Source organism: Vanellus vanellus, assembly GCF_965231255.1.
Source record: "Vanellus vanellus genome assembly, chromosome: 7".
Taxonomy (NCBI): Eukaryota; Metazoa; Chordata; class Aves; order Charadriiformes; family Charadriidae; genus Vanellus; species Vanellus vanellus.
The window spans coordinates 32,995,440-33,283,797 of NC_138912.1; the positions used below are offsets into that span (position 1 = coordinate 32,995,440).

The 288,358-nt window shown below is 40.7% G+C and overlaps 2 protein-coding genes across 2 annotated transcripts; both read left to right on the plus strand.

The window, feature by feature from the left end:
- Positions 1–72,073: 72,073 nt before the first annotated feature.
- On the plus strand, positions 72,074–76,699 carry LOC309674559 (protein NDNF-like; the record flags this gene model as incomplete). The annotated part of the gene is made up of 3 exons (XM_082486630.1): positions 72,074–72,261; positions 74,213–74,346; positions 75,348–76,699. 3 exons carry the CDS (start codon positions 72,074–72,076, stop codon positions 76,697–76,699), a joined length of 1,674 nt encoding a protein of 557 aa, XP_082342756.1.
- A 27,060-nt stretch (positions 76,700–103,759) lies between these two features.
- Positions 103,760–218,394, plus strand: BICC1 (BicC family RNA binding protein 1). Its single transcript, XM_082486541.1, has 21 exons — positions 103,760–104,081; positions 141,734–141,780; positions 160,813–160,882; positions 188,837–188,916; positions 189,979–190,137; positions 191,090–191,143; positions 192,149–192,343; positions 193,354–193,605; positions 197,317–197,448; positions 198,587–198,773; positions 200,168–200,326; positions 200,714–200,910; positions 201,204–201,345; positions 202,448–202,604; positions 203,965–204,130; positions 205,502–205,541; positions 206,197–206,351; positions 208,780–208,936; positions 211,439–211,599; positions 213,765–213,864; positions 215,416–218,394. Exons 1-21 carry the CDS (start codon positions 103,880–103,882, stop codon positions 215,544–215,546), a joined length of 2,943 nt encoding a protein of 980 aa, XP_082342667.1. The 5' UTR covers positions 103,760–103,879; the 3' UTR covers positions 215,547–218,394.
- The last annotated feature ends 69,964 nt before the right edge of the window (positions 218,395–288,358 follow it).

Below are 288,358 nucleotides of genomic sequence, written 5' to 3' on the forward strand. Positions count from 1 at the left end.
TTTTAATGCTGTTGGGATTTTATTGTAACATACGTGTGTTCAGGTATCCAGAGATTTACATAAGCTTTCTTTATTGCTCCAATTGAAGCACAATACAGGATTTCAAACCTAATTATCAAAAGCACCATTAGTATTTTGATCTTCTTAGTATCCCTGTTGGCACAGAATTTAACCCTGCCTGAAAGCTTCTAATTAAGACGATAGTGTTGCTGTTTACACTTTCAAATAGTGGCTAAAAGAGAACACCACAACCACTGCTGCAACTGACTAGCTTTCATTCCTTAATCCCTCTTCCATTTTCAGAGATCTATACTTTTTAACAATTTTAGGCAAGCAATGTTCATCTGAAGACTGACGGCGTAATGGTTTTTTATCTAGAGAGCTGGTGCCAACACTTCTCTCTAACTGGTTTATTCCAAATAACCAATCCCTCTTAAAGGATGATCAGGTCCAGAAGTAATAGGTTTTACTCCAGCGAGCTTTTACACGAACAGTTCCATTAAACAGGATTACTCATTAGTATAACAATACATTAAATGAGATTATTATGTTAATTGAGCCATTACTATTCATTTTTTCTATATTCATACATATCATTACTTCAGTTCAAAACCACAAGGTGTTATTTTACCACTAGGTCAAAAAAAATCAAATACAGAAATCTTCTCAACCTGAAACATTTCTACTTTTTAAATAGCTTTACAATTAGAAGACAATACTCAGCAGTTTCCGGAGCCCAAACATTGAGTTTTCTATAATGAAAAGTACCAACTGTGAGCAAAGATTAAACTCAAGCTTTAAAACCATTTTTTTCTACTGCAAGTTGTATATTCATGTAGCTCCTTGGTTAACATTTAGGGAGCTGGTTATTACTAATGTTCCATTTGTTAGCCTCTTCAGTTTGGAGGCATTACGTTCAAAATGGACCCACAGAATTTAGAGTTATGTGATCATTACATGCATGAGAAAATATCTGCCAAATTTCATTCAGTATCACCAAAAAAATGTAAATATTTATCGCCTCACACTAATAGGATGAGGAGTTTTGCATTTTCGAATACTCCAGAAGAGATATTTTTAAAGTTGCACAGAATACTTAAAGTGGTTCTCAATTAAGAACATAACAAGACCTTAGATCCAACTTCATTTTGCTTTTAATACCTTCGTAACAAAAAATTCTATTCTGCATCAAATCGAGGCTCAAAGCTGACAAACACCAGAAACAAACTTGCTATAAATATGAAACACCAATCCTACAAGTTGAACCAATTCCCTTGAAAAGTGGTAAACGTCTTTATCCGATGTACCAGATGAAGTACCAAATCTACAATCCTTACCTGGATTTGTTGTCTGGCCTGGACACTAATGCTCTGCTACAGCATAAAGTTCCCATTCAGTTTTGTTTTCTTTAACTGAAGATAAACAGCTCGACTTCCTTCAACACAACGTTAAAGGCTGAAGTTGCCTACGTTTCATTGTGTGTCAAAGTACATTTGACAGAACACGATGTTAACAGCGGGCTCTAGATGATGAAAGCAAAGTCTGAGTGTCATTAAAGCAAAATCATCATAACGTACCCAACATTTCCTTGTTGTTATAAGTGAAATCTGAACAGATTATAGCTAAAGTAGATACTCCAACATTATTAATTTTTTTAAAACTGTTGTCTTTCAACAACCACGTACTGGGTACTTTTGCTCCTTCCCCTTTTCAGGGCTACAAAGAGATCTTTGCGACCAGGGCCTTCAGCAGCTGTTTCCTAACACACCTGCAGGTACGCCTCAACAAAACAGAGAATTAAAAGACGCATAAACCACCGCAAAGCAGGAACCGAGGGAGGCCCACCGCGACAGGCCTGCCACGCCAGATTGCCTTTACCCTCCGGGCGCGGCGCAGCGCAGCGCAGCTGACTAAGCCGAGCGCGAGCCCCGCACACCGCCAGCCGAGCCGGCACCGCTGCGGGCGCCCCGGAGGCCGCACCTGTGGCACGGCCGGCAGCCGGCGGCGCTGCGGGAGCCTCCCGCTGACATTCAGGCCGCCCCAAAGGTGAAGGCTTGCGCCCGGCGGGAACAGGCAGGAGCCCGCCCCGCCCGCCCGCCCGGCCCTCCGCCGCCCTTCCCCAGCTTCCCGCGGCCAGCGCCACGCATCCCGCGGCCTGCCATGCTGCAGCATCCCCCCGCCCGAGGCGGCGACCCCAGCCCCGGCGGGGGGATGGGGGGATGACCGCTCCCACCCTTCCCTCACCGCCGGCAAGGAGACGCCCAGCAGAACGGCCCACCCTGAGAGGAAGGGGAGGAGAGCGAGGGGATGGCAGCACTCACCGCCGGGCCGGACGCGGGCGGACACCGTCCCCTCCTCAGGCAGGGCCGCGCCGCTCTGCGCCCTCAGGTACCGCCCGCCCCGCCCCGCCCCGCCTCGCCCCGCCCCGCGCGGCCCGGCCCCGCGGTGGGAGGGGCGGTGCGCGCAGCCCCCGCCCGCGCATGCCCCGCCCGCCTCCCCGCGCCCCCTCGCCTTGCCCTGACGTCAGCGCGGCAGGCGCGCGCGCCCGGCTCGCTTGCCGCGCCCCGCCCAACGGTTCTCCTGGCGCGGCGGCGCTTTGTGAGGGGGCGGCCATGGCGGCGGCACGGCCTCGTCACACACGCACCCCCCCTGGGAGCCGCCACGGCCCCCGCCTTCCTTTGGCCCGCTCTTCGCCGTGGCCGCCTCCGCCAACGACATGGCGGCGTGGCCGTGGCCGCCGACCTGGCTGGCAGCAGGGCCGCCGTGGCAGCGTGTCACGCCGAGCTTTCCACGCTGTGAGGGCTGCGGGCCCGCTGGCCTCATTTTCCAGTCTAGCAATTAGGGAGCCCGTTGACCGATGCAAATAAAAAATTAGTTGTTAAAAGTGTTATGGAAATAGGCCTGTAAGCGTCCTGGCACTGGGAGGTGGGGAGTATTCACAGGGGAAAGTGGCCTCACGGATGCCCCAGCTGTGTGAGGGGCCTGGAGGGACTCACAGGCAGCAGCAAAATGCAGATCCACAGGAGACCGAGTTTTCTCCATGCTGGTGCTCGCGAAAGCGCTTGCAAGTTTAATTTTCTCGAATTTTCTGCCTGTACCAGGAATCAGAAGGCACTGACTGAGTATCAAAAAATTATGCAAGGTTCAGGAAGTTATTTGCCTGTGGTTACGTGAGGTGTTTCAGGACAGTTCCAGTGACACTATTTGTACCACAGTGCTTTTCCTAGCCGCCTGCGTGCTTGTTTGGGGCTCGTGTTTCTGCATCTCCCGTGGTTTGGGATCTTCACGTACATGCTGTCTTAGCATCTTAGCGTCTGTACCGCTGTACTGCAACTTCAGATTTTCAAAGTTTCATTTTGCTCAAAAGTTTTGACTGCCAGTACGTTTAAACTTTTGCCTGCCGGCTTCACCAGGCCACCCAGAGGCAGAAAGCCATGAGGTAGCTTCAAGCTATGTGTAGAGAAAAAAAAAAACTAAATGCCCTATAATTGATAAGCATCATTTCCCGCAGCCTCTTGACTAGAAGTTGGGCATACTGCCAGGGTGTAAGACCTGGTTACAGATGGCGGCCCAGGCACTGCAAGTGCCTCTTCACCTTTATAGACATGAAGACTGCAGTACATTTGCCCCATGGACAGCAGAAAGGCCTCTTTTTAAAAATAAGGAACAACAACTGAAGCCTTTGTGTGTCCTTTGGCCTGAACTAAAAAGTACCAGCCACATTAATGCGTTTATTCTTAGAACAATCTGAAGCATAATTACTCCCCTGTGGTACAGGACGAAAAAGAAAAAAAAAGAGGCAAGCAGAGATTAAATCTCTTGTGCAAAGCTGAGAGATAGCAAAGCCAGGAAATGAACTCAGATTTCCTGAGTCAGGCGTCATTGCTTTAACCACACAGTCATCCTTGCTTTCAGTTGGTCTCAGCTTCTGAGCATTAATGTAAACATCAACTTGTGTATTAGCATAGATTTGATTTTTTCCTCACTTTGTTCATTAGAACAATTTCACTGTTCCCACTGAAATTTCCTCCAACGAACTTTCTTCTCCACTTCCTTCCCAAAAGTAAAAGAAATTATATTACAGACTCACTGGGAGGGTGAAATGATATTACAGACTCACTGGGAGAGTCTTAAATTTCCCACTGCCTTTCTGCAGGCACTGGCAGGTATTTCTTCAACGCCAAGATTTCAAGCATCAGCTCACAAAGCAACTGTGGAGCTTCCATGGTGCGTCTCTTATGTAGGTACCCAAATGGACAATGAAGGAGATCAAGGAATAAATTGTTCCCTGTCATTGTACTTTTCAGCCAGGTCAGAGGACTAGGGATGCTTGTACCAATACAAGGGAGGCACATAAGCTACCTGTACTGACCTGGAAATGTCCACCACCTTTTTTAACTCCAGCTTATACTTCTATTATCTGAAAATGATTATGAAACAAAATTCTAAAAGAAAACGACATGTATAAAAGAAGAAAACAACCTAGAGATATTTTATGACAGATTTGAGAGCCTCCACTCTCTGTTCAGACATTTATCAGGTTTCCACAATGCTTACATAGCCTCAAGATTAAGATCCAGTCTGTAAGCAGAATTCAAACACAACTCCAGCTTCTGACTACTTAACTCAAAAGATAGTCTAAATGCTCCTACTGACAGACTGCAGACTAAGATCTAGCTGTGATCAAGTGCAATATCTTTTCTTATCAGTTGAGTATTTGATATGTCTTCAGTGTGAGGACTTTATATTCCATTGATTTTATACTAAATTGATTTAAATGGCCTTTGTATTACACTGGGAGATGGTCTAGAAGCTTGTTTTATCCCCTTCACTCACTGACCTGGCATCGTGCTGCCTCCAAAAGCCAGAGACACAGCAGTGGGTAACACCGACCAGCCGGAGAAGAGTGTAAGAGCTGGACGAGCAGATAGCGATATTCACACAAATATTCTCCCAGCCCCCAGCAGCTTGTGGGCCAGGGACCTCATGAGCCAAGGACACGGTTTCCCCCAAATTCAGAGAAGTATGAGCAGCTTCAGTGCGAGAAGCATTAGGGAGGCCTAGTTTTCCCATTAATAGTTGAACAGGCGTTTTGAGAGTATCCAGCCGTAACCTTGCTGGCTTCCTTAGTTTCAACTGATTTGCTGATAGTTAATCAGATAGGTGTAAACAACCAGCCATGCAGTATGAACCTCGTTGATTGTTGTAAATAATATTTTCCAGACAGTATCTGTACCATAGACCAGGTTCAAGGGAAACCCTGATCGTTCTTTTAACTTTGGATTGGTTTCCATTTCATGTATTTCTGCAAACTGGAGGTGCATGTGTTTCCCTAACTGTAGTGGAAAATGAAAGGATTGTTCAAATTTGTCCATGTAACAGAGTTCTACACTCTTTACAAAATCTGAACTTGGTATTTCTTATCCGCTGCATTACAATGAAGCTGAGTTAGTCTGCTGCTGGTAAAGCTATCTGCAAAGCAAGGAAAATATCCTGCCTCATATCACCTCATAAAAATCATCTTTGCCATGATGTCCACACAAAAAAAAAATCCTTGCTGTGTAGCTCATATGCTGTGACTGCTGCTAATTGTTCACAGTAATTTCATTTTTACCTTGTGCATCTACATTCTGTTACTTTATTCAAACACTTTCTACTTACACTCCGATAGTAGTGTGAGCCTGATATGGGAGCCGTATTTTACCTGTTTGCATTGTTCCTAGTTGAAAAGGGCTAAGCAGCTAGGTGCCACCACTTTTCCCACATATAAGTAATAATTTAGTCATTTTACTTTTACAAGAACCTGTGGCGCAGACTCTCACAATCTCACAAACTTTAAAAAAAAGGAAAACAGAGGTTAGAATTAGAAAGTGTATGCTTCTTGGGGTACAGCTGGACTTTCGATGCAATATAGGACAGTGCCTGTAGTTGGATGGTTGGGGGTTGACATTCTTCAATTCAAAATGTCTCATTCTGTAAAATTTATTCATTGACAGGTATCAAAAAAGTGAACTGCTATCTGTTTTCTTAATCTGTCTCTACAAATTGTTTTTTCATTAAGGAATCCATCACTTATATTTTCCAAGTTTTACTTTAACGCCAGAGATTGACTTTCTCCAGAATTACCTATTTAATTTTCAACTTCTTGTAGTTTTTAAACTACACCAGTAACTTCATTTTTGTACTACCTTAAAAATATACTGTAACACTAAAACAAGTGTTACAAGTTGATGAACTTGTTTGCTGAGATAACATAGAAGGAAAACAATGGGCTAATGTCACATACAAAAAAACTTACGTGACTGTGTAGTATGTGTGTATATTTATTATTTCCATGCATGATGGTGTCCACAGGTAACTCAACTTTGTACCATTCTGCAATAAATAACTGTGTAAGAATAAAATAATATGAAAATCTGTTTGGTGCAAGCTGAGATCTTTACAATGGTTTACCATCACTGCATCTTCTTTTGTGCATGTATGGGAAAACACAGAGATGAGCTCAACCTCATTCTGCCGAAATCCATGATAACCTAGACACATTGAAGACCAAGTCCTGTATTTTTCTTAATTACTTGGAGAAGAATCCAAATTAAGTACTTGAGCATTTGATATCTTTTCAGGCATTAGCAACACCTACCAGTTTCTAAATAATATTTAGATACTGTTTAACAAGAATAATATTTAAATGAAGAACTGTTCATTGCCATTTGGCAGCTGCTTTGTTCTTTCAGTAATTGGCTCAGATGTCTGCCTTGGATGTGCAAAGACAATGTTGCTACACTCATGGTTTTGGCGAGTAAATGACGAACTGACCCTTCTTACCCTTCTCCTTTCAGAAAAGATCTTTTGGTCTCTTTGCTCTTCTGAACATCACTTAAAGCATACTTAAATCTCAGTCCAGGATGTCTGTTTTTAAAACTCCAGAGTGTGTTACTGTGTGGCTAGCACTGGCTAGGGGGTTCAGAGATGCTCAGAATGCATTATGCTGTCTATTCACGCAGTGAAACAGTGAAGTTAGCAGGCCTAAACTACTCTCTTATTTTTAGTTTTTCTCATGTAAATGAACAAGTGGGCAGAAAGCTTTCCTCTCTGTCCCTCTCTCTTAAGGCAGGTGTACCAAATGCAAGTTAAACCCACATAGATGGAGACCCCGTGCTTACCGTTATCCTTTCTTTAGTCTGGCAGTGCTGTGATAGAGGTACCCTGGGCCACTTCAGTGAAATCTGCCGTTCAAACCTGCCTCGGGCAATCTTTACACCTTGCTGCTGCTGTCGCCCTTTCTTCTAAGGGCTAACCAGCCATGATGCTTCAAAACAGTACACGAAACTAAATAATTTAGACCTGCTTAGACCAGTTAAACTACTTAAGCAGTCTAGTTAAAGCGACTTCGTAAAATACTGCCATTTTTTTCCAGCACATCTTCAATGGCCATATTCCTACATCTCACCTTTACAAACAGAAGAGCATTTCTAAACAGTGTTTAAAAACATATCGCACATTTCTAAAATCCAAATACACTGTCTTTCATTTCTTTTTAAACGTGCTCCTCAGTACCTGTTAAGACGAATTAGTGTATAATTAATTTAAGTCTGATGCAGTTTCTTCTTTATTTTTTATTGCAACTTAATTTGTGTTCACATAGACTGAATGCCCAAAGGAATACAAACTCCTAACATTTCCATAAGTCAGTAGGATTCTTGAGGATTCTGAAACATAAATTAAAACTGTTATTTCAGCTTGATTTACAGGTATGGAAATGATTTCTTGTTGGATAATTTAAAAATATTCTAAATCAGGCCAGATAAATACTTTTACTGTATTTTATAACTGAAAGGTTGACTGATAACCTCAGAACTCAAAAAATAGCCTTCTACTAGTGACACTATTATGGAAATTTATCTAGTAGGCTTGGAATTTTTTTTTTTAATCTAATCTGTGAAGTCATCAGTTACACAACAGGAAAAATAACAGACATGTTTCTAATAATGGCCTTCAAATTTAACAGAATGAGAAAAGTTGACTGGAATTCAATGAAATCTCAGTAGAATTCAGTAAAAACATTAAAATATATTTGGCATCATATGGCTTATGTTTATGTAAACATTGTTACAAATGATCCTGTTTTAAATGAATGCTAATCCTAAACTGATTTGGATAATTTGTATTTTTGCTAATTTTGTTATTTAATCGAAGACTACAATCCTTAAAAAGTTTAACAAAGATGAAATGCAACTTTTTTTGTTTGTATAGCTAGTGCCCTCCATTTTACAATATCATCATAGTTTTTATTCCTGAGATTTGCAGAAGCAATAATCTACTTATAATCAGCACACTATGCAGTGGATAATGCAGCAATAGAGTTATACATATTAAGAAGTAAAGTGTAAAAGGAAAGGCAGCATATAGGAGAAGAATAAATGCAGTAAGGGCATCACATTTATGTGTTTGCTTTCATTTGACTGCTCAAAGTTGAGCGTTCATATTACCATTCATCCACAGGGAAGACTGTCAGCGTCACTCAGTAGCTGGAAGCGAAGAATTAAACGTGATCCTTTTGAGTCTCATTCCAAAAATGCTTGGAAATGACAAAAGACACCTGGATGGTGTAGTGACCAAAGATTTCTACATGCTGTTAGCACACAAATAAATGCAATGTGCAGTGTGCTCTTGGTCGTTTGTACCTCCACTGACGAGTCTGTTCCTTAAACTGACAAGACGGCTGAGACACACCAGTTTGGTTCTAGGTGAACTTGGTGTCACCCTCCCTGCTAGGATTGCTAATAATTTACCAGTCCTAACAATGGTTAGATTATATGAAGTTCCATCAAAACTCTTTTAAAATAAAAGTCCTGCATTACCTCCCCATCTGTTTCATCATAACACTTGCTATTTTGCTTTAGAAAGTTTAAGGGGTGTACAAAATTACCTTTATGAGCTAATAATTGGTGTTTCTTTACATACTGTTTTTACCAATGACAGATATTCTCTAATTATGATGAGAGACTGTATAAGAAACATGAGATAGACAGAATTATAGATCAATCCCACCTTCCTTTCTTAGGAGAATTCCCATTGACTAGGGAATTATATGAGAGAGTACGTAATAACTGAAAATATTAAACGAGATGCTTATGCATACCATAAGGAGGCATTGATGATTAAAATATGTCCTCTGATTAATTTAATTATCTACTTATCAGTGCAGATAGAGAAAAGAGGTCACAGAAAAGAAAACAAAGAGATCCTGCACTGTAGCTGAACTTGACAGAGGTTTTGCCCTGAAACGGTGAAGCTGTCAATGCTCCTGCGGAGGTGAAGGAGCAGCTCAGACTCTTTCATGACAGGTGGAAACCATGTTCCACCTCCCTGAGCGTGGTTCCTCTCCAGCCCACCCAGATGTCCCTGCTGGCTGGGCACCGCAGGACAGTCCTTGCCTGAGTAGGTATACGTTGTGCAGAATTCCAGCTTACCCGAGTCCGGCACAGGGAATGCTTCCCACTTGCTCAGATGAAATGTTAATTCGTTCTCATTTCTCTCATCCCAGAAAGGATCTCTTCAAGAGGAATCACACGTTTTCTGAGTCTTGACTCATAGCTGGAGCAGGCTGCAGAAAGGAATTAACTCAAATAAAGTTATATTGTTTCCATGAATACTACTTCAGTCATATTATTTTTTTCATATGCAAGTAATTAGTTTCAATTAACTTAGAGGCTTAAAGAAAAATACAAGCAGACTGCTCCAGTAGCAAACAGCACTTTCAATATACAGTTCAGGACTTTAAAAATAATTTCTTCCATGTACATATTTGACCCTAATCTTTCTTGTATGAACATTTGAAAGCATCAGAAGATAAAAAATGAAAGCTGAAATTCCATTTTTCAGTGATTAGATTACATTTTCAGTATTAAATGGCGATGAAAAAACAAGAGCTCAAAGATGCAGTTTAAAAAACGCAACTGCTTTTCTTCTTCTTGTGCACGTGGCAGTAACATGCACTGAGAAGAGAGTTGACCTTATCCAAAATTATGTATGTGACCAATCTAGCCAGCAGCTTGATAATTAACTGAATGTTTCAGAGCTCCACAGGAACATCAACGACAGTAACGCTATACACTCAAAGTCAGAGTTACTTGGGAAAATAATGAAATATTATCCTGGAAAATGTTTTATAAAGATTTTTTTTCTCTTTTATGCTTACTCCCTCCCTCCTTTTTATTAGCTCTAGTTACTCATGAAAGCAATGCTTATATATGCATGTGTGTATTAAGAAAAAAAAAAAAAAGTAAATTTTACATATACCCTCATCCACATGTGTGTGTATATATATATGTATATATGCATGTGTGTGTATAGGTGTATGTGTGTGTGTATATATAGATATATATAAAACCAAACCAAAGTTGTTCTAGGCATCGGGAATCATCTGGAGAATGTAAGTGGATAATGAGATGATTCCTAAACGGCGGCCCTGGGCTGTTGGAGATAAAATGTATACCGGTGGCGAGTGATTGCTCCTCGACGGAGGGTGGTGAGCCTGTCTCAGCGTAGGCTGGAGGATACGCTGTCACTCGGTCTCCAGGGTCCTTCCTCAACACTGAATCTTTCTGGAAACTGTTTTCAAAGTCAGACATAGTTCAGTTGCAATGAGTGTTAAGTACTTGCTTTCCTGTCAAGTAAGAAAGCTGCATTCTCACAAAGACAAAATAGAAATTTTAGTCTTATAAGCCAGTGCCTGCCTCTGATTCACCGACTTCTGAAGACGTTTTCCCCAGACATTCTGACAGTTCCCTGAAATACCGGCACCAGAGATTCAATCGGTGCTCTATCTAGCCAGGCACTTAGCAAGGTTCTGCTGTACTTTTAAACCAGGAGATGTTGAAGGCATTTTTCTCTGAGTTAATTACTAACTGTAGATAGCAGCAAGTTTGAAAGAGAGTCAACTATTTTAGAAATGCGTGCAATAAATAATAATGGATACGCTTTAGATGGTTGTCACAAGGCTCAAGGACAAATTCTAAACAACATGACTCTGGCATTTTAATGGCTAAAAATATGTCTTCAATCTACATCATGAAATAGAAAATGCTGGCAGACAAAAAATTACACACGAAATGATGAGTGAGTAAAACTGCTGCCCTTTCAGTCTCACTATAAAGGTAGCTATGAAAAATATTTTGCGCTCTAGATCCTTTGAAATCAAGGAACTCCTGGTACTCTGCAAACATGAATGTATCCTCAGAATATGTTTTAATAGAGTTAAGGCTACTTCTAATTCATTTTAAATAAACTGAGGTAGAGAAAGGCGCCAGGATTAAACTGGCAAGCTAGTGGCAGAGACAAAGCTGGAATCCACCATTCCTCACTGTCACATCAGTAGGTTTAGGACTGAACCATGCAATAACCTGTAGGAAACTGTCCCATACCAAACTGATGAAAGAACATAAATTCCAATGTAGTGAGTGTAAAAAATCTTTAACAGTAACAACTGTGAGTAAATTAAGAAGTATTTGTGGATATTCGCCTAAATGTTGGTGGTTAAAAACCAAGGGTCTGAACAGAGGTTCAGAGATTCTCAGAGGTGCAGAAAAAGAGGACAACACAAACAGAAGGATATTGTCTTTCCTGAGAATGCAGTTAAAGTGCAGAACTCACTCAGACTGCAATGACGGCCATAATGATAGTATCATTAGATAAGCACTTTCAAAATGGGAAACCTACAAAGAATGCACAGAGAGGTGGATAAGCTTTTAGGGAATGCCTGGCTTTCTTCCAGCCTTTAATATAATTTTAAACTGTATATTTGATTGCAAACATTCTTTATGCATCCGTTGTTTTTTTTTAATGCTACATTTTTGTAATCCACTGCAATCCTTTTTCAATAGCAGTATGATATTGTGGCATCATGACTCTCTAAGGCGCAAGAAAAAGCGAGGATAAATATTTTAGAGAATTCAATCACTAATATAATGACAGCTGCTGGGTTTGAATATGGTACCTATGGGTAAAGGGGAGCTTGGTGAAAGGGGAATGTTCTTCTGAATAATGTATTTACTAACGTGAGAATGGTACTACCTATGGCTTTTCCAATGCATGCAGTGACATGTCGTTGTGTGTTTATATAATTCTTACTAAGACTCCAGATTCCGCTGCTGTGTGACATACAATGTGACATACCTTTGCATGGAATAGAATTTTCTTCAGCAGAAAGCACTCAAGGAAAAAAAGTTCTCCTTCTGGACTCAGAATTTCTAATCATAATTAGCTCAAGACACACTGTGGTGTCCAGAGAGAACAGGGATTTGGAGGCATTTTCATTAAAAAAGAGATACTTTATTAGTCCTGTGAAAATCTGCAAAGATGACAACCCTCATTAATGTGAAAATTCAGCAACTGAAATCCTCTTACTGGTTCCAAAATACTTCACAAGAGAGAAAATAGACGGGGAAAAAGTTTTTATCTTAATTTTCTTTAGGACAGAATTCTTTACAGCTATAATCACCTAAATAAATAACTGTCTCCTTCATGCTGGCAGAGGTGGTGTGATAGTGTGCATTTAAGCTAACATGTTTCACTGCTCAGCAAAGAGTAGCGTGTGCTGCTGATGCATCTACATCATGAGCAGTATCACAGGCTCTAGCTAAGAGAAATGTGCTTTAGTTTTCCCTGGAGTTGTGCTTCTCATAGGGTTCCAATGTCATGGAAGTCTTTTGCTTGTTGAAAACATAGAAGCAGCTGCAGATAAGAATATTAAGTGGCATTTCTCTAGATGCAGATGACCTGCAGTGGTCCAAAGATGGGAGAAAACAGGCGAATAAGAGATTAGAAAGAAGGGGAAACAGAAAAATACAAAATGAGACAGTAAAATGTTTTCCAAATCACAAAGAGAAGGTACCCTGTTAGTAAGAGATCAGATCTCATGAAATATTGAAGAGAGAAGTGAAAAAAATAGGCCTGCCATTTTCCCCTGGCGTGGTGGAAGCCCCCCCTTGGCACTGGCTTCACGCTGCTTTTAATTCCTGGTGCTGATACAGGGGCATCCCCTAGCTAGCTGGGTACACAGGAGTATCGCTGGGGAGGCACAATTACCATCTGTAAAATTTTATACCTGAGGCCAATTCTAAGTACTTAGATCAATATATAGTTTGCATATGCAGTGAATGAATTAAAATGTATGTATTGCATAGAAACATAGTGGTCCTTAGATCTGTTTTATAAATCAGTGTTTAAAGGTACACATGCATCGCTCTTGGGTTGTTAGTTGCTGAATGAATAGGTGCCGTGTCATGAGTCATGGAAGTCTGTTGTTGTTTTAAATGCAGAAATGCTTACCTGGCAATTTTAATGCATTAGTACCCAAGGTTACTGCTTTTTTTAAAAAATAGCTTAAGCAAGGCTCTGCAGTCCTGTGACACTTCTAGTTCTGTCCTACACTAGGTGCACATCATAGATTCCATATCAGCTTGGGTAATACTTCAAATATAATTTAAATGAATGCATTCTATACACTTATTTTCTGTAGGTTCATGATGGATACGCAAATGTTTATCATCCTCATAAGCTTTTGGCTTAAGCACAAAGAACCTACAGAATTGTTGCTTAAATTAATGTGGTCCCATAAATAAATTTTAAATACTAGGATTTTGGTCAAGGGCATATTGGAAGACACTATCATTTTCCTGCAGCCCTAACAGGTCTTTATTCAAAAAAAATATGCCCCTAATCTTTTACTACTGTTAGAGATCATAAAAATCCTTCAGCTGCCTGATTTCTTCACCAAGTTGTTGCACAGAAGTATGTTGAGACCAGCTTACAAAGAGGTCCACAGCTGATGGCAAACATCAACTCTAACAATAAAAGTTAATTTGGAAGAAAAACAGTGCACAAATATATTGATGGATCTTTTCAGACCTTTCCATGATTAATAATTCAGTGGGGGATGATTTGGGCCTCTTACAAATTTAGAAAGCTAAGGTGATAAAGGTACCATATTAAGAAATCCAAAAATCAAATTTCTGTATCTATACACAACTTTGAAACAGCTGTAAGGAATATATTGCGCTGCCGACATATCTCTCCTCTAAGCTAAGAATCCTCTTCAGAGGAAAAGACAGTTCAAGATCCATGTAGTAAGTCTACAGCCTTTTTGCCAACACTACTAACCTAACACTCAACTTTATAGAATAAAGAGCACGTGGTCACAAGACAGAAATATTGATAACCACTGAGAATAACAGTTTTCACTGGGAGTTTGATCACTGAGAACTAGACTAGGACGATCAAACTTACTCTGTTGCTCTTTTAATAGCCATCAGACCATGTTGTCTGTCAGAAATAATACATCATCTTCACTGAGATGTGACCCAGTTAGTGACTGAGAATTTAATCTCGCTTTACTACTCCTTTGAGATAAAGATCCTATTATCCATCACCCCTTTGTAAAGCATGTAATTTCTAATGAAATTTACTCATTCAAAAGCTAATAACATGCTTAAAGCTCTATATTAGTCTTCAGTCACTGCCAATAGGGAATGAAGTTAACGCTAAAAGTTCATCAATGTGTATAGTAAACAGAAAGAATCAAAACAGATTAGTGAGAGTGGTTTTTACATTTGCTGTGCAACAGTGAGTTCTGTAAAAGAATATATACAAGTCAGAATAAATTTCCATATCAAAATGCAGTCAGCAGGAGACCGTATTTTGATTATCATAGTAAATTCTGTATTGGTCAGTGTACAAATAAACTAGGGGGAAGAATGAGAAGGAAGGAAGATACTGGAGATTCTGTCTACAAAGATGGAGGGGGAAAAAATATCATTACTACAGCTCTGGTGCTTTCTTTTTTGCGTTTTAACTTTTAGAATATAAACTAGATCTATATTTTGGTTTTATGCTTATTTTTATCATTCATTCTCCTGCCTTGATTTTTTACATCTATTTATATATATAAAATATGTATCATATATATTTCTATAAATACCCTGCCAGCTTGTTCAAAGAGGAATGAATTCAAGCACTCAGTCCCATTGGCTACTCGGAGACTTGGCAAATATACACCACGGCTGAGCCATTTCAGCCATTGCTTTTAACTGCTTTACAGGCAGTCAGCTTATGGAAATACTGAGACAAAGAAAGTCATGTCTCGCTAAAGCCATTTTTTTAGAAGATGAGAGAAGAAAAATAAGGCAGAGAAGGAAAAAGAGGTCTTCCCAGCTTTTTTAATGAGGCAGTTTTGAGGAGGGTGTTGGGGGAAGCAGGTGGGCTTCTCTGAATCCCAGGGATACTAAAGATGGCAAAGATGACAGTAATTCCTGCTGTCCTCCCATTCTTTCTCCATAGCCACTTCCCACACTTTTTAATGACTTCAATAAACATAAGGAGCAGAGTCATCCCCCCATTACCCTGCCTGCTAGTTAGTTCTAATTGCCAGCACATCAATTATGATCCATTAATTTCTGGTTCCATTCCTCCCTTGTTTACCAGACATGATGTCAACCCAGTCTTTGGGTTGTATCAGTAGATGTTTTTGTTTTCATTAGCTCAATAACGCCACCCTCTCTGCTATCTCTTTCAACAACCATTGTTATAGGCAAATAGCACATTTTATGAAATGTCTCTCCCTTAAAAATCCATCTTAGAGTTTGGTTTGGCCCAATGAGACCTCACTGATTACAAGACAAAATCTGGTGTGTGAGTGTCTCCTAAGAATCGATCGTCTTTGCTCTATTTGAATGTTAAAGCTAATGCCATTCCAAATGCAAATTAACCTGCCCTTTAGACCTGTAATAACATTTAAGTAGGAAGAGTATTATGTGCTGTGTTCACTTTGACAACCGTCTCACTCCGGAGTGCTCCTGGTACCGAAAGTATTTCCACAAGGGCAGGATTGGTTTTATTCACCCACTATGTGCAGCACATCAAGTCATTTTTTTCACATTATGCGCTAATTAAAAAATAAACATGTAGTGTGACAAGTTAGGTTCAAAAATCTCTGAAGGACAGACCTGCATACAGCAAATCAGCGGATACTTTGTGCCCTCAACTATGACTTATTACTATTCTCTTAAATTACATTCTAGTGGCTGATCAGTTCATAAAGCAAATGGACAGCTGCAGTAGAGAGCAGACATTTTAATAGTAGAGTGCTGTAGATGTGGCTGACTGCCAAAGAACACATTGTTAAAGCAAGCAGCATAAAATGAAAAATTAAGATATTGCCACCAAGACCTACCGGTAGGAGCTGAGGGTCAGTAAAGGACACGGCAATAATCTAAAAGATTTTTTCCACTAGATTAAATTTAGGACAGGCAAAGCATCCTTGCTTTGGAGAAGTGTTCGGCGGTGCTGGGAACTGAGGCGCGTCTCAAAACAAGCATAAAAGACCCAGTCGGCTGTCCTGGCCGCCGCAGCTTCTCTTCCTGGCCAATTAGCAATTTGGTACAATCCTTCTTTACGGCACAACTGCCGCAGCTGGACACACCGCCGCTCTGAGCAGTTCTGAAACGTACTTTGTCAGTAATCAATATGTATTGTAATGTAGGCGTTTTATTTGATACTCTCTTTTGGTTTGTTTATTTGGAAAACACTGACAATTTCTTGAAATTGCCTTTTGCCTGAGGCAGATGCAGAATAACAGCAGCAAGGCAAAAGAATATATTCAGATGCTCCCTTCCTCAGTAGCTGCCACCGTTACCCCACTGAACATACATCGCATATGAAAATTGTTTTGAGAAATTGCCTAGTTAAATGGCTGAGCATTCATTATTCGTAAATATCCAAACATATGATTGCACATCCCTTTCTATGGGTACATACATTGTGCTCCCATCTTTACTTATCATCATGTACTGTTACTCAAATAGTATCATGATTTTTTTTATTGCTGTCCTATACAATGACTACAGTATAGCCCGTGATGTGTCTTTATTCCCCTCAGTAATTCTATTGTCACTATGACCTACTGCCTCTTTATTCACTCTGACTTCTTTATATAAGTTGTATTTTACTCCACAGATGCATTTAAGTAGTTTGTCAGCATCTGTATACCATCCCATTTATTTCTGTGCCTGAGAGCACTCCTTGCTTCAGAGCAATTTAGAGCTGAAGCAATTAAGCAAACAGCTACAAATTGAGGTGGTGAGACTCTTCAACAATGTCTTATAGGACCTGGGACTTAATATTACGGTATAATCCTAAACATTTTTTTTGCTTGTTTGTTTTTATGGAGTCTGTCTAGGAGTATTCCCAGTGGTCCCTGGAGAGCACAGCTAAGTCTTTTCGACTTGTGGCTGTTTACAAGCAACAGGCAATCAGAGCTACAGATTTCATTATTTGGAATCATTTAGCCAAAACCAATGGTATGAAATACAGCCCGTGTGTGTGCCAGGAAATCTTGTCAGCTCAGTGCAGTGAGATTTTCTCTCTCAAAGCAGAACAGCTCTGTAATTTCTAAGGTGAATCATGAACAGTGCCCTTTTGTGATTTTTCTTATTATAAAGCAGGAGCATTACTAACTCTTTCGATGATTCACAAAGTTTATGGGGATTGAGCCTGAACACTATTCATTATTCATCCGTGTTAGTCGAGCACAGCTCAGCCTTCCCTATGTCACACTGGGCAAGAAAGCAACGCGTCTGTGATTATCAGCAACATCAGAGCCAGCCCTGCCACGCCAGGTGATGAGAGGAGGACGAGAGAAGGGGAGATCTACTTAACCATGTGTTGGCAAACAAGTTACAGGACATGGGAGTTTTTGTGCCACATCCAACCGTGCAACCATGGAGGCGCATGCCTCCTGTTCTTTTCCTTTCCTCTTCACGCCATCTAAATCCAGGATATTCACCTGTTGGTTCGGGCTGTAATTGCTATCTCATTGGACAGGCTGCAATTCTTACACTTTACGGTTAGGACTTTAACGTAAGGTATTTGTCTGGCTTTGTTCCAGATTATTTTTAGACACCAGGAATGAATTGCTGTTATGAATAATGCTGCTTTCAGACATTTTGGATTAGCAAACTGTACAGAAGAGCTTGGGAAACGTGACTGATATCTTTTCAGGGGCTTAATACAAGGAGTTGGAACCAATGGAAAAAATTTAGTCTTTTTCACATTACATATTTTAACAGGAAAGCGTGTGACATTTGTACCATCATCTCATTTCTCTTATGCAAATTGTCTCAACAGGGTATGAAATGAAAAGTCGTAGATTCATTCTCCTAAGCTTCCTCCACGAAGTCTTCAGCCTGGATAACCCTGTGTCTGACACCCTAATCAAAAGGTGTTTAAAAGCACAAGCCTCGAAGATACATAAACAGATAGAACCGCATCCATATGGATGTTTTGGGCTTATCCATACTGGCCAGAATTGATCGCGACTGTCCGCTGACTTTATTTTAGAGCAGTCAGAGAGCCTGGGTCAATTTCTTGTTAGAAAATTGAATTGCGTTTGTATCATGTTAATATGGGGTGAAGAAACAGGCTGAATATAAGGAAAGGTTAAAATCTGGCACAGAAAAATCAATCCGACTGTGCTTATGCGTGCCTGCCTTGCCGGGGGCCATACCAGTCAGGGCTGATACAAATACAGATATTAAGCTTCCTTCCATTTGAAGCAGCATTATTAAAAAGACATGAAAAGTGGGACGACTTAGCAGCTTAATCTCACTCTAACGCAAGGCGAAGACTAATCTCTAATATCTTTATTGAGGACGCTCCTTCTCCGGGTTCTGTGCCAACACCTTTTCCCCTCAGCCCCATCTCCGCGAGGGAGGATGGGGGTCCCGCCGTGATTGGGGTCACTGGGGCAGCCAGCCCCAGTGATATGCTCCTGGGACTGCAAACCACAGGCGTTTGAGCCAACTGTAGCAGACAAAATCCCGGCCGCTGGCTGACCCACATTGCGGGAGGGGGGAGACCCAGACGCGCTCACAGCTGAGCCAGCCATCGGGACGGATGGCCCAAGGCCCCCAGACAAACAGAATTTCTCCCTGATCCTCCGTCTCTTTGAGAGCGTTTGCAGCATCGTTTGTCACTAGGATCTCCCAACAGAAAAACACCACTACTGGTAGTTAAGTGAATAAATTAAAAAGGCCACAACAACAGATTATTTTCTGAGGGTTGTACGGAATAGGCTAAGTCTAATCGGGGGCTGAAGACTGAAGGCTAATATGAATAATCTTTATCCTAATACCTCCTACGCGTATTACTGCTGATAAAGTTGAGCTATCATTATGAAAGGCAATTTTAAGGCAAAAAAAAATTAAACACAGGCATAAATTAGTGAAGCTGGAGTCAAATATGACAGTAACAACAACGAGTGCAATAAAGAACATCAATTTGTTGCATCTTCTAGAGATGAGACTCTCAGAGTAATAAAAGGAATGTACATACTAATTATGTTCAAGGTTAAAGTAACACTGAGGCTCACTTGTTTCAGTTCCTCTGCCTTCTCAAATTCTCTCGTAAATTTTTAGGCTTCAGTGACATCTGCTGTTGAAAACCTCCTTAATTGATTAGTTGCAATTCAACAGATATTCCCTCGAAGTGAATACTTCTTCCACAGAGTTCTGATATTGAATTTTATTTGTAAAGTTCCCTACCACCACAGAAACCCTTTAATCTCCAAGACTGAAGTGTTTTGTTGTTCTGTTCATCCGACAAGCTGTTAAACCACTCTTGTTTTTTTAAAGCAACAGAAATTTTATCTCTGTCTTGCTCCTGCCCTCCCTTCCAGTTTCAAAATGTGGAGACTGCATGAGTGCATGTTGAACTGCCAGTAAAGCTATTCCCAATGTGTTAAATCCAGCAGTGGAATACCAAGATGGAGTTTATGATCAAAAACCAATCACGACAAAAGGCTCTGTGCAAAATGCCCCTGAAACTTTGTAAATTAACGCATCTGTGCTCTCATAATAGCCTTTAAGGAGAACTAGCAGAAAAGAGTACACTAAAGATTACCCTCATTAATTAACCTGTGGTTCCCTTCTGTGTGTGACTTTAATGCTCCCCAGAGCAGAACAGAAAGGACAACAGGCTGCTGTCAAGCCCCTAATCCAAGCAGTTCAAGAAAGGCTAAAAGTAAGGCTGAAAGTCTGATTCTTCGGCTCAGAGCAGAGACAGAAGAATTCAGAATTAAACTCACTGCGCGTTGCTCAGTTGACACCACCAGTTGTGTGCTACGGTGATTGCTGTCCTGCATAAAAAGTGCCGTGTCAACATAATGCTCCATGAATGAGATGCGGCCAAGCAGTTGTCCTGATTTGAGGTAAAACAGGAGCAATTTACTTCTCGGTAGTTTTACTTTTCAGTTTTCTAACTAACTGAACTCTCTGAAATTAACAGCGTATTTTCTGGACAGTAGTCTGCTTCCAGAGTGATAAGACCTGATTGTTTATAGCTGATGCCCAGGCATGGTATGCAGAGAGGCTCTTGCTTATACTCATTGCTATAACCCCCAAGGCCAGCGAACTTGGTTATTTGTCCCGTTGGAGGGTCGGAAGCGGAAAAGCGTAGGGGGGTCACATCTGTGAGGAGGAGCGGACAGGACAGGTGACCCAAAATTGACCAAGAGAGTATTCCATCCCACCTGCCTCACGCTCCGTGTAAAAGCTGTGGGATCAGAGGGGTCAGCCCTCTTCCTTCAATGGCCGACATCCGAGGAGGAGTCTGTCTGTTGGTCTGCCTTTGACCCCAATCCATGCATTTCGGAATCCAGTTCCCACCCATTGCTGAGTCCAGTCTGGGACTTTCCCTGTGCCTACTGGTGATGTGATCGTCATCCTGGGAGCTCAATATGGTTTTATATATATTGTATATATTTCATTATCTGCTTTTTATTATTTTATTAATATTTTCATTAGTTTAGTTTCTTTTTTTTAAACTCATACGTCTCTTTTCTCTCTCACCCTTCTCTCTCTGAAGGGGAGAGAAGTAAAAGAGAGCATCTGTCGTTCATTTTAGTGGCCAGCCCAACCCAAACCATGACAGCAGTACACAGAATACCGCTGTTTAGTTGCATTTCTTCTCACTCTGAAAAAAAAAAATTTCTTTTCACATTAAAATTAATGGCCCCCACTTCTGTGGTGCATTGGAGTTAAGGCCACAGAGTTGGGGTCCAGAATTTTGCATCCCATTTCTGCTATAAAATTGCTGTATGGACTTGAGCCAGCCACAAAGTCAAATCTTCTAAAGCATTCTGCGTTTCTGGATGATCAGCTTCAGACACCAGATTTCTCTTGCAGAAGTGCCTGGCCCACCCATAGCACTAATGGAAGTGACTGGAACACAGGAGTGTTTTGCACCCGAGAAGCCGTAGACCAAGGTCGACCAGGCTGCTCGCCCAGAAAGGGAAGCATTTAGCATTAAAAGTGCCTCTTGGAAATATAGATCTCATGTCCCATTTCACAGAGGTTTTGTGGTTGATACATTAATTCCCCAGTGTGTAGGCCCTATTTATTAGTGTGTCACTCATTAGGTGTCACTCAATAAAAAGTAAAATGCGATGGAAAACCTGAACTACCAAAAACCTGACTCCTATCTGCTATCGTTACCAAGTATTACACACATTAATAGTGCGTTGTCTGCGTTGCTTGCAAGACAAGGCAAAAAGACGCAGAACTGTGACATTTTTATTTTACCATTTGAAGCCCACAGCAGGCAGTGATTTTTTAATTTTATGTCATTAAAACACTCAACACATGTGAAGTCAGAAGTGAAGGAGTGAAGCAAAGAAGCCAAGGGGAACTTGCTGTTGCTCCATCAAACTTTCGGTCCTCCACATTGTTGTAAGCCAACAGAATTTAAGCAGCAACCAAACATGAGCTTGTATTTATTTCTAATCTTTTCTAAACAGTGACTGTGACTGAAACATCCCTTCTCTTGAGCATTTTGACCTTGGGTACCGCTGTAGTAAACAGAAACAGTTCAATGTAATGTTTTTTCTGCACTGGAAGGGATCCAGATTCAACTTCAGAATGTTTGTAGATTCTTAAGAGTTTGTAGATTCTGAAGAGTTTCTGTACAGCTGCCTAGGCAGGGCAGGGTCCAAGGGTGGGAAAAAGAATTGGCTGAGGAAGAGAGACCTCTCTCTACCGAAATGAGGCAAGCATCAGCAACCCACAAATTTAAAGAACTAAACTAAGTGTTAAGGAATCTAAACTCCATTTTAGCTAATCATTTCAGGAGTAAATTGTTGCACAGTGAAGAATTAAATAAGAAAAAAAAAAAAAAAACGACAAACAAGAAAAGATAATTCTGTGTCTTTCCAAAATGTATTTACAATGTACTTTGAAATTGGATACATTACGCATCATTATATATTATTAAATTTTAAAACTGTGGTTGTCATAAGACTTTTTTGTCAATATTTATCAACTAAAGAAAGCTGGTTTAATATGGAAAGCTTATTCCAATTTTATTTCCCTATTTTTGGCATCAAAACCACACAAGTGTTGTACCAGTGAGTTTTCTTTTGTACAGAATAAGCAAATATTGTTCAGTTTGCATTTTAGACCTTGTCACTTCTTTAATGGAGTACTGGTGGTATTTTTACTTATCTGTATTTCTTTTAGGTTTCTTGAACTATAAAGAAGCAAAAATTACAAAGTTGTCATATTTAGCAAATTTAAAGATGATATTCTTTTCCTAACGTATAAAGTCTGATGAGTAATATTCTATTAGTAAGTCTGTCAGTAATATTTAATATTCAGGAAAGTCATATGATACATTACCTAAGGAATTCTCTTCCACATTTAGACTTTATGACAAAGTCTCCCTTACCTGATTTATTTTTTCCATTCCAGCACAAGCAGGATATGGATAATAATATATGCCTCTTTTTAAATTAGTTTTCAGGAGAGAGATAACTAGAAATTTTAATTTTATTTGGAATACAGTGCTTATAGGTTGCATAAGCCCTCACTGCACAATTGCAACGCTAACATGACACCCAGAAATCCAAAGCTATACTGAAAGCAAGAAGAAATTCTAAATTAAAAGAAATTCTTTATTAAAAGTTCCGCAGTTCAGCCACTGTAGGAAATGAAGAATCCCAGGCTGCTGGAGCTCTTTTTGAAAGCAACACTCATGTTCTGGCAAACCTCCCGCCCGGAGGCAGCTTTCCTTAGGTGTGTCTCGCTTCCTCTGTGGCTCAGGGCACATGGGGAAAGATATGTTTATGCAAAAGGATTGCCGCTGTGAATAAAGTTTCTGCGGTCTGTCACAGGGGATTTGCCTTCTGCTACTTGGAATGCCAAGACTCTGAAAGAATGACAAGAACTCAAATAATTAGTGGGGTGGGTTTTTTTTTTCAGGATAGATGGTAATTAGGCTGCTATATTTACTCAGATAAAATTATGGGTTTACTAATTGAATTAACATAATTTTTTGAGCTAAGTAGGTACAAGATTGATTTTTTTTTTTGAGCTTCCCGATACTCCAAACTAGGATATAAATTCCTAAAAAAAATCATATTTCAGCTTATATGAGAGCAGAGTTTCTTTATCAAGTAATTTACAGTAAGTTTAAGCCAGGCTTTTTGTGTATATATTCTTCCTGAAATAACTTCCATTAGAAATTAAGGATTTCATCCCTAAGTGAAATATTTTAAACACAAAGGCTATGATTATCTCTAAGACCTTGACTGCTAATTGCACATTTTAATAAGAGAAAGTTAAATACTCTAAGGTTGACTTGCCAAAGCTACTGCAAGATCGTAATACGCTTTTAATACTCATTTTCATTTTTTCAGGTCCCTATGGGACTCCAGCTGTGAATACCTAGTGAGAGTTCATCATCACGTACCTGATCTTACGTCCTCTCATAACCGACACACAAATCCCCGGGCTGCTTTATTCTTTGCTCAAAGATTAGTAGAACCAGAGGGCCAATAGTACACTGTCCCCTGAAAGCTATGAAGGGGCTAAATACAGAAATGAGTAAAACTCTAAAAACCCTGTTTTCCCTGGTCTGGTGTGAACCTTTTCTCTTATTTATCCAGCTGTGTTAGACTTGCCTTCCCCCTTTCTGCATCTGCTGTAGTTGATGCGAAAGGCCTCCATTCATTTTTCCATGGCCTCAAAATTATGCTCCAAAACGTAAGCACCTCCTTTTAAATAGCTTAAGCACACTTTTCTAGTCTTTCGACTTGCAAAAATTACCAGAAATATGAGTTGAAAGGGGAAGGTAATATGTTGATACCTGTTCAAGTCCGACACAACCCAAAGCAATTAGTTTGAGAAATGAAAACTGCTGCATTCATCCCAATTCACTGTTAGTTCTATTACTTGCAAGTGAATGTAAAATAATGCTTAGCTAAAGTTTCCAGCTAACGCATTTGTGACGATTCCGAGCTACTTGCCCCACGTTTGCCGATATCCAAAATGCTGTGTCCTACTCATATAATTCCAGTATATTTGAGTGGTTTTAGTATAAAAATATGTAGCTCACAAGCAGCAACTGCTAGATAGCAGCCTGAACTCCATCATAGTGCTGGGAAATAGGCGTGGGTGCCTTTTATTATTAATGTTTCGTTCAATGAGATAAATTCAATTTTAGTTTCATTTGAGCTATGTAAGAATCTTAGAAACAGTAGAGACAACAACAGCCAGTAACCCAATTGCTTGTTAGCTCTTTGCACTGTGGTTTGCAAACCCATGGATGTCCCTAAAGTAAGGCTGACCAGGAGATGGAATTCATATTCTCATGTATAATCTACGACTCTCAGGCCAAACACGGGCAGTAGGTAGGCATCATCTCGGCACCAATTCTGCCAGCATGCTAAAATTTTCCCAAACGTTACAGTGACTTAAATAAGGATTAAAGTGATTGCCCTCCAGAAGCCCAGCGCTCTCCCATTTGCATGAAAAGACCAAAGTTTGAAACTCAACAGCCCTAGAAACACCCTTGAGCACATTTCTTTTAAAGGCTGGAAGGAACAGATGGCTTTTGAACCCTGATGCTATTGGCGCTGTCTGCATGATGAAGCACTGTATCCTCATTTGTACTGATTGGGGTCAAATCAGCGCTAGCCTTTAATTCACCCTAACCACTGAGTATTTTTTCTAATTAGAATATGTGTCATTACCTATTCCTACAGTAATGATAACCTACTGAACTCTAATGAATCAATCCCATCTGCCTTGCCGTGCATACACGCGGCCATTTCACCGCTCAGAATCAAAAGAATTCGCCACGGCACGCGAGCTGGGAATCAGAAGTGCTGCTCCATGGATTGCAATGTAAATTGAGCAGTTATTCTGGGTTGCACTGTGATTTTCTGCAGAATTTTATTACCGAAGAGTTTGTAAGGTCATTCCCATGAGAACCTTTGACAGCCTGCGGAGCCAAACACAAAATACAAAAGCACAGAGACTGTTCTTCAGCTGAGAATTGATGGCCTTTTGTGAAGGACAGAGATAAAGGGCACCGAACAGACACATTCCATCCAAACACCAAATTTTAAGCTCCAGTAGGAGTTCATACATTATAGATTGAATTCTGCTGACTTTGACACCTGGTTTAGATCAGAGGCATTTGAGCATCACCCCAACAGGTACCAGATGTGATCCTGGCAGCTACTACAAAGCGATATTCGGAGCCCTCACAGATCTGTTGATGTCCTGGAACAGCGGTGCAATAGTTCATTTTGTCCTACCAGCGATGCCTTCCAGGCAGGAGAGCTGTGGAAGGCCCGCGTGCCATGTGTTAAGCTCAAAAACAATTTAGAAACCGCTGCTTATTTAAAGAGGATTTAACTACTGCTTCCAGCTCATTCTGCCATAGACAGGAACGTTTCACAGGAAAAAGAGGACAACAGGCAGTTAGATTACTAACATTGCATCAGGTTTAAAAACAGGTTTTCACAGGTCTACAGTTTGGAGAACAGATTTGCTATTTTTTCCCCCATAATTGTGTACATTCAATATACTTTATTGCCTTACATTTTTTCTCTTCACGCTTTTCTTCTTGCTTTCATGCCCAACTGGCTGTTACTTTAGAAAGACAAGGTGTGGAAAAAAAGCTCAGGAACTAACAAAATCCATTCAAAATTGCTAGAAAAAGTCATATGTGATACGTGAACTGCCTACAGTGCAAGAGGCGGAACTCACCTGGGAGGTCAGACTCCCTGTGCAGAGGTCCGCTTGCCCCCGTTATTTTGGACTGGGACGTTATCAGCAGGCAGCAGTGATGGAGTTTCAGGGGATATGGAGACCATGGCCGTGTTTCTTCAACCCAAGCCACTGGCCCTGCATTTGCCTGCCTAAAGGCTGGCAAAGGAAGCATACACATCCTTCAAAAAGATGCTTTTTGCCCCTAAGTAGCATTTTACTGTTATACTGTACAGTAGCCATAGCTCAGCAGAGGAGCAGCCTGAACTGGGGAAAGAATTCCTAGATCGGGCAAATTTAGGCTGACAAATACTAATCCTTATCCATTAACTCACAGCAGATCCCAGGTGTCCGGATGAGTTACAACGAGCAGCAGAGCTGCACAGAAGTTGCTTAGTTGTGCATATCAACAGTGGCAGAAGAAATCTGCTTTGATCAGCCCCGCAAGACCTTTGTGGGAATATTCTCTTTCCTCACAAGGGTGTTATTTGACACACAGCCTGTTACGCTGGCAGAAAGATTTGATCTCTGAAGACGCGCTGCTCTGAGTCGGCCTGCAATTATACCAGCGGCTGAGAGGGAGGATTAATTAAATTGTTACATTCTTTTGGCTAAAATACATTTGTGCCTATTACGTACAGCTTAAAAGTGGAAAGAGATGTTTCCAGTTTCTAGCTTTTCAAGCCCATCATGATCCACCCTAGGTATCTACTGTTTCCCAAAGGAAATGCTTAGGAGAATTTGGCCCGACATGCAAGACGTCTTCCGATCAAATTTTTCTTGCTAGATTTTGGCAGGAAACTCAAATTTAATCTTCAGATTCAGATATTTGCTTCTGAAGCTTGAAGAACAAAAGGCTTGTTTCTGGATTTTTCCACTGCCAGTCAGCGACCTGCCAATAAAAACACATAGGCAGCAACAACCCCCTGAGATTTTGTCAGCGTGAAACAGATGCAGAACAACTGGAAACCTGTAATAAGAGATTCCACACCAAGTTCTCACAGAAGGGATGCAGCAGGGATGAATTTCTATAGGAAGGGATGTTAGATCAGTTATTGTCCAGCTACCCACTGTCAGCTGGCCTGGAGGGTCTCCTGGGTCCCCCAAGCCAAATGCCACCAGGAACACCAGAGCATCCCATTAGTATTAATTATTAAAATAACAGGTTGCTTTCTAACAGCTTGGTATACTACTTTCCTTCTAGTCTGGAATTAGCACAAAGAATAGATGACAAGTGCCAGCTTGGGCAGAAAAGCGAGACTATGTGCTGTGTATCTGTGGAGCTTTATCGGTTTAGGAGAAGGGTTATGCGCCACGGTTGCCGGCAGTACTGAGGAAGGAGACAGAATGGCTGAAAAGATCCATTCCAGCCTCATGGTCTCGTATCACAGACTAGCCTGATTTTGGTCTGAAATATCATGCTCTGTTAGCAAGTTATTGATGGATCAACGAAAGGATTAAATGGGTGTAATAGTCCCTCAATGCAAGTATTTCATTACCCCATCTCCATGTAGGAGGCATAAGAGTGGGCATAAGAGTAGAGACCTTCTGAAACAGCATAAGCACATACCTACCTTCGGTAGGTAACATAAGCACAGTTCTATAGCTTCACAGGAAACTGGTCTAGAAAGGATTCTAGAGGTCATCTAACATTTTTGGGGGGTTAGCAGGAAAGGCTATCTAAAGTACTCCTGACAGGACCTGTGTCTGTGGAAGCTGGATCAGGCCCACAGCAGCTGTGGTAGGATGCAAAAGGTGGTATCTGGGACAACCTTACTCCATCATCTGAACTGACCGATCCCTGGAGCCAGCGCTCGTCTGCAGGATGAGCCTGTGAAATGGAGAAGTGCCATGTGATATCTAATTACAACATTACATCCCATGGTACAACTTGAGGCCAGGGCTTAGTGATGTCTGTTCACTTCTTACATGACTGAACAGCAAGTTTAGCCTGGGACTTGAATAGTATGGGGTTTTCTGTTTGTTTTCTTTTTCTTTTCTTGGCTCCTCTGAGATTTTAAAAATGAGAATCTGTGCTTAACTTTTAACTACATTAAAACCCAGTTCTATGAAGTCTGCCTTAAGGAAGTACATTCATGTTCATGGAATAATTGTCATGTGATTTAAAATAAAACTTGACCCATGCTCAGTTAATCACAGAATGGAAGTCTCATTGTAATGTGCATTCATGTGTTTATACTTCTCATATTTCTACATAAAATCAACCCTTTGTGTAGGGCAGAAATCTTTTTCATATTGACTATGTGATATCATAATTAGGACAAATTCAAGCAGGGAGCAGTGATGCCACACGGTATCAATACCATCTAAAAAAAATAATCAAGATCTGAGCTTCATATCAATAGCCACAGTAACTAAAATAATATTAGAAAAGAAAAAGTGCTTAAGTAGACCATTTTTCTAGAATGTCTAGATTTTCTTTTCTTTTTTTTTTTTTTTTTCCCTAGGACTAAGCAAAACATGCAAAGTCTTGAATAATTTTTCTTTGACAAGAATTAAAATAAATGCTTTGCAGCAAAGCCTGGTTTCTCTAGATTTTAGTTTGGGAAAATATTAAAGAGTTATTTCACCTTAATTGTTGTAGTAATTTTTACACATACTCTTCTTTATCAATGGTAGTGCACCTCTGCTTATGTTATATCTCTGCTTCATTTGGACAGACATGTAGATGTGATAATTTAATTAAATTCTTTGTGTTCCTTTAGTAACTCCGAGCTTTTAATCACTAAACACTTATGGGATGCTTGACAGCAATGCCATAGAGCATGGAGCAAATCCAATTCAGTTAGTCACTCTCCAGAAAAAGCTTCAGGTTGCTTTTGACAAATATTCTGGCACCGGGAACTGAACAGGCTGATGACAATTCAGTCTTGGGGTAGGGATTTGCATGACACACTGTTTAAAGCTGCCAAAGCAGAAGGGAAATAGCTTCCAGGGTACGTCCTCATGTTGTTAGAAGGGCAGTGACAGGAGTTGCTCTAGTGTTCTACCTAGTGAGGCTACAATTTCAAAGGTGCCTATGAAACTAAACCATAGGAGAATAGACCTGTGAACACTCGCTGAAACTCCTTGCAAAACCAAAGCTTTAGACAACAAATGAGATCAGGGAGAGCTTCCTGCGAAAGTAAGAAATCCTATCCCAGCTCCTCCCCTGATAATTTCCAAAGAGTTTGATACATAGCCTTAAAAAGGAAGCACTACTGTTATACTACGGAGCTGTAAGTGTCAGCAGTTACTTGTGGTATAAGCACGGACAAACATTTTGCAAGCAAACCCAGGCACACACTTCCACTGCAAAGGCTTTTCCCTCCCATCAGCTTCGGGAATATTTCTGACCTTTCCCACAATGTCAACTCCAATAAGACTCTCCCTTTTCATGCTTTTCAATTAACATAGCTGCATATTAAAGTGCAAACAGAGCACAAACTCTTCTTTCTAGGCCACAGCAATGAATGTTTACTGAAGGTCTAAACTATTATTTACAGTAGTATTTGCTTACGCATGTGAAAACACAGGTTAAGTACACAAGGCCGAATCCTCAGCTGGTAGGAAAGGTAGCTCTCTGCCATGTAAGCACACCGCTGATGGGCAGAGCCTTTCTTTGCAGAAAGTCTGAGTTCAAAAGTGTTCTCCCACCCTCAGGGGCAGGGAAGTGCAGGTAAAAAGATGACAAACAGTGAAAAATTTACGCTAAGTGCTCACTGAGAGTTATTGTGGCTGATCTCTCTTGTCCTAGCTATTAGAGCACTCCTAGTACACGTTACCCAGCACAGCAGCGGGGCTATGTGGTGCCAACACGGGTGATGCAGCAGCCGACCCCTCAGCGGTCCCATTTCTGAAGTGATGTACTTCTTACTCTCATGAGACAACAGCGTTTACATATGTGCTGGTGGAAAGATTGATCCCATGTGCCGAGTCCCCCCATCCAACTCTGCAGTGTCACCTGCTCGCTGTTCACCATCATTACATCTTTTGCCTAGCAGAAAACTCCTCTTGTACCTTCATGGAGGGGAAAAAATTCTCCATGTGCTAAAGAAGAGCTAGGTGTCAGAGCCACAGGGGTTAAGTGACCGGGCCAGGGAATCGATTTGTCCGCAGCGATACAGCAGAATGATGCATCGCAGGATGACGCTGCAAAATGAGGAAGAAGTCATACCTTGAGGCATCCGAGAGGAATTCTCCTGGTATCTGAGCGCCATGGATGGGTGTCTAAAATACATTTTAATGTGCTCAGGAGACTGCAGTGAACCTGTGTAAGGGCATCCAGCAAATTCCGCAGCAATAAACAAAATGTTTACCACACAAGTGAGATACGAGTTTAACTTGCAAACTCTACAGAATTTTCCTTACGTTTAATATAAGGGACAACAGTTACAGGACCTTGTCAGAAAATTAATTAAGCCTCCTCCCCCCCTGCTTTCAGTCTGTGACAGTGCATTCAGCTCAACTCCTGCCCGATCAGACCCGTAAGCCGGCTCCTCTTTTTCACCCGGACTCTCATCTGTTGTGTATAAATAGCTTGAATAACTCAAGCAGCTACCTAAGCCTGTATCAATGAGTTAATCTTCCAGGCTTTCAGCTCTTACCGTTATCCTAATTATGACAGTAATAAGAACAATCGGAATAGTAGTAACAGTCATTTCTTCAAAGCCTTTATCCTGTGGCATCTAAAAAATCTCCTTGGCCCCAAATGAGGGCACTCAGAAGGCAGGCTGGGGGGGGGAGGGGGGGACAAGGACACAGCCGTCCTCCGGGGACCCAGCCAGCTGCGCTGAACCTGTGTGTCACAGCCAAACGGCAAGGGCCACTTATTATTTTTGTCTTAGTCATTTGTTATCGGTCGGGCAGCTTACAAGCCAGCACAGAAACAGGCTTCTTGTGCTAGAAGCCTAATCCTAACCACTCCAGCATATTATACATATTACTTTCTTCATCACAGTAGGGGGGGGGGGAAATGTTCTTTCTGAGGTACCACATTCAGGGAGAACACAGGGTCGATGCCGACGTTTCCTCCTGGCCTTTTAAAGAAAGAGGGAGGAGGGCAGCTGCTGCCTCCTAGCCCCAAGAGCTGGCTGCACTTTGAATATAGTGTTATGCCGTGAAGGAACTCGGCCTCTCAAACATCGCATCCCAAGGGCACCGCGCAGCTCTCAAGGGCTATCGGAGCACACAGCATTAGTGTTGCTTCGACCTGGGCTACAAAGCAGATTAATGCTGCAGCTAACCTATTTCTTCATAGCGCTGTTTATTAGTTTAAGCCTGGCTGCACGCAGTATGGTGGATACATTTCGGGGTTAATTCTACCCAGATATATGACAGTTTATGGGAGTTGCTTGTAAATACCCAAACCCAGCCTATATAGAAGGGGAGGAAAAATTCCAGGAGAAAAGGAAAACAAGTTTTGGCAGTTAGCATGTTGAACAGAGTATGCCGTGCATCTGTTCTGAGTTACTGCGATGACATTTGTAGCTAAATTGCCATATCTGAATGGTGATGCTGTAATTATAGTTTAGGAGCTTTTACTATTGAGAATGGCCGTTTTCTTCCTTTTATAGCTGTCTCAAGCTGTATAATAGCCTGAAGTAGATCGTGTAAGTTCTAGCCCAGATATACTAGATGAACAGCAGAACCATTTTTAATTAGGGGAGTAAAAAAGTTTTTAAAGTACCCCACGCCACTGACTGCCGTTGGTATCTGCATCTGCCCAAGCCAGCTCTGCTTCTTCCCAGCTCATGAGCCTGTTCCCAGTAGTACCTGGAGATGCGAGATTAACGCTCCCCATCGCATGCAAGCCCTTTCCCCCCTGCACACAGGCACTCTTCAGTGCAGTCTTAAATGACCATCTGGATCTCAAACAGCAGGAACCGATGTAGGGCATTTTTATGGAACGCCTTACAAACGTGGGAATACCGCAGAGCTGTTGAAGAAGTGCCTGACTCCTGTTGGTTTTCTATTGTATTTGCTGGGGTGCTGATGGGATGTGTCAGGTTTTGGAGACTTCTGGATGAGTCACTTCTTTCTATTCCAGTTGCAAGCGCCTCAGTGAGAGGGATTTTTGCCTTGAGCAACAACAGATAAGTTGCATCAATAACCTGGTGCTGTCGTGGGCTTCACCCACAGAGGGATGCTAGGGATCCTTCAGAGGGATGCTGGGATGTGTAAACCCTTGGCACGCAGATGGCATCAGAGTGCCAAAGCAGTCTTATAATCTGCATATCCCGAGACAGAGACTGCACCTGCAACAGCGGGGACAGAACCTGAGCTACATTTCATAGACGCTTTACACAGGACTCACTGCTGGTGTGTGGACAATTCTGCCCTGCCGGGGAAGCCCTGGGACCAGGCCAAGGTGGCCCAATAACAGCGTCACGCTTGCCGGGTCCCTGGTTAATCTGACACTATCCTGATATTATTAAGGCCTGGAATTTATAGGAGCTCTACCTGCTGGCGGTACGGACTTCCAGTCAATCTTCTTCCCACCCTGGGTGATTGACAGCACTTTCTTGCGCTAGGAGCTGTGGTGGGGCTCAGGGGAGAGCCGAACACATCAGCCTTACGTAGCCCTTGTGCTGGGAAACTTGTAAAGGTGGCCGTGCAGCCACTGCACAACAAGAACAATATCTGAAGGCCATTTCCACATTACTTTCAGGAGACCTACTTACCGAGATGTACGCACTGATGTGCTCCTTTATTGCTTGTCATCTTTCGGTCATTTCTTGCAGCTCTGCTATAATCACAAGCCCTACCCGTGCCTCCCAAAGTCAGCAGAAGGTTCCCATTGGGGTAGTTCCTTTGAAGTTGAGTTGGTTTTTTTTTTTCCCCATAGTCAATTTAGATTTGAATTAACATTACAAATTTTCTACGGTATTAATTTCATCATAAGTCCTTTTATGCGGTTGAGTAATTAATTTCCATTCTCAATAAAGGCTTTCATTAAAGTATTACTATTGTTGAAACCCTATTTTCACAAAACAATGCGGTGTTCTTCTCTGGAAAGATATTTAAACGGTTTCTCAATTTTAGATAAAGTTACAGTGTGATTGAAATTACTCATTATATACTATTCAATTTAAGTTTTATAATGTTTCCATGCCCATATCTGAAATTAAAATGAAGGCTAACTTTTTTCACAGGCTCATACAGGACCTGCATTGTTTCTGGCTCCTTAGTAGCCAGTTGTTTTGATTTGAATTCACATTGTACAGAGATATCTATAATAAAATAATTTAACTAACTGATATGCTCTACTTAATAATTTCACATTTTAAAATAAATGTGAAGTACAGGTGACAGCCTACATTTTGTATTTATACATTGCCTCAGCAGCATGAGATTTAATTCTTCTATTGAGTTTTATATAGAAGTGAAATCTCTTTTGTTCCCTTTTTCTTACATGCCTATGAGGCACTAACCAGCGCTACAGCATTTTATGCACATGTATCAAAGACTGTAGGAAAACAGCATGCAAGATCAGAGTTCTCCAGGCTCCACATGGGGAAAGGAGCAGGGAGAAGAGGTTCCCATGTAAAACCTTTGCGCTTTGAAGTTGTTTTTACAAGCCTGGTCGTAATCCAGGTTCTGCACAGCCAGTACCAACTGGAACCACCTTGGGGCATCTCAGCATCTACCTCTGCTCCTTATATCCACTGAGGGGATATATCCACTGAAGAACAGCAGTAGTTCGACGTACTGACCTCCATCCTGCCTCCTGTATCTTCCACCCTGCTTCGCTCAAGCCAGGCGCAGAGATGCCCAGTGCCTTAGTCGCAGCTCCAGGATGCTGCCCCGTAGGTTGGTTTCTGTGCTATTTCCAAATCCTCAATCCCCTGCTAGATCAATGAGAGGGAGCCATAAAAAAAAAAAAAAAAAAAAAAAAAAAAAGAAAAGCAAGCACCCTACCCTACTGTAGAAGTGGCTGACAGCAAGGAAGTTAACTGTCCCCGAGAGGAACTAAAGGACACATTTCTTATGGGCACTGCCCGGCAGTGCAAAGACCGACCGCAGCGGCAGCACCACCTCAGTCGTTCTGCTCTCGGCTCTGGCTCTTATAGGGGACCCTCAGAGCGCAGGGCCCTTCTGTGAGGGGTTCTGGCTGGCGCTGGGGAAGAAATATAGTGTGGTATGGGCTGCTGTATAAAATTATATGCTGTCTGAGTATTGACTCCCTACCCCGGGGGCTGAGAACGGGGCTTCACCTCTCCCCACACACGTGGTGGTTGCTTTGCCCAGGCTCTGGAAAACTGAGATAAGTCTACATGCTTATTCTTTCACACCCTGCGTTGCTTTTCGGAAGCAAGCAAGTTTTTTCCTAGAGAAAGAGTGGACCAGGTATTTATTCTGCGAGAACAAACATGATTTTTCTGCCTGTGTTTTGAGAAGGAATAAAAGGGCAGCAGTAAACAGCAAAGCTTCAGATTCAATAAGCTACTTAAAGCAGCTGTGCTGATGCCTCCAGCCAGCAATGTGCTCATTTCAACAGCTGCATGGCATAAATAGAAGCTGCTCGCTCTTATCTCTCAGCTAAATACAGGCCTATGGGCTTTAAGCCCTCTAAAAATCCTGAGCTGTTCCTTCAGGGGAAAGCAATTGTTTCCTAATTGAAATGCCTCTAGCCACAAAAACAACAAGTTAAATCACCAGGAGACTTGCTATAGCTTCCTTTTGTGTATGTACTGAGAGTCCCCGAGGTCTCTGCTGGGGTCTGAACTAAGGGAATCTGACCCGCTCACTTGTCCCGGTACGGACGTTGTCCACACTATGAAAAAAATTTTAAAAATTACAGTTATTTAACTGAACACTTTGCTCGTTTCCTAAGCATCCACAAAAATATTTCAACAAGATACTGTTACGGCCGAGACTTCTCCATATTTACACTTTCTTGCTGTTTCAAGAGCAGGTCCAAGTCTCCCCCCCAGCTCTGAGGCAGCCTTCTAGTCCGACAGCCACTTGTACGCCACAGGGGTCTGCCGTGTTTCTGCACTTTGTGAAACTTCTGCCTTTGGCGAAATAGGCGATTCCAAAGTCTCTCAATGCAACGAGGCCAACATAAGAGCTCCGCAGCGATGTGGCTCGCTAAGGGAAGCCCAGCCGGCTCCCTCCCACCCCCAAGTCCGTACGGTAATCGCCCAGAGAGCGCGGCCTTCCCTGGCACAGAGCGCTGTTATACCAAGCGCCAAACAAAAACCGGTTTATGCCGCCAACTGTCAGCAAAGGCAGTACATCGAAAGAACTACATCACAAAAGTCGCAGTGCAGGTCGGCAACCCACTGCCTGGCTCTTGCTAAACACAGTATTTGACACACGTTTAAGCAGCGTGGCATCCCTAGGCAGGGAACTGCGGAGCACAGGTCGGAGAATCACTGCAAGAGAGAGCAGTGCTTTCTCTTCAGAAAGAAACTTCCCCCACAACTGCTGCCTCGTATAAACAGTGCCAGATTTAGGGCTCAATGGAAAGGGACCTTGATATTTCCAGAAGCAACTAAAACTCCTGCATAAATTGTTTTACGGAATCTTTATCATTACACCAACAAAGTAAAGAGCAAAACATTACTGCTAAGACTTGCTTATTAAAAATATTCCAGCTGCAAAACAAATAGATAGTATGTAGAATTGTTTGCATTCTTTTAATTTATGTTAAATAAAATCTTTTAGACATAAGAAAAACATTTTCTAAATAGAATTTACACTGTCATCTCCTGTGTCTCATAAATTGCCTTTTTTTTGTTAAATAAGACTTAAATAGTTTATTGCCTACCCAAATTTGTATGATTTTTTTTTTTTTTTGAGCATTTCCTAGTGAGGTGTACAGAAAAGAATAGACGTAAAATGTAGAAGTGATTATTGTGGAGTAATTGCCATTTCTTCCTAATGGAGTAAGCTGTTTAACAGCATGCACTGTAATACAGTTTTATTGCATGTATGAACAGGAGCGTTAAGTAGTACTCTAAGATGACAGAGTCTGCAGCGCACCTGACACCACATCTTCAATTATACAAAAGATCTATTCCAAGATGAGGAATTTTACGTGAGAACAATGAAAAAAAATGGTTTGGGGGGGCTTTCTTTCTGCTGAATTAATGATATTTCAGAGTATTTAATAATGCCTTGCAATCAAAAGTTGAGGCATGAATGATGAAAGCTGCTTTTACTAGAAGAATCCTAAGGGTGTGTTCACGCATTCTCTTCTCAGAGCTGAAAAATGACAATTTATCTATTGCTCTAAAAACTGATTGTGTTTTTCAAATTGAAAAATCATAGCAAAAATAGATGTTACAAGTATTTCCAGATGCAGCCTTGTAATTAGCATCAACAGCTATTTAGCGCATTATGCTAATTATGTTCCCCAAATACATGCAAATAATATGAAAAATAAGGGGGGCATTCTTAGCTGCCTTTACAGTATTGGGCAATTATCCAATTAGACTAAAAGATGCCTCTAGGCTAATCCCTGCCTGGGTGTTCGAGACAGCCAGGCGTGTTTAGAAATGTTACTGATAGTCTGGAAATGTAACTTATTCATAAAACTGCATGAATTTTAAGGCCCGAGCTGTAGGACCTCCCCATCCAGATAGGATGTGAGATGAGCTGTTAAAGAGAAAGCTTTAGCAGCAGTAAGGAGAGCTGGTGAAACCCGAAGTTTCAGAGAATTTGTAACAGGATAGCGAGCTTTTTGCCCTTATGTCACTGGTTCAAATCCTGTCCAGATGGGAAACAACAGTAACTGGGGGCCTTGGCAGCTGCCTAAACGGGTTTGCATTCTCAAACCTTTTTTAATGGGTGAAGCCTCTCCTTCAGACTCCAGGCATTACTGCAGGCACGAGCACCTGCTTAGAGCAGGCGTTCTTCCTTGATGCACTGCAGTTGCAATCTCTAATTACCGCGCAAAGCCCTTTAAGATACTGAAAAGTGTTTTGCAGCGCACGGAATAGGCGCTCTATGGACCTCGCCACACTAAGCGGCTCCATTTGCTTTTTTTTTCCCACAATAGCTCAGGACTCGAAATCACAACGGAGGCAAAACTCACTTATTGCTGTCTTTGCCACCGTTTCGATTGATTCTAATGGGAGCAGGACAGGACCGCTCCTTGTTTCAGCTCCAGCTCCTCAGGCAGCAGACTAGCTGTAAAGCCTAATCCCAACTGAAAACACAAGGCTGGAGCAGCAGTATCACTGACGGGGCTGTCTGTGATTACGTGGCACTAGACGAGATGCCATTGCTCCCTTCCAGTCCTGTGCTCCCGGCACTCGAGCGCTTGTAGTGTCGCGAGCTGAACTTTGCTGACATACCAGGCATAGACCATGGCCCTCAGAGTGCTTTACAATGAATCTTTATTTTGCATGTGGATGTGTTATACTGCACGTGAGAATAAATGGCACAGCTGTTAAGATTTATGGCAGACTGTGTGCCTGGCTTTATGTTGCTCTTTCCTGAATGTACAGATGCACAAACAGTGTCTGTCGCAGTATAGAAAGGGGTCGTTTTCACAAGCCTTATAAATCCTGAATAAGTAATGATGATAATCACCTACTGCAAGCTCAGTTTACAGTTTAATTAACCTGCATCTGCTCCCAAGAATCAAAAGTAGAAAAATATCATTGAACTATTAAAAGATAACTAGCATTACGCTTCCAGGGCATTACACAGTTTCAGTCATACAGCTCTTACTGATTTTAGAGAGAATCCTGTGGCTTAAATGCTACATAAGGCTTTGAAAAATCTAAGAATTAGAAGAATCCATCTGACCTGCTCAGCATGATGAGCACTCAAGAGCAGCAGTGAACACTTAGCGCAATAACTTAGCGCAAAAAATAGGTTTAAGAATTACCGAAGCTCCTAATATGCACTTAAAGATTTGAGTTGTATAGAGATTTCCAGAGAAGCCTCTGAAAGAGGCAAATAAAACCAGGAAATTCAAGAATTACTCTAGAAAACAGTACAAGTCCTTAAGGCGGTATGTCACAACGTAATACATAATACAGCAGTACTACCACGTAATATCTAAACATCACTCAGTGACTCAAGGCCCCGACTCTGCAAGCAGGTTTGTACACAAACTAAACATCTCTGTTTTCAGAATCAGAAAATGGTATAATGGTGCTGTCTTCTAAAGCAACCACTCCATTTTTACTTTTCGCTTTGCCAACTCACCTTTCAAACACAGGGCTGTTCTATCCCAGGGGGTGATGCGAGGTGGTGTGGATAATCTTCCCAATTCATACCTTGACAGAGTAACTCCAGGGAGGTTATGCTGCAAACAAGCAAAGGCAGTTATAGAGGCTTATATGGTAAAATCCTCTGTTCTTGTTTAGATGCTCATTTTATAAATAGTAGTGGAGTTCATTTTGTCCATTACTCTTGTGTTTTCTAGCTATCAGTTAGAAGGAGGTATAATGCAGCCAAAAAACATTAAGCCTTTCTGTCTGCCAGAGGCTTAAATCTAGCACAAAACAAGACATAAGCGACAGAGGTAAGCATAGGAGTAGAAAACCAATAAAACACCATTGCTCATTGTGACAGGCAGGGATCTCAGCACACCAGCAGCATCCTCTAACTCTTAAACCTCTTCATTTGTTGTTGAGACAGTTTGGGAGAGATTCAGATCGAGATTCACACGGACATTTTTAGTAGAATTTTTACTGATATTTGTTATGGAAAGCCCAGAGAATGTAAGAAATCTGTTGTACTGAAATAAAACATGAGACCTTTGCAGCCAAAGGGATGGTGAAAGTTGTTCTTGTGGGCCAGTCAGAAGCAAGGTTTGACATCTCACTGCAAAGGGGTCAGAGGCACTAGACTGTGAAAGCAGTCAAAGGAGATATCAATAACATCTCATGTGCTCGAACAGAGAGGAGTGAAAGATGGGAAACTCAAATCAGGCTTAAAACAATACAAAGCCCTCGCCTCAGCATACCATGAAGATGCAGGTTTACTAAGGATGGAGAGGAACATACTACAGTAACAGAGACGTGAAAGGGTTACACTCTGAGCAGGAGGTGTTGTGTGGATGGAAAGGAAGAACTGTATCCTTCACAGCTTTCAGTCAAGGTCAGCTTGTGAAACCTGGGCGCCTTTTGGACGTAAGGACATTTGCAGAGGTCTAGATGATATCCACGCACTGGATATCGACCTGAGTCATAGCAGGACAGGGGTGATGCCTGCAGTAGTCAGAAAGAAAAGAGCTCAAAAGCTGTGCTAAGGTGGACACTGACATGGTGCCAGGTTTTGGGGGGAAGAGCACAGGGACGGATGTGGAAGGCAGCTGCCTGGCCCAGAAGGATGAAGAAGGTGTGCTTGATACGTTCTGTAGGATCCAAGAAACTTTAGCAGCATGGGGAGAATTACTAGATAAAAACCAGAGCCCCAGGGCCAGGCTGGAAGGGAAGGGGCTCCAGACAGCAAGGACAGAGAGCAGTCACATCACAGCAGTAAAGGGGAAAGCAGGTGGAAATTGGAGAAGCAGGTGGAGATCACGGGTAGGTTTCTAAAGAACATTCTTTCACATTTTATGTTACCAGCTAGCAGACACACATTCCACACTGTCAAGGTGGAGTTCCAGCTTCCATTATAACACCTCTGACTCCCTCTTCGCTTTCTGCAACAAATTCCTAAAGGATTATAATTTTCCACATTTGGTCAGAGCTCAGAGGGCGAAAGGTGCAGGGTACTGAGGCTCAGCAAATGCATGCAGTGCTTGTGGTTCACCCCCCTGTACCACATTGCTGCAGGTGCACACACGCGTTCATAATTTAACATGCTCCATGCACTATTGATAGCATACTGTTTGACAAATAACATGCCGTAGAGAGGGGGTATCGCAAGTCATATGAGAAGTGACGGGGTCCATCTGGGCTTTGAATCACAATTCTGCGTTTCAGTCACATTTGATTTCAATCTTAAATTGCATTTCCTGATAAATCCTTGATTACCAGTTTTACTATTCATATTAGCATTATACCTACAAAACTTGAAGACAAAAGGATAAATACGTTTCTATATGAAATATACCTACAAAATACCATTCTAACTCTAGATGGAAGAAAGTAGTTCCCAGAGGCAATGTCAAATTGTTTTAGAATTCAAGCTGAAAAATGCCACCATTATTTCTTCCTAACCTGTTTTTTCTAACAATGTATTCCGAAAGTCCTATTTTTTCCTGGTAACAGTTGTATTTCACTTCTCCACGTGTAATTCCTCCCAGATGTGAACACAATGTTGGAGTGGAGAAGTTAACAAAATAGCAATAGCATATTTTGCTGAAAATATAAATGCAGGTCACAACTTCGCAGTGAGATATTAAAATATTATACCTGTTTTGCAGAGGGGGAAAGACTAAAATCTGTGGGGATGTCACAGCGTGAGCCAAAGCGGGCAGATTTGTTACCTGCAGCCTTGTGTTCAGTCCCCACTGTCACAGTGCTCCAGACGCCATCCAAGCTGCTTGCTGCGACAACCGTGCACAGCGAGGGTGCCCAGAGGGGACGTAGTGCCGGTGGCACAGAAGCACAGCAGCCCTTCTCGGGGGCAGCCCATGGACTCCCGTGACAACTCAGGAGCCACACAAGGTCACCAGTAGCGATACTGAGCATAACCCCTGTAACAAACTTCATAAATATCACATCAACTGGCCAATACTTCTCTACTGAGATCTGGGACTTCTCTACTGAGATCTGGGACGTCAGGATAGGGCGGGAATTTCCCTGCCACAAGAAGCCGGCAAGGACTGCTTGTCCTGGTCCTCAAACCAGGACAAGACTTCTCCAGCAAGTGACCCAAATGTGCGATATGTTCCTTGTAACGGGAGCAGGGAGAGCCCCCTCTGCAGCTCCAGGAGTTCAGCAGCATTACTCTGCGTCCCCTCCAGACAGGGACTGCTGGAGCATCTACATATTGAGACAGCGGCTAAGACAGCAAGGCCATGCTGAGGGCTTACAGAAATCAGCAGCAATAAGCTACCAAATGCAGAGCGTGATCTTTGTCCAAGCCCGCCTGAAAACAGTGTCTTAACACCCCTCCCAAGGCAGAGCAGACAACATCTGCCAACGAGAGATGGATTACACTAGCTGTGACATAAGAGAAAGTGAAGTGGCAAGAGGATAAAAATAGCGGGTGAAAATTCCATGTTAATCTTAGAGGATAAACACTTTATATTGACGCTTTCAAGCACTACCTTTAGATATACATTCTTTAAAATAAATTATTATTATTTTTTTAACAATGAAATTACTTCATGACTTATTTTATGGCTTTGTTTTTACTAAAAACCTAATTATTAGCATTTATTCATTTCTATAAAAGATGCCATGAAGGACGTGAAACAACATACATTGCTAACTGCATAGCAAATAAAAATGGCAGTCATTTACATGACTGCCAAGTTTTAAATTCAAATGTTTTAATCGTAAAACAAAGCAATTTTGCATAGAAAGGCAATCAGAGGTTATAACCATTTCTAGTTGTCTTTTGTCTGTTATAGGCCTCTGCGTTATCAGAAGCGCAGCTTCTTCGAGCTCAGCCTGACAGCAAAAGAAAACTTTTTTCAATATTAACCTTTCATTTAGTACCATCTGCTGGCCAAAACAAGCACAGACAGGGAAGCCGAAACCCCAACCTCCAGTAACAAAAGAGATGCTGAAAACCCATCAGTGACCTTCAGCAGAGATGACCTAATCTGTCACAGGGGAGAAAGCGAACAAGCACACTCAACCCGAAGTAGAAAAATCAATACAACGCAATGCAATGCATCTCTCAAAGGCTAAGCGGATTTTCACAATGCAGGAAGTGACACAAGCGCTTTCAGATGTATCATCAGCTCTATTCACTTTCCTAGCATTAGCTTTTGTTAAAAATAAAATTGCTGCTTGTTCACCTGGAAGGAATGGTGAAAGCCTTTGGTATTTGTCTGCTCCTTCCTCCTCCTACTCAAGGAGGAATGTATGTGAACCACATCATAACCTGATCTTCTCTTCTCCTCCCTTTCTACGGAGGAACCTTTATGCGAGAAATTTTTCAGTAGCTATTAGGTATGAAGATTCCCTGCCATGAACTGTACCCTCTCCGGCCGGAGACGCAGGCGATCCCTGCGCAGGCAGGCAGGGAGCACCTCACCACTCCTGAGGGCTCTCCCTGCGACCCGCGGAGCGCTGTCCTTTGAGGGGGCTCTCGGGCACGGGCCAGCTCTGAGCAGCGCCCTGCTTTGCAGAGGGATTTGCAGCCCAGGCTGCTCTCCCGGAGGCACATCGCTTTGCCTTCCCTGGAACGGGGGCTGTACCTTGGCTGCAGGACACACCTGGCTGGCACCCGGGGTGACCCAACAGGGTACGCGTCTGCTCCAGGTTTTGCCATCAGATGACGGGAAGCTCCATGCATAGCGGACTATGAGCAGACCGAATAGTTATCCCAAATCCAGCAGGCTTTAATGGATCACAGAAACACGATCAAGGTAAACTCGGAGCGATTGCTCTCAGCCTGTGCTCTGCTCAAAGTTCACCGCTGCTTTTCAAGCCCAGGAAAAAGCCTTCCTGCAGCTTGCATTAATCCATCTGTCCTCGGCTTTACTTTTCCCCCACAAACTGCCAGGATGACTGCCTTGATTCATGAGAGAATCACTAACCAAGCAGAGAAACACATTTGTCAGGCTCAGCTCCTGACCCAGGGCTCCAGTGCGACCTCACTGCTGGCCCCGGTGGCCAATACTGCAAAAGTGTCTGCTTTCCTCGTGAAATTACCATCCCTGGCACAAGCGGGTGAAGGTAAAGGCAGAGCTCTCCTCTTGCATTTGCTTTCCTCTATCAGGAAAAAGCTCTGCAGGCTCACGAAAACCAGCAAAGCTGTGGGACAAATAAGGAAAGCCTGAAAGTCTGAAGTGCATCTGCGCCAGGTCGGGATGCGGCGTGCCACCCAAACACCCCGGGGAAACCTGTCACGCTGCAGCCACCCCAAAAAGCTCCGCCGACTCGGCAATACGGCACGCCATTCGTTTTTGTCTACAGCTTGTAAAAGCAAAGCCAAAACGCTTCACCAAGAGTTAACCAGCAGCACAGAGACAGGGAAAGAAGAGGAAAGCGTCATAGGGAGCTTTAACATGAAAAAGACCAGTCTTGCGTACTACTTCTTCATAACCACCTCGGGGAAGCAAGTTACTGCCAAGTATGTTACGCCAGGGCCTAGCCCTGTCAGACAGTGGTTTTCGACTGTGTCCTCATGATTAGGGTAAAACCCCAAAGGTCTGGCTTTGGTTCCATGTATAATCTTGTGAACCGTGCTGTAAACAGTCACGGGACTGGCATTTTGTAACAAACTCATTACCTTAGCAATAGCTGTAGGCCAAAGCACCCACTGGCTGAGCTGGGCTCTTAGGTGGCACCCCGAAAAGGCGATGCCTTTGCCAGGATCCACAGGGACCCCTGAGCTGCGCTGCCAGAGCCAGCAATGTGCCTGAAACTAGTCTCTGGCAGCAGGGGAGAAGCTCCAGCAAGCAGCAAGGTGGAGGTCTTGTCACAGCCTTTGCCAGCTAGAGAGATCTATTCTTCTGATTAACCCTTTATCCCTAGACGATGGAAAGCTTCCTGAGCACCACAGGTAACTGTTAGCTTTCCAGATCTCATGTGATCTTCCAGCAGAAGGACTTCGGTTTTCCCTCCGAGCACGTCTACGCTAGAATTTGGAAGGATGATGACCCTAAGTCAAAGTACCTCATCTTTCCTGTTTCATCTTTGAGGGTGGCAGGGAAAGAAGGAAAACCAGAAGGCAAGTACTGGGCCTCACCCACCTAGAAGTGCCTAGGAAGACTGCCAGCAGGAATAAGATTAAGGCAGTTCAAGAAGTGTCAGCCCAGAGGAGCAGTTCCCCATCTTTCTGCTGGGGCTGCACATGCGAGGTGGAGAGCACCTCCTGACCAAGCCTGGCTCAGCAGGGGCAACGCACCAGCTCTCCTTGTGCCTTCCAGGGTGGCTCTGTCCCCAGCAGGTAATGGGGACCAGGGGAGCAGACAAGCACCACAGGCCAGACCTGTGTGAGCCTGGCCAAAATACAGGGGAGCTGTGCTCATCCTTCTCCAGGCTACGTGGTCTTTATTTAATAGCAACACAGCCGCTTAAACTTCCCAGGATGACTGTCAGCCCCAAGTGCTGTACTCCAGGGTATTTGGGCGAGAAACCAGATTATAATAAAGTAAAAGCAGGAGGGGTAGAAAAATATTATTCCTAACTATAGTTCATCTTCTTGAAAAAAAAACCCTGTTTCAGTAACAGGCTCATTGCGAGAGCTTCTGGAGTTCCTTTCCAGCGTAAGTCCTTGGTTTCTAATGCACCTCCCAAGTTGTTGAGGACCAAATGCAGCATCAGGAAGGAGCGCTCACATGCTCTGGCATGCATTCAGTCCCGTTTTCTGTCCTGCATGTGCTAGTCACTTGTCTTTTTTTGACCTGCCACACAAAGTTTGCTGAGCAATGCACAGCAACATCCAAGCCTTTTCCCCTCAAGTAATTCATTAATCAGTTCACAACTCTTCAATGCTCTTGCATGGTTTAAATTTCTTTCTTCCCATTGGCATTGTATAGCATTTATTGATTCTGTATCTCATTTGCCATTGGAAAGCACTGAAACCTGAAAGCTCCATGCAGTTCCCATCATTTCCCTCTCGCTTAACACCAAAAAACACAGTTCCTTGAATGTTTGTGTAATTTAACCTGGGTCTCAACAAAATCTTGAGGTACATCATAATTAATGCAGCTTTGTGCTGAAGTTTAACTAAAAAGCTTTTCATCACTTTGTCTTTTAACCTGTATGTAAACCAGGACATTGCTTTAATCCATAATAGCATAGTACTTTAATAAGCTCTTAAGAGTGGTGTTGGCAACAGTGGCTTTTGGTGGAAGTTTTTTTTTTTTCTTTTTTTTTTTTTTTTTTTTTTTTTTATATCACAAGCAAATGCCTTTGTCCACTGTTTTGTTGGTATAGAATCATAGAATCAGTGAGGTTGGAAGGGACCTTTAAGATCATCAAGTCCAACCATTAACCTACCCTGATAAAAACACCACCACTCCTAAACCATGTCCCTAAGCACCTCATCTACCCTTTTCTTAAACACCTCCAGGGATGGTGAATCCACCACCTCTCTGGGCAGCTTATTCCAATGTTTAATAACCCTTTCAGTGAAAAAATGCTTCCTAATATCCAATCTAATTGAAGTTCAGTAAATTAGAGGAAAATTATTTCTTTTGAAGGAGCCATTATCCAACCAAGTTTATAGAAGGAGGTTTGAAAAACTGTTTAACTACTACTGCAGCCAAAATGCGCAATGAAGTAAGACTTAGAGCTCTGAACCTTTGTATCACTCTTGCTTTCTCACATTTTTTAAAATACAAAGAATATACCTAAATTTCCAGTGTTACAAAAATGCTTTGATTGTCTGAGTTTATTCCTTCCTTCCCTTTTGGGACTATTGCAGTGGAGAGTCCACACGACAGAACATAACAGAAACCACAGATGTGGCCAGCAAGAGCTGAAAAAGCTGTTATCCACACCTTCCCCTGGCATAGCATGCTGAAGCGCTCTTCTACTAAATCTTAAAGTGAAAATACCCTCCTGTTAAACAACAACACATCATTTCTATAAATCGGGCAGGCAGAAAGTTCTGCTCCCTTTTCCAGATGTGCTTCTCTGTTTTCACTCCTCTCAAATGCAATGCATCTTATTTCCAGGGGCGTCACCTGAGGCCCAGGGGATGGGAAGGTACCTCCTGAAGGCTGCATCTCTGGAGAACTCCCCCATCCTTCTCTAAGTATGGTCAAAGCCTGAAATAAAGAGCTAGTGTGCTGAGTGCTCAGCAGGCAGCAGTACCTCCTGGACCTCCAAATTTAACTAAAAATACAACAGAAGGGACCCTTTTACACAGCCACGCAATTAGGCGCACAATGCTGGTGAACTAGACTCCGGTTAAGCATCCTGCCAGCACAGTATAACAACTTAAAGTTTATGGACTGGATTCTCATCTCACTGAGCTCATTTTTATGTTCGCTTTGGGGCAATGTATGCTATAGTATGAGATATGAAGAACACGATGGTGAGTTGCTTGTTACGGTGGTGACATGCTGGTGCTCCACAGAAAAGCCTGCTAAAAAAAAAACTGGCTAGTACTAGCATGGATAACATTACTGACAAGCATTTGACACAGCCTAATTTAGGCTCACAGATCATATTAGAATTGCTTTATATGAAATCTAAGCAGACTTTAGCCATGCTCATTTAAAGCAATTCAGAAGTTATGAGCTATCATACACAATTTAGAGCTCCAGAAGTTTGCTTGTCTCTGTAGGTATTTGTACGCTCCTCATTCCTTGGAAACACTCAGATGCTGTCAACATGAATGACTTACCTCTCCCACTCCTGGGAGAGGCGTACTGTTTCTGTTGAACAGATGTACTGAGATTCGAGTTGCCCAAGGTCATTCAGAGGGACAATAGAAAACCAAAATATTTTTCAACTCTTAGTTCAGCCCCAACTAGGAAGCTTTTTAGCCTGCACCAGAGAGGACAAACTGAAAGATTAGACCTTGAGAACTATTCCAATCAACCAACAAGGCAAAGTATTGTGTTTAGCACAGCTGACCTCCCTTTTGGCCCTGTTGAACCAGATTCATGAACTTCAAGACCAACTTTTCTCTAACAGCGGAAGAGCCAATATTAACAGTACACAGATTTGGCCAAGTATATAATCTATTTTAGTCACACAAAATCCAGCCTAGAACGGAGCCCCCTTAAACTCTAATCTCTTCTACACATTTCTGCAGATAAAAAGCAGGACCAGTGTTTTTTAGCACTATGTATTATTTGAACCTAAGCAGGCGAGAAGCAGAAACGGAGAGCAGAGGAAGGAGTGGGGGGGGGGGGGGGGGGGGGGGGGAATAAATTAAAAAAAAAAATCAAGGAAACATATGAAAAAAAAGTACCAATTGAAAAGAAAGGCAGGAATGGCATAAGAATACTGTGCTTTTTCCTTCTCCCATCTCTTTCTCCTCCCTCACTTAGTTGCCTTCCAAACACCAATTCTGTTACTTTCTGCATCGTTCCTGGCACTGGCAAGCCTAAACACTCCTAAATCAAAAGTCACGCCCTCAGAATTACTTGATTGACTTACAGATCACACAGATCTTGAAAATAGCACCCCTGTGGTGTGCCTGCAGAGTTCATTTTTTCACACAGAGCATATGCCCACAAGGAGCTTAGGGTAACAGCTGATACCCTAAATACTATTAGAGAAGAGAAAGAGCTTCTTACTAGCTCTCCTTGGTCCCGATGGAGCAGACCGTGGCCATCAATCTGAACCACAATGTTCAAGAGTTTTGCATTTAAACTCAGACCTTAAAAGGACAGGCATGCTTACCTATGCTAAGCCCTTTACTCTGCTTTCTGATTTTCAAGTTATTAGGATTTGCTCAGATTGTGTTTCTCTGCCATCATATGAACATTTTTTCTCTTTTTTACACAGAAGCTGTAAATAAAACTCATGACAATTAAAAAGAAAGCCAGAGTTAGCAATACTCTGGCTTTCTTTCAAAAGTAAGCTTACTTTAATTGATATTTAACTCGGAGGCGTGTTGCAAACACTTGGGGCATTGCAGCGTTCCCACAATTCTTCAAAGAGAGCAAGTCTGTTATTCGCTATCCACTTTCCATCCTCTGAGTCCTATGACACAGATGGAAACAAGAAGGTCAACCTGGATGAGTGGATCAGCTGTTTGGTAGATGGCTCAGAAACCTGGTACGGGGATTTCACATAAGTAGCAAATCCCTAAAACATTCTGTTAGCATGGGAATCAAATAGACAACCCCTGCTGGGACCCCTAGGTCACCCAAGCACACGCTTGGGGTTTCAGTCTACAGGGTAGATTTGTTATACATCTATTTAATTATGTCATAGCCAGAAGGCTATAAAACTACCTGGTTGATAAGCTACAGTTAAAACACAGGAGTCCACGGGCTCCCAGAAACCAGCCCTTTTAAGTGCCAGCAACACAAAGCAAAGAAAAACCACATGGAACAAAAGAGTTATTTAGTAGCCAGGAAACAAGCAGGTTATTAAAATTGTGAAGGAGAACTTTAATTACTTGAAGCAGTTGTGGGAAACATTACCAGTTACATCTCTATAATAGATTTGAATTTACAAGTCATCACTGGAAGGCTGTAATCAATCCTGACTTTGTTTTGCAAGCCAGTTCAAAGAAAAGTTTAAATATGGAAAAAAATACTGTGTCTTTTCCTATGGAAATAAGAGAATTATTTTTTTATTATTTCTCCCAGCTTCACATTTCCAGCAGATTATCTTAAAAAAAAAAAAAAAAAACAAAAAAAACACCACCTTGTAAAATACAGCTGCAATCATCAGGCTTGAGAGGTATTACAGAACATGGAACCACTCAAAGGGATTAACTCCTAATATCATCCAGCTGAACAGCATGAGCTCATCTGGGCTTAACCTTCTGAATCCATTCCATTTGTAGGACCCAAGCAAAAACAATAAATCACAGCTAACAAGCAGGCAATTTTTATTTTATTTTAAACATTAAGAAGGATGGATGACTTCCCTTGCACCTCCATTAAGGAACCAAATTTTTCCTGGAGAGGGCATATTTATCTACTCGAGGCTGCTATGTTCCCATTAGTGCCAGGCAAATAACTTGTAAGGGATCACCTGACAGCACATCCCTTTGAGCTCACAGATTGCCATGAGCATACTGTATTTCTCTCCGATTCATTTGTGAACACAGAACAAGGAGCACAGGGCTGGCAGGTGGAGTGGTACTGCCAGTTAGCCCATGGGCTTGGGGACACAGCATCGCACAGGGCACAGACCCTCGCCTGGCCCAAATGGGAGAGAAGTTCAGCAAATTGGTTGCAGTGTATGGTGGGGAAGGAAACCCATCTCCCATATCTCACTTATACTTTGGCTTGTCTATTCCTAAATGTACTGGTGGAGCCGAAACTACCCTGGAGACCTGCTCAGAGCAGATAGATGGAAACAGCCCTTGGGCTGCAACAAGCCCCAAGCAAGGAGGAAGAGGCCCCACAAGAATCAGTCTGCATGCTAAGTTGCCAGTGAAGGGAGGGTGGAATAGCACAGAAAAGGCAATTCCAGTGGCTCAGGGTACAAATTTCTTCAGTGAATCTCTAACTAGAAAGACTAAGGAATTCAAAAAGGTCCAAACTGCTCCCTCTTTAGCCTGCCTGCGACCAAGCTGATAAAGTGAAATAAAAAAAAAAAATGGGACAGGAGGGCTTAGGAAAGCTTTGTGTTTGGTAGAGAAACAGGACATTACCAGTGGAACATTTAAGAAAGTTCTCTGCTGTTTTCCTATAAGCGTTGACCATAACCTCTGCCTGCAAGGTCTCAGTCCTCATCACTCAACTGGAGTTAAGGAGTGAGTGAGAGTCAAGACACCAGTGAAGCCGGACATGCCAATACTAATTTCTGTGCACCGCTGGGCAGTCTTTGGGTATCCCATTCCTCCTGCGGTAGCTGCACTGCCGCCCTGGAAGTCAGAGGAAGACACTTTGCTGTCCATCCAACAGGAAAGGGCTACCACAGGAGTGACCCAGCAGAATGGATCTCTGCCTGCCCCTTCCCCAAAAATCCCCCATCTGCACATCTGAGAGCGGCCTTCCCGGTCTGAAGTGCCCTCTGGCGATGCCTGCCCATACAGCCTCAGCAATAAAAGCAAGGGCAGACCCCGGCTCCCTGTATGAGCAACATGCCGCCATTTAACCACCTGGCATTAGGCCCGGCTGCGTAACTGCCTGCATAAGGCCTGGGAGGGCTGGCAGGGAGCAGGCACCCTTCTGGGCCCTCCGGTACCTCTTGGCCCTAAGAAGATCGTAGTAAATGAGCGTAACGATGTCATCGGGAAAAGGGAATTAGCGCTCAGAGCTAGGCGCGAACTTAGTGCACAATTTCACTGCTTTCCTTTTATTCCCCTTCACCCTTTAAAAAGGCTGGTTGTAGAAAAGTTAGTGGCCAGTGCAGTCAAACACTGAGCGAAGGAAGGTTGTCAGAAGGACAAGATGTACCAGATGTACACGGAAGCACCAACCGAACAAAGTGTTGTTGATGGGATTATACAAACTGAACTGCTCTGGCAGCCCTTCTGCTCACTCTTAACTGAGAAGGGGACTCACTGCTTTAAAAAAGAAAAGAAAAAAAAAAAAAAAGCAGAGAACTTCCTTCAAGTTCATTTTCTAAGCTTCCCCAGCATGTTTCCCTCCTGCACAGGCACGAGGGCTGAAGGGGGAGGGCTGCAGTCAGGGCACCCTGGCTGCACAGCCACGTTTCAAACTCATCTGGGTTGGAAGGCTGCAGCATAGCTGCTTTTTGGCATAATCACCTAAAACGCACCTGATAATTTTTCTTATTCCATTCTGAGCTATACTTCGTTTGGCACCTTTATGCCTGCTGCCCGTACTTTGTTTTGAAACAAAAGCTCCCTCAGGAAGCACCATGGCATAGCTGTACGGACAGATCTGGCCTGAGCCATCCAGGACAAACCCAGTACAACTAATAACAGTTGAAGCTAATTAATCACTTTTAGCATGTGTAACTTATTGCATAAGGCAATTAAAAAGAAGCAGAACTCCAATGCTGAGGCACACCCCATGGCACAGGAAATAAAACATTTGTGATTTTGGGTGCATGCTCCCACCTCCGCGCAGCAGCTCAGGCTGTGTCGGGGAGGCCGTGCTCTCCACCCGGCGCTTCTGCTGCAACGCTCCTCACCACAAGGCTTCATGGGAGCTTCTTTCAAACAGTTATCCTTTAATTATAAACCACACTGGATAATTATGCAATTGTTACTGATTAAGCCAATTTGATTGTTTGGGATGATTCAAATAGGCCACATGATGTCAGTTCTCATGAGGGATGAATGCACAAGCACTTTTGATATGAATATCCATCCCACGGCATTTGAGTTGCAAATATTCATGTGCGACTACAACATTGACTTGTGCAAAAGGCTTTTCCAGAAAGAACAGCTATAAGTTTATAGGAGAAATCCTGGAGCAGTCTGAACAAGCCTGAAAAGACAGAGGGAAGAGAAGTGAACTTCAGAGTCTAGTCCCTCTTCAGAGGTGTCATTACACTCACAGCTGATACGTGGCAGTGTTTTCCTCCCTTCCACCAAACAACACTGAATCGCTCCATGCCAAAACACTATCCCACTTCAAGAAAATTTCAAGGGCACCAGCCAAAAGGGGCACCTGCCTTCACTTAAGAGCCAGGACTCAGGCCCTTCACTCCCAATTACAAAATACACACCCAAAATAAGAAGCATACAACCAACACAGGAAGACAATTTAGGAATGAGATTCACCAAAAATGAAAAACAGGTTGAGACTTGTCAACCTTATCAAATAATTCAAATTCACCTGCAGGACCACTGCTTGCTGAGTTTGTGCACAGTTACTGCAAAATTACTTTCAGCCGAGGTAATTTGGCAAGTTGAATATAAAATTTAACTGCCACTTTGCTCTAAGGCAGTGCATCTGCTGTGTGGGACTCTTCCTTACTGTTAGTGTTCAGTGTCGATCCCACTGGGAACGGTGAGTGTCTGAGAGCAGAGGCTGGCTCCGGACCTTTTGGGAAAACAGCCTGCCAAGGTCATCGCCCTTGTCTGCATCCCTTCTGCCTGTTATTGATGTCCCCCGCTGCCCCGACAAGAAACGCTAACACACAAAGGCCAAGCAGCAGACTGCAGTTTAGTTCTCACTCCACGCGTGTGCCAAGTTTTAGGTGACAGAGGCAACAAGCAGCATTCACACACCTGCTGGGCTGGCTCGTGTAGCGCATGCAAGGATGCCGCTGAGCGGAAAGACTTTCAGAAATTAGCTGTAAAGGCAGATTCAAAATGGGCGTCTCTAGCTACTCCCACACACTCGGACATGGACACCTTTTCCATGCCCAAGCTGGAAGAGAGCCCAGCAAAGCTGTAGTCGCGATGGTGTAACTAGATATTTGATTTTTTGTTTTCTTGCTCTACCTAAAGAATTGTTAAATTCCTCTATTTTTCCTCAACTGTCAAACAGGAATCCAGCTGCCTGCCAGACAACAGGCAGCCAGCAATGAGAAACTGTGATTCCACAGAAGCACAGTCCATTTCCTCTTTACCATTCAGAGGAGTCAGACCAGAAGTTGACCACAACTGCTGAGGTGCCTGGGGTTGCAGCTCCTAGCCACAGAATACATTACACAGCCTCATCTTGCTCTGCTTCACACCAACAGTTGTGATGCGATACATCTAAAGTTGTGTGATAACGCCTGGTTGACTGCAAGTGCAAAGGATGCTGCAACTGTAAACCTTGTTCTGCTCTACAAGTCCTCCTGGAGGCATTGCAACAACCACCTTGTAGAGTGCAGGAACCCAAACAGCACGTGCCAGCCTTAGTATCTAGACAGGACATGGGGACATCAACTCCAGGCAGCTTCTTGGGGAAAGCAGCATCTATAGGCCACCCCTTCAAACAACACCACCTCTTCCACCAATGCACGAGGCACTCGCACTAGTTAGCGGGTCACAACAAATACTGCTTGAGTGATAGAAACCACGTTGCTCATGCGGCTCGTGCACCCTCAGTTTGCAATGGTTTGGGAGCAGAGAGGAGTCATTAAAGTATTTAACACCTCGTTTGCATCTATACTTTATTAATAGAGAGGAATTGCTTTCCAGAGCTTTCATTTGTAAAAACATAACTCACAGCACTAAAGATTGCCCCAGATGGCACTTCTGCTACTATCAGGAAGCAGCACGGGCCAGTTGCTCCCTAAGGGACAGGAAGGGAGGCAAGCAGAGTAACAGGGCTAGAAGGACTGGTGCCTTACCAGCCAGAGCCCCATCCCACAGTACCTGAGCAAGGCAAGCTGGAGATAGCAGCCTACATCAGACAACATCACGGTGACAAGGAAGGTCCTTGACTAAGCCAGCCCACAGGTCTAGCGCAGCAGGGCCCACAGCCAGGCACAAGCATGGCTGAACCAGAGACCATCACTTCTGCAACACAGCCCTGACCAGAGCTGATGGCCCAGGGCTGAGTTTAAATAGAGCTCCTGCACCCGTGGGCAGGGGCTGTGGGTGGAGGGATCCCCAGGTGAGGCTGGTCAGGGCTGTTAAGGCCCCTAAGTGGGACTAGTAAGGACTAGTTTCTCTCCAAAAGGTGGCAGTTTGGTATCCAGCAGAAAGACAAGTGAACTATCCAGAGATTTCGTGTGTTTTTCTAGAACATAGATGGTACTGGCTTAAGATCATTGGAGTGCCTCAGAACAGCACTGATAGAGAGATAACAGCAACGCACACCAAGCTAACACACTGACTCGTCCTTATCTCCTGGTGCGGTGGGATTGTTCTCTAAAAATTAAGTGAATATTGATGAAAGTTATTGATTGAGAGCTCTGCAGATAGCTATCCTGTGTCTGTCCACAGAGCAGCCACTGCAAATAAACTCATGACAAATACAATGTTAACAGATGCCGCAAGACAGTGACAATTCTTCTCCCATGCTGTCAGGAAGAAACTGGTTTCATCTCCACACAGAGTGTAAGCAGTGTGGTTGCGTAGGTTTTAGTCACTCAATGCAATGAGACTGCATAGCCACACTATTTAAAAATCACTTTCAAAACTATTTAAAGTGTTTATACAAGGTGATCCTTTCAGATCTCTCAGGGTAAGAAAGGTTTCCATCCAGTTTGCATAACCTCCTTGTGCCCTTTCCCATTCCTGGTGCGGCAGCAGGACCATGCTGGTGAGGCACTTGTATACTCTCCTGATCGAAAGTACCCAAACCTCATTATAATAAGAGGTATATTGGGGGAGGAAGGGAGAGACAGAGGGATCTTTTGCCTGGAGAACAGTACTTACACCACTGCACAGAGGACAGTCATAACTCTCAATGGCATTGTAGATCCCAAAGTTACCTAGAGTTGAAAAGTTCCATATTCCATTACCAGAGATCAGGAAAGAGAGATGCCCTGTAATTTAGCCCCTGACACAGTGGCATTTTGTCTCCTACTTGAGTACTCTGGATGCTTTGAAAAGTGCTATTAACTCTTCGAAGTGATGCTAAACTACTGGCATTTTGCAGTTTCAAGTACATATTGATTTTTTAATGATACTGTAATTCACCTTGTAGATCAATGCTTCCATTTGTGGATTTTTACTTTTATTAACTTGCATTCTTTTAGAGAGATTATTTTGTCTTAGTTCTTCATGGTATTATACAAAAAATAAATGGAATGTTGTTAAAAAAAACCCCTCAGCCATTATTGTCAGCTGTTACTACGAAGGACAAGTACCCATCTGACTGTCGGCCTCTCCATCTATTACCAAAACTGCCCAGAGGCCCATCAGCTTGTCCTGAGCTAAATGAATGCCTTTCAGCTCCTCACCAGCAGCTCTATGAACCCCAGGAAATACTCAGCCATTCCTCTCTTGCTCACTTCAGGAGCAGAGGGAAGAACGAACTACTGGGAACCTAAGGCCTGAATTTAAGACTTCCACTGCAATGTGCACTCAAGCATGCCCAAAATAGGGATCTTACTCGTGATCAGGTTGCTTATCTGAGGTCAGAAAAAAGACGTAAGAGCTGAGGACCTGTTTGGAAAAGGACAGCAAAGAATTTTAGGACTCCAGTAGAGGTCAGGAAATTGAGAAACTTTTTTTTTTTTTTGCACCATCTGATTTTTGAATGGCAGCAGTGTGGTGTAACAGTGAATCAATAAAAAGAATAAATGATGAAAACCCAAATGGACTCTCAACATCAAGCTGTGCCGTACAAATCTGTCCACCATTCCATCTCAGATAACATTGATAAATGCGCTGAGACAAACCATAGGTAGGAGTAGATTAACTAATTATGATTCATTTCAGAATGCATCCGTCTATTTGTAAATGTCAGTCTTAAGGAAACAGTCTTGCCTCCTACTTAATCTGCTGTCTTCTGAAAATCAGATCAGTGACTGAACTTTTCCCAGTTGTGACTCCTCACAAAAGTGCACCATTCACAGAACTCTGGGTGCCAGCTAGACCCGCACCCCACCCTGCTCCATTTAGCAATGCGGAAAGGACAAGAGGGTCATGATCTGCAAACAGAAAACAGTTGACTTAACCGTAGGAGGAGCTGCGTACTCACATACTTGAATTCTCAAGACTAATTCATGAGGGAGACAGGCAACCTGTGCTCTCATTTATGTCCACTCTGTGAAACAAGTGGCGTCACTAAGTGTGCAAGTTCTCGTTCCTGTCTAAAGGGAGGAATTTTTTCCTTCAGTGGAGAAAAGAGCATGTTTCCCAAAGGCTCCGGGGTTGGAGACCCCTCATCAAGTATGAGAAATTCCTCCCTGAACTCCTGGGTGCAGAATTATGTGTTGCATACTGTGTATTTTCTCAGGGATGCCTGGATGGAGCTGATAGCCCTGTTTAAACTACAGGTATTATTAGTTCATTCTGTTACATTTATTCTTGTTTCTAATTATGATAATGTATCTATCATCCCTAGCATGGCTCCTTTCCAGCTTTATAAATACACCTGCTCTTCAATCTGCAAGAGTACTGGATGGGTAGATCACATACTATAAATTAAATTGGCATTAATAAAGGTTCCCTCTTTCCTCATACCTGTGACAGAGAGGCACAAGAGGCATGCGTCTGGTATTTTGTCTTTTGGTTAGTGGCAGCTCTGCAAGGAGGGAATCTCTTCTTCCTAAAATACAAAGATACAGCAGGTGAGGCAAGAATCTAGGCTAAAAGCTTTCAAATGACAGGCTAGAGAAGCAAGTACCAAATTTGTCACCAAGTAGTACTGCTAGTGTTCAAAAAGCCTACATGCTCTTCTCTTCTGTTTCAGTTTAAAGAACTGGTTTAGTTTAAAGAGATTTCCCAAATAAAAAGGGGTTGAGCTGCTTTAGATTAAAGAGATTTCCCAAATAAGAAGGGTTTCCCTCTGGCCACCTCTCTCTGTCTCACAGGGACTTCTCCCACGAGGAGTGCCTCCACGTCTGGTGCAATACCAGCTTGAGATAAGTCTCACAGCTGACATTGCCCCCCACCACCCGTATTGCCATCACTACACTGTATGTCGCACTCCTCCAAACAGAAAATGCTCGTAGAGCTTTGCTGGGAGCTAAGAAAACGTCCCAGGTGCAAATAAAGCCGCTGGAAGGGTTCACACTGCAGGGCTGGGAATGGCTCTGTCCATTGGCACGGGAGAAGCAAAAGGGCTGTCACTGAAGAACAGTGCATGTGGCAGAGTGATTTGGCTGCTAAAGTAAACACAGTCGTTCAAGCTGACATAGCAAATAGATGTGGTCTTTACTTACTGGTATAGTTCTTTAAGTGCGCGTTAAATGCAAAGGCAGTCTCCACAGTACCATACGGAGGATGCTGTATGTGGGCTCACCCTACAGAGCACCCAGAGCCACCCAAGCTTGGGCCTTCTCCCCAGAAAAACTTCTCGCTGCAGGCCAGAGTGTTACATTCAAGGCTTGTCAGTCGAGCCCTCGTCATTGCCTGTCTGCTGATGTAAAGCGTTAAAGCCCAGTCTGATTGCATCACCTCCTGCTAAAAGTAGTAGGGAAATATGCTGTCTCAGGACTCTGAAGGTCAAAGATAGAGGCTTAATCTGTGCTGCAGAAACTATATACGTTACAATACAATTAAGAAGCAGATATACCATCTCTCGCAGGTGCCTGCTGCCCATTACTGACAAGACAGAAATAATGTCGCCACGCAGGAGCCATCAATTGGATTTTTAAGATACGTTTGCTGGCAAAATTTTCAGGGACAGCACAACCCATCAAATTGCAGCCTAACTTCTATACATATGGTTCATAAATTGGTATTTTAATATAGAGAAAATATAAGCAGCTTCAGCCACGCTATGAATATTAAAAGCTATGCTTTTATGTTGCTGTGAAACTATTGATATTATTTCCAGATGGATATTTATCTGTTTTTCATTTCTGGCACCTAGAACAGTTTGTGTTTTTGCCAAGGTTAGCAAACATTTCTCAAACTTTCTTTAATCTTCCTGACACTGGGTTTAGTAAGAAGGCAAAAGTCTCGTATTTCCCACTGAACGGAGAGAGCAGATCAAAGACACACACCTGCCCAGAATGACAGACTGAGTTAACAGTGGAGACAAAATTAGAAATAGGGAGAAAATTGGAAACTCCAGTACCGCACTAAATGTTCTTCACAGGGACGTGTCATCTTCACAAATGGCATTCCAGGGTGTCACGGTCAGGACTGACCGAGGCTGTGTGTTCCCATGTCTCAAAGCACACTCAATTCAGTGCAAAGTCTCCCAGTGACGGGTATGAAACAAAATTAATTGGGCTGGGAACACAGAGAGAGAATAGGACAGTGGAAGAGTAAGAGACAGGGCTCAAAGGAAACGTAACCACCAAAGTACCAGATGTGACTTGCCTTTCTCTGTTTTGACCAGCTAATATTCTGCCATCCCAGTTTTCATACCCAGTTGCCCATGGAAGGAAAAGCCTGGGGAGGGCATCTGGGAGAAAGTAGGCTTTTTTCTCTTTTTACCAAGTGAAACACCATCAGGAAAGAAAAGCCAAACCCGATTTTAGACAGAGGAGCTCTATTAGAGGACCTTCAAAGCAAGCACAGTGTGAAGCCTTTGCATCTACGTATTTAAATGCTGATATATACTGTTGCTTGTGTAATAAAGAGAGCACATCCCTCGCGAGTGCTTGGACTACATCAGCTACAAGACCCTGACGGCAGCTGAGCTCTGGATCCGCAGCAGCTTGGCCAGAGTTGTTGGCTTTACAGAGTATCTCCAGGAGGAAGAAGAGTTTTATCCTCTACTTTCAGAGAAGGCTCTTAGCATGTCTTGCAAACCACACTTGACATTCAACTTACCCTACAAGGAGACAGCAGTTTCTGACACTGTTTCCTACCAGCTTCCGCTCTTTTTCCTCCCTGTTCAGCTGGAAGGAGCGTGGACATGTCAGCAGAGTGCAAACCATTAGCTTGCAGGGGTGGTCAGGGAGGTAACTTAAGACTACTGAGCCACTCTTTGCCACCGAACACCTCTTTGCAGTATAGTTTACGGTGGGGGAGCTCAGAGGGAGCGGGTTTTTCACTAAGGTATCATAGCAGTCCCTTTCTCTGAGCATTGATATAATCTGCACCTGTGGTCTCTCTGCGTAGCTTTTAGGTACCTCTGGCCAAGAACAAAGCCGTTCCCCAGGGTCAAGTTCAGCCTCTGTGAAAACACTCAGCCTGCTCCTCTGATGTGGGGCTGCCCGGACCAGCACGATGCTGTGAACGGTTTGGTGGTGGTCACCCAGCAGACGGGCCTGGCACCCCTCCACTGCACCGTGGTACGCAGTGTGGGCTGGCCTCCCTCGGGCTTTCCAAATAATAAAGGTAGCTGCAGTCCCAGATCCTTCTGCGGGAGCTGCCAACATGGAAAAGGGTTTTTTGAGAAGTGGAAAATCTCAGGGAAATCTCTTATGTGGGAAGTTAATAGGTAGATACTCTCGAAGCAGCTTGGAAAAATGGTCACACACATTTCATTTTAGTAAGTGGAAAATATGTGGTCAGACTGCCAGATTTGTCAGCCGCTTTTGTGTATTAAGCAGCTATATAGAGATGACGAAATTGCGGGGGGTTTCTATCTCAAAGATGAGGGGCCCGCCTCTGGTTAAGCTGTGCTGTTTGTGGCATTAATCATTTTTTTTAATTGGCTTTTTTTAACTGTGCAATTACAAGCACATTCTTAGCACCTTTCTAAGCCAGAATGGGTTCTCTGGGCCAAAGGCTCAGCTTGGTAACCACTCACCCCTGTGCGTAACTTCACTGGCAGGAGAAGCCGCGTTAATAATTCATGAGTAGCGCTTGCAGATTGAGGCCCTCGGGCACTTTTACTGTTGTGAAGAAAGGAAAAAAGGGATCGCTCTGTAAAGGTGTGACATTTATATTAAAAAAAAAAAAAAAAACAACAAAACTTTGAAAAGACTTTGTTGGCTTGTTCGCAAGAGCACAATGGACCTAACTTAATCATCTGCTCTACAGTTCAGAGAGCTCATGTGTGGGCTTCTGAAACCCAGGAATAAAGCCAGCTTGGCCCAAACAATCTCTCATTTGTCTTGACCACTTAGACTGCTGACTTTCCTTAGTTGCCTGTTAGATTTCCCGTCTTCGTATGAGTGCAACGTGCATTCCCTGCTTTAGCTTCCTTCTATGGCTGGATCAGATCAGCATGTTGGAGTGTGAAGGCTAATTTCATATCCTTGCGGTCTCACAGTTGAAATATGATGGCAGAGAGACATTATTCCTTTGAATGCATTTTTCTGACAACCTTCTTTGTATTCCTGAGTCCATCCTTTGAGGAAAATCTACTTTTTTCCCCCACCTTTCTCCCCCAACTCTCTTTTAACATCTTTCTCTGAGCCAAGATGCTTTATCACATTTTTTTTCCTCTCCATCAGATAAATGAGTCAGGTGCACACTGCAGTGAAAAAACATTTTTAGTCAATTAAAAGAAGTCCCCTGCTGACAGCAGTGCAATCACTCAGCTAGTATGATAAAGATGCTCATCAGAGGCGATTATGAAGAGATTAACTCCTTTAGGAATTGACTGTAGTTTCCCTGACAGTGCTGGGAGCAGTTTTGCTTAGAAAGGTGCTCTCCCATAGTAGACATTTATCAACATTTGGTTTCCCAGCAGTTGCTTGCTCTTCGTTAAAAGTTCCACTTCTCTGATTCTTCCCCTATTCCCCTGCGAAAATGGTATTCATTAGCATAAATAAGAAATATAAATCTGGGATACCACATGTCAGACAAACTCACCCCAGGAGCCAGGTGGGGGGTGATGACGTGTTTTTATTCTTTGGCCTATATAGTGCCAGATTGTGGAAACTTATAAAACAGATCCCACGTTCACGCGTGTTGCTCCAAACAAGAAAATCTGATAAACCTGCATTGTAAGAATGGAAACAGAAGAGCAGCTCTCCCCACCCACCAGCGCCCAGCCTTTAGAGGCAATGACCTGGAGCTAAAATGGTGTGGCTGTTCCCGCTCCCTCCTCTGCCTGACCTCCTGGCTCTCTGTTCACCAGCTCATTCCCTTTGCTCCTCAGACGGCAGCTCCTCTCTCTTCCCCACTGCTCCTCGCTATGCCGCAGGGAGGAGATACCGCTCCCGCACTGCCCCTGCCATCTGGAGCAGCATCCCTATTGCTCAGCGCCTAATTGAATTTGAAGAGAAGCAGGGGGTCAGTCTCGGGAAGAGACAGTGCCTGACCCTGCCTTATGACTCCTCCAAATGCGGTGTCTGCCGGCAGAATTAAACATCTCCCGAAGCTCTGCTCCATTTTGCTTCCACAAATTCAACAGTTGCCTGCTATTTACCCTATGGGCCACCATAGCTTGAAATGGTGCCTTTCTCCTACTGCTGACTTGCATTGTAGCTTCCTTCTAGGGTGGCCCCTTCGGTGACAGGAACGTCCCACCCTCGGGCCAGTCCCAACCCCGTGTCCTCAGAGCAATGAAATGTGTTTTTTCTTATGTGGAAGGGTCAGACACGGCCCCCAGGTCCTTCCTCACTCTGATTTGTATGTAAAACAAGAGCCAGAAAAATGAGTTCTCAGCAGCCTGGGGGACAGACAGCACCCAAGCACGAACAGCCCCTTCGTGTGACGGATTCAGGGCGGGGAATGTCAAAACCAAATGTTTTGCTTCCTATTGCACAGGGTACACTGTGCTGATGGATAACCTGGGTTATGGCTAGTGAAACCCCGCAACAAGTGATTTTTAATCATTGCTTGAAGAAAGTATTAAAAAACGTAAATTGACATGCAATCCAGATGAACTTACAGATGCCAAGGCTCTGGCAACATCACAACGTTAAGTAGCTTATTCTTAGTATCAGTCCTAAATATTAGACAGACACAAATTAGAATCGAGTTTGACCCAAGCCAAGAACAATTCCACGTAGGGAAAGAACAAGGCTTTAAATTAAGTTCACAGAAGCTCACAGACAGAGACGGAAAGCTCAAGGATTTCTGATGATCGTCTCCTCTTTGATAACCTGTTCTTCAGACCTTCAAGGAAAGTTCATCCTGAAATGGTTTGGCATTAAATTACCAGAACCCCCAAAAGAAATCTGGACATGGAAGCAAGAGGCCCAGGGGCTGCCAGCAAGCGAGGGCGGCCGTGCGGGCCATCGCTGATGGGACAGGCTTCTCAGAGCACTCTGTGCTGAAGTAGTCCTACTCTGAGCAGCTTCCTGGAAAGCTCTGCAGTGACAGGGAGCACTAACAAGGTGGCAAAATTGCATCTCATGCTGAAATCTGCAGACAAGACTTAGTAAGAAATGGCCACTGGCCAAGTGGTAAAATAAATGAGGCCAGTGTCAGCAATAAATCTGAAAAGCCGGACAACACCAGAGCTAATCTAATGTCAGAACCAGTACTTTAACACAGACCGAGAGTAACATGTAAGTAGCCGTGTCAGTGAAAGGAGAATACTGAATTAGTCCCATGAGAGCTTGTGACTGCACTTTCTTTGCACGCGTTTAGCCTCTGATTCAGTGCAAACCCAGACCCAGGAAGCCTCATGCAAAGGGTGGAATTTCCCCAAATCTTCTGCAGCCCTGCCTATGCAGTGCCATCACCGCTCTTCTTGTCATAGGGCTCTCCAGAGGTCCGTCCGTGAGTCCAGGAACTTGCCCATGGAGACTGGGGGTCACTTGATAAAGCAGAGGCACAGAAGGGCAATATCTCTTACCCCTGCCCCAGATATCTCATGTAATCCTCCAGAATGAATGTGCCACTGGAGCTGTCTTAGTTTTCCTTAGCTCCTCCTCTGCTGCAGAAGCCTCGTGGGGTGATTTGGTGGAGTCTTTCCTTGGGGACAGAGACGAAGCCACATGGTTCTGGAGTCAGGACAAAGTCACAGTTTCTACGCAGTCCATGCCAGGATTCTAGTGGATAACCTGCGATGGGCAGAGTGCGGGTGACAAACATCTGCCACAGGAAAGAGGGAGCACAAGGAAAATGAGCTGAGAGTATTGCAAAGGAAAGCCCTCTTCCACCCAAGGGTTGAGCAGTGCTCAGTCGCTGCTGCTAGAAACTGCCTGGAAGCATGGATGTTAATGTTAGGCCAGATCCTGCACAGAAGCAGAGAGATTCATGCCATTTCATTATGAAATGATACCAAGCACCATAAAGTGTCGGCTTTCAAGTTCACAATTTATAAATTAAGTGTAAATAGCCCATATTCTGAGCTCCTCTCCAGCCGCTCATTTATCCTTCCCCCGTGAAAAATTAATGAGTCTATAAAATAGCTTGTAAATTTAGAGCAGTCGTGTTTTTTTAAAAAATCAACAGTGCAATTTTCCTAGACACCCTGAAGCATTAACTGGCTCCCACCGCTGCTGTTAATCACTGGTCTTAGGTGTGCTACTATGGTGCAGCAAAGGTTTTCCGCCTCCTGCTAAGATTCCTGCTGCAGACCAGTGCTAGAGACGAGATAAAGCAGTGTGGTTATTCGGCTGTCCTAGCGCAGCAATCCCTGCTTTCAGCAGCCTGGCAGACTGCTTCCTTCAGGGGGTGCTTGAGGACTTAACATCTTAGCCAAGACATCAGGAGAAGAATTAGCAAGACAATTTTTATAATCAAATTTTCTAAGTGGAAAATTCACCCCAGGCAAAACTTTTGGTCTGTGGGAAGGAAAACGAGCTAGCTCTGTATTTCTGCTGAGGGGATTCCCTAAGGGACTCTTTCGCCATTTTGTGACCTTTTGGGCTTGCCTCGGGTAAAAAGCTGTGTTGGTCATTTTGCAAGGCCCTCTGCAACTTTGCAAGGACCTGTGTTCCTGCCCATTGGTGTGCACATTTTCCAATCCCATGTAAAGATCAGAGAGGAGTAGCAGACGATCAGAGGGCAGGAGGAGACGGGTAGGCTGAGGAACGGACTGGGGCACGCACAATGCTCTGGGTGTTGGAGCCGTGAAGGACCATGACAGAGGAAGGCAGAGGACGGGCAACACGCTGGTCCAGCGGTGAAGGCCGTTTTCCATGCAGTTGAAGAAGAGCCCCCGCCTACCTCCATTCTCTTCTGCCATCTCCGGGGACTTTGCTCAACACCCAAATAAATGCCCATTAAGCCTATTCAAAACCAAAGATGTTTCTGCGCAAGAACTCTGTATCAAAACGAGTTGCTGCTTGCTGGTCTGTGCTCGGCCAGGGGTGCTGGAAGAGGAGAGAGGATTTCGTGGCTGCCCGGGCATCACAGCAGGGGATGTTCTATGTCAGAAGGGAGGGTGATATCAAGAGATGCAGGGTGAGATGGCTGTAGGATGTGCTCCCTGATTTTCTGTTAATTTTTATACTTATGCTTAACATTTAGAGGGATTTGCTTAATAATGAATTTTGGCTAAAAAAATTGTTTCACACAAACTCATTGTTAAGCGCTCTCATGAAATATCCAGCTCTTTTCAACTGAACAGGAAAAACCCCACATTAGAGTAAACACAGCAGAATAAACAAAGCACAGAGATTACTTTTCCCCTTCTGTATACATATGTACGAGTATGTTTTATCTTCCTTCTAGACAGTCTAACTCTATCACGAACAGCAAATCGCTGTGACGATTTATGACAAAAGTGGCCGATTTTATCAGATGTAATGTTAACTTACTCATTAAATTCCTACAATCAAACATTAAAATGGATACTGTTCCTCTGGGGACAAGATGGAGAGACAAACATAATAACTTTATCTCTGTTGCATGTAAAACACTTGTAATTGAGGAGAAAGCTTGATCCCAAATGCTTAAAAATATAAGGCTGGGGCAGCAAATGTGATTGGATTTCTTATAATCTAATCATTTTGCTCCATATGTGGCCCCCAATCTGTTTAGGATTGTTAAAATTCCTGGGTATTGTAGTGACTTCCCCAGAGAACGCTGGGAAGAGCTACGGACAGCCTGGACCAGATGGGATGCCAGTGACTCCAGCCAGCAAAGGCAGAAAAGAGGACAGTGGTTAACTCCTCCTCTGCCGGCCACCACGGAGGAGGTCCGAACAGGACAATTAATGCAGACTGCTTTCCAATACTGTAAAAGGCAGTTTATCATTTAAAGCTCCCGGGAGCAAACTGCTGCAGCCCACAGGGACAAACAAAGCAGGGACTGATCAACACGTTCTTCTGGAAAGTTGTTGAGTGCTGTAGATGGAAATTTCGGTTGCTTGCAAATTCCCCTGTGTCTGGGAAGGAAGGAGGGCTCCCAGGGGCCCAAGAGGGAGCTGAAATGCTGTAAATGAAACCAGCACCTACAAGATGAAAGGCTTCTTGGTCAGATGAAAACTTTCGGAGTAGCCCAGGAACCGAGCACCTCCCTCCAGATGCACGAAATTTGGCAGGCTCGTGCTTGATTTAAGAGGAGAGTCTGGCAGCTCAGCATTCCCTGCCCCTCTCTAACTTGTCACTGCAAGAAGTTAAACTGACATGTGAGAACCTCCGCCACAGGAAACACTTGGATGCTCCTTATCCACCAGGGTGGATTAGTTCTATTTATACGAGTTTAATCCTTTGGCATATAAAACAAGCGACGCTGCAGCTAAAAACAAAATATAGGATTACCCTATTAAAATGGTGCACTGATTATGGACAATGCCACTTCTTTCCTTCCTGTGACTTTCTCGGCCGCGAGATATCCAGCAGCTTTTAGCTAAGCTGAAAACCTCACCTTATTATTCCATACCTGCCCACACTGTTATGCTGCTTTGATGGCTCGAAGGGAATTTTGTAGGTGTTTTCTAAGGCATTGTTTAACAAGACTTAACCTAAAATCCTGAAAGCCTAGCGGTACGGTAAAGGGAAAAGGAAATTAAAATAGCAGCTCAGCACCTTTAATATGTTTTCCTCTTTAATTCACAAAGAAGCTGTTACTGTAATACTGACTCCTGGCTGGGGACTTGAAGATTTTTCTGTTGCACTGAATTTACACCTGTGGAGGAACAAATTCTGTCATGAAAATAAGGAATTTTCCCATTAAGTTGGGTATAGTAACCTCAGAAGCAATCTTTCACATCACACGAGATCAGAGCTTTGCGTAGGAAATCTTATCCTATTATTTCTCAACAGACTCCTGTGACTAATTACAATCATTCTTAAAAATATGGAATACGAAAATAGTGAGGGGTAATCGTATGTCCATAATCTTTAGATTGTTGCTTACTAAAATGCCCTTCAAGGCTATCTTTCATTTCAACAGCATCAGAAAGAGATCATTTTCAAGTGTAAAGGGGGCAACATCTTATCCTGGAGAGGGACTGCTAAGTAAAAAATTCGTGTAATTATAGTAGATTCAGCAATTATCACTATCTGATTCCCTGGAGAACAACTTAACACAGTCATGCCATAACGGGGGCCCATGGATGCAAAATGTAGAAGGCCACTGGCTTTTTATCTGATAAAACCAGTACATACTGTCAGGACAAACAGCCTCCAAAACAACCTATTCCTATACTTTCACCTGGTACATGCTGCAGGAAAATTCCAAGTCTGCTTTTGACTTACAAGCAATTCCCTGTCTCTCCTGCTTATTAATGCCTCTGAATAGGAAGAGACAAGGACTTTTCTTATCAGACAGCCCTTTGAGTGCTTGTGCATCGCCAGGATTTGACAAAACCTGGAAGAAATAGAAGCAGCTGCCCCTCTATGGTACCCTCAGTAGGTTTTAAGTGCCAGACTTTTGCTTAGGCTCGTCTTTCGCAGCTTCAAAGGAAAGTGTGATTCTTTCTGGAGCCCAGCTGTGTGTCTAAGAAGATATTTTTTGAGCAATAATACTAACCAGAAATATGTTAACTTCTCAAGGACATACGAGGTCCGGTAGCTGTCAAACAATGATTATGACAATCCCTCCACTCGGGAGGGGATTTTTACAGAATTTGCACCCCCCTTTCTATAGCCATAAGGACAAGCCAGAAGTTAGATTCTTTTGCTGAGAGGAATAGATTGTAACTTGCAGCCACGGAAAACAAAAAATGTATTTGGATGCTCTAATTCCCCGGCAGATCTGATATGGAAGACATTAGAAAATGTCAGACATCCATAGCTATTTCCTCTCAGGGCTGTGAACATAGTTTATAAATGCTAGTTAGTGAAGAAGGTATTTTGCAGGCAGATAGGTAGCTGGGAGCCAAAGACTAACAGTTGTTCATAAGATATACGTGTATGTGTGCGTGTGTGTATAAGACAGAAAAGGGGAATATTACTTGTCTCATAACTGAAAGATTAGATTTCTATTTCCCCATGCATTCTTAATGCGCTCACAGAGTTTCATGGAACAGAACTCCCTGGGCAGGGCTGAGGGCGCAGGGAGGTTGTCTGTGTTCGGGTAAGGGGTTGCAGCCGGGGCCTGCTCCGACTGTGCGGTCCCGTTACCGCCCTCCTGCGTATCACACAAATGGGAGGGACTAGAGTTCTTTTGGCCCTTCACACAGATAGTGTTTCCTTACAAAGGTGAGCTGCCCATCTCAAAGGTAAGTTGCCAGGGCAGGGGAATCGCCTCGTTAGAAAGACGCGTAGCCGATTTTTTTCGCATCCTCCCTGCCAAGTACAAAGCAGCGCTGCACGGTTACCAGAGATGTGCTGCATGGGGTGGGCTGGGGCACGCTGCCTACCTCTCCGAGCATCCCTTTGAAAGGGACGCTGTGAGAGAGCAACCAAATGCTGCGGGCAGGGAGTGCCGTGGGACAGCGCGCTGTCACTAGTGCTGTCAGGGCTGTGAGACACACCTTTGGTTCGCAGGATCCCTCACCTGAAAATGGAAACTGGGTCTGGAGTTCCAGGAAATACACATCTGAAGCGTCTTTGAGAGCTTCAAGTGAGATCCCCCAACAGGCTGACCCCGTGCTCCAATTTCAACAGTGCTCCTTTGTTTTTAGTGTTACTGATCTTTTAGCAGAGCTACTACATAGCAGAGAATAAATCAAGTCTCTGGTATCAAAGGTGGTCATCTCTCGCATTTGTGAAAGGTGTTGATGGCCAGCAGGGTTAGGACAAAAGTAGGATCTCTTGAACAGCCCTCCTGAAGTCACTGATTCAGCTCTGAGGCACAGCAGAGCCTGCTCATTACAGACTACATTTTTCTAGTGAGAAGTCTGTTGTATCAATTTTATGCCAAATGAAGAGTTTGATTTATCCCTGTTGTAACTCCACTGAGTTCAGTCAAGCTGTCTGAGTCATGAATTTTGCTCAACTTTCTCCACAGAGAATACTATTTTTTCCTTTGATACTGCTTCAGTGAACCTCTAAATCTACGAACACACATCCTGCTCCAGCAAAGCGTGTAAGCACACACATGTGGGAAGTATGCAAGAAAGTGTTGTGAGAGGATCTGGACCAGTTCCATACTTAAACCATCTTGTCAGCCTCTTTCACCTGACATCCTTGCTCATGTTACTCAGCGGGAGACAGAGTACTCCTTCAAACATTTGGCTCAACACAACTGAAATGATGGCCAACGGAAAGACTCCCACCGCCTTCCCTGGAAGCTGAATTATGTCCTGGGTAATGGCTTCTCTTGATGGCAGTGGGGAGGTTCAGGGAGGATGAGACAGTGAGCCCACCCCTTCTACAACAAACATGTCTACTGTGTCTGTATTGACTAGGGATTTTACCAGACATGAGTCATGTCTGCGCCAGCGCCCTGCCCAAAGATCTTCCTGCTTAACGACACTGGTTACTGCCTTACATTTCCCCCAGCTTACTTCCGCCCGTGAGTCCCTCCAAATCTCAGCAAAAACACGCTGTAGTCACTACACTTATATTATGGCCAATATCTTTTTCTCTTGTGGCCTGTTTTCAGTGCACATTTTTTGATGCACCTCATCTGACCTACATTTCCCTCTTCCAGGCCTGCTCTGGGAACTCATTGGACTTTGCAGCACCTTTTTCTCATGCTTCTCTTTCATTAGGGGAGTGGTTTGCTTCTGGCTAGGTGCTTATATTTTCAATAATTCCCATGTCTGTTACCCAGACATTACCTGTTCCGGATTTCACACGAGAATGCCAATTTGTCTGAAAGATCCTATTTGCTATTTACCTTACTTTTGCTAGTTGTCTAGCAAACATCTTGCAGTGTCATTTCCTAGCTCGACAGTGCCAATACTCTGATCATACAGTGCCTGTATCAAGGCTCCCACGCACTGTCCCTTTTTTAAAACCCCAGTAGCTCAGCAAATTTTTTCTGCAAGTAAATTTTTAGCAAACCTTTGATGAACAACATCATTTTTCCTGTCCTCTTCTGCAAGTGGAAGTGAACACACTGCAAATATTTCTTTCAATTTTCTCAGTTGATCAGTAAACATATTTTCATAAGGATCCGCTACGCAGAACCTGTTGAAGCCTCTTTCTACTTCTCCCTCACCTGCCCCTCTTCTTAGCAAACTTTTCATCTTAGGAAGGCTTAAATAACACATCTTTAAATCCAGGGGGACAACGGCAAAGGGTTACTGCGAGTCACTCTCTTCAAACACTGAACAAGAGACTTTATTTTTAAATAAATAAACAAAAGGCTTAGCCTCCCTACTATACTCTGTCTTGGCCCCCTGCCGAGTGCCTGCCTAGAAGCTCATGTGGGTTTCTGGAACTTGCCTTTCTGAGCAGGCTCGAAGAAGCTGAGTACGCCTCCCCACCGGGACAACCCCAGGGCTCCTTTCCTGACATCCCAGGCCAAGAGGCCAAGAAGTACAAGCAGCACATGAATGCTGGCCGTACCCTGCCCTTGCTCAACAGGAGCAGGCCTTTTCAGGACCATGGCTTTGCTACAACTGCTTTGTAGCCCCAACTGCAGAAGCAATTGTTCGCGCTCGCTGTGAGCCATTTTCCATCCGCCCTTTTCCCACTCCCTCAGCCACAACACATTCACACCAGATATACTCCCCCAGCCCATACGCTTTTGGAGTTTCTTTCTTACGCAGCCTCTGCGAGCCAAGAAATCTGCTCAGCTCTACTCAGTAGATTCCTGACAGTCTTCAAAGGATTGCTAATTCCAGTCTGCTTAAAAAAATGCACAGCGTTCCCTTCCTTACAGCTTTTCTGCCTTCCCTTCTGTGAGCCAGTCAGCACCTGTTGGGCCATAAAAAACACACCAGAACCACGGTACACCTGAAACGATCTGAAACTCCTGCAGTGCTGTGGGCAAGGAGATCGCATGCTCCATGGAAGGGCCATCAAGCTGCTACCGCAAAAGTAGTTTTCCGGAGGAGATCTGTGTGTCCCTGGCTGGCTTGTATGAAGGGCTAACAAGGGTTAACAGTGTTTGCTCTCTCCATCTCACCCCCTCCTCCTCGCTGTGTGTTTCTGTCAAAGACCTGCTCTCCGGCCAGCCACCGATGGGATTAGGCTGCTCTAACAGTCTGGCTGACACTCTGTGCAGGAATAAAGTCCTGCTGTCTGGAGGCAGCGCGCTCCAATGTGCTCCGCAGCCCTCCAGAAGGAACTCTAGAACTGAAAGAGCAACAATCGGGACTTTGAAGATTTCAAAATTATGCAAGTTTAAAATAACCTTTGAAAACACCCCACTTAAGAAAACACCCAATCTCTCTGGTTTTTCTTCTTTTCCTGAAAGACTGCAAGCATTTTAGTTACTATGTCTGTTCAGGAGCCATATGGAAAAATCAGTTCTGTCCTGTTAAACTGGTTGCACAGTTTTGGTTTTCATCTGTCTACGGAGATCTGAAAAGTCTATGTTGTTTTATTTTATGCTTTTTCGGCAAAGAAAGCGATCGGTCTGGGGATCGTCTGGCCAGGAATACAATAGGTAAGCAGAGTATTTTTGTGTAACATATTTCCAAGAGTCTGAGAGTACACTGTTTGTGTAATTGAGTAAAATCAGCCTTTAGGATGATGTTCTCCTTGGGATAAGCTGATTATAGGTTGGTCGGTTGCTTGGTTGGTTTGTTTTCCTGGACAAGAAAAGCTGAGCTGCCGTGGTATCAGCGTGGTTTGCAAGATCCTGTCATTTAAGCAGCAGAAAGACTTTTGTTTGTTTGTTTTGGTTTTAATCCTCTCTGAAGCACAGAGCAACTCAGATTCTGCTGTCAAAGGTAAAATAAAATATTTGGGGATATATTTTGAATCTGTAAACTATAGTTATATACTATACAGTTATAGACTACAAGAATAACAGAGTGGCAAAGAAGTCAGAGTCATAAGGAAAGCTCTCTTATAAGAACATTAAAAATGGAATTGATGTAATAATCTTAACTATTCTTTCAACTTTTTCAGATAGTTGTTTAATCTTGCATTCAGCCAGGTTCTAAAAATATTACAAAGAGGAAGATAATATCCTAACTTTATTAGGATGTTAAGTAGGACATTTGGATGACCTGGTAGTGATCATTTCAATAATCATCTCACTGATAATAAAGATGTGCATTACTTTGCAAATCACAGATGAAGACAAATTTTGTAGGTAAAAATCCACAGATATATTCAATACTATGTTTAAATGCGCATGTTTGAAATGGATTTATAAGGGAACTAGTCCTTTTATAAAGTCACTTTAACTGTAATGGACAGCAGGTCTGCTGAATTGTAGATATTTTGACTGCCTAAGATCTTCTGCACATTTGCAGGCACCATAAGGAATGAGCCTTTGTCTTTTATGTTCTCTTCTATCATTAGCCAATAATCAGATTTAACCAGGCTCTCTACTCCTTGCTGCTTGTAAGATGCAATAAGCTACTTTTTCCTCAAAAAAGGGATCTTGCTCACAGAGCTCCCTCTGCTTTCCAAATCCCTGAGCTACAGCTGGCACCTGTATTAAAGGTCTATGCCCTTCTTTCTTCTCCCTCTTATGTGCTTTCCAATTTTGCACTTCTGTCTCTTTCTGAAACCGGATGTGGCAGACATAAAAGTTGTAAGGCTAATCAATAACCTCACATAGAGTACTGTCAAAATTTCTCCTTCTAACTGGAGTCTTCTATCTGTGTAGCTCTGTGCAATGTACATAGCACAGTTTAAATAATGTCCGTATTGGCAGAGATGATTTGGGGGACTGTTTGTGTACATTTCTTTCATAGCTTCACACATAATAAAGCTTCCTGGCGAAAGGAAGGGGCATGCGTGATTTTTTTAAATCTCTCATCAGAGTGAATACAACAGAACTGCTACAGTTCCCGTGAGCAGCAAATGCTGAGATGGACGGGAAGTGATGCAGATGAGAAAGGGATGGGCAATACAAAAATCTCAGACTGATTTATCCAGCTGCCCTACAGTAATAAAGCCTTCCTCCAAATGAGATACTTAGGAGATTTTAAGCTCTTAGTGTATCAGTTTAGGGATTCTTATCTAGGATGCTCCACTTTTCATCAAACAGCGTCTTACACTGCTCTGAATAAGTTATTCTGATCCCCTTCTCTACGCATACCTACAGTCACCATGGATGGAATAAAAATTAAATGGTCTCTGACAGAACAGCAGAAGTAGCGTTTGGGATATAGTGACCTCCTGTGAGTTTGAAAGTGACAGTTCCATTACAAATAACCCAGCCTTGAAATTTAGCAAGTGAACACTATAAGCTAGGAAAAATATTTTAAATGCAATTCTCCATTCATTTTGTCAGCAAAGTTGGGCTTTTTTCCATAACTCTTGTGATATTGCACTTGTGCTACATTGATTACATTATTCTATAATAAAAGACTTCATAGCAGCCTCTGCCATTAAATCTTTGCAGAGAAATCCTCTGAGAAATATTTCTCTGTGAACTTTAAGCAATTTAGCAAAATGGAGACTGGCACCGTTTGAATGCCTGGCTTGCTGTGATTATGATGACTACCAGGAAAGGCACAGAAAGAGAGGGTCAATGATTATTTTCTCCCCAAAGACAGCAGTTTCCATTCGCTTTTGTCATCCCACTTTGCAGTACTGAAGATGTCCCGGTTCTGGTTTTATCTGCCTCTCCATCTTCTCATGGCGGCTTGCTTGTGTCATTCCATAAAAGCACCCACCACCAGTTCCCAACAGAGCTTCCAGACCGATCTCTTCAACTTCTACCACTCCCTGATACTTGCTGATGGCAAGGAAACAACAATCCACCTGCTGAAGGATATACCTAAAAGGTAAGAGCAAATCACTCACTCCTATTCTCAGATACTTCCCTGTGACACTGATAGCTTCATGCTCCCAGTACAAGCCAAGAATTGCTGCGCGCCTGCAGAGCTCTATCAGCGCCCACTGAATTTCCAGAGAAATGCCCCATTGCTGTCAAGCTCAAGTGTCAATACATTGCCGATAATCTGGAACGACCCTCTGAGATGAAGTTTAGATTCACCTGTGCGTTTCAGGCAGCTTTCTGTGTGGTGTTTGTCAGAGCAGCAGCAGAGCTGATACAGAACGGGTGGGCTGCAACACCAGACAGTCGTGTCACAAAGAGCCTGGCTTCAGAACGGCAGAGGCAGTTGCTTGACATTCACTGTAAAATACAAGAATTTTACACAGCAAATTAACTGTCCCCCAAATCAATAGAACATCTGCACAGACTTCTTATCAGAAAAACTTCTGGTTTTGTTGAATGGCACTAAAGCTTGTGAAGATCAAAAGTGCTTTGCATGCGGAAATGCCACAGATTCTTCACGTCCCCAAAATATCTGCAAAGTGTTCTGCCATATCTAGAGATGTAGGTGATCTACCTATTACAACGGGCACTGCATCTTAGGTAGCAAAGACTGATCTGCTTGCTTGGGAAGAGATGCACGTCAAGTGCTTTATTCGGACTCCACTTTGGACAGCGAGCAATACATACAGATTTTGACATACAGTGGAGTAGAGTGGTCCTGGAGCAGAGAGTGAGGCAGATGGTTCAGGCTTGATATGCATTGCACAGAAAGAAACTGGAACACGGCACGTGTTATATAATGTGACAATGCTCATGAGAGCAAAACTAAGTGCTATCCTTGTTAAAGGCAAATGGGTATTGAAATCCCAGAGAAAAGTGAATTTTGCGGTGCTCTTGTGGCTTAACATTAAGATTGCAATTAGGAAGCAAAACCCCCTTCGGTTTAGCACGATCAGGTAAGGACCTTATGAACCCCAGTGTCAGCCAAACAGGAAACCAAGAGATGACAAGTTTTGGCTTAAAGTAAAAGACCCAAGAATGTGCAACTGTTTCCAGTGAAGCGTGACTCTGGCCCAGTAGCCATATCCTGAGAGTAAGCCAGACCTCTAGGCTGACATGACCTACCCATAACGACTAGGCTTGTCTCACTAACGAACAAAAAAAATCTTGAACCGCCTTCATTTAACTGCAGAGTGAGTGACCCGAGTCCAAACATTTCTGTGGCTGCATATAGTCCGTAGACACCAAAACAACAGAAATAGAAGACCAAAGGAGCGAGACAGGAGGCTGGGCTTTTATAATCAGCGGTCAAAATCTGACTGAGCAGAGTGATGTGGGCTCGTACTGCTCACGCACAGCAGCCTCTGTCACGAAGGCAAGTAAATTAGAACTGGCCTGGATGGAACTGCCATTGGCAACTGATAACGTTCGGGACTGGCTAAAACTATTCCATTCTATCCACTTTGTTGGACACTCAGGAAGCCCTAGATATGCAAGCACACGGGAGGGAAGATGGGCTCTAAGAGCTTTCACTGAACCCCAGTCAGGAAATCCTGCAAAAAAGTGTACCAAATTCCCCAGAATTATTAGCCAACAGGTGGTTATCTAGAAGGTAGTCAGTTTAATCACATCCATCATCCAAAATAACCAGGTAAGTACTGAGATATGATATTCAAGTGAAATGTGTTAAAATTCAGTGGGAAAAGTATTGTCTATGGTAAGTGGATAAAACTTCCAGCAAATATTTGTGGATTAGAAAAAAACCACACCACGTATTCTTCCCACAGCTGAAGATTTCAGGTATTCACCATCCCCTTGTGTTGATGCACCTCAAGGGCCAGCAGTCATTTCTACCCACCGTGGGGTGACCCACACCAGAACGGCTGATTACAAGGGCTCTCAGGCAGACTCGAATTTCCTGACTCTTTCCCACTGGTTTTAACCCACACCTACAGGTATTACTTTGTTTTGGAGGAAGGCAGAGCCCTTGCACCTTTCACAATAACAGTGACCCCCTGTGATGTTCCCATCGAATGGAGCATACTTGAGCACAAGGCTTCAGCAAGTTTCCTTGGAAAAGCAGCACGAGGTAAGACCTTCACTCTGCCTAAGCAGAGACAAAGAAAGCGTAAGTTATTCATAAGGAGTTGTCTTATAGGAAATTCCCCATAAGCTTAAACATCTCATGCTTCCCTCTTCTGTAAACTGCCATTGGCTGAAGAGGACATCCCTGTCTCCGTGGGTGAAACATGGGAGCCCATGGGATTTTTGCCATCAAGTAAATCAAGGATTACATGTGGAAAAAGTCTAAATCTAAGGGTAATACTTGGGAACAACCCTGGGTCTTTGGGGCTCTGCAAACCCAGATCAGCTTCATAAGCTGTTTGTACTGGCCCAAACTTCCCTCTGCTGCCTCAGGTCTTTTTCTGTGGCTTAGGCCACTTCAACCGGTCATTTTGCTCCCCACGGTGACACAGAGAAGATTTAGCCCTTTATTCTTCTAGGAATACCATCTACCACGGCAGTGGGCATTATGCTGCCTTTAGCCTAAGAGGAAATTCCATTCTCTTTCATGATTTTTTCAATTAATTTTTCAAAGTAAAATCTGAAAGCTGCCATTAACAAGTTCTTACCTGTCAGGCAGGTACACCTGCCCGAGGAGTTCAAACAATGTTCCTTTGAAGTCATAAGTTTTGCCTCTTCAGAGGAGACAACGGCACAAAACTAAACCAAAGAAAACTCCTTTCATAGAAAGTATGAGTCTCCTTGAAGTAAAGTACTCAAAGAGACAGCCATTGGAAGAAGAAAACCGTAGGGACATCAGACATGATACAAGTCAAGCTTTTGCAAGTTGTGGTTTAGTAAGTAGAGTCTTTTTGAAAACATAATTCTACAACTGCATTGCTAAACTAAAGGCTACTCAAATTTTATTTTAATAAATTGCCAGTAGCAAAAAGTATTTTTAGTTATAATTATTGTTTTCAGGAAGAATATGGGATGTTGCCCGACATATGAACAATAAAACCTATGCGATGGGCTTTATTTCACGTCTGTTAAAACAAAAATTACAAGTCTGCTTTTTGCCTGCAGGTGATCATGATACACAAGAGGTCTCAAAATCCCAGAAGGCTCCAAGCATGGTGTCCACCATTTTTAACTATAAGGGAAATTCTGTAGAGACTTACATGGGTATGTCTTCTCATTCTGCCCTTTACATGCTAGAGTTCTTATCCACTGAGCGAGACACACACATTACCGTGTATTTAACAACTGACACAACATCTGGGCACCTCTATCCAGAGCTTCCAATGGATCCACGCATAGATGTTATTGGCATTGGGCATACAACAGTGACTCTGACCTGGAAACACAGTCCCTCTGTCTTGCAACATAGAGAAAACATCCAGTACTGTCTTCTAGTTAATGAAAAGCACAACTATAAGAGTTTATGCGCTGCTGAGACAGCAATCAGATCCTCTGGAATGAAACTGCCACCTACATTAGCTTTGTCTCTCTCTCCATACCTTCTTGAACCTCAGCAGGTGATGATATTGTCCAATAGTGAATTGAGCATCATCAACAAGGTGAGCAGTGGGGAAGTCAGGCAGATATGCATGGGTACCAAGAACACTTACACAGTGCCCAACCTCAGTCCCAGCACTCAGTATTACTTCGACGTTTTTGTTGTCAATCTTCTTACAAATGCCAGCGCTGCTTACACCGGGACATTTGCAAGAACCCTGGAAGAACCTGAACCTAAGGTGATGGAGCTGAAAGATGGGAAAGTGATTCAGGTTGTCCTGGATGGGAAAAAACAGAAGTTCTACAGCCTGCAGTACCACGCAAGGCACAAGAAAATACAGTTCACCTTTCAGTTGTGTCGTGGCCAAGTACGGGTTCACATAACAAAGAACGGTAAAACGGTGGTATCGGAAAACATCTTGGGGCTGAGGTATTTCTCGCTGAAGGGAAAGCTGCTGGACACATATTTGGTGCAGCTGAGATCCACAGAGGAGTTTAACTCTTCTGTGAAAGTACAGGTGTCCCCCCATTTCCACAAGCCCTTATTCCCACTTCTTCCGGAGAGCTTAAAAATCAAGTCCTTCAGTAAACTGAGGACCTGCAACTCTGTCACCATCGCCTGGCTAGGAACACAAGAGGAGAGCAAGTACTGTGTGTACAAGAAAAGGATTGAAGAAGATCGTGTCTGGATGGAACTGCAAAGCGCAGACAGGTGCTCTGGGCCCGAATCTCGGCACAAGTCAGAGAAAGTGCTGTGCAAGTATTTCTATGATATCAATCTCCAGCGAGCCGTCACCACAGAGACCATCAAAGGGTTGGATGCAGGGACGCTTTACTTGTTTGATGTTTATCTCTTTGGGCCATCTGGCATCCCTGTCAGATATCACAGCAAAGTTGTGAAGACCAGAAAAAAATGTTGAAGGTTTTTAAAGAAAGGTTTTGAAGTGAGTGAATGAAGACTATTATCGAAATCTATGCCAATCCATACCATAGCCCGTGCAGTTTAGAATATGCTGACTCTCAAAGAATTTATGGAGCAAACATCTTAGTTGTCTAGATCATTATGGTTACTTTTGCATCTTCTCTCCTGTATAAGGTTTTTTCTCCCCCCCCTCAGCTGACTCATTCAGCCATCAAAAACAGACCTGTGAAACAAATCCATCTACATGGAAATAAAATACCCACAACAGCACCCATGAGAAATAGATTGGTTACCTAAAATGCTTCTGAAATCCAATACAGAAGTGATGGGAAATGCCTCCCAAGAAGCACACATCATTATTTTAAAGTCCCAGAGAGTTTTCCACTTTGTTTAACTCCAGCAGCTAACGAGGAACTGAGAGACCCCAGAAGTCAAGCTGCTCTTGAGAAACTGAACTTCCCCGCTGCTTGAACAGGGATTGAGACAAAAAGAAATTAAAAAAAAAAAAAAACAAAAAAAAAACCAAAAAAAAACCACAGTGGAACTAGCATAGAGCTCCACATCTTGAGTAAAGCAGGCTGAAATACATCTTCACCTATTACCTGCATGTTCACTTGGCTTTCATTTCTATAGAGAAGCTGCGCTTGGTTAGAAACAAACAACATTCAGGCCAGGAACTGGCTCTGGATCCAGCTTTTCTGGGGAGTATACAAATACATTGCTGTGCTGCTGCCCATTGAGGAAAGTAGCAAGTAAGGAATATTGCCATGGAAAGGAGGTTTTTATCTCTAGTCTCTGAGATCAAGCCCACGTCTATCACCGTGTGATTCCTGAGTGTAATATACTCACTCTTCACATCCTTAACCCAGCCTATATCAATGAATGAATTGCTTTAGGAAAAATTAAATGTGGTTTTCCTATTAAATATTATGGAGGGAAAATATTTGTAGTAAAAACCCTGACAAACACTTTTTTGGTGTCTTGTTTCCTTGATTACTTTCCTTAGAGGACAAGCGACAGGATAAAAAAGTTTGAAAAAATTAAGTCTTCGTAAAAAACCCCTTATGCTTGATTTCAATTATCAGCAGAAAATAGCTTGCACATAGGCTCTTGGCAGGTCTGGAACTTACATGTAAAGAGAGAAGATAGATTCACTGACCCAGAGGTTGCCAGAGAAATCTTGCCTGCTGTAATTCCTTTTCCTCTGCAGTGACACTAAGCAAAGATAGAAATTACTAATTCCATTATTTTACATTTCAGAAGTTCGCTTGCAATTCAGGTCGTCAAGGTTGTAGTTTATCTGAATTACTACTACCTCTGAGCACGCTTGGAGGCACCCGGTAAGGACTGCATCAGTCCTCTATGCCTACACAGAGGATACGTTTCCAGCTCCAAAGTCTTGAGAGCATTGTCCACCCTCTATGGTGCACACTATACATTAGCAGACTCATCAGTCCCAGAAGAAGGGTTCTGGCCTTTGCATGGGATCAGCTGCAACACCCAGGCTTTGGCTAGGCTTTACATTCCTGCAGGCTCTACTCTGGATTGAGCAGCGCCACGGCAGGAGCCGTGTGCTCTGTGACCTCCTCCCCGCGCTCTGCGGGCCTTCTGGCTAATTACAGGGGCTGGCAGCTGCACCGCCTTCTTTCCAAGGCAAGCCTTCACTTCATTTTGCTCCTGCCAAAAATAGCCTGAGCTCAGAGAGCAACAGAGGTCATCTCCACTTGGAAATCTTAATGTTTTCTTCTGCCTCGCTCCTCAATTTCAGGCATTTATATTCTGGATGAACTTCACTTAGATGCCCTACAAATGACTGTAATAACAACCATAATAATAATAGAGGGAGGACAGGAAGATCTGTTTAACTGCAGATACAACATACTCTTAATGCACTGCCCTTTGCCTGTCAGAGCATTAACCCTTGCTTTTGCCCTCTGTACACAAATGCCACAAAAATGTTACTTGGAAGAGGAAGACACATTGGCACCTTGCCTGATACGAGTGCCTCTACTGAAGAATATCTTTCACAACAGAACTGGCTTTAGACTTCTCAGCAAAACCTTGGGTTAGGGCTGTAGCCAAGAGGTCTGAGGAAGGGATAGAAGAAAAGTCTAGGAGAAGGCAGAAAGCAAGCTGAGCAGTCAGGGGTTTACACAAGGAAAGGCTTGATGTAGCGCTAAGTTAACTGACAGTGAATCAGAATCTGGAGGCAAGGAAGAGCAGGTTTGGAGATCAGCAGATATTTCAGGGGGACTTTGAGAAGAGCCAAGAGATTCTCCTCCTCCCAGCTCACCAGCTCCTCTTCACTCCACCTCTCCCTGGCCATTGCCACATGGCTGAGGCAGAGACCAGCGTGGGGCTCTGAAGACCTCAGCTTGCTGCTCCTGCAGCCCAGGCTGTGACATGAGCAGTGACTACTGCTGCTGCTGGGAGGGCTGATGCTAGTCCCTCGCTCACAGGAGGAGCTGCCACCTGCATATACCAGTCCCTCCATCAGCAGAGGCCCCTGCGCATGGGAGGGAGAGCCTGGCTATGGAGAGGAACATGCTGTTCTGTCAAAACCCGTTGCCTCTAAGATAAGCAGAGCAGACAACCTGCCCTCCAGGTAGCAGCCCACTCTGCTTATGCATGCAGCCAGCCATGGTCTGGAATACGCGCCCCAGGAGCGGCAGGGAATATTCCTCTCTGTTGGTCTTTCCACTGTGATTCTGCCCGTGTGCACCAAACCGCAAACGTGTTTTCAATTCACTCATGCCCATAACCTGTGTACAAGGGTGCACTGTTTTTTAAGTTGGGTGGGACTTTGCTGACAGCTGTCCCAGGAGTGAAGTTTCAGGGGTTTATCCACAACAAAGCCAAAGGTGCTGCGTTACACCATTAGTGCTCTCCCTCCCCCTACCTGCTGCCCATGTGCCCAGCTCCCTGCCTTCACCGCTTGGAAGCCCTTCTCTTTCAAAGCTGTTTGGCATCTTTCCATCTTCTCTCCCTCCCATTTGAGAAGTGCTTGCCTACTGCAATCTGATCATAAACGCTTCCCAAGCCACATTTACCTCCTTTATTTTCTTTGTTTTCTGCAGTGTTTCTTGCTGAATTTCTAGGGAAGCTCAGTTCCTTCAGTCCAGCCTGTCCTAAGCTGTCATCAGCTCTTCCCATCTGCTCCCCATCCCTGCTGAATCTGAGACACATAGGAAATACAAGCAGATACCTTCATGGAGAACATTTCAAGAGCACTGTTTTGCTTTTGTGGGTCATTTAAAGTAAGTCTTCAACATCATTATCAGGCCAAAGTATTTTTCCTAGTGTTCAGTGGTGGGTCCCAGCTTATGATAGCTGAAAGCACACAAATCTCAAGCCCTGTCACAGCTGAGAGCAAAGCCTGAGGCTATGCATCTCTTCCCAACACTTCTACAGAATTGCTCCCATTGTAAGCCACCCTTCCACATGGGAAATGGGGGTCTGAAGTACCAAAAACAGAGAGGGCAAGTAATAAGAGAAAACAGGTTTTGTATCCGTGTCCCCATTTCTTACGGGCTCAGCCTCACAAATCACCACTTGCATTCTGGAAATGAGGTGCAGGTATCTGAAACAGTGAAACAATAAAGCACAGGCTTCTATGTTTGCCATTGTGTATGCCCATAAGCCACAAACCAGTACAGCAACGGGCTCTTCAGCATCACTTTGCAGTATTTCATACAACTGCTATTGCTGGAAACTTTGAAACATAACTTAAGGCAGTGATAATTGCTTGTTTAAGTTCTATGCTTTGAAAGATACTGCTACTGAAAACCAGCATAGAAGTTTCTGACACCGAGTTCAAGGACTGATGACATTTATGAGTTAATATTTAACTGACACTGAGAATCATCTATTTTGTCATTCCTTTTTCTTCCTGTATTTAACATCCCAATTATTCATTCCCTGTTACTTTGAGTTTCCTAACAAATGTAAATACCCTTTCAAAGTGGATCTGGTAATCTTTTAGAAATTGCTCCCTATCTTCCCGCAAACACATTCAGAGATGCGTTCACAGCTTTGCGCAATTTTTTTTTTTTTTAGTTTCACCTTTGTATCTCTGCATGTTTTTTCTGACTAATGCCTTCCCACTAGGAAGACTTGCTTCTAGCTTAAGCAACATGTTAAAAATAGTCTTGCTCTTTTGGCCCCAGGTGCTGGACTGAAATCTTGCTCACTAATTGCTTTCAAAGACAGAGATGATGTGTTTGTTTACATGTATACACATCACCCCCATTTTGGGCTTCATTACTATTAGTTCTTGGGGTTTGGTGGGTGGAATTTATGAACCCTGGACACTGCAGTTAAACATCCTGACCACATGTAGCTTTGCACAAAGCTTAAAATCTAATTTTGAAAGTCAAATAATATTAGCACTGACAGCAAGTCCAAACCAGTGACCCCAAAATGCCAAAGGCTTTCAAGTGCTGGTACAGCAACTGAAGCTCTCTGGCATTTAGAGAAAAATGGATGACTTGGCAGCTGAACACAGATTCAGCAATGTAACAAACCCAGGCAAAACAAAATTGATTATTGTATCTTTGGGGGGTGAAGGTGAACAAAAGATGCACAACTGCTCATCAGTGTTACCTATCCTGCACATGCTGGATTGGGAAATCAATGGCACAACAAAGCACAGACAGGTGAATGCTCCAGGCATTTCCTGGAGAAGTCTGTCAAGGAATATTAAGAAACAGCATTGTAAAAACCAGCTAAATTTACTAGAAGAGGCAAATAATAAGTACGTCACACTCCTGCATTGCATTCTTCTGCGAAGAAACATGATATAACTCAAGGATGAGCCCAGAGGAGTCTGGGCTCACACCCGCTGCTGGCATGAGCCGCTGCCGCTCCAGCAGCCAAGGCTGGCTGAGCATCCATCCCAGGCAGCACACGAAATGCCGCGCTGCCGCCAGGCCCGCGAGCACGAGAGGGCACTGTCAGGCTGTATGAGAAGCAGAAAGAGCTTATTTGATAAGGCTTATCAGGAGAAAATATTTCAGCAAACTTAACAAGCCAAGCATCTTGCTGATAAGATTATTAAGGCAGAACGCATAGAAGAAAAATACAAGGACCTTACATTTTATTTTCTTTTAGTCTTCAAGTGTTCCAAGTTTGGGTTTGTCTTTTTGTTTATTTGTTTAAAATCAAAGGGCATAAGAATTAACAGCAAAGGAACAAAAAGACATAGGCACTTATTGGACGGACTGTAACACCACAGTGTTCCCAGTGCCTCTGAGAGGTTCAAGACTGTCATCACTGAAGGGGCCAAAGCTCCTATGAAACAGAGAAATACAGTGGTGCCAAGGGCAGTCACAGATTTGATGAGGTTAAAGTGGGGAGTTTTAGTTCAGACACGATCTGCCCAGCAAGTTGTGATCCCAGGCAACCCCGACAACTCTGTATCTGCTCCTGTAGTGCCCTTGCCCTGATGGAGGTTCTCTGGAACATTACTTTCCCGTCTCACCGACAACACTTGGCAGTGACTTACCTCCCATCAGAGCTGGGTATCCCACCAGCACTCTGGGACATGGGCAACAGATCCCAGTTTTTCAGGGGTTTGTTCTTCAGCGATTTTGGTCACCGATTTTGTGGCCTCTGCGAAAGACTGAGGATTTGCTTATAGGGACTATGAGCCATCCCTGGAAAACTGTATACCCTGTCCTGTACTGGTTTTGCTCTAGGGAAGGTTCTCTGCTGATCCTCTGCCTCAAAATTGTGAAAGCATTTGAAGGAGCATAGCCTGCCCCTGACTGACAGCAGAGTAGACCAAGGAGGTAAGCACCAGAGAACGCTGTTTCTTTTCGCAGGTTTTGGTATGAGCGACACGAGAGGCTCCGAGAAGGTGACCTGGGAGCTCAGTTTAAAAAGGTTGTTTCAGACTCCTATGGTAATTTGCTCTGAAAGCAGAGCACAGTAGGAAAGGAGACCTTCAGAGGCCAGGGTGGGAGTAGAAGAAAAGCATGAAGGGTCTGAAGGTAATGAGGTAAGACTTGAGTTTGTTAGAAGCTTCTAAAGAAAGGAAGGGCCCAGCCTGGATCCACATTTTGCATCTGGCTCCCATTTTTGTAAGTTGCCTACTATTCAGGAAGCCTTTTTGCCTGGACAGGGATTTCTCCAGACTGACATTCATTTTCATCAGGGCTCTGCAGGAGCCCTGAACAAGGCTGCCAGTCTGGCCCTTCCTGCAGCATTTTCCAGGCACCGGCACCACCGTGGTGACTGTGATACCAATCACTTTTTCATTCTCTTTCCAGCAGAAGGAAGATTGTGCTTGATTGAGCTTCACTACTGATTCATTTCTGTCTCCGAGGTTCAGTGCCAGCATACATAAACCCACTAAGCCCCTAGTGTTCCTGTAGCTCATGACTCACACAAATAGGAGAGCTCAGCATGCAGTGTGTTGTCTGTACCAAGACCGTGACTCTAAGGAAATACTCGATCTCTGAGTGTCCTTTAAAGGCTTCTGAAAATAACCACATACAGCATACTGTTAAGGTAATGTGCTGCAAGACCTGGATTTCACGTCTAACAGATCAGCTACATTAAAAAAAAACCAACAAAACCAAAACAAGGACTTGAAGCACATGGGCAACATCTAGCTCTTCTGCTTTTCACTTTCTTTTGGGAGGCATATGTCAAAACCAGCCTGGCAACACTCAACGAGGCACTATGCAGCACAGCTGAGGTGCTACCATTGTTGAAAACAACATCCAATTTAAAGACAGAAAGTACCAGTCTGGGCTCCTACACTTTCTGTGGAGGCTTGAGGAGCCTGGCTTTAAACAGGTTTAATTCATCTCCACTCTAAGCTTAGGGCATGGTCTCTCTCTCTTAAGGCCACAGACCTAGTAACTAGAAAGTTTAAGGTCAGCTGTTTGGTTCTCTTCGCTACAGGAGTGTAGAAAAGCAACACTTTCCTGCCATGCCCCAGAGCAGAGTTTTGCGGGTGTACCTCTGAGAAGCACAGCTAGCAACTTGACTGTCTTCCCAGGCCTCGCTAAGGAGGATCCAAGGCTGTTGAGAGTGAGTGCCATCTGGCTGTAAAATTATTTAAAGTCAGCACTTCTGCATGCAAATAACTGACATTATGATATACTAAGTACATTTGTAAGATGAATTGGTAGGAATCTGTAACACCTCATCCTGAAGCTATCTTCATTTTCATAAAATTTGTGCTGCAAATACCTTTATATGACGTGGTACAGTGGTATCTACAGATATCAAGACATCCCTGAACAATATGTGCTATAGGCAGTGCACTAGAATTCTCTCCACACACCCACCCAGACGCACACCACGCTCCTTAACAAATCCATGCTTTCAAATCCCATTGAACTTGCTTTGGAAGAAATTAACCATGAGCAGGGACTGGAAAAACTTGCCATAAAACGTAACTCTGAAGATGTTTCAGAAATGAAAAAAAAAAAAGTACAGACAGACTGAAAAGAGTGGGTGGGTCAGAATTGAGTTTCCTGTAATTTCAGGAACTAACAAAACTACGAACATGCACAGCATTGCTGGCTCTCACTGTTTCCAGGATGCTTGCAGTATTGTTATAAAATTAGTGCTGTGGGACAAGCAGGACTGTTACTATTCACTGCAGTGGTGCCAAGGGTTCGTCTCCTAATGCTTCACCCACTAAACCCCTATAATTAGGGAGTTAATTCCTTCCTTCACCTTTTCCCATTCTTGATACACAGAACATAGTTGAATGCATGATCTACATGGCTTAACAGTATCTCAATGAGATGACTGGAGGCCAGTTTCATGATTTTTAATCATTTGGAGTTGACAGTACGTGTGACTGTGGATTGTCAGCTGCAGATTCATGAACGACCATGAAAGAACAGTCTACTTACGGTGACAATCAGGAAGCCTCGGGATGCTTACTGTACACAGTGGAAAGTTTCAACTTGGAGCATCTTTTGGCCTTTTTTCTTATAGAAGAATCCCAACCAATGAGGGAACCAATATTAAGCACTACTGTCAGTGACCAGTGCCTTTGAGGACAACAATCCACCCACAGAGGATTCCTTCCTTTATCTATGACTCAAAGAAGGAAACAATTTTATTATTGGGTTGACCCCAAATAAAAAAAATTCAAGGATTTGTATTCAGGCAGTTATTTTCATAAGTGGTCCAAAACCTCTGGTTTTGTAATGTGGCACAGTCCTCTGAAAGCCAGATTTCCAAAAGCACATAGCGCCAATTTCTCAGCTTAGACTGAGAACCCACAAATTGGCTAGACCATCATAAGTGCTTTGCACATATTATCTCCTATTGGGACAAAATCTTTTAAAAATCTGTCTGTAACTCAACGAAACCACAACAGTTACATCTGCAAACAATTTGGCCCATAACATTATCCTCCTTAGTTGTGCTTATGCAAAGGAAAAAACACTACTTTTATAGCAACAGCTTTATCTATGTTATTCACATGTACTGATGCTCAACTTTCTCAAATACCTGGGAGAAAGAAGCAAGGTGGGCTTTTTTTTTCCTCTCCCAGAATAGAATTTAATTAGCTACAAAAGAAAAAGTCACTTTAACCCCAAAATACAATTATTCTATAGCTAAAAAGCAGATGGTTTCACTTTGAAATGAAACTTCTCTAAAAGTGGTATCAGAACTCCTATTCATCCAAACAGTTTTTATTTGCAAGGGTAGTTATTTTTGAAGAAAGGACTTTCCATTCAAGATGGAATTGAAAGATGATTCAGAACATGAAAAATACCACCCGTAAGTCTATAGTTCAAAGCAGGACATTAAAGAGGAAATCAGCAGCTCACGTTGTGTTGGGCACAGTCAGTTTGACTAGAGTAACTGACAATTACATCATTTAATAGCCTTTTGAGTCTCAGGAATTGGCAGCAAACCTAATATTTCAACTATTTGGATAAAACTGTTCCTTGTCTCTAGGGTATTGCTGTTTATTTGCCTCAACTCCATTAATTCCATCTTAACCAGGTATTCAGAAAATGTGTGATAGCAGAATTGATCAGTCAAAACATACTGAACATTCTTTTCCAGAGGATTGAGAAATAATTCATTTAAGTACTTCTTTTGCAACATCCTTTGGCTACACTGTCCCTCCCACTAGCCTCTTACAAGGATAAAGGATTACATCTATTATGGTCCCACTGCAGTTTATTTCTCTACAAGCTTTAGCAAAACATTCACATACACTTTTACTTCATTTAGAGCAGGAAGTTACTTTCCCCCACCACAATAAAACAGTTCCCCACGAAAAGCATGTAAATTGTCGCAGCAAGGCACAATGACATCCAATGTTACAACTGTAAGCATGCTCATGTCCCACTGCTAAAGAGTATTTAAAGGTACTCTAATAGAATAAGAAAAATAATGGAAAGACCGAGTCTGAAGCACGTGAGAGAAAGGAAACTAGAAAGAATTACCTACAGCCTTCACACAGGAAGGAGTGGATCCATATCTCTTAAGGGTTACTTTGAACAGGTAAAGGGACTGGCTTCCAGGCTGTTAATTTATCTACAAGAACCTGACCTCCTCTGAGTGTCTCAGCAGACTTTGTGGAGTTTCTCGATCTGTTTTGGCTTGCAGCCTCTTTCATTTTGTACCGTCCCTCACCTGTTGCAGAGCGGTCCCTTCACACATCCTCCAGCACAGTCTGCCCCGTGTAGTTCATTAACTGTAGAGCTACCAACTGAGCAGATAGCACAACTGCTCGGAAACACTCAGAGGCTGCGAAGATGATGCAAAATGAGTGACCCTATTGCCATGCATCAATACTCTATTTCCCACATTCAGAGTGGCATCTTTCTGCTTGTTGGAAATCACACAGGACCAGCAAGTTGCAGCATTGTGGCAAGCATACAGGGAAAAAAAAAAACTCTAGACACAAACCTAGGATCATGTCCTGGCTTCAGTTGGAATAGATTTAGTCATCTGTCTAGTAGCTGCTGTGTTTTAGATTTAGTATGAGAATAATGTTGATAACACATACTGTTTCAGTTGTTGCTAAGTAATGTTTACATTAAGTCAAGGACTTTTTCAGCTTCCCGTAGAATCTGTGAGGGAGCACAAATAGGACAAGCTGGCCAAAGGAATATTCCATACCACAGACATCATCCTCCGTATATAGAGGTTGGCCAGGAATCCATGATTGCTGATCAGAACAGGCTGGGCAGTTGATCATCAGGTAGTGATAGCAATCACATTGCATCACTATTTTGTATATTTTTCCCATTATTATTTTTCTCTTCTGTTGCTGTTCTATTAAACTGTCTTTATCTCAACCCACAAGTTGTTTTTTTTTTTTCCCCTCTTTTTCCTCCCTCTTCTCCCTACCCTACTCAGGGAGGTGGTGGAATTGAGCTGCAGGTCCTCATTGCCAGCTGGGGTTAAGCCACAACAGATCCCAATGTGAATTTTGTATTCCCAATAGATTAAGGGTAAACAGCGCATTGAGTTTTTCATTTGGCCTTTTACAAAATTATGGGTTATTTTCAGAATGCAGCTTTGATTTAAGTCCTGGTTGGTTTGGTTCAGGCTTGTATCCAAACCTTTTAAAAACCAGTTCAGTTAAAATAGTTAAAGGAAGTACTATAGGGTTTACTGTACTTTTTCCTTTAACAGTGAAATGTCTTGACTGGAAGCAATTTGGCTCAGGAGTCATTTTTATTTTTTTTTTTTATTATATGTATATTCAGGCCCCGGCAGTGATCCTGATGGACCTAAGTGCAGTAATAAATGTGGTGGGTACCCATTGTTTATTCTCACTTTAAAGTAACTGAATAATTGCACCATTAGGTGGCACCAGAGAATATTTTAACTTTAATATGAGGCACCACTGGAACTGAAATCTGGAATAGTCTTAAAGCAGATGTAGCCACTAATTTAAAAGAAAAAATATACAGTCATATTTGCTACACATATGAGCACTTTAATTACTTGACTATAAGTGATAACTTTACACAGCTCATCAGAATGCAAGTTACAGCTAAATCCATGATTTCTTTATTAGCAAGATTTTTTCTGTTCTTAATCACACATGAGAAGTATTTAATGTGAAATTGCCATACAATTTGATTTAACCGAGATGAATGGCTTTGTAGTTTTTTCCTTTGTCTTACTGAAGAGAAATATAGCTCTGCCCAGACAATTCCAAATGTAGGCTATTAAAAAAGACCCTTTCAAGAGTCCTTGCGCATATCTGGTACAATTCCAGCTAGGCCTATGAATAATTTACCAGCTAATAAGCTCTTTTCTGTTTATTAAATAATACTCTTAAGAATTGTAAGGCAGGACATAAGCAGTAGCCATATGTTTCTTCTCAAATTCCAGCTAGACAAATGACCTGAAAATTGCTGTTGCAAGAACTTCTAAAACATATGGCTAAGTACAGGGAATTTGTTAACTTCTTGTGTCAGATCCAAGAGTTTCCAATTATCAACAAAAGATGGCATACCAACCCAATTACTCCTGATATATTCCAGTCAAGACAGATTCCAAGTAACCATAGCTGTGTGGGTGTATGTGGTTTAAAATAACAGGAATCATTGAAAATTTAGTGTAAATAGAAAAAGAAGTAGACCTTCTACATATCCCATCCAGACAAATGTGTCCCAGTGTGCTGAATGTGCTTTCAACAGGAAGCAAGAATTTTTAGGCATTCTACCAATGCTGATTTCAAGCCATCATAAACTATTAGAGGTACGTTTACTTTCCAGCATTACAGAAAACTCCTGCAACAGCTTATTTATTTCATTTGTCAACAGAGTAGGAAAAAATACGTTTCTTACATAAGATAATAAAAATGTACCAACTAATTTTCAATTTTTTTTTTAATTATTAATTGCAGATTACTTTTTAAGGCAACATCCTTTAGTGTTGGCTAAACATGAGGCTACAATCAACAGTCAGAACACTGGCACATTACGCACATTACTGATACATCTGACTAAGCAACTGAGTCCAGTCCCATGTTCTTACTCACAGGAGTACTTAGACCCAGACTCCGTAGACACAATGTGTTTTCATACCACACCTTACCCAAAGAATCTCTAGGCATTCTACTTGACAGCAAGTTGGAAAATGATGATCTATTCACAACAATGAACCAGAATTCATAGAACCACTAAGGAAAACACATGAGGAACACATTTATAAACTAAACAATATTTCATATTCGTAGTGTAAAATATTACATCATCTTAAGAGCTATATAAACTGTCAAGGATTATTCCCACTGTACCATGTCAGTGTGTAAATCCAGGTCAATGGCAGTATATGCTTCACTAAGTATTCTTCTGGGTTAATTTTTGTTTTAATTACACATTCATCTTGCAAGGAAGATGAAGGTCCACAGGTCACTTCGTGCTGCATTTACATTCTAATTCAGCACGTTGAAAGCCACTGCTTAGGTCCTTTATATTTAGCCTCCAACTATTGCATCTGTTCTGAGGTTTAAGCCATGAGTGGCAGCAAAACATACTAAATGACAATTAGCCATAGACAAGCCAATTACTGAGATTCTTGCCATTTTATCAGTCACAGCCCTGCAGTCACTTCTCAGATGTCAGTCCCTTTGGGTCAAGTTGTTCAATCCCTACCAGGGCAGAATTCACTTACTACGCTACAGACCCCTGGCTTTGCTCGAGTAGGAGTACAGCTTGGCTAAAGGCTGCAGGAATATCCCTAATGGGCCACTTCAGGAAAAAGCCTGAAAAATCATGCCACTGGTAAAGTGAGGGGAAAAAAAAAACCCACAAAGCCTGAGAACCACCTCCTCTTCCTCAAGATTTCCAGTGAGACAAGTTGATCACAAGGGAAATTGGTCCATTCCAACCAAAGTACACAAAATTCATGGAAAATGATCCCCAAATACTTAGAACAGACTAAACATTAAAATAACTGTATGAACAAAAGATGTTTAAGAGTCTAGAAATGCAGTTGTTTCCTATGGCTCAGTTTTCACCTTCATGAAACTGATAATCACTAATTTAACTAATCCCTCATTTACTGTATTGACTTTAAGAGTAGTACCTGAGCTATTAGAGTTTAAAAAAAAAGTCAGATTTCTTAAAATACAACTCTGGTCTAATTAATGTGTCATGAGGAAAAAAAAAAATAGAAGAGATGAAAAATCCTATTTTGTACCTGCCTAAAGTTATCTTGAACTACAGTAGGAAGATTCAAAAAAATAAAACCCTAAAGATCACTCTGAAATTTTCTACCTCCATGCTATCTGAGTGTAGATGACTGATGTATTTATCCCAAACACAAGATAAAAACTAAACTGTTGTTCCTTATCAGAGCAAATAATATCTGGCACTGTTCATAGGAATTTCCAATATTAACCCACCTGTAAACCAAAGAAAACATTTTCTCATAGCTCAGGAATCACAGTGCCATGGCAGCTCATTTGTAAGACACAGGAATGTTGCTTGTGAAACTTAATCTGGTATGAGCACATGGAGGTTTTTCAATGATTAGCTATTGTTTTATCAGCTCCATGATGCAAAAACATGAGTTTCCACCAGAATGTTAATGGTATCTAACTGGCAACGGTTCCTCACCACCAGAATATTAGTAGCCCCTAAGTTTTCCCAAGTGTCCTTGCACACCTTTTTTTCCCCTACTAAAATGCAGTAAAGTATTCAGAAGACTGTGCCATGAATCAAAATACTTACTTCTAAGTCAGCAACAATCCACCTGCCAAAACACTAGTCCTCACTGCACAATACGCTCCGCTTGTCAAACTTGGGCTCTCTACGACTTGCACATAGCAACAGCCAAATACATATTTTTATCCCCTCCTTTTCATGCTATTAATTTTGTTGGGGATTATACTTTCTCCCTGAAGCACATTGTTTCACATGCTGTAGCTTAAAGTATGTGACTCCATTCCAGCAACACACTTAAACAGACACATTGATACAATCACATAAGTAAGCTTATTGATTTTGGTGAACCTATTTGTACACATAAAGCCAGGCTTAAGCACCACAGTGAATGACGGCCTTTTTTTATAATCTTACATGTTGTCTAGAATCATCTAGCTAGCTTCATGTCAAGAAATGTATGTGCAATCAATCAGCTTTAGCTATTTCAGAATATTTTTGTCCATGTTTTTTACAGTATTAGCTAAACATTGATACTGTGGTACCACAAAGTGCCTTCCCCAGGGATCTGAATCCTGCTCACTCTGCCCTCCTGAGGGACAGGATAGCTTGACTGCTACACTCTCAAGGGGATTCAAGAAGTCTGACACTCTATATCAACGTAGAGAGTCCCTGCAGTAACTGTACATCCACTGGTGGACTATTTGTCTGTTGTACTGTATTTCTGAACTGTTTCTATTTACGATTATGTATCTTTTGCCTGCTCTCACCTCAAGACCTACATGCCCTTTGCCACTCCAGCATTATTCAGTTCATTACACAAAATGAACTCAGGAAAGGTACAGATTAGTTAAGCAAACTTCATTTAGCACACAGCATCTGTGCAGAAGCCCCTGAATTACAATATTACAGCTCATAAATGACAGCCCCGATCTCCCCGCTTCCTTACGTTGCTCTCTGAAATTGTACTGCTCTTCGTTAACTCCACCAGCTCTTGCACATGATGGCCGCATGGAAGGGCACTGCTCGTTAGTTGAGTCACTGTTGCACCTCTTAAGATTAATTTGGTTCAATGTCTCAGACAGCGGGTTCATACTGGATATCAAAAGATTTGTTTATTTTAAATACCCCAACAGTCAGATAAGACACACTCTGTCCATTTTAGTATAAAATGCATAACATTATTAGAGCAAAATGTGCAAAACTCCCACAACTATTTAAGTTAATAATTAAAAGGCCTTCCCCTAGGGTTAACCAAGCCAAGTTAGTGATTCATCTCATTTAAAAGTGCATATACTAGGACAAAACAGGAATGGAAGACTGTTTAATTATTTTGCATTTCATCCATGCATAGCTCCATATAATAACTGCATACAGAAGGGCAATATGCATCCACAGAAGTAAAATATTGCTACATACTTTGGTAGTTGTGACAGTGCGGCAAGCCACATACCTTGAAGCCATCCAAGCCTCTCAGTGCCCCTCAGATTGCTACAGAAGACATACCTGCATATCTGAAACTACTCTGTTGACTGCACCGGTTCAAACACTATAACATTCACTCAGAGAACAAGCGAACTTGTACATGTAAAAATATATTTGCAGAGTTACTTATACTGTATGGTCCATGGTAACTTGTGACCGGTAGTCCTAGCCGGTCACTACTCCAAACGATGCTTGAAATGCAAATTTGCTTTAATTCAAATATTGTTCACAGCTTTGCAGAAAAACTAAACCATATAAGAGGGCGGCAAATGGAAAAAACATTTCCAGGGGGCATGAAAAGAATGAGGTGCTTGATTCCTACTGTAAGTGAATCTAAATTGACTACCTCATTCCATTGTTTTTCTGAGTTTTTTTTTTTTTTTTTTTCTTAAAAAGTACTCACCTACCCCAGCTAAATCCACAAAGACAATAATCCCAGCAGTCTCCAGTTTAGCATTTTGGAAAGTAGATGTCTCTTCTGCTGCCAGAAAGTTGCTCAGCAGAAAAACAATGTTAGTGTGGTCACCCTTACAAAAGATGACTGTTTACTCGATACCAGCCGATTGTAACATGTAGCTCCAGGGGAGAGACTAGTTGCTGCTTCCATTAGACAATAAACAGTGTTTCATGCCAAACCTAACTCTGTCCCCATGGTCCCCATCTATAGGAATCAAAGCATTATGCAGAACAAGAAAAAAGCAGCAGCTCCACTTATCACAGTAGAGGGGCTGTATTTCCCAGAGGCTGTTATCACTCCATGCCCACAATACATCAAGGACCACCTTTTAAAAAAAAGAAAAAAAATCATGAAGCACAGTCCTCAGTAAAAAAAGTAACATATAAAAGGAAAACAAGAGTGCAGCACCAAATCCAAAACCAGAAAAAAGTGGGGGACTGGAAAGATAATCAAAGATGATACTAGAACAAAATACTAGTATGTGATTTTTGAACAATTAGGCCACAGAGTATGGCCATATTTGTCATGAACATGTCATGGCTTCAACTAGCAGATGTAGGGTATAATAATAGTAAGCTAAGCCTTTAACAAACTTCCACATAACATCCTTATAAGTAAACTAGAAAATTATGGTCTGAACTGTTTCTAGAATCAGAACATACAGCAGTTAAAAATGCAAATTCAGAAAAAATCCTCAGTATATTTCACATAAGAAAATAGAATCATAGACAGGTAGAAGGTAAAACCTAGTTAAAGCAGGGCCAATTAGATCTGGTCGCTCACGGCCCTGTTCAGTCAAGTTCTCGTACCTCCAAGGATGGAAATCCCACGCTCTCCCTGTGTTCCAATATCTGCCCACCCTTAAGGTGATCATGTGCTAAATAAAATCTGTTCGGGACTTTGTGTGCTAACCTGTGTCCACACCCTGTCATCAGCTGACTGCTCTTTAAAAAAAAAAAGAAAGGCTACCCATCAGGCAACCCCACTATCTGTAGCCACAGTAACGCTGGAGGTTGTGCTGAGGGCAACACCAATTGTTCTAGAAAAATACTGTTAAATTCATTGTTCAAGTTTGGAAATAAATACTAAGTTATGGCTTAAACTATTTTTCAGATGAATGCTATGTCGACATACGATCTTAGCAATTATAGTAGAAGCCCAGCTTTGCCTTTACTATTTGTAGCCTGTTCATGCAGTAAGGTAGCAAGTATTCCTACATAATTAGCCTTACTAATAATTATGTTGAGAGGGTTTTGGTTTTGTTTTTTCTTTTCTTAAGAGCAATACAAACCTTAGCCCAGAAATCATCAAAACACGGGATTTTTTTGAAAGTAACATTTTACATTTTAAAAATTAGCATATTGGCAAATTGAATGTCAGGTATTTATTAGGCAAACTAAAAAACATGCTTCGTGGTATTGCCAAAGAATATTTGTTACACTAAGATCCCTGGATCAAATTTTTATCTGTTACATGTGCAAATTCATTTACTCCAACATGTCCGTGTAAAAACGCCCAAGAGCAAAATGTATTCCTTCATGTCCAGTGAAGTTCTAGGCCATTTACAGTCACTAACCTGATAAAACACTATTACAGACTTGTTTTAGGAATGTAATTCAGTCATTTCAGTGCTTCCTGTCTCTGCCTCTGTGGGCTAGTAAACTTGACTTCAACAGTTTGGTTACATTAACCTAGCTTTTCTTGCCATTACTATGATGTTTTTCTTTCTTCTGAGTACTGTGAGTCATTTCCTTAAATCTTTGCTGGTTTGGCTGCAGTCTTTAGGATAGTAGGAACTGCCAATGCTCCTCTTCCACTTCTGGTTTTAATTCCACTGTGTGCTAGAACCACTTCTCTATTACATTGGTTTTATCTAAGGTAGTTTTGTTGAAATTAGATTTTCACCTGATGTAAAATAATATAAGCTCAGCTGTCAGCATAGCTTCTTTGAAGCCATGCAAATTTACAGTTGTTGAGGGTCCAAGCCCTATGTTCTATTACCACCCCGATAATGCTCTTGCAGATGACTAGCTGTTTCCCATGTGTTTAGAAACACAGCTGTACCACTCCATCCTTTCATTTTCTTTCCATTCACTTTAGACTGAAGGAACAAATGCAAAGAAATCTTTATCCCTAAATACGTAAAGTCTTCTGAAGCATTTTGATGGCTCAGGTAGTCATCAATGTATTCCTAGGTCTTGGGCAGGGAAAAACACACACAAAGAAACAAGAATATCAATAAATGAAGTCTTTGACCTTCTGATTGTGAATAATTTTTTTTTTTTTTGTCATATATTTCCCTATTGGATCACACACAGAACTCAAGCCAATTCTTAGTAAATAAATCCAGCTGGAGAACAGAGGTTTCCTGAAAGATACAGCTCAACACAATAGGTCCAGAAGAGACCAGACAAAGGTGGTTTGCATTATCTTCAAACTGCTGGGGCCCAAGACTGTTACCACTACTGAAACAGTTCTTGTTGATAGTGGACTTTAAAAGACTCCATACAAGTATAAGACACCAAATGGCATTCCACAGTAAGCATCTGCTTCACCAAAGTGTGACACAGATAAGTAAGAGAAAAAGGTATGACTGCTAAAACTACCTTTGTACAAGGCCAATATACTGACAAATAGGGTACTCTGGCCTCTAGTAACCTTCCCACAGGAGCCAGCTGCAGTTGAAAAGCCAGGTTTGCTCCTCCTCCTGCCCCCAGCCATTTAGATCATGGCTGCACTTGCCTCAAACAGAAACACATTGGAAAAATCTAAAGCTAACCTCTTCCCAATCATGGCCCATGTTTAATATGTGCAGTAGAATATATTAGTTTTACCAAAAACTTAATCACGCAATAGGTTCTTGCCCTTGGTAGACCCAACACCCCATAAAGGAAGAAGACTTCCCCTCTCCCGTTCCTCAAATAGATATCAAATGATCAAATTACACAGCATATAATAAAGTACGAGATCTGCAAGAGAAGAAAACAGAACTGTTCTCATGCATCCTTACAACGCAATTTGTACAGCTTGGCTACTGTTTTTCATGTAGCTATATTTAACATTCAGAGAGGTGTTATGCTGAATTTAAAATAATAGCTATACAAGCAGGGAAGATAAAATATTGAGAAACATTGTCTCCTAAAAACTCTGACTGTTCTGAATGGCTCTGGCAAACCCAAGCTTCTGTAGTGCACTGCAGAAAAAAAATCATGCAAGAGAAAGAGTATTTCAACTATCAGTTTCCTTGTGCTTATGATGAGGCAGTCTCCCCACCTCTTACTGAGTACTTGCATGTCTTCTCGTAAGGACAAAAGTTTTTTGCTCTCGCAGCCAGTTCTGCGTTAAAGTACACAGACCTTCTGTCTCCCTTCCTTTACCAGAGGTCATATGTTTATTTTGTCTTTGCAAAAAGAAAAAAGAGTTCTTCAGGAATCATGCAAAACCAAAGACATCAAAGCTACTAAAAGTATTAGGAGAGGAATAGGATTGAATAAAACTAAAAGAAGGTCTTTTCAAGAGTAGGGTTTTTTTTTCCCCCTGCAGTTCTATGATCCAATGGAATACTAGGTCTACTCAACTCAACAAATTGTTTTAGATAGAACACATTATTCAATTTCCAAAAGTAAGGGAAAGTAAGAATTCTCAGGTTTTTTGTGTTTTGTTTTGATATGACTTTTCACTCCCTGTATTTTGTTCAGCTACTCACACACACATAAACTAGACATTAGTGTTACTTTGGCAATAAGTTATTGGAAGTTATGAAATAGCAGCATTTGATACTGGAGGAATATGTGACTACACAGAGTGAAGGGTATTGGAGAAACAGTTGCCTGGAGTTCATATTGCAGCTCATGAGGTTCTCTTTCTTTTTTCTGATACCTAGAAAGCCATGGTCATATTACCTTGTGTTACTGAAAAGCCTGCTATAAAACTCAGTATAGCTCCACTAGCATCACCTCTGAAATTCCAGTCACAATTAAACAATTTAAGTTTGCAGTATTGACGCTTACCCACTTGGGGTCCTTTCAGAAATCAAGGCCAGCCAGCCGATAAGGGGTATTTCCATAAATAAGAGGGAAGTTCCTACCAGGGAGCAGCAAGGGCAAGGCAGCTCCACAAGGCAGGACAAGCCAGGAGCATAGGACTACAGTGCCTCACCAATCCAGATGCAATTCCACACAACCTTAACAGAGCAGGAAGAACAGGGTGCTGATAACAAATCCTATCAACAGTCTCAGACAAGGGGCAGTGATGAATCACTAAGACCCATCCAGGTAGCCCAGGCAGGAACAGCAGAAACAAGATAGGAAACTACTTACTTACAACACAGACCCAACATCCAACCAAGCCCAACAGGAGAAGAGACTGAGCTCCAGCACAGCTCAAACCAGGAATACCTGCTCAGGGAGGAGCTTAAATGGAGCTCCTGGGCCCATGGGTGGAGAGAGTAGGTGGGGGCCCAGGTGAGGCTGGTCAGGGAAATTAAAGCCTATTAGTGCACTTAGAGCCCTGACAGGGCAGGAGTGTGGCTACTGAGGACTGACGGATGAGTAGTTGTGTGGAATAAAAGCAAGTATGCTTTAATGGCTAAGTTTATCTACGTGTTTTTGCACAGAATAGTGACTCACAAAGTGTAAGCAATTTTTCAGTAGTGAAATCAAATATTAGAGTTGTATGAGAAAACAAAAAAATCCTCAAATCACATTTTTCTGTTTGATTTCTAGTAGATAGCTAAAGGCTGATCTCAGCAGCTATTAGCCTTTATCACCGAAGTGGAAAGGCATGAATTAAACCAGCCATTTTACACACTATGAAAGCCTTGAGTGACCAAGTGTGCCTGCGCAGTGTAAAGGAGAATTTTTTTTCATTGAAGGGACTATTTCGATAATTTAGTAAATCTTATTTGCTGATATAAATGGAAGAATAGATTTTAAGAATGTGTCATTGTTAAATGCAACATTTTAGTTATGCAGGATGTTAAGAAAGTACACTACAGGTACAAATAATAGCAAAAAAAATGATCAAAATATTATTAATAAAAAAGTTTGATCCATTTGGAACCTGACTCCAGAAAACACTTTAATATATCTAGAATTTTATTTCTATTAATTTAGGAATATAGAGGAAAACTGTTTAATTATATATTTGACTTTGAGTGAAGGATTAACTCCCCGCAGTGGTAATGTTATATCAGAAATTATTTTAGATACCTTCTCCCTCTTTTAATAAACACAGTCTTTCCTGCCTGCCACTTTAAACCTATTTGAGTGAAACGGAAGGAATGTTAAATACCTAAAAATCACCTGTGAAGAGTACAGTGGCAAGAGGGGAGTTTCAGAACAGGAATAATTTTTCTCAACCCAGGAGGACTTTTTTTCCAGTGGCTTCTAAAGAAGAGAGAGACAGAGAGTTTCTCTCTTCCTCTTAAGTAAGAAAATAATATGGTTGTAAAATCCATGATTTAGTATTTAGATTCTAATTTACTCAAAACATTACAAAATGACTTTTCCTAATTTGCAGATAAATAATGCAGTCCTTTTGACAGCAATGCAGGATATTACCTAACATGACAAGTTGATTGCCAGTGCAGTGTTCATGTTCTCAGTCTTTTTGGTTCTTTCTAGTGCTATCTCCAACTACACTCTAATTCACGCTATTATTTATTAACTACTCTCCTTACAAATTAGGCAATATCGATATATACATTCTAATGGGTGATATTTAAATATCTCTTTATAGTTGATGTCTAATTAGCTTTAAAATGTGAATTTATTACTTTGCTTCTTGAGAGCCAAAAGAGACAGGTTGCATTCTTGCCAGAAATTGCCACTGCAATTTCCAAGAGTGAAAATTCCTGGATTTCTGAGTCTCCGTACATTTGTTTCTAATTCTCCTAATGTTTCAGCAAAGACAAGGTTCACAAAGTCCGTCTGTTGAAAAGTCTTCTAGAGATTAAGATGTTTAACACTGCATGGCTGTAATAAATAACAGTGTATATATAAGGTTATACAGCACATTGAATGGTACCAAATGTTAACACCTTGTGTGCGATCAGTCAGACTTTTAAGTCTAGACTTTCTTAGATCCTCTGGTTTTCTGTCAGGTTCACCAAGGCTGTATTTATTCCCCTGCTCATTCTCACAACCATTAATGTCTTTCTTTAAAATTCTTTGGTGACGGGTAAGGTACTAGAAAACTAGAAAAGGTGAAATATAGTGACTGTCTTTAAAAAAGGCAGGAAAGGAACCAAGACATTTTAGCCTAGTCAGTTTAACTTCAGTATCACACAAGTGGGAACAGGTAGCTTCATAAGAAGATCTATCCACAGCCAGTACAAATCTGACAAGAATAAATGCTGTCAGACTAATGTGCTGCTATAATAGACCGGGAATATCTGCAGATAGGGGAGTAGCAGCAGAGGCCATACTTCAGGGCTTGAGCAGAATTTAAACCCTGTTTCCTGAAACATTCCCATAAAGTATAGCAAAAATTGTCAGTTGATGACATAAAAATGGGTGAAGAAGCAACTCCACACAGGACTGCTATCATTGTTTCACTGTCAAAATGGAAGGATGTAGGACTGTGATACTTTTTTTTGGGCCCATATCTGTTCCGTGTTTTATTGATGATCCAGGTGAGGAACTGAAAGTATGCTTCTTAGACACACAAAAAATAAAACTGCAGAAGTACAGTATTAGTGCAAATAGATATTAAAAAATCAGAAGAACAGTCTCTAAGAAAAACAGGATGAAATTCAACAGGGACCAGACCAGGAGACCATGCTGAGCAAGAGTAATCAACACCACAAACACACAATGAGGAACAATTAGTAGTTTTTCAGAAAAGGACCTAGGGATTATAGAATATCAAACAAGTAACATCATGCCACGGAGACAGGATAAGCATGACTCAGAGATGAATGAGCAGGAGTACAGTTTGTGAGACACCTGATAAGATCACACAGTTCTGTTCAGCATTGGTAAGGTCTCAGCCAGGGTACTTCTCTCTGGTTTTGTGCTTTGTATTTCAAGAAGGATGTAGACTACTGTGGAAAGAGTTTGTTGGAGAGCAACAAGAAACATGACCTCTGAGAATGGGCTGAAAGACTTAGGAGTGATTAGCTAAATGAAAAGAATGCTTGAGGGCTGATCAGTGCTTGATAACAGCCTTCACAAGCATCGAAGCTTGATACAAAGAAGAAATAATCTGTTCACCATGTCCATGGTGGACAGGACAAGAACTTACGGCTTTAAGTTGCAGCAAGAATAATTCCAGTTACTTATTAAGGGGAAAAAAGTACTTCTTGATGGTAAGTGAAGCACAGGAATTTCCTGGAGAGGTCATGGAGACCTCATCATTAGAAATTGTAAAGGAGTGGCTAAACAAGTATCTCTCAGGAACAAACTCAGCATAGTTCGGAGATGGACTAGATGACCTTTTTGAGATCTCTTTCAATCTTTTTTTATGGTTCCATGATTCAGTATAACTAAGAAGATGTTTCAGAATCTCTCTGCTCTTATGGTTAGAAAACAAATTTCTCTTGGGAATTTCTAGGAGTGGAAAAGTTTTTATAACAGCTGCAGAGGCATTTTTATTATTTGCTGTTGTGCCTTAAGTGCATGGTACTTCAATACACAGTAGGCCACATTATAGTATTCTGAGAAATTTGAGTTAATGGAGCCTACATGGGGAACACAGCACAGCATCACCAAAGTCAAAATATTATGGGCACTTCTGCAAAATAAATTAATGCAATAACTAATGCCTTTCAAAACGCCCCCAGCATTAATTTTCACCAGTAATAAACCTCTCCTAAACAACCAGAACCAAATTTAGCATTCTCCCTAGAAAGACACTTGTAGATACCACAGACCACTTCTAATGATTCTGTCTGCCTCTTTCTCTTGCCCCACCCTCACTTTGTAGCTTTCTGAGATGGTCTTTTTGCACATGGCTCCCCCCTCAAGAAAAAAAATACAGATAACATCACTTTGCTTCATAATAGCGTTGCGAAGCAATTACATTTGAGCATAATAAATAGATGCAAGCTCTGGAATACAGACTGTGCTGTATTAATGATAAGTTACGTTGTGGCACTCTTCCATTTATAGATAACCTCTACATCTTGCGCTTGTGGAGTGGAGAGAAAGCCAGCCATCAGTTTCATGCTTTGGCAGCAGCCCTAAGGCAAACCCGAAGCCACCTCATGCTGCTTTCTGCTTGGTGACTGTCACTTCTCATCCCCAGGCTCGAGGGCAGACCCACATTCTTCACAGGAGAGATCCTATACCGCTCTCAATTTAGGGGGTTTATGCAGTCCCAAAGAGATGTGACTTACTACAGCAGGTCAAACAATTCATGAATCTCCTTTAAATTCATAGGATCTATTTTACCCCAACGAACATTATACAATAGGCTTTGTATATAGGCTGAGTGTGAGAATAAAACACTTTTCTATTCAGTTTCGCTTTTTCTGAGATTTCCAGATATTATGTGTGTGTGAGGTCAGGAAAAGAGACCAGGATGAAAAAAGAGAGAGAATGTAGCAAAACAGACATGGTATGCCAAAATGAGAAAGATCCTGTTATTCTTTTATTTGATCAAGCTACTGGCCACAGAAAAATGGCCAACATAAGTTATATATGCCAAAGTCAACTGCAGCTGATGTTCTTTCTAGCCATTTGATCTTTTATCTGCCAACTTCTTCCCATTTTCCCCAATTGTATCCACATTTAATATTATTTTAGCCATTAAAAATGTGGCTTTGTACTTAGTTCAAGCTTTCTGTGCAACAGACATTTTATTCTTCCACTGAATTATACTGGAGAAATAAAATGCAATTTATGCAACAGAAGTGATACTCTACTAAATATATACTACCAATAATAACTCCAAGTCATTAAAACTATATATTTTTTGACAATTTATATAAATAAAATAGGAAATCAAAGAGTTTACTCCTTATTTTTAGTCTAAAATCACACCATGAAAGGGTTATTTTCAGTTACTAAAAACTAAACTGTGCACATCATTATTTTTTAAGAGATCTTTGAACTATTATATTGTTTATACGGCCGCTGAAAAAAAATACTGCTGAGTTCAATCATAGCTAATTGACGAGAAAGACTTCTGTGGCTATATTGCAGGAACTGATAGAACACCAGGAAAGGGACCTCCTACATTGAGAATCTCTGACTGTAAACCTCGCTAGTTTATGAGTGTAAAATACCCAAATAATTGTTTTGCTCAGAGGTGCTAAGCACCTGTAGCTGCTGCAGACTGTAATTGGTGCTGTCAACACTCATAACTTCTGAACATTTGGATTGTGTGACTCACTGGTCCTGGCACCTAGAAGATAGACAACTCCAGCTGGTGCTGATCTGGGGGGAGGCAGTAGACCGCTGAATTTCAGGTTGTTTTCATACGGACAATGTTCACTTTCCCATCCGGAAAAAAAAAAAAAAAAAAAAAAAAAGGAGTGGTTGATAACTGTAAACTTCTCAACCGGGAAGAAAAAGACTTTTATTCTCTCCTCACACTGCCTTGCACACCTGAAGTATTGTCACGCTACAAGCAAACTATTGAGAGAAATGGAGATTGCGCTGCTTTCATGACACATACTCATTCTTTTTTATTGTTTTTGACTTTAGCTGGTTTACTTCCCATGGTCATGAGAAGTGTCAGGATCTTGTGAGCAGTATGTTGCCTGCAAGCACTGGCTAGCATCCCCAGAGGCTGAGACCACCAAGAGAATTAAATACTACAACCGAATACTAGATGTTTCCACTAAGAGCGCCTCCCTCCGTTCACACCGTGTTCAGTAGAAATGAAACCACAGGTGGTGTAGAATTCACACTGCCATGGCGCTAAGTGGGAAATATGTAAAGACTCAGTAAGCCAAAACCTGAACCTCTGTAAACATGGCCATGTATTGCAACTGAACACAGAGCAGTGCCCATTGACCTGGAGCAGCAGCACAGCTCCTGGCGAGTTTTAACATGGTCCTCCAAGCTGACGTTAACTGTGAGGCGAGCTCACCATCACCTAAGCCAGCTGTAATTTCTGCGTTGCTTTCCAGCGTGCGTACAGCCTCCTGGTTTGGCAATCACAAATGTGTGGCTGCTCTAGTGCTGGAGAAGACAGACGGCAGGCGTCTGCAGTGCTGCCGGAGAGGTGTGATGCTCTCAGGGTGGGACACCTTGAGGGACTCCAGACATAGGCCCGCCGGAGCACCTTCTAGCAGATTGCTTTTTCACCAGAAAACAGTGAGTCATCAAAACAGAAAGCTTTTGCTTGAATGTGTGATGTGCAGCATAACTTTTCTTTTGTCAGAAAGTACTTCTCAGATTCAGGAGAAACAAGTTCGCTGGCACCGGAGACACCCAAAGAGAGAGGGGTGTGGATGCCTCACCCTCGCCCTCCTCATTTGGGCAGCCAAACTTGGGCAGCGATCGGCTGCCCAGGCAGCACGTCCGGCCCCAGGAACAGGGAAAATGCCACCGCTGCAACTGGACCAGTGTGGCCGCTCGTGCCGCTGGAGCCGGCTTTTGGGCTTAAACTGCGTGTAAACTGACACGAACTGCACCCTGGTAAAATCCAGCGCTGGGACGCCGGGTGTGGATGGATGCCATGACGCCTGGAAGGCGAGGGACACGGTAACCCGGTCTCTCGCAGCGCAGCACCATCAGCTCGAGGCGCCGGGCCTTCCTCAGGCTTCCCGCAGAACCACCGCCCAGGCCAGAGCTGGGGCCCTCGCGGCCATGAGGGGGTTCCTCAGCCAGGCCAAGCCAGCGGCGCTTCCAGGACATGCTGGCGTTTTCTAGGACAGGCCGGCATTTTCCAGGACGGACCAGCAAAACTTCGGCTTGCCCATTTCTCCCTCGCACACAGGCACGGTTGTTTGTTTGTTTGCTTTTTTTTGGGGGGGGGCTTATTTAGGGCCCTTTCTCCAGGGCCGCCACCCCGCCCGTCGCGTACTTCAGCGGCCACCGCGCGATGGCTGCCGACCCTCCCTCAGGCGGCGGAAGCGGGACGGCTGAGGGGGCGGCGGGCAGCCCGGCAACCCCTCCACCCCGCTGCGCCCCGGGCACCCCTCACCTCACGGAGGGGGCTGCCCCGAACGCGGGGCGCCCTCCGGGGCGGGCGGGGCGCGCAGGGCGGCGGCCCCGCAGCCCCGCTGACAGGGACCCCGGCCCTGAGGCGGAGGCGGTGCCGCTGGGGGCGGGCATCTCCCCTCCCCCGGCCCTCCCCTCCCTCCTCCCGCCGCGCCGCGCCGCGCCGCGCCGCGCCGCTGCCCCCTCCTCCCGGGCCGCGGCCGGGGATATCCCCGGCCCCTCCCCGGCGGGCCGGCGGCGGCCCAATGGAGGCGGAGATGCTGTGCGGGCTGCGGGCGGGCTGGGGGCGCCGCCGAGCCGCGGACGCCGCCGCCGGCCCGGGGACGCGCACACTCGGCGGGGAGCCGGAGGCAGAGGCGGGCGCAGGCGGCGGCGCCGGGGCCGGGACTCTGGCAGGCGGCGGCGGCTGGGATGAGCCGGGGGGGCGGCTGTGGGGGCAGATAGCGTCCCGCGGGGAGGCGGCCGAGTGGGGCTCGGAGCGGCGGCGGGGTCCGCCTGGCAGCGCCATGGCGGCTCAGTGCGACCCGCTGAGCGGGTACCTGCAGCAGCCGCTCTCCGACCCGGGCTCCAACAGCGAGCGCAGCACCGACTCGCCCGTGCCCGGCTCCGAAGAGGACTCGGCCGGCCCGCCGCGGCCACTGCACAGCCCCGAGTGGGGTGAGGAGCGATTCCGGGTGGACAGGAAGAAACTGGAGGCCATGCTCCAAGGTGAGGGCGGGGAGAGGCGACGGCGGTCCCCGGGGGGCGCGGGGCGGCGGCGGCGGCCCGGGAGGGCAGAGAAGGGGAAGGGGCCGCGTCCCCGGCTCGGCCCGCCATGCCCTGCCTTCCCCTTCCCCGCCGGGCTGGGAATCCTCCTGTCAGCCTCTCCGGCACCGCGGAGGGGCGGCCGGGGGCCGGCCGCGGCCCGGGGTCGGCAGCAGCCCCGCGGGCCGGTCCCGGGCGCCGTCGTGGCCTCCTCGGATGGGGAAAGGCGGCTCCTTGTTACCCTCTCGGGAGCGGAGCTGAGCGTCGCCGCGGCCCGGGAGCGGCCGGCGGGGGTAGCCCCGGGTGGTCAGATGCGGCTCGGGGCCGGGCGGCCCCGGCGTGGCGGGCGGCGGTGGTGGCCGGTCCCGGCGGGGCTCCTTCCGCAGCGGCCGCCGGCGCGGTGCGAGGCTGCAGCTCCGAAGGTCGAGGTCTCTCAGAAATCTCATCGTAGCCCCGCTCTGGCAGGGTGGTTCCGGCGCTCGGCTTTCGAGGAACAGCCGAGGCCGCCGGCGTGTAGCGGGGAGAGAGCCGCGGAAGGCGGGAGTCCCGGCCGGGGGAGCGGCGGCGGCGCCGGCAGAGCTGACAGCGGCAGCCGCTGCCCGGGGACGTGCTCTGCCGTTGGCTCTGCTTGCTTTCTTTTCCTTTCTTTTTTTTTTTTTTTATTTTTTTTTAACTTGAGACTGCGTATTTGGTCCTAGTGTGTTTCGAATTATCTAACTCAGTGGAAGTTACGCAGGCAGTTTTTGACAAAATGGTATGAGAGTAGCAATTGCTGGTTTTGTTGCCAAAGAGCAGATAAACAGATTTAAACCAGTTGAGGATGTTGCGGAGTGGGGTAGTGCCCTTGGGGTGTTCTCTGCTCTGAAGAGCCCATGAGAAGGGGGGGTGAGTTTCAGGTCTTACACTGCGGAATCTTGAGGCATGTTTGCATCAACAGGGGAAGACGATGGTGATTTTCAGAAGTGCGCTCCTTCCTCTGAGACTGCTGTTTTGTAAACATTTAGTGTTACACTTAACATGGTAACTCCTGTATTTACATACATTTTCAAAACAAATAAACCCCTGACAAATATTTCACTATTTGTCCACGTGTCACGTGGAAAGCATTTCATTCACTTACTGGAAGCTGTAGGTGCTATCTGCCTGACCATCCCCTGTTGGAGCACCTGCCTCCTCCAGCGATGGGAGCCTGCGGGAGCTAGCGGAGGGACAGAAGCGGCTGAGTTGGGTTGGTTGCTGAAGAGCTGCGGTTTGACTTGGTGACTACAATGATTGGAATTTTTTTAATTGAGATTCTCTCTCCTGGGGGTGAGTTAATCTTTAATCGGTTAATACTTTAGTGCTAGTAGAAAAATCTCATTATGTAATGCAGTAGAGAGAAAGGAATTCAGAGAAACAGTCATCTCGCAAGCAGCAACAACTGTTTATAAAGATGTGCTCATCAGAAGTGTCTTAAAACAAAAACCACATGGGTATTGAAAAGTATTTCTGTGTATGAAATGGTAGGAAAAAGGGTTGAAAGTTACAAAGTGCTGTAAGAAGATTGAAGGTTGCCTTAACATTTTCCTCTAGTAGCAAAATAAATTTCCATTATCTCATCCCACACACAGTCCTTCCTTCTACTGCCTGAGGTGGTAAGCATGCAAGGGTAAACAAAGCTCTGAAGCAGAATCCAAGTACTATAAAGGTTGTGTCATGCAGTAGTAGCCAGTGTCAAAATGCGAGATTTTTTTAGTTTGCTCCTTTTTCGGGGTTTTTTGGTATCCTCATAAGAGTGTAGTAAAGAGTGTATGGTTGATAGGGTACAGTGAGTAGGTGCTGTCTGCTTTTTGATGAGAGGTTGCTGTGTGTCCAGTCTAGAATATGCATGCTTCAGGTGATGGTTTGAGGAATTTTTGCATCATATCCTTTTTTGTGAAGAAAAGCATGTGTTGGACTCGGTAATAAGTGATTTTTGTGTGAAAATCTAAACTTTCTGGGTTATTGGTAATGAAAACATGCTTATTAAGAAACATGAGGCAAACATAAGAGTTCTTTCTGTCAGAAGACTATGAACTATTTGTTAAAGATTATCGCTTTCATTCAGTTTCCTCTCATACTTTACAAGTTTTTATCTCATCTTTTGGCTTCCTACAAGATAGGTTTTACTTAACCTTTTCTTGTAGGAGAATATATCAAGCACCGAGTAGCTCTGCTGGGGTGTCACAAAGAGCATTGTGAAGCCAGATCTGTAACTGGTACCCAGAAATTCAGAATCAATTATACTGCTGATGACAAGCCAAAGTTGATTTGATTTTTTTTTTTTTTTTTTTTTTTTTTTTAACCTCCCCGTCCCCTGCCTTGTTTTTTGTGGCCATCTTTTGGGATTGGAAACTTCTGCTTCCTTTCCAGTGTTTCTTTCCTACTAGGGCGAGTTGTATGCCATCTCCAGCAATTAACTTTTGTTAGACAATTCATAGAGTCATGTTTCCTAAGGTTTCTAATACCAGATCCTTCACTGGAAGTTCTTAAAATGTGCAGAAACTGCATCATGGAAGGGAAGCACCTCTGTAGTCGAAGTAGTTATGACCAGACTTCCGATTTCCAAAAGTTACCCAATTTTTTGCCTTTTTTTTTTTTAAACTCAAGCTGGTGTAAATACAACTTCTTGTTTGTATTAGATGCTTAAAGACTCTTCTTTATCTTTTACCAGCTGCTAGAGAGCTTGTTTACACTTGTGAAAGTTACTTTTTAAATTATTAAAAAACTTATGATTTCCTCTAGTGTTCACTATAACTTTCTTATATTATGGAGAAAGTGAGACTATGTCACTTTTAGTTCAGTTGTCTTTAAAGGCAAGTTTGAAGTGGCATCTGTTGAAGAAACCTGTCAGGAAATGTTCTCATTTTTGCTTGGGGATCCCTTATTTTTTTGCTAGTCAACATCTGTTGTTTACTGTACTAATGATGAAATGTGAAAAACAATCAGGGATAGAAAGAACATGAGGAAGCTCGGTGTTCGGCTTGGTGCTTCTGTTACATTCTGTGATTGGGTTGCTGAATTTTATATGCGTTTCTGCCATGGTTATTTACATCTTTCCTGTGCTTGATGTTTTGTTTTCTTTTCTGACTCCAGCGAGACTCACCTGGGCACAGCAGGCTGTATAGCTCATGGGGGAGAAGAGGGTACTTTACTGACACATACACAGTCCTCAACTGGAGTAAATGCTGTAGCAAAACACTGGGTAGCTGGCTAGTTTGCTACCAGTTGTGTCTGAAGCAGAAACCAAATCTGAATTGAGGTGTCAGAAAATATTGATAGATTTGAGAGTGCTACTGGTATTCTTTTTTTTTTTCCACTTTGAAATAATTGTTTTAGTATTTTTGGTGTGTTGAAGTTTGGTTCTGAATAGCCTTAAGATAAGTATGTTAAATGAAAGGTAGAGGGAGCTTCTCTGAGAGCTTTGCTTTTTCTGTTGGGAATATCAGGAAATGTAAAAGCTGTGGTAAAAACCTGGAACATAAAAGTAATTATTTTCTTGTTGTGTCCAACTATTTTGTATGACTGTTGTATTACTTGCGTATAGATGAGTGGAATGATGTTCCACAAACAAATCTCAGTCTTTGTGGTGGGCAGTAAGCTATCTTATGCTGTGTGTCTCCATCAGAGGTTGTTGGTGAACAAATCTCTTCAAACTTTTTCTTTTTCCAGGAAGAAAATTTGACTAAAACTGATCAGTTATTCTTTTCAGCAGTGACAGAAGATGATATTTCATAGTAGCCCTATTAATTATAGCTGCTCTGCACTAAATTCTGGTGAAGGCTCAGGTGACTTAATACTGTGGAATGATTTAGTGAGTGTTTGAATGCTGGTTACCATAGCAGCTGAGTATTATTACTAAAATGCAAAACACTAAACTTAGAAAAGCTGTCCAGAAAGTATAATCTAAAGGCTAATGTCACAGCCATCAATAGACTTAGACAAGTTGGCCATATGCCTTAAAAAAAAAAAAAATTCAAAAAACCCCACCACAGCAAACAAACAAACAGAACCAAAACAGAAAACCAAAAACAATTAACCCCCCCAAAACAAAACCAACAAAAATACCCAACAACACCTTTTCTCTTATTCTTGGATACAAAGTGTTATGCCAGTCTTGGATTTCAGGTAGTCCTTTTTCTATGTCACGTTCTTTAACAGACATTGGGGGTTTTGATGGCATGTGTGTACAGCACATGCTTAAATACTTTGTGACTTTAAATACTTTGTGACTTTATAACACAAAACATAATCACACAACAGTATTTGGGTTAAAAAAAGACCCAAATCCACATCATTGTTTTTTTAAAAAGAATCTAACTCTAGCAGTGATGTGGATGCCATATTATATACAGCTCTTTCTTTAAAAAAAACAACTGTGCATTTGTTAGAATTCAGCTTTTCTCTATTCTGTTTTGGGGTTTTGTGCATCAGCTTTCTGTTTGGGGATTCTTTGGGGTAATTTTAATTTTGGAATCTAGAGAAGACTTTTATTGGTGGGTTTGTATTTTGTTTTGTTTTCTCTCATGAGGTAATTCGGCATTTGTCTTGGCTATTGATAACCAAACACATGAAGAAAAGCACAGACATACATGCTCAGGAGAGTCTTCAGAGTACTCGGCACTGCAAGCATCCTGTTTGTTGTTGAGCCCATGTTTCAGAGAAGGTTGTGTTGATACCAGGTGGGAATCTTGGAAAATAGCAGTGACCTGTGCTGACTTGGTACTGACTGTTACTAGTGCCTTCATATGTTAACTGCAGTAGGTCAGATTTTATAGGAATCATGTCAATCTTAATTTAAATAATGTAAACTTAATTTCTAAAAATAGTAAAGGATCACTTATTATTTTTCAGGCAGTAAGGATAAAAGTAATTAAAATCTAGTGTGAACAGCACAAGCAGCTCATTTGAGTACTTCTGCATAGCTCTCCCTCCTGCCATCACAGTGTTGGGTGAGCAGTCCCCTGTCCTGCTCCCTCAGTTTTGATGCTCTTTGCCTGCCATGGGGAGTTAGAAAAATGCTCAGCTAGTAATTTTTCACCAAAAGAAGCCCTACTTTTCTTAGAGGGTGGAGACATAGATAAGTTTTTTCCACAACTTAGATTAAGTTAAACATATTTACTGTAAATCTACTGAAAACCAATTGTTAATTCCTTTGCCTAAAGGTCACCCTTGAGGCTCTTGCCTGATCCTAAGACTGTACTTATGCAATGTCTAGTTCTGATGCCTGGATGATAACCAGTTTATTTTGTTTGCTGATCCATCAGGTGAAACTTGCTGTATTTAAACAAGTATATTTCCCTGCTGAATGCATAACTATGTGGGAAAGTTTACTTTTAATCCTTTCTTAGACTTCTCTAACTAGTTTGTTTCAACTACAGGGAATAATAAATTGATAAGTGTGACAAACAAAGTGTGGGGGGGATGTGGGGGAAGAAAAACACTTGTATTAGAACATCTACATCTTCTTTAGAAGATTCAAGAAAACCTGGGCCTCTGCTGAGACTTTGCTACAAACAAATTTTATTAGAGGCTAGATTCCTGAAAACACGAATTAATAGATTTTGAGTGAGTTGGCTCTTCTGGATTTTTTTTGTGTTTGTGATGGTGGCAGAATTCTGTATAATAAAACTAAATGTACTGTGATCTTTCAGATAATTAGTGTGTCTTGCTTGCAGCTAAAGTTAAAAATACTCAGAGTGCTGTTGACTTATACTCCTGTTTAAAGTTCCCCGTGTCCCTGTTGGAGCTTAAAGAGATGTGAAGTATGTCTTTTCTTTGACCGGATTCTTACAGAAATATTTTCTCAAACTCTACTTTAGTAGATCCTAAACACAGGTTTTTGGTTGTTTTGTTTTTTTTTTTTTTTTTCCTAGAGAAAGAAAATGTTTTTTCTACTAAATTGTGAGATTTCTGTTGGTGGTTTTAATTTTTTTTGTTTCTTGCAATATATCAGCATAACCTCGACAAGGACATAGTTGTGGGGAAACTGGAGCCTTTCTAATAGCATTTACATTTGGTGTTTAACTTGCATGTATCAGGGAAAAAAATATTCAAGTTCTTTGTCAGGTTTTCAAATCCCTAAAGTGCTGAATAGTCTATTTCTACAAAAATAAATATATGAAATGAATTTGTGTGACTTGTAGTTTAAAAATGTTCTTGCATTCCATTGTTAACAATTGTAATAATACCACTTTCTCAAGTTTCAGTGTTTTTTAAGTAGTACAACGGACTATCATGGTTTGGCATGAACTGCTAAGTTAAGTATTGCTGGCTTGCACATTCCTGTTGGTTATATTGTAATCTTTACCTCCATTGGAAAATATGTCCTATTTTGAGTACTTATTTCAGGCTCTTGGCTTTATGCCTGTCAAACAATGAAACATGTTAGTTTTCTTTAATTTCAGACCTCTGTGTTGAATAATTAATAGCTTTTTAAATTTATTTTTTTATAGTAAAGTCCCTTACTGTGAAGACTCAGTAGTGACTTTCGTGAACTTTGAGCATAAAACCTAATATGACTACGCATGAGTCGGAGTTCAGAGAGCTTATTAACTGTGTGTACTTTTTGTAGCTGAAGGAATGAGTACTTGATATAAGGATTTCTTCTTTAAGATGCTACCTGCTAATCAGTGGTAGTTTTAAAAATTATTTTGACTTAATGAGTGTTTTTTAGTTGCTTGAATATATCTGCAAGTTTTGTTCAATATCTATTTTTGTTTGACTAGGTTTTCTTGTCTCTGGTTCAGATCAGTATGACTCTACTGCATGGGGCAATGTAACTCTTCATGCTTCAGGGCCTTTTATAGCTGATTTATGTAAAGATGTCTACAGTGATATCCTCTTTACTGGAATAGGAATATATAATTTTGAAAAAAATTATTTCCTGTTAAAGGCTCATTGATATTGTGAGGGAATGCTCATGTGTGATAGCAGCCCTCTGCCAGGGCATGTGTGGAACTATTGGAGTAAGTGTAATCCTTACAGAGAACAGAGCTGTATCCTTTCTGCTGCTATCTCTCTAGCTAATAGAGTCTGAGGAATCTGGGAATTCAACAAGTTCTCTCATATTATACATAAAAGCATAGTTTTTGGATACTGGGGAGGAAAGCTCTTAATGTCTTTGCGAGAAAAGATAGGTGTGATGGCTAGAGGGTTTAAAACAAATGCAGATCAGAGATAACACTGGGTATCTGGATGGGTATGTTGCTTTCCTAGTAGTATAACTATGTTTAATTATTCTGCTGCAAACCAGACTTCATGAAGAGATGTTGATGCGCATGTAGCAATGTTGGCCTGTCCTAGTCATTATCCTGGCTGTGTAGCTCTAGTGTAATAGAAACCAGGGCACATCAATCAGGAAAGCATGCAATAGGCATGAGCCTGCAGGACAGTTACAGGAGAAGCTCTCATACCTTATCTGGGAGATCCACATGAGTGGGTACCTCCCTGAAGTGCCTGATGCTAATGCAGGCAGCATGAATACCAAACAGGTGGAACTGGAGGTCTGCATGCAGTCACAGGGCTATGATCTCGCTGAGATTGGAGAGGTGTGGTGGGGTGCCTCTCGGGACAGGAGCCCTTCCGTGGCTGGGTACAGGTTCCTTAGGATGGACAGGCTGGGATGCTGAGGAGGAGGTGTTGCCCTTTTATGCAAGGGAGCAGTGGGGATTCATGAAGCTCTGCTCTTGGCCAGATGATGAGGCGGTTGATGACGAGCGCATGGGTCAGACTTGTGCCAGATAATGACCCAGTGAATGGGTCAGCGTTATGGGGTGGTGTTATGGGTGTCTGCTACAGACCATCTGATAAGGAAGAAGCAGCAGATGAGGCCTCCTTCAGACAACTGGAAGAAGCCTCGTGTTTGCAAGTAGTCCCTATGGAGGACTTTAACCACCCTGCTGTTTGCTGGAGGAACAGCACAGCGGGGCACAAGCAAAGTAGGAGGCTTCTGGAGTGCATTCATGACAACTTCCAAACATAATTGATCAAGGAGGTGACAACAGGAGATTTTCTGCTGGACTCTGTACTTGCAGGCAAGGAAGAATTGGTCAGGGATGTGAAGAGGGAGGACAGCCGTTCAGAGGGACCTTAACAGGCTGGTGAAAGGCCAACAGGAATGTCATGAAGTTCAACAAAAGGAAACATGACGTGCAGCACCAGGGGAGGAATTACCCCATATACCATCACAGGTTTGGGCCTGCCAGGCTGGAGAGCAGCATCCCAGAGAAGGACCCGAGGGTCCTGATGGACAATCTGATCGTGAGGAAGCCTGCAGCATGGCATTGTGACAGAGAAGCCCAACAGCATCCTGGGCCATGTGAGAAAGAGTGTTGCCAGTAGGTTGAGGGTGGTGATCCTTGCTTGCTACTCATCCTGTGTGAGACGTATCAGGAGTGATATGTCCAGACCTGGGTTCCCCAGTGCAAGAGGCACATGGGCATACTGGAACAAGTCCAGCAAAGGGCTGCAAAGCTATTGAGGGACTGCAGCATCTGATATAGGATGCAAGGCTGAGAAATTTGGTACTGTTTAGCTTTAATCTTGAGAAGAGAAGGCCTTAGTAAGGGAAGACCTTACTAATTTTGTGTGTGTGTGTCAGGGGGTATAAGCAGAGGGAGCCAGACTTCTTAGTGGTGCCCAATGACAGGGCAAGAGGCAAAACTTCATTTTATGACTTTTCTCCTTTTTCTGAAAAGGAAACAATTCATAAAATCTGGAGACTTGTCAGTTTTGCAGTGTTCAGTGTTGAAGTGAGATCACTAATATCTCTTTTGTGGAGAGCAAAGAAATCAAAGGATTCTTAACTACAAAACTTAATGTTAATTTTACATTTTCGATTGTTGAGTTAAAATACTAAATCTAATATTGGACTATAAAATTAGAGGATAATATTTATTAATGTTATGTATTGAATAAGACTATAAATACACATTTTTAGGTAAATGCTTGATCAGATACCAGTATTAAAAAGTGGCACTTTGCATTCTGAACTGTACTCTAGGGTTGATAAATTTGTGACTGAATATAGGGGTCAATTTGCCTTCCCCAGGGCAGTGAGGAACATCTGCTGGGGAAAAAAAATGGTCTGTATATCCCACCTGTAAAAGTTCTGGTAGGATTTAGATGATTTTTTTTTTTTTTTTTTTAAAAACTTCAGATTTCTTATGCCTGCTTATTGATGCTTTTTAGTGTCATGTCAGTAAAACTTAACTTGTGACTGCTCCATCAGTATTTTATTTAGGTTGCCTTTGCATTTTTAAGCTGTGGTTCTCTTGAACAGGTAGAAAATCACTAATACTTTTAAAATTTTCATTCTTGTTCAACTTGTTTAGTGTGGTTACTGCTGTTCTTCAGACACCACTTTATAATTTATGGTGGCTCCTAAATATAGGCCAATCATCTAGTGAGTCACTATTTACCATTTTATAGTGTTTCCAATTTTTTTTTTTGATGTGTGATATGCCGTTTCACAGGCCAGTTGCTGACCATGGGCCTCTGCCTGGGAACTGTAGTTTCACAATGAATAGTGATGATCAAAATGTTGGGGCAGATGACCTCTTCCTCCTCATGACCGCTTTTTGTTTTGACCCTTGTATCATCTCTTGTGGCCAAGCAGTGGGAACTGATTGCAGGTTGGAGTGGCCTTGCTGGTTCAAGTGCAATGCTTTACACCATGTCTTATGAGCTTTACGTTTTTACTGATGGCATGTTACCAAGCTGTGAAAACAGGTCTGCCTAGTGTGACTTAGATTGGAGCACAGTCCTGTTATCTCTATCACTTGGATTCTGTTGTGTAAACCACAGAAAAACTTGTTGCTCAATGTGCCCTTCCTGGAAGTCTCTTCCTTGCACATGTAAGAACAAACAGGAGGTAACTTGTTCTTTAGGTTTCTTCTCTTTAAAGGATGAAGGGTTTTAAAAAAATGTTTATGAATATCACTTGTAATGAGAAAGACAATAATAGATGTTGCATTTAAAAGGCATGAGACTTCCAGTCATTCTGACTACCTCCCAAGTGGCCAGCTGCCAGCAGCTGTGTCTTTTGAATTTGGCATCTTGAGATCAAGTTTTATAAATGCTCTGGAACAAAGCTACTATTTTTAATGCTTAGGGTTTGGGTTTTTTTTTGTGAAGATGGCCAGGTTGATATCCCCTAGAACTTTAAAGATCAAATTCTGACCCATTTTATTAGAGGCTAAGGACTATTGGAGTGCACTGTGGTGACTCAGGAGGTCACTTGCCAGGACACACTCAATCTGCAATCAGCTGAAGATTTTTTTGAAGATGTAGATAGCACCTGATGAGCAGAATGTGTGTATGTAGTTAAATGTTTTAGCTGTTACACCGTCTCTAGATAGGTACAAATGCAGCCCGATAGAAATGCTACTGGACTAGGAGCAATATCCTCAATTGACCTGCCTTGAGACCTTGATTAAATTGCTTTTCTTTCCCCAGTCTGATTGGACAGTTGAACCTTTTTCCAGAGGTAGGAAGCTGGTCAGTGCGGTGCCAGCTGCAACACAGCCTCAAATTCCCTGTGCCTATGCAATTCCAATACTCGCCTGGTGTGTAAGGGTTGCTGTAAACCTTGTGAAAAATACTTACATAGAAAACTTGATAAACTTGTACGGAGAAGCTTTCTCACAAATACTAAGAAAACAGCAACTCCCTATTCCTCTTTTGGCTTTTTGGCTGTTGGGAACATGTGTGGATGCAAGTGAAGCATGAGCCATCCATTTTCCATTTGCTAAACTTCTGTGCAGGCCAGGCCTGGGAGGCTTTGCGGAGTCTCAGTTCTGTTTTTCCGCTAAAACTGCGTGATATGAATCAGGTCTGTAAGTACTATTTTCGAGGAAAAATAAGCAGCTCATACTGTGCTTATACAGTTATTGCGAGGCTTACAGTATGTAGATACTGAAGAATTTCTTTGTAATACTGTTGCTTTTATAGGTACTTCCCCCCTGCCCCGTCCCACAGAAAGGGTTTTCTGATTTTTTTTTTTTGGTGGTCCTGCCCAACATTTTGTTTAAGAAGCTATGGGTTGGTCATTTTTTCAGGTTTTTCAGTTATTCTTTAAAGCTTTTTAACCTGTGAGGATAACTTCTACTTGTAAGAGTTGCAGTGCCACAGGATGTTTTTGCTCTAGATGCTAGAACATTACAGAGCTTTTGAGAGCAAAAAATATAAGTAGAAATGAGTGCCAAGAAAATAAAAAATTCACAGAATGGTTTGGGTTGGAAAGGACCTTGAAGATCATCTAGTTCCACCCCCCCTGCCCTGGGGAGGGACACCTCCCACTAGACCAGGTTGCTCAAAGCCCCATACAGCCTGGCCTTGAACACCTCCAGGGATGGGGCATCCACAGCTTCTCTGGGCAACCTGTTCCAGTGTCTCACCACCCTCACAGTAAATTATTTCTTCCTAATATCTAATCTAAATCTACCTTCTTTCAGTTTAAAACCGTTACCCCGTGTCTTATCGCTGCATTCCCTAATAAAGAGGCCCAGCAGGAGCAATGGGGAGGGACTGGAATGCAGCTATAAGGTCTCCCCAAAGCCTTCTCTTTTCCTGACTGAACAACCCCAACTCTCTCTGTCTTCATAGGTGAGGTGCTCCAGCCCTCATTAAGGCCTCATTTCAGATCATGCAAGTGAAATAAGTGTATAATTTGAATATGGATATTAAAAAAAAAAAAAGGTTGGGCTGTGTTATTTCTCACTTACTTCGTACGAAGTATCCGTAAAAGCTAAATTCGTTACCTGTACTAGCAATGAGATGACTAGCAGAACAAAACCAAAATGCCGTTCTGCTGCTTGTGGAACAGGTCAGATCATGGGCTTCGTCTGCTTACAGCACAATTGCTTTCCAAGAATGAAGTTTATTTCCTTGTGAGGAAAACTAGCAACATTTTTATGATGAAGTTCAGCTAAACAGTTTATAGTATAACATGTCTGAAAATCAGCATTAAGTTAAGCAAATCTGGCTCGAAAGAAATGATGTTAATAGATAACTGGAGGTAGAAATTGGTAATTCTAATGATTTAGCTTAGCTTTTCCATCAGTGCCGTTTCAGTCCTTTTGAACATGTATGATATACATATGTGATTTTTTTCTTAATGTAGTATGTGCATACACAAACTATCTGTTGTATGATCTACCTGTGCTATTAGTATCTTGCTATGTGAAGTTTTAAAATTTTTAATTGTATTGATAGGCTGAAGTTTCATGGTGAGATTACCAGATATTCCAAAGTTTTTAAATATATTTTCAGCATTCCTTTTTGGTTTATAAAATTTCTTTAATTCTACTTACAGGTGATGATACTTTTTCCATTTTAAGCAAAGTCTGGTTTTAGGAATCTGTATTGCCATTCTGTATTAGTGGTTTAAACTAACCTTTAAATTTGCCTTTTTCCCTATTGCCAATAACTTTGTGTGAATGGAGGGCTTTGATTATATCTATTTTCATTGGCTCTGGTCTGTTCAGAGTGTGCCTGCAATAAATTCATGGCAGTTGAATATATGAGACTGGTAACTTAAGAGTAAGCATCTTGAGAAATGTAAAAAATGAAATCTGTAATTCCAAAATAAACATTAGGTCAATTAAGTGATGCATTTTTATGTTATGGAAAGCTTTAGCAGATTGATGTCTTCTGGAGATACTCCCCATGACCTTTATGGCAAGATAATCGAATTGCTTGAGGGAATATAAACTGGGATTCAACGAACTGTTTGCTGAATTAATTAATCCAGAAGCTATGTTGTAAGGTAGTTCCTGTGCAGAACACTGTACTGCGCTACAAAAGTTAGGATGAGTGAGAGGTTACTCACTTGATTACATAACAAATAAGTATATCACAGAATAGTCAGGGTTGGAAGGGACCTCTGGAGATCATCTAGTCCAACCCCCCTGCCAGAGCAGGGTCACCTACAACAGGTTGCACAGGACAGCGTCCAGGTGGGTTTTGAATGTCTCCAGAGTGGGAGACTCCACAACCTCTCTGGGCAGCCTGTTCCAGTGCTCCACTACTCTCAAAGTGAAGAAGTTCCTCCTCATGTTAAGATGGAACTTCCTATATTCAAGCTTGTGCCCATTACCCCTCGTCCTATCAATGGGCACCACTGAAAAAAGACTCCTCCCATCCCTCTGGCATCCTCCCTTTAAGTATTTGAAAGCATTAATAAGATCCCCCCTCAGTCTTCTTTTCTCTAGACTAAAGAGACCCAAGTTCCTCAGCCTTTCCTCATATGAAAGATGTTCTAATCCCCTAATCATCTTCGTAGCCCTTTGCTGGACCCTCTCCAGCAGATCCCTGTCTTTCTTGAACTGGGGAGCCCAGAACTGGACGCAGTACTCCAGATGCAGCCTCACCAGGGCAGAGTAGAGGGGGAAGATGACCTCCCTCGACCAGCTGGCCACACTCTTTTTGATGCACCCCAGGATGCCATCGGCCCTCTTGGCCGCCAGGGCACATTTCTGGCTCATGGTCATCCTGTTGTCCCCCAGGACTCCCAGGTCCCTTTCCACAGAGCTGCTCTCCAGGAGGTCAGCACCCAACCTGTACTGATCCGTGGGGTTATTCCTCCCCAGGTGCAGTACCCTACATTTACCCTTGTTGGATTTCATTAGGTTCCTCCCTGCCCAACTCTCCAGCCTGTCCAGGTCACGCTGTAAAGCAGCACAGCCTTCTGGCGTGTCAGCCACTCCTCCCAGTTTAGTGTCATCAGCAAACTTGCTGATGGTACACTCTATCCCCGTTCCATACCTGTATTGGTATGGAATTCAAATGAAGGATACATATGCATGTCCTCCTTACTGTGACATGAAAATAGTTCATTTCATCATGATCTGCTTCAAAGAACATAAGACTTGGTCTCACTTTTTCTGAATGTGTAAGTGCATCCATTGGTGAGCAGTGCTATAGAACAGTGAAATATTAAATTACTTTAAATGGCCTTTGTTTATATGCAGTTAGAGCAGTCAAAATAGCATTGATTTAAAGAGTCTGGATATGGAATACATTTTTTAAATTTTGGTTTATGTAGTGGAAAAGAATCTTGGTACATTTTTTTTTTTTAATAAAACAAACATAAGTGCTGTTTTTCCTTAGTAAATTGACTTCTGGAGTGTGTGTAAAATACTGGATAAGAGACAATCTGTTTCTAATCTATTCCATGTGCAGAAAAAGTGAGTAAATTTCATCAAATCTTTAGTCTTTTATAAGCAACTCCTTTCTGAAATACAAACATATCCTACAGAATTTTCTTTTCTTCCCCTGTGTGGAAGCCATTACTGTCATTCGAGTCCAGAATACATGGATTCTGAATATGTGTGAAATTTTTTACAGCACTAAACAATTGAACATGTAAGGATGTTTTCTGGGTTGCTTAGCAGCACTCAGGTTTTTTACTTTAAGTGGCCTTCAGTGACATCTTTAAATTTTTCAGAGATTTGGCAGAAATAAAGTCATTCCAGTGTTTGAAACATGAGGAAATGTTTAAGCTGTGAAAAAATGTAGGGGTGGCTTATTATAAAGTTTTGTTTAAATATAAACATTTACAAAACTCAATATTCTGTGTTCTTGTAAATGTTTGGGAGAAGTGAGTGCTAGAATAGTATTTGGTTGGATGTTAGGTACAAGTTTAGGTGACTTATCACCTGAAAGATGCAAACTTTGATTACAGCTCAATTGTATCTGAAATTTTTTAAATTAGTGTATATCTAGTTGGAAGTATATTTTCTGTATTTACGTAGAGCTGAATATTGTTAGTTTACCAAAATGCACAATATTAAATAGACTTTTTTTTTCCCTTATTGGATATCAGATGTATATCTACAAGAATCGAATCTTTTAACAGGGTGCTGCAGAGCTGTGATGGCACTGCCTTCCAATCTGGCTTGAATAGCCAGTGGAGAGTTTGAGACTGGTTTTGATACCTGTTAGAGGGTTACATGCTGGCAGCTTCCTGCTGCGGCTCCCTGCTCACTTAGGATGCTTTTGGTGTCTCTCTTCCCTTCTACCTTCTTTCTACATTGCACAAGTTAAAGGAGCGTTCATCCTTCAAACAGAGTAGTAGCTTGGGTCTAGCAGGAGTGTGCTGCTGGACTGAGTGAGGCGTGGGAGAAGCAAGTGGCTGAGTTAAAGGAAAGATTTACATAGCTGCCTGTGCAGGTTAGCCAGACTGGAGTTTTAGTAGGAGGGTGCATAGGCCAAGTTTTTCAGACGGATAGGAAAGATTTTTAGAGTGGGAAATCTTGGGACCCGAGAGGCGAACGGAGACGTGACTAAGAGGATTATAAAAGTCCGGTAGCTTTGGACGCACACAGGAAAGATCTCCCCATACGTCACGCGGTGGCCAGACGTGCTGTTCCGAGAGGAGCTACCCTCGGCGCTTCTGTTCAACTTCTCTTCTACTTTGTTTCTATTCGTACTGTTTTATGAGAGGAGAGGAGGAGAAACCACTCACCAGCTCTGTTCTGCCTCCTTCCAGCAGTGTGATGAATCAAGATCAATTGGAGCACATTTCAGCATTTTTGCAGCTGGTATACAGACTCGAGGCTGTTGCCTCTTCGTGCGAGTGAGAGCAGGCTAAGGGCAAGCATGGGGAGCTGGGAACCCACGGGGGCTGGACAAACATTCAACTTTGTTCCCTCCTCTCCCACCCTGCCCTTTCAGAGGGTGTAGAGTTTTGGTGAGCACTTACATTTTAGTGTAGTTTTGGTGCAAATGCTATTCTACTTAGCAACCCAGGCTTGCCTTCTTTCCGTGTGATGTATTGAGTAGGGAGATGCAGTGCATATACCAGAAGTGAGCTGCTCCAGTTGATCGGATCTGCTTTACTGAATGGATGCAGTGGTAAGGCAGTTGGGACTAGTGCATTTTCTCTTCACAGTGGTCGAGCAAATTCAGATGCCTCAGTGCATATTGACTTCCACATTAAAGATTTAAACTGGAGGACCGTGATATAGAGCTGATGGTTGTGGGTCAGTCATCATTGGTTTGCATCATTCTACTCTAAAGAGAAAAGCAACAACCATAAAATAAATTCTGTAATCTTCTAGATAACGTTAGAGCTCATTATTATTTAAGATTATAGTTAACCATTTTTGAGTACAGCTGATTATTCACTTTGTAAGGTTTTGGTATTGTGCTGTTTTACTCATCATAGTATCTTGCAAATTATTTAAAAATAATTTAAGGAATATATATATTTTTAAGGTAGATTGCTACCTTAGTGTGATGGTAATGGTAAAGTTCTAGACAGAGCTTATTATGAAACACTCTAAAGTCCTTAGTATTTAGCATTATGTTGTAATTTATCCTTTCTTACATAATTTTAATAATCAAATGAATGAGAATGCATTCTTAATATCTAAGTAATTTTATTTTCTGCGAAGTTTAGTGTCAGCAAAAGTTAAAACATAGTCTTCTCTAATTCTAAAATAGAAAAATCTTTCGTTGCGGTCTCTTGTAATGCCCAAATGATATAGCCTTCTCGAACATCCTGTTCTTGGGCTGTACCTCTCTAGTTTGGGTTCAGAAATACGGAGGCAGTTTACCTTTTCAGGTAATTGTTGAATTTAAAGGGAAAGTATTCCAATGTTTCTGAGGACAGAAGAAATGTTGAAGAGGCTTGTTTAGGATGAAGACACGTTTTTTAGGCAAGTTATTATGTAACTTTGAATTCAGTTTTTCGGATGTCCTCTAATGACTCTAGTATTTTCTTCTCTAAGTGGCAGTTACTGCCCCAGATGTACTAGTTTGGACCTGCGGTCTGTTACCGGCTTCTTTTGCTCAACTACAGGCTGTTCTGTGACTTTCTGGCAGGAACTAGTTAGTTACTGCAAAGTAGAGACTGGCAGCTGACTGAGCATCCACGCTGAATAGGCTAGGGATTGGTGCTTGAGCTAGCTCCCTGGTGCTATTTCTCTAGCAATGTAAGTATAGCTTTCTTTTCTGGAGAAACCTCTGTAATCTGTGATCAAGTGGGCTCGTGCAGGCACAGTTAGAGCTGCTAAATATCTCACTGTGACAGCTTACGCAACAGAAGCCAATTTGTTGTTGTGTTTTTTTTTTTTTCCTAAAACAAAATGCTTCTTTTGACACCTTACATTTGGTGATTATTTTTCAGCAAGTTACAGAAAAGATTTGTGTCAATTTCTCCAAATTGGGTTTGCAAAGGCTGTGGGTTTGTAGTAGCCAAGCTGTCTCGTGATTTCAGGGTAGCAACTGACAGAGCTGAAAAGTATTTTATGGTTAAACCCAGCTGAGCTGTAGCAGGAAACCTGAATTCAACCAAAATAAAATTTAAAAAAAAAATTGCAAACAGGAAATGTTGTATTTTTTGGCAGTCTTAATAGCTTATGAACTTTAGAAATGGAGTAGACTGTCCAAACTTTCACCTCTGTTAATTCTATATTTTTTATTATGCACAATTGAGATTTGTAGAAACTTTCAGGATCTCATGGGCTTTTCTGTCTTTTATTCTGGCCATTGCAATATTATTTCCTCTATGTCAAGACCGCTTTGGGAGCTTTGCTGTGTCTATGGAAAAAGAATAATTTATAAACTGTCCTTGCAGAACAAACTACTAGTCTCCATACAAGATAATTAGCCCTAATTATATGCACTGCCTCATTGTTTTTTAGTAACGTGCCAAAGAAAACCAAACTATAGCTGAATTCTGCTTTAAAGGGACACTGAAATAGTTGAAGTAGCACTGGTAAAAACAGCATGAAGGAAGAAGCCTAAAAGCATAAATTAGACGATAAAGTCATTGTTTGCATAGTTGAAAATACAGTACTGTTGTGTTTATCTCAAGAATAGATGGTGGAAGAAATTATTGTTTTCTTGGATAATGGAACAATATGAACTGTGAAGACTGAAGCCACATCTGATGTGTTGTACTTGTGCTATTGCATGCAGCTGATGTTTACACTTTTTTAATGTCTTGAACTCAAGAATAAGTAGTACTGATGATAAGTAATGTCTCTAGAATGTGGCCAGATAAAGTGTGTGTATTGTTCATAATTTTTTTTAGTTAAAATACCTGGATTTCAGTATTAGGAGATGGTATTCTGAATCTTGGGTTTATGTTTCTGTGAGTATGTAGACTTAAGGTTTTTTTTCAACTGTAAAAATAGTCTTGATATAAAATCACTCAGTCTCTGCTAACTGGGAAAATTCCTACGGATTAGTTGCAACTCTAGGAAGACCCAGTTAAATAAAGTCAATAGTGGGAGGCTTTGCTTGATACTTACGATGTGTGGGTAGGGCTGTTTGCCGTTTTTCTGGAGTAGGCATAATGCAGTTGTCTGTTTCTTATTTTAAGTGGACACTTCCACTTTAGGGAGGATTTTTCTGAACTTAAAATGCTCATTTTTCTGGTGTCCGTTGCATCTGCAGTGTGACAGCCGAGCTGAGCATCTGCTTCAATGCCAGAGTTCTCTCGGCAGTGATTTATCCTTTCTCAATGCTTTTGTGATTGAAGATTACTGAATGAGGGCTCCTTTAAGATTTCAAGAGGTCGTTCTTATGCAAATACCTCATTTCTGGAAGTGGAAGTTTCCAGTTCGATACATTTGCAAGAAAGCTCCAGTAGTATAGCTTATAGTATTATTAACCTTCTTCCTCTTCAAGTGCAGTCTTCTGCAGCCTTGAGATACTGTTTTACTCTGCTTAAAGACTCAGGAAACATGAACTTTCCAAACATTCAACAGAGGAACTAGAGCAGCAAATCCTTAATTTTCCCTTTCTGCTTAGTTTTAAAGCTAATCCATTGTAACTGCACGAAGAATGTACTTTTTCTGTTAGCTGGTTTGCACTGCACGAAGCTATAGTTCACGTTGTGGAACATCTTGAAGTCTATATTATTGTAATGGAAAAGGAATGCTAGGAATCTTTTGTGGACAACTTATTTTTTGCCACAGAGCTTTCTGTATCCTTGCTTTGCATGGCAAAGAGCAAAGACTGTAATTACTTGTTTAATTTTTCTGTTCCTTTGTAGTAGGCATTTTCTGATGCAAGGGCTCTATGATCTATCATCTCCTTCCTGTCTTAGGAAAAAAAAAATAAAAATAAAAATTGTAGGCTTGGAAATTTTAGGTATATACATATCCTTAAATTTCCCATTTTCACCTGGTGGCACACCTCTGCTTTTTGGTTGGGTTTGTTTTTGTTGGTGTTTTGGGTTTGTTTGTGTGTTGGTTTGTTTTTGTTTTTTTTCTCCTGAATGACTTAGTGGCATTATTCACCATTACTTTAGGCTTTGCATAGTTCTTACAAACCTGTGAGCAGACTGACTTGGCTTTCTCTGTCCTGAGTTGCTATGTATGAATAAGAAGGCTGAAATAGAGGCAAAGGGCTGAATATATTGAGAAGAACACACAGTTTCAGAGGGTGGTCGGTGGAGGTTTTTTTCCTTAAATTGTAAGAGGAAGAAGCATTAGAGGGTGAAGTTAACTTGCAGAACTTCCCGGAAACATAAATTGGACCCAATATGTGAAAGACTCTTTTGTGAGGGTTTGATAAAGCCTAGAGGATGTAATGGAGGACTTGAAAATTTCAGATTTTTCTGTGGTTGTGATACTTGCCTGTATGCATTGCAATTTGGTGTTGAAAAATCATGTGGCTTAAAATAGTCATTGGAAAGAAAGTGACACTGAGTTAGTGTGTGTAGCTTTTAGGTAAACTATATACTTTTTAATGGGGTGTTTATATTCCTGCTCTTCATTTCTTATCGTTTTCTCATATCATTCTATTATTACAGACTTTGATGCAGAATGAAAACCTAAAGCAATTTTTTTTTCAGTATTTATTAACTGGATCTGATTGGGAACTAGAGCATTGCTGTGTTTTTTTATTTATGTTTTTTTTAAATCAACTACTTGTGTTTAGGGGAGAGAGTAGCCAAGTACACGCATGTAAAGAGTATTGACCAATCTTTACGCCGGGAGGTGGTGGTGGTTGTTTTTCACTGAAATACAAAACTTGAGATCCCCTCAGCTGTTAAGTGACGAATGTGCCATTGTATTTTTACTCTCCAGCAAAACTGAGTACTTGAGGTTTAGCTTATTGTTAATTCTAATAAAATGCTGATAGCATTCCTTTTTGGCTGAAGATCCTTCTGATGGCTATTGTAAACAAGCATATAGTCATTTTTCAATTGATGGGTAAGTTGCCTCCTTCACAGAAGCCTGACCCCAGTACATGCTTACGTCTGGGAATGCTGACTTTGAGCTACTTCACCCTGCTCTCAAGTGGCCTGTATTTCTTTAGGAAGGTTTGCAGTTCAAAGACCTTTGCCTGTTCGAAACAACTTTTGTTGAATTAGAAATGAAGCATTTGTACAGTGTTACTGTTTTCCTACATATCAACTGCAGATATTATTGTAAATTTAAAAGAATTCATTTCTATAATTGAATTGAAAATAAATTGTATGTGTATGCTCACTTGTTTTATTACGTTGTGTAAATCAAATGCAGTTAGGTACTTTTCAGGAGCAAATGTGGCTCCATAAATAAAGGAGTCCTTTATCATACTACATAGCTTTATCATTCCTACCTAGAATTACTCTCAGAAGCAGTGTCTTTTAAAATGCATTGCCCAATTGTGGGTGTTTGCTGTGCTTCTTTTAAAAAGACTTTTGGATAATAGTTTTCTTTTGCCAGGTTAACTTGATATTTAAGTTGATGTTTTAAGCTATTTATTTCTTGGCATATTTTAAAATATCTTTATCAATACTTATGTACCTGTTAAATAAAAGCAAACTTTTCTGTAGTTAACACTCTAATGTTATCTGCTGCCATAGCAATCTAATCTTTACACGTTCTTGGATAACACTTTGTTAATATTTTTGTCTAACAACTGGCCTGGTTTTGGTTTTATTCACTATCCTGTCCCCAGAGTGAAATTATGCTCCTCGATTATAAAATGTATCTTAGGCCTTATCTTTTTTTTTTTTTTTTGGTACTGTATCAGCTCAGCTTCAACAGTTAGATCTGGATGTGTGCATTAATTATTTCAATTAATTATAACTACTCTGAAGACCACAAATTGGCAAGTAACAGGGCAAATAAGTTTTTAAAGTTTACTTGATTTTTTTTCTCATTGCTTCACTGACATTCCTTCCAAATTAGTGAGATTTCCATGTCACTTAGAAAGTGAGTGTTTTGGCAAAAGCTTTATGCAGGCATGAAACACATGGACAATATTTATAAAAACTGGGGTATTTTGCAAGTACAACATGTTGAGAGATGTTACACAATATTTAGTCCCTAGTGCTTTATACTGATAGGTGCTAACGTCATTCTGCATTTAGTGATAAAGAATTACAACTCATGTATTTGTCTCCCTATTGCTTAAAATCTGCTGTAACTTGAAAGGGCTACAAGTCTTATCAATTATTATGCAGTGTGTTGTAGGCTGTCTTTGAATATTTTTAAGACGAGTAGGGTGGCATGCTGCCTGAGTAAAGAGGCACTTACTATTGTACTTGAGACTCTGTAAGCTTTTTGCTTTAGTACTGAATGTGCACGCAAAAGAAAATATAAATACAGACTTTAAGGGCACTGTTTATGCTGGTAAATGTCATGTTGGGATATGATAAATGCTTGTTATGCTTACCATCGTTTCATCATTAATTGAGATGTGCCACGTGCTCATCAGCAGACACTTAAAAATGGCAATTCAAAATACCAAGTCATGTTTGAGGTAATTTCTAAATGTGCATTATGATGTATTAAAGCTCTTGCTACAGATTGTTTTGATTAACATTTGTATTTCTCCTGTGTACAAGCTACTTTATTACTATGTAAACACCAAAAAAGGGTTGATACTTGACATAACACAGAAGAAAAAACATATTCTCATGAACTTTTACTGAAAGGATATGAGTTTGAATAATAGTGAGCAGAAATGGTAAAAAAATTATTCCTGAAAACAGCATTACATTGTCAGCTGCACTAACATCTTGCTACTTAATACTGTTTTTGTTTGCAAAAATACAGTGTTTCTTGAGCTAAAGCTCCCACACAGGAACTGGAGGCAGAAGTACGCCAAATATTAGTTCCTTACTCTTTATCGTTTGTTTTTCTAGATTTTGGCAGAAATAGCACATTCTTTGTTTTAATTTTTTTACTTCCCCACACTTGACACTTTATATCCTCTTAGTTTACAAGTTTCTTTCGAGTTTCTTTTGCGTGAACTTAAAGGGGTTTGGTATTGTATGAGCTGTTCTACGCAGGACTTTGCATCTTAAAAGTGAAAAAGAGGAACTGTAATTTCAGAAATACTCAAGGTTACTAGATAAATGAGTTGCATAACACAGATTTACAGCTGTCTAACCACAAAACAATGCTTTTTTGTTTACTTGTGATCATTAATTTTAGCTTAAGCATTTCCTGCGCTGCATCACAAGGCTGTGTAAATAGTTTTGTAGAATTTCTCTGGCTTATGTATTTCTTGTAAACAACAGTTCTAGAAATAGCTTTGTGTCCATAAAAATCCAAATTAGCTACCAGGGGTCTAGATACTAGTCTTGGAGATCATATGCTGTAGGCAATATTTGCTTGCATGTAAAAGGAGAGGAGTCTTATGATTTGAGTAACATGTTTTGGGCCTGTTTGTGTAGGCAACTCTCAAACATTCAAAACAACCCTCCACTTCCTGACTGTTTCTTAAACGCCTCCCTCAGTTTAATAAAGTTTGAATAAAAGGTTCCCCAGTCCACAAAGGCTGGCTTTTGAGTCTTGTTATGCATACTCGTAAGTGATGTTTATTTAGAATTGGTCCGATACCTGTAGCAGTTTTGAATATTTACTTTGACTGCTCAAGTCTATTGGAAGTTTCAGTCCTCTGCAAGATTGCTTCCCGAATGTTGAAAAATGCACATGAAGATTTTTCGCATCTTGCAAATGTAGTAGTTCAAAGGTGTTGCCAGGACTTTGCAGTCTCTTGGGAGCATTTCAGCTACCCTATGGCAGGACCTTGCCTGTAGGGGGTGAAAGTCACAAGGAAACTTAGGGCTCATAGAGCTGGATTTCTAAAGACCCATCTGTTAAGAGGGCTGGGGTGGGAGGAGCTTTGTATATCTATACATATCCCATATAGCCAGAATACTTAATCTGGGGAAAAAAAAAATAAAAAAATTTGAGCATGTTTGTGTATAAGAAAGCATGGCCCAAAAAAATACATGTGGTGTTTGGTCGAGCCATAAAGCTGATGATAATCTTTATTCCTACAGCATGTTAATATATTTTTATTTGTTCAAGTACTGCAAAATTTGCATCCTTGTCTAATGTTTGTCTTCTTGAGATCACCCTAAGCTTGTGAGGAGTCCCCGTGTGAAGATGGCTAGCAGTCTAGATCAGTTCTTTGAGGTGAATGGGGCAGTGAAACCTTCTCATCAGTTTTCCACCATCCATATGTTGTCTTAGTGATGAGTGCTTCCAGCATGTCTGTATTTAACTTCAAAAAGAGCTTTGGGGTCTTTTTGAGGGACAAGTCTCAATAGCATTGAGCTATTTGAATATATATCATTGTACGTTCTGCCAAATAAGATTTTGGGGTTGTTTTTAACCTTTGGGTGACTAACGTAAAGTGTCTTTCCTTTGACTCTCTGTAATACAGAGCATGAGCTCAACTTCATAATACTTGAACTATCATGCATTCTTGAGAGGTTACTTGGTTCTTTTAACACGGTGTGATTTGAGCTGGTATGGATGCTAGGATCCTAGCTAAACTTTACCACTGCGATGTAAACCAGTGCAGGCTTTTATCTTACTGAAAACTGTATCTAGAAATCCTGATTGTACAACATGACATTCTTTCTTCACTTTCTGTGTATATTTGTATGTTTTTATTTATATGCATACGCATAAATGGAATCATTTGATGCTTTGGCAGCTGTATATAGCAGTTGTGTTTTTTAATATGGGAACTGTTCATAAGAAAAAAAAAATAATCATGTAGATGTTGAAAATGTGGACATAAAACCAGCTGTGAAAATAAAACTTTTTCACCTTTACCAGAAGGGTCTAGACTTCTGTTGTGCTTTGATCTTCTTACCTAAACAATTACTTCATTTCCTTAGTTTCTTAAAAGCAGAAAGATCTTGTTGTTGTGAGTAAACTTAGTTTGGCGAAGTAACTTATTGCTCTGTTTTGTGATGATACATAATTTGGATTCCTTGCCTAGCTAATGTATGGGAAAATGGGTGAAAAATTAGTGCACACTTTGTTGTGGTGATACATAGCTCTAAACATGATGTATGGGTAAGTTTCTCATTTCCTCTACCTCGACCCTTTGGGGAGATCCATCCAGTTCTCTGTTTACACAACTACTTCGCAACTTCCACGTTGATGTTGTTTGCTGTATATTTTGCAGTGCAAAGAACTAATTATATTCTTGAGTGAAACAAGAACTTGTTTTATTCAAATGTTATCTAGACTGTAGTGATATCTAATCCAAACTGGGACGATATTTTCCTGTCTTTAAAGCTGTGAACAGTACAAGTTGAGATATACACTGCATTGCTGTAAGCTGGGTTACATGTTAAAATGTTTAATAATAATAATTTTTTAAATTATTTTATTTTACCTTCTGTGTTAGAGTATGAGGTTTTGTATTTTATCCATTTTTAATTAACCAAATAATTCAATGCTTTGCCCCAGTGCTTATGCATGTACTATTTAAATCTGTTAATATCTTATGCTTTTCTTGGCTTTTTAAACTTTTTGTCCTTTGCTGCTTTATACTAGTTTACAGCCCAGTTAAGCTTTTCATGATGTATCTAAGTGGGTTTCCATTTTTCTGCATGTAAACTCAGACTTCTGTTTTGTCATTCAGGAGGAGTAAAAGATACAAAAAGGATCTGATTTACTTTTACCAAACACTCAAAGCAACAGTTGATATCAGGTGGTCACTGCTTCACTAGTAGTGTCAGTAGAGTAACACATTATAAATTTAATGTAGAAGAGTGACTCACAGTGTCACCCTGAACTGGAAATCAGTTATTCTAAATTTAACAGCCCTCTTCGAGAATCCCTCTATAGTCACATACCTTACATCCTAGAATCAGAATATAATAAAAATAAGATTGAATTGGATCCGATTAATACTTGAAGTATCAATGAAGGTATCTTATGCTTCTGTATGAAATGGAATTTTATAGACTTGTAATATATATATTTGATAATTAATAGAACTTATTTTCACGATGCCAGTTACATGTAGTACAGCAGGTACTGAATGCTTGACCTGAGTGCTAAACAACAAATTCAAACAAATTAACACAAAATAGAAAAAGGCAGACATTCCGGTTAAAGGAAAAAAATGACACCAACTAGCCTGGATGTGTGGATTTGTGAGTGTGGTCTTTTTCATGTGAGGTGTTCACACAGCTGTGTAGGTGTGTAGAAACAGGAGCTCAGGTGTCCAGAAGAGGATTCATAACACACATCCGTTAAAAACTCTGAGGCTGTTGGTTTTTCTTTTTATTCCAATAGAGACAGAAATGAAAACAGTGTGTTTTGGACAGAAAAAGGGAACTGTGTGTGTTTTGTTCTCCAAATATTCCAATTGCATCCTAGAAGCTGGAGAGCATGGGGTTGATTTGGCTTTTAGAAAAGGAAGAGACCTCTTAATTCCAAAATTAAGGTTTTTTTCCTGTCCGTATGTATTTGCAGAATCTTGTTCAGCATAATGGTTCCAGATACGTGCAGCGTCTCATTACTGTTTGAAAAAGTTTTTTTTCCCTTGCAGCTCAATATGTAACCTGCATTGCAACAGACTTAAACTGGTTTCCTGTATAAAGCTTTGTCTTTGACTTAATCTTGGCTTCTCTCCTGTAACTCCACATCTGTGAATGACTCATAACAAGCAGGGCCATCAGAAAAATACTGTGTACATTTTTATCCAAATCTGTAGGGTTTTTGTTTCTAATTTTTTTACAGCCTTGCTGCATTCTTCCCTCCCATGTAATGAATCATACTGTATCTGCCCGCATACCTGTCAAGAAGAGTGGTTGTGCATTGAGAGAGAGTTGAACACTAAACAAATAGAAAGAGTATCCCCAGCCATCAATCTGCTGAGACCAGAGCTTTTGTATTTGGCAGTTATCCTCTGTCAGCCCCTGGGGCACTTCTAATATTATGATTTGCTTCCCCCCTGTAAACATCAAGTTCTGTTAAATGGATACTCTGGCTTGGGGGCAGAGTTGGATCTGTCGGGCACTGGCAGCAAGAGAGGTTCTGCCTTCTGAGGCACTCAAGGGCTTTTTTTTTGGGCCCTCACAGCATCCAGAGACTCACGAAGACAGCCGTGCTGCAGAGCTTTTAAGAAAAAATGCCAAGCTTTAAATCGCTTGCTTGTCTTACTCTTACATGACTGTTTTGATTCCTTTCCAGATGTGTGACAGCATAGGGGTAGCTCAATCGGCTGTCCTGTCCCTTCTGGAGTGTTTATGGTGGCTAGGCTGCAGGGAAGGAGAAAAATGCTAGAGCCTAAGAGATGGGTCCTTGTCTTCCATCTTTTCCTTTCACTAAATGCCTTCCTAAGTGAATAAAAATAATCCCCAAATTCAGTGTGAGCTAAGTGCATGTCAGCTCATACGCTAATAACAATAAGGGAGTCAGCTGAGGTAGGCAAGATGAAAGCGTGGTTGGAATAGCTTAACCCTACCACACTGTTTTGATCTCTTCCCTTGTGTAAGGGAGTAAGCATATAGTAATGGAAAAGTTGGATGCTGGCAAAAACAGCTTTTCATTGCTGTGATGAGAAGTATTTTATAACAGCAGTGGGTCCTGTGGGATATTGGTGAGATTTTCCTACAGCTACCAGAGGAGCCTTTCTCCAGCTGTCTCCTCCAAAACTACCTCTCTTTGGATCATGGGTCAAGGGAATTGATATTATCTAGACTGTGTTTAATGTGGGAGAGTGCTGTTGCTGACTTCATGGCTGGCCACTGACTGCTTCTGCCAGTTTTGTGCCTACAAAGAATTTGGAACAGATTAATATGTGAAAATTGTTTCTGGCCAGCCTATCGTTTTGACCACAGGTTCACAAATTTCCTGAAAAACTGAAATGCAGAAAGGCCTATTTGAAGGAAAGGAGGCAATTAACTCCTTGAATAAAATAATAATAAAAAAAAGCTAAACCACCTCTCAGTAGAGGTGACATTTTTTGGGATGTGATTCCACTTTGTGTCTTTCTGGAGGGCAGAATGGCCAAGGAATGTAGGAAGACTGAGGTCACAGGTACTTTATTCTTATATATTTAGGTAGCAGAAATGTTTTATGAATGTTAGAATGAATCATTCTCTTCTTTTAGTACTGTATCAAATATATTCTCAAAAAATGTTTTTCTCAAAACTGGAGGCAAATACTGGGGTGAGCTACAGTGCATGAATGTACTTTTAATGTAATGTTTTAATCTTGTTTCACTCCTGCTAATACCCATGGATCTTAATAAAGCTGTCTCATTGTAATTGACAGTGTTTGATGTTTTCCCTTTTAAAAGGTGAAACTATCTGTAGCACAGATACAAATTCTGTCTGAAGAGAAACTAGAAATAGGTTGTTAAACTCGGCTACTAAACTATTTGGATGCTGAAAAGCTGCCTTCATCCATTGACTAAAATGGAAGAAGAATGTTGCTTGTAATGTAAAAAAATCTGATGATAGTAATCTAGAAATCTCTTAGTGAAAAATTATCAAAAGTTAGGTTTCTGTTCTTGAAAAGAAACCCTTTCAGAAAGCAAAGAAAACCTCAGTTTGCCCACATTGAGTATGTTCTCTAACTTTGTATAGTACATCTGGAACTTTAACAGTGTTAAGTCCTGGTGTTAAAACAAGAAAAAATTAAAATTATAAGTTTGTAAATTTAATTTATGAATGCTTACACAGTAATGTGCCAACTGTTCTTGTTTCAGAAAAATATCCAGTATCTTTTATGAGCAGCAGCCCTTTAGTTGGGATGCCCTGTCTTGAATTCTTTCCTCCTTTGAATTCTCATCTCCCTGCCTACAGTCTTGGCAGCTGGCTACACTTTCTGCATGGATATTCTCCTATAATTTTAACCTTTTACAATACAATTAAAGTGCTTACAAACTTGAAATGGGATCTTTGCATTAGCTTGAGACTCCTTATGCTTTAAGGAGAATCTTAAGTGAAGGTTTGGGGTTTGGTTTTTTTGTTTTGTTTGTTTGTTTTTTTTTTTAGACTTTGAATTTTTATAAGCTAAGGAATTTCCAACAAGCCCTTTGCTGCTTCCAGGAGGGCTATCGATTTAAACTCTTAGTCTTTGAAATCAAAAATTGAGGAGAGTTTTTTGAGGAGAGTTTTTTGAAGAAAAGTTTTGGATATATGGTGACTTCCAAAGAGACTCTTTTTACTCTTTGGTTTATCAGGTTGTGGTTGAGCAACTGAGTATTCTAAGGGAAAAGAGGCTTTGGTTTCAACCTGGATTTTTACAGTGAGAACTAGAAAGGTGAGAACAGGCTCTAGAAATGCTCGCATCAAACTAAAGAAGTTGGTAAAAGTTTGTATGAAGGAAGATGTTGAAAACTTCATCTAGAAACATGAGCTGGCATATCTACTATTGGAAACAGCAAAAGTTCTTGAGTGCATCTAAAGGATGACACAGGAGACTTCCTGGAATATTTTCCCCAGTATGTTAAAGCATGGAGTAGAATTGACTTGCACAGGGTTGGGACAGACTGCCAATAATCTCTTCTGCTTTTTGGCCTCCTCCTGATATGTGATTGGAGTTCTACTATAGCAATACTAATCAAGCTGTGAAGGGGAAAGTTTTGTTACTGGGATTTCCATATGCAAAGAAAGAGAAGCGAAGTAATAGAGATGACAGGGTTGTTGGGGCTTTAACAGTGAACAAGTGCAATCTGAGGCAGCTAATAGAGTAGTTTTAATCAGGTAATACAGTGCTGACAGCTAGTCAGTTTTTCTGGCTTTGTTCTTAAGAGTAGCTGACAGGAAGCGAAGCATTCGCTTCATTATCTTCATTAAAATCCGAAGTCTTGTGCCATGCACTCAACTGTGCTCCACTTCACATAAGGAAGCGTTCTGTGGTTGTGTGGACGAGCTAGATCCATGTGTGCTTTTCAAAGGAGAGATTTCTGACAAGGAAAGGGGCTCCCAAAGCAACCCCAACTTCACAGCCTGCTTTCAAGCTGGGACTTGGCTATAAAAAGAAATAAACAAACAGACTTTCTCTATGCAGAGACTTGGCAGGCAGCATTTTCCCTAGAGATAAATTTATTTGGCAAAATTAGAAAAATCTGTTGTTATATATCTAAAATTTACAGTTGTTATGTATTAGATTATTGGTTCTGGTTAGACTTTTATAGTTATGCAACTCTAAAAATATTGATATGGGAGGGGGAATTGACAGGGCAAGTAGCCTTCAGTGTGACTCAATTATCTCTTTCTTTTTTTTTTTTTTTTTTTAATCCTCTGATGCTATTAGTCACCAAATCTATGGAGTCCCTATGGAAACTAGAAGCAAATTTCTACGAATACTTGTTCAAAATCAGTGTCTTTTTGGTCTTTAGAGTGTATTTTTTTTTTTTCTTGCATTCTTTCTTGGCAATTTATGCAGAAGTAGTGGAAATAAGCATAGTTTATTTTAAGCTGTCCTTTTTTCTTTGCATTGTTGTTCTCGTTATTCATTGGAAATGTTGCATGGGTGAAACTTTATGAATTTTGGTTGCAGGATGGCTTTAGTTATTTGCCAACAATCTTAATTTTAATATAGTATACAGGGGAAGAAAAGGTTATTGAAAATTAAATATTCTAATAAGTGAATGCCTATATCATCTTCGTGATTCTGTATCTGAGAGTAAATGTGGATTTAAGGGGAGAATGAAGAATATGAACTTCTTACCTGTCTGTGTTTACGTGCGCATTCAGATGACGTAGGCCTTGATCCAAGGAACCTCATCCAGCTAGCAAGTAGTCCAAAAAGAGGATGCAGATGCTGGACTTCCAGGGGGCTCATAGACACTGTATTTCAACAGCAGGGTGAAAGTATCCTATACTTAGTCTGCTCTTTTCCCAGGATTAATGTCTGTCAAAAGTTAGGCACATCTGGCCTGTTTATGGATAGCTTAGTAGCTTGGGTATCAAGTTCCTCCTAACAGAAGGAGATACAGTGGAACCCACCCAAAAATGTCCATATCTTTAGCAGTGTATTGTCATTTACTGAGCATGCTGAAATTCTTCCAATTCGTCTTTGGCTGATCTACCTGAGGAAGAATTCTCCCATATAAACATTTTAAGTTTGTGTTATGGATGTCTTTGTCTGCATTGTTTTTAATTTTTTTTTCAATAACTTCTTAATAAAAGGTGACATTCTTACTTTACCTTCAGTTCAAGAGTCCTTTTGTCACAGAATATGTAGACGTGTAGCTTTTGTACTATTCTAGATATCACGTAGATCCTGATGACAAATTTGTCAGCATGGTATATGGACAGGTATATTCTTGCTAGTTTTCTTGGTTGTTGAGTGTGCCAGTAGCAACTTGAGTATTTTGGGTTTTGTCTCCCTTTGTCCACCCCCTTTTCTGATACCTCCAGTTGACTTTGTGGCTTTACTCTGACCTGTCCATGTTGAGCATCCTCAAAACCTGAAGTTCGCTTTACATACGAATTTAAGGAAGTTTAAATGCCTGATTTTCATTCATTGAGTCTGGAAAACTGTCATATTTATGAAGCCACTTGAGACCCTAAAATACTGAGTTTGATCACATGTGGTACAGGTTACTTCTTGAAAATTACAATAATAAATAACGTGAGAAGAATGTGTAATGTTATTGAAAAGTCAATTGAAAAGTAGTGTTCAAGATTGATTGTTATGCAGATTTCTTTTTCGTTTAGGCCTTGTTACTATTCTTGCCAGACCCTGTCATTTTAGTGGAGTTGTCTCTCTAACTTAGTCTCTAAGCTGAAAACTAGAAGTGAGACTAGCTTTGTAATTACAAGAAAAATGGAAAATAGTTTTGTTTGGATTTCGACAAATTCTATTTAAGGTTAGATTTTCTTGTTTCTTTAACAATGTGTGCTCTATCTTTTTTCCAAAGGCATATTTTCAGCAGTCTGGTTTAACTCTGTAGCCATAGGGGTGGAATTCTTTATCTTGGCTTGATATAAGCAAGCTTTCGGAGTATGTATGGGTTTGTGCACAGGAAAATATAATCTTTGTCAGGTGGTTTCTGGTGCAATGAAAAAAGCTTTCGGTTGAGGTCTCTTGTGTATGATAACCAGCTTGGTAACTTCTGAGAAGTAGCTCAGGCTTTTGATACTAAGGAGGAATAACTGTCCATTTCATGTAAAAAAATAATAGTAAATAAAAAACAACCTGGCTATGTAGCTGGTGTGTTTCTATGTCAGTTTCAGAAAAAATCAAATCTAGTTAAAATGAGAACAATCTCAACATAAGCATTACAAATTCTTTCTCATTCAGTGGATAGGAAAGGTGAAAGGTAAAGGATGATTGATTACTTAACTTCAGGTATATTATTCTACAGTTTCTTGAAATCCTGTTAAGTTGATTTGTCTTGCTGAAATTACAATAGTATCTAGTTCTCTCTCCTGTAAAGCGTGTTTTGATGCAAGGAATGATATTCTTTCACCATAGCTGAATCCCTAAGAGCAGAACATGTTTTTATGTTCTCTTATAAATGTAGTCTTTCAATGCAGATAGAGGGAGAAGTTTTGCTACTATTCAACGTAAAGGCAAATTCACAAATACACTTTACATTGTGTTTTCAATAACAATTTCAAGAGTTTATAAAAGGAGATACAAAGCTGATGTGCGAGATCAACACAAAGTTACAGTAATTCATTTAAACAAGACTTTACTTAATCAGTGTATCTTGGGTTTGGTTCCTGTAAAATATGGCCTGTACTGTAACAATTTTTTCATAATTAAAATAACATTTGAAGTAAAAGTTCAAATTCATTTTTCCATGTGAACTTAGAAGAAATTACAATTGGGCTTTCTATGATTTGGTGATTAAGTAGACAAGCGGTGTACTTCATGGGTACCATAATAGTTAACACCTGTTTCAACTGTTTTATATTTGTATTGGATGGAACCTTGGCAATCCAATATATCTTGAAAAGCAAAAACCTAATATAAAATTTTTCATGGTATGGAAGAAATTATAATAAACAGACTACAGCTTAAAATATAAAATGCTTATTATGCACATTTGCATAGCCTTTCATCTGTATTTCTGAAACCTATGTTACCATTTTGTGGAAAAAAAAAAAAAAAAATCTTAGCTTTTGTGAAGGTCAGTTAAGTCATTATTCAATACCATAAAATAAATACTGTTCTAAAAAAACAGTATTTCCTGAGTGGCAGAGGCTGGCAGAAATGAATCAATATGTCAGAAGTCAGTACACTGTATTAATTACTATTTGGTTTGTGGCTTCTCTCAAATCTGCTTTGTGTAGAGGGACCATAGATGGAGTGGTCTCCTAAGGCAGGTAACCAGGTATGGCTTTCCAGAGCTCATCTGGAAATATTGTCAAAGCAGTGATGCTTTCCTGTTTCTCATTAGAGACACCGTTATGCAGTTGCCATTGTACACATTTAGTTGAGTTCAACACTTTAATTGACTCGGTAGCACTTTTGCTGTAAAATGCGCTGTTAACTGCTCTTCTCCTACTCTGGTCATATTTGTTGTGCCTGGTCCTGATGGCAGAGGAGCCTGTGGTTCTGGAGAAGACTTACAAAAGATCACTTTGTCTGCTACTGCTTCTTGAAGCCGTGGTTGCCCAAACACCTTCAGTTGGCATATGCCAGAGCTGCCAGCTAAGTGAGCCCCAAAGATCCCCCTTCCCAGCTAAGTGAGGCTGGGGGCTATTACAGTAGATGCTACTCGTTCTACCAAGTGTAACACTAGACCTGGTCCCTGCTGTGGCTGCACAGAAACCTGTGCCACCAAATGAAAGAGTTGTACAAGGTGGAAGCGAGCAGCAAATGCTTTCCTTTTGGTGACTGAAACTGTTCTTATAAAACAAGTCTGTCTGTCTTCCACAAGTAGCTACTTGGACTTGTCTTTTAAAAACATTCGCACAGCAACTGAGGATAGTGGGGCTCTAGTGATCTGCATCTGTAGGAATAAAGCTGTAAAAGTGTTTTTTAATCATTATTTGCAGTGGAATTTAGCAAGCCATGAAATAACTGAACTGCAGTTGTTGACATAATATTTCCTAGATCAGGTTTAGTTATGGTAACTCAAGTGCTAGGCATTAGTGTCACTTCTTAATGTTGTTTGTTACTGGCATTTTGAAATCATTAATTTCATTTACAAAGTCAGAAAATGCAGAACTTTCTGTCTATTAAAATCTGAAAACTTACTTGAAATTTAATGATGAGATGGGCTACATCGTGCTTTCCATGTAGCACCACTGGACCCCTCGACTTCCTGCTCAAGGCTTGTTCTCTTTGGTGTTTGAGAACTTGGAAATTTCCTGCTTTTTGAAGAAAGCTTGGTTTCATATTAAAATTTTAATTAATATTAGGAGGATTACTAAAATAATATGCCAGGGTACATCTGTCGGATGTAAATTTTTGGAGCTTCTCAATATGATATTTCAAAGATGAGGTTTATTTTGAGAGTCGGGGTTAATACTCAACATCTGTTTAGAAAGAAATTGAGCTTAGGATGCAATGACCTATTGGGCTTTCTTCCTAAACAGAAATTAACACTTTCTTTTATCTCAGTTTATCTGATTTGAGGTAAACCTCAATGGTTACTGAATTGCAGCTCCTTCTTCTAGTGATCACTGTAAATGGTTTCCACTTTTAACGACTTGTGCACAAATTTCTTAACTCTGGAATGCTTCTCTTGCTCACTTCCCTACAAAAGATGCTGGCTTTGTCTTGTTGTTTTAATAAAATCTGTTTAGGCTTTCAATTATGAAAGAAATGGATAAGTTTCCCCTTGTGTTTGGCTACTATTACTGTTTTCAGAAATGCTAGAACTGTCTTTCTCTGTTTTAGAGAGGAAGACGGACTTCAAGGTAATTTCACGTGAATAGTAAATGTTTTGCATGCATGTTGGAAACTTTCTTAAGTATAGGTACTTAGTTTGGAGGTAAACATAGATTAAAATGTATGTAATTATGGGTAGCATCCCAAAATTCATAAACTATGGATGTAATTTAATTTTTTGTAACTGTAATTTCTCCTCATAGAAATAACAAAGCAAATTTTAGGAAGCAAGTAAAATAAGAGTAAACCAATATAATTGGTACAAAGAGTTATATCAAGAAGAGGGAGGACAAAAGGAGGAAACAGCTGGAGAATAGCTAACATAAAAGGAAATAGACTACGTGAAGCAGTATAATATATCTTCAAATTTTTAGGCATTATTTTCTTTCACAGTGAAAGACACCATCCTAAGTGTAACTCAGTACTTTAGGCCACAATTCTGAGCATTTCTTTTTTTATTTTGGTGCGCAAAGGAGGTGGTAATGACTACATCACCTTAATATACAAAAAATACTTTATGAATAATGATCAGAGGCATACCTCTTCATGGATTAAATAGTGCTGCATCAGGGACACGAAGTGACAAAATAGTAATGTATTGCCGCATGGTTTCAATCATGTGAAGAACTGCTTTAAGGTACGGAGACCTTGAACTTCAGTGTCTCTTCCAAAAAACACCGTACAGTCTTCCCTGCCTTTTTGTAGATGTCATGAGTATCTTTATAGTATGGCGTAATAACTAAACCCACTGATTATTGACTAAAGATGTTTTTAAAGTGCCATTTTCTCCAACTTCACCATTCTCTATACTGTTTTTTTTTTTTCTTCTGTTAACCCAGTTTAGGATGTTCTCATTCCCTGTTCTTCCGTACTTCATCCGTGCTTGTTGGAGTCCATCTGTTGTGCCATACAGTTTTTGGTGGGGCCAAGCTGTAAATCAGCTCACCAGAATGAATCAGATTAAAAATAAACCTACAATAAAAAGCTTGGAATTTGCTTTGTCAGCATTCTGTTTAAATGTCCTGCAGAGCATCGCTGCTGTTATCTAAGCCATCTCTTGTTTGTATTCAGTTTAGAAATCTTGTATTTGCAGCTGGAACAAAATCTGTCTGTTCTCAAACTGTAACTTCAGCCTCACATCTGTCATGTTCTCATCTCCGATTTATCTCCTGTACCCTCTGATTAAAAGCACATTGGTCCCATGTTTCACTTGAAATAGTGTGATGGCACTCCTCATTTCCCAAAAGTGTTTCATAGTTATTCCTGAGTTAATGGAAAACTTGTAAAACAACGTGAGTCTATGAAGTGGCTGCTGTTGAAAGTAAGTTGTGTTTTTCTGCTAATATTTGTAGCTAGTAAATCTGAAAAACTGAAATCTTCTCCAATTGTTTTCTCTGCTTCCAGAAAACCTTGTTCTAGTGAAACATGCACCAATTTACTCTTTTTACAGGCATGTGCAGGTTTTGAGGGCAAGGTGGGCTTTTTTTTCTTTCCAGACTTGTGGAATTGCAGAGTCTGGAATTGCTCTGCAGCAGGATGGCCACTTGATAGGCTTCATTCACTGCCTCTGTTGTGACTATGCTTCAGTTAAATAACATGAACTTCTGTACTGTATTGGATAAAACTTCCTAGTGTATGCTTTCTCCATGGCATTTAAGTGTTGTTAATGGTATTTTGAGAAGCCTATTTCAGATGTAGTGGCACTGCTTCCTCCGGGGTAGAAAAAGTCATCTCATGCCTCTAGCCTGTGTCCGCTCAGTTGCATTTGTTCTTAGGTTGTATTAACTGAGTTAACATTAGCTTAAGAGTTTGGAATTGCTTGTCTAGTCGGAAGAGTAGGGAGAACTAAGTATCTGAAACAGGGTTTTGAAGCCAGGGTGATGAGGTGAGCTAGAGGTTTGTTTTGTACATGAGACATACAGAAAAATCACGATGACAATGAGTTTCTTCAATGATCCAGTACCATTCAGGAAACTTTCTTTTGAACTTGGAGCTGTTTGGAGGCATTCCTTTCTTCAGGGAAAAGTAAATTGTCCTCTTCATAATCAGCTTGAGCTACTGTGTTTTGAATTGGTTGCTAGGTCTCAATTTGCAGCACGGATAAGCTACGACCATAAGGTGTATGCAAACAGTTGTATCATTTTAAGTGCAATCATTTATGCTAACTAAATTTACAATTATGGGTTTAAATACATGTAATCCAGGTCTTGCTCTTGAAATCACTGGATTATGTGATTGCTTCTTGTGAGCTTCCAAGTTGTTTTCTACAGTGATTTTTTTTTTTTTTTTTTTTTTTTGTTCTGCCACTGTGGTGTTGTCAGCACTGTTTTTTAAAAGTACTTTGAAGTTTCTATACTCTGTTTACAGCCTATGCATATTTAGTTACTATTCCCTCTTCCTTTTGTTAGTGTTTCCTTTTATGTAAATACCAATGTCCCGGTGGGACCCCAGAGTAGAGGGAGCATCTGGGTGCGCTGGCACATGTGCCTCTGGTGATGCCTGTTTTCCCTGTGCGTCTTCTGACGCTGAGGTCCTGGGACACCCCACCATGCTTAGCCCCTTGCACAGAGGCAGTTGGCACCGCAAGAGGTGTGTGTTGGGTGTGAGGAGGAGGGTGGCATTCTCTGTTGCCTCTTCACCTCCAAGCAGGATTGGTGTGAAGAGCGTTTTCTCATGGTGTTTCTCTCTACAAAGTCAAGATTTTGACCTTTCAGCCTTAGGTTTCCTCAGCAAAGAGGGTGAAATCTCATAGTTTTTTCCCTGCTTAACCACAGCTTCTTTGCCCACAGTTGCCAAGCCTTACCAGTAGCCACGTTCAGTGCCACTTTTAGCTACGAGTCGTTTTTCTTGAACGTTGTTCTCAATGTTCAAATGTGCTCGTGCCTCCCCTTTGTACAATGGCACCATTTCTAGTGGAAGTATCTAGGGTCACCCTTTGTTTGTCAGCTGCTCTGAATGCAGTACCTCATAAACATTGGCTGGTGGGAAGTACCTGTTGCAGAATTTCACTGGATGGCAAGCAATTGAGAAAGGAAAATTTATCAGCACTACTAAGTGTTCAGATTTTTGTGTCACTTTCTCGGTCTCAGTAAACACCATAGCAGCAGCTCCATATTTTGTTTAAATATAAAAAATAGCAGACTAGAGGAAAAACTTTTAACATGATTCTGGCTTACTGTAATGCTTATTCTTGTTTTGGTTCTATTTTTTTAATCTTGATATAACAAATCTTGTGTCCCCCTAGCTTTCTTTTGATCCTCCTATTGGAGGATTACATGGCAAAGTATGCAGTGTGAATAAGTCGTTAGACTTACGCAACCGTATTTACTTTTTAACTAAAATATGTATCGGTATATTATAGCTCTAATAGGCAAATACGAACATCTGCTTGGTCTCCATCCTTAGCAAGTGGCTTATAAAAGGTTGCTCCAGGTATTACTCAGTTGTTGACAAATATTTATTGCATGAGAAAAAATTACCTGGAGTTACAATTTCACAGTAGTGTGTACTCATTGATAATTTCTATATGTAAACCTGTAAATTTTCTCCTAACCAGATCCTGCTTTTGTTTTACAGCTGCTGCAGAGGGCAAAGGGAAAAGTGGGGAAGACTTTTTTCAGAAGGTAAGAAAGATACTTTAATTCTGTAATATCAGTTTACTAAAGGAAAAATTATGCCCATTGCTCATTCATGAGATTAATTAATTACACTTAATGTGCAGTTTCTGCTGTATTGATCAAATGTTTAAATGTGTTTTTGTCATTTAATGTGTCTATTATCTATCAGCTGTACATAGAATGTGATGAGAAATACTTTCTTTGGTGTATGCTACTGTCATTCATGGAGAACAACTTAATTAGTCTTTAACTGAAAACATCAAAATACACATTATGAAAGTTTGTTTTGCTTAATAGCAAAGGGTTCATTCAGAAGATGTTGTGTGGTGGTTTGAAGGTTTTTAGATCTATGGATAAATGCTACATCCTGTTATTGAAAAACTGACATGAAACTTATTGTGATATCGTTGAAAGCATAAATATTTGGTTGAGAAATGCAGAGCCTTTTAAGAAAGAAATGCACAATCCACAGAGTGATTCAATAAAGTTTGTGGTTAGACAGAGGCACGGAAGGACTGGAAGAAATAGTCCTGCAGCAACTGAACTACAAAGAAAAACATGGTCAAGAGTAATGACTTTGAAATTACTTTTGCAAAGCAACATGGTTTGGGGTTGGTTTTTTTTCAAGAATAGTGTATAAAATATTATTTATGAGTTATGTTAATGAAGATCTGCATACAGTATGCTAATAAAAATGAGCTGTTTTGTCTTTCTGTACTATAGAGGAGACTGTAAATTTTCATGCTGTATACTGAAATGTCTTGAAACTCCTTTTTGACTGGTTGTCCATTAAACAAGTATTTTGCTGTATTTCCCATGTTTTCTTCATATTTAAAAGTAGTACTTCAAAAAAGGTCTGATTTTAGATGTGAAAGAATACTTTATCCTGCAGGTAGTTGTCAGATGTGTTGATGAATGCTGGTGGGGAGGAGTATGTATACTGCCAAAATGTTTGTTTTGGAAAGTATTTTATAGGAGTCTTCAGATTGTGTTGCTCCTGACTGACAATGAGAGTTACTTTTCTGAACGTGGTGCTTGTGCTTAACTATCTTAGTGTGCACAGAGGAGAATGCATCAATTCTTCTGTAAGACTTTATCAAAATGCATGGGTGGTTTTTTTACTTGCTGAAATAAAGCGAAGCCACAGTAGCATGTACTTCATTCTACACATAATCCATTTTACAATACAGTTCTTTTCTCACACTTGTATAAATCTGCTCATAATTCTTGAAGCTGTGGACAAAATATTTCCACTGCATGGCATTGAGTGGTTTATATATTTGACGTGTGTATTTGCATACTTGGTTATTTATTGTAGATATGGTGTACCTTACAGTTACATAGTTATTAGTGTAATAGCAAAAAGTACTGTTTTGAATTTAGTAGGAAAGTGAAATGTGCTAGACTTCAAATATGTGAATGAGTGCCCTACTTACCCATATTGATAATAGATGTAGTGGCTATTTTGGCATAACTATATTGTCATATACATGCATAATAATTATGTAGGCACAGTGGTAGGTTAAAGCTGCTTCATTTTGACTGTATTCTTCCTTCTTATCAACTCTATAGTTTAGCTTACTGAACTTTCTAAGTACATACACACAATACTACAGCTAATAAAAACAGATGGAAACTATCTTCTTTGCGAGTTTTCTTTTGTTAAAAAAAAAATCTTTGGACAGTTGCTCATAGCTTACTCACTGTCTCTGTCTGTGCAATTTCCTTTAATCAGGGTTAAGCTTTTTTCTTTCTCATGTGAAATGAATAAGGCAGAGTTTCTAGAGGTAAAATGAAGAGCCTTCATGAGTTTCAGGCTGTCTAGTGAGGAAGAAAGTGATTTGTAGTATTAGAAGCACATTGCAAACTAAGGCAGCAAGATACTTTCATAAACTTAATGTGAATTTGGAGCTATAGTAGATGCATTTTTCTAAACAGTTTTGAAAATGAGACTTCAGGGTGTTATTGGATTTTAAGTGGAACAGGGAGGGCAGGTGCATCATTTAAGACGCGTTTTAAGAAATGAGGGTGTAATTTGCAGAAGTAATGCTATGTGTAGTATTTTCTGACAAACTCTACCCTCAATGTGCTGAAGTTATTGTTGGGTGGAAGAGTGTGTGGGGTGAAAGAAGTTTTCATATGAATGCTGTAATGGCAGCAGTAACAAGGCAAATGTTGAAGAAGGTGGCTCCGTATGTCAAGATGTGCAGACCAGGAGGGAGGGGAGAGGAGGCCAGTACTGGAGGGAGTGAGACAGTGCTGACTTCTTGCAGATGGCTTTGTAAATAGATGTTGTCTTGCTTGGTGGCTGGTCAGCGGGGAACAGCTCAATTCTTTGAGATTGCCCTCAGGAGGAACACAGGTTGCTCATATGCACTCTGAGCTGGGCTTGAAGTCAGGGGGTCAGCCTGGGTTGTCAAGCTACGTAGTATGCTCTAACTAATTTGTTATGCTTTTAAAGAAAGTGAAGTTAATGCAAGGTTTTGGTGCTAAGTAGTCTTTTACTGGTCTTCAAACATGTGAGCAAGCAGTATTACTGTCTTGGATTTTCATAATCAAGCAGACTCTCAGTGGATGTGAACTGCTCCTATCAACTTTGAAAGTTAAAAGTTTAATAATAACAATTTAAATGTCAAAATGCATTATTTCATTGAGCATTTTAGCAGAAACAGGCACATGTTCTGCAGTTGCTGGTGGAGTTAGAGAATAAGCCCCAGTTCTTGGTGCAAGGCAAATTAAGCTAGTATTTCTGCCCTGTCATGGTGGGGAAGATCAAGTGATGAAGTGCCCCTTCCTCTGCTCCTGAATTAAAGTGAAAAGTAGATAAATGGGGTTTTTTGGTAGTGTCACTTTAAAAAAATCTGAGGACTTAAGCATACTTTCTTCTAATATTTCTAAGCTTTAGTACTGCTTCAAAAGGGGGGCGGGGGGAACCTAACATAGTCTGGTGTGGATTTTTCAAAACCACTGGGAGCTGCTAAAAATTTGGCATGAAATAAGTAAATAATGTAATAGTTTTCTCTCTAGAGCTCTCCAATCTGCAGTTCAGTGACAGGTAATCTTAAATAAACATGGATTGGTTTGCTGTTGTGTTGCATACTATTTATGTAAAAGATCCTTGTGGACCTTTTGCTATATATTATTGTCCTAATTTATTCTGTGAGAGTAATACATAATATGAAGTTATTACTTGTTCTTGATCCAAAGCCCATTTTCAGTTGATGGTGGAATTTTTCCATTGAGTTCCGTAACATCTGGTTCACGCCTCGTAGGCAAGCAAGGCCTTTCCCAGACAAAGCCAGGACATTGTTCCAAGGAACATATAATTTATGTAGAACTATAGATATGCATGGCACTCTTAGAAAATGTAAAAAGGTGGTGGGGGTCTGCCCTGAAGAGTTCATAATCCAAAACACATGAGGGTTGGCCGTGTGGACAGCGGGGAATTTAATGCATCATTTCTGTTTGCTTTTAGTTCTTGCCTCATCAAGCTGCTTTTTTTTTTTTTTTTTTTTTTTCCTTAAACCCTTGGAAATCTTAGTGCTGATGATAACCTTTCATTCTGAAATTTCTCAGGGAAAGAGTATGCATCTAGCCTTATCATGGGACCATTAACAGTATGGTGAGTGATAAGCTTGTGGGTTTAGTAGAAGTTGGATGGAGTTCTTGGGCTGATGTGGGACTGCATGTGCAGAATGTAGTGACTGGAAATGATGCACATGTAGTGATCTGCCCAAGCACTTGACTCTAGGTCAGATGAAAGCTGCTCATTTCAGCATAATTCAGTGTGTATGTGTGTTAGTCATGGGCTTTTGGAGAATTTCTGAAGGCGCTCCTCAGCACCTCCTTTCCTGGCTTTCACGAATTCATTCGCAGAATTTGGTTTTGTGGAAAGCATAATATACTACCAGCCAGTTGTAACTTGTAGGGTTTATTGTTTCTGAATGTTTGGGATTATTTAGGTTTTGTGGGGGTGGGTTTTGTTTTGTTTTGTTTTTTAATCAAAGAGAAATGGTGTTTGTAGGAATATATTCATTTGCACAGTTGCAGATACGTAGGGTTTTTAAGGTATCACTGGATCTAGGGAAAATGTGTGTTTAAATGTTTGTGTTCTCTTGACTGCAGACTCTGTTATTCCCTAAAGGGGATGTAATCATGCTTTTGGAGATGTGAAGATGCGAATCGGCAAATGTTGCACGTGTATACCAAAATCTCTTCTGTAATTATTACCTTAAGAGTGTAAAGGAAAACTAGGTTTTTCCTTTTTTCTTTTTTCCCCTTCTTGTCCTTACATGTAACATGTTTCATCTGAAGCTTTCTTAATTTATTAAATGAGTAGCACCTTAAAAGATACTGAGGCCCTTTTGCAAGTAATATGGTAAAACCATCCTTTAAAATGACTTGGTCTTCCAATAAAAATATTGGAAATAGTAGCAGTAAGAGATTAAAAAAAAAATCCAAAAAACCCAATTGTAATTATTTGATGATATGAGAAATAGGTATATGTAATTGTATCTTTAATCACTTTTCTGTTTAAATTCCTTTTCTGTATGCAGCAGTTAGTAATGAATATACATTACCTTTTATTTGTTTGGGAGGCTTTGGCAGCAGAGGCAGTAAGGAATCTGCCTCAAGCCCTCTTTGTTTATCTAAGACAGTGAAAGAGCTTGTTTTGCAACATCCTGTGTTTTCACTTGTATCTTTGAAAAATGTTTGTTAGGTTGATCTGCGGCAAACCTTGTAACTTTTGCAAAATTCTTACGTGTGAATGTATTGATACAGGGTTTATGTGTACATGAATGCTTTTATAGGTATCAATAGTATATACTGATACAAATAAAGTTATATTTTTTTTGTCTGCAGTAGGTCAGGCTGAAAGCTGGTTGGTCTTCCTTTTTAATCTCTGAACATGAAACGTGTAGGCAGAGCTTGAAATGTGAATGGCTTACGACATTTTCAGGTATCAAAAAATATTAATCATTGACCTAAGACTAAGATGTCTCAGGCTGATTATTATCCATGTTCAGCAGTAATTTCTGAAGGGCTTTCCATGTGTCTTCATCCATGACTTCTTTTGAACTGCCTATTTGTAATTATAGTTTCCCTAAGGCTATCCTCCCATTTCTGATGGCAACCACTCAGCTATCGCTTTCTTCCAGTGCTATTTATCTTGCTAATGAGACATAGTGAGTTCATGGTTATTTATACATCGTCATGGGGTTTGTCTCTATTTCAGCCACAGGAGCAGTTTTGAATTGCAGAAGCTGGTTCTACACCTTCCACTTTTTCTAGGTAGAAATCAGTATCTGCATTAGCATTAAAATAACCTCTTGATGTAGAGTTTGGCTCACAGCATGTGACAAGGATATATTAAGGCCATACGTTTCCAGAATGTTCTTGAAATGCCCGGCTGTGCTAGGCTGTGATGGGAATGCTGGCATGCGCTTCTAATTTACATTGAGCTTCCTGTCATTTAGCTTCCCAGGAAGAGGAAGCGACTGCTCAGAGAGGGTGATATGGATTTGAGAGTTGAAAGAATGTCAGTGGCAGTCAACATTTGCAGGAAATCTTGAGATTGAGAGTTTTGTCTCCTTTTGGCAAAACCACACCCGGTGGAAAGAAGGAGACTGTTTAGGTTGGATTGGTTTCTCTAAAAAGGTAAATCAAGAATGCTTACTTAACTTTTTGCTTAGTTCAGGCAGAGCTAAGTGGTGGGAAGGCTTCATTCTTGTGGAAAACTGCATTCGTCACGTCTCTAGTACAGCAATCTTTCCGTTAAGGGAACGGAGTAATTACAAGGCTTCTTATTTTTCTTATTTCATCTTCAGTTTCTTCTGTGTTGCTTCTGATATAATGGGGATAATTTTGAGAGTTTATTTATATGAAAATGCTGTCTGATGGGCACAATCGTTGGAGTGCCTACTGCGGGTTGAAGTCTTAAAACAGCAACTGTCCATGCTGAGTTGTTTGTGAGTAAGTCCCTGGTGTCCCAGTTTGATGTAAAACTGGACCAATTTTCTCCAATAACTTTACTTTTTAGCTGGGCCTCTTCTAACTACTGAAATTAACAGCATATTGTGCAGACGCTGTTCACTCTCAAGAGTGATCAGACCTATGTTTATAGCTGATGCCCAGGCATGGTATGCAGAGAGGCTCTTGCTCATACTTATTGCTATAACACCCGAGGCCAAATAACTTGCCCCCTTGGAGGGTGGAAAGTGGAAAAGCGTTGAGGGGTCCCACCTGCAGGGAGGTGACCCAAACCTGACCAACAGGGTATTCCATCCCATCTGCCTTACGTTCAGTGTAAAAGCTGGGGGAGCAAAGGGTCAGTGTTCTTTCTTCAGTGGCTGGCGTCCAAGGAGGACTCTGTCTGTTCGTCTGCCTTTCATCCTGATCCTGAATCCAGATCTGGAATCCAGTTCCCATCTGTCACTGAGTCCAGCCTGGGACTTCCCCAGTGCCAGCCAGTGATGTGATTGTCATCCTGGGACCTTGATATGGTTTTGTATAAACTTCATTATTTTCTTTTTATTCTATTATTAATATTTCATTAAAGCAGTTTAGTTCCTTCTAAACTCATAAGTCTGTCTCTCTCCCCCCCCCCCTTTGAAGAGAAGTAGGGGGAAGCCTCTATTGGTTGCCCAGCGGACAGTTTGGCCCAAACCACAACACCTTGGCCAGAAGCAGTGGGGATTTTGATCCTGTAGTATTACATGGAATGACTCCCTACATCACTGCTTGGAGCTTGATCTGAGTGGCAAGTGAATCAGAATGTTAGCTGATGATGAAGTCCCATTTTTATGCCACCTTATTCCTATATTCAACATTTTGTGCAAGATCTCTTGCATTGTAAAGCAACAGAGAAGGAGCAATTTGTCACCACAGTCTTGAGATGCTTAATCCTTTTCACTCTGAAAGTTAAATTGTCTCTAAAATAGAGGAGGGATTTTGGTCCTCAGAAATGCTTGTACTCTTTCCTTTCCCTCTGGGGAAAAAAAAAAAATAAGAAAAAGGAGGTTAGTATGAGCAAGATACAAATTAATAATGTACCCTGGCTTCCTCGTTTGTAGGGAGGAGACTTGCTACTACTGTTCTTGGAGAGAAGAGTTGGCTGCACATTGGTGTTTCTAACTGTGCTCTGGGGGCTTCATTGTTAAGTAATATTTTTTTCTTAGATAGATTTTCCCCCTTTTTCTATTACTTGTGTAGAATTCATTAATACTGTACACACAGATATATTTGTAGCTTAGTTTATTGCACGCTTAGATGATCCTGTTATATTTTTTTTTTTACTGTACGTACTCTTACTTAAAATAAATGACTGAATTATCTGCAATTTACCTCTGAGTCAAGTAAAGGAAGGACTTTAATGTTTCTCTTTAGGTAAGGGCATTTGATCAATAGAGTTTTCTTCTCACTTAACGTTGTTTGCTATATTTGTAAATTAAGTAAATGTTATTGTTGCAGAATAACATTTGTTGCTCTTTCAATGTTATTGTTGCAGAATGCTCAGTGCAGTTTTTGGATGCAGCAACAATACTGCAATACTTGCTTCACAAGACCCTTGTTTTAAGAATAATCTTTCCCAGTTTATTTTGGGTAAAGTGAAGGTTAAAACCGGGGGGGGGGGTGGTGGTGGTGTGTGCGCATGCATGCATGTGTTCTCTTCCCTTCTATGCTAAAAATGCCTTAATGGAAAAGGAAACAGTACAAATTCCAAAGCCACATACATCCATGTAAGCAGCTCTCCCCAATTCTCTCTTTACGGATACAGAGCTTTTATTTATACCCTGAAAATCTGAGTTGTAAAGCTGATATTGTTTACATTGCTGCCTTTATTGCCCAATCTGTTAATTAGTTTTTTTAAGTATTATCAGCTGATACCTGTTGATCAAAACTATGAATAAATGAATACATTGCCTATGATGTTAATCTTGTCCTCTAATTTTACCTTCAGTACCTCTTCATCCTGTGCACACTTGCCTTAATTCTTGATAAAGTCATTAGTGCTAGCTGTGAATACCTAATGCAGGTGGTAGGTTTGTATAGAGTTAATGTGGGCTAGGATATAGACCTTGACAACAAACAGCTTGCTTCTTTGTGGAAGTCTCAAAGACTGTGCATGCAGCCCACAAAATTATTGCTTATGAGAAATTGGAGGAAAGCATGTTTAATATTTTGATTAGTTTGACATGAAGCTGTGCAGAAGTATGCGAATGGGAAACGGGCGTGTGTTCCTTCTGTTACCTTTTTATACCTGAATCTAGATTAGTTGGAAAACTCAGACACTTTAATTTGAATAAAGTTCCTCTGGCATTTAGTAAAGTTAACTTAAAATAAAAATCAATTTAACAATGATGGATAAATTTAGTATGTGAAGATCAAATTCCTGCAATATTGAAACAAATGACTTGCAGTGGAAGCATGAAAAAAACATACATAGTAGTATTGAACCTTATCCATACAGATAATCCCATATGATAGTCTCTAAATTAATTTAAACATTACCCTTCAAAGACAGGTGAAGTTAGGGGAGATGCGCTAGCCAGGTAGTCACATATGGATAAGTTTCTAAAAATGTGTTTGGAGTTTCTGACAGTTGAAATATAGAATAGGAAAATCGGGTATCCCGACCCTACAAGAGACATGCACTCATGTCCTTGCACTTGGGAGGGCACTTTTTTCATACTACCCCTTCCTGTACAGAAATGTATGCATCTGGGGCTCAATCCTTGTCCTCCTGATGTTGTGTATTTTCAAGTAGTTCACACTGCCATGTGAACTCCTAGTATCGGTAGTCTAAATGAAGAACAAAAGTGTTTTCCATGTTTCATAGTTTTAATTCTCCCTATGCTGCCACTCTGCACAGGAGATGTTTTTTCTGCCGTGCAGGAGCACAAACAGCAAACTGAGCGGTGGTTTCGCCTGGAACGCGTGGGTGCCTGGAGGCCATCTGCTACTGCTCCTCCTTGGAAACAGCCCCTTGCCCTTACCATTAGTACTGTGGGGTCAGGCACACTCTACTGCCATCTTTTTGGAGTAGCATCTGTAATATAAACAGGGAATTCTAGCTTTGAATTTCATACGTAGACCACCTTGGGGGGGAGGGGGGGGGAAGAGGGAAGCCCACAGAAGAGCCTGGGGTAGGAATCTGTTGCTGTAGCCCGAATGTAGGCAAGGCTTGCAAAAGACCTACATAGTTGCACTGAGCTTCAGGCTAAGTTTTGTCATCTCTTCTTTTTTAACTTCTTGCATGCCCTGTATTTCCTTACCAAACCCAGTCATCCTTGATGGTGTACCATTGATGTGTGCTGGCTCTGGCATCTCAAGCGCTTACTCTGGCCTCACCAGTTTCACAGGCTGAATTCACACTGTCAGTTCCTTAGTAACTTTACATGATTCCTTTTTGTGTCTTGTTCTTCCCTTCCCATCCTCGTTCTTGCCCTGCTTTCTCCTCCACCCCAACCCCAAAAAACAACAAACCATTAAATATAATACTCCTTCTGGTTCCAGCTACACCCATTGCTCTGTTCTTGCTGCCAAAACTCATGTTCAGGGATTAGTCATCCTCTCAGATACTGCTGCTTCACCCCTCTGCCATTAGAAGAAGAAATAAGTATCAGACCACATAGAATTTTACTTGTCTACTGTGACTTTCCAGCTCATGTCTTCTCCTGCTTATATAGAAATTTTTTTTGTTATTATTTAAAATTTCATGCAAATGATAGTCCATGTTTCAAATAAACTGTAAGAGTAAATTGTTTATACTGCTCTAAATGCATACACACTAACTTTAATACAACTTTTCTGAAAACAGAAGATGGAAGATGAATGTTTTCTGTTTGTGAAACAAAATATTCAGAAACTGGTAAAACTTATATGTTTGTTAGGAGGCATCCTGAGATCTGCCTTTAAAATTGTTGCACGTCACCATTTGGTTAATACTGAATTAAATTACCCATGTATTGGTTTAGTTTTCTTAAATGAAATGCTCATTTGGATGTTAGAAATTCTTTAACAAATGAAATCTGCAATACTGAATTTTGGCTTTTTTTGTGAGAGTTAGTAAATTGGGTAATTAATCCCTTTGCTCTGGTACTCCTGCCTTGTTAATTACAAGCAGATTTTTGCATCAGAACTGTGACCGTGTTTATGTTGAACTTACTTTGTTTTTCTTCTTAGAAAGAAAAATGTTGTCAAAACTAAAATAAAATTACCGATCAACTAGAACGTCAAACTTTTAAATATTCTGTGTAGAGCCCCAGCTTGCATTATGATTCTAGAAGCTGTATTAGAGTGCAAACTTACACTTTTCATGTTCAATTTGATTTAGAAATACTTGTTGAGATGCCTGTTAACTTTTTGTGGCTCTTTTGTTTTGTTGGAGCACTTGTTTTATGAAAACTGGACAATTTAGCAGAAAGTGTTGGTATCAAATGCAGCTTCTGTGCCCTTGAAACGGTGGTGGGTAAGGACCTGTGTCTGTCTTCAAATAAGTATTTGTGTCTACTAACAAGCCATTTACAGATGGTGCTGAGATAGAGACAGTACTACGTGTCAGTTTTATATTAACCACTTTCACTGCTTTCACCTAGATTTTTCTAGTTGTACAGGAAAATTAAGAGGCACAAAATTAGGACGATATTTATTTTGTGGTAAGACAAATGTGATCAGACTACTCTGATATCTCTCATAGTATTTTGAGTTAACTGTTGAATTAATTTTGTATCCTGAAGAATATCTTAGGCATTTGTTTTTTCAAATATTACTTAAAAATCTGTATCAGATGATGGATGATAGTTAGTAATGTTCAATCATGTTTTCGTTTCCTTTTTGTAAGAAACCTGGCTTTGGAGTGGTTTTGATGCTTTAAAAAAATCTGACTTGTTACAGCCTTTGTTTTTAAATCTCACTTTATCATTCAAAACCATACTTAAAAGCTTTCACGGTTAATCTTAAGGTTATTCAACCACTATTTTGTTTTTAACCTCACTGCTTAAGTATTTTCTATTTTATCCTTTAAACAGTGTGCTCCCTGTGAATAATTAAGCAATTAAAATGTACCTGTAGAAGAGCAAAAATATATGTGGTAGGGTTCAGGAATCAGTTGTGCTGGGAGAAGCCGGGGAGGGTGTTGATGGCAAGAATCAATCTTTCTACCTGCTGAGCTTAGAATATCAACATAATGCTTGGCTTGCTTTCTGCACTCGCAACAGCAACTGCTTGACTGTTTTGGATCCACAAGAAGAGTGTTAGTTTTTATTACAGTAAAACTATCTTCTCTGTGTTTATGGAGAAACATATTTGTCAAGTTTTGAAAGGCTATTACCATGGTACTACTTTTTCTTTTACTATTGATATTTCTGGATTTCATTTTATTCCTCTGCTGTCTTGCATAGTAACTTTCATCTTTGTCTTCTGTAAAATTGATGGAACAAATTTTCTTGAGGATTGGGGGAAAAATGCTTCTCGGAAAACAGTCCTGTTTAAAAACAGGGATGGACACAGTGATGTATCAAAACAACCAGTCACCTTTCCTTCAGCAGCTGTGCATGAAGTATTTCTTGAGTATGAGTTATTCTCCAGAAATTTATCGATCTCTGGTAATCCATAAAGAATTGCTGTGTTTTCTTTAACCTGATGGAGATTCAACTTCAAAAAAAGATTTCCAAATATCTACTTACCAAATTTCTATCATCGTGACCTTTATGTAAATAATACTTTTTCTAATCCTCTCTGTCCTTCCCTGTCCTCATCCTACGCTCACATGTGGGATTTTCTCCTCTGCAGCAATTTTTAACTATACGTATTTACACTAGGAAGCACTTGTTTCTTAGTAATACATGTTGGGGGTTGCTTCTCACCCCACGCATGTTTTATTTCTTATCTTATGTCAGTGGAGAAAGGGATATTTATTGATGCTTTGTTAGAATGGAGATTAGGGGCCATCTTGAACTTGCAGATGCAATTGGCTCTGAAGTTCCAGATGGTTGTGTTGCCAACGTTAATTCTCTAGAGGTCACCTTATACTTGCTGCTCCGAGGTGTGCTCATGGAATATAAATGAACAGTCTATCCTGTACTTCAAGTTCCTCCCCAATATCTCCTTGATGGAGAACTCGATCCTTGTAATTTGTCGGGTTTTTGGGTGGGGAGGACTACTGATGTAGCTCAGCCACTTATATTTTGTCTCATACTTCAATGTGGCGTTGTTGTCAAATTCACAGTAGTTTCCTCCTTTTTCCCATTTGCTTTTTCCCTTAACTTGTTACATTTGCATTGCATCAAACTTTTTTCAATTTTAAACATCATACTGCTTGGCAAAAGCACATCTTATTTGCTCATACCTTTTTGTCTTGCTGGAAGGTGATTTTATACTAAGAAATACTCTCTCTGGGAGATGTGTAAATGCAGGGTTGAGAATGACATGAAGAGTGACTCTAAAGATAATTCAGAATATAATTTTGGCCCTGTCTTGATTGTACACTTTGTGGTAATTTGTTTTGTCTCCACACAGAGACAGTTTCAGATTAAAAACCAAGAGCTGGGAGGATATAATTATTTTTCCCTCTAGTGTCCTTTTTTGCTTTGTCACTTGACCTGCTGAAGGAGAAAGACCTGCCCCCAATACACCAGAGGGAACTGGGTCACTTTTTGAAGGGTTAATTGAGTCAGGAGAATCACTGCTTGGTTCCCTCCCCTGCTTCTCATCCACCTCTATCTTGTTCTCCCTCAGAGACAGTCATGATTTTTATTTTCATGGATATGGTCACCTATAGTTATTTGGCTTAATTTTCTTTTGTATAATTTACCCAACCGGTCTGCTTCAGTCATTTTTACAGTTACTCTTGTAAGAACTAACTTTGCTTCCAGCCTTGAGAATGCTAATCCCCTTGGTAGGGAAAGAACTTTGAAACTTATTTCTTGGTGCCAAATTAAAATGGAGGTTAGTTGCTTGCATTATCTCCACTTACTGAAATTTTGGGTCCTTGCTTGCAATGTACTCTGGATTTTATTGGAGGGTTGTGGGGTTTTTAGCCTGAAATACTTCATGTGGGATGTTCAGCTTTGAGTGTTTGTTACCAGGTGCTCAGACAGTCTGCTTACAAGAAATGGAGCGTAGGCTCCGAAATACTCCAAGTAGCAAAGAAGTTAGGTGCTCCCTGAGGATTTGCATTGTTTGATAGTTGAAAATAAGGTACTGTTGCAGTACTTCACATGTTTAAATATCTAGTGCCATTGATGATGTTGATCTAAACCTAGGTGTTTGTTTGGTTCTAACTTGTGGAGCGAAACCTAGGAAAACTCTTTGAACACAAACTCATTTGTTCAAAATGTGACATGGACAGATAAATATGCTGGTGGGCATGCAATTTCGTTGCTTTCGAAGGTTTTTAATAGCAGGAAAAATTCAAGGTATCTACAGAACCTGGTATTGTGTTTCCAAAAAAAAAAATTTCTTAAATATAGATTAGGATAAACATGTATCTGTTCTTAAAAAAAAAAAAAAAAAAAGAGAGAGACTGCAAGGTTTTTAACATCTATGCTTATTTGTATTTTAAGTAATCTACATGTTAAAACGGTGTATCTTCTGTTGTATTAAGCAAGGCTAAACTGAGGAAGCTCATTCTTATTAGCGTTTATAAATATATAAAGGGGGAATGTCATGAGGATGGAGCCAGGCTCTTCTCAGTAGCAACCAATGATAGGACAAGGGGTAATGGATTCAAGCTGGAACACAAGAGGTTCCACTTAAATTTGAGAAGAAACTTCTTCTCAGTGAGGGTGACAGAGCACTGGAACAGGCTGCCCAGGGAGGTGGTGGAGTCTCCTTCTCTGGAGACATTCAAAACTCGCCTGGACGCCTTCCTATGCAACCTCATCTAGGTGTTCCTGCTCCGACAGGGGGATTGGACTAGATGATCTTTTGAGGTCCCTTCCAATCCCTAGCATACTGTGATACTGTGATTCCTCATACTGAAAGAGAGGGGTTTTCCACCAATGAAATAACACACTGGCTTTTTTGGCAGTTAAGCCTGCAGTTTTGAGAGTTACTTTTGTCAGTTGAGAAAACCAATTACAGAAACCCACTGACAGATACAGGTTCCTCTCTTACTCTGTTTTTCTTTAACCGTGAATAAGAACTGAGGCAGAAATGGCCAAGATGCACGAATCCCAAAAGCGGGAAGATCAGAAATAGATAACTTCATAACAACACTAACTATAAACCAACACAAGCTATAAAGAATACTACTGTTATTTAATGTACTTGTTTTAAATGAAGAAAGGTCTGTTGGATAGGTTGTTCTTTTTCATCTCCTGCCTGTAAAACACTTCCTTTGAACTCTGAAATGCTCATGGGCTTTTGGGGAGTTTTGGTTGGTTGTTTTTTTGCATTCAGGACATTCCGTTTTTCATCCAAAATCAGCTAAACAAAAATTACAACGTAAGGAAAAATAACTTCTTGCTGTCTTAAGGTAAAAACTCCCCAAAGTGCTTAAACTATAAATTTTTCAAGCTGGAGTACAAGGAAGCCAAAAGCTTTTCCTCCAGCTGCCTTACAGCTAGAGGGTTTTTTTTCGTGAAGGCCCAATGATCTGCAACTAGAGCCAATTTTTTCAGGGTCAGGGCACAGTCTTATTTGTTTTGTTGGTATCTTCCAGTATCTTGTGTCATCTTCTGTATGTTCTCTACTGAGAATAGCTTACATATTTTGGCTACGTAAACACCACAATTTCTCTCGGGGAAAGGAGATGTAGATAAATTATTTTAGTTTCCCGCATTTTGAGAAGCAGCAGCATGAGATTATTTACTATGTGATTAAATCTTGCTGCCAAATGTGCCTGCTCCTTCTTTTGGTCAGTTGATCGAACTTCAAGGTGAGGAGAGTACTGTTTAGTATAAACCCTATCACTTTTTTATGTGAAAAGAAGGGAAGCCCAAGCAGGGGTGCTATTCTGCAGTCTAGATGATCATGTACTCTGATTCACTCATCCCTAGGCTGAATTTCCTCTAAATGTTTTGTAACTAAGGTGCTTATACAGTTAAAATACTTGTCTATATCTACATCACTTGTAAAGTGAGTTGCATTTTCTGTTTTGTTCATTTGAGAGCAGTACTGCTGTTTTCAGGGCACATGGCATAACACTGAGTTTTCATTAATAAAACTATTCCATTGCGACATGCAGTTGAGGGTTTTATGGAATGATTCCAAATTTGTTTCAAGAAAAAAAAAATAAAAATCCTGGCACTTAAAACTGCCTGGGTTAGAATGGTAAAACAGAATTAAAAGTTGATGCAGCAGGGATCTATGCAGTGCAGAATTTTACTGTCACACAATTTCCAACGTCATGTTTACCTTCAAGTTTAACAGCTGGAGGAGAAACTCAGTTTCTTGTTTTCTAGAGCTTTGTGACAGTCTTGATGTTACAATAACTACAATACACAAATAATATAATAAATACAATAAATAGGAACCCTTGCTTACTTTTTAAACTGTGAAAGCCCTGATTTCTCCAAAATAAAACCAGAAGTTACTTTCCATTGCGAACCTTTTTAGGCAGTTAAAATTCTCAAATTCTTTTACAGGCAAAATAAATTATTTTCACTGGTGAAAAAATAAGTGCTGCAGCAAGAACTATTTATTTTTTCCTATATAATATGTGGTTTTCAAAATGGTGGAAAAGATGATTATTGCAATCAGCTTGGAATTTATGATAAAGTTTACTGCTTGGAGTTGGAAGCCAGCACATACTCTGAGGATTCTCATACTTCAGTACATGCACTTAATTTAAGTGCATCCAGACTCTCTTTTTGCCTAACTGCCTAAGACAAGAGATAAACTTTGTCTTTGTAGTGACCAAACTGAGTCATCTTTTTGGTCTAATGTAGTAATTTTTAGCATTGCATTCTCCAAAGAACTTAAGGATACTATGGGGCCAAGTCTCAGTGGCTGGCAGTCAGGCTTCTTTTCCTTTGAAGATCTCGTATGCATCTTTCTCATATGGCCCCAGAATGTGTGCATCTCTGAATTTGTGGGGCTTTCATTTTGTTTTGGTTTAGCATGAGAAATGGAGAGGATTTAATTTCTTTGAGACAAAAGTCTCCAAACTTTATTGCGAGAGTAAAGGACTGATGGGACGTAACACTTGTCTTGAACAACACTCATTCTCTCCTTTTCTGTCTCCTCTCTTGTGGTTCCTTTTATGTTGGGTCTTCTGTAACTCAGTCCTGCACCATTCTTTGTTTTATTATCTCCCTTTTCCTCTTAGCTAATGCCTTCCTATTTTCCATGTATTTCATTGTCTGTTGCACAATTATGAATAATCGTGGCCCAAAGCCTTCTATCACACACAAGCGAATTCTTTGAAAGAGCGTTTTTCACATCTGGGTTGGAAAATTGTGAAAAGTATGTGTATGTTGCTGATAGAATTTCACCCTCCTGGAATTGTCTTATTTCAGCTGTAACTTATTATCCAATAGTTACTGAAACCAAAAATATAGTATAATGAAGTCTGGCTGACACTTTCAGTTTTTCCACATGGTGTACTAATCTGGAAGTTGTTGTGGTGTCCTAGGGATTTGGATGTAGAAGATAAGAATTAAGATTTGTTAGAGAAGTCTGCCTTAGTCCTGAATTATACTATTACGGAAAACTTATTGGTATTGTAGCAGTTTTCTTAATGTATTCATTCTTTTCTTGGAAGTGGCTTTGTTAATTATTTTTTAATTCAGTTTTTTTTATTGTTTCTTACACTTGTTGCAGATGACTTAAAGTACTAAAATATGCCCCCTCCTCCGTAGCTGCCTCCACCAATTTTGATAAGTTGACTTTTTTGGATGGTGTCTGCTTTTTGTGTGTTACAATTCTCATTTGTATCAGCAACCAAAAGAGCAATTTTTTTTTTGTCCTTCTGTGGAAATTGAGCAAATACTTTTTATACAGGAAGGATCAAACCCTGAGATTTGCCATTTGAAAGGCTCTCTTTTTCCTTTCCTACTTACAGCAATCCAGTATTCTTTCAGTTCTCCTGATCTCGATTTTTTTTTTTTTTTTTTTTTGGTTTACAATGTAAGTTTACAGTGAGCACTTGTTTACTTGTTTCCATTATATGTATTAAATAATCTACTTCATACTTATTACCCCCCTTTCAGCAAAAGTACTTTTACGTAGACGCCTTAACTAAAATAGTATGACCCAGCAGATCAAGGGCAGTGGTTATTCCTCTCTGCTCAGTTACCGGGAGGCTGCATATGGAGTACTTTGTCCAGTTATGTCCCTCTCAGCCCGAGGAAGATCCTGAGAAGTGGGAGGGACTCCAGTGGACCATCACCAGGTTGATCAAGGGCCTGGAGCAGTTGATGTACAAGGAGAAGCTGAGAGCAGGGTTTGTTCAGCGTGGAGGAGGTGAGGTAAAAGGGGGATCTAATGGTAGTCTTCAGCTACCCTGTGGGTGGTTAGGAAGAATGCTGAGTCAGGCTCCTCCTAAAAGTGCACAGGTAACAACAGCCAAAGGTTGAGCAAAGGAAGAATCAACATATATGAGAAAATACTTTCTCAGTGAAAGTGGCCACACACTGGAATAAGTGTGCAGAGAGGCCGTGGAACCTCCTTCCTTGGAGGTAATGAGAGCTTGATGGGCAAGGCCCTGCCAGCAACTTGACCTAACTTTGCAGTTGGCCCCACTGTGAGGGTGAAGTTGAACTTAAATGCCTTCCAGAAGTCCCTTTCTTCCAAACGTGTTTTGTGATTGTAGGACGCTGAAATTTTCAAAGGAGTGAGGATCCTTTTGCTTGTTGCTGTACAAAATCTTGTCTATGTGTAAGCAGAACTGGACAATTTCTTCCAGGCGAAAATTCATCAGGGCCTTCTACAATCAACATCTCTGTTTAAAAAAAAAAAAAAAAAAAAAAAATCCTTTGCCTGATGCAGCCCAGCATGATATTTAATAGATGTGTTTTCTTGGCATTCTACAACCATCTTGTCATGGACTAACATGGGCAGATCTTTCTCATTTCTTCAATGAGAAGAATATCTTCTCAATATCTTCTCATGATAATGAGGTACTTTCTTCTTACTCATGATGATCAGATACTCTTATCTCTCAAGTGTGAGAGGTATGATCTCATCATAGTTATTGATGAGATCTCAATATAAAGAGAAGTTCTTTACTCTCAGTAGACATGTCCAGCATTTCTTAGAACTGAATTTCAATTCATATATATAAAGTCTTTGGTGTCATTCAGTTCCTTCTCCTGTATTACTACTAAATGTTAGTGGTGCACTGTAACTCTGTTTCAGTATTAAATTTCAATATAATGCCGATGGCTAATGGACTTTTTCAGTAAAACAAAGGTGGCAGCAGAATGAGAGTCTACATTGAGCCAAATGACTGAATGGATTTCAAAGTTTTAAGAGTGTTTGTGTAGGGTTTTTCCCTGTTGGCTAGTTGGAGATTTACAGATAGATTGTGCACTGTGTTGTAGCAAATGCTGTCAAATCTCCACTGTGAACTGCTAAACCAAGAAGTAAAAAAAGCCTGGATAGGCTTACAACGAAAAGTTGCTTTCAGGTAAAGGTGAGGCCGAAAAAACCCCAACCTGTGAAGGCAAACCAATGTATCTTGACTAATGGAGAGTCCAAAGGACTTAACTTAAATGTGATAGTCTTTACTTAAAAGCCATTCAAAGATAACTAAGTAGGTATTTTTATTGAATTGTAAAGCTTTGATATTCCCTCTGAGATGGACCTAGAGCATGCTGTAGCTAGTAGGGGTCATTTGAACTTCATGGAAACTGTTGAGCATCTTGGTTTGCTCTTTGGATTTCTTCTGAATGACCAGAACTCAGCTCCACCTGTCAGCAGACAAAAATTCTCAAGAAAAACAGAAAAGTAGTTAATGACTTGGGCTATTTATGAGTAATAGTAGTCAACAGATTTAAAAACGGTAAACATAGTCTTTTCCAAAAATGAACTTTTGACTTTGTAGGAGAAGAATAAAATACTAATTTTTCATAAATGCTTTCTTTTTAACAGATTATGGAAGAAACAAATACACAGATTGCTTGGCCATCAAAGTTGAAGATTGGAGCAAAATCAAAAAAAGGTATTTAGTTTTGTTGTCTTTGTGGGGTGGGTTTAGATGTTAAAGTAGCAAAACCACAGAATAAACAATTCTGGCTTCAGAGTATCAATACTGGACACCTGAAATATTTTCATTTCAGTCTACTGATTTTATGAGAATTTCTTGTTGAAGTTATCTCAGCTTTATATAGGTACTTGACATACAAACCCATTTTAAGTAGCTGGCGCTTCTGCAAGTACTTTACTACCAATGCTATTGTATTTACTGTCTTTAGCATGTGTGCATTCTTCTGTATAATGCTGCATCTAATCTGAAACACTTCTTTATTTTACAGCAGCCAAAGCCAGTTAGTCTTTCTGGTAACACTGTAGATTAGTGGATGTTCTGTGGGGTTTTTTGTTTGTTTTTATAGAGCACAAAGATATGTGTTGGTCAAGCCCAGCTAGAACAATATATACTCATGTGTCCCTGTCAGAGACAGTCTGCATGCTTTTTTGTTGTGTGTTTTTTTTTTTTTTTTTTTTGGGGGGGTGGTGGTGGTGGTGGTGTGGTGTTTTGTTTTGTTTTTTTTTTTTGTTTTTTTTTTTTTTTTAAGAAACCTAAGTAGAGCTGTTTCTCAGGAATGGCCAGTAATATATGTTTTAAATTATGGTTCTTTTGGAAGTACAGCCTATTAATGTGAACCAAGGATACAATCTGGAACATCTCTTTTTCAAATAAGCCTTCTAGTTCTCTTAAAGAATCGTAGCTGTGACTGAATGAAAGTAATGCTTAATTCTTCTTCTGCAGGGAAAAAGAAATTTGAAGTGATTTTAAACATTGCATGTAGTTCTGTTCAGGCTGATACATATTAAAACCAAGAAAGTGGTGTTTAAATAATTTCTCTGTATGTTATATTTAGAATGTATAGGTGGAGATCTGGGCTAACAACCTTTGTAAATGAAGAAGGTCTCATGGGAAGAAAAATAATCTCTTTAGAAAGGTGGAGGAGTAATCATATTTTTATGGTGTAAAGTGAGATCAGTCTCTGAGGTACTTTCCCACATGGTATTGAAGTACAAATTGATTTGATTTTTTTTTTTTACCCACTTGCATGGAAAATGTGTCTCACTTGAGAGGGGAAAAGTGGGGAAGGAATTCAGACTGGAAAAAATGCAGGTGTCGTCTGTACGTATATATTCACATGTGGAAGTAATGTTTATAGTAATGCAAGAGCGACAGAGTCTCTGTGCAAACCTGTGCTCTGCCTGTGGTGTTCTGCATACTCTCTGCCTGAGGTGCTATGAATTGATACGCAGCTAAAGCTCCTCAGGAAACAGAGGCAGGAGAGTTTGTTTTTCTTTTGGGGGCGAAAAGGAGAAATAAAGAAATAGCTGCACTTGTTTTCTTTCCAATCTAAGTGAGCCTAGTTCTGAAGATGGAAAGCATGGATGAGAGGCCATGAAAAGAGGGGAAAGAAAGGTGGCTGGCTGGGATTCTGGATTGGTACGTAGATGCAGCTTTATATGTAGATTAACTTAACCTCTTTATTAGTGATCTCTAAGAGAAGATAGAGCTTCACCACAAGTCTAACATTATCAGTATATGGAATGAATTTGAATACCAGGGGAGATAAAACAGCTAAAAGTTATAAGCTGATAATAAAACTAAAAACTGAGGCGAGGGAACGCGTAATACGGCTGGGCATACTGAGTGCATCTGCAGTGGGAATGGTTATCCTGGAAAGTCTTTATGCCAAAAGAAACTTTAGATTGTGATGGGCTGCAAACTAGGCATTTTAGCTATATGCTATACTATTAAAAAAAATGTTTTAAATTCCTGTGGACTACAGGGTGGCTCTAGAGTTAAGACTTACTCTCTGGCTAGCTTTGCCGTGGGATGTTGTGTGTGTATATATACACCGACGATAGTAAATTATAGTATGTGTGCAAAGAACCCCTTAACCTAGAGGTTCCTATTTCTTGTGAAATAAACTGTAGTTTATATATTCTGTTTACACTTGATATCAATTGTTTGCAATTCTGTAACTTTCCATTTGCAGCTACAGCAGCTGTTTACATAGGGAAAATATTCTAAGTGTTTAACATACTCTAGCTTCACTTAATGACATTTTGTGATTGAGAGGAGAGCCTGCAACAAATAACTGGCCGACTCTCCAGGGACTTCTTGAAGTCAGAACATGCTATCTTTCCCTGTCTCCTTGGCTGGAAACCGAGTACCTGATAAGCAGTCATTCAGTGAGGGAGCAGCAGTTACGATGGACAGTCTTGTACCCCAGCCATACACTGTACACAATCATAATCAAGCGATACCAGATTTTTCATGTCATTTTCCACTGCCTGCAGTTTCAGTAGCTTCACGTTCTGCGGATGTGTGTTGGGGCCTCTGGTCATTCACAGCTTTTGTCCCAAAATATGAAAGGAAAACCAATCATTAGGAAGACACCTCCAGATGTGCTGTTTCTGTCATGTTTTTCTGTCTGTCATGAAATATTTAGGGCTTAATGTAGTGTTATTCTCACTGCTGTTCTCAGTTTTTAAGTTGAGATCATTGACACTAAATCAGTAAGGACAGAGTACACGTTTTCTTTCTGATTGCAACAAATAGGTACTGAAATTTGCAGACAAGGTATGCATTCTTCAGCAAGATTCTGAAGATTAAGTTCTGTGCAAGACCCAGAATCTTTTTGTGATCTTGTGGGGAAAAAAATTACTGTGAAGCTTGAAGCTGAAGCACTAAGAATAGATGACCTGCAAGGTGCTAAATTGTTTCTGTTCTGTGTTATACAGATTATGACTTCTAAATCAATGATTGCAAAGTACTATATGTTGAGTATCATAATGGTAATTCATTAACTCAAACTTGATAAATATTTTCTGAAAATTTTTTAATTGCAGAAGACTAATGTCATGATTTAGCATATACAGAATTTTTAAAATTTGCTAATTAACATTTATTTAATATGAAATTGCTAAAATAGCTCTTTGCAAAGGCTAGAATTAAAAAAACAATTATCAATTCTCAACAGTTTCATAAAGAGCAAAACAGGAATTTCCTGGCTTTAAGGAACACCAGATGCTGCAGTCCGGTCTTGTTCTAGTGCTGAGGGGTGATGAGGGTTAAAGTATTTTGAAATACACATTTAGAAAACATACACGCAGGTATAAATCTTCCAGTAGCATCTTTAAGCAAGCCATTTGATTTGTTAGGGTTGACAAAGAGATCCCATAACATTATCACTTTGGAGAAGGAACTGAAACAATTTCAAGCACTTCTGTAATGACTGATTCCTGTTCAGTAATGAAACAATCATCGCTGGCATGGTCTGCCCTGCTTTGCATGGGTGCTGAAGAGTTCAGGGCATACCAAAACCTCCTGTTCTGGAAGTTTCAGATCTTCCATGGTCCAGTGAATTAAAGATCAGACTGAGAGACAGTAACTTTTCTATCCATCCCCTTTTGCTCTCAACATACTTTTTCACTCGGGTAAGTTCCTTAAGAGTGCTATGAATTGTCTTGAAAAAGTTTTATTCAGTTGTATGAAAGTTTAGAGTAGATTGCCAAATCATAAATGGTCAGATGCTATAGTTCCATAAACACTTTCAAAGCAGATGTAAGCTAACATTTTTTTCCCTTTCCCTTCCCAAAGTACTGACTGGTCCCACTCTCCTGTTCTTCTTGCCCAGCCCTTTCTGCTGTGCTGCCACTGGTGCTTATGGGGACATATAGGAGACCAGGCTGGCTTACAACTAACCGTGGATAATTTTTACTATTGGAGAGGTGGCTTTTAAGTACATTAGCTGTTTTAACCCAACCGGTATCCTCAGTCTGCCTCAGCACATGGTTATATGAGTCTGCGACGCTTAATGCATTGGGAGCAGGTGAACGTCATGTTATTCAGCAGCAGTGCTTGTTGATGGTAATTTAAGGTGCTCTTTAGGAACTTTAGGAAATGGATATATGCAAGTTTAGTTTTCACCCACTATGCATGTTTAATTATTTCCCCTGTCTATACAGGTGTGTGCCTTTGTATGTCAACAACCATAAAGAAGTTATGGGGATATGCATGTGGTCAGAATGCAGACAGCCTTGAAATCACATTTGGGTAATAACCAGCATAAGAATCATTTCAGCTCCTGGAGACTTAGTGGTTCATTCAGAGAGTTTGAGCAGGGAAAATTTTTGGAGGCTAAAAAAGGTGGTTAAGGGGAAATGAGAAGTAAATTGAGCTTACGGAGCAGAGGTAACTCTGGGGTCTCTTTCACCGTTCGCATTAGAAATGAGCTGCTTTTACTGAGCTTCTGTTGCTCTTTTTTCTTTCTCCCTGTTCTTCCCATATTTTCTTTCCTCTTCTGCTTTCTCCAGATTAAAATCTCCAACTTTTCTTGATCTGCATCATCTGTTGATTTTATTTTCTCTTTTTTGAGTGGCTCTTATTTCATTTCATGAGTTCTTTCATTTGCTGTTTCTGGTTTAGAGGGTTATTGGGTTTTTGTTTGTTTGCTTTTTGTTTGTTTCTCTGTTTTCCCCCTCTTCTTACTGGTTCGTTTTAAGTTGGTTAAGGAAAAAAAAATCCAGTCCATGTTCTATTTAAGTATTTTTTTCCTCACCCGATTTTTCTTTTTACCTATTGTTTCATCTTCGCTTTCAAAAATCAAGCTTCAGTAACTCTTTTAAAACTTAAACTAGTAGCTATTATTAAAACATTTACTATGTGCTGTTTTTCATTAGCATATCTCAAAGGCAAGTCAAGTACGTAGCATGTCGAATTCATATCTAAGGAGAACGGCAAGAAGGGAGGAAACATAGTGGCACTGAAGACATGAGAAGGAAGGCAGCAATAACTAGAAGTGGGCACTGCTGGTATGCATTGCTTGGCAACTTGGTTTCACACTTTTTCCTTAAATTTTACCTTTTGCAAGCTATCTTGTAAGCAGCGTCCAGTATTTCCATCTTCGCATCTGAAGCTGCTGGGACAGTATGCAAAATAAAGTTAGCAACTGTAACACCATGTTTGAGGCAAATAACTACTGAGAGACTTTGAATTAGTAAAATATTGCTCCCACTTATTTGAATGTTGTTTAGACACAAGGGAAGAGCTTCGCATATTCCAGGAGGCATTATGATAAAAGCTAGAGACTGACTTTTTTGTTAAAACAAATGTCGCTACATGGTGAACTTAAGGCCAAACTTTTGTGAAAGTTACTGCCTTAGATATCAAGAGTAAGCTAAAATATAATCTGTTTATTGCGTCGGACCTTTAAATCAACTTCCAATTGTTTCCCAATATTGTAACAAAGGCTGAAGTTTACATTTTGAGAGGAAGAAGGGAGGGAGAGATGTGGCATCAGGCTGTGGAGCTGTGTGCAAATCCAGCATTGGCTTATTTACTCTTTCGGCTCAGATTTTCTGAATTTCTTTTCTCCTTAGACATTTTAATTCTCTCACTATAGTTTATCAACAACATCTTTAAAAAGAGTGAAAACTGCTTATGATGCTAGATATTTTGTACTAAAATACCACACATGGAGAAGCAGTTAACCTAAGAGCAATTCAGCATTGTACTTGCCATTTTTTAGTATCCCGTATGCAGACACCTTCCCAGTTTACACACGTGTTCCATGGAGAGATTACATCATTTCTTAAACCAAACGCATCTCTGACTGTTATGCAATACTACTTTCAATGTTGGAACTGAGCTGAATCCCACATTTGCACTATACATTTGCTCCAGTATATGAATAGATGCAAGTAAGACATTGTCAGTGGTCATGTTCAAGCCCAGTATTCTATGATGAAATGTCAGTGAAAATGGAAGAGTTATTAACCGTGTGCAGCATCTTTCTGTATGAGTTAAGTGAGCTTTAAACAGTATCGTAACTTCTAGTGTGTTTGGAGGCCTTTGGATTCTCCCTCCCCCCAAAATAAAGCCCCAACAAAAAAACACAACCCCCAAAACCCTGTCAAACCAAAACACCCCTAAGCAAAGCAATGAACATAATGAGGTGGCAGTTGAGAAACTCTGAGTACAGTGAAAAGTGTCTGTGTGGCATAAAGTGGTCTTGGACCCTTACTTCAGGAGATTGTCTCATTGCATTGATGACATTTTGCAATAAATGCAAAGTTTAGAGAAATGAATAGATTTTTCTGCTTTGAGTTAGTGCTGGGATCCGGAATACTGGACTACTAAAAAGATTTCAGTATATGCTACTAAACTTTAAGTTACTTAATCTTTTTTTCCGAATACCAGGTGGCTTGGTGCACTTCAGAGGCTGGCATGTTTGCAAAGTGCAGTTATATAATCTGAAATGTTCCCCAAGAAATTGGCCAAGCCTGAGTGTAGTTAAACAAGCATAAAAGTAACTAAAAATTACCTAATAGTTTAGATTTACTTCTTTGTCTTATATAACTCCTTAAGTTGGGTACTGTAGCCTCTGTTTCCAGCAGTTTGGGATCAACAAGACTGAAGACCTTGCATTTTAAATATATAATGCTATGCTGTATGTGTACCTGTGTGTATGTATATGTGTATAGAACAAGGACTGTTAGGATTGCTTTATTTTTGAAGTCGTCAGCCTTTTCTCAGGCTTTACATGTACGTTACCCCTACTTAATATAGTTGGAGCCATAACACAGCTTTTTAATTCTCTGTTTTTCTTAAACGACTTCATTATTCTGGGCTGAAGAGAGATTAATTTCTTTTTTCCCTTTTCACAATGCGTATATATTATACTTGCTTTGAATTTTGTTTTAATTTTGTTGAAAAGTAATTTGGAACTAGCTGTATTGTGGAAAAACTGCTGTTGTTGGCAGTGCAGCATCTATTCATTAACCCTGTTAAGCCTGGAGACTGTTACCTTCTCATGTTGATTGTGGGCGTGGGGGTGGTGTTTCATGTTTGTTTGGCTCTTTTGGATTTAAAAAAAAAAACCTAATAATCTGTCCCAAGAAACCAAAAACCAACCAACAAAAAACCAAACCAACCCCACAATCCAAACCCCAATACTGGGCTCCGGATTTAACCAGCAAGAGCTCTTTTATAATAAATTCTGTCCCTGTGCATTGCTTTCAATAATGGTTATATTCTGTACAATATCACAAGACCATTTCTAAAAGTGTTCCTAGAAGTGAATAGTAAGGAGGAATTGCTTGGTTTGTGTGTTGGGTTTTATTTTTTTGTTTTGTTTTAAATTCACCTACATATATAAAACTGTTATTTTTATCCGGTTGTTTTTTGAAATATCTAACCTGTTTTGGTACTCTTAAATTCAAGAGTCGATCATGTCAGGCTAGCCTGGTTGTGTATGAACCTCTTTGCTGTTTATATGATGTAGTGAGGGCGTGTAATATCAGCTTTTTTATATTTGAACTACTGATTTATTCATGGACAAGATCAGTATAGTCTGGAAAGTTAAAATAAAGGCATATGCCTACCTTCACATATATTTTTATATAATTGAGGAAAATAAGCAACTCTCTGCTGTGAATGTGGACACAGAGGTTGAGTATTCTCCGACTTCTTTATATGGATTTAGATCCATAGTTTATGTCCTCAACCTGAACACAGAAATGTTTTAAATCAATCGGTATTTATTGCATACAGTCTGCTTGGCAAATTGAGACTTAAATCTTGGGGCAGGAGGAAGGGGAATCTAGATCTGTATATAAACCAGAGCTACTGTATCAGCGGGGGGGCTGGGGGAGGGGATGTTGTGGTTTGTTTTTTTTTTTTTTGTTCTTCAAAAGAAATTAAAGGTTGTATGTTTTGGTGATGGTTTAAGTTGCATGAAAACACTTGCTTACAAAGGCTAAATTTCTTGATTACACTTTACTTGATCTGAATTCTTTACTGTGAATCCTGCTGCTTTTCTAAAGAATATGCCCCTGTAGATTTTGTGTTAATTCTTCATTTGCATAAGTTCTAAAAGTCCTCCTATAATTTTATTCACTCTTAAAATGACAGTCTCTTCATAACCATCTATAACCTCTGAAAATGTTAAAAAAAAAAAAAAATAATGGTGTGGTGAATAGTGGGAAACAAAGCTTAACGTGCTGGAATTGCCTCTGAGCTTGCCAGTATGTGTCTGTGTAGCTGATTTATCAGTCTTTCAGCTTAAGAAAAATACTCTTTACCATAAATTACTGGAAAAGGAGTTCATAGTTTGTGCTTCTGAAAATACAATAATGCATTGAGTTTTATTTTGCATGTTAGTCTTAAATGAGAAGCCAGCCCCACCTGAGAGGTCACATGGCATCGCAGACTACTAAATACTTCAGACTTCTTAATGAAAGAAGTACTGTAACAGTAATTTTTCATAGTTTTGGTCAACTTTTGTTCTTGACCTGCTTTCATCTCTTTGTGTGCTGTTTCTACTTGTAATAATTGTAACTTCTGCTGTTCTCACAAAAAACCTGAGCACAAATAGAGTGAAAGAGAGTGAACATGGGATATAATCAACTAATTTTCCTACCTTAAATTCAGTGCTATGAATAGCCACTTAATTGGCTTAGAGCCTTAAGCTTCACTTAAAAAAGGAAAAGGAGGGAAAAAATAAATTAATGAGGCCTTTGGAGACCTGCAGTGGTACATGGAGCTTTTTGACAAACTGGCTTCTAATCCGCTAAGGTGCTTTTGGAAATTGTGCCAACTGTCCTGCAAGACTGTACCCTAACTCTGATAGGAACTGAAAATATATGGAGTGATGTCCACTTCTGAACAACCACAGCCTGTTCTATCATCTTTAACTAGGGATGTAAAGTGATGCAGAAAAGAGAGTACCGAAGCCTCTGAAGTGCTTGGATGCTCAAGTGCTTAAAATCAAAGGTAGCTTTTGTATTTGTTCATGATCAAGTTTTAATTTCTGTTGTGTCAGCATTGATTTCAGTGCAGGTAAATGGAAATACAGGTTCGGATTGCCCAATGTCATGCTGCTGCTTAGGAAGAAAAGAATATACCGTATACTGGCTATACTCTGCCAGCAGCTTTATCACTGCTGCTGATCTGAGGATTGGTTTAGGTTCTCTCAGTGCTGTTGGATGCCTTCCCTCGTTTGTGTGGATCACCACCTTTATAGGGCAAGGGAAACAATCCCCTGTCAATAACTGATCTGGTAAGGTGGGTGGAGGCGATGATTTGATGGCTGTGCTGTAGTCTCCTGTTCCCTCAGGAGAGGAGCTCTCCACTTGGTTACTCACAGGTCAACAAAAAGGTGCCATAAGATGAGCTTTTGAAGTTACTCCGTGTCTTTCCCATCTGGAAGTGGAAATGGGTTCTTAGTGCATCAGTCGGAGACAACTTCATATAATAGCAGTAGGCATAATAGTTTTGATCGCCATGCCCCTAGGAGAGCCTTACTCTGTATGTTGTGAGTAATGATAAAGGTGGAGTTGCTTGTGCATTTTCCAAGTACTTCCGAAGGGAAGGCTAGTAACTACTTTTGCTAGAAATGAAATCAGGGGAGATGGAACTGTTCTAACAGCTGCCAAACAGTGCCGTTGTGGTCTTATCTCTCTTGCCTTGCTGCATGCTTGCGGTCTGCCCCTCTGCCTCCATAGCTACCTGCTAGGCAGCTCAGCCCTCCCGCCTGGCATGCCCTGGTGTCCAACCTGCTGACGGAGAAAGCATTCAGGGCTGCTGGTTTATTGAGGCCTGTGCTCTTTTGTCAGCAGAATTTTTCTTAAAGCTGTTTCGTGCTGGTTCCCAAGGTATAAAGTTGTAGGTCTGACTTTATACCAGTTCAGTAAAGGTTTTCTTAAAAATCTTGGCATTTCAATGCCTTCTCCTTGTTGGTGCCCATGACAACAGAACCATTGGTTGGCGTATTCTGTGTCAGCTCTGTCTGTTGAACAAAATTCCTTTGCAGCTTTTATTTCACCTCACTAAAAACATGTAAAAAGATTCATCCTGTTCTGCAATTGTCCAGCTGATAACTGTGTATACAAGTAGAGTTTTTTTAAATTATGCTCCTATCTTAGAAGCATGAGAATTTCACAACAGTATGTGTCTGCATATTGAAGGTAGTCATGCCAGGAGATAAAGGATACTCTCTAATGTTTTTTGAAAATGCTAACAAGATTTGAGGGGAGGAAAAAAGATAATTTCTGATATCTGCAGAGTACATGATCTGGGAAACTGCAAGTTTTTTCTGTTCCTTATAATGGCATTAAACTTACTTTTGTGCTTGACCTTTCCACAATAAAACTAATGCTATTTGGTATTTCCCCATAGGTAAAGATGCATTAACTTGATCAATGGGGCATCTTGCTTAGCTTTTTTTAAAATCTTACAACTTAAGTGAAATACAACTGAACAGCTATGTAATCTGAGATGCGGAATACCTTCATTTTGGAAGTTCTTTATCAGATGAAGAAGTACTTGCTCAATTATTTTATGCCTTTCTCGAAGTAAGCTGGATTGTAACTTGTGTCCTCTGAATTGATTAAAATTGGTTTATCTGATTTGACCTTGCTCTGATGTAAATTAAATAGGCATTTCCAAAAGAAATAAGATTACAAAATGCATTAGTAGTCTCCATCATCAGTGATGATCATCAGAATACAGAAAATGTTGGTTGGGTAATTCCTGTCAATCAGTTTGGTATTTCGGTCTGTCAGGCTTGGGGAGGCTGCAGTTGTCTGTGTGTAATGCTACGTGGTATCTGCTTGTTAACTATTACCACTTGTTAATACTCTTTTCCTTTTGAGAAGGGATTATTCATGCTCTTTAGTTTTTTCCATACGAGGAGATAAACTCTTCGTGTCAAATGTCAGCCGAAGCCCATAGTATGTTTTTGTTGTTTTGGTTTTCAGCGCGTACTTTTTCCTCGGTTTGGTTGGAGAAGCATTGAGAAAAGCGAAGTGTTGTTTCAGCTTTTTTAAAGCATAACTCATTCCTGTTTCCATGTGTTTAAATCATAATGGTTCAGAAGGTTACAAGGGATGTTGAGAAGTTCTTCATGCCAATCTAATGCGTTATTGTATGCAAACGTTTGACACTAATATGAAAAACTTATTGCAAGCCTAGTTGAAGATGCGAATTTAAACACATCAGGTATACATTAAGCATTGGTCAGTGAATGGTAATGATGTGTTAGGTTAGTAAACATGATTCAAATTTTTGTTTGGATTTGGAACAAAAATGGCTTGAGTGGAGGAGGCCAGGACCCAAAAACAGCTTTCAAAATCATGGAGAAACTAGTGCACGCAGCAGAAATCCGCTTAAGGATCTTGTCGCAGTTTAAAAAAAATCATGCTCACCAGTATTACTGAGAACACTACGTTTTTATACTCTGAAGGGATAATACCTGTATACTGATATGCTGTAGCTGACGACAAAATATTTTTTTATAGTTGTTCCAGTTTCTTAATACTGTATTTCTGTAACTGCCATCCAAAGACCAGGCTTTCCCAGAGAAAGCCAGTGCCTCACCTGATGCTCCAGGTTTTCCTGCTGACGGTGGCGCTTGCAGGTAGGGCTGGCTACTGCGTTCCTCTCTTCAAACTTGCACAACTCCTATAAACTGCCTAGAATTACGATGTAAGCGAGTATCATCTTGTCTCTGGAAATCTCTTTATTATAAATGAATTTCTGATTATTTTTTTAAAGTGCTTTGGTTTCAAACATTCTTTATAGTGTGCATTCTAAATATAGACTGAGTCGGTGCCAAAGACCAAGTGCAAACATACAAAACCATCATTGATAGAAAGTCTCTTTAAATTACTTCCTCTGGAAACTATAATTTGAATCATATGATTTTTCTGGAGTAGCAGTAGGAGGGAATATCTGAAAAATAACTATATGGTTTTCAGAATTTTAAGCTTTTCATCTGTACAAACTTGACTTTGTGCAAACTGTGCTAGTCATTTTATTCCTCGATTATTTGGCAAGACTAACATTTCCTGTAAAGCAAGTGAGATTTAAAGAGAAAAATCCAGGGCATAAACAGTGTTCTTGTGATTTTTATTTTTTTTTTAATTTTTTTTTTTATTCCCCACCCTCAGTTTCTAGCAGTTACAAAGTAATTGTTATTTTATGGTAAATGCTTGTTGAGAACTCCAGTAGCCTATAATTTTGGCTGCGTGGCAGCAACTGAAGCTGCTGAATTGGTATAGTTTAACTAGAGAGACTGATACTCTCTGGCAACGTTTCTCAACCAAGGCTAGTCACTGAGGACTTCTGGCAACGTATGCTCCCTATATTAACTCCTGTGAAAGGGAAAGGTAAATGATCTCTCATTAATGCGAGGAAAGCTGTGGGAAAGGAAAAAGCTGGGAATGAAGTGGAATGGGGAAAGCGAGAGAGACGGAGAGGAAATGAAAGACTGATGAAGATAGGGAATTCCGACTGTTGGAAAGAGGTAGATGTGATTCAGCAAACAAATGGCAGGAAACATGAGGTTAGAGTGGGAGTCTTAAAGAAATGAGGCTTTTGAAAGAGTATAATAATAAAGAGTGGATGATGAAGACGGTATAAGGATAATGGGAAAACAGATGGGCGGGAAAGAGGAAGATGTGGGTGAAGGACTAGGTGAAAATGTATATACCAGGAAGTGGAGAGGAGGATTAGAGCCCAGCGTTCATAGGTGTCTGGCGTAGACTTCTAATGCATATCCTAGTCTTGGAAATGAGATCAGACACAATTCTGAAGTTTCTACTTGATGAATATCCTGAGGAAAAGCTGGTAAATACCATTGTATTGATACGGACTTCCATTACTGTCCTAGACCAGTGATTCAATATCTAACATGTCACTATTCTCATCTCTAATATCTTTGTGTTACTTCCATAAAGATGTAATTTAGATGACTGCAATTTCATTTTGTTAAACATTTAACAGATGTCTTGTCTTGCATCAAAACATATGTATGACTTAAAACACTGGGAACGCAAAACATTAATTTCTAGTGCATGGGAGATGAGGATGTTGGCACTTTCTGCTAAAAATCACAAAACTAAATTAGAATGTGTGCAAGTAAAACAAGATGGCAATAAAAAGGATTAAATTTGGGTGCAACTGTCATCCAGCTTATTGGATTTGTGTCCAGTGCGATGCCAAATAGCGTAAACTGCTTGGTTTCGCAATTCTGGAGAATAATAGCCAAGAAAGTAAGCTGAGAAAATATTGGACTTCAAGAAAATGCGAGCTGTTTTGTGGAATTTGCTTAAAATATTGCAATGCCAGTTTGCAGCAAGATTTTTAGCAATAAATTTGTAGAGTTATACTAAGATATACATGTGCAAGATACATTCCTGTGTATATTTTTCATCTCACGTTTCTACTGTAATGGAATGCAGTGAGAAGTCAAGCTCACGTTAGCTTTCCTGCCTGTGGGTACCCTCATGTGGAGAATTACAAATGTTATAGATATGCATTTGGTCACTTCAAAGAAACCAAACTTTTGGAATGAGCATACACTTTCGGGGAGGGTAAAAGAAACCCACTCAGCATGACAGTTTGCATGCAGTATTTGCTGTTTTCTTTTCTGCTTGCAGGAAATTTGCCTGAAACCTAAGTAGGTCGAGTGACTTCCCATCCTTCAAGTGATTGAAATGTAGCATCTTTCCTTCTGATGTACTGTCCCATACTGGGCAGTGTTTTCATTGATCATTAATTGATGGGATAGTATGTATTTATTAAATTGCAACTGGCATCAAGTTGACAGAGAACATAATTCACTCTCAAAACAAATTGGAGAAATGATGTAAAATTAATAACAACTCAGTAATGGTAACTCACAAAGGTGGCTTAAATGACCACCTGTAATAGTTCAGTCCGTACCTTCTGAGAGGGTTGTTTTGGTTTTGTTTTCTTTTTTTTTTTTTTTTTTTTTAAAAAGAACTGATCCTCATTTAGGTGCTTACTGCAGGGTGCTGCAAGAAGGAATCCATGTAGAACAGCCACAACAGCGCACATCTGTTCACTAGGGAGGGGAGCAGATTTATGGATTCTGTAAGTAAAGACGGTGTTCGTTTCAGAGTGAAAGGGTTAGAAGAAAAATAAACCAAAAAAAAAAAAAGTTACTACAGAGAAGGCCACTTGTAGCATGAGTTATTGGTAAAGTGCAGGACAAAAGAGATAAGGTCTATGAGTTTATGAAAAAATGGATTATGTTTTTAATTAGCTGACTTATTATGTTAAAAAAATACTACTTAGCAATGTAAATAGCATATAAGCCCAAAGTAAGAGACTTTAATTAACCTCACCCCCCCCCCCCCAATATACACTGACAGAGAGGAATTTTCTTTTGTGCATATTCTTTGCTTCTTGCTCTTGTCGTTTTAGTAAATAAAACTTGAACCACAGTCATTGCTGACTTCAGCAGCTGAAAATGAACACCTGGTAACTTATATTTGAGTGCCTAAATTTAGGTTCCTAAATCTGTATCTGCAAGCGGTGTCCTTTGCTGTTGTGTTCCCATCTGCTGGCAGGGAAAAGATGCGAGTGCAGAGCTGGGGTGAGAGTTGGTGCTGGGGGAGCGTTCCTCATAGGTCAGACTCTGTGGCATATTTCGGCTTTTCTTAAGTTCCTGTCACTTTTCTTGCCTCAGCACCAACCGCATGTAGTTGTTTATTTCACAACCAGCATTTTGCCATTAGCAGTGCCTTGGTATTTAAAACCAAGAGGTGAATATTGTGCTGTCCCAAGCAGTTTTGCTAGTGGGTGGTGGGTTACCCAGATTTCTTGTGTCTTTTGAACCAAGGTTGTTAGGTGCAGTGGCTCTGCCGTGCCTCCCCTGGCCTTTCACTGCCTTACTAGGTGGAAAAAAGCCGGTTGGGTACAGAGCAAGTGTTTGGAGCAGATCAGTGAGTGGTTATAAAGAGGCATGTGACAGCTCTGCGTGTCCATCCCTCAGCGCGCACTAAAGCAGAGAAGGAAGCCATAGGACACGCAGCTCTGACTTGTGCCAAGTTGAAAGGGCAGGTTCTGACACTGCTCTGAGAGCATGGGGAGTTTGCTCTTTAGAGCTACCATGCCTCTCCTAAAGAAGGTGGGACTCCAGAGGGTGGGATGAGTAAATTGGGATTTCTGGGAGACAGAGGGTTTGTCTTTTTGCCACTGAAGAGTTTTATTCTGAAAATGTTGCAAATCTCTACTTCCTGCTGTTAAAATGGACCTTTTTTCCTCTCACTTGCTGACCTTCTTCAGTTGCCACTGGCTTAATCACTGTAATGACACAGGGTTTTTTTGGTTTTTTTGTTTTTTGTTTTTTTTTTTCTCCATGGGCAGACTAAAGTTTTAACTGGACGGTGAGGTATGCAAGCCCATAGCTGATAACTAAAATATTGACATAATCCTATGTCTCACATTGACATTCAAGAGTTAAACTGGCGTGGTAGCATATGGGGAGTGATAGGTCAGATTTTTTTAATTTCTCTCAAGCAGCGTCTTTGTTTTGTAAGTCTTGTGTTTGCAGATAATTTTAGGAGTGACTCTTATGCCTGGTAGTAGCAATAACCAAAACCAAGTATTTGCAAAAATTCTTTGTTTAATTCTGGTTGAAATTCATCAGAGTAAAATCAGTTGAAGGCAAATTTTTCAATATGGTATAAATTTATTATTGAATGAATTACTAATTTTTACTCTTTTTGCTATACTTGTGAGCTAGAATTTGACTTTGACTTTTCTACACTTAATGGAAAATTTGTCTTCTCCCACAAATATTTAGACAGCTAAACTGAGGGGACAATTTTCAGCTGGTTTATGTTGTTTGTCTGCAGCTGCAGCTCTATGTTTTCCTGGTTTAAATTGATGGGACATGACAGACTTGTAAGAGATGCTGGAAAGGGGCTGTAATCTCTTTTTTTTCTATAGAGGAACAATAAGTGGAAAACTAACACTGGAAATTTTTTACTTTAAACTGTGAATATAAAACTTGAAACAAAGATGACTTTTGAGTTTCTCAGCATCTCTGCTGCTTTCTAAGTGGACATATTCTCTACCTGAAGGTCCAAATTTCATATACTTTTTCTATAACTTGCCAGGATTGACAATATTTGCATGTCTTGCAATCTGAAATGTGTGCACGCACACAAAGTATCCAGTCTCTCTTTCGTGAGTGGCTGTTCTTCTCAGGCAGAGATAAAGCTGGAAAAGTTCAGCTGCTTTCTCTGTTTATGATGTTTGGCTTGTGAATACATCAAGGAAAACAATCTTTGTAGTTTTAATAGTTCTCCAAGTATGCACCTTAGGTAGCTGCTGCTAATTAACCTACAGACTACCTGTTGCAGTTGTTTAACTATTGTTTATCTTAACACAACTTTGTAAATGCTAAATATTTTCTGTAATGTGTTGCTAAGGCAATCAGTTCATAATTGACTTAAAGATTTAAAGCAAGTCTCTTGCTGACATTGTGTTTATTGTTTGGAATTCCAGATTAATTACAGCATGTATTGCAGTCGCTGTATTATGAGCTACATCTGCTTTTTGTTAACTTTCTCTGTAAATGAGAAACTGTCAGTGCATACTGGTTCTCATATTCTGAAGAAAAAATCCCCAAACCCTATAATTGTGTACTTTAAAAATTAAAGAATCGTTGTGTTTAGATCACAAGTTCGTTTATTTCTTTTGTTTCTGGAGGAGCTGACCCAAGCATAGATGACTCCTCCCTGTTTTGCAATAAATAAATGAAGAGAAGACTGTCCCAGGCCATTCAAAACTTGGCCACAGGAGTTCATGTTGATTCCCTTCGATGTGAGCAGTTAGACACGCACAAATCCACAGCATCCCTTGTGCCAGCAGCTGGCAGCAAATACTTCATTTACTGGGGTTATTTAAATGAGCCTCCAGATTGCTACCATTTCAGAAAACAGCCAGATCAATTAACTCTCTCCCCTTTGCATGCAGTGTAGGTGACAACTGAGAAAGCTTTTAAAGAAAGTAACATTTGCTAGAGCCTTTTATTTTGTTTGCTAATGCTTCTCGGTGCTTCTGTGCTGGGGGGGTGTGTGCCTACAGCAATGAATGCTGCTTCTACGCAAAAACGTAAAATCATGCATTTGTATCAGATCAGAGAAAGATACAATACATTTATGGTCACACTTCTGAATGATTTAAGGAAACACATTCTAAGTAGTCTGCAGGTGGACATGGTACCTTAGTTTACGGCAGAGTGATTTGAACTGTCTTCGTTCTTGTGAGAAGAGTAGGAATGAAGTTTTGGGCTTTTTTATTTTTGATTACGTCTTGCTGTACTTGCTGTAAAGAACAGCAATTTGCTTATACTCAGGCAGATAAGGGAGAGCCAAAATACAAACACAGTTGTAATATGAAGGGAATTATCAAGGGACTTGACATCCAGTGAGAGTGCTTGGCAGTAACTGTAGTAAAAACTGAAATTTCAAGCCCTGGAATGTAGTAATATGAACTCTTATCATTGTAATTAAATTACTTGGGAATACAAATTTGTCTCCATCTTTCAGCGAAAACTGGAATTAGCTGATGTACTGGTTTGGGATTTTTAGGAGCTTCTAGCCATTAGCAGATACCTTGCAATGTGCTCCGTATTGTGTTCACGTGTTTTTCCATCTGAACATATGGAAAGACTTCTTTACTTTGTGGGTGCCAGAGCACTGGAACAGGCTGCCCAGGGAGGTTGTGGAGTCTCCTTCTCTGGAGATATTCAAAACCTGCCTGGATGCCGTCCTGTCTAACCTGCTCTAGGTGAATCTGCTTTGACAGGGGGGTTGGACTAGATGATCTCCCAAGGTCCCTGCCAACCCTGACCGTTCTGTGATTCTGTGAACTAGAGACTGCCATAGTCTTCCACTCAATGATTCCCATCCTTCTACTTAAACTCAATTTTGGGGCACACAAAAGGCGCTTTATTAGAATGACTGCTGCAGTTCACATCACGCAGATGCTCAACAAGCGATTCATTTTTCTAGAGGTGATTTTTGCTATTGGTCTAATATTGGAGAGACAGATGAACAGGAGAGATGCAGAGAAAATTCATTTGAGAACAGCTCGGGGATGATTTCCCAGTTTAAAAGGCAACACTTGACATCATTCAAGTGTCTGGGTTTTTTTAAGCGTATCACAAAGAAATGGCTCTTGCAGAGGAACGATGTGGGTAGGTAGTGTGGTATTTATTTGCTATGAACTCCTCCCTGAAAAGAAAAGCAGAAGCTTTCAGTTAGGTCAGTGGTCTTCAGGAGATGAAGGTTCACTTCCCAGATCAGCTGCAAACTGCCTGTCATTCCAGAGAAAATAATTTAAAATCTGTGAATAAGAATAAATTTTTAATGTAAGATAAGCAACTGTAACATATATTACCATGCTAAAAGCCAAGAAACGGTAGATTATTATATGATTAAAATGTGTAATTCAGTATTCACATAAAAAATCACTTGTATAAAAGCATCCCAAAGTTTGCAACAGTCATAAATAGTTTTCACTAGGTGACTAATTGTTTTTTCTTTACTAGGTGCATCACGAGTCGATTTAGGGAAGTAGTGTTTCCATCTTTCTTCTTATGTGCCTATTTGCCTTTTTCTTACTGGGGATTACAGCCTGCACAACAGTGGTGCATGGAGAAAGCTATTACATTGCCATACTGGCTGGGGGGGAAGCACCTTGGGCTTTTAGAAAATAATACTAAAAAAAAATCTTGTTCAACGAATGGCAGAAAGTAATTGATAACAGTCAGCAATTTTGAATCAAATTTCATGCACGTTGCATTAGCATAACTTCAAAATATGTATTAATATCTAACACTTCAAATTTCAAACTCAAGATGCAGAAATGTAATCTATGTGGCAATGAATGATCTAACTTTCTGTATCAGAAAATTACTGCTTTCTTTATAGCTTCAAAAAGAGTTAAGGCCATCTTTCTTCTGTCATATCTACTATTGTAAGCAATGTTATTTTTATCTGGCAGATGAAAAGACAAAATAGGCAGTGAATGCAATCTGCTTGCACCTAAGTTCTCTTCCATAAGAGACTACTAAGCCATTAAATCAATATTAAGCTGTGGGCTGTTAGACTGGAGTTTTAGTGGATTGTCAGCACTGTAAGAAAACCTCTGTGTTGCACTGCTGTGAGTCCCTGTTGTGCCTGTGTCTGTCTGGGTGCTCTGTGTGCCAACACCACGCAGGTCGCTGAGGCAGGTACATCGTGCACTAGCATTTATGAGCGATAAGCCCGTGATTTTTCTAAATACATAGGTCTTACTTTTTCTTACTTAAAATAAAAATAAGTACTGTAAATAACGTATGTTCAAGATGAGTAACAAAAGGTCTGCTAGAGCTCTAAACTCAGTCTAACAACGGTTCACTATAATGCAAATAGTAAAACCATCTAATGGGGCTTTTTATGCTTGGTGTTGGCAATATTTGCTCAAATCTTGCTGTTGACAATACAGTGGCCAGAAGCATCGCTCTACTGTCTGCCAGTTGGTAATGTATAACCATTCATATTCCCTGATTGCAACTCTTGCTGCTGTTGGTCCCAGCAGGCACCAGTCTGTGTTTTGCCTTGGCTCGCAGACCTCCCGTTCCAGCTTTTAAGCTGCTTGTTGCTCTGCCTGTTAGCTCATCGGGACCTGCCTGTAGTCTGCTCCTGCAGAGGCTGGTTGCTGATGGGGATCTCCTCGCTGGGGCGCTCTGCTCCTCTGTGCGGTGCTGCATCTTTGCACTATGTTCATTGCCCTTCACATCCTTACTTGGCAGCTGATTAAGTACTTGATATTGAGCATTTATACCCCTTGTGTCTGGGTTGGGGGGGAAGCTTAGAGGTGCCCTTTGAAAGGCAAATACACTCAGTGCGTGGTCTGACTATGCCTTGCTGTAACTTGAAATAAGAATCATTTTCATCTACTGCATGTAGCTCTTGCTACTTGGTTAGCTCTCAAGAGGGCTGTACAGATGTTTCTTTATTGGACTTTTCATTTTTCTCTTTATTTAAAAAAAAAACAAAAGACCCCAAACAAAACAAAAAACTCGTTCACCATGGTCATCGGGAACACAGTTGAAATATGAACCTCTAAAAATACGATCATCCAAGAAAGGGAGACTTTTCTGGGGGGAATCCATTTCACCCTGGAAGTGTGATACTAAAGCAGAGAAAGTGATAGAGTATTTGTAATCGTAACAAAAATATTATGTTTAGCAGTCTTTGGCTTTAGTAGCCAGGTGCCTGATGTTTGCATCTTTCTGCTAACACGTCATTTCATACCGGTTCTCTAGCAGACAGTTCTGTTTGTTCTGTTCACTCAGGTGTATCTAATGCAGGAGTCTTTGCTGGGGACTAGCTGCATCCTCCTGTTCCAGCCACAGAATCAGTACTTGCCAATGGCTGTGTAAAAATCATCTCGGGCAGTGAAATGCAGTCAGTTAGAGCAATAAGACATTAAAGTCTTACAGCAGTAACTGGGGCGTATGAAGATGCAAAGTAAGTGCAGTTGGGTTTGGATGTGGGGGGATTTGAAAAGAAGGCTGAGCCTGAGGCATGTGTTCAGGCTCATGAGTCAGATGTCGTGATGCTTTTTATTTAGCAAAACACAGCCACAATGACTTTTTTGCAAATGTGTGTGTAAGAAACTAAAATTATCTTGAGGCTTATGTGTCAAAATTGTAACCTTGAATATGAGTCCATGTACAGTGAAGATATTATGGTGTTATTTCTGATAGGAATGTTGTGGGTTGTTTTGTAGGTCCTCTATTAAGTTGATCTTATAATACTATAGCTTTTTTTCTTCCCTTTATTTCTTATTTTCGTTCCCAGGCTTTGTGGTTCTGTGATTGTGCTTTGAGGTACAGTAGCAACAGACATTTAAGTAACGAGCTGTGAATTCATTGGTTCCATGCTGAAAAAATAAGACATAACAGACTTTGTGTCCCGCTGAGAGATTGCCTTGCTTTGGGTGGCTGCTCGGGCTAAAGGCTGGAGAACAAATGCCCAAGAAGTAGCAGAATTGCAGCATGGCATGTGCCTTTTAGTGTCTGAATGCATTTATAACATGTCCCTAATGACCTTATTTGGGAAAAGTAAAATAACGAATTTAAGCTAATTATGGTGGTAAGAAAATGAAATGATGTAACTGAAATGGAGTCTCTGGGAGATTACAATTAATTCATTCTCGTTTCTTCTTTCCAGGTTTTCTTCTTCTCCACCTTGGCCTACCCCTTCTCCTTTCAAATCGGGTCACTTTTCTGTTTAAATTGCCATGCGTTCTGTTACCTCTTCCTTGTCTTACCTCTTTGCTTAAGCTTTAAGAGAAGTCTTTTCAGCCTCTTTTCCTCTGTCACTGGGTCCGAAATCCAGTCATCAATAGTTTATTTCTCCAAAAATAATAAGTTGCACAGGTAATCTATTTTTTAAAGCTTATATGATGTTTCTGGGTAATTTTCATTTAATTCGGGACATTCTGAACGTTAATTTTTTGTGTTCTGCTGGGATGTTTCAAGGCTGCTAAGAGACCTAAATGTGGGATTCAGCTATGATTTGATGTAGAAGCGCACCTGATTTTATTTCTTTTCACTTGTGAGGCTACATCAAACAGGTATTTCACTTTAAGTTGACATTTTGTTTAAAGTAGCCTGTTACAGGTTTTAAAGTTTTCTTTTGAACTCCACTATGAAATCTTTGCTTTGCTCTACCAGGTGTTGCACAGCATTTCTTTGGTTGTGTGTGTGTAAGGTCTGTTTTACCCAGTCTCTGCTTCATGAGTATCTATGTGTATGTGTGTCTATGTATGTATATGTCTGTGTATAATGTATTTTTATAAATGGCAGAGAGAAGTAAGCAGGCGATAGCAGGCTTCACCATCATACAGTTGTTACAGTGCAGGATTGAAAGCAATTTAATGCTCCTCAGGTGACTACATAATGGCAACCAAAATGTAAAAATAGCGAAGGGATGCACGTAAACTGCTTTCCCTGGAGCTGTGGCAGAAGCAGTGCAACAAGTATTTGCTTTTTCTCAGATTCCTTCTTGTGTTCTGAATAGAAGAAAAATTCTAAAGATGGTTTGGAGTTAGATGCCAGTAAGGGGGAAGGTTAAGAGTCAAAAAGTTCTCAGAAGACAAAGAGTCTTTCAAATGTGTGCGCGCATATAGGCAGTGGCTCTAGCTCTTCCCAAGGACATTTCGTAATCAGCTGTTTGTCCACAACAAACAGATCCCCTAGAATGCTCAGAGCCTCAGGATATGTCTACTCTGAAGACACTATTAATTGCTTGCAGCCCATGGTTTGGGCTAGTTAGCTAGTTGCAATCTGGTGCAGAGATGCTGCTGCTGCAGTCTAATTTAAACTACAAAAAAAAAGCCCCATGTCGTTGAGTGCTATGTCTGAGGACACTCTGGAGTCTGCAGTAGGGAATGGCCCATTGCATTCTGCCTTAATACATGAGTAGCTTTTTCCCCTTCTGTGGTTTAGATACTGGGAGGTAAAATAAGTGGACTGAGGTGCATTGGAGAGAGGGTGACAATTCTTTTAACCTGGTAAGCCAACTGTGCCCAAGTGACAAATTTCCTTTTTTATTCAATGGAGTTACTTTGCATGTGCCCTTAATCATGAGCATTTGCTGCATGCTTTTAGCCTTAATGTTTTCTTCTCCACAGGAGCAGATTGAGTCTATTTCAAATCTGTCTTGGCTATCATCAATCCATCTAGTTTGATCAGTGACTATCCACTCTAACAACTGTACACACAATATTTCCTGATTTATTTAAAAGCATTAAATAAATTGTTTCAATTCAATTATCCCTTTTCCATACTAACAGTAAGTCCTACTTCACCTTTTTGATTGTTTCACTTGTAGACCTCTTTTTGTTGCTGTGTGAATAATGTACTCGCTCTTCCAGTTGAGAACATAACTTAGATACGTTCATTTGGCTTTCTCTCTTTATTTTAACTTCTCATATAGCTTAGTGTGGTTTTGCTGGTAATTTTGAGGCAGATATTTCCATAACTTGTCCTTAAAAATGCTAGGTTTCTTTTGTCTTTGTTTTTCTTTGAATGGCTCGAGTTCAGTAATACTCATGGGCTGCTCAGATCCTAATCAGCTACTTATTAAAAATGACTGTCATCTGCCCTGGTGTTGCCCAGTTGTCTAGCTATTTTTAGAGTAGTGGCATTTTGGTAACTTAAGTAAAGTCTCTTCATCCTGTAAACAAGCTAGATGCATAGCTGTGGTCTGAGGAGTTCGCCCAGATATTACATTTAATGTCTGATTCGCCGGAGAGGTCTACACAGTTAAATGTCTAATTATTTGAAAAACTTCTTGCCTGGCAAAGGTTCAGTGCAGATGCATTTGCGCTGGCACAAACCTATTTTCGCTTATAGGAATTTTATTTTGTTTACTGAAATGGTGCACACAATAGTAGCAAAAGAGCTGGAGGCTTGCTGGTATGGCTGTGGACAAAGACTGAGGAGGTGGAAACTCTGCCAAAGTGTGGAGTGAGGAATTTGAGGATAGGAGCAATAAAAGGCCACTTCAAGGCAGGAGTCTGGCAAAATGAAGACTGTTGAGAAAAATTTCCAGCATTTTCTGTTGTGTAACTTTAGTTTTCTATTTTGTGTAAATATTCCCCCATTCTTTAGAAGGGGGGGAGGGAATCTGTTAAAATTAAATTTATCTTTTCCATTCTTAAGGAAAAAGATACTGCCTGTCAAAATTGATTAAAAGATAGATTACTACACAATGAAGTTTTTTCTGTTTTGCAAGACACTAATCACGTTGTTTCTTATGAGTCAAAATCTTTTCTAGTTTCTGATACTATACCTGTATTAGGAGCATTAGAGCCTTATATGCTTTTAGCACACGGAATTCTTCTGAAGCCTTTGGTCTGTGTTTGCAAATAGTTTGTAAAGCTTTGGTGTCTCATTTCTTCATTCATGGTAGGCATCTGTTCTTTGCTCTAACTCTAGTTCTATTTAAAATATACTTCCACTTATGTTCAAAAGCTTTTTAAAACAAAATAGGCGAAGCAGGGGAATGAGATCCCTCCCCCTCCCTCCCCCCCCCCCCCCCCCCAGTAAAAACAGGTACCAAAACCAGTGTTCCTCAGGGATGGAGTATGGCATAACATCTTGGTGATCTGATCCAGTTGTCATCTGGTCAAAAATGACACTGTTATGGCCCCAGTCTCAGCAGGAGCCGTTTCTGTTGGAATCGGTTGGTCTCGTTCAATGGGTGGTCTCACTCCAGTTAAGGTTATGTACAGGTGCTGACCGGAGGGTGATTTTACAGTTGTCTGTACTGACAGTGATATACATACGTTACACCTGCTATACCTTTATGCCTCACAATCCGCCTTATGCTTTTAAGAGTGCCATTTACTCTGTTTTGGACTGTGTTGAGAAGGCATTGCTACAGTGGCACCCTGAAGGTATTTCAAATGTTAAATATAGAGCTTTATCCAGCAAATATTTTTGTCTTAGTACTAAGGCAGGGTAGTAAATCTTTTCTAAATTAAAATGTAACTGTAAATCCATGTAATAAATAGTTACACCTGAAAAACAGATGATAGGGAAAAGTTTTATGGTCAGTCCAGTCTAGTGTAAATGCAATAGCAAACAGACATTTGTCATACACAAGTACTGAACACCGTAAGTTTGTGAGGGCAAGAAGTAACCCATTGTCTGGAACCATTTTTAATGTATTTGGCTCCCTCTTGGTGGCAACAGCTTCAGAAAACATTTAGAAAGTTTAAGTAAACTGTTTTAATTACTCCCTTGTATTGGTGCACAAAGACCTTATGTGGTCATTTCATTCCTATTCAGATAACAATCCTGACAACAATTGTCAGATACTATCCAGTTTCAGCTTTTTCCACAAAATAGTTCCGATTAACCAGAAAGCTGGAACTGAAGGTAAGTGCTGATCCCATTAGTGACAGGTTTTCTCTATTTAGCGGACAGTTGATTGAGGTCAAATGCAGCCTTTTGTGCGCTGGGCTTCCAAGAAGTTTGGGAGAAGCTTGCCTTTTGATTATCTCCCGGTAAACTGTGGTATAGTGTTATAAAACAGAAACAGAAAGTCCTTTACTTTGAAAATAAATAATTTAGCCAGAGAAAAAAAAAAAAAACAGCTAGCTTCTCTAGCTCATTTTTTGTAATGATTGGTGATTGGTCAAATCAGAGTATTTAGGGTTGGGCTCAGAAAGAGTTGGTATAATGACAGGTGATTTGATTATCATATATGAACATTCACTGGAAGACACTGAACACTAAAGGTTCTTTAATGCGGGCGGGGGGAGAACAAGAACCAGTGAGCCTCAGTGTCACAAATCAGGCACAAATCTGAGAGGCTGAAACTGATGAACCATTAGAGCAAACCATTTTCCACATTTTCCAGAGGAACTGCAATGCAAAGAAGCTAATTGATTCCATAGAGAGGTATATTTAAGAAATGTAAGGGTCTATACTATCCAGAAAATCAGATTACATGATCTGATTTGCCTCTCTGAATTTTTAATTCCAGAAGTTATCTGTTTGTGTGTAGATTCAGTATTATTTGGGTGCCTGTTGGTTTCCTGCAGATCATACCTAATATCAATGCACTTTCAACTCCTGCAAAGCCAGTTCAAAGAATTCAATCTCTATTAGTTGCATGTAACTGTTATCATGCAAAATTTTGATGTGGGTGTCCTCTAGATTGTGTTTCCTTGAAGGAAAGAGTGAGCAAGTCTCAAAGGAAGAATTCTGTTCACTTAAAAACAAGTTGCTTCATATCCATTACCAACCACTGTGTCATTGAGAAGAAGTCAAGTAAGGAGAGGGTACTTAAGACCAATTTTGAAAGATTTCGTAGCATATTTTAGAATTGTCACTGGCATCAGTGAATTCTTTTTTGCTTAGTGTATTCTTCTTTGCTTTTGTTTTTCAAGTGAGTAATTGAGGTTTTTTCCCTCTGAAAAGAACAAAGAAAGGTTAAATGTAGAAATACAGAACTTTTTGCTGAAGCTGTCAGTATCAAAAAAAAAAAAAAAAAAAAAAAAAAAAAAGAGTCTAACTGAGATGAGAAATGGAAAAAATAGGTATTCCAAAAAGTATTTTCACCCATGGCTAAACAAATAGTATTATGGAATTGTAGTAGTCATATTTGGTACTAATAGGATGCCAGGCTTGATTTCAGATATTTTTCATACTTGTGACCAAATGTGTATTAAAATACAATGTTTACAAGTATGTGAAAATCAACCCCAAAGTGGCACTGGTCTGGTTTTGTGTTTTTCCTGGTTGCTTCTAATGAGCACTTGGAGCGTACATAGTGCGCTAGAAGCTCCTTCTGGGAACTTCTGCCTGCGACATCCACTTCAAATATCATTCACAGCTTAAACACATTAGAACCACATGGCTTACTGTCAACTTAAAAAAGAAAAGAAAAATTGCCCTTAAGACTTTTTTTTAATTATTTTTTTTTTACTTAGCTCCATTGTGAAAAGGCTGAAGCAGCAGATTTTTGGAGCTTCTGTAGATTCTATGTGCGTACCATGTTTTTGCAACTACAGTTTTTCCATTTTTAAAAATGAAATATATCTATTTCTCAGAAGACAAAATGCTGCATTTTTCTTGACTTTCTTGAAACTTGGCGGTGAACCTTGTGTCTCTTCAGCGTTTCTGTATCCCCAGCTGAATGTGCTCAGAACTTCCCAGTGGTAAAGACTAGAGATTTTTATTGTTGGAACAAAAAGAGTATCCAGGCATGGCTTAAACAGTTTCAGTTTTCAATTGAATACAACAGGTTTACAATCTAAAGTTGTGTTATTTGGCAGTTCTTTAGCAGTGAAGTGATTTTTCAATCGTTGAGATGATGGGAAAGGCAGATATGTTATGATATGGCTATGTTTTCTCCTGACGTTGAGAATGTATTTACTTTTATATACCCAAAGATGTATGTATCTGTCTAGCATAATTAATTAGATTAATTCATTAGCCAGAAGAGGGTTTGGAATATTTTTTTTGAGAACAGTTCATCCCATCATAGGAGAAAAAGCGCTGTTAACACTGCAAAAGGGCAGAGGACTCAAGAACTGGGGAAAGATAAATAGGTATCACCTGCAAAGTCATGTCCTTGTTTCTGATACTTAAAAAATTGGGTGGTGGTTGGGGATTTTCTGTTTGTTTTAAATGAACCTATATTTAATGTTTTGACAGTAATTTTGCATTGTGGTACTTTATGCTTCTGGACACCAGATGGTGCTGCTAAACTATCTAACATGTCATTTTCACACTTCTTTGAGTAATAGATACTTGATTTAGTTCCAAAGTCAGTTCTGTACTTTCTGACCAGGTGTATATTCCAGGATGCAGAACTGTACCTGATAGCTCAGCACAGCACCTTCTGCTGTTTAAGGACAACGGTCTTAAAATTGTAATGTGAACTGAAGCGTATTGTAGAATCAATGTTTTAGATCTCGGTGGGCAAAAACTGCCATCAGCTGGTATTCCTCCTGGGTATATAGCTTAATAGCAAATCTTAATTTATATACTTAACACTTTAATAAATCTCTTAAGTGTCACTTAAATTTGATTTGATAACTTCAATCAGAAAACTTTTGGTGGAAGCACCTTTATTTCCAGGTTGAAACTGCAAAGGATATTTCTAGAGACTAAATATAGTGAAGTGATGATGCAGGTGGGTTGGTTTGGCTTTTTTACATAGACATCGTGTTAAGCTTGAGTAAGGCTGTCAAAAAGCGTTTAGTTGTCATCTGTTAATGTTTGTTTGAGAAGACATGATGGCGTAGCTACGTAATTGCATTGCAGACATTTATAATACTGTGATGTGCACTTGGTGTTTGATTTCTATTTATTTTAAGTTGGTTATCATGTTTAATAACCTCATCTAGTAATCCCAGTCGTGGGGCTGAAGAGATGGAACAATGCATTTGGGTTTTAGCTGAATACCAGAGGTTGGTGGTGCAGTTTATCACTGAACTATAAATAAAGGATTCAAATTTATTTAAGCAGTGAAGAAATTTTTGGTAGATATTTTACTGCATTTTTCTCACAACTCTCTATTTCTTTTATAGATCCCCATATTAAAGTCTCTGGAAAAAAAGAAAATGTTAAAGAAGCAAAAGAGAAAATCATGTCTGTCTTGGACACAAAAGTAAGAAAGAACTTTAGAATGACACCTTAACCCCTAATCTTGTTGGACATTGCTCTCTTTAAATGGGCTCGTTTAAACAGAAGGTATTTATGAATGTTCCAAAGCAAAGTCTCCAATGTATTCCTTCTGGATGTTGATATTTGGTGTATACACGAAAACACTTTTTACAGATCTGGACTATATAGAATAATATTTCCATCCATATGGCTAAAAGCATACATGGTTTGTTCATTGGGTTGGAGGTTTTTGTACTTTAAAATCTGAAATACAGCTTCACTGCAAACAGTAGAATACGCAGCCGCTTCAGTGAACCTAAAATTTTGTTTCTGCTTGAAATTCAATTTCAGGAGCATTTATGCAGTTCTGTTTTTAACTGTTACTTCAGTCTTATACTCTGAAACATTAAAACCAGAATTTCTAAAACATCTAGATTTTGGCTGGAGTCTCATATGTTTATCAGATGTTCTTTTCCTGCAATAGCAAGTCTTTTGGTGCAGTGTGTATGGCTTCTGCACAGTTGTATGCCAGCTTTTTGATTCTCTAAACAAATTGCCAAAAAGAACGCTCTAGAGATAAGTGCTGTTTTTTTAACAACCATTAACAACATTATTATGGGCTGTTAACAATATGGTTTTTAAGAATAGCGGCAGGTAGTGTTTGCGTATTTTAAAAATTGATGTACCAGAAAAATTTGGTATGTTTGTTAAAGGAGGAAAAAATCTTGTTATTTTTGGGTCCTATGGTTTTGATTTGCCAAAGTTGTCCTAAGTCTCAATTGATAAAAACTAGGGTGTGTTTTAAAAGCCTTAGATCTTTTTTGAAGAGGTATCTTTTGGGGTCTTTATTTCTGTGTTATTTCCTAATTGGAAAGAAAACGTGAATGGCTTAGCATCTGACTATGATCCATATTAAAACGTCTTACTTAAGTAGAAGTTATGCCAGTTAAGCCATGGCAAAAATACCATGGAAACACAATTTTGAATATGATTCTTGAAGTTAAGGTCCTCTAAAATAATCAAGTTCTGTGGTGAACAAATCTAATCACGGGTGCTTGATTTCCAGAGCAATCGGGTAACCTTGAAGATGGATGTTTCACATACAGAACATTCTCATGTGATAGGTAAAGGTGGCAATAATATTAAAAAGGTGATGGAAGAAACGGGATGCCATATCCATTTTCCAGACTCAAATAGGAATAATCAAGCAGAGAAAAGCAATCAAGTGAGTATTGTTTAATATTAAACTCATTTATACTGTAATTCCTGAGAATATAAAACACTTCTAAACTTCTTTCATCAATTTGGGTTTTTTGGGGGTGGTGAGTTTCATGTTCAGGGAAATAGATTTTTGATATTTACACTCTGTGGAAAGCACGGGACTTCCTAAGTGAGCAAATCTTTAAAAACAGATGGAAACAATTTGTGATGGCTCATGAGTCATTTTAATTTTTTTAAACTGAAATTATTTTGAGCATACAGAAGTCAACAACTTAATGTGAGTGGTAGAGAAGCAGTATGAAAAGCAGTGCTTCTGTAAATTTTTTTTCCTATTCAACACCTGACTTATTTAGTATATTGATTCATTTGTGGTTTTGGCTTATGGTGTAATTTAGTTGAAAACTAAACTTGGTGGCTAGCTAGCAAAAATTAATGTCCTATTGTAAGAGTTCAATTTTATTAGAATAAGTCATTGAGCCTGAATTGTACATTTTTTGTAATGCTAATATTACTGGAATGTTTACTTTCAAGTCTTACATCACTGTATTTGGAATTCCCTCTTGTGCATCCTAGTGGTTGCTGAGCAAAATACCGTCATTTCAAAGTGTTCAACAAAACTTACTGTTGTTGAATATCAGCATTGAGCACACGTATACAGTAGTAATTCCAGTATTTGATCCAAACAACTGTATTGTTTGATGTATCAAAAATTTTTTTCTAGTTGCTTAAGCCTATGTAACCTAAGATGCTATAATATTCATGGATTTTTTTTTAAATTGTTTTTAGTTTTCAGCTACTGTTTAGAGAACACTTAAGGTGTCACCAGGTGTGAAATAAGTGTTGAATTTAAAAAAAAAAAAAAAAAAAATTAAAAGGGAACACGGGTATCTGAATAACTTTTCCAATGCCTCATTTGAAAATGTGCTGTTATGTTTTCTATATTCTTGCTCTTCCAGGTGTCTATTGCAGGACAGCCAGCTGGAGTGGAGTCCGCGAGAGTTAGAATTCGGGTAATAGTCTATTTCAGTATAGTATTCCCTTGAAAATACCTGAAAGGAAAAAGAAAATATAGTTTTGAGAACCCTAGGGCTGTCTGGCTCTGTCTTATGACAGTAGAAATATAGGAACAAATGTGAGTATCCACATGAGTAAAATGCAAAGGGTATTATAAAAACAATGATTCACGTTCTGGCCAAATTTTTAAACAGCCCAAGGTGGACTTTGAAGACGAAGTCTACAGTGTAAGCAAGATGTAAAGTATCCCATTCTGTGTTTGAAATTGCATCTTAACTTACCCTCCACAGATGGGCTGTAGAAGGTCAGGCATCTGTGTGAATCTCTGACTGAATTGGATCTCTGAATTGGAAAAGCAATTGCTCCCTTTTTAATTTTAAACATTTTCATGTATGATTTGTACAAATAAGTTGGTGGAATTCAGCTCCACTTGTTGCACTTTTCTACTTTACCTTCAAGTTTTGATTTGTATGTGTATTCTGGCACGGATAATTGCAAATCTAATAAATTATGAAAACTTTTTCGCAATTGTTATAGTCAGGTTATGTCACTTATACAACCTTGGTTGTGACAGTCATGAAAAAAAGCTGAGATTTACATAGTTTTGTGGCCGACTTCAAAGCTCCAATTAATCCATGACAGAAAAGAGACTTCTCTAGAAAGTTTTATAAATACTGACCAGTTTGTAGGTCTGCATGCCTAAGTATGGGAAATTACCTGGCTTTATTGTTGCTACATAGTTGCAAAAGATCCTGCTATTTTGGGGGGGGGGAAACAAACAAAAAAACCTAAGCAAAACAAAAAAACTCGTGTCCTTGGAAAAAATCAGTGCATTCTTCTGACTGAAGATATGATAATGTTTTTATCAATGAACCCTGGGCAGAGGATGTATTATTTCAATTTAATCATCACTGACTGATACATTATGATTCGGTAATAAAATTGTAGTTTTAACAAGTGCGATTTTGGCTTTCAGTATTTGCTCTTCACTGTTGTTGTAGGAGCTGCTTCCATTGGTACTGATGTTTGAATTGCCTATTGCCGGAATTCTCCAACCAATCCCAGATCCTAATTCTCCCACAATTCAGCATATATGTCAGACATATAATATTTCAGTTTCCTTTAAACAACGCTCTCGAATGTATGGTGCTACAGTCATTGTCAGAGGGTCACAAAATAACACTAGTGCTGTGAAGGTAATGCATCTTCTTAAGTCAATTTCTGCATGTCATAAAAAATATATTCATAATTTAGATACTAAAGAACTATATTAGTGTTATATCCTGCCTCATCAGTACATGTTATTATTGTATAACCACTTTTAAAGCCTGAGGGTTTGGTTTTTTTAAAAAACTTTTATAGGTGAGGTGTAAAAACGTAGCGTAGAAAATAGTATTAAGTTTAGGATTTGGCATTGCTTGTGCTAAGATTTTAATCTGTTTTTCATCTCTTGCACACCTGTTTAAGTTTCTAGCAATTCTGGATTATATGCTAATCTTATAGGTCTTTTAATTCCCCCTCCATCTCCCCCCCAGACAAAAAAAAAAAAAAAAAGACCCCAAAAAAAAAAAACCAACACCAAAACCAAAAAACCACAAAACACACCACCACCCCACCCCCCAACATGAATTCTTCCTGCTTTGATCTTCTCAATGTGCGCTCAAATATATAACCTTGAAAGTTGCCCTTACAGTTAATAAAACTGGTCTTGTGAAACCTGGATTGGGACATGTGAATTTGAGAGTCAAGTAAAGAAACTGCCATGAGCCTATTTATCTTAATAAAATAAAAACATTTCCTGTTAACAAGTGGCAGCGAGACAGGTGGATATGGTGTCAGATAGGTATATCTCAAGGCAGTAAGAATATCTTAGGCCAAAATTGAAAGACAAATTTTGCAAGTGTACCTACCCAAATAAATACTTGTCGACTTTCTTATTGCTATGTGTGGGCACAGAAGGTCTATTGGGACCAAACCATTCGACATCGTCTTACTGCCTTTTACAATGGCAATTAGACGCTGCATTTGGTCATAAAATGGGAGTGGTAGGTAAAGTTTAATCCATCTGTTGCCTTTAAGAAATCAGTCAGTTTTTTAAACAAAACATCTTAAATGTGAAATGTACGATAAGTAAGGAAACAGTCTGAAATGTCATATTGTGTGCCTGTGGGCACCATTTCACCCGTTTCTTGCATTTCCCCCGCAGGAAGGAACAGCCATGCTTCTAGAACACCTAGCTGGGAGCCTGGCCTCTGCCATCCCCGTGAGCACACAACTAGACATTGCAGCACAGCATCATCTCTTTATGATGGGTCGAAATGGGAGTAACATCAAACATATCATGCAGAGGACTGGTGCTCAGATCCACTTCCCTGACCCCAGTAACCCACAGAAGAAATCCACTGTCTACCTCCAGGGCACAATTGAGTCTGTCTGTCTTGCCAGGCAGTATCTCATGGTATGTACTTTCAGTGAAACTAGGTTGGGAAAAAAAAAAAAGCCAGATAATAGAAAATATGCTCATTCTGCGTGTATTTATGGGTCAAACATAAGTTAGCCTTAGAGAGGAAGGATTACTACTCATTGCAAAAAGCTGATTCAGTTAAGTGCTCTATTTTTGTCAGTTTTGTGAGTGTTTGTAGTTATTTAAAATATTTGTAATCGCTAGTAACGTGATTTGAAAACTGACCTTGGTAATATAAATGCAACAGAAGCAATTTTAATTTACAATAACAATTTTCTTTTGAGTAGAAGGCAGATGGAAGGGTTTGTTGTTGGGTGGTGGTTGTTTTGTTTTGCCAACCTGCCTTTTCCATGTTGTCCAATAAGTAAGTTTCTTTTGGGGGCAAGTGGCAGGAATTTCTTAGTTCTTAACGTGGGTGAGTTTTCAACAAAAGTGGGGAACCATAGGAAATAATTACTCATTCTACAGTTTTACATTCTTTCTAGTACCATAACCTCAGTACTATGAGGTTGTTCATAAAAATAGCTCTGGTGATGAATGTTATTTGTACAGATTTTTGTTATATTGGTCTTTAAGCTTCACAGGAGCCTTTAGGCATTGTTGTAGTAACAATGTTTGTGTGCATATTTTTATACATACTGATATTTACAAACAACACATGGGAAGATTGGACTCAAATCCAATTGGAAACTGGTATCGGGATAAACCATGATACCATTAAATTCCAGAAGTCCATGTCTCTTATGTTGCACTGTGCCTTGCTGTATGGTGCGTTTCTGTTGATACTTTTACACTAATGATTATTATATTCTAGGTTATTATTGTCTGTAAATACTAAGAAATAGCTTTATTCTTTGTATTTCCTTGGTGAGGTTTAAGTAGTAATTTTTTTGGAGGTTCATGAATTAGAAAGAAGTGCAGACAAGCTATCATATGAACATCAAAGTACACCTTTACTCTCAAAACTTAGAATTATGCGAGGGCCATTTTTTTTTTTTTTGAAATATTGGAGTTGGATTTAATTCCAAATATATCAGTACAACTTAGTATCCCACTTCACATCTGCTGTGTCGCACTTTAAGAACTGTCCTAACCAGGAGACTTGGTATGTTTCAACTCAAAGGCATTACGGATCCAGAAACTGTTGTTTCCAGTTTTGTAGATAAAACAAAGTAAGTATTAAAAGCAAATTTTGTAAAGGAGGAATATATCTTTTTAAACAATAAAAGTTTGAGAAGCTGAGGGGAGAAGTAAGTAACCAGACAGAAACTTATCTCTGATTCCTAACTTAGTAAAACTAGTATTTTTCAGCTTCAGATAAAAAAACCAAACTTAAATATGCCAGCCATTCCGGTACCTACGTGCAGACAGATAGCTGCAGTCATTCTCAGCTCCTTTTGAAGTAAATTTCCCTTGACTAGTGTTGTTCTTGGGCATTGTGCAGTAGGATGAGACTTGTGTGCTGTGGCGTGATTTCCTGCAAGGTGCGCCTGCATGCTAGCCTTCATGCCGTGCTCAGCGGGGTTACTGCCTCCTGCCAGCTCCTCTCGTTCAATCAGAATAACAGCTGATGCTGTTGCGCAGCTAGGCAGCACAAGTCTCCTATGGAATTGGAGAGGTGATTTAAAAATAATGATTTGATCTCTGCAGAGCTCCTAGGAATAACTGTCTAGAAGCATCCGAACATCGATACCAAGAAAAGAAATACCATAACGTTTTTCTGAGCTACTAAATTGTTGTGATCTATAATTCTTAGCAGAGACTATAAATTTGAGACAGAGTTTACAGTATCAATAGAAAATACAATGCAGTGCACAGATATGTTACAATAGGAGATATGTAATGTAGTGGTGCAATCTTTTATCTTGGCACTATGTCTAAATGGAAACTTTAATATCCACTAGTAATTAATTCCATTGAGAAGGCTATGAATTTTGTGATGTAGAAATTGTGACCCTCCCTTATCTCTGACAAGCGTTCCAAGTCTCAGTTTCTAATCATCAGCATATTGCTTGCAGGAATATATTCACCGTGGTGGTTAAGACTATACTCATAGTAGTGATGAGGGCAAACTGTAAAAGGAAGAAAATACCTAGTGATTTAAAATTAAATACTAATCTAAGCGAAAGAGGTTTGGAGTCTTGTTTAAAATGTTCTTTTTCTGTATCTACCCCTTATTCCAAAAGTTTTGGTCTCATCAGTATTTTTATCATCACCAAAAAATACTGAGACTTACTCTTGCTTCGTTTTGTGTATAATGATGAGGACTGTATTGTATTTAATTACAGAAGACACATTGACAATTTAGTTTTGTTCACTCCCTGTCAAAGAGCATTATTTTGTTCTGTTCTTATCATCAACATGTAGGTGCGCTAAACAATAAGAAAACAGTAGTGTAAAAACCAAGCCTTTTAATATGTTTCTAAAAACTGACATTTCAATTTTGAAGTCTCTGTTTTTCCTGTTAACCTTTAGTTGTGTTTTCATTCAGCAGACCTTCGGTGAGACCTTCTGATATTACTTTCTGTAACTTTTTTGCAAAACACCTGGAACAGCCAAGTATGAAATACTCTCAGCAGTTCTGTTACCATAAAATCCTTGATTATCGATTTCAATATTTTTAAATAGACTTTATTCATAATTGTTCTTTTCAGACAAGTTCACTCTGTGAAGTTGAGCTGTGTTTGTCAGTCTTTCTGAAGTCAAAATAGTTAAGATACATTGCCTTAATTTTCCTTAAGTGAAAATTACTTTAAGTTCAGGAAGTACTGTGTAGCTATAGGTGATACTGTTGAGAAGTGCTGTTTAAATATAAAATGATACTGAAATAGTGATTTGAAGAATAAATATACAAATTTGCTGCTTTTCATTCGGAGGCAAAAGCAGGAAACTGATTAAATAAGACCGCTTTCTTGGCTGTATCTTACTGTGGCTTTTTTCCTGATACATGTGATACAATGTATAATTTGTTGTGAATCTAAATTCACAAAAAGTAAGGTTTGGTTTTCACTGACTTTACCCTCTATTTTTGTTGTTTTATGTGAAGTAGCAATCTAATAATGTCTAGATATCCTGTGACCATTGAGGGTTTTCTTATTTTTTGCGGTTGGTCTTTTTCTAGAGGTGCTTTTTTTTTTTTTTTTTTTTTTTTTTTTTACCTAAAGTTTTAGTATTTCAAGTGTTTTAGAGGTGTTGTCTATATCACTGGAAAATAGTCATCTAGCTGACCTAGGATGGGGGAAGATAAAGGTAAAAGTTAAGACATAGGCAATGGTAACTTACAAAGAAACTTCTTCAGAATTATTTTTCCTTTTTTCTATTTGAGTATGCGAGAGCCCTGCTGTCAATTCCTGACAATATTTTGTTCTGATATGGTAGGTAATAGTGGTTACTGAATTTGAATCTCTGGACACCTCTAAGCCTGTATAAATAGGTAATGTGGGGTGCTGACTTGGAATGTCAAATATTCAACAAATTTCACCCTTATACCACCAAACTATTTGAGAATCCCAGGGTAGAAAGATATACCTGTATTATTGGGTACAGTGAAATAACTTTACTTAAAACTTCATCCTTGCTAGTTTTTCTGACTACTGTATCATGATGTATATGTGTTACTTTTGTATTTTTCAGTTTACTGCTAACATTTTCATGGGAAAAGAGTAGGCTATAAGTCTTATAAATTTTTGCCTCTTGTCTTTTCAGGGTTGCCTTCCTCTTGTGCTCATGTTTGATATGAAGGAAGAAATTGAAGTAGAACCACAGTTTATAACACAGCTAATGGAGCAGTTAGATGTCTTCATAAGCATTAAGCCAAAGCCAAAGCAACCAAGCAAGGTTGGTGAAAAGCTAATATATTCTTTTCAGGCTTTCATGACAACTTTTCAGAACTGATGAGGTGACATGTCTCCTCCTCCTCCCTAACTTAATGGATCATAAACTTGCAAAAGGCATATATATTTTCTGCCTGAAATATCAATTTAAATGTTACAACAGCTCTCCTTTATGGTAATTTTACTTTTTCATTAAATATTTGACAATACAGCGTCTAGCTTTTGTATGGAAGGTACTAATAAAAGAAATCAACTATGAGGAGATAAATTGTATCTTACTTAGAACTACTCTTGATTTGTTTTTAAAGACATTCATCTTAAATTGCAGCTCCCCCACATAACTGCAGTATTTGGCAATCAGAATTAAAAAAACAAAAAAAAAAACCAAAAAAAAAAACAACCAACCAAATAATATGACTATGAGAAAAGTCTGTTCTAAACAAGATGTTGAAAAGAACCACAAGAAACAGAATTACAAAATACCTCTCATGGGAGATGTTCATTGTAAAATATTCAGGCGAGTATGGTTAGGAGACTGTTATCTGCATTGTTGTATAGAATGCCATAACAGACAAAAATTTCAAAATATTAAATGACCATTCCATTGTGTCAATAAGTAAGCTTCTCTGTGTAAGGATATATAAAATCAATACAAAGAAACATTGTGTAGAGAATGTACAAGAAAGAAATAATGGTTTTTGTCATTTGATTTCCCAGTTATTTGTTACTTTATTCTCGGACAGCTATGAATTTATTAGCTGAATTTAATATGAGCAACATTTTTGTCCACTTCAAGGCATAGTCCTCTGATAAACGAGAAGATAAGATTTTAATTATTGGTTCACTTCACTAGATTTGATATACCAAATAGCACTAAGGTACAATAATTGTTTTTCTTAGACAGAGAGGATTTACGTCATTCTCATTGTCAAGTGCATAGAAAATCCCTAAAATTACAGTGAAGAACACTGAATTTCAGTAGTTGTTAACGGACAGTATCTCGTGCTGTCTCACATGGCTATTTTACTAATAGCCATGAAGGGAGTATTAAGAAGAGTTGTGTGTATTGCAGATCCATGTCACATAGTTGTATTACTCATTGGTTTTCCTTTTTTGTTGTTTTGTGTTTTCTTTCCCTACAGTCTGTGATTGTAAAAAGTGTTGAACGAAATGCCTTAAATATGTATGAGGCACGGAAATGTCTCTTGGGACTTGAAAGTAGTGGAGTTACCATAGCATCAAATCCTTCTACCGTCTCGTGCCCTGTTGGCCTGTCCTGTCCTGGTTTGGATATCTTGTCCTCAGCAGGACTGGGACTCACTGGGCTTGGTATGCATTCTCTTCTGTGTATATCTTTATATATTTTCTTTATAGATATATATTTGTTCAAAATGTTTTCACTTGTTCTAGAAAAAAAAAGACCAGATGTGTGTTTTGCATAAGGAATCGTGTTAAAGCATTAGAGAATTCCAAAAGCATCTGGCCTTTCAAGGGCTTGTTTTTGTAAAATTTCCTCCAAGGCTTTCGTAATCAGCCGAGTGACTCATCTGTGTAGAAAGTCCTCCGGAAGCTCGCAAACCAGTCAGCTGAAAGTGAAAAGGAGAGAAATACAGGTGAAGGAGGATGTTGCTTTTACAACTTCTAGAAGAATCTCTTTCAAACAAAATTTCTGTGGTAATATTGTGATGTCTCAGGCTGTCCTGAATTTGGGTACCATCAACAGTACTGTGAAAGTTAATATAGCTAACACCACATTTCAGGTCGAGCTGTATCTCACTGCAATTGAGGGATGCACACGCTACTAGTTTAGACCTTACTTATCAGTATGAAATTTAGGACAGCAACACGTAAGCTTTCTGTCAATGTAATTGTATGGAAGAAGTGCATAGTCCAGACTGGAATTACCATTTTATTTTCAAGCTCTGAAAATTATCAGAAATGCATAGAAAACCAAGCAGTCCCAGAAGAATTTAGGGACAAATCTTGACACTGGTTCTTGAAACTCGGAGTTCTCGTGTAACTACCATGCTCCCTTGCGACCTGCCGTCCAGGAGTGCTGCGTAGTTCCACGTCAGATGCTTTCTTGGGGATCATACGGGGGTAAATGTTCGTGCCATTTGTCTGTGGGTTTTAATGCTGCTTTTGTTGCCTTTCTTGTCATGCCTGTGCTTTGGGGTTGTGCTCTTACTTCTTTAGAGTGTAGCGATGAACTGCCTCGTGAATGCTCTTACATGAAGAGCTGGTTTGAGGGAATGCTTCGGGAATAAGGAATGCATTTGGGGGATGATTTGCAGTCGGTATTGAAGGTGCAAAAAGGAATTGAATAGTCCTTAGTGTGGAAGTAGTGGTTTGCTCATATGGGCTTCTGAGAAAAAGGTTATTGTCTGAAATGAAAGTGAAGTTGTGAAGCGCAGTTGCTTTCTTGTTCTCTAAGTGATGCTTCTTTGAAACAAACTGACAGAAGCAATGAAGGAGATACAAAGGGATGGTGGGGCTGAGAAGCAGCTGGTGCAGACTCTTTTGTTTTGACAATAGTTAAAGTCTAATAGAAGGACATACGAGATGCTACGATTCCTCTTGGATATATGATTCCTAGTTCAAGAATGCTTGTTCTTCGTGTTCTCTCCACAAAATTAACAGCAAGTTTTTGTTTAACAGATGCTTTTGTAAAAATGTTTTTCCATAAGTCTCAACTAAATATTCACTTGTATAATTTTTTGCAGGCCTTTTAGGTCCAACAGCCCTGTCAGTCAACACCTCAACTGCTCCAAACTCTTTGTTGAATGCCCTGAATAGCTCTGTAAGTCCTTTACAGAGCCCAAGTTCGGGCACACCTAGTCCCACGTTATGGGCAACATCTCTTGCTAACACGAATGCCACAGGTTGGTAGAACTTAAATGTAAATTAAATTAATTGTCTGACAGTAAGTTGTTGGCAATTGAAAAGTCTGGAATCGTTCATTATTTCGAGCCTTAATAATTATTTACTTTATCTTAACACAGATTAATAATTATCCAAATTTAAAGTTATAATTTAGTATAAATTTAAGACATTGCTGTCACATGCAAAGTTTTCATCTGTTTTATATAGGAAACTATGTTAACCTACAAAGTAATGGTTAGATAAAGCAGTATGTTTTTGGCGTGCAATTCTAATGGAAACTTGTGTAGTGATGTGTCAAAGCCACACAGACATTTAGATAGAAGTACTATAGTACTTGAGAAAGTTAAATGAGAAACTTACCAGAACACGACGGAATTTTGTTACAGGTTTTTCTGCTATTCCACACCTAATGATACCGTCTACTGCCCAAGCAACTTTAACTAGTATTCTGTTGTCTGGAGTACCTAGTTATAGTCAGAACACTCCATCTCCACCACCAGGCCTGACCCCTGTTGAAGTCCATGTCAATGGCATGCAATCAGAGAGTAAAAAAGGCTCACCTTCTTTGAACGGTCATGTAAAGGTAAGTGATGTTTTCTCTGGAGAACCAGATCAGTTTGTAATAAACCTCTACTAAGAAGAGCTGAGAGTGAAAACTAGCTACACTAGTAGATTCTTAAAGCTACTATGTTTAGAAATAGAACAGTAGTGTTTTCAAAATATGGCTTAAAGATTGAAAAATGGAACATTCTAGCATATTGTTCTCCTATATCAGGAATTAATTTCTGCGCAGATAGAAAAGGGAAATTCTTTCAGTATTTCCTTAAGCATAACAATTTTCGTGATTTTTTTTTTTTTTTTTGACAATCATTTCAGACCTCAAATATCAAGTATGCTGCACTGTCTGCCACATCGCTAGGAGAAAACGTGTTGAGCACAAACCACAGTGATCCGGTAAGACCAACAAGTACTCATGGGGCCTCAGAACAAGTAGCTGCCAAGTCAAATAGTGCAGAAGGTAAAATTTTGACATTTTATTCTTTGTCTGGTAGCATTTTTATAGTCTATGTAGAGTTCATGAAACAAAAATGTAAATATATTGCCTGTGCATTGGTTTTGCAGCCACATTGAAGAAATATATTGCTGGATCTCCCAGATTTGTTGTCAGAGAAAGTAAATAGAAGTTGTTGTATCTGAGCTGTACTGTTGATAGAAACACCTTAAGTCAACATAAATGCGCTTGTAACATTTGATTTTTATTCCCTAAGAGCAGAGGAAAATAACCTATGAAAATTTTAGTATCTTTTACAGCAGCTTAATTTGATTGCTTAAAACAGTCTCTGCTGGTTTAAACTGTGTTGTATTTTTGCTTTTTAATGAAAGAATTAATGCTTTTGAGAAGGTTATTGCAGAAAACGACATGTAAATCAAACCTAGATGACACTGCCAAACAGAATTTACTTACATGTTTTAAAACAACATGTCAGTTATGCTGCCTTTTAGGAGCTAAGGGATCTAATGAACTGTTCCCATCGTTCTTGGAGGGACGGAAAGCCAGTTCCACTTCAAACTTGAGCAAATATGTGTAAAGGCCTTGTTTCCTTTGCAAATACTGATCAACAAGAAGATGCTCTTTTATTAAGGGTTGTGGTCATTTGAAATGCTGACTTAAAAGGTACATGACCCAATCAAGGTGATAAATATTTGTAAAAACACATTCTGAAGATATTTGAACGTGAAGCGAGGACCTTTTATTCCAGCAAAAGTTATCTGAGCACCTGGCAAGGTTTACTGAAACTAGATATAAAATACAATTTTTTAAAATATTTTGTCATTTCTGATTGTCAGTCTTCAGATTTAATATCAACTAACATTATTCAAAATAATGCTTTAAAAAAGAAAATACTTTGTGTTTCTACTATATATGGGAACACTAACACCTTTTTTGTGCGTTTGAACTTATGTTTCTGACTTCCTAAACTTGACCAAGTTACTATTCCTGAAGACCAGAATAATTCTGTAAAGAGGAAGAACAGGTTTTGTTGTACAGCTGTCATTCCTTCAGTAAGTTCACTAGAACATGAGAGGCGTTTTGTTCAACTATTGTATCGGTCTTGTAGGCTGCAATGATGCTTTTGTAGAAGTGGGCATGCCAAGAAGTCCATCTCATTCAGCAAACACCAGTGATCTCAAGCAGATGATGAGCTCTTCCAAACAGGCCTGTGCTAAGAGACAAACGGTTGAATTACTGCAGGGCACCAAAAACTCTCATTTACAGTAAGTTAAATGTGCTAATACAGATTAATGGAACTTGCGCCATGCAAAAACACTTAACATGTTTTTGTTCATAGAAGGGTTGTTTCAGTCATAAGATACACAAAGAGCTGATATAAACTGGGCTTGATTTTTTTTTTTTTATAATCACATTGGGCATTAATAGACCCCTCATTTTATCTGATAATTGCAAACTTTGAATGCTTTTTGTACATCCTCAGTATTTTTCTTTGATTTGGGGAAAAAAAAGCCTTTCTTCTCCCAAAAGAGAGTGGGGATTTTTTTCAGAATAACTTTCACTACCTATTTCTAAAAGATACATTTTTGCACTTTCGTTTTTTTTTTATTGATTGCTTTGAGAACAATTCCTAACTGACAGCCACCTTCCTTTTGTGTGTACCTGAGGCTGTTTTCTTCTTAGAAAAATGCTATTTGGGGCATAACAGCATGTTCTCAAACATTTGTCTCAATGATTTTTTTTTGTTTGTTTGGTTTGTTTTTTTTAAAGAGCCAGCAGTGGGAAAGGCTCTTTTGAGTCATAATACGTCTTGGCAACACAGGCTTTGTGCTTAACGCAATGTTTTGTCTGATCTACTTTGAGTAGTGTTTTCAGTATTCCTTTTGGGAACTGTTTATCATCACCCTTTTGAGAGGCATGTTTTCTCTTACCTAATTTATTTACACTGTTAAAGCTATAATACGTATTTCATTAATTCTGCTCTCATAGTTTAGAAATCCAAGGATTCCTGTTAACCAGACTCAGTTGTTTGTATGTCTTGTTCATTTTGTTGAGGATATAGTGCTCACCGTTTCCTTTAGGCATTTTTCTGGGTTAGTCTACAGCATGTAAAATGTGGTCACTTTGCTTCGAAGCAAAGCTTCTAGAGTGGGCGTAAAATGTGGCTGATTTTTAGAAAGAAAAGATTTCATTAAGATGTGCGTTGGCATGTAGGACTACAATTATTGAAGCTTTAAAAGCAAGTGGGGACCCGTGTTAACTTTTAGTCCCCATTATGCATCTCTTTATCTGCTACTATCAGTCTGTTAGAACTGCTGGCGTAAGCAAGGCTAACCAGTGTGAAGTCACACTGTGTAGGGGCTGCATGTGATGATTCCAGATACTAGACAGCTCAAATCTGAATCTATAAACGATGCCTCATACTTGTTTCACTGACAGAGAAACAGGTAAAGAAAAGCTGAGACTTTGGACATATTGCTCAAAATGCTGAGATGTTTGTGTACTGGCATTTCTCGAATTTTGCTGCCAAACTTCTCAGGATAAAGCTCAGTTAGCAAAATTGCATTGAATGTTCACCGCTTGTGAAAAAGAAGACTGGAGTTAATCCTGACTTTGCTCCTGCAGTACTGCAGAGAGACTGCTCTCGGATGCAGAGTTAAGTGCTTCTGAAAGTCCCATGGCTGATAAAAAGGCTCCTGGAAGTGAACGGGCTGCAGAGCGAGCAGCAGCTGCCCAGCAGAACTCTGAAAGAGCACGTCTAGCTCCACAGCCATCATATGTAAATATGCAGGTACGTTTCCCTGAATAAACCCAAACCTAGTGCAAAATTTGGTAATTGCAAAGTGAAATTGCCATGTAATGCAAAGGTGACTTTTGACCAGCAGACTGACTTGCCATTACCATTTCAGTAAAACCATTTCCCAGCAAAGTCATCAACTCTTTCAACTAAAGAGTGGGTTGTCAACTAAAAGTCTTGAAGACCAAAAAGCCCTTATGCTTCCGTTGAATAAGAAAAAATTAAGTACAGAATAAATTGCATGGCTATATTAGTCTACACAAGCATCGTTTGTGTGTAAAAAAAAAAAAAAAAAAAAAAAAAAAAATCTTATCATTGCTTGAGAAGAGAGAATTACACATACAAAAGACATTTTACAACTTTTCATTAGCAGTGTCAACAATTTTTTTTTCTATATCTTCAGTTTCATATACAGGGGGATTTACTGGAGTAACTACTCTGGTTTTGCTTTACAAATATAGATCCGTACATATACGCCTTTTTTCTTTTGTACCGTTCCTACTTGTTAACTACAGCCTACTGCTATACAGTAAACTACTTCGATGTTCTTGCAAATCTCCCCAAAGAGAGGCACCCCTTTGACTGTTTGTCAAGCAGTAGTAACAGAGTAGTTTTCAGTATAGATCTATCAGTGTGGACATAACTAGACTGCATGGAGTAGTCGAACAAGATTAAGGTTAATGTTTTACACCCCTTTTCCTTATCTAGTTGTTTCAAGTAGTGAATTTAATGTATCAGGCTAAATACTGTGTGTTTCTAGTTTTATGTGTATGTTTAGGCTTGGTAATCTGTAGTTCAAAGAAGTGTAACTTATTTAACCAGCCGTTATTTAAACTTCAACTCTTCCATTGTCATAGGTAGCGCAAATACAAGGGGGTTTTTAACTCTGAAAACTTAGGTTCTTTTCCTTTCAGAAGATGAGTGTATGAAGAACTAAACTTGAAAGAAGATTACTAAAAATAACTGAGGTGCCTAGATTTGTTGTCTAAGATATTGTCTTTTTGTACTGTTAAGCAATGTTTTAAATGCTAAGAACAGATGATTAAGGAAGAGAAACTATGCTTGAAAAAATATCTTAAATTAAAGAAAAAATCTTGTCAGTTTGCAAATACTGTTGCAGCTTCACTCAAAAGGATATCAGATAGTTATTTAAAATCTTCGTTATCTATATTTGAGTGAATGCTTTAAGTAACTAAGGCTGTAACTGGACTAATGTCAAATTATTGTGCAGTACAGTATTTGAGGCTTTTCCTAGATGTATTCACTGGCCACTTTCAAAACCTTTGTTTTGACAAAGAGCTGAGTACTAGAATGACATTTAGTTAGAATGGCAATTAACCTATCTTCTGCATGTTTGATTTTTAGGCATTTGACTATGAACAGAAGAAGCTACTAGCAACCAAAGGTATGTGGATAAACGGTGACTTCTGAAAAGTTTGCCAGTACACGGCTGAAAGACTTTTCTGAAGTTTTGTTCTGTAATTTGATTTTTAGTAAAATTTAAAGCTGATAGTGAAACATTTGTTTATTTGTTTTCATGTTCTGTAAATGTCTTAATACCACCGTAGTATGAAATATAACTTGCAGACAGGATATTCTCTGTGTGAGTATATCCATATGCAAATGATCCATATTGTTTTTGGGGACCTCACAGCAGTAATACTCAATGTTATTTGGATGCAAATTGAACTTTAAGATGTTTGTCATATTGGCAAAGTTGCATCTTATTTCAAGGATAAATTAAGTTACAAAGTTGATAAGGGACTTAGATTCTGCCTCTGACCCTGTTAAAAATAATCTAAATGCCCCTACACCAAAAGAAAAACAGAACCCCTCCTTTTTGAAACAGATATGATTCTTTTGGCTTCCTTGGGGTTTAACTATCTTCTGGCAGAGTAAATTGCCTTAAGGAAGGGTAGGATTCAAGCTGTGTAGCAAGTGGTGGTGTTTAGAACTTACCATTTTGTGGATTGAAATCTGTTAGCATACAGGACTTCAGGGTTACCATCTCTGTAACTTTACTGAGGTTGAGATTTATGAATTTGTCTCTATTTTTTCAGCTATGTTAAAGAAGCCAGTTGTAACAGAAGTGAGAACTCCAACAAATACGTGGAGTGGTTTGGGGTTCTCTAAATCTATGCCTGCAGAAACTATCAAGGAACTAAGAAGAGCGAATCATGTATCATACAAGCCATCTATGACAACTACATACGAGGTATAAAAAACCTAGACAGTAATGGAAATTTTATTTCTAGTGAATGATACAGTTGTTTCTCTTGAGAAATGTCTATAAAATTTGTAAAAAAAATTCTTGCAGGTAAGATTTTTAGCTTTCCTCTTAGGGTTCTAATTTTTCTTTAATTGTGAAAAACATCTCTTACATAAATATTAAAGCATATGGAACACATTGAGCCAACAGACAAAATTATATCTGCTTTATAAATCTTTTATAAATTTTCTAGCTTTATAGGAGTCTGCTCCTGAAAATGTATTTTTTATAAAGAAACTTACAACAACTTACGGAACCAAATGTCTCAATAGTTGTAGACAAGTGGCAGAAATCTTGTAACCTACTGAAAACAACGTGTATCTAACAGATAAACTATATAACATGAATTACTGCATGGTGGAGCAGAACGTTAGAACACAAAATGGCTGCAGCTCATCTTATTTTCTGTTGACAAAGCTGCAGAACTGGAAGAGCCTGCTCTATTTGCATTATTTGCGGGGCCCAGAAATTTCCAAGGGAGAAGGCAGCCATAGGGTCCAGCAAGTCTCTTCAGAGTCCCACCATGGGAATCTTGCAGCAAATTCTTGGTGGTTTTTTGTTTTGTTTTTCAAAGGTGTTCTGAAGTTGTTTAGTGTGCTTCCTTGCTGTAATCTTTCCCAGCTTCCATAGAGACACCTTTTTCTTTATTTCTGCCCTGCTTATATAGAATGTAAATGGTATGTTTCTTCAGGACCAAGACTTCATATGGTTTTTCTCTTAAGATATACTTATCTTTTAATGCAAAAGAAATATTCAACCATGGGGCAATGGTGTTCCCCACTTGACATGTGAACTTTTTGTCATTCAACTACATTTAATAGGTTTGGACAGACATAATGAGCTTGCAGTAGTAACTAGGGGGAGAGAAAAAGCTACAACCAAAATCTGTGATTTTTTTTTTTTTTTAACGTACTTTTCTATCCTGATTGAGCTGGGGTGGGGTTTTCCCCCCCAAACGCTGCTAAAAGTCTCTAAGCAGGCATGTAATTCTAACCAAGACACTATATCTTTAGTCATTTGGAGTCTGCCCATGTGCAAACCACAGGCTTAGCTCTTTCCAGTGAAATGATAGTGTGTTAGGACTCCTGTTTCCATTGTTTGGTATAAGCTATTGTGGAAACTTCTGGGGAGGCTAAAAAACTTGGATTCCTTGTATTTGTTCTACTTAGCAGTCTTCATGGTTGATATGAGAGGCAGTACCACCACAATTCCTTTGTACACGTGCACATTTGATGAGAGTCACGTGCTGAAATCTTTGAACAGACATAGTAGTGGTATTATAGTCTAATGTCTGGGAAGTTAATTTGTAAAATAAGCTCACCAAATGTATTTCATCTTCGTTGTGGTATTTTACGGTGCATTCAGTTTTCCAGAAACATTGGATGACGTCTCTTTTTTTACTTCACAACTCTTAGCCATAACTATGATGTAGCATAATGTAGAGAGCCTGTCTCTTCTTGCTGTTCTGTAAGACTTGAAGTCAATTCCTGCCTTTCTTTGTTTGTTGAGTCATATTAACCATAGCTCACACCTTCACGATTTTGCCAATGACGAGGAGCTTTTGCTTTGTTTTCTTCAGTAGTGTCAATTTTCCTGAACAGTAGAAAAAATTGCTGCCTCCCAAGCTAACGCTTTCAATTGGAATTTGATGCATGTATATAGAATTAAATTGTTCATTTGGTTCCACAATTTTTAGTTCACTTAAGTGTGTTGTATCAATAATGTCCATCTCTTTTTTTTTTTTTTTTTTTTTTTTTTTTTTTTTGTTACATCCCCACACAATTCCATAGTTAACTGCTGCGTTCAGGGAGTGCTTTTGCCATGTTTTGGAACATAGTGACCCACACTGATGGGAGTTGATAATTAGTACTTTACAGGAATATGAAAACCTATTAAAAAAAAAAAATCTGCAAATTCACAAAGCATTGCAGAATTGTTGTTGCTGTAATGTATATCATATTGTTGACAAATATTGTGTACTTGATCCACTTCTCTTCATGCAGTTGTTCTGTTATGTTCTCTTCCCCGTGAAGGGATATAGTCGATAGGCTGCTTTGTCTAGAATTTGCGTTGGAATTTGATACCATGGCACATTTTGGAAACAAACTTGGAACTACTGAGCAATTTATTTTGAAGTATGGTCTTTAAATAACTTCCACTTAAAATCTCTAAACTGCATATGTTTCAAGCACACCTGCTGGTTTTGTCTGGTTTGCAATTATTTGACTATTGATCAACTGCCAAAAGAATGTTTGCAGGCATTAAAACTGTTGTGTTTTTTTTTTTTTAACTGAGCGGCTTCAAAGAAAACATCTGAGTTACAATGAAACTTCTGTTTTCTGCCCAAATTTTATTTTTTATTTTTTATTTGCAGGGTTCATCAATGTCTCTCTCACGGTCCAACAGCCGGGAGCACCTGGGAAGCGGCAGTGAATCTGATAACTGGAGAGACCGTAATGGGCTTGGACCTGCAGCTCATAATGAATTTGTCTCCTCAATTGGCAGCCCCAAACGGAAACAAAATAAATCAGGTTAATAATTCGTAAGATTAGATTTAAATAAAAAAAAAATCATATTGATATCAATGAATATTTCTTTTAATATAAATGTTTCCTATCATCGCTAGGGATTTAAATTACCGGCACCTATAAAGTAGACTTATTTTACAAATTGAAAAGTGAAAGCATATGCAAGATTGTGTAACATGATATATGAATAATGGTCCAAAAGGAAAACTTTTAAGGAATTTTTTTTAAATGCATGACATTCTTGCTGACAGCCTTTTGCTGTACTAAAGGTAAATAAAAGCTGAAAATAAAGCTATATAAAAGCTTATTTCTAGACTACCATCGTTCTGCTCTGTTATTGATGCAATAACAGAAGCTTTTTTGGGCTGTTTGCTCGCTGGTGGTGAAGTATGATCTGATCTTTAATTTTAAAGCATAACTCTCTTTATGGTGATAAAATAAGACCGTCTGTATGTTTGGCATTTGGCATGGCCTAGCACATGAGTTTAAACACTGTTTTTTGTGGATACAGGCTGTAAATTTTGTGATTCCTTTTTAAGCAATGTTTAAAATTTTCAAATTAAAAAAATATATATTTTTTTAATAATATATGCCTTTGGAAGAGTGAAAAATGGAGGCAGAGACTACTGTTCCATACTAACTAACTGCATTATGGGGAAATAACTACTATGGCTAGTTTTACTTTATTGCATTTTTCTTATAAAGGTGAATAAAACCTAAATCCCAGATTAACTGCAAAGTACACAGATAGTAAAAGTTGGACATCCTGCAACAGGATAGCTTTAATTAGAGTAAAGATTCGTGGTTGGTATACTCATAATTATGTATGATTTTAAAAAGCGCATTAGTTCAGCTGTGGATGGCTGCACACCATATTCTAAGTACTCACAGAACAAAAGAGATGAAAAGTTTATTTTTAAAATCAAGCCATTGATGTTTCCCAGCTAATAGGACAAAAATGGAAACTCAAGGTTAATGAAAATAAATAAGGATTAAAAATGTATTTGCATATGCATTAGAAGAAAATTAGAAATGTGAGTACATTGGTGGGAGGGAAACTGTTCTATAGCAGCTGTAGCTTTCCCAGGGAATGAAATGTGTGGAGGAGGGATGAAAGAAATAGTTGCGAGTTGCTGGACAAACGTATTTACCTTAATGTATAGGTGCCAGACTACTAAAATGTAAGTCTTCATTTACACAATTGCATAGTAGTGTTGAATTTCTTTGTTTTTAAGATAATACTTCTTACTGGTGCAGTCAAGAAGTATTTCTTAATATTTAGTTTTCAATACATTACCTTACATCATCTGCCCTGAGTGTAGATGATGAATTTCTGTTTGGGTATTCTTTGTGTTATCTTACTCTGATAGTGAAGAAATTGAGTCACCACCTTTTAAAGTCTAAAACATCAACTTAGTTATTGCTTCATTTGTCAAACATAATGTTCAGATTTTCAACATTGAACGTTTTACTGCATTTTAAAACTTTTTTTCCAAAATGGAGCTGAGGTCGATAGAAATTCTCCAAACTCTGTAAATCTGATCCCAAATGTTTCTAACAAGTTTGTGCCCAGAATATAATAAATGTAGTATAGCCAGTTGTGAAAAATTGAGCTTTTCACATCCTATTTGCATTCTGTAGTGCAGGCCATAGCATAAGCCTCTTGGGCATTCTTAATTTTACTCACCTGGGAGAGTATCCTTTACCTCCAGCAAGCCTCTTATGCACTCGCTGTCCTTCTTTCCTGTGTGTGTAACAAGGGAGGGAACACTCACAATGGCCCCATTTACACAAGTGCCTGATGCACTCCCTGGGAGCTATCCTTTTCTTATGAGCATGAGGAAAAATAATTATGAACTGTGTGATTACATACTATCAGTATGCACGCACAGAGGAAAGGGATTGCACTGCTACATCAGTTTTCTTGGTTTTTTTTTTTTTTTTTTTTAAGAACTTCACCCTGGAAACTTCTTGTTAAAGATATACCTTTTAGGAATGTAATTAAAATTGTATAGGGAGTGTATTTCCACTTTTTTGTCAGTATTGTACTAAAACAATAGCCAAATCATGTGGCTACTAGGTAGTTCCTTTAGCAGGAATAGCTCCAGCATGGTTTTCTCGCATCCAGACCCAAAAGGACTGGTTGTGCTTGTGTGCAATGGTGTTTTCCAAAATATTCACTGGAGAAAAGAGGAGAGGCCTTAAGAGGAGAAAAAGCAATTGACTCTTGCAGCTCTTTCCCCTGTATGAGTTCCCGACTTGTATCCATGTGACAGTTCGCATAAGGGGATTTTTACTCTTTCTATAGAAGCCAAACACTGGAACTTAATTAACAAAAAATTTGCTTTATGCTATTCGTTCTCTCAGACCACTGACAGACTTTTTTTCTGAATAATAAAGATTTAAATATTTTGTTAATTTAATGATCTAAGTGAATACAACATTGATATGACAAAATTGTACACTTCTCTGACGTGACTAAAAAGTGCATTTCTTCCCTTTCAGCTGAACACTATCTCAGTAGCAGTAATTACATGGACTGCATTTCCTCGCTGACAGGAAGCAATGGCTGTAACCTGAACAGTTTGTTTAAGGGGTCTGATCTGCCTGAGCTGTTCAGCAAACTTGGTTTGGGCAAATACACAGACGTATTCCAACAGCAAGAGGTTAGTATTCCTTTGGAAGACACCTTTGTGTTTGTAGCATGTTTTCCAGCAGTAGTTGTTCTATCTCTTGGCCAAAGCCACTAAGAACTCTCATTTGTGACAGGATTTGTGTGAGCTGTTCTTTCAAAGCTATATCATACATCTTTCAATTTCCAGATAGCCAGCCTGAACATGAGTACTATTTTGTCTTGCTGCGTTGATTTATGCTTAAACTAGGGTGGGTTTTTTCATTCAAGGAAGTTTAAACCTTGGCTCCTACTTGTAAACTAGGATGCTAATTAGAATTTAATAGCTTCGGTCAACTTCAGGTATTAGTTATAGACATCTCATCTGTCTTGTCTTGGCTGATGCTGGGGTCACATATATTCATCCCTCGACTTTTCCCCTGTGTGCCAGTTGACTTCCTTTGACCCACTCCCAACGGGGAGATATGGTCAGTCATCTCTGTGAGCTTTCCACCTCTGCATCAACTAATCTCAGTTTAGTCCAAGTGGTGGTATTTCGTATCTGTAGAACACTATATAGGTAGAGTAAACTTGGTTATCTGCAGATAGTTTACTCCAGTGACAGATTTAATTGTGCCACAAAAGTACAGTAAGCCCAGCAGCAAGGCTTACTGGCTTAGATGTAGAGCCCCTGAGCTTGTCCCAAAAGCACTGTAGTTGTATGTGGGAAGATGTGTGTGTCACACTGCTGGAACTGGGTGTATTAGGGGACAAAACAGATGTCCATGTGGGTTATGTTAGTATCTCACATGGTAGAGGGGAAGCACCACACTTGGATTTAGCATCTTGCTGTGTTCTGGACCCATATGTCCACGTTGCATCTTTATCAGAAGCGAGGTCTGCACCAGTTGCTGGTCTCAGATTTGCACCTGCATGCGTTCTCCTAATAGACCACACAAACTGGGTTTTTGCACAGGTTGCCATGTCATTAAGAGAACTGTGCATGTGTTCATGAAGAACAAACTCCAAGAGGACCTTCCATTCCTGTTGCACGAGAGAACTGCAGGAGCACACTGACGTGCATACTGCGCTGTTCCAAGGGTAGACATGAGACAAATTTGTAGCTTTTCCTGTGCACTAAGTCACTCAGGCGCTCACAGAATTGTCCTGAGTCCCCTGAAGCGTAGGGCTGCTGTCTCAGCCCAGGAGCAGCTGAATCTGGTGTGCTTCCTGCCAGCATTTCTTGTCTCTCTTTAATCGTGCTGCTGAAGTGCTGTGGGGAAATTTTATTCCTGTGTAGTACTGTACAAAAGTGCTTAGGAACTGGCTGCACCCAAGTTAATAAACTTTTTTTGGATTGCAAAGCACTTGCGGTTGTGGGATGGACACGAGCATGGGTTTGCCTGCAACCAGTCTGAAAGTGGCAAGGTCAGTCCTCAATCTGGGCGAATAAATCCAGCTGTGCCTCAATTAATTCTGTGTACAGTTCCTCAGGTTTATTGCCTCTGTACTCCCCTGCATGTTCCATAATACCCATATTATCCATTCGTTAATCCTTTCCTGTGATCTTAACCACTCTCCTACTTGGCTGTGTTGGTTTCTAAAACTACAGATGGCTTTTGTTTGACAAGTGGGTTTTTGTTTTGGTTTTTATCTCAAGCATTGCTGATTAGGTGTGAGATGAGCCAAGTAGTTTGGCCAGAGTGAACACTAAATGATTTTCCACTATGTTTCTGTGAATTGTATTGTGAGCAAAAAAAAAAAAACCACAAACATACATGGTTGCACACTCTTTGGAATGCCATAGAATACTCAGTGCTTTAACTCAAACGTGTCACCTACTATAATCTGAAGCATGCCTACATGTCTACAGAGATACATATACACACACCTGGGTGTTCCCAAGCACGTTGCACCAATTGTGGTAAATATGCAAAATCTCAAGAGTTGCAAATGAATTTTCTTCTGTGCTTTTCTAAAACTGCTCGCTTTTTAAAAGTTTCTCTTTATCTGTCAGAAATGCAGAGTAGCAAATCGAGCAACTGTGAAGAAGCCATTGGAAAGCAATGATCACTGTTTACATGCGTAGAATAGATTGGCAGAGTAACTGTAAAATGCAGTAGGAAAAAAATTCTGAAGCTGTTCTGAACCACATTTGTGGTTTAATACTTTTGGGGAAAGACTTGTTTTGCATAATTCTCCTATTTCTTTTTTCTCTAGATTGATCTGCAGACATTCCTTACTCTTACTGATCAAGATTTGAAAGAGTTGGGAATTACCACTTTTGGTGCCAGAAGGAAAATGCTGCTTGCAATCTCAGGTAAATAACACAGATTATCATTTGTTGATTTTAAGTATCGTTTCTTTCTCACTTGAGCTGTGTGTTTATAGTTGGCAAAGGATCTTGCAAAGACTGAAAAGTAAGAGCTCTAGTCCACAGAGGTCATACTGGCTTGCACCTCATCAGAAGGTTCTTAAAACCAGGCTTTACAGAGCTTTCACGTTAGTGTATAAGATTTCAGTTACATACTGCTGTGTCCCCTTTTAAAGTTTGAGCTTGGTAGAAAGTTTCATTCACAGTAGATTGTGGACTTTGTTTTATGTGCCAAAACTGTGGGTCCTAGAAGCTCTGGGATTACAGGCTCTGCAGAGTCTGAATGGCAATACATACCAGTCAGAATTGGCATTTTCAGGCTTTTGGTTCCCTGTCCTCCTCTTTATTGATTAGCAGAGCAATCATCCTCGCAGGGAAAAAACGAGCTTTGGTTGTGGCTTTTTTGTTGTTGTTGTTTGGGTGGGTATTGTTTTTTTTTCCCGAGGCCAGTTGTTTCTGCAAAATGTGTAGGTTTGAAAAGAAACATGTAGCTCTTACTTGGAATTTTTTCAACACACTTCAATTAAAAGGTGGTTTTGTACTGTACATGCAGAAAGATGAAGGACAAATATGACTTCTTACAATGTGTTGTAGTATGTAATGCCTAACTAGACTTTTTCTAATTGTAATAAATAGCATGAGATTTCATATTACACTTTCTGGCAATGAATCTGTATCAGAGGAATAGTTTTCTGTGGATGCTTCGTTGTAACACTAGATCACTTTTCTCCTAATTGCATCTCTGCTGATGATGCCATTAGTGAATGTTTTTTATGAATTTAAAATAGTAGCATAAACAGGGTAAAAATGCGATGTACTTTGTTTAATAGCAGTCATGAAAATCTATGCAATCTTTCAGTGATTTGTATCTATCATAGAGTTTGTTTACAAGAATAGAAAAGTGGGGAAAGGAAAAGCATTTTGGATGAGCATTTGCTAATACAAGGTTAGGGTGCGTGTTTGAATGAGAGGTGAGCATCTGTTTTTACTGGAAGTCTTTATTAAAATATTGTTTCAGTGTTGTGTTTAAAATAAAGAATTGTGCATTGTGAAATGATCAAGTTGCTAATAAGCTTTTCTGTCATCTCAGTTCACATTGCACGGTTATGCTGCAGCCCTGCATTCTGTGTGCATGTACCAGCAGGAAGATCGCAGCCTTTGAGTATTGTAACAGAACCTTTTTAAAGTGTTTCACCAATGTCAATTTGATCTAAATCAATATTGCATAATTTTATCCACTCCACACCGTATCAGTGCCAATTAAGATTTGTACCAAATAGATGCCTGCATCCCAGGCAGCCTCTATGAGTCTTAACCTGGCACTCTTACTATCCTGTTGAACTGTTAAATTGAATGGGGATCTCGCAGATATTTTCAATTCATACTGTTCTATCTAAAATATTTCGGTGGCTTAAATAGAAGGTTTGCTTTTGGTTTAGATCAAAATATTAAAATTAATTTCTGATGAGAGATTTATTTTTTGTATTACCTTTACAGAACTGAATAAAAACCGAAGAAAGCTCTTTGATCCATCGAACATACGTGCCTCGTTCCTGGAAGGTGGAGCTAGTGGAAGACTGCCACGTCAGTATCATTCGGACATTGCTAGTGTCAGTGGTCGCTGGTAGCAGTAAATTGTGGCTCAAAGTCAGCTGTAAAGATGGACATGGCAATCCTGTGGACAGCCTTCACTGCACACCACCCTCTGCACTTTGGGAGTTTGGGTGTCAAGGACCAAAGCATTTTGTCTGCACAATAGTGTGCCAAAAAGAAGAGAAAACACATTTTGTCTGTTGTCTTTCAAAACACCAAATGTGGGTTACGTTTTACTCGTGTAGATTGGACAGAATTTGCAATAATAATAATAATATAGGGTTCTCTGTTTAGTATTTTATTACCTATAACTATAATGTATGCACTGAATTTTTACTTTGTTGAATGAAGGAAGAATGAAGAGCTGGGATGCCAGAGAGCATAGATATTGGTTTTATCAAGATGGATTTTTCTGGTACTGCTTAAAATAATTATTGAGGTCTTTCTGCACTTTACATGTTCTGATTTCTTGTCCTGTGGAAATTTTTCTCTTTCATTTCCATATCAATTTTTATATTGGCACTAATCAAATTTTTTTCAGGTGTTCCTGCATTAGGTCACATCTCACTATAATGGTACTAGAAACTGGTTCTTATGCAGATTTTCCCCTCTCTCTGTCTCCCCGGTAGATATCTGAACAGATTGTGTCAAAATCAAGCCACTTGGTAGTGGACCAGTCCTGTTACACTCTCATGAAGCAGTCTAATGCTGCTTGCAATATTCACTCACTGTAACAGATGCAATGAAAGACCAAAACGGACCTTGCAATATTAACCCTTTGCAGTGATCATATTTAACTGCTGCCTGTTATGCTAAAAGTGTTTTTAATGGTTGTCTCAAAGCAAAGGGCTATTTTTAGTACCCTGCCACTAAAGGACACTTATTTATATCAGACTTTTATTTTTAGATTCTATACACCTACAATACGTAACAGATTAAACTGATCTACTGCAGATTTATGGTAGAGAATGAAAGGCATTCATCAAACTAGAGCTCTGGGCTGTCAGTTTGATTAAACAGACAACTAATCTAATTTGACAAGACAGCACTGTTGCCATTTAATAAATGACGCATATTACTTACATGACTATGCATGCAGCAATTAAGCGACCTACATAAAATAGGTGTAATAGCATCTGTTTTGTTCAGTCTAGATTTCTAATTGTCAGCTGCAGAAGCGTTTAAAACTCTGGAGATGAACTATTTCTGAAACAAGTTATGTTCAACAGAAAGAGTCCATATTATAAGTGGCTAGAGCTAACTATTGCATTCTTATACTGTGAAAGTCCAAATAATTTGGCAATATTATTCCTCTGTCTTTGCAGATGTCTTGTTATGGGTTTATGAAGGGTTCTGATAATGAAGGAATTCATAAAGTGCCTCTTTCTGCAATGCAATATGAAGTTTCCAAGCATTAATTTGTTGAAAAGGATTCCCGTGAGAAATATTGTGAATTACCTCTACTGTAATGTAGTATTTATGTTCAGTGTACAAGCCTTTTGAGATGGACATAAACCACTGTCAAGTGCTCTTAAAAGAAGGCATTAGAATAACATTTACAGTAGTTGGGTTTTATGCAAAAATGGGTGAGAAATAGTTTTGACACTTTCCATGGCTAATTCTTTCTTTTAAGGTGAGAATACAAAATTATGTATAGAGAAATTTGCACACACAAAGGGAATTTAAAGAATCTATTACTTGAGGGCATAGATAATCAAGCAATAATACAAAGTCTTGTTGCGGTTAGCAAAAAAAAAAAAAAACTGCTCAGTACTCATTTCAGCCATATCTACTTAATGGTGTATAGCTGGGTCACTTGCCCTGTAGATCAAGCAGCAATTAGCTTCCTCTGGTTTTAAAATTGTACTAGAGATCTGAATGGATAAAACTGCATCTTGTACGCACACAGTTGTTCACGTCAGAGGTACTGTGCTCAAATGCCAAATAGTTAATATGCACATATCTATGAGATATCTGTGTGTATGTGTGTTACACGGGCAAGAGCAACTTCATGGAAACCCTGGTGGAAGCCACAACTTCTAAAACTATTTACACTTGTCCTTACTTCTAAGCATATAGATAGTTCCATTCACATGGACTGCTTCCGTGCTTACCAATAAGCTGTCATTTAAATGTTTGCATTTGCAAGATCAGTGTTTGCAAATCAAATTGTATTGTCATGTTAATTTTATAAAATATTTTAAATGAAATAAATATTCAGCAACACTTTGTACAGAATTTTCTCCAACCCCTTCTTGCTTATTTTGCCTAAACTTAAAAGCATCAAAACCTCTTTACACTCTTAGATTTTTAGTCTTTCATAAGTACATACTATGTATCTAAACAGTACTATACTCGGAAACTGATTTTATTACAGTATTAAGTTGATGTGGTCTCTTGCTGAGCAGTGCTTATATCATCTACACCAAAGTGAAGAATTTCCCATTAACAATGTTATTTTTCATTAGGGCTTCACACAAAAAAAAAAAAAACACACTGGAAGAAAAAGATTTCTCACTTATTTTAATTCCACAAAGGGAATATGACAGTACAGTGTACCGTATTGTTAGTGTTATGTTATGCACAAATATTTGACTTGCTACATAAAAACGTTAGTTTTAAATCTGTGCCTTAATAGTGACCAGTTATCTGTAAATATAGAGCAGATACAGATTGTATTTTTGTGGGTTGTGTCCTTTTAGTGATTTTTTTTTTTTAAATAAAAGATGAAATTAAAACATTAAAAATGGGAATTTTCAAAACTAATCAATGTTGCATAAAATAAATTTATATAACTCCCTTGTATTCTTATTGGTTAATGAAGTATTTTTTATATAATCCCAGTTCGAGGGATGCTTGCTTGTTAATAAAATATAAAAAGCAGTATTTGACGTAATTGCAACATGTTTCTTTCACATGCTAATACTCTGTGTGTTTTACTGTTCTTTTTATATCCTATACAGTGTGTTTGGCTCTTAAATGAGAATGCTTTTTTTTTTTTGAGACACCTGTCCTTAAAAATGAATATGAAAGGAGTTAAATTATCTCAGGTTCAATTCATGGCCATTTTTAATGGTTTGGTTTACCTGAGTTTGATTCTCTCTCTGGTCTTCTCGTTTTAATGACTCTATGTTTTGGTGTGATTACCAGGACAGTTGTATGTACTCTTTCATGATGGTCATTCTACTGTCCTTTCCAAGAAGCATACTGAGGTAATTTGTATGTAATGTTAAATCAGTCTTGTCTGTTTGCTTGACATGTAGTGATTTGATTATTCCAGCCTAATGTGTTTTCTTTCTAGCTATCTTATACACACAGGTCTCCACTTAAATTACAGTATTCCTGGCTTACTGACCTCTTAAAAATCTGAAAGTTATTTTTCAAATCTGAGAGTTATTTTTCTGAATACTTCTAGGAATTGCAGATGTGGGAACAAGTCTGGGAAGGGGACAGATCAATAAACTCCTCTATTGAGGACAACTGAAGGGTATGGTGCTGACTCACAAGGCATCGACATAAACTACAGTGGAAATTGCACAGGCAGGCAGACTTGCAGATTGCACAGCATGTTTGATGCCTGAGCAGTAGTGAACTACAGAGGTCTGAAACAAGATTGTTTCCTTTATGGACCACTTACTTGGGAATATTGTTTCTAATGGACCACCATGTGGCTTCAGTCAGCAGAGCGGTGAAGTTGGTGTGGGAAAGAGGAGGAACGGTGATGGAGCATCAAAGCTAGATGGCCACTCTCCTTGGGGTGCGAGCAGTGTTCCCAGCAGCTGGCATGGCGTGGCATGGATAGGATTGCTCCCCGAACAGAGGATTCACAATCCAGATGGTCATCACCTCTCTCTCTGCTACCAGCCAGAAGAGCAAGACTGCTGACTTCCAGTGTGAAGATGATGTCTACGAAGAAATGTTGCTGATACACAAGAGAAAAGAGATGGATTCTCCAAGCTGTGTAAAGATTAACAGTGAGACATCTGTCCTTACTGTCTGATGCCACTCCAATCAAACACTTGGTGGAGGAGACTTTGTTTTTTGGAAAAAATGATTACAAAAGGTGTAGGAGTACTGTTTCAGGCTGGTCAGGAAAGGTGTGGTAGGCAAGGATATTTGGAAACTTGTGCTTGTACTGTGAAGTAAGCCGAGAAGTATTTGATTCCAGACAAGTCTGGACACTGCTGGAGCTATCTTTTATACTTGAGGAACCAGCTTGCTTTGTGTCATAGACATTTGAGCAAAAGAAAGGCTTGGCTTTTGTTTGGAGTTGCTGCAAAGTTCTTGAGGATTTGAGAAGATGGAAAAGCATGTGGACTTATAGAAATTTTTTGCAATATGCATCACTGGTGTCTACAATATTTCCAACAGCTTCTCTGAAAGTTGAGAACTGTAAAGACATGTAGGCAGCTAGGGAAAGTGTTTACAGAATGCTTGAAATCATTAAAATACAAAGCAGATTGTATAAATTTTCTAGGGCTGAACAGGAGTCAGCAGTGTTGCCCTGGTAGCCAAAAGGGCAAACTGCATCCTGGGATGCATTAAAAACACAGTATAACCAGCTGGTCAAAAGAGGCAATTATCCCATTGTATTCAGGATTGGTGAGGTCTCACCTTGACTATTGTGTGCAGTTCTGTGCCCCCCAATTTAAGAAGGATGTGAAGGTCCTTGAATGCATCCAGAGGAGGGCAAGAAAGCTGTTGGAAGGGCTGGAAGACATGTCCCATAAGGAGTGGTTGTGAGGACTTTGGACTTCTCTAGCTTGGAGAAAAGGAGGCTGAGGTGTGACCTCATTACTGTCCGAAGCTTCCTGAGGAGGGTAAGTGGAGAGGGAGGTGTTGAGCTCTTCTTCCTGGGATCCTGTGACAGGATGTGTGGGAATTTCTTTGCTGAGTGGGTGGTCAGACACTGAAACAGGCTTTCTAGAGAGGTGGTTGATGCCCCAAGCCCGTCAGTGTTTAAGAGACATTTGGATGATGCCCTTATTAACATGCTTTAACTTTTGGTCAGCCCCGAGTTGGTCAGGCAGTTGGACTACATGATTGTTGTATGTCCCTTCCAACTGAAATAATAGTCTGTTCTATAAATCAAAATAAAGTAGTAGAAGAGTCATATTTGCTATTTTTTATATTGGCACAACTATTAGGAGGAGCAAATGGTTGTTAATTAGATTATTTTTTCCTCTCACTTTGAAGAAAGTATACTATTGAAGAACAGACTCAAATGTTAACAAACTACTTACTGTAATAAGGTTTAATAGCAAAATAACCATAAGGAAAAGCAGAAACAATTAACTTCTAACTTCTCATCAAAAAGCAAGTTTTCAGCCTTGAAGGAAAAATATTGTTTTCAAATTCTCAAGTTCTTGGTGGTTTTTTGTTTTTTTCTTCATAAATAGTCCAGAAAATACTCTGAAATTCTTGGAATTATATGTAAGTATTTTTACAGTGTATTGTTTTGTTATTCCTGGTACTCTTCAAAATACTTCGAGCTGTAATTGCAAGAAGTATTATATGATTATTTTTTTTTTTTACATTGAATTGAATTAGAGTAGATATGAATTGTGTTGGGAAATGAAGATATTTGGTTATGAAGATGCAGAAACTTATGCTCTAGTCAAAGCATCATCTAGTGTCAAGTTTCTCCACTCTTCTAAGGAGTAAGATTTGGGTAATACTTGCTCTACTGAGAAATGCAGAACGATTCCAGATGTTTGACAAAAATATGAAGATAAATACATTGTGATGGCAATTACCTAGTTTGTGCCAAAAATGTGTTGCAACTTCATGGGAACTAACAGATGGAAAAAGCAAAACATAATATGAGAAAAAGAACCAATTATATAATGAAGTAAAAATTTGTCACTTCTAACAATGGGTGATGAATGTTTTAAGAAGAAGTGTTGCCACTAATGTAATAACCCGAGGACCATGAATTGATACGGATGTTGTTACACATTTTTGCTATGATAAAAATCAGAATTTGTCGTCTATGAAGGACAGAAGATTTGAAGAGGCCTGATATGCACATGCCACTAGATTATGGTTCCCAAAATGAAAACCAACCATGGAAAATGCGATCTTTTGCTGTATATGGACCATACAGAAGAGAAGTGGAAAATATGTAAGATTTTTGGGGAAAGGATAACATGAGACTTTGAATAGACACTAAATCTTGCTGTATGTGACATGTGAGTGTAGTAATGGAAAAGGAAGATGGAACCGAAGAATGAATCCATTTTAAAGCAAAAGAAAATTGAAGTTCAGATTCAACAAAACATTCAGAGCCTTTTGCTCTAGCGGGAATCTGTCCAGTATGCAGCAGAAGAGTTTTTGGTTTCTCAAGAGTAAGCCTCTGTTTTCATGCCTAAGCTCATCTCAATGGGAAGTTGCTATTGCATGGTACCAAAAAGATCCTTACTCTGAAGTAGCTTGAATACAGCATTGGATGCTTAGCAGTGACAGTTCTGTACTAAAAATGGTGATCCTCTTGGTACTGAAAGATATTTTTTATGTAGTCCAGCATCTAGAAATCAGCACAAACAAAGCTAGCGTGGTAAGCGAGGCTAAATTGCTGACAGATTTGAATCTTGCTTGTGAAACTGAAAGGGAGACAACTAGCTAACTAATCCCTATGGGCCAATAGATATTTTTGTGCAGCTATATTAAAATTATCTTTGTCCCAGCAGTGTTTCTCCTTGCACCAAACAGTGACAATAGCCAGCAAGCTGGAATGCTGAAGGCATCTGTCACGTAGTAAGGCTCCTCCTGAGCATGCCTCCAGCACTGGCTTATCTTCCATCTTCACTGAAAGTGGTTGCAGATGCTCCTCTGTTGACTCACTGCTTTCTTTCCACTATACTTTTGGACTCCAAATGCTAGAAAGAACCAGTTTTTAAATTTTACATGCAGTTTCATGAGCTTTTTGCTTGCAGAAGCACAACATTCACTTTTCTTATGACTGATTAATGTGGAGAGTATCCAGAAATGCTAGTGTGGATGAGAGCTTTGAAGGATTTTTAAAGAGATTTAAAAGTCATGACTGGAGACTGGAAATAACACTTCTGGCACTTCTGTCTTTCTTGGCTGCTGGTGGTGTCTGCTCACCTCTCCTAGATCTTGGCTCTCCTACACTTGGCTCCAGTTTCTGCTCTCTTCTGGTGAGCAGTCAAGTTTCAAACAAATAATATGGGGAAGTTTTGAAGCATTTTAAATTTTCAGGCAGACTTGCATTTCCTTTGCTTTTTGTGTTTAAATTAAAAACTATGGCAATGACAGTACAGATGCTTATGGTCATCATTGGCCATTGTGAGGAATGCAATTCATAAGAAAAACATGAACAGTACATTGTGATCACAGGGCCAGTTTAGATGGGGGCAGAATTTCTTCAGACGGGTGTTTGTTCGTGAGGAATAAGTAAAGGAAACATCCATTTATTTGTTTGGTTCATTTTTTACATACATTCATAGAAAGGAGCATCTGTCCTTTTGCATGGTGTTCCTATTACAGTTTTAAAATTATTATGCAAAGAGACTCCATGGGGCATTTCCTGTAACCAATAATAAATACCTAATTATGCATAGAAGGATTCTTTTAATGCCTACCCATTTCCTCTTTAACATTAGTTATTGGAGTACAACAGCACATTTCTTCCTTGCTTTACATCTGTATAATATTTCTGCTGAGGCCAATGCATCTATGTTCTTCAGTTGCATTTTAATATGTGGTTATTCTCTGCCCTCCTGGAGCTGCTGCAGAGAGAAGATAATGAAACTCCGAAAACAGCAATCACTTATGATCTAGTTCCTAGTGCATCTTCTTGCTGTGTAAACATGTCAGGAGGTATGAGAGAAGTTCTGGCCTGAACAGATAATGTTGGTCTGCTGAAAACTTTGAAACCGAGTATTTTCAAGGCCTCTGCTTAATTGTCACGTGATGCATTTGTAAGCTTCAAGATGTTTTACATCTGGTTCTGTTTGTCAAATCACTTTCAAGTGTTCAGTTTTTTGTGATTACACTATCTGGGATAAAATGGGTGTTAAATACTGTATGAAAATGCATTGTCTTTTCAAGGCTGTACTAGAAATTGAATATTGGACAGTTTTTGTACCCTTGGTCTATTTTGAGTTTAAGTGAAATTTTATGGACACTTCAGAATTTGCGTGTATACATAAAGTCCCAGAATGTTATGACAAAGAATCACTGAGACTCTGTCCCTTCCACCTCCCTTCCCAAAACCAGTTAACAATTCAGTGTTTCATCTTAAAGCATTTTTGTATCTAATTAAGATTTTCCAAGCTCACAAAATTTGGCAGGAGACATATGAAGTTCTTTATGGTTCCTGAAGGCAAATCATTTTCTGATAAACATCCTGGTATGTTTTCATGTGCTATTCAACATGGGAGGTGTGCGGAAATATCAAAAAGATGTTGAGAGCTTTCTTGCTTGACCTCTAACTCTTCACCAGGTCAGCTTTTCCTTTTGCTCAAATTGATCTGTGGTGAAGCACAGAAAAGAAATCCACAGTAGAGCAATACTTCCTTCCTCTGTGTGTGCTGTGATCTTGCCTACATTTTTTGAAAACAAGTTCTCCAGACTTCTAGACCTGGAAATATGTTGTAAGAAATGTCTAGCTGCTACATGTTCACCTATTCAGAGATGAGAAGCCTGTGCACCACGATGAACAGGCTCTGAATTTGTATACCCAAGGGAACCAATTTATGCCCGTGTTTCATGCTCAAGCATGAAAAGGCAGAAGTCCAAGATAGTATAAATGTTCAGGTCTTCCTTTTCCCATAAAAGCTGTCTCTGGCTAAGCTGCTTCTGTGAAAGCAGAGTTCTTTTAATTCCAGTTAAATGAAGTGGAGTGCCCCGGTTAGGTAGTTATTTGTCAAAAGAAATGCTATGGTCTATCTCCTGGTGGCTACTCAAGTCTGCATAAAAGAGAGTTTTAATCCGCTGGGACCCATAAGTGAAACCAACAGTGGCACATGCCTGCTTAATGGTTTATTTTCCTTCTGCAGCATTCACAACTTTCATTATGTAACATCCTAACAAAGAACTCTTCCAGCACGATTTTCTTCTCATTTGCAAGGTATAATATTGCCATGTTATAATCAAAGTAAGGAGTTGGATGGTCAAAGATTAACATGAACAGCTGTTAGGAAAACTGTGGATGAAAGTGTCTGTATTTGACTTTTTGAAGAGTTGCTGCAACAGGCCTTAAAGGAACAGAAAATACTGCAAACCTTTGCGTAGCTGTGCTTATTAGCTGCAGTGGTAATGAGAAACAATTAGAGAAGGAAACTAACTGTGCACTGCACTGTGCATTTTCAGGAGCTTTATCTCAAGTGAAAATTGGCAAAGGGAGCATCTGCTTGGAAGTATGATCCACCTTTCAAGAAACATCACCAAATTCAAATCACTGCTCTGAAGAGAGAGGGGTAAAGTTTCATTAATGTTTTTAATATCCCATCATTAAGTACTGAGCCTATTTTTGATAAATGTGGGTTCATACCTCTACTAAGAAAGTGTTTGAAAGTTTTCAATTAAGGACAACAACAAAAAACCCACTCTATTCAAAGATTTTTCCAGTCTTTAGAAGTCTTTGAATGGGCAGTTTCCCTTCTAAGCAAGAAATCTAACCTTACTTTAAATCTAGATAAAGTCAGAATCTATTTCCAGCCGTTTCTTAAGATTTGTCATATAAATTAAATTAAATCAAACCACAAGGAGATACTTAGGTCCCAATAAAGTAATGCTTTGATTTTTGCAATTGCAAGTTAGCTAGATGGATTTCCACGTATCTTTTACAGAAGGTTTTTGTATCTCTAACCCATTCTCCATCCTTTACATGCACTGCCATTTAGTTCTTCAGCACCCCTTCTGCAATGGGAGCAGCAGATGTGGACACATTATTACTGCAGCAGTACCTAAGAAAAGAGCAATACTCTAATTTAGCAGTGGCATGGGGATACTTCATCCCAGATTTGGTGTGCTCCCTTCCAGCCCTCAAATACTCTGAACATTGAGCTTGATTGAAAACTGGAATATAGTCTTCTGCATCTTTGAGGTTTGAAGTAACAGGAAAAAGGCAGAGAGGAAAAAAAAAAAGCATATTTATGGGTTTTTATAGATGCAAAATCTAGAAAGGTTCTCGTGCTTTGCTGTACAGGTGTGTGCTACAGCTGCTGTGTGCCAGCGTGGCCCTACCCATCGCCCTGCCACGCTGTGGGGCCACTGCTGCGAGCAGCGCCTGGGGCGCAGCCAGCGGGGGCTCGGGGTGGGGGGAGCCCCAGAGACACCCAGCTCTGCCGGCAGACATAACAAGAGAAGCTGCTTTTCACAAGGCCTTCAGCCAGCTCCGACTGTGGCTTTGCTATTTACATGTATAGGTGGCAGAGAAGCTTTACCCCCAGCATGTCTGGGGAGCTCCTGTTCAGCTGATTTACCTTCCCCTCTTGCCCTTGTCAGTGCTTCCGAATAATCTGCCCCAGTCCCAGACCCAAGCTAGGTGTCTCACAGGACATGGCTAGGTACAGGTTCTGTTACTTTAAATGGCACAAAGTGGCCAAGACGCACCCTGAGCCCCTGTGGAGGTTGGCTGTGGGCAGATGTCTCTCGCTCCCCGCCTCAGCAGGGCAGAGGAGGAAATATGGTGAAAAGGCTCATGGGTCGAGATAAGGACAGGGATGTCCCTTACTGAATACTGTCACAGGTGAAACTGACTCAACTTGGGGAAAACTAATTTCATTTCTTGACAATTAACATAGGTTTGGATGGTAAGAAACAAAGACAAATTAACCCCCCCCCCCCCCCCCCGCCTTTTTCCCACCTCAACTTCCCTCCTCCACCTCAACCTCCCTACTTTGCTTCTTCCCCACTCCGGCTGCCCTTTTCCCACCTCGCACCTCCGTCCCCCTGAGGCAGTGGCTGAGGGGCTCAGTGGGGCCACCAGAAGCATCTGGAACTGCCGGTAACCTGCCCTGCCCCTGCCCCACCCGGGGCAGCCCCACCCTCTCCTCACAGAGCCCCTCAGCCCCTGCGCTGCCCCACACCCCTCCTTGGCCCCTCTGCCCAGGGTGGGTTTGGGAGCAGCCCCAGCCAGCTCTGACATGGAAGGCACTGCCACCAGTCACGGTGGTCACCTTCAACCACAGAGAGACAGCGTCTGTGGCCACCTCTGCCCCTCACCTCAGCACCCGCAAGCCCAGGAGTTGATGCCGTTTTTCCTGGTTTAATGCACAAAGTCACAGCTGTGGGGAGCCATTTTGGAGTGATGGGTTTGGTGCACAATGAGGTGCACCTGGAGGGGGCTACTGGTGACCCACCCCAGGTCCAGGTGGGGGCCATTGCTGGTGATGAGCTGCCCCTGGGTGCAGGTGGGGGCCATTGCTGGTGATAAGATGGCGCCAGATGGCTGGATCGGGGCAGGATGGGGCTTCTCAGCACCGTGGTTTGGGGTTACGAGCAATGTGGAAGCAGGCACCCTCATTGCTGGAGTTACCCTGAAAAGAGGAACGTTAGCCTGGGCAAGCAGAGCGAGGTGAAGCAAGGCAGGAGGAGCGCCGTGACAGGAGCACCCACGCAGGTAGGCCCTCTCTTTAAACTCCCTTAGAAGAAATGCGTTGATTGCAAAGCTGCCTGTGGCACGGCTGCGTCTGGGCGGTGTGTTCGATCTCTTCGATGTCTGTTGCACGCGTGATGATGGGGTGCTTCATAGCAGGGGCTGGGGTCTGCCGTCCCTGTAGGTGATATGTTGTCCATGTGCTGGGTGGTCCTAATACTGATAGCTGAGTATCAATGCCTGTGTTTGGACCACAGAAGGATTGTAGAGCATGCTTTGGTTCCTAAATGCTTGTTTTTCCTTATTTTAAAATGATTTTCTGTTGACAGGCGTATTTTGAATTGCGTATCTAGCCTCATCCAGGGCTTAGTTAGGTGTGGGCGTAAATATTTACATTAAATTAAATAGTAGCACCCTGAGGAGGGTCCTCTCTACTGCTGCGTGCTCTGTCTCCAGCTCTGGGTGCTGTACAGGCAGAGAAAGTGTGTTTCCATGTAGGATGCTGCATGGTTTTGAGTTCCATTCCAGTGCGATAAGTTGTGTCACAAATTTAGGGCTTGCCTTTGGGAGAGAATCATGTGTTATTCACACAGGTCAAAAGTCATCTAAACCACAGTTTAAAAAAAATATATTTTTGTAAGAAATAGGTTTGGGGTAGACTGTTGAATATATTTAGTTATTTAATATCCATACAAATCTGACCTTGCACCTCTGGTCCTTAACCTGTGCTGATTTGTTATGTTTCTGTGACTATAAGAGCAATCAAAAAGCAGTCATGGTTCAAATTAACAATATTTTTAAACATCTGATAAAGGAATTGCTTTCCACTTAGAGTCACCGATGTTTTTGTCAGGCATGGGAGTAAAGGCAATAGCAGATGGCAAAAATTTCCAGCAACAGGCAGCGTGACATCTAAGCAGAGCTTTCCCGACACCCCTGCTGTGGCAGCAGATGGAGAGATTGGCAAGTAGGGAGGACGTTACTTTTACAGTGCACAGTGCTTCGAGAGACGGGCTTTGCCGGGTGACCCGGGGTTGGCAGAGCTGAGTGCGCTGCAGCAGCCAGGGCTGAGGGAAGAGTAACAAATGTTAAGAAAACGGTTGCCAAAGGCACTGTAAAAATGTAGCAAAACTCCTAATGGGGTTTTAAGGTTTTCCTTGCTTTCTGACCTTCAATGACTTTTTCCAAGGCAAAATATCAGAATTGTGGCTTTCCATCAACCTATGTGCAGGCATGCACACACACACAGAGGAAGGTATTGCAGCATTTTGTAAACCTCTGCAAAATATTCAGAAACTTCAAAATGTTTCTGTTGTTTCTGGGACAAATCAAATTTAAGTATTTGAGCATCTCATTCAGGTAGCAAGTGCAGATAACAATTATCAGAAGTGTTTAAAATAACATCTAATTGTGCTAGAAAATGAAACCACCTTTGTTCTGCTACAACACTTTTTTTTTTCAGAGCTGGTAGAAAATGAATTTTATGAAAGCTTCTCGGTTTGTTTTTATTTTACATCGTGTGTTATTTAGCCTATTATGTTTTCTTGCAACTTACTTTCACTCAACCCATCCTAAATGATAAAAATTTACCATCTCTTTATAAGCAAACTCCGTAGAACTGATATTTGAAACTGCAGTTCCAGTGGTCAGATTAGTATGTGAAAGTCTTCACTTTTTGGGCTTGTGTTGACTAGGTTGTTATTTTCAGGGGCTTTAGAATGATATCCTGATCTAGATGATGTGTCCCTGCTTGTTGCAGTGAGGTTGGACTTAGATGGCCTTTAAAAGTCCCTTCCAACCCAAAACATTCTAGGATATTCTTAACAACTAAGAAGAACAAATTAAAAGACTGTCAAATAAACTTGTTTAAAAAGTGAGGGTTTTTAAAGAGTTGTTGGTTGATTGTATTGCTGGATAATGAACATGTTTAAGGGAAAACCATTTACAGCACTTTCTTCTCTGCTGTCAGCTTGTGGAAATAAAAAGTGTTTCTTCAGGTAGCTATGGGGCTGGCATGTCAAACAGACATGAATCTCCTAATGCAGCTGGAGAGAAGTGTGCTGGGACTTTATGGTTGCTCTGGTGTGGTGCGATGAGAAGTGCACATCCACTCTGCTGTTGGACTGGTATATGGGAGGTTAAAGAGTTTCTGGTGTCAAAGAGGAGCATAAGGACAGTTGCAGCTCAAATTTAGAAGCAATAAAAGAAGCCTCCCTGTGAGTGTCATTGATCAATCATTAAAGTGATTTTTCTTCCTTTGTATGTAAAGTTACAGTAGGTTAAAATTGCATTAGCACAATACACTTGTATCTAGCTGAACCTTTGTCTGAGGACAGTGACCTGTGAATTGTGTTTTTAAAATCTGCCACTGAGCTTTGAGGTGCCCAGAGGCACTGTCTGGACTCATCAGGAACTGTGAAGCAGCTGTATCTCATAAGAGCCTGGAAACTCGCCAGGTAATAGCCTCACAAAGCAACATCATTCTGGCTGAAACTATAAACTTCATTAGGTCGATATAGCTACACGCACTAAAGCATTTAAAACATACTTTTACAAGTTTACATAAAAAATATCACATGCTCACAGGCCTTACAACTAGCGAAGTCTGAGGAAAATCGTCTAGTGCTTATTAAACTTTCTTTCATCCTCTGAATTCTGTCGTCAGCCATACTGATGTACTTCAGCTATTACCCTCTTACTTTTTAACCAAAGAGAAGAAAGTAACTTAAATGTTTTTGTAGTTTAGATGTTTCGGTACTGAATAACTCCGTATTCTATATGGCTGGTGAAACTGCAGTGATTTCTGATTCATCTTTTTTTATTATTTGAGCATATGATTTATGTAACTTCAGGAAGGCAGGTAGAATACTTGAGATGAAGTTAGGGAGCCAATAACTGATGCTTTATTTCTATGAATGTTGTATTGTATTCTAAATAACTTTAGCTTTTTGGGGAGCTTGTTTTTGAGGTTACAGGGAGTTGTTGTTGGTGGTGTTCTGAGTATATTTATCCCTACTCTTTTTAGCAGTTAAGATTGACTCAAATGCAGTACTAGAAATGGGAGATTTAGTGCATCTCCTGTTGTTTGCACAAAAGCTCAAGGCAGATGAAGTGTTTTGGCAAAACCTGATTGCAGGAGTTAAGATAAGCGCGTGTGGGATTTTTCTTTTAAACCATAGAAAGGTATTATTTGCATGCACCTGTGAATGTGGGATTTTAATGCACATTTCTACAACGTTTTTGTTTAGTTTTAAACTGTGATATTAGCTGATGGTTCATCTTTAGAGGTCCTGAAGTTGTATAGAGGAAGATCTTCCTGGTAATAAATGAGAAACTCATTTGTGCTCTCCAAGTAATGGAAAGAGGAGAGGGAAAACTTTTATAACCACAGCATGCGACCCAAGTACTTCAGCTGTATGTACAAAAATAAGTGACTTCGTAAAGCCCTGCTTGGTCAAAGCAGACAATCGCGTACCTGGGAACGGCTGTGCTGGGGTAGGTTAAGGTTTGTCTGGTCCAGGACTGTGCTGCCAAGAGCTGTGAATATTCCCTAGGATTTCCTCTTAGGCTCCAGCAGATTACTCAGAGGCTTCCATACAACAGGATCAGCTTTCATTTTGGTAGCTAGGTTGAGAACATGGAAAAAAGGTCCAACATTTAATTTTCTAAATGTCTCTTTTTTTATTTCTAAGTGTGTGTGAGGAGCACACAGCCTGGGTGCCCGCTTGGGGCTGCCCGACCCTTTCTGGGCTGTCCCACCCTCTCTGCCCACTTTGCAGGTAGGGGCAAATTTCCATTGCTGCTGCAACTTTAACCTAGTTTCTTCAAAGAAACTCATGACTTCTTGGGATGTTGGGGTTTTTGGTTGGGGGTTTGGGGTTTTTTCCATGTTAAAAAGTGTAAACCTCATTTCTTGATCTAGCCTAATATTGCCTGAGTAAAATACATGGATAAAAAGGGGGGGGGGAGGCAATCTTGTTCACGTGTTCCTATGTTGTCCACACAGTAAAAAGGGGGCAAAACAAACCCTTCATTGGCTCAGGCTAGGGTCATTCCTTGGTTATACAGGTTGCAACACTCTCCCCATGAGTGATGCTCTCGTGGTACAATGCTGGGAAAATGTTCTTTCTTTTTTTTTTTTTTTTTTTTTAGGAAAAAAAATTGGTTTTGTTATTAAACTCTACAAGTTTCCTTTCAAGTTCTCCAAGAAATCTCCAGAGCTTCCCCTTCCCAACCAACACTGCCCTTGATTTGCAGTTGACCCCTGTGGGATGAAGTCATCAGGAGAGAGTTCTTGTTTTCCTGTATCTGTTTTTCTACACAGCCTTGTTGCTTTATTAATTTCACCAGAGTAAGCATGTGTTTTAAGTCTGATGACTTGTATTACGTTAGGAAATCCTCCCACAGCACAGACCTTTCTAAACATTGTTTGTTGACTTACGGGAACAAGATCGTTCCTGTTGCTCTATGCTGGCCTTTGGAAATGGGATGACATTTGTGTGTGGCAGCCACATGCTCTGGGAGATGGGGACAGCTCAGTCCCCTTCCTGCTTGTAGAGTTAAATGAATAACAACAACAAAACAAAAAAGCTGTTGTCTGAGAGGGGCCTTTCTGTGTTAAAACGCATGGCAAGAGAGCTTTGAAGAGGCATCACTTCCATTAAAAAGAGGTGTTTGCAGCCAGGAGGCTCCTGAGAGTCTCACGCACAAGCGTCTAGGGGGTAGGTGGTGTGTCTGTATCTGTCAGCCTGCCCGAAAGAATTGGGGCAGGGGTGTCCGATTGAAAAAGAAACAGGCACTGACTTCCTCATCCTAATCGCCATCCACTGAAAAAGAAGTGAAAAACTGCAGGGAGGGGGTGGAGTATTTGGCATCTCCCTGAGGAATGCAATGGTCCCAAACGTGGTGTGAGAGCACTTCAGGATCACACACTGGCACTCACTCCCCGTGCTTGCTGCCAGTTTCCCTCCCACGCTTGTTCAGTCTTGGAGGTAATGTGAGTCTGGATGCTGGACAGTTAATCAACTGCAGGAAAATTAACATTTTGGAGACTGTTCTTCTGTTGCGAGGTGCTCGCTGTTTAATAAAACGCAGCATGCTGTCACATATCGCATACTTACATGACCCTGTTGGCCGCCTGCTCTGTTGGCTTTTGGTTTTGGCTGGGGTTTAGCATTTCTCGGTGTTGAATTTCTCTCTTCTGTTGCCATTGCCGAGGGGAGGATGGGCTGCGCTGTGCTGGGGAAGGCAGTTGAAGTCCAGCCCCGACTGCCCTGCATTGTCTCCAGGGCTATGTGCCTCTGGAGAGTGGCGTCCCATTGTCCCTGGGTACCTGCATGTAACTGGGACAAACCCTCGCAATGTGGAAATTGGATTTTGAACAGTCCTTGTTGAGACTATTGTGGGGAGTGAATGTTGAAGGGGACGTCAAGGGCCATCTGCTAAGGGGTGCGCAAGTGTTTCTTGTGGTGACTTTTGTGCAAATGAGAGGCTGCACAGCTTTTAGCTAATGATGGCTATGAGCCTGCAGGTGTGGAGCCAAGATCCTCTCCTATGGCAGACCCCTTCTTCCTTGGGGACAAGGATTCTTGCACAGTGTGGGGAGGCTTTCAGCAAAGAGCCTGACAGCAGTGGTGGCGTTGTTCCTCTGAGGGCAGAGCTGTGGGACAAATACAGGCCAACCACGGAGAGGAGAAATCTGCATGCAAATCCAGCACCTCAGGTTGCCCACATCTGACAGCGGTCAGGACCATGGCACATGAAAGCCAACACATCCCTAAAAAAACCCTTGGAGTCATTCTTTTCTTATGATGAAATATACAAAAAAATATTTGCTATGAAAAATAACTGCATTGAGATGCATGTGAAGGGTTTTGCCATTTACTGCCTAGAATTTGGGTAACAGGAGTGCTGTCTCCTTCCAGTGAGGGTGATTTAGGGAGTGGTGTGTAAGTGATGTATGTAAATCCCACGTCAGCAGTATGTGCCTGTGGGACATGTTGTTGCCCAACATGGCCCGATACACGGTCCCCGTTCTCTGGCCCAGCTCATGTGTTTTGGTCTGGAAGGGGCTCAGTTTGCCCCATCCCACTTGCCAATAAATGTGCACGACTGCTGTAATTTTTATGTTGAGCTTTAGCTTTGGTTCACTTTTATCACTTAAATAAATTTATGGAATGTGATAAAGAATAGAACAATGCGTGTCCTGTGATATAATATCCAAAAGAGACTGCAAGCAATATACCTTGACTCCTAAGGAGGATTTTTCACATTGGCTTTGCTCAGATAGAAATCTCCATCACTTTACCTTTTTCTAAGTCATTTAAATACTCTATTTTCCAGCTCTGTAACATTTGAAAAATGTACAGTAATCTTGTTTGCTCATTTGCAGTTTCTTACAGGGCTTGGCAGTTCTGCCAGCCTTCCTTCTCTCGGGCACTGATCCCCGTCTTTGTAAAACACCACAAATTCAGCATTGCAAATGTAATGGACTGAAGTTGCTCTCGTGAACGGTTTTCTTCCTCCCCTCCCTCCCAGTATATGGAGTGATTTTTAGGAACATAAGGAAAAAATGTTCACGTAGCATATAATTTCATTGGTCTTCACCATCAGAACAGTCCTTTTTGTGTACACTGGAAGAACGGCTGGAGAAGCTCTCGTGAACCCAAAAAAACTGGTTGATGTCGAGCAGTTGGGACAGCGCGGACAGCACGTTGTGCTCTGGGGTTATGCTCGCAGCCCAGAAAATGAAGCCGCAGCTCAGGAAACAGCAGAGGCATGTGGCTGGAAGAGGTATGCAATTTTAGGCTTGTCCAGAAACAACTGAGGTAAGGTTTTAGAAGGATAATTTAGCAAAAGGAAATTGCTCTCCTCCCACCCGTTGCACACAGGCAGGCAGATGCTGGGAGGGGTGACCAGACAGGGGCAGGGGAAGGGGGGGGTGTTTTTTACTGACATGGCTACGGCGTTGTCTGGAGAGCAGCAGAGACTTTGTCACTGTTTCAAAATAAACAGATGACTTTGGACACAGGAGAAAATACAGCAGCTCCTTGACCGCTGCCGTCAGCAGAGCTGTGTGCTCTCACCACAGGAAGAGCAAAGCTTCACCCCGTCTTTAAATGAAGGCTGTAAAGAGAAACTGTTTTCTAGCATTGGTTTGCTGGCCAGACAAGAGAGGAGCCTCTGGGGTCCCAGCTACTGCCCATCGGTGTCTGTTCAGCTGCCGGGGGACACTTAACCTTTCCAGACAAAAGCATCACGATGCCTCTGACAGCACGTGATCTCTTGCTCCTATGGTCTAGAAGAAAAATCACTATGAAGTCACAATGGTTATTTCCACTGTTAAGGAACAAATGGAAAATATCTGTATGGGAAAAACTTTAATTGTTAGGGTGTTAACCTTTCCTCACCAATGAAACCAGTCCCAGCATGTGTCGGCTCTTGTTAGGGAGCCAAATACAGTCCCAATTCAATTTAAGCTCTAATGCTTTATTTTATTAGGTACTTTTATATCATAGTATTTCTCTTAGGTGCCTCTCTAAAGTTCTTTCAGCAAAGTAGACATTATTGCAGCCAGTTGAGAGGTGCAGGTTCTCAAGTGTGTTCCCACAAGCCCATCAGGGCTTCTCCAGCCTTGGGAAAATGCTCCATTATGCTCCTTCTCAGCAGTGCTGAGTGTGACGGCTTCCATGGTGGTGGGTGCTGAGATGTGCAGATGTTTGGCCTTTCTCAAATCAGGGCTCCCCACTGAGCCTGCCTGATGCCCTGCTTATTGCAAAAATGCTAATTTTGCACTGTGGCGCCCCTGTGCTCAAGGTCTCTGTCCCTATTCTCCAGCAGACCAGGACTGGTCAGGGTCTGTTAGACTATTGATTTTTTTTTTTTTTTTTTTTTTTTAATTAATTTTCCATTGTAAGGCTTCAGACAGAGCATTGCTTGGTATTGATTTCTGGCAGCATTGCAAAGGGTGCGCAAGGCGTTGCGTTTGCAGGGCCAGCCCATCTGTGGAGGAGATCCGAGCCCCTGCGCTGCAGAGCTGCACATCTGTGACCCCCCCAGTCCCAAAGGAAAGCCCAGGGGAAGAGGGCTGACGCAAAAGGGGAAGGGCAGCACCCAATGAGTGGCTGACAAAAACACGCACCTGGGTTCACTGGTGGGGCTGTGTTGGCCTCTGACTGCAGAAACTTGGAGTTTTCAGAATCTGAGAAAACCTATACCGTTTTTCAATCTGCTCCAAGAAAAATCCTCTGCTGCTCCCAGTACACAATAGGGACTGGGTTTGTTCAGCACCTAAATGATGACAAAGTAAAAGTGAATTTTTCCGTGCATCCTAAAGCACATCTTTTCCAAAGTATTTGACGCCAAATTGTTTGGGTCATGCAAGGGTTTGTTCCCCTTTGACCGTTATATCCCATCTAGCTAAAACTGCAATCACACTTTCGGTATTTGTCTACCTGAATGATTTCTAATGGGCCTAGGACTTCTGTAACTATGTCTGATGCTCAGACTGCTGTGCTATGTGCTCCTGCTCTCTGCGTTTGAGTTGGAGATAACTACAGCTTTGCAAAGCATTTGATCTAGAACTGGACACGAAATTTAGCATTTCAGAGGTTTTGTAGCCTATTGGGATATATAGAGCACAACATTGATGCATGATTTTAACTGAAATCCTCAATTTTCTCAACTCTGAGTCAGTTCTGTGAGCTCTCTGAAACGTTTTCAGCTCTGGTTGTATCCCAGGGCTGTAAATAGAAGTTGCGACTCATGGATAGTGCAGCAGCAAGGGCCATAACCATAACGGCAGGCTTTTTAGCTTACAGCAAGTAACAGAGGTGCAGGCAAGAGCTTGCCAGTGGATTTTGCATTGCCAGTAAATACAAAGTTTTGGTCCTATGATGAGGTCAAAAAGTCAAGACTTGCCCTGCTGCTTTCCTCTCCTCCTTCCCTTATGCCCTTCCCATGTGCTGTCATAGCTGGTATTTTGCAGAATTGCAAGGCAGGGGTTTTTGTTACAGGACCTGGGTGTGTTGTTAAGGCAGAGGGTGCCAGGCACCACATGGCTGCTGTTCACCTGCGAGCAAGGCAAATCCTCCAGTGCTCTTTAAATCCTGTGGTGCCATGGGTCTCCTTCCAGCATTTACAGCTTGAAGAAAGATTAAAAACCAGGACCTAGTCAGGCATTTATTCAAGTCCTTCCAGCAAAAGTCAAACGTGCTTCCTTCCTTAACATCCCTATTTCAGCAGTTCAGGCTCTCCATACAATAAAAGTCAAATTAGTTTACCAAGTCCCAGGGAACACCCACAGTATATATGAAAAAAAACCCACGTTGTTACTTTTAACATATTTCATATGCCACTGGCACCACTGTTTTCCCCACCTTCCTGGTGGCCTTCTCACAACGTGAATTTGTCTGAAAATAAATCAGACAAACTGTGTGACTAATGGCTGTAACGATGGGGTGGTTTTTTTCCTGTGAAGAAGGAAAGAAAGAAAAAAAAAAAAGTGTTCTCAGTTCCTCTGCTTAGGTGTGAAACTTGCCAGACAGCTTTCAAACCATGTAAGCGCTTAATTCCCAGGAAAAAGTAGGATTTGTCTCTACAGTAATGAACTCGCATTTTAGAAGATGTTGGTGCTATAAGACAAGAGGGTTTTGTCACCCAAGTGAGCATTTCCATCATTTTATCATCCTTATTGTAAAGTAACCTAAGAGGCAACAGAATGAAACTTAGTATAATAAATTGATGCATTTAATAAGCTACCAAAAGTCTGTATTTTAAAAAAATAAACAAAAACAAACCACCCCCAGTAAATCCAAGAGCAGCTTGAATCTTTTCTTATCTCCCTTCAGCGCATGTTTGGAGAATGACAGCTTGACTTAAACCATTGATATGAAATTTCAGTGACCCTGTATGTTACTGCTGTTAAGAGAATTATTTTGAACTAATAGACATTGCAGAACTATGACTGGTGGTTTGTGTTTGTTGTTTTTTGGTCTGGGTTGTTTTGTTTTTTTTAATGGAGATTTTTCAAATTAGCATGTGTGAAAACATACATTGTTTTGAAATTAAAATGAAAAGAACCTTGGGAACTGGGGGCACATAGAGGCTTTTCTCTGAGTAAAACCTCTACCAAATGTTTCTTCACTAGTTTCTGTCTGCATGTGAGTTGGGAATGGGCTCTTACTAGGCAGATTTTTGCCTGAGGAGCAGTATCATCAAAATACTTGCATTCGCCTTTCAATCTGAGGAGCTTAGATAAATAGCAGCTTGACTAACTGTGACTACTTGTTCCTTGCACAACCATTTTAAAGACACTAGGGCCTGTAAAGCCACAGCAAGTTCTGAAAATGTTTTTTTTTTTTTACCTATAGAGTAAGGATAGGAGAAACTTAAATCTGGTTGCACAGACCTCAGTGGTGCGTTTTGTTGGAGCTGCGCTTGCTGCAGGTGTTCTTGTGCTTTCCGCTCCAGCCCTGAGCAGCGGCAGCTCCCGAGCAGAGAGGCATTTACTAGCTGCTAAACTTACTTGCTTATAAAGCAAACGTACTTTGGAGGACCTGCATCCAATGTGATATCACCCTAATAGTATCACTGGGCATGAGTCAGGGTAAGCCATGGTGCAGGACCAAGAGCAACGGTGGTGGTGTTTGTGAATTCTCAGAGCAACTCTGAGGTTCGAGATCTCTTCTTGCTTGAGATTTTTGTGAACTGTATACTGCAGGAATGCATTAATCTCACAGCTTCTAAAAACATTTATTCTTAACAATGAAAACGTGTTGGTCTTTGTGGGAAGCTTGCTGGACTTCCAGAAATTATGTCAAGGATGAAACAAATTCCCATGTTATCAGCCAGGACAGTTTTATTGTCATTCATAATATATCTGAGAGTGCAAAATGCTGTGTTTCATCATGACTTTGGTATAAGTTTCTATAGTGCATATTCCTTCCTTTGAAATACTCTGCATAATTGAAATTGCACGTCTTTTTTGTAAAAAAAACAACCAAACAAACAAAAACTCTGCAAATAAAAATGAAATATGACTGTTGTACAAACTCTTTTTCACACACAAAAACATGTCTGGTCCATTTGGTTTTTATCAAGTTTTCACCATATGCCAGGAAGCTTTCATGGACCTGAAGCCACATTCCTGCATGCACCAGGAAGAAATCATATCCCTAGGATAAGGAATAAGCTATTTACAGATGTCTTAATAGCAGTTGTTTCTCTGTTCTAATGAAAGCCCATTTTACATATATATACATGTATAAAAAAAAAAGTTTTGAACACTTTAAAGTGTTCTGCTTTACCTACAGTATTTAAAGCCATAGTGAAAGAAGTGAGTGACATTAATCCTGTCATCAAAGCCAAGCTACAACTCCCTCAGTGGAGGGAGTTGATGGCCACAGCCTTGGTGGCTGCGATGTCCCTGGCAGAGGGGGCAGGGAGGCTGTGGCTGCCTGGAGGAGCTGCCTTGCCTTCCTCCTCCTCGTTGGCCAGGGCTATTGGGGAAAACCCTCCCAGGAGGGCAAACTTGGCTTTTGTGATCATTCCCTCAGGTAGCTGCAGGGATCTGGGCAATTTTGTAGCCTAGTCAGTTTCTTCTTCAACTGTGAAGTGAAAAATTCCCATTGTAACGCTTGCACAGAGCAGAAGTGCTGCCCTTTACTAAATGGCCCTTTCCCTGAAACATGGAGAGCAACCCAAAGTTAGTTAGCCAAAGAGTTTGGACTCTGTGGGTATGGCACAGCGCTGCTCTGTTTGGGAGGTGAAGGGCTGCAGTGGGCCAGAGTGGTAGTTTCTAGCGAGGATTCATTCGGGTGAGGAGGAGAAGTTCTGTGGGTGACTGGATGAGGTCTGGGGAAGGGAAGAGGGTGTTTGCCATGTGCGTTTCTGTACTGAAGGCGCTGCAAATTCCTGTTGTGCTGCCGATGCACTGTGAATCTGATGTCACAGGCTTTGGAGTGTAGGTCAGGAACACAAAACTTGTTGAGAGCAGAATTGTGGAACTTCAGGAAAAATCCGTGTGTTAAATGCATGTTAAGCCCTTAAAGCTCAAATGGAGTGCAAGCTAGTACAAGTCTTTCTCATATCCATAGAAAATATATATTAAAGTTGGAGGGGGGAAACATAGCATTCCTTTCCCATTTATCTCTTTCTGTATTTCCTCATTTTCTTTGAACTAGAAAATAAAGTCCCCAAAGGCTGAAAATATTTTTTCCACCTCCTGTTTCTGCTGTAAGCCCAAAACAGCAATTCTGTGACTCTGATGGGAAGCCTGTTCTCATGGACTCGCCAATCTGTATCCAGTTCAGGCACTGACTCGGCTTTAGTTCAACAATAAACCAGTCTCCAGATGTTTGGGGCTGGTACTAATAGCTGAGTTCACCCATTTGTTCTCCAATTATATGCCTTTTGGGCTGCAGAGGGTGTTCTTTGACAGACAGCTGAATATTGGCAGCCTGACTGCTGACTGCGAGGTCGATGACAGCCGCACGGGCTCAAACTCATAAATCCATTTTTCAGAGATATGTACGTGTGTACTAGGGAAAGTGATGGACGTTGGATACACAAATCAGTAAAATTCAGCAATGTTAGCTGGTGACCTTGAATACACAAATCATCAAAATAAGGCAACAGTAGCTGCCTGGTTTCTGAGTTACTTGGCTATAGCATCACTCTGTGCACAGGGATGTCATCTGTTCCCTGCTGTCACAGCCAGATAGATTGTCTTTGCTGTCACTGTTTTTGCAGACTGACAGAGTACCAGTTAGATTTCCTGTTTCCCCGATGCATTAGTGCAGCCAGTGTCGCACGCAAACCCGGTCTCATTAGCTCTGCCATCTTGAGGTCTCTCTTGTTTTCTGCAGTTCCCTGGGTATTTAGCACTGTCTATTCTCAAAATCAGACCCTTCTCCCAACTTGTCTTTTCCGGTCCCTTATGCTGAGTCAGAAGGACCTAACCTTGCCCTGGTAGATGCTGGGAGAACTCTGGTTCGCAATTACAATTTTTTTTTTGTGAAGCTCTGTGACCTGCTTTGTATCAATTTAACTCCATTTCAGAGCAAGCCAATTTAATTAATGGTTTCCCTCAGGATATCAAACAGCAGTATATCAGATTCCTTACTGAAATCCGTAAACATTAAATTGTCTCCAATTAATTTCTTTAGTCTAACTTTTTCAGTTTCTTTTTTTTTTTTAAAAAACACAATTAAGCTTGTTTGGCAATATTTTCCTTTAATGAAAATATGTTGTTTGATTGTCAAGACATGAGTCACCTTGACCTTGTTTTCAATTAGCATTTCATGCTAGGTAATGAAGGAGGTGCCACATCATCTGTTGAAAATCCACTTTTTGTGTGAGACTTTGGAACTTTTAATTCTAAACTGCTAAATAACTAGTTTTGCTCCGTCTTCACAGACAGCCCTCTGTCAAATAGCCTACTAAGCAGGGAAGGGTTACCCTTAGACTCCTTAAAAATAATGTTTTACTGCTGAAAAATATTCTGCTCCGATTTTCCTCTCCACTGTTTCTATGCTAGCAGTTTCCTAGATCAGGGAGGCTTCATCTATTCACTTTTTGGTTTGTGTTTGTTTGGTTTTTTTTAACCTCGGTTCTGAAACATCTAAGGGTTTGATTGTGTTTGCATTTCAATCTGTAAAGATTGAGCTGCTGAGGTGGAGGGGAGATTTGCTCAGGAGCGCAGGGGAGGGGAGAGGAGAGAGAAGGGCTGGGTGCGCGTGTTGTATAGATGGCTGCACTGTCATGCTGAGGGTGCTCCTGCAGATGCACGCAGGATGCGACTGGCTGCAAAGTCAAGGCTAAGAAGTAAAAAGGGTAGCACTCAGATGCAGAGTTTAGGTTTCTTAGGAAGTGGGACAGCTTTTGCAGTAAGGGTACACAAGAAAGATGGGCTTCACCTGAGCCAAGCCTGGTTCGTTATAGTCATTCTGGTGGCATTATACATCACTAAGGCTGATATGCTTTTTTATTTCAAACTGGAAAAGCCATTGTGCATGGAATACTGCACAAATCTGGGTGACACATCACGAACAGATGAAATAATGAAAATCCTGTAATCCAGTAATAAAAATGTTAGAGTGTAATAAAATTTGTGAAGGAATAACAGACTACAAGTAAATAGTCCCTGATAGTCACAGCACACAAAACCAGGCAAGAAACAAAGGTAGAAATATCTTACAAATGCTGCAAATCTAAACAAAAAAATCCAACTGTGTGGTGCATGAAAAGAAACGGCTGGTTTAAATCAGAATATAGATATAAAAGATATGCTAAAAGCTTGGTAGAAGAAGTGGAATGCTGTAATAAAAAGAAACATATCATAAAGGCATGACAGCTCCCACCATGAGAAGTCATACTTAGCAATCTATTAGGTTTTTTAAGGTGTTGTCAAGAACAAAACAATCTACTTCATATAGTGTCTTTGTATGTGTAGAAAAGTTATTATAAGTGCTTCAGCATATGTTCCTATATATACTAAGCCGTTGTAGGATAAGAAGGATTTTTTTTTTCATGGATTAATAAACACAAATAGATGAAGTGGAGAAAAGGGAGGAAGAAATAACCAGTCTTTACATGTGTGAAAGGTCAGAAGGCCTCCATTGAGAATCCAGAGCAATCCACTACTCAATGAACTCATAGTTATGTGGGAAAACAGGTGACTAGTGAGTGACAAAGTTTGCTGAAGTCAAATAATTTGGAATGGTTCAAGCAGATGTTACTTGGTATTATTCAGGGTGGTGGGAATGTGGTTCTTAAAATTCTGAGCAGCTAGATGAGAAAATGGCAGGGACTTTGTATTGATAGAAACTGAATTTCAAGTTCAATAGCAGTATGAAACAGCTCCAGTGGTGATAACCCAGGGATGGGCTCCAAATGAGGTACTACTGCCTTTTAAGGAAAGAGTTGGTAAGGTCATTATGGAAACTTGTCTGAAAATGTTTGCTCAGTGCCGCTAATGAAGTTTTCTTCCCTGATGACCAACAGGTAGGGTTTTCCTTATAATATGTTTCTTGTTTCAAATAAAGGGTCCTCCTCTTGCTGTTATGTTAAGTAAATGAAGTGTATTATCTATCCCTTTCACTTCCCAATTTAATACTCTGGTATTTGGGAGAGTGTGTGTGTGCATTCCTGTTTTAAAACATGTGATCTTCTTTCGGGTCCAGCCTAGTTTCTACAGTACAGTTTTTGCTCTGAATTTTCTCAAAAACTTTCTGTTAGTATTTTCTTTTAATCAGTTTGTATAGAGTTCTCTTAGTGGTAGAAACCTTCGCTTCCTCTGCATCAGGGATTTTATTAACTCACTGGAGATCTAGCACTGGTTAGGATTTTGTACAGTTGAGGTCATCCATAGTTTGCAAACTTAGTGGTATTTGTAGATTTTCTTGAAAGAATTTGTTTTATAGGCACGAGTTATCTATAATAGATATTCACAGCTGCTTCTGTTTGCACAGTTTTCTCTTGATATTCGTAGGCTTGGATGCAGTTTGAGAATTATATCAGAAATGGTTATTTAATAAGAACAGTAAACCGATTTCATAAAAGTTTAATTTCTGAAGGATTAGGTCTTTATGAGCTTTCATTCAGAGGTTGACTGCATGGTGTTTAAAATAAACTTCTCTCAAATAATCAGAAAAGAACCTTCTGGTATAAAAGCCTCTCGAAATGTCTCTTGTGATTTACACCATTTATTTAATTTAAAAAATCAGAAATTAGTTTTTGCAGCATTATAACAAGGATGTGAATATTTACATTGTGTTTGGATTGCTGGTCAGAGCAGAAACTATTGAAGCTATTGCAGAAAAGCCTCTTGCATTCAGTGACTTGAGAATTTTATAGGAAAATAATCAAAACATGGTAAATCTCAGTCTTCCTCTTCCTGATACTTACACATGGAACAAAATTCACTACCTCCACAGTCAAGCTCACTTTTGCTAACCCAAATTGCCGGGCCAGTGAAATCTATCTCCTCAAGGAACTGCTTTTGGGATTCGTGCCCAAGAGCAGCTGACCAGGTGCCTGAGAAGTGGGGCCCACCACAGTGCAGAGAGCATGAGGGAGTAGATTGTTTGCTTTATGAAATTTAAGCAGCAAAATGACCCGTAACACGGTTTTTCATGATTGAGTGAAGGGTCTATCTGCATATAGAAGTATTCATATTCAAATGTATTTCATACAGAAATATTATACAATGTACAAGCTTTTCTTTCTTACTGCTGAGATACTCATTCAGCAGATTTGTTTCCTGCAAATTTGTTCACTCTGTTGACCACACAGATGCATGTGCTATTCTGTACTGAGCTGATCCACATTAAAAAAACCCTCAGAGGGTTTTTCACTGGAGTCGCTTTTCATTAATGCTTTGCTGATAATATGTGCAGGAAGATGGAAAGAAATAAGTCATTTATTGTTTCATTTGAAGAAGTCGGGATTAGTAAGATTATTCTTTTTTTCATGGAAAGTGTAATAGCTGACCTTTAAAAGAATAGGTTTATTGTTCTGACAAGATATTGAAGTCCATTTTGAAATGAAAATATTTTTTCTAAGCTTCACATTCTTAAATGAGAAAATATAAATTATTTCATTGCTCATGATTACTTATGCCTACACCATTGAAATCATAAACAAGAATTTAATTGGAAGAAAGAATAGTGGCTGCTTCTCTGTTCCTTTCTTTTTCCCCCCATCCCCTCCATGCGGGGTACAACTATGAATGCAAGTTGTAAATAAGATATTTTAAAGAGTGTTCCTTGTTTGCATTGGAGCTTAACTAGAGTTTCAAATCTAGAACAAAAATGCAGAATTATCACTATATGTTAATTACTAATTACTTAGACCTAAGCTGAAGAATGGTTGCAACTGTCACAAATATTTTCTTTAATATCTCTTAAAATTAATCTTTTGGAATGTATAAATGCTTCTGAGAATCTTATTGGTTCAGCTGAATTACAGAGATCTCCTGAGAAAGATAGGCTTGGTACACGGCAGCAATTTATTTTCCCTTAATTAAGAAAGTAATATATTGTTCTATCTTATCATCCTCTGAAAAGATCTCGGGAGTATCCTCTATTAAGTGAGAGCTGATCTAAGTGGATACCCACTTTCTCTTTCCCCATTGCTTAGATGGGAAGATTAATATAATGCCCCGCTTTCAAGTAGGAATCAATTCATAGGATCTTAAATAGGTTCAAGTAGGAAAATTCAGACTTTCATGCCATCCAGTGCACCTTCCTCCATCTGGGGTATGCCCAAATATTGCCCCCATTGCCTCTTGGCTCTGGAAAACATAGCAAGGCAAGAAAATGCCTTTCCCTGCATCTCTGTCACACAAACAACAGCGGCTCTTGTAGGTGGCAGGTCTGTAAACCCATTGTGAAGACCCCTGTTTTGTCAAGCCCAGGGGAGAGACGTGCTTCCCCACCTTGGCCTGTGTTTCTCACCTTCCTTCTCTCTGTGCTGCCAGCTCCTGAATTGCAGTTCTTTAAGAGAAAGGAACAGCAGTTTCTGCGAGATGATGATGATTGGCAATAAAGTTGTTCCTTGGAAAAAGCAGCTGGACATGACCGGAAACGGCTCCAGCATCAGAGGAAGCATCCTGCCATGTCCTCCCAAAGCTTGCAACAAGGGAGAACAAATGCCTTAGAAGAAATATAAAATTGTGTATGACAAATCCCACCCTCATCACGTTGCTCGTGGGGGCAGTGAGCCCTGTTTCCCTCCCAGTTCTCTTTCCCTGTTCATAGCTTTATGTTCTTGCATGGAGGTTTTCAGTCCCACTGCAGTAGAGCTGTGGAGCTCCCTAGAGACTGAGAGCGCTCCCCTTTCTCCTCAACTTTGCCCTACCCAAATTTTGGTGACCTAATAGGAGCTATTTCTTATTTCCAGTGGTGTAAATAAAGGGCTCAGCAACACAAATGCTCATTTTAGCCTCCCAAAGAAAGGTTTATAACGAACCGCTATGTACTGTCTACCTCTGGACTCTATTGATCTGCAGAAAGTGCAGATCCTCCTGGGGGCAGGAGGAGAAACATCACAAGAAAATATTTTATTTCCTGAATGCTTCCTCCCCGCAGTACTGATATAACATTGATCCTCTGCTGTCTTTGTGGTCCATGATTTTGACTTCATGTTTTATAATGCACAGAAGTCTTGCGAAGAGGGCACGTGGTCTCTCTTTGCACCTGGAAAGCACCTAATGCATTTGAGGCAGTAGGCTATCAAGTAAGTAAAAGTTTATCTGTTGGGAGACCTGCACAGGCTCATTTCAGGCTCCTACTCAACCTATCTTTTGTTTGTTTTACCTACCTGGAGAGGAGACCAACCCCACCATTTTTCTGGCGCCACCCTTTCAAGTTGGCTGAACCGTGTATTTTTTTTTACTTGTATGTGTGTATATAAGCATGTATTAGTTTTGGGTAAGCTAGTGCAATTGTGAGAACTTTTTGGTTATTTTTTTTTTATTGCTATTGGCAGAGTTTGAAACCATTTGAAATGCAGCCACGTTGGCTTGTGCTCTGTAAGAAACAGGGGGAAGGAATCGGCGTCTGCCAAATGGAAAAGGATAAAACTGGTGTAATGATATGTTGCAATCACGCTGCAAAACCTACCACAGTAAATTACTGCTGTAACAACCTCCTTCCTGTTGTGAAAGGCTCCAGCCCAGGCTTTCTTGTGTCTCTCTTCTTGACATTTCAGTTCTTGAGAGAAAGTTATCTCTGTGACCCCTAGCACTGAGCAACTGCTAAGCTGCTTAGAGGACAAAATGAAAAGCGAGGATGGAGGCCAGGAAGGGCAGGTGCCTGATTTTGGGCTGGGTGATGCTGCCAGTCGTGAGTGCCATCGGTCTGTGGCAGCTGACCCACAGCACTGTGGGCAAGACTTCATCTAGCATGTTGGTTTTGCCGCATAGAGTCTTTTGCCCCCCTGTTTGCTTGCCGGTGGTTGGTATCCGTATTTGTAGGTCACCTGAAGTTTTCATGGCATTGCCTGCACAACCCAGCTGCTGGGATGCTCTGCCCTGTGCCTGCGGCAGCAGTTTGGCCAGGCTCAGTGGCCCAGGGGAAGCCTTGCCCTCTGAGGCGGCCTTTGGGAAATGAGCTGCAGCTCCTGCTTTCGTCCATCCCAGACGCATCTCCTCTCCACAGACACTGCACTGTGTTTGGCACACAGTCATGTTTTGTTAACACTGAATGAAGGAGTGAAAGGGAGAGAGCCAGAAAAGCGAATTACTGTCCTGGTTTCAGAGTGATCCTCCTAAAGGGAGGGGAGAAGGTGACAACCTCAGTGTGGGAAAGTTTTCAGGCTGCTCTCTAAGTTGTTTATGTTCTGTGGAGAGAGTGGTTTGGGTCTCCTGAATCCAACTGCATGTTTAAGACAGAATTATTCATCTGTTTAGTGGAAGGAGGAAAGAAAGCCCCCTCTTTGAGGGGAAAGCAATGAGAGCCTGGTGGTTTCAGAGGTGTAAGGTGATGGCCCTTTGACAGCACTTTCCAGAAAAGCATCATACAAAACTTCATCTGATGGTTAACACTAACCCAGGAAGACACTGGGAGGAACTCAGGGCTGCCTTGTACTTAAAATGTGCAAACCACCCTGTGTGTTCCAGGATCTTGGCTGTCAGACCAGTGACCAGGGGGTCATGTATTCCCAGGAGTTTCATCTCCTGCTGGTAAGATGGGCGATGAGTATTGAGGATGTTGGAAATTATACAGAGACAAAATCTGGGAGTCCCTGAAAGCTGAGTGGAATGGAAACACCCTTCCCTCAAGGCACTTTCCAGACTGGCAAATGATGGGGCTCCCAGCACCCTACTCTTGTGGGCTGCATAGCTGGGTGCTGCTTCAGCTGGTCCTGGGCTCTCCACAGCTGAGCCTGCTGTGCTGTTTCCCCTGGATGCAAATGAACTCCTCCAAATTTCTCTTCTGTGGTGTTTATACAATTAAATTTCTCTTAAAAAAAAAAAAAACAAACAAAAAAAAAACAAAAAACCAAAAACAACAACAAACAACCAAGCAAAACATTATTAGCTTCCTGTACTTGAAGTTCACCACCACATCCTTGCACTCCCCGAGTCCCCAACCTCTGCTGCTTCCAATAATAATAATAAAACCTGAAAAGGATTGTTTTGTCCTCTTTACAGCTACAACAAAATGGATGTAGATTTAGCTGTGCTTTTCCCCTCAGATATCTGGCAGCACTCCCTTTCTCTCTCTCCAAGTCCTTCCTGTGAGGAATGAGCACAGCTGATCACGGGGATAAGGATCAGCTCAGGGGAGCATGTGCTAGCCAGGGAAATTTTTTCCCTTTGATGCCCGTTGCTCCCCACCTCTGATGTCTCATGCGTGTTTCACATTCTCCAAGCCCGGAGTCATCTGAAGTCACAGGCCAGAAGTAGCTTTTCTCCCCAGGCTGCGCAGACCAGATCACCCCAAGGGGATTTTCCCTTGTTAAAGTTGCCAGCAAAGTATTTTGCATGGCTTGAGGTATCAAATTATTTCCCAGCTATGGCCAGTTTGAACCAAAGGCTGTTATGAAGAAATGCTGTATGTTACATTAACATGAGCGGTCAAGAACAGCCCCAAATAAAAGCTCTGAATAGACAGGATCCAGTTGGCCAATTTCTTTTTTTCTTTTCTCTTGTGAGTTTAACCATACTTAAAATGAAATCTGATATTTACGGGAATATTTCATTCTCTATAAAGCTATGAATTACTTTTTTTCATGAACAGACCAAATACTACATATAAACCGCATGGAACAGATAAGTTGAAATACGTTTAAAAGAAGTTGATTTTTTTTTTTTTTTTTATATAACACAAGTGGGTGTATCTCATTCTTTCATGCACTGGATGGTCTCTATGGAAAATCCATAAAACAAAATAGGAAATAAGAAACCATTTCTCTGCTGCTGATGTAAAATAACAAAGAGGAGGAAGTTTCTGAATTATAATGGATCAAGCAAAAATACCTCACTGACTACTCTTTCCAAAAGAAAACTGAAAAAGTCAGAAATCCTGCATACCAGTGGGGTCAGTTTGGGCTACTCAGTTCAGTTTGGTTGTATTACTTGTGATATTAAGTTCTATTGGCCATAAGTACTTTTAATAATAAATGTCACAGAGTCTCCATTTCAAAACATGTTTGGGTAATTACTCACAGTGGAAAACAAAGGGAGCAGAGTAGTTTGGGGTTAGGCTGGAAAGCGATGGCACATCTTGGGTGTGGGGTTCAGTTTCAGTGCTGTGAGGACCAGGCATTGGGAAAAGGAAAGTGGCCAGACGCAAGCACTAGCCTGGGCTGTGGTCTCGCTGCTTGGGACCGTGCCATGAGGGGAGTATTTCTGCTTCTTCAGCAGTGCCAAAAGTCAGCTTCTCACCTTCACTGCTGCAAAGATAACGTATTGGGAAGCACAGTGGAGGTTGCTGCTCCACCCTGTATCTTAGTGGTGGGTAGGGAGCGAGGGAGGTACCTGGGTGCTGCTCCGCTCCCCCCATACCTTGAACGGGGAGTGCTTTTGCTCTTGCCCTGTCTTTTGCTCCTTGAAAACCTCTAAGTCCAGCTGGCAGCAAAGGAGGAGAGAAAGTCCAGGTACTGCTGCCCCATCATGCTGCATTGCTTTAATCCCGTCATGGCAAGGAGAATCGTAGCAATGAACGCCTGTGAAAATGTAATTCACTGCAGCTGAAAGCTGCCTCACCAAAGGGATTTAGTTTATTATTTCTGTGTGTTGCTCCAATAACACTGGCTGTCAGGCCTGTGTTCAGTGAAGGAGGGTTTGAGCTGTAGGAAGCTGGTTTGTTGCTGTCACAGCTAATGGCTTGTCAGGGTTTCCAAGGATATAATGATATTTCAGGAGACCGGATCCTTGATTGTTCCAAAATGTCCTGGGCTTAGTCCTGCATGACACTAAGGAATACACTTGTTCATACACCCTTTAATTTGCAAAAACAACTTTGCTTGTTTACTTTGTCTGCTTTTTTTAAAGCATTTTTGAGTAGGTCAGCAGCCTGCTGTAGGGTTTATCTCTGTTCTTCCCATGCTTGTTGCCTGCTGCTGGGATGGGCAGAGCTGTAGATGGATGAGCACTCAGCTGGGAGATGTCCCTGCCAGATGCGACTCCCCCATCAGCTGCAGGAGAAAAAGTGGCATTTTTACTCTGCTGGACCACTAGATGGGGAAATTGTATTTATGTTTTTGGGTTGCAAAATGGATCCTGGCAGTCGGGCTGGAGCTCTTGATAGTAATGAAGCATATCAAGCCTGTTATCTGCAAGAGGTGCACGGTGATGACTCAGACTTTGTCCCCCTCTTCGACAATGCTGCGGCAGCTCCTCTGCAAGGAGCTGGGCTTTGTTGAGCCATGCTGGGGCCCAGCATGCTTTTGGGAAGGAACTCTGCAAAATTGACCATTATCAGTGTCCCCTCCTTTGAAAGGTTTCTGTGCTGTGATGCAGCAGACGGGTTGCTGCCTGGGACCCCTGGGTCCCTGTGCCACTGCCAGCCCCTGCATGCACCCAGCAGCTTCACACCGCAAACAGGGAGAAGGCATAAATATTTCAACAAATTTTTGAACAGGGAGGTCCTGAGGCCAGGAAACCATCTGGGAATCTGAGACCTCACGTCAGGTTCAAAGGCAGAAACACAAGGCAGCGTGTGCTCAGAGCCTTCCCTTGCTTTTGGTATTTTGCTGCTGCTACGCCATTGGCTTTTTCATGATGAAAGTAATTCTGCACAGAGTGGCAGAAGTGACAGCTGCATGGTGACACTGGGTCTGACAGGCCTGCACGTAGAAGACTGGTGGTTATGGGGCAGGGTAATTCATAGGACAAGCTTGAGAAAATTTGGTAGGCACGAGAATATTTCAAAGCTGGGGACTAAAGATCTTTGCCCCAAACATGGTAACAATTCTCAACCATTAGATTATTTTGATTTAAAGCAAACATTTTGAGACATAGTGCACCCTTTTTCTTGTAAAAAAGCAGTAAGACTGGTTATAGACCATTTTGGATTAGCCAAAACTGCAAGTCCACAAGGCGACTGGTGACTTGGTAATGTTACCTAAAGATGCAGTTAAAAAAAAAAGGAAAAAAGGCGGAATGCAGGCCAAAGCGATTATTTTCCTTGCTGCAGGGTGTGAATGATGGGATCACAGCCTGATGCAGTGCTTTTGACTCAATGTTACAGTAATTCGATAACAACCTTCTCTATGCGGTGCTATTTACAGAGCAGATGTGCCTTCTGCTAAGGTGTGTAAAGTTTTTCAGACTTTCTATGGGTAGTATAACTTTGGAAAGCAGCTTTATTTCTCTAAAGGTATTGCTGTACTATTTTGGGGAGGACATTTAAAGCAGTGCAACCATCGCAGTGTGATAGCAGCTATAAAAATGCACACCTCTACCTGTGCAGGCAGGGAAATGAGCCGTACCATGAGGTTACCTTCACACTACCACAACCGAGTCCATGCAGCTCTCTGTTCCCACCTCTCCCTGCTAGGCTCTGTGGGATGCAGGGTCTGCATGGGGCCCAGGCCGCCGCCACCTCCTCCCTGCACCGCCGCTGCACTCGCTGTGATGGGTCTTGTCCTAGCCGACGGGTGCTTTTGTGAAAGCTCAGTTACACAAAATCAATGTCAGCTCAGAAAGAAGCCACAGGAATGTGTTTAAATAAGCATACCTGCATCTTTTTGGCACTTGGAGCTACTGTAAATAACATAGCCAAAAATATGGATGAGTGTTTATATTCTTTCAAATATCACCACCAAGCAACTAGACAGCCAAATGTTTTTGCAGCAGTTGTGTGCTTTTTCTGCACGTGCTTTATTAAAGAAATAATGTCTTTGGGTTGGAGTCTGAAAGTCAGAGGTATTAAGGAAAGAAGGCACCTGTGAACAACAGTTACAATCATCCTTTGGGTGATTTCTGTTAGCTGTTAAGAAAGACATCTTATGCTTAACCAGGTTTGCCACTAGGACTCTACGCTTGATTAATTGAGGAAATTGTACAGGGTCCTTTACTTTTGTGCCTTTGTCCAGAAGTTGTGTCTGTCATGTACCGCAGTGTGCTTGGAGATGGATGATTTGTGGAAGTTTTCCCTTTTTGATTCACAGAAATGCTTCCATAAGGGAAATCTTAGGCCAAGACTCGTCACAAACTGAGAAAGTCCTGGTACAGGAGCAGCAATGTAGTGTGTGCTCAGGGGAGCCCAGGTGCTTGGGTAGCAGCAAATCTTTTCTGTGCCATGAAGTAGAGGCAATCTTTCTGTTTCAGTCATCTGCTTTTGTGGTTTTGTCCATAGATCTTAAAATGATTCACACATGATATAAGTAGGATTATTTCCATCTTAAATATGAGGAAACAGAAGTGCATGTGTACACACGAACAGAACTTCTTCCTCCCCACCCCAATCTGTGAGTCAATTTCAAATGGGATAAATGCATATTGCCAGGACGCTTCAGTGACAGGAGGAAGAGGCAAACCTTCTCCAGGTGTCCCGATTTTATGATTGGAGAATCTCCCAGGGTGTATTGAGTCTTCATCTCCTGACATGCAGTAATATGGCAAGGCAGGTTGCACCGCTAATGTGGTGCTTTGGCTGAAAGCGAGATGAACATCAATATCCCCTGCTTTGATCTCTTAGAGTAGTTTTTGGGTTTGCTTCTGTTGTGCTGGAGGGGTGACTGTGATGTGAGTGGAGGTGCCTAGGGGTGGTGCTGGAGGCAGCAGCGCCGGATCTCACAGGCTCTTGCAGCAGGCTGCAAAACTGGGGGCTGTGCCGGCATGACAGCTGAGTTTCCAGTCACACCACAGTGATGGCGCTGCAAAATACTTCCTTGCCTTCCAACTAGCTTTCACGCTTGGTGATGTGCACAAGGCACTTTCTGCACTCTTATTTTTCCAGACAAGCTAAGATTACTCTGTGTCCTTAAACCATAAAGAGCCCTTTTATGCAGTTAGATGGTGTCTGTCAGCTCCCCACTATGTCTGATGGGGCTGAGGTTCAAAGACACTGCATCAAAATTAGGTTTTAAAAATTCATCCATGAACCAGCATAGGGAAATCTAGGAGGTGAGACATAATCACAGTCCAGCTTTCCCTGGCCATAGAAATGTAATAGAAATGGCATTGTTACAGTTTTAGCTTGTATTTTATGTTCTTTGCCAAGAACCTATTTGTCTATTGTCTTGATTTATTTATGGCCACTCTCTTTTGGCCAGTGTAGGAGCTACCACTGAGCTTCTTACCATCCTTTTGCAACCATTGGTTAAAGAAAAAAGCTGCAGACCACACTCCATGTAAAGGATCAGTACCTTGGCAGGATAGAGATAGGACAGAATTGCTTATCCGTCTTGTTTGGTTATGGCTCACACGGGCTGGCTTTATAGACTGCGTTCTGAAGAGAGGCATAAATATGTGACTGACAGTTTCTTCAGTCCCTCAAGGGCTTCCTAGAGCTCTCTGTCTGAGATCTCATTTTTAATGGAGGACCATCTGCTGCAAACGCACATGGTTGTTAGCAAATACCTACCTAATGCTGTTCCAAGCAACACCCAAGGTAGATGAAACAAATTAAGAAAATATACCACCTGCTTTTCTATTTGTTTAGTTCATTGCATTTCACAACACATTGTATATAGTCAGTTTTACTGTTCCCCTGCACGGTCTGTCAGATTTTGGGTTTTGTGCGGTTTTTACATGTGTGGTGAGAGGTGATGGAGGAAACCATAGGGATTGTAAAATCATAAAATAAATAGCTGGAATGCAGAAGTGTGGCACCTGAAGCTATCTGAAAACTGAAAATGGCTAGATTTGTACTAAGCAGCAATGTACCTTCAAAGCTCAAGTTATCTTCAGTCTGCAAGTGTAAATTTATAGTTTCTTGCCATCTCCCTGTTGGTTAGGCTGCAGTTCCCAGTGCTGTTGGGAATGGTCCCCCTGTTGCTTTTGAGATCCCTCCAATTACAATTAATTAATTAAAGTATAGATGCATCTCATCTGATTTCTGGCATGACTTACCAAACTCACATCTTTGCTTTCAAACTTCTTGACATCTAGACAGTTTGTACAATTTGCATATTCAATTAAAAATGATTTGCTTCTTTGACCTTTGATACACAATGTGAGCTTCAATTGGCCACCTACTCTTTCATAGACAACATTATTAGCAAAAGGCTCTTAATTATGGAGATATGGCTGAATTCCTGTGAGTTAACATTGACAAAGCTGAGCACCAAAATATTGTGATGCTGCATGTGTCTGTTGCTAAGCTCTGAGACTCCACTACTCTCAAAACCTTAGTATACATAGGGCAAACAACGTGCATCTTCATCTTGCCAACCTCTGTCTTGTCAGGGTAACTACCAACAAAAGGTCAATATTTAGGCTGTGGGAGTTGCCTGGGGTGCATCACTACATGGCGTTATGGATCTGATGCCAAGCAGTCCTACAGAATGTGCCCAAAAATAAAAGCAAGGGACCCAAGTGTAAATAATCAGGTTGCGATGACTTAATTGCACTATTAATTTCAGACAGAGGCTGTGTGACTATCCCCTCTTAGTGGGAGGGAAGGGAAAGAGGTGCCTCTTCCCACCTGGGGCAGCCACCCTGGCAAGAAGGGAGGAGAGCTGGACTGCCCCAGATGTGGGCAGAGGCACCTCTTTCCCTTCCCTCCCACTAAGTGCAGAGAGCTGAGCTGCTTGGCCTTGGACAGCTTTGTACTAGCAGAGGTAACACTGGCAGTTTCCTTTTCAGCAGTGGGTAGTTAGGGCTATTCCCCTCCGCGCTTTGGGGAAAACTACAGTTCAGCTACGCAAGAGCAGCTCAAAGTACCCATTCTCTGATGAAGGAATCCTTTTTTGCTCTCTCTCCCTAATTGAGTGGGCTGTCTCCACACAAAGTTGGTACAGCAAATGTCTAAGTGAGGATCTAGAAATCCCAACTGGGGATTTACATAAGCCTTTTGCTTTTTCTAGGGCCAGAGCTTGGATAAATAATAAATGCATCTCTGCTGGTGTGCCTTTGCAGACCTACCCCAGACAAATGCCCACTTGTTCTGGTATAAAATGTCCCAAGTGTCATAGGCCAAAACTAAAACGTGTTGTTTTCTCTCTCTCACTCTCTATTTTCTTTTTTTATCTTCTTTCTGGCTTGGCTTTCAATTACATCAGTAATACACACAGCTGCAGCCTGAACAGGGTTGCTCTATAATCTGGCTGATACGACAGTGGTATTGCATGGTACAGCCCAGAGAAGCAGTCAAATTTTCATGTCTCCCAAAATCTGCCACCTCCTCAAGACTCTTCACCTGCCAAGGGCCAAAGTGTGTGGGTAGGCCCTCTTGCGAGGGAACATGGCCTTCCCCCTACAAGTATCCCACAGGGACTCTTTCCCTGCCCACATGCTGAGCATCACAGGTAAACCAAACTCTTGCAGATTGGCTGCTCTTGTGATTTTGTGGCAGGTTTTTCTGTGTCCTGTGATTTCTTTGCATTTGTGATCAAAATGCTTATCCTTTTCATACCTGGTTCCCTCACTGCAACACTCCAGGTTTTGGGGTGTTAGTGCAGGGTGGCGCGTGCAGGCAAGCTAAACATGCTGTGCTGTGTCCTAACCTTGCTATTAAACTCAGAAAGTTTCTTGGGGATTCGGTGTAAGGTGGTTTGCAAACTGAGAACTTGCCCCACTTGATTCTTGTTGTGGGAATATAAAGCTTCAGCAGTTTCTGTGCACAGAGAAGTGTATTAAATATCTCTACCAAGTGTTAATGCATCATCAAAGTACCTGCGCTGCTCAATTAATTTGCATTGCATCCTCTGGGTGACTTTATTTAGCTGTGCATGGAAAGAGCTAAAATTGTTCCAGGTGTGCCAAGTTGGTCCCAGCATTTCCTAGACTGTGTACGGGTTTCCACAATGCTGCAGCCACTAGCTGTGTCTCCTGCAACCGGGTTTGTCCTCTCCGGCTAAACCTAGGTTCAGGTTGACTGCAGAGCCTCCAATGCCGTGAGAAACACTTGCCATGCACGCTTTGGGAAATAGAAAGGCAGAGAAACTGCGTACTTGCACAGGTGATGGGCAGCAGGAGGGAGCTGGGGTGCTTGTCAGGCACGTGTGTGGGATGCAGCCTCCAAGCATGTGAGTCCCTGGCAAAGTGTGAAAGTCAAAGAGAAACAGATGAAAAGAGATGGTAGGAGCTCAGCTCAAAATTGCAGGCAGTAACTGAACTACCTATCTATTTTTTCAATGTGGTCTTCTCCGTGTGTGCTATCCTTAAAGCCCATTTTATAAAACCAATTGTAAAGAGCCTGTATGATTTACTGCCCGATTTACTACAAAAAACACACAATTCATTAAAAGAATTAAGGGATAATGCCGTACTAAAAAAGCGTACATTCTGCAATGTACAGCTTGTAGGGGTGGTTAAATGTCTGCACATCATGGGAGTATTTAATAACCACAAAAGCCACTTATTCCAAACATAAAAGTCAACATGAAGGAAAATATTTTGCTTTGGCTTGCAAGAATCTGAGAGGTCTGAACCACTGGCACTGATCTTTCAGGCTGGCTGTCAACATGGGCTGGAGAACACAGGGCGAGGAGGTGGCTGGCTGAAGAGGTCTGGGGAAGTGAATAATTAATCGGCCTTCATTTAGGAGAAAAAAAGGCAGGTCAGCATTAGATGACTGGCTAAGGAAACAGTGGCACTCTGCATCCTGTCTTGTGTTTACCTGGCAGCTAATTGTGATGGCTCTTTTAGATGAATGTACCCATGGTTTGAGAAACTGAGGCTTTGAACAGTTTGAGATTATACCTTGCATGAAAAAGAAACGGGACAGGTAGGGAAGAAAAGTGGGATTTTAGAGGGTTGGAAGTCTCATGACATTTTGGGTAATGCCAGTGTTCCCAAAGAGTCAGTCTCGCAGCCTTTTAAAAAGGCGGTTTCACACAGCAACCAGTGGGGCCGTGCACACCTGCCTGTGCCACTGGGTGCCCTTTTCTGAAGGGAGCCATGGGCTCCCCAGCGACACAGCCAGGCCTGTCCATTTTGGGTGCAGAGCTGCACGCCTGGCTCAGTGGGCTGCTGGCCACCTGGAATCTGCCTCCATGTGGCTCTGATCCAGCCCCTTGATGTGCTGCTTTATGGAATAACAAATTCCCATGGATGCAGACAGCCACCTACTTGGTTTTGTAGTCTGCTGCTGCTTTTTTCCAATCTTCTGTTTTGTTTTCTTTCCTTCTGTCTTTTTTTTTTTCCTGTTCTGTTGGGCAGGGAGCCTCTCATCTCCTCCCAGCTCATGTGCAGCCCCAGCAGCTGCTGCCAAAGGGGACTGACCACTCTATGTGGCTACAAAGAACCCTGTCTGATGGGGAGATGGGCAGCCCTGCAGCAGCACAGGAAAATGGAGCTGCACTGCATGCTTTCGCACCACCATGGGAAATGGGTGCTGGGGCCACCCTGCAGTCCTGGATGTGGCACTCATGGTCAAAGCACAACAAACCCCAGTGCCGAGGTATGAAACAGTATAAAAGGACTTTTCACCTGCATCCTTCTCCCTGTGGTATGTCTGAGTGGGGAGAAAGAGCAACTCACATGTTTCCCTCTGGGATGGGAAGGAGCTGGGACTGAGATGTTGCTACTTCCCCACCCCCTGCCTCCCACAGCCAGCAAACTTTCAAGGTACATTTCCTTTTGTGAGAGGGAGCAAATCACAGGGACTTCCTCAGGAGAAAACTCTGTGTTCAGGGTGTGAAATTTCTCGCTTTTTCTAGCTGCCAGTGACACTTCTCAACTGCAGCAATGATGTTAACCTGGCCTTGGGTCCTCCAAGGTAGAGCAATCTGATGCAAAGCAGTCCCTCTCCTTGGGATCTGAGGAAAATGGAGTCCCAGTGTGAAAGGGAAATACAAGCTGTTGATTTGCTTTTCAGTCTTGTTTTCCAGTGAATGTTACACAGCTGCAGGACAGTGTGATGCACAGCAGAAGCAAATGTGGAAAACTCTGGACACGATGGTGACAACAGTGGAGGGGGCACAAGGAAGTCCCCATGGGGACAGCGATGGCCAGGGAATACACATACTGCTTATGTATTCCTCAGGCTCCCTTATCTCTTATACATGGGAAAGTGCAGCTTTGGCTGTGGGCCAGGCTGGACTAGGAATATACCGAAATTGCAGTGCAGCGCCATAGAGGATGTTTGGGCTCAACCTGCCCGCGCCTTTGCCAGGCACTGATTCAAAACGGCTATTGAAATCCCTGCCAATATCTGCTGGCAGCAGCTTGGGCAGAAGTACAAAGGAAGAAACAGTCTTGCTATAAAAAGCAGCTTCTCTGCCCTGCTCATTGGGGACAGAGGGGGCTGGTTCCCCTTCGCAAAGCCACAAGGTGCTGGATGTGCTGCTGCCAAGGAGCAGCTTGATAATCTTCTCTTGTCATCTTGTGAGCAAACTTCCCAGTTCCTCTGCTGCGCAGAGCCATGAGCCCAAAGGGCCTCAAGAAAGGGAGAATTCGGGAAACTTCTGAAAATTTCACCACTGGGGAAAACAGTATGTTCCCCGGAGCAGCAAGGTCATTCAGTAATGGATTACATGACTGCATGCTGACAAGCCTGTGGTTATTCCTTTAATCTATCATTAGCATATGAGACATTTTAAAAACAAAACCAAACCCCTTCAGGACAAAGAAGCCGCGTACAACAGCTGGTTGCATTACCTGGAGGCTAGAGGTTGCCTGTGTCTCAGCCCGAGTTTTATGTCTGTAGATGGAAATAGATGTGAGGAGATGCTAAAGAGGAGAAAGCACCAGGAAGAGAAGAGATTGAATGGTTCAAGATGAAGACAGCACTAACCACTGTACAATACTGTACCAAACAAGACCGTCTTTGTTTTCCGTAAATGAAGCGTGCTCTCTCCATCTCTTGTCTCTTTCTTTCCTTAGTAAGACTGTTATTTTTGTTATTTTGATTAGCCTGCAGACAATATAGAAATGAAACTTTAGCCTTTCTTGGAAACGGCTCATTTAATCAGAGATTTACGCAGAAGTACTGGGATAAATATGCATTTTCTGAACAGAATACCAAGAGATGCAGATTTGAGATAAACCTGTGTGTACTCTTGCGTAAATTATTCTAAATTTGGTGTGAATTTAGTACTTAGCAGAAATCCTGCCTGCTGCTAGGAAATATAAACCATGCTCCATTTAAAAACAAACAAACACCCCCTCAGCAGCAGAATTGCTTGTCGTTAATAACTGCGCACTGGAAGTGACTGTTAGTTGAGTTAAACACCGATTCCCCTTTTTCTGTGTTTCACAGGTCTTACCAAACAGTACCCAGTAGCACGTGAACGCAAACCATGGTAAATTCCAGTAGGGGAGAACCTAAACTCTTAGTTTAAAAAAATAAAAAAGAAAAAGAGAAATCCTGATGATTTAGAGGTGTTGATGGCCGAGGTATGCCACCCAGGAATGTCCCTGGGCATGCTGAGTTTACTGGGTTGGCCACAGGCTGTGTGCTCTGTGTCCCCACCAGGAGTGGGAGCAGCTCTTTTGGCCTCTCCACGGCCCGGTCAGTCACACATGGGGTAGTTGTATTCAGTATGCTCCCTTTGGTTTTCCCCCTGCGTCGCTCTTGGGTCCGTGCTCTCTGCACCATGGACACGTTGTGCAATTGATTTTTAAAGTGGATTTCTGCTTTCTTTCATCTGGATAAACCCCGGGTTTGTGAGATTGGCTTTCAGGATTTGTAAAGCTGCATTGGTGGCAGCAGCTGCACCTCCTGGGATGGGAGGAGGCTACTGGGGGAGTAAAGAAAAAGGTTGTTTGGGATATGGTTTGATGGCATTGGAATAACACACTGCTAATAACACGTTTCACATCTATCTGAGAGGGTTTGTCGCCAAAAACACACAAATAAGAGCCTTTTCATGCAGAATTAATTTTGCTCTTCACAGCCCAGTGAGCACATCTTTTTAATGGAGTCAGAGACGCACCTACACTGAGTGTGTTTACCTCCGTGTGTGTGTATATATATATTCTAAAGCAATCTGCAGTGAAGCAATGTTAACCACTGTAAGAAAGATCTGAAAATGTCTTAAGTCTTCAGGAGAGTTGAACTATATTTAGAAATCAGAGGGGGACTGCCATTATGGTACGGGTTGTTTCTGCTGCCAGTGCAGTGCTTAGGTAACAAGGTGCGCTGAGGTGCAGCTAAGATTGCGAAGATGTCTTGTGTGCGTGTACTGAAAGCCTGGTACACTCAAACTATACCACCAGAAATACCCCAGCTGTCTGAACTAGGATTAAATTTATGAAAATGAGGAACTTCTGATTTTCAAAATCCAAATCTGAGCTACTTTCAGCTCTAGACTTGGCAAACTTATTCATTTCTGTTCAGCTGATGGAGGAAATATTCTATGTAGTTTCTACTCATCTGGTTATTTTTACTGTATCCCTTCAATGTGTTTTTAGGATTTTATATTGTCATCTGGGGCTATGGTATCTCAGATAATTCAGGTTATTCACAGCCTATCCACATCTCTGCTTCTCCCAAACTTTGTGTGCTTGCCTGCTCCCTGGGAGCTCACAAAGTGACCCCAGCGATTATAAATAATCCTTCTTAGGGCAGTAGATTATACAAGTGACAAATTATTGGAAAGATATGCATCTGGGATGAACAACATGAGGTTTGCTTCCCTGAGATGGTCTGTGCTTCCAGACCACATGGCGTTTTCCTCCAAGCAGGGGCAAAGTTTGGAGCAAGTTCGTGTATCTGTGTGTGAGGCACTTCCTGATGTGGGATATTACCTGGTGTTTGAAATCCAGCCTAATTTAAGGACTCAGCCCTTGCGCCACAACGCTGTCAGCACCTGACCCATGGCAGAGACTGTAGTGGGAGACTTCGGTGGCATTACAAACTTCTCAAAGCGTGAACACTGAGCCTAGGAGGCTTCTCTGGGGAGGGTGATGTGCGAGGCAGCTGGAGAGCTGCCCTGGGAGGTGAGGGGTGTTTTTGTACCCCCAGGCCCTTTCGTGGGGGTGGTCTGGGGCAGAGTGCAATATTGAGTATGTGGGTGTATGTCAACATGGCACTGGAGGATTTATAAGCAATGCCCATCTTGCAGAAGTTTCCAAAATTCAGGACTGCTGCCATTCCCTAAATTATGCTGGAGGTCAGCTGGCTGGAACTGATTCCCCTGTGGTGCACCATTTTCTCACTGCAAATTTCTCCTGGCACGGAGAGAATCATGCTTCCAGGAGAGGAAATTATCTTATCATGATATATAGAAGAATACCGATTCTTATTTAAATAAAATCACTGTATGCATGGAATCATCTGTTTTATATAAACACTTTTCATGTCAGCAGATTATAGGTACTTCAGGTTGTGTGAATGTCACTGTGCTCAAGCTGAAATCAGCTACCTTTATAAGCCTGTACAAAACAAAAATGAAGACTGAATGATCTATTTCAAAAGCTAAGGGAATTTCAATTACTCAGAAATCCGTCCAGAACACTGTATGTTGCTATAGCTGCCCCTGCAGAAAATGCTAGCAGAGTTTTGTTGCTCAGGAGTGGCTGGTACCAGCACTGCATGCGAGCATTGTGGTGAACCACGGGCTCTGGCTCGGACTTGGCGATGCAGCAATACAATAAAGAGCCCCTGTCTCCACCCTGTGCATCCATCCTGATACATTAACCTTAGTGTTCCTGTGGTACATGTCTGTGATTTAAAGCATGGTATTACCAAATATTTTGTGCAAAAAAATCAAGTTTCCTCCCCCACTTCTGTCCTGTTTAGGTTCATATCCCAGGTTGACCAGCCTGAAATATGAGTGCCTCATGCTTTAAATGCCATATCACTTATTTGTCACCTGTGATGGTCCTCTTCCTCAGGGAGGGAAGAATGCATGGGGTTCTTGTGCCTGCAGGTGGGGAGAAATAGATGGATCTGAGGTGGCTCTGGCTCTGCGGGTCCTCAGTGGCTGCTGCGTGCTTGGCCAGGGGCAATGTTCACCACAGCCTACATCCAGGAATTTGTGGGAGTAATGGGATGTTACTACCTAAAAATTGACTCCATTCAATATTCTTCCAGAAACTGAAAGCTTTACTGTACATCAGTGTCTTAGTAAAATACAGTGTACTACTCCTTTTTGCCTGATTCAAGTTATAACATATAATTATAAAATATATTAGCAGTGCATATGTCTAAACTTTGAGTTCCCAGTTCATCCCAACAGCCATACAGCATTGCCGCGTGACTGTAAGAGCCCACACCTGGCTTTGAGGATGAGCATTAGCCTGACCTGTGTGGTGCAGCTGCGTTCTAGCCTTGCGGGGGGCAAAATGCAGAGCGCCAGGAAAGAACAAAACAATCTCCAGCTATGTAGCTCTGAAGAGTTGGGGTCAGGGAGCATGTCTCCAGTGCCTGCCCTCTATTTTCACTAAAACAGATGAATTTTAGAGTAGGCACTGACCTACGTGATGTGGGAAGCCTTACCTGCAGCTGTTCCTGGGAGATTAGCAGAGGGGGCTGGGTGTGGGGTGTAAAGGGGCAATAATATTTTTTATGATTGTTTTTTTTAACTTGTTAGCTATTTAGAGTCCAACCTCATTAAATCCATGCATTGCAATTCAGTGGCCTTTGAATGAATGGATTAATTCAGTGTTATTTTATTGCTTTCCTCCTGTACCCTGCAGCTGTGCAGTCTAAAGTTATCTTGTTTTCTCATTTATAAGTGTTGTAAAGGAAGCTCCCTGGAGATGATGCAGTGTGCTGAACACGAAAACCTCTGCTGAGCTCTATTGCTGCGAACAATCATCATAACAACTCCTCAAAGCTGCAGCCTGGGCCACACTTCACGGGGGATGTATTAACTGTACATTTCCCCTTTTTGCTGTTTCACCTAGGGATCTCTGTGAAACACCTAGAAAGGTGTAGAGCATCAAGACAGCAGTATTGATTTGTGAGGTTTGGGCTCATTTGTTTTGGTCTGGGATGACTGTGAATTATACCTTCCAGCAACAGGGTCAAAGCAGATGCAGGTCCAGAAAAACGGTATGAAAAATTGGAATTTGTGCTCTTCATTGCTTTTATATAGAATGTGCTGGGTTTTGGATTCCTTGTAAGCAGAAATCTTGCATGCTGAGCACAGCAGATCTCAGAAAAAAATATCTAGAATATTTCAGGCCACTTCTGCTCAGTGGGCACTAGGATGGCTGTGGTAATGTGTGATGCGTTTTAATAAAAACCTCTCATCTACTTTGGCATAACATTTGAAAAGCCTTGTGGATTTCATCTTTCTTGGTATATAATGAAAGTTTGATTTCATTTTCAGGATGTATGGTTGTTTGGACCAGTAGCTGGCTATGCTATCTGTATTAAACACATCTATGAAACGGCTTTGACTTCTCCGGAGAAGGGACTGGGGCGTGATAAGTCTCATCCTTTAACGGCCCCAGTAGAGCTGCCCCTGGCCAGCCCTCCCCTGAGGGCTGGTAGAAAGAAAAGCCAGTGGCATTTCTAGGGTGTAAACTTTTCTGGGTGCAAACTGCTGTAGGACCCCTCAGCTCCCCAAGCCTTTCCCCTCCTGCAAGCTTCATACACCACGTCTCACATTCTCTGCATTTGTGATTCAGATGAAAGGGGGCCACCCCAGGCCATCGTGGTGGGGGCAGGTCCCACCCGGCAGTGCTGCAGCTCTTTGCAGGGGAAATACCAGAAACAGGTTTTCCCCTGGCAAATGGGTGTTTGGTGTAGGTAAAGAAACTGAAATCTGCTTTGTGGTGTAGGCAGGATGGCCATCAGTTGGAGGAAAGCTCCACTGAAGCCATTTTAGGATTTCAGAAGCTGAGCAGTAAATGCAAGAGAATCAGTGGAGCCTTTTCCACCCCACCTGGTCACTGCATACTGTACACTTCAATCTCCTAGGAGCCAGTTACATCTTTTGCTCTATCCAGAAGTTTCTTTTTATTTTAGTTCAAACCTCTCCTCTGATAAATCTGGGATAGCAACCCTCCCACTCAACTTTTTTCTTCCTGTAGAATTTTAATGTGAATAATTTCATAGCTGGAGATCTTAGACCTCTGTGCAAGTTCCCCTGTGCAATGAGCAGCCTGCCCACAGCCCTGGGAAGCAGGGCAGCCAGTGTGAGTAGGTGAAACTCTGCAGTTTGTTTGGAGGATGCTGGATGTAGGAGGGATCTTGGAGATGATCCAGGCTTGTTTTGGCTTCTGCTCTAAGGCACCATAGGGACACTTCATCTCCTCTGAGGAGCACCTCTGTAGATATTGCATGGTCACAGGGAGGCTGAGCTCACTGCAGAGGAATGGGAACACTGTTGGTGCTGCCATAAGGGCAAGGATGAGCTGCCTTTCCTCCAAACCTGCCCAGTCTCTGTGCTCTGCTGCCCAGTTGCTGGGCATGCTGTGTATTTGCTTTAGACTGGGTGTTCACAGGTCCTGATGTATATTGCCTTGTAGGATTCATTCTTCTGTCCTAGGGCTGATATCACTTTGCTCCTAAGATGAACGCTGTTGTCCTCCTGCTTCTTGCCAACTACAGGTGCTTCCTGCAGCAGGAGTGACAGCCAAGTAGCTGTCTCCCAGGAAAGCGTACTCGCTTTCCAGGCGTAAACCGCAGACTCAATCCAGGTGTGCTTTTCTCCATTCTGTGTATTTAATTTTCTGTTTGAAGTTGATGTTCCATCAGGGAAAAGCTGACAGGTAAAGGGGGTTAAAAGTTCCCAAAGGCAAGGTACTTAGGCTGTAAAATTTCTTAGACTACTCCCTTCCTCTGTAGGTAATTAGTAAACTGCTCGCTGAGATTATTTCCTACTAACAGGTTTGAATAACATAGTCCTTATGCTGCTTTGGGTTTGGTACCTGATAGCCTGAAACCCACGTGGGTAAACGTGAAAAATAAATTACTCGCCAGTGCTCGTGGGCTATAACTCCAGTTCTAACTATGTGTGGGCTGACTTAATGCCACTTTAAAGGAGAACTTGTTTATGAGGAGCTGGATGATAGATCTGCAGGAGGGAATTAGACTATGTGTCCTATACCTGTTAATTGAATCAGCCTGAGGTGCTTGCAGGAGGGTGCCTTTAGACAACATCGGGGCTTGGTTTGTGCCTGTACCGCCCTGGCTGAAAGCTGGAGCTGCATCTGTAAAAACCTAAAGGCAAGTGATGAATCAACTTCATCACTTGCAGCTGCTCCAGTGTTGGTGTCTGATTAGCAGAGGTGCTTTCAGCCTAGTTTCCGCTCAGCGCTGCAGTGCGATCAGAGCAGGGCGAGCTGGGGGTGGCTGGGGGCTCTCCTAGGACCCAGAAAAGCCAGTGGCAGGCCCGCTTGCATGAGGCCACGTGCTCCCTGGGACACAGAGCTGTCAGCCCCCGTTTCTGGTTATGCTGCAAACTCGCTCTGTGCTAACTCATTAACTCCTGTAGAAATTGTTCTCTCCCAGGGTGGAGATAGCATCCATTTCTGCCAAAACCGTTTCTTTGCAATTGGCTCCAAAGAGAATGGCCCTTAGCACAGAGATAAAACACCAGTGGGATGAGCAAGATGATCACTCTTTTCCTATGATAGCCTTTTGTTTTCAGGGAGGATCTGGCTGTCATCTCTAAATTAAGTTTTGGAAAATTATCTGCATCATTAGATGGAGGTTGTAGTGACAGATTTTTGATCTTAAAATCTAAGAACATTTAAGCATGTTTGGGCCACTTATGGATTGTTGTAAAATACAATCTTTGGGAAAAAGGCTTTATGCAGCAGTCATTAATACCAGCATTAGGTCAATGCACACAAATCCATTAGTGCAGCAGTAGCTTTCTGGTTTAATTTTGGCATTCTCTGTTACAATTATTATTGTTTTATTTTTACCCAGGAGCACTAACCTTGATATTCAGAGATATAAGTAGTGTTATATAGGACTGGGAGGGGCATCTGGAGAGTATCAAGTCCAACTCTAAGACAAGACCAAGTTCATCTACATCACCCCTGAGAAATATTTGTGTAACCTCTTAAAGCTGTCCACAAAGATTTCCCCAAGCCTCTGGAAAAAAAAAAAAAAATTGAGTGTCAGGCCCCGAACCTTACTCATTATTCCAACTGAGGCCTTAACAACATTGAAAAGAAAGGAATAATTGCCTGCCTTATTAATGCAACCCATGAAATCTGCCTCCTGTTCATCAGCATTGCTTTGCAAACGCATATTTGGTTCAAGATGACTCCTAACGTTTTTCCACATATTGCTGCCTGACTAGTTATCACTGACATTGTACTGTGTATTTGATTTTTGCTTTCCTTGGTGTAGGGATTTGCTTATGATAAAACATTTTGAATCATGTCAGACAGGAAAGATCTATATCAGAAGCAAATATGGCTTTGAAAGTCAATGTAGTTTCTAATGTACAGTCAGTTACTTTGTGATAGCTGCGTCAATAACAGCAGAGAGATTTCATTTCCATTTGGTAGGTGTTATGTATTTTGTTTCTAACAAATATTAATAACTGCAGTAGATGCTCATTTTCAGTTAACCAGGAAGCTAGTGATTTCCTGTTGTTCCCAGTACACATCTGAAGGTGAATATATTTATATTCCAGACCATAGGAAATTTTGTGCACTTATTGGTATAGTAATTTTGGGTTTTGTGGCATACGGGAGGAGTCCACGAGACAGGATATATGCTGATTAGCAGTGTTTTCTCATTCACTACAGTTACCTAAAGTAGTTTTCTGTACCTGGTCTGACATAATATAAAAACTTGAGCCCAACGTTCAGCTTTATGATACCAACCTGGGGAGAGAAATTGCGCCCAACATGTAGTACTGTTTTAAATGTGGTTAAAAGACATTTTCGATACCTGAAGAAGCTATGTGAGATAGCTTAGGACTTTCTTGAATTTCTTGATATTTGATCTCTATGCATGGAGCTTTTGTCCTATTTATGGGTGTAAAAACACCCTGGGTATGTGCAGATGGGGGTGTTAACTTCAGCTTCAGACAGCTGCAGTGATTCTAAATAGGAACAGGATGGGTCACAATAATTTATCAACAGACTTGTTTTCAGTCCCTTTTTCCAGGCTGAAGAACCCCTTTGTGCAACAGCATAATAACTAGCGGGCAGATGACTTTGACTCTCTCACTCTCAGGGGCACATGAATAAGACCTAATGAAAATAGCAGGGAGACAAAGAGCGATAGCTACTTCATGCTGCTAGCAAAGATAGTCCTTTCTAACACTCCATACATCTGTAACAGTACACATCTACAACACACTGGACAGGGCCAACAACTGTAAACAACGTTATCAGAAGACAATGTGGGCTGTATGCATGTTTATTCCAGATAAATTAACACAGGCCTGTTCACTGGAGCAGAGAAAATAAAGCAATTCTTTGTCACTCTGCAAAAACCTGATTTGAAAAGAGCAGTTTTAACCAAGAATGTTTGGAAATTGAATGCTAGTGGTGATGAAAGACTGATCTTCCACTGTCTTACCTTTTATTGTCATCCTTCTTGTTGCCTAGAGAGAGGGACAGTATCTAAATATGCTGCCCATGAGAAATGCAAAGGGATGTAGGGATGTAGATCCAGTCTGAATTTTTGGGTTTGGTGCCTTCATAGCCTCTAACGGAGATGTTTAATTCCCTGAAATGACATTTGCTCTTTGCTCAAAAAAAAAAAAAAGGTCACTTACCGATGCTCAAAACCTGCATCCAATAGTAAGACAAATAGACTGAGCAAATCCCTCCCTACCAAAATGAAACATCTTTAAAATGCCACATTGGGTCTCATAGCAAAACTCCAGCTGAATGCACCAAAATTAATGGGATGTTTGCATTATAGATCTCACTAGCTGCTAGTAGGACTGGACATAAAACACGCAGTATAAATTATAAAATGTAGGTGCAAAAATAGTTCAGTTTTACAAAACACAACTGTAATAGATATGCAGTGCAATAATAGCCTATGCAACGTTAGTCTTAAAGAAAATCTTTACTGTATTGCCATGAAAACCATGTCCCCACTTTTGCAAGTCTTAGAATCATAGAGTGGTTTAGGTTGCAAGGGACCTTGAAGATCATCTTGTTTTTATTTTTTCCACAGTTTTATCCCTGCACTTTCCAAACAAACAATAATATATAGTTAGGAGACATACTGTGAAAAGAAAGCCTGAAGAAGGTAGTGTTGAGGTTTGATGCTTTTAAAACACCCCCTCCCAGCATTGACTGTCATGGTTGGGTACATTCCTCACAGGTGCTGCATGACTCTGCCTTAGAAGTAGATCCCCAGGCCTGCCGCTTGTGGTTCCTTGCACGCCCACTCCACACCCGTCCCACAGACAGAAACACTGAAAAGCATTATTTAAGGTATTTTGAAAGCTATGCCTCTATAATGCCCTCATGCAAATAAATCCTAAGAGTTATCCTGGAAAAATATATGGTGCCCTCATCGCTTGTGTACACGAGCGAGGATGTGAAACTGGATCAGGTATGAGGTAGTGACTGAGATGTGGAGAGTATCATATGGGAGAAGACCAGAAGGGCTTTATTTGTTCAACCTAAGAAAAAACAAGAGGATTTGTGATCACTTTCAGTTAGATGAATCGGGGAAAGAAACACCACGGAAAACTATTTCAGTTCAAATAAAAAGCTGTCATGAGGAAAACTAGGTACAAAGTAGTCACAAATCTAAAATGGAAATAAAATAACAACAAAAATAAATTAGGTTGGGCAAATAATGAGTTCTGAACCTAAGTGTTTATCAGCTGTGGAACAAAGGGCATAATGGAATAAAACTCAATGGCTATTATTTGTTTAGGAAAACTTGAAGCCTTTTTTTCTTTTAAAGAATGGTAGGTGCAGCAGCTTTTGTGCGTTTGAAAAACATTCATTGCTTATTGAAGAACCTTTTATGCTCAAGGGACATATCGACTTAACGTTAATAGGTCTGTGGCAGTACAGCCTTTGGTTGTGTCAAGGTTCACACTGAATAACAACCCTGCCACTCTTTGAAATACGTGGGAAAACTTCCACTGGCTGTACTTACAGTAGCCCTTCGCTGTGAATTAGGCAACAGAGCATCCATCCCTGCCGACTTAGCAGCTTCAACTGCATTTCACAAAGCACTTGGAACAGGCAAACATGCAAGGGCTGCTGTGACTGTGCCCACAACCTGGCAAACAATTCATAGTAAACAACCCATTAGGCTTTTTTTTCCCCTATTTATTGTGAATTATCTGTGAACAGATGGTTATAATGAATTAATTCAGCCTTCAGAATTACTTCATAAATGCTTTTATACCAAAAATATCCAGTCTGAAGCACCTTGACTGTTATGAGATGAGCCCCCTCTCTGGTTCCTGGTTAGAGGACTGGGAAGTCGTGCTGCAATCTATAGCCCAAAGGTAGAAGAGCCGAATGTCGAAAACATCATGGTCCCCATTTCCAGCTTTTTGGGAAAGAGAGTCCTATAGCAAGTTGGACTGAAGCATTGTCAAAGCCTCGGTGTAAAGCCCAGTTATGCACAGACTGAAAAGCAGTAGTAGTTATGCTAAAATCAACTGAAAAAATCATCTACGCAAGCAAGCAAGCAAGCATATGCTACAGTTATCTTGATATTATATAGTTGATATATACTGTAAGTTTTAACTTCATTTCATTCAATTAATATATATTACTGTTGTTTCTAGCAAATATTTCAAAACTGAACTTCATTTACTTTAATTTTAAGTATGATTTCATTACTCTTACTTCAAGTTCTTTTTTAATTGGAGTGCCTTTCCATAAAAGAGGAAGAAAAACTATTTGGCTTGCTATCTTCTAGTCATTCCCTGGAAATTAAACTAGTGTATTCTGAATAGGTACTCTGGAAGTAAGTATTCAAAGTATACCTCTCAAATGATTATTGTCAGGTTGCCAGGGACCGCACTGCTAATTACTTTTCTTTTGCTATCAAAGCTGTATCTGAAAATTGAGCAATGCGTTTACAGATGTGGTTTTTTTCCCCATGCTATAACTAAAGGAAACTATACCATAATTTGTGAAAGATGATTAGCGCGCAGGGAATTGCCTTCCCCTGTGTTAGTACAGTGCTCAGAACAGCTATGCACCTGAGCGCTACTATAGCAGACATGAGTAGCAATGGTGTGATAAGTAGCTTATTAAAATTGGCAGTCTACGCCACATGAATAATTCCTTTCTCATTTGTCGCCAGTCACTGTGGGACTGGCGATGCAGCTCCTCCAGCGAGCTTGCCTGGATGCAAGGCTCGGAGAAGAGTTTTGGGGTGCAGTGAGCATCCAGCGGTGGCTACCCTGCAGCCCCCAGCACTGCTGCGCAGCTGGCAAGGGCCAGCCTGTCCTCTGAGGTGATTTGCTGTCTTGGGTGTTTTGGTGGTGCCTGTATGGGAAGTACTTCTGAATGTGAGCTTGGGTCAGCCTGCTTCTGCCTCAGCTCCCTTGTTTGTGTGTATATACCACACGCCATTGCAGATGGAAGAAAATGATATGCGATTTCATGAGGAAGATGCTGGCCTCTGGGAACAGTTTGCCGACATCTGATATGTAAAAGCAAGAAAAAAAGATTGGGGTAGCTTGGTGTAAATCATGTCAGGTAAGCCTAGTTTACATCCACCCTGCCTAGACAAAGATGATGACCTTTTTCTGTGGAGCTCTGCACATCTCAATGCCATCCTGTGCTCAGTGCAGTGCCCCGAGGGCTGCCCCATCTCATGCCACTGTGCTGAGCTCTCAGAAATGGCCAGGGTCTGGCCAGCGCTGGGTGGGAGCAGCCTCGCAGCTCTGCGCTGTGCCAGCAGCAGTCCGCCTGCTGCAAGTGCCACCACACTGGCCTGGAGGCTGCCTGTCTTGCTGTGGGCACGCTCCTAAAAGCTAGGCTGGGGAAAACACAATTATAACTAGAGTACCATAAGATCTTCTGATTGTTTCGCTCTGTCAGTTGGGTACCGTGCTTCATCTACCACTGCAGTTAGGCTGGCAGAGGTAGGGATGGGAGCAGGAACCATCAAAGTAGTGGGATTAAGAGACAGTCCCCCTGTCTAGCTTGGTTCTGGTGGAGCCTCAACACAGCATTTGACTTACATCTTGTAAAAGCAAGTGCAGCATTTGGGAAGAACTAGGGGGGAAAAAATATTTTGTGCGTTGTTATTTTCCTGGTTTGTATAAAAACTACTGGGAGATAAGAGCCAAGCTGTAAAGAGAACCTGACTCTCCTCAGTGGTTAGGCTAGTCTTGGAAGAAGAAGTGGGAGACCTCGCTCCAGCTGCTGCTTGACATCTTAGCTTAGCAGGACATCCCGACATCCAGGGCTTAGCAGGACCCTGGCTGCAGCTGTCCAGCTCCACATGCACTCTGCTGAATAGCTGCCCGCAGGCATCCCCTGCACTCACCCCGAAATACCCAGTAATCTCATGGTCATCAGATCATGCATAGCAGATGTAAGAGACTGAGGCCATGGAGCCTGGGAAGCCTCTGGATTGCAGTTATCTGAAATATATATGTTTTAATTCAGGGAACAGACATTTATCTATTGATTACAGCTCACAAGTACGTACTTTCTTTGCCATAATGAAGCTACGGATGCATGATGTTTGATTTAAAGTTTGAAAAAAGCAATTGGCTCTGAAGCCTAAACCCATATTTCTGCAGAAATGAAGCACCTTTCCTGTCGGAGTTCTTCAAAAGGGCCTAATGGCATCATTTCCCCGAAAGTTATACAACATTAACTTTCTATGTTTTTTCTAGAAATGAGGGGAAATTATGTGAACATCTAATGCAATTAATTGACATAAATATGCCTTGTGGCAATAAAGAAAACCAAATAATGTTTTTCCTTAATGTAATGAATCAGTTAAGAAATTGTAAAGCAATTAATGTATCAGACTGAATTTAACAGTGCACACTGGAAAAAATGATGCTGTTAGAGCCACAGTTCTGGAAATGTTCTATTTCTCTGAGATAGCAACAGAAAAAGAGAAAACTCAACTATAAATAGAATAAACTGAATATCAACATGTTTCAGGCCTGATAATTAAGAAATCAATAACAATATTATATGACATGCCAGGCTCAGCTGCTTTTGACATTTCTAGGACCTGAACCTCCAGACTTTTATCTAAACACAGGTTTTTATTCATGTGAGCATTATCGTTGTTGTCAGGGAGACAGTCATTCTTCTACCGTTGCCACACGGAGCATTTTAATCATCCCCTCTCCAGTCAGAATTCCTGCTTTTAAAATAGCAGACAAAGGTTCCTTTTCTCACTTGCTTTGCATCTAGATACCGCAGTTAGGCAAGTCCTGCATCAGGTCATGTGCGATGAAGGGAAAAAGTCATTCTCAGAGAGAAAAGAGGCACCTATTATTAGTGTTCCCAAGACACGCTGTTGTAAGACAAAAAAATTGATTTTTTTTTTTTCATTCTTAGTCTGTTCTGTTCTGATGCCTGCTATTTTTGCTGTTAGCTTTTCACATTTGCTTGACTGTTTTATTTGTTACTTTTTTTATTAAAGCAACAACCATATATATAAAAAAAAAAGCTGACTGGTAGGAAGACCTTTTAGTCTCTTCTTGTTGAATTCAACAGAAACTGCCAGAGACAAGGATGCCACAGAACTGAGGGAACCCTGACTGCTGCTCATGTGTTTTTAGTATTACTGAATAATTTATATTTTGAGAGGGAAAATGTGCAGTCTTTGCCACTTTTTATTTCTGTCTTTTCTATAAATTTAAATTTCTCAATGAGACAGTATGGAACTGCCAGAAACACAATAGGGATTGTGCAATAATTTCAACCCCTGTAATTTAAAATTTGTGTTTGTCAATGCAGAATAATTGCTTCTCCAAAAACTAGCACGATTTGCCCACAAGTTCAGCCTCTTAACCCGACTGCTGACTCCCAAAGGCATCTGGGCTGTGATGTAGGCTTTGCGTAATTCAGGGCTAAAATAATCTCACCCAAAAATACTCCAAAGTGGTTGGATTCGCATGTCCCTCTGCACTGTGTTAAATCTACAACCGTGGTATATCATAAAACTGCGCTGAACTACCTGGTGACATCTCACCCAGGTTTGCGTGTGTGTGCCTGGGCCAGGCTGGCCGGTTTCGGCAGGCTGAGCGGGGATGCAACCACCCTGCATGGGCCAAGAAGAGGATGTCCTAGTGAGAATTGTGTTACCAAAAGACGGGTGAGAGATGGTTTCTGTGTATTGATTGTCATACCTTAACTCCTGCTAACCCATGAAAGAGATATGATTTTTTTTGTGAGTCTAAATAAATAACTAATGGGTTTCTGGTGAACCGAAATGGGAAATTCAGAGTTTATATTGGGTTTTGCAGCTTGTTTTCCTAGTGGCCCCTGGTGAGTCAGATAGATCCTGACTCCTACCTCTGAAGACCGTTTATTACTTATCCTGTGGGCACGTTAAAAGAGTTGGTTTAGCTAATACTTGTGAAATGCTTTGAATGGGAAACTTACTGGACAATAGCTCGTTTCTTTCTAAACTCTACTTTTTGAGGTAACTATAGGCAGTGGAGTGGTCTTTCAAAGCTACACAGTTACAATAAACAGCTAATTTGTGAAGCAGCATTTTACAGTATGGGTGGGGTTTTTTTTTGCTTTTCTGCCTTGTGTTATTTGAAGAATTTCACCAGGTAGAGGGCAGAGCAGGGAGAATTGAGAGGCTCACAGGAAAAGTTTACCAAAACATTAAGGAAACTGGGCTAAACCCTGGTATCAATGTCAATATTTCTCTTTAACATTGTATCGGATAGGAGGAATTACAAGCATAAGCTATTTAATTTTTCTTTTGGAGGTGAATCTATGAAAAAATGGCCAGCAAAAACTATAAATCGTATGATCTAAACTCATGGACAAAGTTGGTGTGTAGACCATACCGAAAAAAGGAGACTTGGCTGAAATACTAAGCCGGATCTTGGGGAATTCCTGGCTGCACTGTGGATCTTGCAGTGTGCAAGTTGACTGAGCTCAGTTCCCCATATAAAATAAACTGTTTTCCTTGTGTCTGTTGTGTTTACCAGACACTGAGGTTTTTTTCATGGAGAGTCCCTTTTTGCCTGTTTGGATTTTAAAAAAATAATCTAACTGCCCAACAATATGTTCTTACCTCTGCTCACCTACCTACGATGTGACAGATTGCTGCCACAACTAATACCTGGTCATCATTATAATTTGTATAAGTATATTAAATTGTATAAATTTTAGAAATTAGACTAATTTGCTCATCTAGCAACAGAATCCACTCCTCTTAATTCTTCTGAGAAGCACATTAGCCTACACACTGCTGTAAGGGCTGCTTTTGGGAGTGCTTCAGGCATAAAGTGTGCAGCTGGGACCTGATCCTACAGGTAAACCAGCTTTGGATATGGACCAGTCCATTGCTTTCAGGGAGTCTCTTGGGAATGAAATACTTCTCGGTGAAAGCCAACACGGCATGGTGACAGACACACAGCAAAAATGATGCACAACAATGTATTATCGGTCAAGTGGAAAAGGAGTAGCAGGCAAATCTGTAAGCTGCATCTATAATCTTTCATTCAAAGTGCTTTAAAAATACTAGTTCAGACTCTCAACCTTCTTGAGGAGTGAGGAAATATAGTCATGTCAGAGATGGTTGCTGCTTGTTTAGGATCATGCACTTAGTGGCAAAGTGGGGACTAGGAGCTGGAAGCCCCAAGACCCTGGAAGGCTTGAGGACATTCCTGGTAAAATTGCAGTTAGTCCTCACAAGCTTTTGATTCTTAGCGATTATGAGAAATTTTGCCTTGCACTTCAATTTCCTAACTCAAGGAGTCCTGTTAAGATAGAAATACCATGAAGAATTAGTATGCATCAAAATTATTGAGAGGGGAAAGTTTACTTAAGTGATGTTTTACTAATCTTAAAAAAAAAAAATAAAAATTCTAATGCTATAGAGACATCTGAATGACTTTTAAATGTTCCCTTGAGGACCCTTAAGGTGATTTTAAAAAATGAATGTGGTATGACCAAACTTTACCCTTAGTGAGGACTCGTTAGTCGCTCCCTAACAGGCTCACCTGAAATACTAAGAAAAGCCAGTGAGCTGGTAAGCCCCTGAAGCTAGCTGATGTGCTATCACAGCGCACGTCTATTTACGGATGCTCCCCTAAAGAAAGCTTATCAATAGACAGTGTGTTTGCTTCTCAGCTGTTCTGCAGCAGCAGTAACGAGGACTCCTGTCACATGGCTGTTAAAATCCTTTCTTGGGCTATATGTAGTATGCATGTAATCAACTGCCATTCAAGTTCGCTCATATGATGTCCCCTGTGGAAAGAAACAGATAAATTATTTACTGTGCAGGCAAGATGATACTGAATACTATGGCAGTTAAATATTGTAGTTACACTAAGTTCCCATGAACAGGACATAACTTATTCATAGTCAAGAAGTGCAAGAACTCTTTCACAAGCTAGTTTTTTTTTTGTCACTCGTGATGATTTTCTATGTGTTCTGTGCTATAGGAAGTCCTCTTTTCAAAGAGGACAGTAAATTATTTACCATGCAGGGAGTACAATACTAAACGATACAGCAGATAAAACATGTAGCTACAGTGAATTCACATGAGCATGATGTGACATTCATGAACCATTTATGTAGCCTGCCTTCCATGCTAAGCTGGTTATCTCTGGCAGCCCACATATGCTTTCAGCTGCGAAACAGAGCTGTCTTCTGGAGAGCAGGCACAGGTTAGCCCTTTGAAATCTGCAGCACCTTCACATCTGTCCAATAAACAAGTTATTCTTGCCTGTGTAAATCTACAGGAGGTATCTAAGTCACTATGGTGCCTCTAGATAGTGCTCTGCCTTTCTAATTTGCTGTCATCTGGGGCCAGACCCTGCCTCTGGTGGGGAGAGACTTAATCATCTCTCTGCAAGATGTTACATGTGCTGGTGAGGGACAGCTGCAGGACGTGGTGCTCTCAAGGGTTGTTTTGAGGTGGAATTGCACCCTGCAGCTCATGTACAGCACCCTGTGTACATGGTATAGTCTGCCATAGACAGTGACATAACATGACATATCATTAACTAGAATTCCTCTTTAAAAAGTGAGAGAGAAGAGAAAAATACCAGAAAAGATAGCAGATGGCATCTTGAATGCTGAAGTAAGGGGACTCAAGTGCTTATCCACTGTAATGGCAGAATATTCATTTTGAACACTAGATTCTCTTTGGAGGGCTGGAAGGTCTTATTGTCATCAAAAAAGATTCTCGTTTGGTTTATACAGAAGTGTTTTGAGGTGTCTGTGATGATTACTGTGGTTCCTGCGCCACGTTCTAGGGCACCTGGAGCCTGGTTCAGGAAGGAAACTCTCCCTGCTGCAGCCCCTAAGCCTGTCCTTTTGTCCTTTAGTAGGGGAAGAATATGAAATATCAGTGGTAACAAAATTTTTAAGGAATGAAACGAGGAAAATTCACTTTCTGCTTCCTCGTGCCTTTCCTTATCGTTCCTTAGATTCTTATCTCTGTCCTTAGCACTTTTGCATTTCCTGCCTCCAATCTGTAGTGCAGTGCATTTTCTCTGGGTGCTGAGTGCACCCGTCTCTCATGCACAGATGCAAGCCGTGGCACAGTGAAGCAGAGCGACTTGCCCTGAGCAACACAGCTTGTGACTCTCTCCGATGACTGGACAAACCTCCTTTCCTTCTGCAATGCTGCTGAGGAAAAGAACTTGTCATCCTCTTTATAATTTAACATAGATACAGCAGCACGAGAACCAGTGTGAATGCAGATTGGACAACATTTACCTGCAGAGAGTTAAAATCTGCTCGTCCGATTCATTCATGTGAGCCTATATGCAAATGTGTTTATTGAAGATAAATTAGGTATCGTGGGTAATTTATTCTTCATACTTCTTATTAGCTATGTTAATTCCCTTAACTCACCCCACCACATTTCTCTTCTTTGCCTCAATTCTGTTTTGATCCTCGCAGCAGTGGTTTGAATAAGTTTTACATCATGATTCCTGTGTTAAAATACTTTCCAGAAACAGCCCAATGCTTACTCTCGCTTGTGTAGCATTTCTCTCTTACAGCATGGAGGTTTTGTGTTTTGTTTTTACTTTATGGACCCTCTTGCAAACACAGTGATTTTTGGTTTTGCCTGATTGCACCCTATGATTTCTGAAAGCAGATGTGTTTGCTTGCTTGCCACCTACTTTTATAAAGTAAAACAGCTCCTGGATTAAAGCCTACACTGAAGTCCGGAGCCCAGCCCTGTGTCAAGAGGGACTGTGCCGTCCTTTCTAGGATGCAGAAGGAAGACATTTATCTCACTGAATATTTATGAGGGATGATGCCATTTCAAGTGGAATAGAAGACTATGTAAAACAATGTTTGTTGAAGTAATTTAGTAAGAAGTGCTAAGAAAACACCCCATGCCACACAGTACACCTGTACCATTCCTTTTTCTGCTTTGGAAATTGCACACTGATTTTGCAAATGCATTTGTTGTTCAGTTTTTGAATGAATGCCTTGTGCAAGCAGATTTTCCCAGCAGATTTCTGAGGAACTATATGCTGCTCATTCACCTTTAGGTGCTCCTGCACCTCAGCTGTGTGATGCCAGCCCAGGTTGTGTCCATGCATGGTTCAGAGAGTGACTCTGAACCTGGGAGCTATGCCTACCTTCCCATGAGTCTGAAAATTCCACTTCGACTCTGAGGCTGCTCCTTGCCTTCCATGTCTCAGGGAGCTCACTAAAGACTTGCAGTATGGAGTTGTTGGCTAAGTGCTATACTGTCAAAATCTAATTACTGGAACCAGTGAGAGCTAAACTGTGGCTCTCCAGGCAGACGACAGGCTGCTGGGGAGGAGGTCACCCTAGCAACGCTGCTTGCAGGTACCACCAGCAACCTGCTGATGATGGCTGATGAGAGCTCATCAGGGAGCTCTTGCAGAGCAGCAATGGGTTTTTGCAAAAGCAACTGTGGCTCTCAGGTTATTTCCAGCAGCTGAGTGAGAAACCCAGAGAGGCAAAGGAAATTTTGCTTTCCTTAAGGCTGTCAGACCCTCAGGGACTAGGAGAGGAAAGGAGAGTTAGTGATAACCTTTGCTTTTCCAAAGAGTGTTGTTTCTGTGACGACCTGTCACTTTACTCCTTTGGTAAAAGCTGTGGCATATTTAAAATGCCATGAAAAGTATTTTAGTTCACAGCTATTACAAATTTTCTGCAGATTTAGCTGGATACTAAAATCATCCTCCAGTGGGAAGAGTGCGTTAAAGCATAGTGGGAGTCTGAGTTTCAGCTGGGACATGGCTGCCTGGGGATGAGGCCACCCAGCACCTCACAGTAGTCTGGTGAGAACCCAACATGAAATGCTCAGCCAGTGCCACCATAGCAGCATGTGCGAGTCTCCTGGGCTTTCTGTTCAATACCTGGACAGTCTGACCCTTATGAACTATAGTTCAGAATTTTATAGCTGTATTCAGAATTTTTGTTTTGCTTTGTTCTGTTGTTTTGTTGGGGTTTTTTTATAGCCACATAGGTGTTCATCTCACATTTTTGCAAGTAGGGCATGAGGTTTCTGATGCCCTCTGAAAGGGAAGAGAGGACTATTTGATAGTCATGAAACATACAACAAACTTGTTTCTAATCAGGTAAATTTTATCCTTTTGGTCAAAGTTTGACCCTTCTGTAGTGCAAAGCTGTTAACCATGATCGTTCCCTCAAGGACATTAGACAGTCTTTCAGCCAAGATGAGCTTCGAGCTGTTTCTCTAGAAACAGAATTAAACCAGTGCAGACCCTCAGCATCAGAGTGGGGCATCTGCATAGCTGCTATTTCAAAAGCACCTTCAGCTTAAGAGCAGAGACCACAGATGGCCCTGTGGAACACTTCAAAGAAAATCCATGCTCTGGAGCAGAGCCCTTCTCCTCCTTCAGATCTTCTTTGTTGGGAATCTGCCACTCCTTCAAGTCTGCTCTTACAATAAGACTGCAATTAGAAAAAGCTTGTTGGGGTGTCAATTCACAATGGCAAAACATCCCATGAAAAATCCCAACCCAAGAAAACAAGCAAAACAAATCAGTCCTCTGCCTGTCAGGTGCATGTCCCATCTGCTGCCCCAGTGAGCAGGTCAGGTGAGGAGAAGACAGGGCTGGAGGTAAATTTTCACAGGTACAGTGTTGCCCGTGCTTATCTGGCAGATGCAGGTGGGCATCTTTCACCATTTGCCTGTTCTGAAAATGTCTCTCTGAGATCTAAAATCTCTTGCTGTGTTTAATTTACAAAACTCTCTGTTAATATTACGCCCAAATGCTTCTAATGGAATTACTTAAGCTTCAGCTGCTCAGCTTGTTATCTGTCTGTAGAAATGCAGCTTGAGAGATAATTTTCCAACACTTGAGACAAAACCTACTGTCTTGATTCTAACATGTATTCCTAAGCAAAATGAGTGGTACTAACGGCTCTGATATATCTAGTCCTTCATTTAAACACCCTGAGACATGAACTTTGATACATAGATTATGAATGACAAGTGCCATATTTTAATGAGTTTGCAAGGTAGAACTAAGGAATGTTTGGGTAAACTGGAAGTTATTGCATGCATAAAAAGCCTGAGCAGATGAATCAAAAAGGATTTTTTTTTTAATAAGATCAAAACCAATACATGCCAGAGGCTTTCTGACTTCACTGAGGAAATACATTTTCATCAAGTAGTGATTTGCCACATCACTTGATAAAAGGCTAGGCTTCTACTCTAATTTTAATCAGACCTGCAGCAGCAAAATATTTGCTGTGTTGATGTTTAAAAAGGGTGTAGTCCAGTAGTTAAACACTACACAAGAACATACTATTGATGATACCTCTATAATTGTTGCTCAGAAAGTTTACAATAGCATAGCTTTCAGTAGTTGAATATTGATCTAGACAAGGGTATGCCCAGACCCCAGCAAAGTAAGTCTCTTCTGTCATGATAAAAAAGAAAATAAAGCCATTATGCACTTTGATTCACGGGCAGGGTGGGAAAGTTCCAAAGCGTGCACAAAGCACCGCAACTATTTAAATTGAGAGCATCGGTTGGCAGGCTCCAGTTTTTACCAACATGAGCTAGTGAGTTAGAGCAATTAGGAGCTCTGTGAGCATGTCCTCATCTTTAATGAATCTCTGATAGCTGCTGCTTCTCCCAAGACCTCATTAAGGCCTTGCAGACTTGGAGTTTGGAAGAGATTGGCTTTTTGGACTGGAATCTCTGCAAGTGCTTGCCAGATGACCGTCCAGTCACACCCCGCTAAAACAAGTTGCCGTTCAGAGTTAACAAAACAGAACAGGGGGGTGCCACCAACATGCTGCAGAGAACTGCTTAAAAGGGGCATAAGAGGACCCAAGAGCAGTGATGTCTGGGGGCAGGCATTTACCAATACATTGTCAAGAGATGTGCAAAACCCGTTTTCTTTCCCTTGTGGGTGCAGTACAAATTTATTAGTGTTTACTAGCACAGCTTTTTTTTTACACTAGTGTAATAGGAAGCCTTTGCAGAAAGTCCTTTTCTGCTGTCCATCAGGAACTAGCCTGCGAGCAGGAGTTTGTTCCCGTTCCTTGCAACGAGCGCTGGCTTGTCACGCCTGCAGCTTGTGAAAGGCAGTCAGCCTTTTCTGGTCATGGTAATTCTTCAGACAGCAGGAGGGCTGGAGGAGGTGGGGATTCAAGACACCCTGCCTAAAGTTTGTCATGTCAGTTGGAAGTGTCCAGTTCAATTTGAAAAACCAAAGGCGAAAAATTTCTGCCACAGCCAAAAGTAGCAACGGGCCTTGAAAATAACCCATGTAGCTTGTTGTTTCAGAGTGTGACTGTAGGCCATAGAGAAGAGTGATATTTCAACTGTTCACTGACTTCAAAAAGGAAATGTGCTTTGAGCAGTGCCAATTACAGCACAGAAATTTCATCTCAGTTTTTGATCAGAGCATATATTAAAGGAAAAAAATAACACATGTATTTCACTTATGTCTTCTCTCTAGCTAATACACAAATAAGGTTTGGGAAAACTGGAGGTTTAAAAATTGCATTAGATGTCTGTCTGTTCCAGCACACCTATTTCACAAAACCCTGTTTCTCAAACATTCCGATTTGTTACTTTGGCACGAGTGCTTCATGTTTTCATTCTGCCCTTCTATTCTGAATTGTGGTTTCCCAGCTAAAATGCAGACAGCACAGCAGGGTGAAAAATACACAAGAGCCTCTTCGCTGCAGCTTTCTGTGACGTACACGAGTAGAAAACTTGATTTACTTGACCAGGCATGCAGTTGTTTGTCGATGTCCTTTCCTCAGGATTCCTGGTATAGGGCAAAGTGCTGATACAGTGTTTTCTGATCCAATGTCTAGGATACTTCCTATGGTATTCCCATGGCTTCTTTCTTCACCAATGTACTTTGTTTACTGTTTACACACGTTTTAAGTAATATCATTTTAATTCTCACTTGCTTCCTTTGGCAGTGTTTGCTTCAAACCTTCTCCTGCAGACAGCATCATAAATCTTGCATAAGGTGCCTATACCTTTCTTGTCATGGCTTTTAATGACTTCAGCAAGTCTGCAGTCACAGTCACTGGTCGTCGTGTTCACTCACTGCTTTTTCTGCTTCAGTGCAGATGCTGGTTCCTGTTCATTGTTAGCTACAGTAAAATTTCTTTACTATCTGCCTGCTATAATGTTTTTATTACTGGTGTTCCACTCTTTCTTTGTCTTTTTTTTTTTTTCTTTTCCATTTTATGCTGTCAATTTAACCACTGGTGATTATCCCATGGCTTGGCTTGATGATATCCATCCTTGTCTGAAAGCCTGATGGGAGCTCTCTGATTATATCAAGTGTTCTGAAATAATTTCCCAGTTGATGCAGTCTCAGGAAAAACAAGCAATGCACGGCGTGCTTTGCGTGTGTCCCTACTACCCATTTCCTCTGAAAAGGAGGTCATTTTGAGTGCATATATTTTGCTTTTAAGTACAAAGTTGCTTTCAAACACAAAAGCACCCCCAATCCTTCACTGTACTCACTGGGCAGCACTGTGTCAAAGCACGCACCAATTTTTGCTAAGCATCCTTTTTCTCTTGTGTTCAGTGCATTCCTGAGCTTTCGGGCTAGGATGCATTTGCAGGAAAGCTGGACTTTTGACAATAATTAATTAGTCATTTTAGGCTGGCGATTGACAGTGTAAAGCAGCTGCATGTGCAATACCTTTTAAATGCAAAACCGCTTTCTTCAGGATGTGAAATGGTTTCCAGTCTCCAGTGTTGACCTTGGGAGCACAGGGGAGAAGCTGGTGCTCAAAGCAGAGTTATGGAGTTTTTTCTTTCTTTCGTGAGCCTCCAGATTAACCTTCTTGAAAACTCAATTTTCTTGTGTTGTACGTAAAGCTGTAGCAACACTTTTATATAATCTGTCAGATGAAACAAGGAATAAAAATAGAAATAGTCACACAATGTATTAGTCATTCCTAAAACAAACTGCGCATCATGGGATGGCATAGTAAGAGAAAAATTCCCTCGACCATGGAGGGTTCTGGCTTAGCAGTTTTCTCATTGCACCTCTCATGAAAAAAGCACTGAGTACAAGTGGGTGGGAGAGCAGCAGAAGCACAGTGGACTGCTGCGCTGCCAGGGAGGGCTGTGCTGGGGGACACAGCAGCTCCCCTCCCAGCTTCAGCTGGTGCACTGAATTTTGTCTTTTCCCTAACTACATAAATAACCAGGAGACCCAATTCTAGCTGCTACAGTTGACACACACGTAGATTTCCTCCAGCAAAACAGTTAAATTCTACTGTAATCTGATAGGACTTTCAAACTATTGTAAGCAGCTTAGTCTTTTTCTTCTATGACAGTGCTTCTAAGTCATATGGATTTTACAGATAGAATTTTAAGCCATAAAGAATGAAGCAATCTGTACTAAGGTAACCGGAACCATTTAATTTGCCGAGTTTATCAAAAGCCTTTGGTCTGCACAGAATTCAGATAATATTTAGGGAAAATTAGGAACCTGGAAAGGGACGGTGCTGAATTAGTTTTCTGATGATGTGTGCGTCTGTTAACTGGAATATTATCGAGACCTTTGCTTGTATTAATTAAATTGGCGAATGAGAACAGATTAGTTCTGATTCAAATGCATTACTGCTGCAAAGCCCATCAGAAGATACTAGTGGAGAACCTTTTGTGGGTCATAAATAAAATGGGAGAACATGACTCACGATTTTCTAAGTCCCTCTCCAAGATGTGGTGAAAAAAAATCAGAGCTTGTGGGAGAAGGTCAGATTAAGCTTTAAGCTCATATGTCAAAGTTCTTAGGCACCCAAAGTGGAGCATGATTAAAGTTCTTAATTGTAAAGCCAAATTTTTTTATTTCAAAATTTCTCACTTTTTATACACAGTAGCTGCATTTTGAGCCTCATTTCTAAGAAGGAAGGGAGTTAGTAGGTGGGCCAGAAATCAGTGTTTACACAGAAGCCAGTGATCATGGCCTGATTACATCAGTAACAGATAAAAAGAGGACCAGTTCCAACCACTGTTGTCTATGGTGGCTGATTCCCAAGGTCTGCTTTATCAGAGCTGGAGAAAAACGAGAACAAATATGATGCGTGTATGTACACACACACAGAAAAATGTAAAAGAAGTCTCAATGATCTCTAAGATTTTTCTAGAAGGCCAAAAGTCCGATATTCCTTGGCAATGTGAAAATATTGTTTTGGCTAAAAGCATATCCTACTTTAGGAGAAAATGAAGTAAAGAATTAGAAATATAGAATGTAAAAAGTGGGAGAAAATCAAACAGCATACATTAAGAGTTTTGAAATGCAAAAGAGGAGCAGAAAAGATCAAGAATATCACAAGCATTCTGCAAGAGCATGGAATTTACTTAGTGACATTCAAAAAAAATGGACTAGTTCTTGTTTTGTAGAGAAAGGCAAGAAAAATCTTAGGAAAAAAAATTCTGACAGAGAGAACTGAAGAATAAGAGTGTAATTAATGTGGTCAGACAAACCTGATTTCAGCCTCTGAGGTAAATTTACTTTTTGACTGAGATGTATATTTTTATCACTTAGCACTGCAACATCGAACCTGTAAAGTGCACTTCAGTGAATGACGAACAGGCTAAATGGTAGGTGCAGCTTCTCAGTAATCTGAGAGTAAGCATTAAAAATGGGATAACGCAGTGACTGGTAGAATGTTAAATAACAGGATGGTATCAGAGATATCTGAGCCACTTCCTAAACTGATTCATTGGAATAATACATGACTTTAGAAGAAGGATTGCCAGTTACATGTATGGATACAGGTGCTGTGCCTATTTCTGAATATGACAGGCAACTTGGACACTATTCCATGTGCAACTCCCAATATGTGTTCAACACTAGAAAAAAAAAATCCACAGATGGCTAAAGGAGGCATAATAAATAGGAAAAATTAGATTATACTGTTTTGTATACCTTTTGTATATTGGTGTTGGGGAAGATGATCTGATCATGGTTTAAAAAAAGGAGAAGGGAAACAAAAAAAAGCAGCAGCTAGGAAACAGCAGAGTGCGGTAAGAATTCCCAAACTGATTCGAGGGCTAGAGATAATGCCTTCCATGGAGAGGCTTAAGGAGCTCAATCTGTTTAGTTTATCAGGAAGAGGCTTGAGGGGCGACTTGATTACAACATATAAATAGTTTAATGGGTTCTAATGGGCTCTTGAATGTGGTGAAGAAAGGCATAAGAAGGATCATCAGCTGGAAGCTGCAGCCAGATGAATGCAAATAGTAAGACATGAATGTTTAACAGTGACTGTGATTTACAATTGGAACAAGATATCAAAGAAAGTGATATGTTGTGCTGAAGTATCCATTTCCTTACTGACTGCCTTTCAACATGATGTGCTTTACTCTGACAATAAGTCACGGGATTCAGTTCTGGAACTGTTAATAAGCAGGTCTGGCTAAAAGATCTGGTTGTTTCCCTTCTGGCCCTCTATTTACATCTTTCTAGAACAGATACACTTGTATATTGAGTAAAGAACACTAGAAACTTCACTATTTGGATATGATGATGAACTCTAGCACATTCTGTTATTGTATACTAAGCTGAACTGGTTGAATAATGGTTTTATTTTCTGGAAAAACAAAGTTAGTTGTAAAGTTTAAAAAAAAATCTGAAGCTTTCTTTAAAAATGCTTTTGATAAATTCCTTCTCCCTCTCCTCAAAGCTCTGGTAAAAATGGGGTGTCTTCTGACAATCTATAATTGGATTTTTTTAAAGAGTATTTTCAGAGCAAAGACACTGAAGAGGATTTTCAGTGATGCATTGGAGAATCTCAGACAGCTCCTGATGCACGTGTGCCACGTGGCAAAAGATATTCGTAGTATGTTAGTTCTCACATTTCAAATTTGGGATTTGTGTCTTCTAAAAGGCCCTGCATTTTCCACCCCAAAGCCAGGTTACCAAAGTCCTGTGTGCTTTTGCAGAGCGGCTGCACTGAATTAGCAATACTGTAGGTTTTCCAGTGTTTCAATCCTGACCACAATAAACTATCCATTGCACTGAGACTATTTTTATCGTTCCAGAACCATTCACTGACTACTGCAGAAACTGGCAAGGCAGGCAATAATTCATGATAATTGTGATAAATTCCTGTGTCAATATTTTAAAATAAGTGGTCTCAAACAATGTGCTACATCTTACATAAACCACACATGGTGCATGCAGATGGGGAGCTATACCTTGCCGCAGGCTGGGAGCTCTCTACTGATGCTTGCAGTGCCTTCCCCTCCCTTGCCTTCACTATCTCACTGAAACATTACAGCGCTGCAGTGTGTAGCCTTCACATCACAGTAAATGCTAACTAACTTTTGCTAGGTACACTGTGAAAAGAGAATGCCTGTCACCATAAATACACTGAAAAAAATTATTCATCCGCACCAGCAACACTGAGTTAAAAGGCTCCACATTCCTGTCCTGAGTTAGTTCACTACAAAATGTGTTTGCCAAAGCACACGTGTGAATATGGGGCGAGTCAGTCCACAAGTTGAAGTTGATCAAACAGTGAATTGTGGTTTTGTTCAGAAAAACATGAACTCCATTTTTGTACACCAGACATATATTAATTTGCTAGCCATTCACCTCACCCAAATTTGCAGCCAAAATCTGCCTCCAGATGTGAATATACAAACACTATTCCTGGATAAATCGGTGTCAGAGATGCATGTGCTTAAAGGCTGAAATGGATCTTTTCTGAATAGGCTTGGGGTGTGCTCCTAAAACTTGTTAGTGTTTCATTGCAAGGCTCACTTTGATAGATGGAGGTTAGCCTGTTTGCGAAGCACAGTACTGAACTGGCTAAGACTGATTGGGGTATTTAAATAAACAAGAATGAGTGTACAACTTTATGGAGTTTGAACATTACGCAGAATCGTCCTGCTAATAAAATTAATGGAAAATAGTTAGCTTGTGCATGAAAAGATATGTTAAATCAAATATAGGTCAGTAAAGTAAATGTTTAGAGAGATTGTGGGAAAAATCTGGAAATAATATCTTGCTCTGCAGAACAGAGATTCGTGGCAAAACTGTGTAGCAAAGTGATCTCTTTAGTCTGATTTATGAGTACTTTTCTTCTTTAAAAAAGCAATCTAACAAACTATGAATATGATTAGAATCAAAATAAATGCTAAAAGGGCAAATATTTATATGGGCTTCAAGTCAGAGTTTTAGCGGTGATGAGGCCAAAATGAACACAATCCAAGAGCCAGAAGTCTCTGATTGTATTTAGAACAATAGTTTTAAACAAAATAATTTGATCAATTTACTGTATAAAAACCCACAGGGTATACCAGTGCCAACATTTTATGCTTGAAGAGACAGCGTGCTTTCAAAGTGCTAAATAATGGGGAGTTTTTCAAAAACATCCTAATAGTGACAATGAGGACACAGAACTGTCCCTTTGCAGGCAGAGGAAGGAACTCAGCTGTATTTATGACGAATCGACCACAGATGAACTCTGGAAACCGAGCAACTATAGCTGTGTTTGTGAGTGCAGAAAATGGCTGCCTGTGTGCATTAGGCACCTCTTGCATGCCATCAGGTCTTTAGACGAAAGATTTTGAGGACGAGGCAGAGTTCTTTAGTTCTTCCCATGAATGGTCTTTCTCCTTCTTGGATTGCAACCGTGGAGGGAGGTGATATGTTATGCAGACAGGTGACTGAGGTGCAACTGAAGAAGTACGAATACTTGAAACAAGAAAGCAGGAAAACCAATTTTGTCAGCAAAGTACCCAAACATTGGTTTGAACCTGATTGAACCTACAAAGCTTTTTGAACCGTTGTGCTGAGTGGAGATTCTTCTCCTTTTAATCTTCCTTAGGTTTTTATTGCTATAGTGACTAAAATACATCGTGGTAGAGCTAAGTTTTCAAGTTAGGCTGGCTAGGGGCTGTCAGTTCTGGGATTTCCCCCAGCATATAAGTCTGCCTTGGAGAAGGCACAAAAAGAGATGTTGGGCTGTTTCACCTTCAAGTGCCGCCCTGACAGCCCTTGCAGCTGTCCCCTGTCTCCAGCTGCAAAGTAGCACCTCTGGCTGAGTTCCCGCAGCTTTAAACACATCTCTGATATGTGTTTGTTTAAGCTTCTCTTTAAACACTGCAACATTTCTTTCCTGGGTAATTTCTCAAGGGCTTTGCTATCCTGTGTGGGAGAAATGGTTGAAAGTGAGGAAAGTGTCTAACGGTGGCTTCTGACATAATTTTCCTCTTAGTGTGTTTGTGGTGTGTTTGACATGAGAACACATATGTATCATTCCAGGATTTGAGGGTCACTCCCGAACAATCTCAGGCCAGCAAAAAAGGCAGTTTCAGCGCAGAAATAAAGCCTATCTTTGGCTCAGTTTCCTGTCCTGTGTTTGAACCATTACAAATCAAAATTCACATGCTCCTGATGCACAGACTTATAATAAACCACAAATAGCAACAAGCAGGAGTTTTGTTACTGTCTGGGGGGGTGGGGAAATGCCACAATGCCAGTGGTTTTGGACTTTTTTCTTAGTTCTGCCTCGTGATAAAGGCCTTGTACATTAAAAATAACACGTACTCTGAGATAAATTTTCATCCACAGTTTTCTTCTTGTAGACTATGGCAGCATTTTCAGGCCGAGCAGTCATTTCTTGCCAGAAAAGCAGCCAAAGGTAGGCTTACACTTTCATGGCTTGTCTGTTCCTGTTTTCCACCAGTTGCTTGAGACTTGAAATAAAAATGCTGACCACCCAACTTGAATATTTCTAGGACTGGTGTGCCTTTAAAAAATAACACTAAGAGCACTTTACATAACCACAGAGTTTAGTAACTGCTCTTTTCTTTTTCAGCCACAATGTATAAAATGTTTTGACCCCACAACATCCTATACCAGCATCTGGTTTCATTATTCAAATTATCTCATATTAAGTTGGCAGAAAAAAAAAAAAGAGATCATAAACAGGCATTTTAAGCACAGGACTGAAAAGGCTGGGAGTGGCCTACAAGTAACTTCAGGTCTAAATAATTTCTTTGGGTCTGCTCAAACTCAGCAGATTGTGCAGTTTCTTTGGTAGCTTATGCACAATGTGATGCCAGGATGTACCATTCCTTGCAGTTCTAGAAACCATGTGCAGGGAGAGGTGCTTAAGAGAAGTCTTATGGTTAGCTGGGTTTTGGTGGTCCTTTTGACTGGGTAGACAGCACCAATGACACCATTGCCTGCCAGGAGACGTGGGTTTTCACACTGCTCTCCTCTTCTCCTTTCCTGAGTGCCTTCAGAACTGCACAGCAGTGGGGCTAACATCTGCCACGCACGCTTTTGCCCCCAAGCAGTGAGGTGTGTGCAGGAGAAAGCGTAGAGGGTTTACATGTAAAATAGCCTGGCAAGTAAAATTTTAGATGGTGAGGTTGCTAGGGTGCTCTCCGAGAAGCCAGTGTGTGTGCTGGGGGCAGAGCTGGCAGTGTGCTTGCTGGGAGGACTCCCTGCAAGGTTCTTTTCCTGCTGGAGTGGTGTGCCTGTGTGCTGTGAGCACTCCTGACCCGCCGCAGAGAAGCATTTCCAGGCAGAGGGGTTGGCTGTTGATATGGTAGGATAGAAAAGCTTGTATATATCGGTAGCTGAATGGTCCTGGTAAATGTAGTAGACTGGTGTGGAAAAATTCTTATCTGTGCTTACTGTGTAGATCTAATTCTTCTCCCTTAGTGCTAGTGAGGTCTCTGACTCCAGTAGGAGCAGTGCAGGACACTGCATTTT

What these genes read in the sequence shown, in the direction of transcription:
- BICC1 (XM_082486541.1), top strand. Translation starts at nt 103,880, where the DNA reads ATGGCGGCTCAGTGCGACCCGCTGAGCGGGTACCTGCAGCAGCCGCTC. An exon ending in TGTCTGTCTTGGACACAAAA is followed by an intron (nt 188,917 to 189,978) that starts GTAAGAAAGAAC and finishes CTTGATTTCCAG; the next exon opens with AGCAATCGGGTAACCTTGAA. An exon ending in CAAGTCAAATAGTGCAGAAG is followed by an intron (nt 201,346 to 202,447) that starts GTAAAATTTTGA and finishes TCGGTCTTGTAG; the next exon opens with GCTGCAATGATGCTTTTGTA.